Source organism: Vulpes lagopus, chromosome 9 (genome assembly GCF_018345385.1).
Source record: "Vulpes lagopus strain Blue_001 chromosome 9, ASM1834538v1, whole genome shotgun sequence".
NCBI classification, from domain to species: Eukaryota; Metazoa; Chordata; class Mammalia; order Carnivora; family Canidae; genus Vulpes; species Vulpes lagopus.
Window position 1 is genome coordinate 38,122,165 of NC_054832.1, and position 219,145 is coordinate 38,341,309.

The window sequence follows — 219,145 nt, forward strand, 5'->3', positions numbered from 1 at the left end:
GAGACACAGGCAGAGGGAGAAGCAGGCTCCATGCAAGGAGCTTGATATGGGACTTGATCCCGGGTCTCCAGGATCACATCTTAAGCTGCAGGTGGCACTAAACCACTGCACCACCGGGGCTGCCCTGACTTTGTACATTTTTACACTATTGTAATCAGGCTACGTAAAATCATTTTGTATTTGATCTTTAAAGCCTTTCAATTTAGACAACTACTACATGAATACTTCCTTGATATATAGAATAAATACAAATACAAGTACACAGATTAAAGAGTATAAGGGCACCTGGGTGGCTCAGCCGGTTAAGCCTCTTTGCCTTTGGCCCAGGTCATGATCTCACAGTCCTGGGATGGAGCCAAGCAAGGGTCAGGTTCCCTACCCAGTGGGGAGTCTGCTTCTCTCTCTCTGCCTGCTGCTCCCCTTGCTTGTACAGTCATTCTCTCTCTCTTTCTCTTTCTGACAAATAATTTTTTTAAAAAAGTAGAAGTACCGGATCCCTGGGTGGCTCAGCGGTTTAGCACTTGCCTTTGGCCCAGGGTGTGATCCTGGAGTCCCGGGATCGAGTCCCATGTCGGGCTCCCTGCATGGAGTCTGCGTCTCCCTCTACCTGTGTCTCTGCCTCTCTCTCTGTGTGTCTCTCATAAATTAATAAATAAAATCTCTAAAAAAAAAAAAAGTAGAAGTACCCTCCCCTTAGTCTCCATTCCTCTTACGTCGCCAAAGAGAACCACTGCTAAGAATTTGAGTATTACCAGCAGACAGTTTTCTATTCTTTACATAGTTGATCATCCAGCTTGGTTTCAGCTTATTTACATAAATGGAATTTTATATATTATTCTACAGATAGCTATCTTTTGTGGGTTTTTTTTTTTAAGATTTTTATTTATTAATGAGAGACACAGGCAGAGGAGAAGCAGGCTTCATGCAGGGAGCCTGATGTGGGGCTCCATCCCAGGTCTCCAGGATCACACCCTGGGCTGAGGGCAGGCACTAAACTGCTGAGCCACCCAGGCTGCCCTATCTTCTGTCTTAAAGATCTTCCATATACAGACACATAGGCCTACCTCATTTTTAAAACTGTTGCAGAGTATCCTTCTGTGAGAATGTGCAGTTGGGTGACTTAACCACTCCTCCAAACAATTCAGTGATTTTTCAAGAGTATTGTATTACAGCGGTGCTGCTATAACATATACCCACATATCATTCTTGGATATACAAAAGCTTGTTCAAGAGAGCATCAAGCTTGTTCTAACATTACTAGCATCCCACTTTTATTTGTTTATTTTTTTAGCATCCCACTTTTATAAAGACCATTTGGTGACCCACTTCTGAGATACTTTCACAAATGTTTCAGCTTGTTGTAGAAATATCATATTGATTTGGAAAGCTCAGTCAACCAAAATATGATAATAGAGGCTGTTAAGACAACAGATTTTAGAGCACTGACTTTGGAGTAACTCCAGTGAGGTTTGAGGCCCACATCTACCACTTCTTAGCTCTATGACCTTCAGTTAGTTATTTAACTTCCTTAAAGCGTAGTTTCCTTAGAGATAATAATCGTACCTCCTCAAAGGGATGTCCTAAGGATGAAATAAAATAATGTATATGAAAACTACTTTGCAGAGGTTAGCATAGAGCAAGGACTCAAAAAGAACTACCTCTTTTCAGCGGTATTTGGTAATTATTGCTCGTATGGAATAATGTGCTAGGTAAAAAAGTTTCTGCTATTTAGATAACTAAACAAAAGTTTGACAACTCTTCAAGTAGGCAAAGCTAGGGAGTATAGGACTGTGAATTGCTAAAACAAGATCAGGCACTGGAAATTATTTTAGGCATTTTTATATGAAGCAGTATAGTATAGTGGTTAAGGGCATGGACTCTAGAACCAGACTACCTGAGTTCAAATCTTGTTCTACTACTTCTAAGCTTTATAACATTGGGCAAGTTATTTAAGCTCTCTGTTCTGTTCCTCCTGTAAAATGGGGATAGTAGTAGTACCTACCTTATAAAGTTGTAAGGATTAAATTTCTATGTATAAAGCATTTAGAATAATGCTTGGCATGTAGCTGTGATGATGATAGTCACAGAAGCCTTTCCATTATTTGATAATAAGAAGAAATTAGCTGTCAGACCATAAAAAAACATGAACCTTCAATGCATGTTGCTAAGTGAAAGAAGCCAGTCTGAAGAGGCCACACAAAGCATGATCCCAACTCCATGACATTCTGGAAAAGGCAAAACTATAGTGAAAGTAAAAAAAAGAATAGAACAGTGGACCTCTTCTGTGGGATATAGCATGGAGGATGTATGTCATTATACATTTGTCAAAAATCATAGAATATACAACACAAAGAGTAATCCTCAAAGTAAACAAGAGATTTTGGTTAATAGTATGTATCAGTATCAGTTCATCAGTTGTAACAAATGTACCACACTAATGAAAGATCTTAATAATCAGGGAAACTGTGTGCTCTGGGGAGAGGGAGTATGTATGGGTACTCTCTGTACACAAAAATCCTCTAGAAAAAAACTTTCCAATGTTTTAAGGACTGTAGCAATGCAATCTGTGGTAGAGTGTTAAATTGAAAGGCTCCCGTTCGGTTAAAATTATTGCTCATAGGGATCCCTGGGTGGCGCAGCGGTTTGGCGCCTGCCTTTGGCCCAGGGCGCGATCCTGGAGACCCGGGATCAAATCCCACATCAGGCTCCCGGTGCATGGAGCCTGCTTCTCCCTCTGCCTGTGTCTCTGCCTCTCTCTCTTTCTCTCTGTATGACTATCATAAATAAATAAAATAAAAAATTTAAAAAAAAAATTATTGCTCATAGTTAAATGGCATCTCCTAAAAATATGAAGACAGGTAAATCAGCAAGGGACAAACTCCACCACCCATCCTGAAATGTTCTGGGAAAAATGTTGACAAGTGATGAAATTTGTCTAGGATGACACCTGAATTTCAGTTACCCATCAAAACCATATTGTATGTATCAGTGAGATTATATAATTTTTATGCATGGTTTAGATAAATAATAAAATTAATACCAAATCCAGCTGAAGAAAAGAATACTGCCAATATTTTCGGGGTCCTATATAAGCCAATGGAAGTCCTATTATCACTTCCCCCAAAGAGAACTGCAGTCCTAAATTTTATGTTAATCATCCTTTTGCTTTATAGTTTTACCACATAGAAGTTAGGCATAAAAATGATCATTTAATTTTGCCTGATTTTGAATTTTACATTAATAAAACACTGAATGTATTTTCAGTGTTTTTTCACTGAATATTATGGGTAATTTTTTTTTTTAAGATTTTATTTATTTATTCATGAGGGACATGAATAGCTTTTTCACTCAATATTATGGGTAATTTTTTTTTTAAGATTTTATTTATTTATTCATGAGGGACACAGAGAGAGAGGCAGAGACACAGGCAGAGGGAAAAGCAGGCTCCCCAGCAGGGAGCCTGATGCGAGACTCAATCCCAGGATCCCAGGATCACTCCCTGAGCCAAAGGCAGACACTCAACTGCTGAGCCACCTAGGTGTCCCTGGGTAAAAATTTTTTAAACATCTTTTAATACTGACTAGATACAAAGGAATATTGACCACGCATGTTCCTACCACACAGTTTGAAAAAAAGAACACCCCTATTGTGGTAGACCTGATGTGTTGGTCCAATCCTGTCCGCTTCCTATACATCTCAGGAAACCAATATCACTTCCTTTTGTATATGTTTGAGTCATTAAGCAAAATATTATTTTTGTTTCCAAGTTTCTGAGGTAAAACAAAAGTGAAATCATTCCCATTGTTTTGTTTTTTCAAGGAATATCTTTAACATTTCACTGTTGAGTGTGATGCTATAGGGTTTTTAATATATTCCCTTTATGAGATCAAGAAGGTTTCCTTTTAGCCCTACTTTGGTAAAAGTCCTTTCTTCCCTTCCTTTTCTGAATATTTAATAAGCCAGATATTGTCATGATTGCTGTCAATTTTGAAATAAAGAGCCTAAAATTCTTGCCCTCGAGTAGCTTAACTTCTAGTGAACAGACAATAAGAAAACTGGTAAATTATATATTAGGCAAATTCCCAGTGACAGAATGCGTAGAGGTCCAGGGGTTGGGTGGAGGGCAGTGGGGAGCTATTGCTTCATGGGTACAGAGTTCCTGCTGTGAGTGATGAAAGAGTTTTGGAAATATGGTGATAGTTACATAATATTGTGAATGTCTTTAATCCACTAGATTATACACTTAAGAATAGTTAAAATGGGGAATTTTGTTATGCATGTTTTACCACAATTTTTTTAAAGTTAAAAAAAAATTATGTTAGATTGTAAAGAGCTATGGGGGAAAGCAAAGCAAAGGGAGTTGGAGTTTGTATGGAGAATTACAAGTTTAAAAAGGTCCACGGGAAGGGAAGGACTCATTGAGGTGATACGAGTTCAAAATAGTTGTTGAAACGTACTGAATTTTCTCTATCTATGACATCATCCTATGCTTGTTCCTATTCACCTTTCTAATATGGTCAAATACAGCTAGTTAATTTTTTATAATGTAGAACCAGCCTCTCACTCCTAGAATAAATTCAACTTGGTCAATATGTGTTTATATGTACACAAACATACATTTATAATGTATATATTTTATACCCTCAAATTTAGAGTGATGTATTTTGTTTAAGATCTTTACATTTATGTTTATCTGTGAGACTGGCTTTTCCCTCCTGTGAAAGAGTTTATGGTTGTACATATCTATCCTTGAATATTTGTTAGAATTAACCTGTAAAACTGGGCTTGGTGGTTGTCTTTGGGGGAAAATTGTAAACTGATTCCATTTATTTCATGGTAACAGGAATGTTCAGATTTTCTAGTTTTTCCTTCAGTCAGTTTTGGTCATTTACATTGTGTGAATTTTCACTCTCCATCTAAATTTTTACATTCATAGGCATCTTTTCAATCTCTTGTATCTGTGCCCCCTTTTCATCTAATGTGGTTTATTTGGGCTTCTGAGTTTTTTAAATTAGTCTTGCCCAGAAGCTTATCAATTTTACTACTCTTTGTACAGAATTGCTTTGGGGCTCTGTTGATCTTTTCTATCTTTTTTTTTTTTTTAAGATTTTATTTATTTATTCATGAGAGACACACAGAGAGAGAGGCAGAGACACAGGCAGAGGGAGAAACAGGCTCCATGCAGGGAGCCCGACGTGGGACTTGATCCTGAGACCCCAGGATCATGCCCCTGGCCGAAGGCAGACACTAAACCACTGAGCCGCCCAGGGATCCCCGTATCTTTTCATTATAATTACGTACTGCTGTTATATTTAATATTTTCTCGGGGCGCCTGAGTGGCTCAGTGGTTAAGCGTCTGCCTTCGGCTCAGAGCATGATCCCAGGATCCAGGATCAAGTCCCACATCGGGCTCCTTGCAGGGAGCCTGCTTCTCCCTCTGCCTATGTCTCTGCCTCTCTCTCCGTGTGTCTTTCATGAATAAATAAATGAACTCTTTAAAAAGAAAAAAAAAATTTTCTCCAGCTCATTTATAAAACACCGCTTTGTACTTTTTTATAGTTTTTTTTTTTTTTTTTAAGATTTTATTTTTTAGAGAGAGAGAAAAGGAGCAGGGAGAGGGACAGAGAGAGAGGAAGAAGCAGACTCCTTGTTAAGCAGGGAGCCCTATTCAGGACTCTATCCTGAGATAGAGTTTCTCTGTCTCTCTGCCTCTCTCTGTGTGTCTCTCATGAATAAATAAATAAAATCTTTAAAAAACCCTCTTATTTGTAATGACAGAAACCCAACTCAAACTAGTATAAGTGGAAAAAGGAGAAATTCATAGGCTTGTGTAGCAAAGAAGTCCAGAGTGCAGCTGGCTTTATTTACACATTTGCACTCCAGACACTTCCTAGCTTCACTTCTCTCAGGGGAAGTAGCTACAGGCCCAAACAAACAGACACCTCAAGTCCTAACCCCAGCACTAAGACATTTTCTGGCCTCTCTGGCAGAAGCTTCCCAGAGAAGGCTCTGATTGGTGCAGCTCAGTTTAGGGGCACATTCTTTTTTTTTTTTTTTTTAAGATTTTATTTATTTATTCATGAGAGACACAGAGAGAGGCAGAGACACAGGCAGAGGGAGAAGCAGGCTCCCTGCAGGGAACCCAATGCTGGACTTGATCCCTGGACCCCAGTATCCCGCCCTGAGCCGAAGGCAGACACTCAGTGCTGAGCCACCCAGGTGCCCCTATAGGGGCACATTCTTAAACCAGTCACTGTAGCCAGGAAATTAGACAGTGAGGCCAAGCTGGGTCTATGGGACAGTTATAAATAGGTCATGGCTTCAGATTCAAACCCTAGAATAAAAGAGCCAGAAATAAAATGCTGGTACCCAAGTTAATCAACTTGTTAGTGGCTGGGTTGGGATGTTGTCTTTCCACACTGAAGGAGAATCACTGGATTTTGTGAAAAGAACATTTGTTTCATGTTAATCTTTCATACATACAGAAATAGCAATCTCTTTGAAATGTGTTATCACTAAATGATCATAAGATGTCTCAAAGGAGTCACCCATCTTTCCCTGCTATTGTCAGATTCCTTACCTTTCACAGAGGGTGTAATTTAAAGAATACTTTTTTTACTGAAGGACACAGTGAGGCAAAAGTGATTTTGTATGTTTTTGTAATAAAAATTCAGATAGAAAATATGCCACAAAAAACTTTCACTTTATTTCTAATCACATTCAATCAAAATTGTAAATATCAAACAAGCAGTACAAAATAATTCTATGAAAATTTTGACCATATTTTCCTCTACAGCCAATTAGATTCAGTTCTGAGGAAATTATCAAGATTATACAAGAATAAAGAGCTTTGGTCATCAACAAATATTTCCCGATTGCCAGACTTATACTAGGCTCAGTAGGTATCTTCTCTATCCACTAAAGAGCTTACAGTCTTTTCTCTAACATTTGGTTAGCAGTTACTATTAAAAGTAATTCCAGATAAAATATTAAGTTTTAGTGTTTTTCCCTAAGATAATAAAAAAATTATTTGTTATAAATCGTGGTCAGTTAACAGCTAATATACTTGGGCATAGCTTTTCTCCCTATAGCATTAATCAGTAGTTACTAACATAGCAAGTATTACTGGAACACTCTCTAAAAACTATTATTCCCCTGTAGGGTCCAATGAGGAAAATCCAGAAATGTTGCACTCGGCCATTCAATAAAGTTCTATTAATAGTTGAGCTTTGGCTAACTTTGTATTGTAACACTAAAAGGAAAAAGAAGAATCCCTCATATATACATCAGCATGATTTTTTATGGATTCAGTTATGTGTCACGTTTAGATTTCATCTTTTAAAGTTTATATTTTCTGGTTTCTGCCATGAACATGTGTTCATTTCGTAAAGAAAAAAGTGATTATTTTAATAATAAATCCTTCCTTGCAATTATCACCTAATTAGTCATTGTGTCACATTCAAGTACATAGACAATACCAGTATTATTTTTACTAAAAACACTTTTTTTTTTTAAAGATTTTATTTATCCATGAGAGACACAGAGAGAGAGGCAGAGACACAGGGAGATGGAGGAGAAGCAGGCTCCCTGCAGGGAGCCTGATATGGGACTCGATCTTGGGACTCTGGGGTCACTCCCTGACCTGAAGGCAGATGCTCAACCACTGAGCCACCCAGGCGTTCCTAAAAACACTTTTTTTAAACAAAACTCTAATATCCACAAAATATGAAGCAATCTGTACTGATCTACTAAATAACTACTATCTGTGGTTGAAATTAACTGTTAGTCTCTCCCCTCCTGAACTGCTGGGAGTGTGGTGATATTCAGAAAAGTCACCTTGTGACTTGTGACAGTATGGTCCTTCCTGACTTCCTACTGGGTTCTAGGGCTGACGCCCCTCCCAACCCAAAGCTCCTCTCCCAACAGTACAGCTGCTATAGAAAGCCTCTATTCTTGTCCTTGAATATATTTTTTTAAATGTTTGGAATCAGGGTTGCATAAATCAATTCAACATAATATGCATTACTTTTTTCATAAATTTATATCATGATATATAAATAGCATGAATGCTATTTTGCTATAGTTACTTTTATTTATTTATTTTTTAAAGATTTTATTTATTTATTCACGAGAGACACACAGAGAGAGAGAGAGAGGCAGAGACACAGGTAGAGGGAGGGAGAAGCAGGCTCCATGCAGGGAGCCTGATGTGGGACTCTATCCCGGGACTCCAGGATCACACCCTGGGCCAAAGGCAAGTGCTAAACCGCTGAGCCACCTGGGCTGCCCATACTTTTATTAGGAAACATTTGAGAACTGTCTATGTTCTACAAGAAAAAAATGAGGCAGATTTCAAACCAAAGTTAGTATCCATATGTTTGTCAATTATACTTCAATTTTAAAAAATTGGTATCCCTAACTGGTTTCTCAGAACTCCTTTTCTGCAAACTGGTGAGGCTCGCTGTCCCTAGTAGTGGGTAGTAGTATGTTTATTCATGTTATATAGCATGTTATTAAACTGAATGGGCGCCCTTCTTCCACCTTCAAACGTTATTAAAGCCTGACTTTAATGTCTGGAGACTTCTTTCATTAGCCACAGAAATAATGATACGGGGTGAGCTTGCAATATCTCATATACTGCCCAGTAAATCTGCTGAGTGGTATTACTGAAATAAAGCTAATGGCCTCCAATTTGATTCTACACGGATTAGTAATGCCAGGGAGGAGTTCCCTAGTTTTTGTTGATAGTAACAACTGAAAAGAGAAACTCCATCCCTGTGAGTTGCTCTCTAGGATTACACTGATTGTGTTTCTGTAATTAAAACCTTGCAAGTATAACCCAATGCTCATTAACTTTATAAACTCTGAGGAAGAAAGGAGCTGACAAAGTTTTAGTTTTAGATTGTTATCTTGTGAGCAAATGCTTTCAACTTTTCAGATGCAGCCGTGCCCTGCTATTTAGCCCTGCTATTTAGTGTGGGGAGAGAAAAAGAAAAGCATATCATTCCTCCCTTTACCTTACAAATGTGGGTTAGCTAATGAATGGCTTTATGATGTTCACATTTCGGGCATTTGTGAAACAATTCACAAGTGGTTACCAAATCATCATTATAAAAATGAGATGTTTGTAACTTAGGTGCTCTAACAAGATTTTGTAGTTTCCTAAAGAGCACAGATGTAAATCCTATCAAGGTTATTCAGCCATAACTATATAATACTCTTGGATTAGTTAAACATGGAAAAAACATTTTCCTTTTAAAGCCATTTTTATTTTTAATTCAAGGCCAAATGGAGAACAAAGCATTTGTTAAAAGGGACGTGGGTGTTTTGACTGTTCCAAGTAGTTAGGAGCTTTTATTCCAAAGTCGAAATGGAAAAGGCACTAAAGTCACAGGTTGACCACATATTCCTACCCTGTGGGTTCCCCACAGCACTTCTGGCCAAGAATTCTGACATCAGACTGGGAATTTCCTAGCTTTGCAACTGGCACCCTCTGTTGGTAAACACTCCATACCGGGATTGCTAGCAGGCAAACCATTTGTCCTCCATTACCCCTTCCACTTATTTGTGGAAAATGCTGAAATTATCTTAGTAGACCACAAAAGGGGCTACAATCCTATATAGCACCCCAGGATGAGAGAATCCAGTCCTGATGATAGTTTCTCTATGAATTCCTTACGAACAGCTCAATCCTTTTGTCCAACTTCTATGGGGTTTTTTTGTATATTTTTACTATTGGAGTTTGATTTGCCAACATATAGTATAACACCCAGTGCTCATCCCATCAAGTTGCCACCTCAGTGCCCGTCACCCAGTCACTTCTATGTTTTGAATCTGGAGCAAAACTGATAATTTCTTCTCAGAGTCTGAGCACTTTGAAGCAGAATCCACTTGGCTAAGCTGTCCATCAGTCTTAGGCAAAAGAGAAAAATTCTAACATAGGGAAGGATAGATTGTGGTTTTTATATGCACTTTTTACAACACAGGGCTATGTAAATTCTCATTTGTGTTTTAAAATGTGGATATGTAAATATACACTTACGTTGTAGCATATGCATATAGCATAGCATATATACTACCTTCTTGTAGAAACATATGAAGAAACCTAATTATCCTTTCATAGAAAGTCTAAAAGAGGGATCCCTGGGTGGCGCAGCGGTTTGGCGCCTGCCTTTGGCCCAGGGCGCGATCCTGGAGACCCGGGATCGAATCCCACATCGGGCTCCCAGTGCATGGAGCTTGCTTCTCCCTCCGCCTGTGTCTCTGCCTCTCTCTCTCTCTCTGTGACTATCATAAATAAATAAAAAATTAAAAAAAAAAAAAAAGAAAGTCTAAAAGATATGGGAGGGAGAACTTTACTGCCCGTTTTATACCTTTCTGTATTATTTGAGTTTTACTACAGGCGCTTATTACTTTAATTTTATTTTTTTAAAAAAATCCTTATTTAGATGAAATATTTCAATTCTAGGATACTCAAATATTATGGAACTTTTAATTTACAGGTTTTAATTAAAAAATTACTAGTATTATCTAAAAGAATAAGAACAGTTTCTAAAAATGTCTTAGTAACCACATTAAAGGCCAAAGTATAAAAAGTACCAGAAATTTATACAAATTTCCAAAATCCAAGAATAAATAACCTAGTAATTAATGGAAAATAATAAGATTAACAAACAACTTGAAAACTTATATTGCCACTATATAATGCTTTGGGAAAGAGTTGTTTCAAGAATCAGTTCTAAAGAAATTTCTTTAACACATGCTACGGATTAAAAAAAGATAATCTACACAATAGAGAATGGATCTTTATTAAGTAAATGAATCCTACTATTTCAGTACTTGATACAAAGTACAATTCCACCTTTTAAGGTGATTTTCATATTTTACACTCAGCTCTATCATTTTCTAGTTACTAGATATCTGTATAAAAATACCTTTTGTTCAGGAAAAACACCTTTGGGTTACAAAAGGCAGCTTGAAAGATATATCAATTCTGATTTATGTAACTTTCTGACCAAAAAATAGTGCTGTTTTCAGAACTAAACAAGATATATAGCTTGTTACTGAGCTTGAGCAGCACTCGTGAAAATGTGCTACACAAACTGAGATTTTAAATATATTCTTTTTAAATGAATTATAAATAAATGCGAACCCTTGGTATTTACTATTCATTGATTGATTTGACAAATATTTATCAAGCACCTATCATATTCTACTAAAGGAGCTAAATGCCTGAATTAGAGATACATAAAATAGTCCTTGCTCTCAATAAAATCACAGTCCAGCCACTCTGCAGAAAAGAGGATGTCATCTACTCAAGTACCTCCTTTTGTTGTCTACTTCAGCTCTTTAATCAGAATAAAGATGATAATTCTTCCCTGAATCCTATATCCTTGAAATTAATTATAGGTCATCTTATTAGTCATTTTAATATAAAAGCTAAAGTAAAAGATTCTAGTTAATTCAACTGAGCAGTTACCTTAAAAATATATATTTACATTTAAGAAAAAGAAACCAAGTGTTTCCAGACTAGAATTCTGTCCTGATATTCATAAACACCAGGCACTCAATGGTAGACAAGATTGCTATCATTACTATTCATGTATAATCTTTTACCAAAATCTCTTGGCAATTTTGGAAGAATTCTTGAAAAGCAACTTTCAATGTACATCATTTTAACATTAATAAAATATTATAAATGGTTTTTAAATTCTAATTTCTTAACTCCTTTCTACCTCTAAAGCCTAACATTAAACTATAGTAATCTGAAATAACAAAAAACAAACAAACAAAAAGACCCAAAATAAAAACTTCTCATAGGCAACTAATCTAGGTGTTTTGTTTGTTTTTTAGAGAGAGAGAGAAAGTTCACAGAGCACATGCAAGGGCCAGCTAGGTGGGCTACAGGCAGGCAGAGTGAGAGGGAGAAAGAGAATCTTAAGCAGACTCCAAGCTCAGTGAGAAGCTCCATGCAAGACTCGATCTCACGATCCTGAGATCATAACCTGAGCCAAAAATCAAGACTGGGACGCTTAACTGACTGAGCCACCTGGGTGCCCCACTAATCTAGGTTTTAATTCTTATTGTTTGTTGCCTCAAATACATTTAAGAGCCAATTGATTTAAAATATATTAATGTCAGTCAAAAAGACAACACTAATTGAAATCTTTCACCTAAGTGTAAAATAAATAGCTAATTCAAAAAATGGCACATGAAAAATGTGTAGCCTTTCGGTGTAGAAATGCCTGATCTTGCAATAGCACCAGAATGCATTTTTTTGACAAGGATTTTGTTAACACACTTAACACACCATGATAAAGAAGAGTCTATCGTAGTAGATAGACAAGGTGAGAAGGTAACTAGATGACACACTCTCCAATGTTCCTACCAGCTTTCAATTCTGCAACAAGAAACACTAGGTATAGCTTGACTTGACATTGTTGTTCATTCTTACCCATTGTAATCATACATGTATAACCTTATTATCATGGGTTCCCTAAAATGTGTTAACTCCTTTCTCCAGCCACCTATACCTAAGGTTTCTAACTTCTTTTTAGGGTCTCATTTTCTAAACTGAATAGACCTATTGCCACAGTGAAGAAAACACCCTCATACTCCAGTGATTGTACACCCTACTTGTCATTGGCTGTGACTATTGTAGTCCTGAATGTATGGCTATTCTGAGTGCCTAAGAAAAATGTTTATAGCTTAGCAGTTTTATGGAACAATGTAATCAGGAACATGATAACCACACTTTGTATAAAATACATAAGATTGAAAGATAAGATCTGTAACCCTCACACTTCACTACATTTTTCTGTTATAATACACTGTGTCCCTTATCCTTGTACTACCACACCAATTTATGTGGCTGCTGAAAGATCCACAGCTTCACCTGTTTCTTCTTCTTTTGTTCCAGCCCCTTCACCTCCTTTCTCATTCTCTGTCTCTGTTTCAACCTTTTCTCCTGTCTCACCTAGAAAAGTAACCAAAGGAGATATTAAGAGATGCTCACTTAGCAATAAAATAAGTATCCTACAATAAAGCAATAAGTAAAGCAATAAAGTATCCTACAGCCAGTTTCCAATGGGCAGCTCCTGCTCTCTTTTGTCAAATTTGTAACTTTCTCTGGTGGTGTCAAGAAAGGCAATTGCCCTGAATCTCTCAGATCCTCTGAATGGCCGACATCCCTTAACATTTCCTATCTTGACATCCCTTTATATAAAATCAGGCTTCAGAATTACCCAAGAAATGACAGCAGAACATAATATAAATAAAAAGTTCCGTGTAAGGTGATTTGTATTAGAAACCCCAAAAAGTTCTAATCCATGCATTCTACTTCTAAGGATTTATCCTAAGGAAATAATGATGGATTTGCCAAAATAATTATCTATTAAAATATTTATCCAAGCTCAGTTTCAGGAGCAAAAATGTGACAGCAACCTGAGTGTTCAGTTCTTGGTAAATATCCAATAATATGTCTTGACTGAATAAATTGTTTTGTGTCCATATGTGCAGATGAAAATATTGTTGTAAAGGTGGTTTATAGGCATTAAGATGTCCATGGGTTCTTTTTGAATGAACAATGCAAGTTATCTATAGTGTGTTCACATTTTAATTCTGAAGTTTATATATGCATTAAAATTCTAGAAGCATATGTTCAAAAAAAAAAGTTCCATTTATATTTAAATGAAAAGGTGGTCTAGGCATGCCCAGGAACCCATTTTGTTGGGCCATTGAGGTGTTTGAAGAAAACAATCATTAAACATTTAAAGATTGCAAACATTTAAAAGTCTGGACACTGTAGATATAAATCTGTCTCCCTAAGAAGTCAGGGTGGGCAATATTGGCTCACGGATGGAGCTAAGCAGTAGCTACCTCTTTGACAGGATGGTGTGCCTGGTCACTACCGTCCTCAGGGCTCCCCATGCCATAAACATGTGCCTCTCACTTCACTCACTATCCTCGGCCCTAATGACTTGAGTTTGCTAAGGTTAGGGTCTAGCCCAACAAATACATGCTTTTACCTGCCCCTCCCTTATATTCCTGGAACACTTTTGTACACCTTCCTTAAAGCACTTACTTCAATAGACCGTGGTAATGTGTTTAAATTCAGCCTTCTTCCCATTAGACTGTGAGCCCCGGGAGAACAGGGCCTATCTCTTACTCCCACCCTCACCCCCCACATTTGGCATATGATTAGCACTCAAAAACTGCTGTGGTAATAAATGAATTAAGAAACATATGGATGAATGCTTTACTTAATTATACCATAGTGGGAAGCTAAAATTTACCAATATGTAAATCATGCCCCAGAAGAACTGTTATTTTTTTCAATTATAACTCCAATAAAGAGTAGAATAGATGCCATTTTTTTTATGTTGGCAAAGAACATTTTAAAAACACATATGCCAAGACATAATACGTTGTCTCTAGTCTTCTCCTAAAGACAAAAAGATAGTAGGACAGCAGCAGACTGGCAGTGATTTTCTAAGGATAAATGGGCAGAGATGAAAATTGCACTGTTAAGATCCATTAGCTGGATATTCTTTCATTAGAAGGTGAAGTTCCTCTGCTAACCACTTACTCATCTCCACTTTGGATCCTCATACCATACATGGGACCTGATGAAAAGTGAACCTGGAAAAATCCAGAAGTTTTAACACGTTGCCTTCAACATTCAAGTGTATTCAACAAAGATAGATCTAGGTTAAAAATTCTGGACACAGATTATGCTTTAGAAAATTTTTCTGTATCACTTCTTGTCCTTTTGGCTCAGATCAAGTGTAGAGCATTTCTGCTGCAGAGCCAAGAGCCTATTTTCCAGGTATGAAAGCCTTCTAGTTTGGGTCAAATGAAATTCAACCACCTGACATAGAGATCCCTAGGGATGATCACTTATGCAGCACATCTACACAACCAGCATAAATTTTACCTTCGATGTGTTGGTCCTCTTCATTAGTATGAGTTTTCCTGACTGTGTCCATATTTACTCCTGTTTCTAGAATTCCCACTGGATGCTCCATGCTTCCAACTATTATTCCTTCAGGTTGAATCTTCTCCATGTTTCCTGGACCTTCAAGAGTTTTATGGGGCAAATCATTGTTTATAGCTGTTTCCACAAATGGACTTCCTTCCAATATTTCTGGTGTTTCATTCTCTTTGGGAATTGTTTCTAGAAGTTGGGACTGCTCATCTTTTCCCAATGTTTCTTCATGTTGCCGCTCTTCACCTGTTTCTACAAACTGGCTTCCTTCTAATATTTCTGGAGACTCACTCTCTTTGGGACTTGTTTCTAGAGGCTGGGACAGCTCATCTTTTCCCAATGTTTCTTGAAGTTGCCACTCTTCAGCTGCTTCCACAAATTGACTTCCTTCCAATACTTCTGAAGATTCATTCTCCTTGGGAAATGTTTCTGGGCATTGGGTCTGTTTACCCTTTCCCATTGCTTCTTGAAGTTGTGGTTCTTTAGCTGCTACCACAGGAGGGATTTTCTCAGCTGTTCCTGGAGATTTCATCTCTCTGGCAGGTTGTGGATTCTCAGTACCTTCCACTGCTCCAGGAGAATCCTGCTCTCCTGTGATCCTCAAAGGCTGGTACTTGGTGCCTGTTTCTACAGATTCAGTCTCAGCATTTCCTTTTAAAGGCTGAGCCTCTGTCACTGTTCCCATGTCTTTCTTCTTTTTTCCTGTTTCTGGAGTATCATCTGTGCCACGTGGCTGAGGTGGCCCAGACTCCTTGGGTCCTTCTAGAAGTTGAGTATCTTCTGGTAGATCTGCAGCATTGTTTGCCAAGGGCTGTTCACGGAGTGATTTAATACCATTAGCTGTAGACACTGCTGAAATCTTGATCTTCTCAAGTCGGGGAGGACTTTCCTTTTGTACCTTGCCATAAAGAGTAGATTCTTTTCCCATTGTACATGGTTTGAGCTGAGCAAAGCAGGACTCACTTTCTTCTGTAGTTGAGAAAATACATATTTAAAGTTACTTTTTGATCATTCATTTGAAAAAGAAAAAGAAAAAATACAAATTGTTGGTTAGTTTCTATCCTGAGAAAGTATACTGCTATCAAGAAACTGAGGGGGGCACTTGATGCGATGAGCACTGGGTGTTATTCTGTATGTTGGCAAATTGAACACTAATAAAAAATAAATTTATTATTTAAAAAAAGAGAAAGAAATAGATTTAGGGGTGCCTGGGTGGCTCAGTCAGTTAAGTGTCTGACTCTTGGGTTTGGCTCAGGTCATGGTCTCAGGGTTGTAAAAAAATTTTTTTAAAGTAGATTTAACATTCAAGAAAGTCCCGCATACAAATGAGTTAAAAAAAAAAAAAAGCCATACCATGACCCTAACACTCCATAAGTCAAACTTCCTCACTGTCTTCAGCTCAAATACCTTATCTTAAGTGTTAAGGTCCTCCAAAATCACAGTATTTTCTTGTTTACTCCTCAGACACCTTCTCATGGATCCTGCCTCGTTTTCTAAGTAAGCACATTTCACTTATTTTCTCACATTCTTTCCCCTTCTTGCTCTGTTTTTTCCTAAGCCTTGGTAGAAGATTTCATTCAGCATGTGGTTTTGGGCTGCTAGAGGGGGCTTACTTTTTCCTGAAGCAGAATGGCTCTCAGTGAAAGGAAAGGGCCCCCTGACAGAGAAGCTCCACTAGGTAAAGACCAAGACATCTGGGAAGGAAAGTGTCAGGAATTGCTCAGCCTGAGTTTCATCTCATTTGGGGGACAGAAATCAAGAAATAGTCGGGAACCTAATTCTGGCTCTTCCTCCAGCTGTGTGACCTTGAAGACTTAGCTCCTAGTTATCTCATCTGTAAAATGGCAGTGAATCTCTCTCCCCCACCTTTCTCAGAGCTGCACAAGGCATCACATTAAACACTGAATGTAAAAGTGCCCTAGACAGTTTAAGACAAGCAACTTGACAACATGATTCTACTCTTTGACCCAGTAATCTTCCTTGTGGAAATGCATCCTATAAGCACAAATGTCAGGAAAAAGCTTTGGAGAAAAGTATATCATCTTAGTATTCTTTATAATAGCAAAAGCTGGAAAACAACTTAAAATCTAATAATTTGGGGAAAAGATATTCTGCTGGATGGAATATTGTTGTACCATGAAAAAAAGATGATTATGGGGACACCTGTTGGCTCAGCAGTTGAGCACCTGCCTTCGGCCCAGGGCGTGATCCTGGGGTCCAGGAATCGAGTCCCACATCGGACTCCCTGCATGGAGCCTGCTTCTCCCTCTGCCTATGTCTCTGCCTCTCTCTCTCTCTCTCTCTCTGTGTCTTTCATGAATAAATAAATAAAATCTTTTTTTAAAAAGATGATTATGAAGACCATATGCTAATATAAGAATGTAATTATGATATAATAAGTTATAATATCAGCACGCACAATTGGGTTAATCAAATGGAACAATGCATATAAAATGTGCACCTAAGTGCTCAGCAAGTTAGTTATCAATTTTATTACAGTATGATTAAAGCAAAGTTGATTGATCATTGGAAGAAAATGATGAAGGAAGAGAAAGAAAAATCACAGATGGTAAAAATACCGGAGAAAATAAGCTATCATGTTAAAATGGGTCTCCAGGTGATATGCTTCTATCTTTTTTTTTCCTGAATATTTTTTTCCTTTTTTAAAATCTCTTTTCCCTAAGTTACTCCCCACCCCAATTATATATGCATACATACATATCGCTTATTTAAGATGCACAACTAATACTCGGATCTCCTCTCCCATTTACCCCTTCCTGGGGGCAAGTTTCTTAATTCATTTAACTGTTTTGGAGGGATATTTTTCTTCTATATCTCTAAGCAAATTGTTGCTTCATGATCTTTCAGTGTGGGCATTTCAGTTCAATCCCACATGGAAACTAAAGACTTGGGCTCCTTCTTCTCCCACCTCTGTCACCCCTTACCCTCTCCCATCACACAGTCACATGTACTTTCAGTTCAGCAACTGTATATGAGCAATCACTGAAAATAGTAATTGTATTGTAATTTGGGTAAAGTGGTATCCAGGTTCATGTCCATAGAATGAATATGTCTGCTAGGAAGAACCGAGCCAAACAGTAAGCTATTACTTTGTGTAAGTCATTTTTTCGTTTTTCCCTGAGTTAAATTGTCATAGTTCTTCACTTCCTTAGGTTTTGTATTATCGTTGATTCAACTCACTGCCAATTGTCTCTCTTTTTAATATATTTGTTCACATCAAATCATTTACCCCTGCTTCCAGGTTTGGAGCCCTGGATATAGAGTAATTCAAGCCAAGGCTTGGAGAAGCTAAGTTTGGGGAGGATTAGGGGAGATTCAGGGCCCTGGCAGTATATGTTATATGTCAGAACAGGGTGAAGGGCCATCCTTTGCCTCTCCCTCAGACCTCATCATGAATGAAGCTTTCAAATTAATAGCACTTTAGACAATTTAACAAAAGTGATTTCTCAGGCCTATAAAGAAACTCATTATGACAGGACAATTCATTTAGATCACACAAAGGATGTTCTGGCGATGGTTTGCCCTAGGGAATTAAGGAAATATGTTAATATACTAATCATAGATGTCTGCCAAATTATCTTTTCTGGTAAAATAGTTATTACAGTGATTAGTACTGTCAGTTAAATGAGACAAATGACTGTCATCCAGCTGTGCCACCTGTGGGTAAATTCCAAAGGCATCATTCTAGGGCAGAAAGCTGTGGGGGGAAAATGTGACAACACCCAAAACAAAGTCACTCAATTTCATATTTTGAAAAACATATGTTATCAGACTGATTCAAGTTTTTTCTCCAAAACCAAAAGCTTTGTGAAAAGTTATTTACCCATAGATCACTAGTGTCCAAGTGATCTATCAATTTTTGCCACAACTAGAACATTTATGCCCATGATCACAGTTCAATTTTCATTGTTAGGTACTTTTCCTTATCTTAATGACATACTTGAAGTAGGCAAGTGTCCCCAACATATAATATTTTTATAAAACAACCTGAAAATACTCAACCAAACTGGGAAATATAACAGATGAATGTCATGTCTTCTAATATCTAATATTCTAAGGTATCCCAAAGGAGATAAAACATTTTTAAAATGATTGGCAAATCTTAACTATAGAGAATAAACTGATTACTGGAGAGGAGGTGGGCAGGAGGGGGGAGGAGAATGGATCAAACAGGTGATGGGTATTAAGGAGGGCACCTGTGATGAACACTGGGTATTGTACGTAAGTGATGAGTCACTGAATTCTGCACCTTAAACTAATATTTCACTGTATGTTAACTAGCTGGAATTTAAATAAAAACTTAGAGGAAAAAAGTAATAAATAAAATGATCATGAGAGAGAGAGAGAGAGAGAGAGAGAAACTGCTCTAAGTGCAGTGAGAAATTCATTTTGTATTTTTTTTTCAGTCAAAATATTTATTCTTTTCCTTAACTGGGTCAAATGATAATACAAAAAATCATGAGGCTGCCTTAAGTTTCTCATGTGTTATACTTTAAATGTCCCAAACCTTACAGAAAACCACACATGACCTACTTTCCTTCATAATTTGTAATACGGAATCTCAGCTTTCATTGTATATGCTTTGAAGTAACTTCTCTCTGCAACCACTACTAATACAGATTTGCAAAAGACTAGCTCCAGTTGAGAGAGAATTGCAACGGTAATATCAGCCAGGCTCTTGGGTACAAAAACAAACACATGGGAGGATGAGGGAAAAAAGAAAGAATTTATTAAATGCATTCTGCTTGAATTTTGAAATGAGTGTATTTTGGAGGCCATAGTTCTTAATTAACAGCCCAAAAGTTCTTTTTCCTACATGATAGAAGAGGGTAATCTATTCTAAGAGGGAAGACAGATATCATATGGCTTTGAAAACACACCCAAAATGTAGTGGGTCTGAGGCCTGATTCCTGCACTCACTAGCCTGATTACAGCTCTTTGTGCCTCAGTTTCACCACCTGTAAAGCAGTAACTGTATTAGTAGAGTTGTTGTGAGGATTCCATTTGTCCCCTTGCTACTGGAAAGCATAAGCACAGTGACTAGCGCCATTGAGTGACAATCCACATTAGCCATCACTGGTATTATACCTCACTTGATGACGAGAGCAAGGAAGAAAACATTGACAAACAGAAAAGTAAGGTAATTTCATTCATTCTGATACTGGCACCTTTCTCTAAGCTTATTCAGAAACAAAGAGAAGATGGGAATAAATAAATGAAAAGGTTGGAAAACAAATGGTAGTTTCAAACCACCTCTCAGAGAGTACAGCAATGAAGTCTATAGTCACCCCAAACACTTCCTGTCAGGCACCCAATTTCTAGCCTTCAGAGTATTTTTATTCCCAGCTGCCGAGGCATGTACAATTTCTAGATTTGTTTAATCTATCCTCCTCTTCAGCTTGAGCAGTGCATTCCAGACTCTACTGATGTTGGATGTGAATCCTGATTCCACCATTTATTCAACTGTGCCATTTGGATAAGTTCCTAACCCCTCTAGACTTCACCTTTTTTTATCTGTAAAATGGAGATACAGGAATTGCCTTTTAGGCATCTTCAGAGAACTGCTTGAGGTGCTAATGTGTGTGGTTCCCCACCATGGTACGTGACATGAACAGGTACTTGGGAAGCTGGGGGTGGTGCAGGTTTTCTCACTACACGGGATGCCCCACTGAGGAGTGGGGGACAGCTGAACTCCAGCCTTGTGCACCTGCTGTGTGTGTCAGGGGTGGGGAGAGCACCTTTTTACAACCTCACAAAGGTCCTTTGTGGCCTACTGGTGGCCCCATCAATAAATTATAGCTAACTGAGAAAGAATGGACTGCAACACCAACAATCTGGGATAAACAGTTCCCTAAACACTAGAAAGTTGTCAACGTTGACCTACGAAATCATTTTGTTACCATGATAAGTTTTAAAACGTGATAACTGATCAATAATGGGATAATATTCACAATATCGGGCATGACCTGACCAGCATGAAGGAAGTCTACTGACAGCTTTTATATAAATAAATATCTTTCATTCTGTTTGTTGGCTTTGATTTCACTTATTCACTGATTTCAAGTATTCAAGAGCCTACTAGAGGCCACCTCTACACTGAGCAGAGGTCCTAGCAGATGACCAGGAAGATCTGGTCCCAGCTATCCTCAAATTTACTGTCTGCAGGGAGATTCAAATAATAGCTACCCTCCTTAAGTACACCTTGGTGCCTATGCATTACCTCTCACCCAAGAACCTCCACACACTCTTTCGACGTGGTTTTATGACTCCCAGACATGCCTCCTTGAGGCAGAAGGTACTACATCATTTCTCCTAGCACTCTGACTTGAAAATTCAGAGATGAGATCTTTCGTCCACACACAGGAGACATTCTACGCCTAACGTGTATTATTAAGTAATAAAGATTGTGGAGAGATGCATTGTTTCCACATCCAAAGTAGTCTAAAGATGTGTCTGTTTCCTGAACCCTACATTTTATCAAATCATACACTGCTCTGGGCCTAATCCTTTGGTGCTCATTATCTCTCTTGATTCTGTTGAAGGTTGAACCATCACAAATTTGTTGCGACAGCTGAACCAACAGAACCCTTGTTGTAAGCACCGTTGTGATAGGCACACAAAGAAACGAAATACTAGGCAACATTACAGAAGGGATTAGAATTAGAGCTAACATGCCTGAAATTCACATTATGATGGAAGCTTTTCAACTCAGTTCATTACCCTAATCAGAAATGAAAAGTTTCTACCGAGCAAGGAGAAAAACTTGAGGTCAATATTTCCTATCCCAGGGCTGTGACATATCAGACATCCCAAAGACCTCACTGGCCTGTCTACTGGGTTTTCTAGAGAATCAGTGATAAAAGGGCACTCTGGTATTTTTCCCCTGCTGCCACCATTTCTGGGTTCTTTAGCTGTGGAGCTTTGGGAACCGAGATGCAGCAGGAATCAGTCCCAAAGGAAATCTACTCATCTTCTCATTTTCTTACTTTGCTTTCTCCTCAATTTCATCCTATCATTTATCCAAAATTTGTGGAGTTACTAATGGTACTACTCTAGATGTGTTTGCCCTTTTCTCTCACCAAAGTATGTAAAGACACTATCCTCATGTGCCATGGCACAAATGCTAATCCCCAAGGGTGCATTCTGTCATTCGGCAGATGTCAACAGGGCATTCATTTAGAAGAGAGGAGAACTGAGGCAAAATCCCATGTACCTGAAGTATGAAACCACAGGCAAAAATTCCAAAAGAGGGTAAGTAAAAATCAGACAAGCCATCTTTTTATTAGAACTATCTGGGTTGACATATTTAAAATTAGTTTTGACCATCACAAAGTAAATTCGACCAAGTTTGAAGGTAAACCTAACATTGATATTTAACTATAGAGAAACAAGAACATGTAGTTGGAGAGACACTTCCAGAACACTTGATGAGCACACATGGAGATGTAGGACCTGTAGAGGGGAAAGGCTGATTAGAGAAGCTAAGGAGGCAGTGATAACTTACACTGAGAACGTGTACCCTTGATATGATGTAATATAAAGGGCACTTTACCTCTGTGCTCTTCCAATGACCACAGGAGCGTTGTAAGAAAAACATCAGACAAGCCCCAATTATTGAGGGATAGTCTACAAAATACCTGACCAGTACTCAAAACTGTCAACAAGTCTGAGAAACTGTCATAGTCAAGAGGGACCTAAGGAAACACGCTAAATGTATTGACCAAATGTATTGTGCAATCCTGGATGGGACTCTGGAACAGAAATAGGATATTAGAGAAAACCTGAAGAAATCTGAATAAAGCATGGACTTTGGTTAATAATAATGTATCAGGGGGCACCTGGGTGGCTCAAGTCAGTTAAGTGTCTGCCATCTGCTCCGGTCATGATCTCAGGGTTCTGGGATTGAGCCCCGTGTCCTGCTTCCTGCTCCACGGGGAGCCTGCTCTTCCTTCTACCTCTGCCCCTCCTCCCACTCAGCTCTTTCTGGCTCTCAAATAAATAAATAGAATCTTAAAAAAAACAATGCGTGGTATTCGTTCATTAATTGTGACGAGCATGCCTATTTATGTAAGATATTAATAATAAGGAAAAGTGGGTCTATGGGAGCCTCTGTACTATTTTCATACTTTTCTGTAAATCTAAAACTTTTCTAAAATAAAAGTTGTTTTTTTTTTTTTTTTTTTAAAGTATACCAGCAAAAGTACAAGAGCATGTAACTTAGCAAAATAAGATCTGATAACTTTACGGGACGCCTGAGTGGCTTAGTGGTTGAGCACTGCCTTTGGCTCAGGTTGTGATCCCAGGGTCCTGGGATTGAGTCCTGCATTGGGCTCCCCACAGAGAGTCTGCTTTTCCCTCTGCCTATGTCTCTGCCTATCTGTGTCTCTCATGAATAAATAAAATCTTGGGGGAAAAAAACTTTAGAAAAACTGTTTCACAAACTTTGATCATTCACATACCACTTTTATGATTTTTTATTATTTTTGTACCACTTGTGCTATTACTAACTTAATATATATTTTTTAAAGATTCTATTTATTTATTCATGAGAGACACATAGAGAGAGGCAGAGACACAGGCAGAGGGAGAAGCAGGCTCCATGCAGGGAGCCTAACGTGGGACTCGATCCTGGGTCTCCAGGATCATGCCCGGGACTGAAGGCGGCACTAAACTGCTGAGCCACTTGGGCTGCCCATAACTTAATATTTTTAATAGTCCCTTTCCCTTTACAAATTTAGCAAAATAAGAAAAAAAAAAGTCAGAAAAAAAATCACCAAACTAGTTGATCTTGAGGAAGAAAACCAAACAATTTGATCTTGGAAAAGCAATAAAGAAAAATTGAGATTTACTAAAATTGGTATTAATGATAGATAATTTTTATTGAGGACTTACTAGATAATATTCTAGGCAGGGGTCAGCAATTTTTTTGTGTATAGGGACAGAGTGAATGTTCTCAGGTTTGCTGGGCTTAGGGATGCCATTGCAACTACTATATCATCCTGAAGAGAAACCAGTCACGTGATATGTAAATAACTAGGCATACCTGTGTTCCCTTAAAACTTTATTTACACAAACAAATGGTGGGCTGGATCTAGCCAGCAGGCAAGTCAGCTACTTTCTAGGTTCCTTATATGTATTAACTGATTTTATTCCTCAGAACAAGTCTATGAAAAAGGTACTACTGTTAATCCTATTTTACAGATGAGGTCACTGAGGCACAAGGAGACTGAGTGGCTCAAAGTCACACCACTAATAAGTGATCATGAAACAGGATTTGAAGCCAGACCCACATTCTTAATCAGCACTCTGTACTGTCTCCCAGGATGTTGAAATACATACACACATACACACAGTCTCATTCAAAGAATATGGGTAATCAGAGCCTCTCATAACCATCTAGTCTATAGAGGCTACTGCTCCAGGGCAAACAAAGCAAAAGGAAATTAGCTAAAAGAAACTATGTGGTTCCTCTCAGTCTTAGGAAAAATGGAAAAGGTAAGAATACGCCCTCCCAAAGAATCAACTAAAGAAAAAAAGAGTTCCTTATCATTATTAATGACAGCAAGGAGAATAATTTGGGGAGGACATTTCAACAGAGGTCCTTGCTCGGGTGGCTAAAGGCAGATGTCCTCTCCAGTAAGAAAAACCACAGCCAGTAAAAATGACAGAGCAGTTGGAATGCACATCCCAGTACTTCTCGATCTTTTTAATGTGGTGGCTCACATAGAATAGGATGTTTGTGCAGCACACTGCACACTGTTTGGCAGGAGGAAGCTGCCCCTGAGGGCTCACACTGTCCAGATCCTGCCCAGCTGCCCCAAAGGCTGGGAGAAATGCTGGCACGTTGCAATCTCATTCTCACAGGCTGGGATGCTCTCATACATACAACACAGGGACAGATATATTTCTGTCACCATAAATAGACTAGAGGAGCATTAGCTGGGTAAGGCTGAGAGATAAGAACAGATCAATCAGGGCAGTCTGCAAAGTGTGGAATGTTTTCATCCTGCAGGGACCCTTTAGGAGGACCTTTTAAAAGCAAGCCTCTGGGACGCCTGGCTGGCTTAGCGGTTGAATGTCTGCCTTTGGCTCAGGTCCTGATCCTGGGGTCCTGGGATCGAGTCCCGCATCAGGCTCCACAGGGAACCTGCTTCTCCCTCTGCCTGTGTCTCTGCCTCTGTGTGTGTCTCTCATGAATAAAAAAAAAAACAAAAAAAAAAAAAAAAAAAAAAACAAAAGCAATCCTCTGAGGAAAGCAGAAAGTCCTTTTCACTAAATGTAAGGACAAATGTATAACAGGCTTGAGGATGTATTGTCTCCAAGTAGGAAAATGCTGGTAAGAGGGACAATTAATTGATAGACCAATAAAGTAAAACAAAAAACCTTGATTTCATGGTACATCCAAAGAAGATCCTGAGGACCTTTCTTTTAATGGAGAGGAGGTAGGTCAATCACTGAGAGGGAAGGGCCTGGGAAGCGGTGGAGGGGGTAGGTATTGGGGGAGAGGCATCTGGAACAGCTGCAGAGAAGCCAGGCTCAGATCAGAGAGAAGGCCTGTTTAGCAGCCTCTTGAACATGAGTCATTTCAATCTTTGTCTTATGAAGTCAAGTTCATTTTATATGTATTTAAATGATATTTATTAGAGCTATTTTGATGCCCCTTTTCAACTATACATTATTTGTAAATGAAATGTGACTTTGGGTGACCCTAAAGTAGATACATAGGGAAGGATGTCATTTTGCTGTCTATGAATGCTTCTCTTTTTTTTTTTTTTTTTAAAGATTTTATTTACGAGAGACACACAGAGAGAGGCAGAGACACAGGCAGAGGGAGAAGCAGGCTCCCAGCGGGAAGCCTGATGTGGAACTCAATCCCAAGACCCCAGGATCACGACCTGAGTCAAAGGCAGATGCTCAACCACTGAGCCACCCCAGGTACCTCTATGGATGCTTCTTGATCTTTTTGCATCTTGACTTTCCTATTTAATGTACATTTGGACATTTCCTTTATCTAAACTAGCCTAATATGATGTGCTCATCTCAAAGCAAGTGTTCAGAGCCATCAATGCTTGCTTATTTATTTATTTATTTATTTATTTATTAATGCTTGCTTTAGAAGGCTCTCGTGGGGATTAAATGAGATCACAATCTAAAATACTTGGAACCAAGTGCGAGCTCCTACCTTATCTCCCGACTTCTTCTCCAAGCCCTTGTTTTGATGTGGCTGCACTAATCTTGAAAATCCTTCAATTTTATTTAAAAAAAAACTTACTGTATTGCTGATGAGTGAGTAAATTGGCACAAGTCTTATGGAAGGCATGTAGGCAATTATCCATCAAAATCACAAATGCACATGATACTCTTTGACTCAGTCATGCCACTTCTGGGAAATTGTTCTATGGTTACACTTGCACACATTCAAAATGATGTATATGTAAAGGAATTCACTGCAGTTTTGTTTGCAACAGGAAAAGACTGGAAACAAACCAAATGTCCATCAATAGGAAACTGGTTAAACAAATCACATAATGGATTATTAAGCAGAGGTAAAAAACGAGAAGGACATTTTCTTTATATCAATACAGAAAAGATCTCCATCCTGTTAAGTGAAAAATAGTCGGTATAATACGTTTTAAAATGAAGATGGGAGAGGGAAACAATATCTGCAACGTATAAACAAATTTTGGAAGAATATACAAAGAAACCTCCACCTAATAAAAATATTTACTCATGGGTATGATTGGAACTAAGCAGATGATGGGAGTAGGGCAGGAGGTATACTTTTCACGGCATGCGTTTTTCAAATGTTTTCAAATTTTTGAACCACGTATGAGGTTTTATGTTCCATTTTAATTAACTGTATGTAATAACCACACTACAAAGACTTGCCAAGCATTCTCTGTGTGCCAGGCTCTAGAGGGGACACAAGACATACAAGACTTAGTCTAGACTTTCAATATTTTAAAGGAAGAAATCACATTTATATATATAATATCTGCATGCAAGAAAAGCCTATTAAATGAGTTTTAATGCTGATGATGTTTATTCTTCAATTACAAAGGAAAAAATGTCTATTTAGGACTGAAATGCCACTGTGGGGATCCCTGGGTGGCGCAGTGGTTTGGCGCCTGCCTTTGGCCCAGGGCGCGATCCTGGAGACCCGAGATCGAATCCCACATCGGGCTCCCGGTGCATGGAGCCTGCTTCTCCCTCTGCCTGTGTCTCTGCCTCTCTCTCTCTCTCTGTGACTATCAAAAATAAATAAAGAAAAAAATATTTGAAATGCCACTGTGTGAAAATATTGGTTGAAGGCTGGAGGTATTTCCACAGTACAAAGAACAATCCACAAAACAGCATGAAATGCAAACCTATTGCCTAGGTAACATGGAATCCAAGCAGCCAGTGAGAGTTCACGGTAGAATAAATGATTATAGCTACCAGCGGAAATGTACATATTAACTTAGCAATGGATTTTCAATAATTACCGTCTATTTTCTTCGTCCATGTTGGTGCTTAAACTATAAGATCTCAGAAGAAGACTGCCAGAAACAGATGGCATTTATATTAGGCAAGAGTAGGGTAATAGTCATACATGTACATAAAAGGCTGGCAGCACACGGAGGAAGGTTTGAGTACACAGACATAGAGATCTGTGGGTCCATTAAAGTTTGTAAAATCAACAAAACCTTTGTGAGATTCTTTTTTTAACAATAAATTTATTTTTTATTGGTGTTCAATTTGCCAACATACAGAATAACACCCAGTGCTCATCCCGTCAAGTGCCCCCCTCAGTGCCCGTCACCCACTCACCCCCACCCCCTTCCCTCCTCCCCTTCCACCACCCCTAGTTCGTTTCCCAGTTAGGAGTCTTCATGTTCTGTCTCCCTTTCTGATATTTCCTACCCATTTCTTCTCCCTTCCCTTCTATTCCCTTTCACTATTATTTATATTCCCCAAATGAATGAGACCATATAATGTTTCAGTGAGATTCTATTAGATCCTCAGGGTGCTGAAAAGAACAGAAATTTTGAACAGAATATTATCCTAGTATTTAGAACTTGATTCCACAAACAGGAAAGTCACTCAATCTTTCTAATTGTCCTTTTGGAAGGAAAAGCCTCTTTCTTCACACATTTTAGGGCACTTGATAAAACTCTTCTGTGTGACTACCATGTACCAGGCCCCATTCTACACTTTGATAGCACTGGATAGTTATTTGACTATCTACCTGTGTCCTGGTCCTCCCCATACCTCTTTCCCTAGTCAGTCATCTTCAGAGATGAGGGAAAGAAACTCAGCATCTGATGGGTTAGAGCAAACATAGCAGGTGATCAGTAGAATGGATTTTCCTATTCAGCCTATAGCTACCTAACCAAATAGCTGCCATCTGATTTAAATTTAAGCTCCAAAAATAAGTACCTTCATATTTTAATGCTACAGGATTTTAGGGCTGTAAGACATCTCAGAAGTAATCTAGCCCAACCCATTATTTAATGATTATTTTGCTTGTAAGCTAATGTTGTACCATACATAACAGTTTTTAAGCCAATTACAGAAAATTCAAGTAGACAGAACTGTCAACACAAATCCAGTCTACTAGCGAGTCATGTATTTTAACATCAACCCATGGGGTTTTAAGGTTGATATTGTGAGTTTAAAGAATCTCTGGTATGATATGAAGATTATCTGGAACCTCTATGGGAGGGCACCGGAAATTTCTCCTCATCTATGTACTCTGCTTAATATATCTCTAAGGTGGGACTCCTGGGTGGCTCAGCAGTTGAGCGTTTGCTTTAGGCTCAGGGTGTGATCCTGAATCAAGTCCCTCATCAGGCTCCCTGTGTGGACCTTGCTTCTCCCTCTGCCTATGTTTCTGCCTCTCTCTGTGTCTCTCATGAATAAATAAATAAAATCTTTAAAAAATCTCTAAGGTTAAATAAATGTCTTTCAAATATTCTTAGCTTATGTTTGGAAATAAATATAAAGTTCATATTTTCCTGACTCATTTCAGGATAAATATTTATTAAATATGTATATTATATATTAATATACAATGAATTTATATACTGCATATATCACACCAGCATTGTATTTATTACAATATATATCTTATTAAAAAAAAACAATATATATCTTATTTAGGGATTATGATAAAACTATTATAATTATGTTATTAAATTTATTAAATTATAATACTATATTATACTTTATTAGATTTCTTTTGTTGTTTGCATAATAGATGACCACACCTCGAAGGGAGATTCAGAATGCTTTGAGGCAGAAACAGATTTTTTTTTTAAAGATTTTATTTATTCATGAGAGAGAGACAGAGACAGAGAGGCAGAGACACAGGCAGAGAGAGAAGCAGGCTCCACGCAGGGAGCCCAACGTGGGACTCGATCCTGGGACTCCAGGGTCATGCCCTGGGCCAAAGGCAGGAGCTAAACTGTTGAGCCAACCAGGGATCCCCGCAAAAACAGATTTAAATCTAGTTATTACATGGTGGTTTAAAGAGAAATAGGTCAAGCTCTGGAATCAGAGTACCTGAATTCAAAGCCCAGCTCTGACTCTAATGAGTAAATAATTTGCTCAGTGTCACAGGGCTCCTTATCTGTGAAATGGAGATAATCATGATATTTAGTCATGGTATTGTCATAAAGACTAAATGAAGTAATTCATTCAACAACAGTGTGCTGATTATTGCAAAGCACCAGGGGTACAGTGAGTAAACATATGTACAAGACATTTAATAAACTTGGATTTTTAATCTAAAAGCTCATACACACAGACTTGGCATTGTATATAGGATTTAAAGAAGTTGTGAGCTGCAGAAACAGGAATGAATTATGTATTGAGCCTCCAAGATCATGGAGTTGAAATGCTGATGAACATACAGTAGTATCCAGTTACAAGAAAGTATTGTGTGATTGGGGATCAAAAGCAAAATACACCTGTTGACTGATTCAATATGTGCATTGAGCAATTTATGCAGTGTATTAATTTTCTACACAGTCAACCTTTTCAGGCATTTTAATATTTCTTTCAGAACAAAACCTGTGAAAACGTAGAACAGTGATGAAAGCATAAATGAAAAATGAAAGGATGTGACTAATGGTGATGGTTATTAATCTTGGTGATAAGATTTAAAAAAAAATTTTTTTTTTAATGATAGTCACAGAGAGAGAGAGAGAGAGGCAGAGACACAGGCAGAGGGAGAAGCAGGCTCCATGCACCGGGAGCCCGATGTGGGACTCGATCCCGGGTCTCCAGGATCGCGCCCTGGGCCAAAGGCAGGCGCCAAACCCCTGCGCCACCCAGGGATCCCGATAAGATTTTTTTAAACATCGTTATTCATAATTTTTTTATTTGGACTGGCCTCTGCTTAAAAAAATATCCACCTATTGGATACTTTTGTCCTTCCCTAAGACTAACATTCCCCAGAGTCATGTTTTTATTAGTTAAAAACACCTATGAGGGGTGTCTGCCTCTTGATTTTGGCTCAGGTCATGATCTCAGGGTCCTAGGATGGAGCCCTGCATCAGACTCCGCACTCAGCATGGAGTTGGCTTGTCCCTCTCCCTCAGCTCTTTAACTGGGCTCATGTGCTCTCTTTCTCTCAAATAAATAAAATCTTTAAAAAATTTAAAAATCTATAGTGACGATTTAGTGCTCTGCTTTCCAAAAATATTTATTTATTTATTTTGAGAAAGAGAGCATGAGGGAGCAGCGGGAGGGATAAAGAGAGGGAGAGAATCCTGAAGCGGACTCCCCGCAGAGTGCAGGGGGGGGGGCGCCCCAGAAGTGATCCCAGGACCCTGAGATCATGACCTGAGAAGAAACTGAGAGCCTGTGGCTCAACTGAATGAGCTACCCAAGTGCCCCCCATTTATTATTTGAGAGAGAGAGAGAGAGAGAGAGCATACGTTTGAGTGGGGAGAGGGGAAGAGGGTGAGACTCTCCAAGCAGACTCCCTGCTGGGCATGGAGCCTGAAGTGAGGCTCAAGTGTCACAACCCATGAGATCATCACGGGTTCAATATGAAACGGGTTCATATTGAGTTCACAGGTTCATGGGTTCACAGCCTGAGCTTAACCAAGTGAACCAGACAGGTGCCCCTCATGCCCTGCTTTTTTTTTTTTTTTAATGATTTTATTTATTTATTCATGAGAGACACAGAGAGAGAGGCAGAGACAGAGGGAGAAGCAGGCTCCATGCAGGTCTCAATCCCAGGTCTCCAGGATCACACCCGGGGCAGAAGGCAGGCACTAAACCACTGAGCCAGCGAGGCTGCCCCATGCTGTGCTTTTACATCGGTATGCTATTCCTAGGATATCTGGGGCCATGACAGGGGATAAGAGAAAGCAAAATATGGTGTATCTTTCTGAAGCATCAATTTTCCTCAGCTTTTCATATTGAAACCAACAAGGATTTATCATGGAACAAAATGCAAAATCTACCTGATTTCATAAAATAAAATGAAATATCAAAGAAACTGCTCCTTGTACTGGCTTCTTTAAAATTTTTTAAAAATTTATTTTTATTTTTTGCACTGGCCTCTTGAGAGCATGTTTAGGATACAGAGGCTTTCGTTTCTTTAGGAGAAAGGTGAGCAAGTATTGTACATTAGGAATGGATTTTTTTTTTATCATTTTACATTGTCAGAGACAGACGGTTTGGAATCACTTTTATATAATGGCTTTAATTACTTTGCCTATTTTCAAACATTTTTTTAAAGATTTTATTTTTTCATGAGAGACACAGAGAGAGATGCAGAGACATAGGCAGAGGGAGAAGCAGGCTGCCTGGGGGAAGCCTGATGGGGAACTCAATCCCAGGATCCTGGGATCACATCCTGAGCGCAAGGCAGATGCTCAACCACTGAGTCACCCAGGTGCCCCTATTTCCAAACTTTTTATTGCTTTCTGTTATCTACTGAAATTAGAAATAAATTTATCATACACCATGAAAATGACTGCAACAGAACATACTTCTGACTAGGACACAGTGTCTGAACTCTGAAACAACATTCAGAAAACCTTGTGCTCTCTATTACAAAATCAGAAAGGAGGACGTTACTGTGTTATTGGAAGAACACAAGATGCTAAAAGAAGACCTGTGAAAAGGAATTAACTGAAATATAAAATTTCCCCTAGAGTTAGCCTTGACTACGATCGCAAACTAACTTGAAGGCATTTGCTTAACCTTTGAAACTTCATCTAAAATGTTAGCCATTTAAAATTTAAGAGGTACACATAAAACCCGGTCATTCTCTAGTTGATTAATCTGTTCTTACTCTTTTCACAGCACTTATCACTGTCAGAAACTTATCTTAATCATTTAATTTGTTTATTGGCTGTCTCTTGGGCCCCTGGTCCCCAAAAGCAGGGTCACTTGCACCTCCATCATCTAGCCAGGCTCCTGGCTACCATATAATAAACCTTCCAAATATACTTCTTGAATTTCAGTGATGACCACTTTTTATCGAATGGATATTTGCCAAGAAATACTGCAGCCAAGGACAGGGGAAAGTGCGTCTGACCTCTTCCAAAGAGCGGGACCCTCCTTGACGGAGGGAATGTCCACCTGCACTCTCCGGAGCCTTTACCAGTTACCAGTGAATTTGCAGCTTTATGTAATCTGCAAGTTCGTACTTTCGGGAGATGAAAGGATCACCTCTGGTAAGGGCCACCCTCGGCCAACCGCGGGAGGGATTTAACGCCACCTCCCGGGTAGCTCGGCAGGCGGCGCGCTCCGCCCCGGGTTCGCGGCAGAGTCGCGCGGCGCTCAGGGGCGCTCCCGCCTCGGCGAGCAGCCCGGCCCCTCCGAGCGGGGCGCGCCCGGGCCGCGCCCTTCGAGCCCCGGGGAGCCAGCCGCCCCGATCCCAGGCCCCGCTCCCGAGGCCCGGGGGTGGGGCCGGGCACCCCGCTCACCGCTGCGGAGCCTGCTGCTGTCGCCGGCCTCGAGCGCGCTGCTGGAGCAGCCCATCGCGGGCAGAACGGCGGGCAGACCCGCGGCCCCGAGGACGAGCGCAGCCGCCCGTCCCAGCCCCGCGCGGGCGTCGCCGGCTGCTCGGATCCCGCGCAAACCGCCCCGGCGGCGCCGAGGCTCCCGGGCTCGGCCGCGCTCCGGCGGGTGCAGGGCACAGGCGCACAGCGGGGCGAGGGTGGAGGCGCGGCCGGGCGAGGAGCGGTCGCCGCGCAGATGGAGGGGCCCGGGGCTCAGGGAGGCGACCGCGCGGAGCAGGGGACGGCCAGGGAGCCGGGTGGGCGGACGTGGGTGCGGGTGTGCGGTGCAGCGGGAGAGGCGCGGAGGCGCGGGAAGCAGGGGCGGGGGTGCCGTCGCGGAGCGGGAGGAGGGACGGGGGCAGCGGCCGTTGGTCCGGGGACAGCCCGGGGGGCGGGCTGCTGCTTGCACCGCGCCAGTGCTGTCGCCGCGGGGCGCTTCGCTGCCCACGTGCCCTTCAGTCCACCTGGTATTCTGTTTTGCTCAGTTGTCCAGCCCGGGGCCACACCTGACGCTTAGTTGTTGGGCTTCTCTTTGCTTTGCTTTAATCTGACGTCGTTCCCTCAGTCTTTGTCTTTCATGACTTTGACATTTTTTAAGAGAATGGGCCGTTTACTTTGTAGACTGTTTCTCAGTTTGGCTTGCCCAGTGTTTCCTTATGACTGTTTTCAGGCAGTGCAGTTTGGGCTGGAGTACAAGAGGTGTTGTCTGAGAATTCCTGCAGTTCACGATGTCGGTTTGCTCTCTGACTGGTGATGTTAATTTTGATCAGTTAAGGTAGGGTCTGCCAGGTTTGCCACCAAAAAGTTACTCTTTTACTCCTTGTACTTTATGGAGTAAATTTATATGTGATTTATATCTCATCAGACTTTTTCTGCTATTGTTAGCATACATTGATATTCTTGCTGGGATCACTTATTACTATGACAGTTATCAAAGGGTGGTTTTCTAATCAGATTATTCCTTCCACATTTATCAGTTGGCATTCTATAGTAAGGGAGCACTTTCTCTTCTCCATTTATTATTCATTTATTTATAGCAGTAAATACTCATGAATTCTTACATTATTCAATGGGTCATGTCACCATTTGTATTAGTTTTTTAGAGCTGCCATAACAAAGTACCGCAGATTGGTTGACAACAAAAACCACAGATTGGTTAAACAACAAAAACGTATTTCCTCATAGTTCTGAGACTAGAAGTCAGAGAACATGGTGTCAGTAGGGGTGGTTTCCCCTGAAGGCCTTTCCTTGGTTGGGATGGCAGTATTCATGATGTATCTTCACATGGTTTGCCCACCGTGTCTATGTCCTAATGTCCTCTTCTTACAAAGAAACTAGTCATATTGGATTAGGGCCCACCCATATGACCTCATTTTCCCTTAATTACCTCTTTAAAGGCCCTGCCTCCAAAATAGCCATATTGCAAACTGTAACATATGAATGAAGGGGGGCACAATTCAGATCATAACAGCACATTATTGAACTGAATGCTAAAATTGCCTAAAATTTGGCATATTTCCCTATATGGGTCATGGAGATACATAGCTATGTGTTTAGAGGTCTCCCTCCCTCCCTTCCTTCTCTACTTCCCCTCTTGCCTTAGGAAGGGAAGATTGATGGATTGATTGATGCCTTCTCTTCTTTTTCCCTCTTCCTCTCACTCCTGCAGTTTAGCCTTGACAAAGTCTGGACTGCACAGCAGTCAACTCACAAATCCCTTCAAATGAAGAGGACACTGGGTATCTTTGAGGAAGTACACTTTATAGCATTCCTAATACGTACTATGACTCTTCTCCTAACCTCTGTCCAGGGTTACTGTGCCCCAAAGAAAGAGAAGTACTTTGAAAGTGACTAAGTATTTGGCTGGATTCCAAGTCCCTGAGCAAAATTACAGGATTAGTACAAAGAAGTTTAGGGGGAGAAGTATGTGAATGGGTCTTTCAGAATTGGCCAAAATTGGGGGGATATTTATGTCTTGTATAAATGCTATCAAAGGGTTTTCATAGGATGGGCTACCATAACAAAATACCATTAACTTGGTGGCTTAAATAACATTTATTTCTCATTGTTCTGGAGCCTGAAAAGTCTTAAGATCAAGGTACTAGCCAACTTGGTTTCTAGTCAGAACTCTTTTCTGGCTTGCAGATAGATGGCAGCCTTATCACAGTGTCCTCACATGGGGTTGGGGTGGGAACTTCCTCTTCTTTTTTTTTATTTTAGAGGGCAAGGATGAGCAAGTGTGGGGAGGGGTAGAAGGAGAGAATCTTCAAGCACTCTACTCCCGAGTGCAGGGCTAGATGTGGGGCTTGATCCCATGACCCATGAAAGAGATCATCATCTGCGCTGAAACCAAGAGTTGGGCACTCAACTGACTGAACCACTCAGGCACCCCTTGGACTTCCTCTTTTTATGAGGCCACGGTCCTAACAGATTAGATTTATGACTAACAGATTATGACTTCATTTAACCTTAACTACCTCCTAAACCCTACTTCCCCATTGAGCTACTTTGGGGGCAAGAGCTTCACCATATGACATGGCCATCCATGGCAGTCTCCCACTTCAGAAAATGCTTTTTTTAGGTTAAAGTCATGGTTAATTTTATTTAGCTAGTGAAAGTTTTTCAAAATTCCATTCTTCCTCAAAAGAGATGAATTAACTCACAGATTAAATATAAACACTAACTTGAAATTTTCTGAATCCTTATGCTTTCATGCTAAACCAGGGCTTACTGAGCCCAGTTAAGTACCCACTTTTCCCCATCAACTATTTTTTAGTTGACTCAGGTATATTACTTTTTCCTTGGAGATAATTTGTCAGCCAAGCCATGGTCTCTTCCATTTTCTTCAGAGGAAGCATTTTATAATCAGGTGAACAATAATAATCAGGTGCCCTGTGGATGTTAGAAAGTCTTTCTCATGAGCCATCTCAGTGCTTGCTCAATGGGCTCAGGAATAGAATGGCTCTAAGAACAGGGAGAGAAGCCATACATGGGCACTACTGCATGCTCCTCCACTTAATATAGTAGTATAGTTTACAAAGGTGAGTGCCCATTTTGCCAGTAGCACTAAGAGTGACCAACTATAAGCCTCCAAAATGGTACCTATATCTTGAGGGGACCTATCAGCCATTTTGTGAAAGACTGATAGGACTCTTTGGAAACAGTGGAGTGATTGAACCTCTTTGGTATTTTTTATTTTTTTAATTTTTATTTATTTATTATAGTCACAGAGAGAGAGAGAGAGAGAGGCAGAGACATAGGCAGAGGGAGAAGCAGGCTCCACGCACCAGGAGCCCGACGTGGGATTCGATCCCAGGTCTCCAGGATCGCACCCTGGGCCAAAGGCAGGCGCTAAACCACTGCGTCACCCAGGTTTCCCGGTATCTTTTATTTTAATAGACACTGGATTAGATTTGCTTTTCCAGCAAATCTGGAATCTCCTGTGAGCACCATCCATCAGTGGATGGTATCATCAAGACATTACACACCAAGACACTACATTCAGTATCATATCAAATAACTCGCTTTACTATGAGACAAATAAGGTAATAGGTTAATTTCTATGTGATTTACTGGTCTTTTTTCATCTCAACATCCAGGAGCTAAACCTATAGGATGATGGAGGGGCACCTTAAACACTCAGTTATGGTACCAGCCAAAATGAAACATCTTTCAAGGTTGAGGTGCTGCCCTATGGTTTGCAGGGTATGTTTTGAACCAGTGACTAATAAATGGGACTGCTTCTCCCATGACCAGTATACACAGATCTGGGTCTTGCTCCCCAGGCTTCTTGTTCATTTGGTGAACTACAGCATAATTTTCCTTTTTTACGCTTAACTCAGCTAGTTTGTTTTTGTTGCTTACAACTTAAGTATCTAGACTACTAGATAATGCTTACCCTACCTCCCCTCTCCCTGACCATTCTCCTTCTTGGCAATTACCTGACCTGTCTTATTCCTTCAGTCTTATCTTGATAATAACTGAATATAACTGATACTGTGATTTTTAATGCTGATAGTACCTTGATGTATCTTGAAGGCATAGTTCATAATTTTTTACCTCCAATGACTCCTCCAATGCTTTTATCACATTTCTTCAACATACCCATGTTTTGATGTTCCAAATTTGCATTTATTATTTCTCCATGAACTAATCAGTAACATTTTCTGATCAGCATGACGTAGTGTTACAGTATTAAGTTAATTAAGTTCCAGTTAAAGGCAAAAAACACTGGTGTTTTAGCCTGTGTATTACACCTTTATTAAGGATAAAAATACATGTACATGGCAGGCTTTTCAAATTATTGAAAATACGTAAAATGTCATATTATGGACACTTAGAGACATAGGAACCCCATTTATATTAAAATTTCAAAAACTGACTCTAAGAAATATAAACTAACCTAAAGACACACATTTAAAGACTCTAAATCACTCTAGGGCAGCCGGGTGGCTCAGTGGTTTGGTGCTGCCTTCGGCCCAGGGTGTGATCCTGGGGACCCCGGGTCGAGTCCCGCATTGGGCTTCCTGCATGGAGCCTGTTTCTGCCTCTATGTGTCTCTCATGAATAAATAAAAAATCTTTTAAAAAAAATAAATAAAAAATAAAGACATCACTCTACTTTCCAAGTGTCACTCCTTTACAGTAAAGTAGTGAATGAAGTACTCTGGATTCTTTGTATCCAAGAGTATAAAACACATATGCTCCTTGGATGGAAAAATGGCTTTAAAAAAAAGGAGAAAGCATTTCTCTGGCCTGATTTTTAATCCAGCACAGTCTGGAGCATTCCCAATCTGAACAGAGACGGTATAGAAGAAATATTTCAGAATCCCTATTAATTGTCCTCTAACAGTTCAGAATTCTTGTATTGGTGTGTATGTGTTCAGTTAGTTGAAAAGTGACCAACAATCATTAGATTTACAGGATCTTTTCACTTGGATTCACCATCTTTCTTGTCCTCACCAGATTTCTGAGCATGTTTAATGTCCAGGGTGACTTAATAATGTGAAGGTTGGGGGGTGCCTGGGTGGCTCAGTTGGTTAAGCGTCTGCCTTGGGCTTAGGTCATGATCCCAGGGTACTAGGACTGAGCTCCAAGTCAGGCCCCCTGCTCGGTGGGGAGCCTGCTTCTCCCCTCTGCTGCTCTCCCTGCTTATGCCTGCTTTCTGTCTCTGTCAAATAAATAAATAAATAAAATCTTAAAAAAAAAAAAAAACTGTGAAGGTTGAGTCAAACAAATAGAGTTCCAAATTACAGTTGACCCTTGAACAACACTGATTTGAACATGGATTTTTTTTTTCCGGTACACTACAGTACTATAATGCATTTTCTCTTATGATTTTCTTAGTAACATTTTATTTCCTCATTTATTATAAAAACCACAGTATATAATACATAGTATATTATAAATGTATTAATCAACTGTTTAGGTTATCTATAAATGTCTTTCTGGTCAGCACTAAGCTATTAGTAGTTTTTGAGAAGTCAAAGTTATACATGGATTTTTGAAATGCATGGGGGTGGTCAGTGCCTCTAACTTCTGAGTTGTTCAGGGGTCAACTGTACTAACAGGCTGCTTCCTAATTTGGACATTGAATAACTAATAGCTGATGATATTGAATATGATAGTTTTAACTGCTTAACAATAAGGGATGGGCCAGTGTACTGAACCAATGAATATCAGATGAACCTGTTAGTATTTGCTCTAACAGAGAATACAGCCTGTCACTTTTAATTCCCATAGCAAGTATAAACCAAAAACACAATGAATGCAGATGTCTGCAGAGTTCTCAGAAACTTGGAGTAGCGATTCTGGTGAATGAAAACCAAAGCCTCGTTTTAATTCTATTCTATCACATTTACCTGTTGGTATTTTTTCAAAATCACTCTGAAATGCTACTGACTGACATCCAGAAATAAACAAAATAATGACCCCAAAGGCCTGGATGGTAAAGTCTCTTCTTAAAGCATATATATTTCCCAACTTTTTAGTGTTAAGTTTTTCAAACTCAAAAAAGTCCACCTATATACCCTCCACTTCAAATTCAACAGTTGCTAAAAGTTTGCTGAATTTGCTATTTTCATTTATTTTAGATTTTATTTACATTTATTTTAGCAATTCAAGAATAAGTTGCAGATTATCATGATGCTTCATCCATACTCAACATACATTTCTTTAGAAAAAGGACATGACTTACAGCAGTTATTTTTAATAGAGGAATCATTTAATGCAGGGGTCAATGAACTATGGCCTGCAGGCCAAATATGGCCAGCTGCTCGATTCTTTTGGTTTTTTTTTTTTTAAGATTTCATTTATTTATTTTGAGAGACAGACAGAGAGAGAGAGGCAGAGACACAGACAGATGGAGAACCAGGCTCCATGCATGGATCCTAATGTGGGAACAGATCCCAGGACTCCAGGATCACACCCTGGGCCAAAGGGAGGCGCTAAACCTCTGAGCCACCCAGGCGTTCCAAGCTGCTTGATTCTGTAAATGTTTTTTTTTTTTTTTTTTAATTTTTATTTATTTATGATAGTCATACAGAGAGAGAGAGAGAGAGGCAGAGACACAGGCAGAGGGAGAAGCAGGCTCCATGCACCGGGAGCCCAACGTGGGATTCGATCCCAGGTCTCGAGGATCGCGCCCTGGGCCAAAGGCAGGCGCCAAACCGCTGTGCCATCCAGGGATCTCCTGTAAATGTTTTATTGGAACACAATTGTTACATATTGCCTATGGCTGCTTTTGTGCTACAACGGCAGAGCTGAGTAGTTGCCACAGAGAACATATGACCCCAAAGGCCTAAAACATTTATTATTGGGCTCTATAGAAAAAGTCTGCCAATTCCTGCTCTAATAAATACAAGTGTGGAAAATTTTATAAAATCTTCTTGAGTCAAAAGACATATTTTTCCGCAGCAAATGTTTCTTCCTCTAGCGTAGGTTTTGTAATGTTGTGAACGGCTTTAGGTGTGGCGGGTGGCTGTGGTAGGAAGGTTGAGATAAGAGTTGGAATGATGAAGAGAACGAAGTCACTGCACATTTGTCATGTATAGGTCCTATGCTAGGTGCTTTATACACCATTACATTTACTGTGATCCTCATAATAATACTATGAAGTAGACATTATTCTAGTTTTCTGATGAAGAAACTGAAGCATAGGGAGTTTAGACAATTTGCCCCAAGTCATGCATATATTAAATAGAAAAACCAAAAACCTAAGTCTGTCTCCAAAGAGATACAGCAAAATTAGTTAAGATTTTCTAGAAAGAATTCTCAAGCATTTTGTGGCCATATTTCATACATAAAATAAGTGCTTCAGGCTTCTCTGGCTTCCAATACAAAACCATAGTAAGATTCCTGGATCCTTAAAGTATAGTGAGGACCAGAAACTTGTTATCGTATAAGGAAAAGCACCTCAGGAAAGTGATATCAAGTACTTTCACCATTTAATCTCTAAAATGAGGGTAATATCTATCCTGACTACTTTGGGAAAATGCATTAAAAAGCTTTGAAAATATAGGACTCAATATAGAAGGCCTCATTATTTTGTTCTTTACTTAACGCAGGCAAGTCTCAAGCCCAACTTGGCTATGTCCTTCTTCAGTTTTTATGTTTTAAAAAGTAACCTTCACCCTCAACATGGGGCTTGAACTCACAACCCCAAGATTAAGAGTCACATGCTCTACAACTGAACCAGCCAGGTGCCCCTCATTCTTTAGTTCTCCAATTCTAGTATTTCTAAGATTTCCTGAGGCTGCTTATTAAACTGATTCCTAGGCCCCACCAGAGATTTCTTTCACATACCCTTGTGGATCCCAAGAGTCAGAAGTCAAGGTGATTCTGAATCAGGTGATTTGTGAGTCATACTTTGAGAAACACTGCTTTCAGTTATAATTGGTGTTTCACAAGATCTATTTAAAGTTACGACTTTAGGGGCACGTGGGAGGCTAAGTCCGTTTAACCTCTGCCTCTGGCCGAGGTCATGATTGCAGGGTCCTGGCATGACCTGGTATCAGGCTCCCTGCTCAGTGGAGAGCCTGCGTCTTCTCTGCCCTCCTCCTCACTTGTGTTCGCACTGGCTCTTCTCTCTTCAAATAAACAAATGAACTTACATGATGCATGCTGTAAAATAATTCAAGTAGTACTGACATATATAATGTAAAAAAATGTTCTTTCCTCACCCACTCTTCTCACACCTTTTCAAGTGGTAAGTTTTGATGATCAGCTTTCCCGACTTGGACTTTCTATGCATATACAAAAACGTATTAAGAATGATGAGCATATAGGAGGCCTGGGTGGCTCAGGGGTTGAGCGTGTGCCCTCAGCTCAGGGCTTGATCCCGAGATGATCCCGGGGTCCCCGGATCAAGTTCAGTCTTGCATCCAGCTCCCTGCAGGGAGCCTGCTTCTCCCTCCTCCTATGTCTCTGCCTCTCTCTCTCTCTCTGTCTCATGAATAAAATCTTTTTGAAAAATATGCAAAACTCGCCGCTACATATTAAAAAAAAAAAAAAAAAGACTGCGGTCCAGCTGCCGCCGTCCGCCTCACCGTCCCTCCCGCCTCACCCTCAGTCGACTTCTCGGACTGCCGCCAGGTTCACACCCCCCGATTCCTCCGTCCTCGGCAAGGGTAAGCGAACCGCTCTCCAGCCCTCTGACTGTAGCGGTAGCATCGCGAGGCTGCCCCGCCCGCCCCTCTTGCCCCGCCCCTTCCGCTTGCGGCTTGCTTCCGGCGCCGCCCTCCCGGCTCTGCAGGGAAGAGCTTTGCATTGTGGGGACTCTTTCCTTTCTCCCTTCCGGCCATCTTGGCGGTTGCTGTTGGTGAGTGGGCTCCGCGGGGCCGAGGTCTGGGCAGCGCCGGGAGCCCGACGAGTTGCCCTTTGGCGCTCCTCTCCTAAACTTTCCGCCCTGTCCTCTGTACGTTCTAGGTTGGGGCCGTCCCGCATCTAAGGCAGGAAGATGGTGGCCGCAAAGAAGACGGTGAGTGAGACGGGGCCAAGGCCGGAAGCCGATTCACGTGGAGGGATGAGTCTCGGCCCGGGCAGATGGTCTGAGCACACCGGGAAGACAGCATGCACCCAGGCCTGAGGGCCCGGGAGAGCCGAGGGGGCCTTAGTGATACGTCACTAAGCCTAGACTAAGGAGGTTTATTAAAGGGTTCGACGCCCAGAAATCTGGGTGCTGTTTTGAGATGGTAGAAAACAAGACCTTCAGGTCCGTGTTAAATATTTGCTTTGTAGAAAAAGTCGCTGGAGTCGATCAACTCTAGGCTCCAACTGGTTATGAAGAGTGGAAAGTACGTGCTGGGGTACAAGCAGACCCTGAAAATGATCAGACACGGCAAAGCGAAACTGGTCATCCTGGCCAACAACTGCCCGGCTTTGAGGTAATGGAGGGAACCTGGTTGACACGTGTGTCCCCACTGCATGTTCACCCAGGAGTGTGAATTTGAGCCATTTGGGTTGTACCCACTCGGTTTTATGTAAAATCAGTTTTAGAAGCGAACGCTTGCAGAAGAATTTATGGTTTCTTCTTTGGTGTTTGGGGCTGACACCCACCCCCACCCCCGTGTCCCCAATCGTGCTCTCATCCTGTAAGTTTATCTTTGGGAGAAATGTGTGGCAGAGGGGTATGAACCACAGAACGTCAAAGTTTGAAGCAAGCACGGACACTTGTTTTTCCATGTGTTTTGAGTCCTGCATTTTTGGTCTTTAAAAGTGTTTCGTTTTTCAAACTTGTCATAGAAAAGTTCGAGCTTGCTGTGGAGCTGCAGGTTCCAAGTGGGCCAAGGTTTTGCTTGGCTTCACCGTTTTGAAATTGAACTTAGTATGGAAAGTAAGTTAAAGACACTTGGACTATGCAGAATATAAGCCATGTGATCAATTCCCTACAGTACATTAATTTTTCTGTGGTGATGCATAACCTGCTCACAGGATTTTACATAGGGTGTCTGTACATCATTGGCTTCCCCAGAATGCTGCCCTCTATCCCATCCCATGGTTTGGTCTTCAAGCTTACCTTCTATGTCAGTGCTTCTCAAACATAAATGTACTCACAATTACTGGTAATCTTGTTAAAAGCAGGTTTTGATTTCATGGGTTCAGGATGGGACCTGACATTATGCTTTTTTTTTTTTTTAAAGAGTTTATTTATTCTTAAGAGGCAGAGACAGGCAGAGGGAGAATCAGGCTCCCTGCAGAAAAGCCCGATGTGGGACTCGATCCCAGGATCACGACCTGAGCCAAAGGCAGACACTCAACCACTGAGCCACCCAGGTGCCCCGACATACATTTTTAATAAGCATGTACACTACTGCTGGTCTGTGAATCCATACTTTTGAGTAATGGCGCCATTCTGTTAGGAGTCTCTTCAAATTCGTAAAACCCTTAATGTCCACCTGCTCAGTTGACACAGAAACGCTAAGTTTATGTAAGTAATACCACTCCCCATCTAGGATTCAGAGCACCGGAAAGTAATAGAAATAGCTCATCCTTTAAAGATAACATGAGCTGGGATTCTAGAACTTAACCATTCTTTGCCTGAGTGTCTCCATACATGCTATTTAAGAGATTGTCATGATAATGTGAAGTATCTGGTGAGTGGTAAATGCTAAGTAAATACTTGCGTTTCACATCCTACTCTTTTCCATGAGAAGAGTTATTCAGAACATACTTGCTGATTGTCCCATTTTTAAGGGACCAAGAGAAAAGATAGTTTGTATTGCCTAATGGATCTGGTACTTTTTAAAAGAGTAATGACTGATTTAGTTACTGTTTGAAAGTGTCACCATTAAAACCAGTGAGGAAAGTAGTAACATTTTATGTCAGTCACTTGGTATGATCTTTGTTTTTTGGTTTCTGAAGGAAATCTGAAATAGAATACTACGCCATGTTGGCCAAAACTGGTGTCCATCACTACAGTGGCAATAATATTGAATTGGGCACAGCATGTGGGAAATACTACAGAGTATGCACACTGGCTATCATTGATCCAGGTATGTTTTATAAGTCAGAATAATTATTTTTTCATATATAATGTAATTATAGGTATTTGCTATAGCAATGTCTTTGGTTCCTAGGTTTAGATATTTAGAATTTGGATATAGCAAGGGATATCTTGTAGTTTTGTTTCACAGAGAACTGATAATGAATATCAGTACATTATAATAGGTATTGATATAAATTAATTTTTTTATTTTGTAATTAATTTGAAATTAAATAATTATTTTTTTATTTTGAATTTTGTTTAAGCACTTAAATAATGTAGGACCGTGGTAGGGGTGAAATTCTAAAGGCAAGGAGTAATCAGATGAAATAGAAGAAAGGAATCCAAGCCAAGAAGTGGCTGCCTAAGAACAGATAGGTAAAATTAAATTGAGAAAAAGAAATGCCTACAAATAAAGATCATGTCATATTTTGAACTGAAGAGTTTTTATTTTATTTTTAAGACTTTTTAGATTTTTATTTTATTTATTTATTTATTTATTTATTTACTTATTTATTTACTTACTTACTTATTTGTTTAAAGATTTATTTATTTACTCAGAGAGAGAGAAAGGCAGAGACACAGGCAGAGGGAGAAGCAGGCTCCATGCAGGAAGCCCGATGTGGGACTTGATCCCGGGTCTTCAGGATCACACCCCAGGCTGCAGGAGATGGCAAACCGCTGCGCCACCGGGGCTGCCCTAGATTTTTATTTTATTTGAGTGGGCACCAACAGGGTGAGGGGCAGATGGAGTAGCAGACTCCTGGCTGAACAGGGAGCCCAGTGGAGGGTTCAATTCTGGGTCTCCAGGATCATGACCTGAGCCGAAAGCAGATGCTTAACTGACAAAGCCACTCAGGAGCCCTGAACTTATGAGTTTTTAGTTCTTAGGATACTGCGAATATTCTCGCTGTTCTGATTTTGTAATAATCAGGGCAGGCTAAACATTCGCTATATTAAGACCATGCATGTGTCCCCAGACTTAGTTCTTTCCCTGGGTCTGGTTTTATCAATGCAGGTGATAAACCAAGTCTGGTTTATATCATGTATCTTCTGTGGGAAATGCCTGTGACTTTAGGTATCTGATCATCCTTGAGAAATGACAGCAAAGCTAGTATTGCAACTTTTGGAGATAACCACTGCTAGTTTGATGATTAACAGTTGTGACTAAATGAATTGTAAAACTATTGTGTTTTATTTTCTAGGTGATTCTGATATCATTAGAAGCATGCCAGAACAGACTGGTGAAAAGTAAATCATGCAAAATTTTTCTTTAATAAAACTGGCCAGAGCTTGTTTTAAAGACACTGTATTCATTTCTGGTTTTTTCCATATATCTTTCTGTTTCTGTACACTTTCACAAGATAGGATTTGAGAGGATGAGGCAGTTGAGGTAACAAGACTTTTGGATTAAGAGCCTATGTGTCCCAGTTTCCCTTTACTTTCATGTATAGGGAGTGCAGAGTTCGTTTTCTCTGTTAGATTTTTAAAAGATTCCTGTCTTTTAAAATTGTTGATACTGTCGTCATTTCATATTTGAGTATGTTTGAGAGGCAGCAAAGAACAATACCCAGAATTTTTTTTTAATGCCCAGAATTTAACCAGATATGCAATTTGTAATCCAGCTTAAATCTACAAATTGAAGTAGCAGAGAGGATTAAATATGTTCTCCCCTCCCAGAATTGTTTCTGAGAAAAGTTCTATTGAACTTTAATGAAGAGTTTTTCCTAAGGGTGTGTAGTGTTTGAGGGAGAAGAACTGTAGTTTGAGCCCTTCAGAAGAATCCCAGATCTTCAATAAGTGCTCAATCCATAGTTGCCCAAAGTTTGTTTTATTCCATTTTACTCCTAGAAGATAACTGTGAAGTGTGTTTGGTGAGTATACTTAGCAGTCTGTGTTGTGCTCTCAGGCTGCAACTGTGTCAGAAATACCCATGTCTTTTGGACTTGATCTTATCCAACCCTTATAAGCACTTTTGGGTAGTAGATGAATGATCAGAGAGGAGGTTGCCCATCAGTATACTATATGGAATGTCTGTGCGTATTTACTGAACTTCAGACTACTTTTGGAACAAGCATGGGGTGGGTCAAATTCCCAATTCCATAGGTGAGAGAATGGGTTTCTTTCAAGCTAACATTGCATAATTTTAGTTTTTGTCTGAAGTTAATCTGAGGTTATAGATAAAATTTGAAGAGTAGCTGTTGGCGACTAGATTTCTTACTGGTTCAGTTACTAAGCATTTCTAAATTTGGGAGTACTACTGACATGTTTCCATGGGACAGTTTTTTGTCTCGGACTGGATATTACAGGATATTTCTCATGGTTTTCCATGTTGTGATGATACCTCCAAATGTTACCCCACTTTTTAATTTTTTTTAATTTTTATTTTTTTAATAATTTATTTTTTATTGGTGTTCAATTTGCCAACATACAGAATAACACCCAGTGCTCATCCCGTCAAGTGCCCGCCACCCAGGCACCCAGTCACCTCCCGCCCTCCTTCCCTCCCCGCCCCCTAGTTCGTTTCCCAGAGGTAGGAGTCTCTCATGTTCTGTCTCCCTTTCTGATATTTCCTACCCATTTCTTCTCCCTTCCCCTCTATTCCCTTTCACTATTTATATTCCCCAAATGAATGAGACCATATGTTTGTCCTTCTCCGATTGACTTTTCACTCAATACCCTCCAGTTCCATCCACGTTGAAGTAAACGGTGGTCACCCCACTTTTTTAAAGTAGCATTTCCTGGTTAAGAACTACAGAGTTACGAAAATCTGTAAATGTTCTCAAGTGCTCATATTTTCATATCCAGACTGGTGTGCCCAATGTGGCTTGCTTTTTTTTTTTTTTTTTTTTTTTTAAGATTATTGATTCATTCATGAGAGACAGAGGCAGAGACCGGCAGAGGGAGAAGCAGGCTCCATGCAGGGAGCCCAATGTGGGACTCAGTCCCAGAACTCCAGGAACATGCCCTGAGCGGAAGGCAGACCAGACCCACTTAATCACTGAGCCACCCAGGCATTCCACCGATGTGGTTTAAAATGTTTGAAATCTGTCCTTGAATTACTTGGTCACATCACACTACTGATGATATTAGTCTGTTCCATAGTTGCTAGAAATGTTTGTCTTTGGGTTAAGGACATTATGTGCTTATTTTGTACTTGATAAGTTTTGCCTTTCAAATGGAGTTTTCAGTGGTTTGGGTTATTGGGATTGGTTTGACTCCAGGTTGACTAGTTATAATTTAATTTCTTAAAGGGTGGTCCCTGAATAATACAATATTGCAGTTCTCATTTCTTTGTAATGGTTCTGATTCAGGACTTCTGGCTGCAGGCATTTTTGAATGATGGCTTATAGGAAATAATTTGTGATTTCTGGGGGCTTCATTGTAGTTTTAATATGCTATAAGTTCATTCAGTTTTTGCCTTTTTTTTACATGTGCTTTTTTATTTGTTTTTAAAGGTTTTATTATTTATTCAAGAGAGACAAAGATGTAGGCAAAGAGAATCAGGCTCCCTGCAGGGGAGCCTGATGCAGGACTCAATCCTAGGACCCCGGAATCATGACCTGAGCCAAAGGCAGGTGCTTTTTGTGTACTCCCCATTCTTCAAGAAAGGCATTTAGATTTAAAGTTCAGAGAAAAGGAGTTTAAAGCTAGTAGACGGGTTGGGGTGACTGGGTGATGGGCACTGAGGAGGGCACTTGATGGGATGAGCACTGGGTGTTAGGCTGTATGTTGGCAAATCGAACTCCAATAAAAAAATATATACAAAAAAAATAAAGCTAGTAGATGGGAAACCTCTCACTCATTCTGGCTTGGGACAGCTGTGATGAAGTGCCATGAAAATGCTGCCAGAATTAGAGAAAATAACCACTGGCCAGGAAGATGTGGGAAGGTCTGAGTTGGTATTTTTAAATGTTATTTTTCTGATTATAATCAAAGTAATGTGTTTGGCTGGGAAGCTCTAATATGCAGGGGATTGCAGGGAATTCCAGCCAGTTGGATTTATTCCATACTCGAGTACTGAGCTACTGGTTAGGTCTAGAGATAGAAATGTCCCAAAGAAGACGCTGATTATTGTGAAATGTGTTCATTGCAATCGGTATCCTATGGTGGCAGGGGCAAAAGGTACAGAGAAAAGAAACCAAACTCTAGACTGGTCATGAATGCCATTAGTTGGGCCTTCTGAAAGATCTGCTTCGTGGAAAACAATTCTTTGCAAATCTTATTTCCAGCTGCTCCTTAACACTTGTGCTCCCTCTATCTGCAGTGGCATCTGGCTTCTTCCTCTCCTTTTCCAGGCCTACCCCAACATCCTCTTGAGTCTAGATTGAGTGCCTCTGAGTTAACATAAGAACCTTTTTTATGGCATTAATTGCACCTGTTTCTTACTATACTAAGGTCCTAGAGAACAGACACTCAACATTTTCAACTTTATATCACTTAGGAGTTCAAACACCAGGGTGAATTATGACTTTTAGGTTTTAAGCATTTACTTAATTCTCATTAATATGCTTGTGACCTTCTAGACCAGAATTTCATCTTCATCTTGTTGATGGTAGGTCTTAAACATCTTGTACATTTACTATAATTTACTACCTCCTATCTGTTTGCTTCAAAAGAGAATTTAGGCATGGGAATCTGCCAAAGTATCTCCCTTAGATAAGGTAAGCAAAGCATTCATTCAACCAGCATCCTGGTTAAGAGCTACAGAGTTATGAAAATCTGTTAAGTGTTCTCAAGTGCTCATATTTTCATATCCAGACTGGTGTGCCCAATGTGGCTTTTTTTTTTTTTAAAGATTATTGATTCATTCATGAGAGACAGAGGCAGAGACCGGCAGAGGGAGAAAATATTTTTGTGTCAGATATTATGGGTATGGGCTTCTAAAAAATAAAAACATAATAGCTAATAATTGAGTATTAAAAATGATACTTTACTAAGTAATGTACATGTTAACCCATTTAATCCTCTTGACAGTGCAGTGAAAGTACTATTAGTCCCATATGATAGATGAAGAAATCATGGTTTATGAAGGTCACCAAAATAAACCCGGATGTAAAACCTGAGACCTACAGATAGCAAAACAAGGAAAATGGAAAAATGTTTCAGATTATAGACTTCAAAGTATGTTGGATTAATAGCTAAATATGGATTGATTGGAGGCCTTTGTTTCCTATGAAGGCATTTTCCTCTCCAAGGTGAAAGGGAAGGTGCAGTCTAGAGCCACTAGAGGGAGCTGAGATTCAACAGAAAGCAAAGGATGCTTGAGCCAAGGAGGCAATGCCTGAGCTGAGAGTCTGTCTCTGAAGGGGTGCCAACCCAAATCAGTACTTCCTAGTCAAAACCTGTTCATGATCAGCTAGAGGACTCCAATACAAATACAAACTGAAGGTTTAGTACTTTGAATCACAACTTTTATATTTGGAGAGAATCAGATGATTTTCAGGTAAAGATTGACACTTAGGAAATGCTCTTCCCTCTCATCACTGACTTTCGGGAGGACATTCTGATAAACACTCACCTTGAAATATTTAAACATAAGCATACTGAAGGTGTTCTGTTTAAAAAGCACCATTTGGCCTCAAATACAGTAACTTCCATGGGAAGGATGTCATTTTGGGAGTCTTCATTTTTTTTCGTTTAAGATTTATTAGAGACCATTCATGGCAGTCAGGGAGAATGAATCCCCAAGCAGACTTCCCCTGAGCTCGGAGCCACACAAGTTCTCATCCCAGGACCCCAAGATCCATGACCCAAGCCGAAATCAAGACCCAGACACCCAAACAATTAAGCCACCCAGGAGCCCCTACCTTTGGCTTTTTAAAATTCTCATTTGTTTTTGAGTTTTATTATGTGTACATGTAGATCTAGTGCATTCCTTTTAAATATATGGTATGCCTGAGGTAGGAACCAAACAACAATTTTATCAGTTTCCTTTCTGACGATTAGGATATTTTCATTTTGTGACATAAACTTGAGTAACGTTCTTGTACAGGTCTCCTATGTGTTAAAGTCCTCTAGTTAGATGCCTGTGAGTGCAGTTGCTGGAGTGCAAGTTTTGTGCATTTTCAGTTTTATTAGGTATTGACACATAATCCAAAGAGCATGCCCATTTGCATTCTCACTAGTGTACAAGAACCTCATTTTCTTCATCCTTGCCAACACTAGTCAGACATACTAGTTTTTGCCAAGCTGATTGTTTTAACCTGCATTTTCCTGATTGCCAGCAAGGTTCAACATTTTTTTTTCAAATGCATACTTACCGTTGCCCATATACACACACCTTGTATTTAAAGTTAAACTAGAAATTTTGGGGATCCTAGAAATTTTACACAGAATACCATTCTCTGAAGTGAATTTTAATATTGTATAAAAAAATCAATTTGTTATACGAGTACATATGTATTACGATTTTATGCATACGTCCATATACATACATCAAGGTAAAAATCCAATACAAAAAAGATAGCTTTTCTTATGGCCAGTGTTCTACAGAAGACTGCAAACAAAAATATTTTGAGTCAAATGCGATCACAACACTCGAAGATGGGACAAGGCAAAAGCAAATCATGTCCACAATATGTTAGAGTATTTTGCATAGCTTATTTGTTCTCACTTTATAATCTCATTGTTAGGATTCTGAAGGACGTGCTCTTTGTTCTATAGCAAACTAGCTATCAGTACTAGTTACGTTTTACTTTACAACTTTATAGACTTAATCACAGCTTGAGCACTGAGGCTCCAAACTGCTTTCACTGTAACCCTTGATACAATGATGTACAAGTATGTAGAACATTTCAAATCTTCATCTGTATCTCAGGCGATTTTCCAGGGCTTCCATTCTTTGTGTCATTTCTTCTAGTAAATCTCTAATTAAGGAAGAGGAATCTGAATTGCCTATTTTTATTTGCATTCAAATAAAACTTTTTGACTTAGTTATATTAAAAATTTGTACTGAAAAATACAAGCCTTTGGCTTTTTCCCTTTTTGAAAAAATTTTAAACTGACTTGAAGGTTTACAGTAAGCCATTTAACATATGTTATCAAGACTATAAATCTCATGTTAAATACTTTATAATGTCAAAGCCAAATAATTCAGTTAAAAATTTGGGGTTTTTTTTTTTTTTTTTTTTTTTTTTGAGAGAGACCATGTGTGGGTAGGGGAGGAGCAGGGGTGGGGAGGTGGAGAATCCCATGCAAAATCTACCCTCAGCGCAGAGCCTGACATGGGACTCGTTCTCACAACCCTCAGATCTTGATTTGAGCCAAAATCACGTACTGGAGGTTCAACCGACTGAGCCACTCAGGCACCCCAAAAGTCTAAGTCTTTCAGATTCTACTCAGACTTGTGTTGACTGTAAATTAGTTTGCCATAATGCACCTTTGGGACCCAGAAGTGATAATGTTGGGAATGTAGTGAAGAGAAGGATTCAGGCTGAGTAAGAGATGATGTCACAAGAGAAGAGAGATTAGGGACTTTAAACCCTGATACCAGATATGGCCAAAGGGTAGCAGCCTTGAAGACTTCTGACCTATGTTCTTTTATATATAACTTCCTTAGTTTTGAGAAGTAGACCCTGCTGAATAGCAGGGTGGGGAAAGGGAGAGGAGGGGGCATTAGAACAAGCATGTGTTTTCATTAAGTTCCTTAATACCCTCCACCTGTCCCCTTGTTGGCAGAATGAGCCTGGATTCATCACCTACATTAACCACTGTCAGATTCTCTTAGGGGAGCATATTTCCAGCTTTCAGAAAGGGAATTGCTACATTTGTTCCTTATTATATAACCCCATTGGCACAGAGAGGGTTCAGAATTCAACCTTTTGCCTATAGGCTAGTTGATGCATGCTGAGATAGAGATGAGCCAGCTTTAGTAAGCTTACTGTAATTTTAAGTTCAGAACAGCTGGCAATATAAAAACACTGAATCCTCATTTCTCCATTATCTCAAAGCATTCCTTTTATGTGTAATATTGATTTAATGAATCATTGGGTTCTGCTGCCCCCTTGATAGAATGTTTCATCTTAGAGTGCTGTTATGAAAGATCTCTGCCGCCAAACAAAAAAAACTCCAGTTTTCTAGAAACTACACACGGGCAGCCTGGTGGCTCAGCAGTTTAGCGCTGCCTTCAGCCCAGGGCATGATCCTGGAGACCCGGGATCGAGTCCCACGTCAGGCTCCCTGCATGGAGCTTGCTTCTCCCTCTGCCTGTGTCTCTGCCTCTCTCTCTCCTCTCTGTATTCTCATGAATAAATAAATAAAAATCTTAAAAAAGAAAAAAAGAAACTACACACTTACCACAGTGGCTGTAATGTGGCTTGGGGCCAAAGGAAAGGTTTGGAATTTTGACGGAGTTTGAAGCTTCTTCATTCTACATTCTTTGCCTAGACTTACTGAACCTCTGATGCACATCAGACCTGGTACATGTCCTGCTTTTCCTCTCAGCAGAAAGGGAGTTAAATTTTTTTGTTTGTTTGTTTTGGTTTTTGAGGGGAGTTAAATTTTAAGTCTATTTTCTCTTTACTTTGCATGCTGGCTGGCTGGCTGGCTGGCTAGCTGGCCTCACTGCTAGATAGCAACTGAGTGCTTGACTCTTGCCACGAAGCTTGGCTTGCTCTTGGCCCTCAAACACCTAGCAGGCTGCTTAAGAAGAAACTCCTTTCTGGGAGTTCACTCTTCTTGACATTATGGAAATGACTTCATTTAATATATACCCACAAACAATATTTGTGAAGTTTGGTGAAATTCTTTACGTCACACACAAGCATCATGTTAGAAAAGGATATAGCGTTGTGTTAACTTTCTCACTTCTTCATTCGCAAGGTTCTGGAACATTATAAGATTTTCACATTTGCATTGATCGTGTTTTTCTTCCAAAGGACTTCCTGAGAAAGCACACGGAAAGTATTCACTCACCTCTATAACCCACCAGACTTCCCAGATGCATAATAATAGGACTGAATCAGCAGAAACCAAAATGAAAGAAATGTTCAACTTTTCCATGCAGCCAGACCCAGTAAATACCAGGAAAGGGCTGCATGGGCTTCCAACACTGACAGCTGCCACGAGTGTGGACTACATGGGAGGCTACCCCAGTGTCTTTCAGTTAATTCTTCTCGTTCTCATTTCACTTAGGCCCTACTCTTCTCCCCTGTCCTATTTCCTACTGCCTCCTTTCCTTTGCTCCTTGTGGGTAAGTCTGTTGACCAGCTAAGAGGCTGACTGATATCGAATCACCTGACAGCAATACTGTTTTGGGAATTACCTGAAGATTTTGTTGAATGGAAAAGTTTTTGTGTGGACCGTGAAACACTGTCTTCTTCAAACAGATACCGGTGTTGCACTGCAAAATTAGAACAGGAAAGTAGGTCTCGGATATTTATGGTGACTGGCTCAGATTCTGTAAAGAGAAAGAAAACTGAAGTCAAACCTGCCTAACACGGTTGTGGTTATAACACAGCCATCAGCGGTCAGAGTAAGGTACTTGGTATTCCTAGCATGTGGTACACAGCTTTGCTTTGGGACATACTGAGGCAAAAGACTGTCAGTTGAGAGGGGCTATTACCAAATATGGCTTAAAGTGTATAGTACGGGTTTCCTGTGTGACCGAGGAAAAAAAGCCGTAGTTGACATAATCCAAATCTTACTGAGTTTCACTTCTGAAGGATTTTTGTCTGGGGGAAACCATGGTGGAAGCATCCTCCAAAGTTTCTAGAAACACTGCTTTTAAAAAATTTACCTGTTGGCTTTTTAGAATTTTACCTGTTGGCTGGTGGACCCTCTTTGGCAGTTCCCCTGCTGGGGAGTCCTGACTTCCATCAGAGTCTTCCAGAGCTGAGAGGAAAAAGATGACCAAAGAGAGTGACAATTGTGTGCATGCTTGTGTTCTTTCAGAAGCTCATCCCAGCTCCCCACCTACCTGCTGTCTGTCACCCAGGGTGTTTCGGTTTTATTTGGTTAACACTGCTTCAAAAAGCAATTGGTTCCTAGGGTAATCCAAGACCACACTAGGGACGTTCTCTTGTACACGAAATCTAGACTGCTTCAATGCATCTTACTTAACAATGCCCCCAAAAATGTCATGTCCAGGAGGGAGGGTGGGAAAAAAGTTCCAGTGGACCAAGGACTAAGCTGCTGCTTCGTAGCAGTAGCTCTACCAGGCATTTCAGCTTGAAGGAAACAGCCTAGAGGTGAAATCCTACCCCCTCCCTTTTGGAAACTTGAAAGGCCTTCCCTCTGCATCCCCTTCTCCTCCCGCCTCAGGCTCCTTGTTCTTTCCTTTAGAGAAGTAAAATACCGCACTTGGCTTGGGATTTGATTGGTGACTGAACAGGGAGGAGAGGAGGGAGGTCAGGTGTTGGGGGAGAACTGCTCTAAGTGAGCCTCCTGGCACAGTGAGTGTAGTGCAGATTAGCACAGAGAGCTCTCGGGCAGAACAATCTAGATTCTAGAGGGCAGTCTTGTGTTCTGTAAATAGAAGTACTTGCAAGAAGGCATTCTTCACATTTGAAAGGACTACCCTCCCCACTCCCTTTCCACTCCAATTACAGGCATCTCCTGAAACTGTGCCTCAGCTCTGTGATGTGTGTAAACCTAATTAAATGATCGCTTCTATAGGGGTTTTGTGAGGATTAAGTGTGCTGGTCTATCAAAACATTGATCACATTGCTCAGTACAGAGCTAGTGCTCACGCAGTGCTAGCTGCTAATTTGGTCTCCTCTCTTCCTGGTTCCATTTTTGTGCTTAGTGTTTCCAGGCATTACTGGCCCTGAACACCAGGGAGGTACTTTGTTGAGCACTTGGGAGGAATAGGTTGGGAATTTCTCAGCCAAGGGCTCGTGCTGCCCTGTGTGAGGAGCTCGGCCAGAGGTCAGGCCACAGTACCTTCACATATACCCTTCTTTAGTTTTTCACTTATCTCTCCCATTGTGCTGAAGTCTTCGGCATAGAAGAGATGCTTGTCTGTGGGCTCAGAGGCAATCTCTTGTAGCTCTTCCTCAATAGCTTTTCCTACCCCGACAGCATACATAGTTATGCCTAAATTGCAGAGCAAATGAAGAACAAGGTAGTTAGAGCTGCATTCCCAGGGTCTGGAGGTTGTGTGCCCCGCACCCAAAGCCAGGTTGATATTCCATGCTGTGACTTGAGGGATCCATGTCAACCTCCCTTTATCTCTCTACCATTTTTACTTTGGCCCTATGAACCAAAGAGGGGGTTCCAAGAAAGAGGAAGGTGAGGCTTCTAGGGAAGGCTTCTAGACCACCAACCTGTTACTCAGCCAAATCTTCAACTTTTCCCTGAATTAGCCTTGGGGATAAAGGAGAAAGGAGTACTATCTTATGACTTACTAAATAGGAATCTCTTCTGGGAAAATTCTAAGAAGCAGGTCAAATTATGACCTTTTAATCTAGTTTCTACTTCTTAAGGGTATATAGGATAGGACCTTTTATTTTATTTTATTTTATTTTTATTTTTATTTTTTTTAGGATAGGACCTTTTAATGATGGGGGGTGGGAGAGAAGGAACTCTTGGAAGGACTATGAGGAGGTGCTAAGCTGAAAAGGAAAATCGGCAGACCACTGACAATCCCCCAAGTCAGAAAGAAAGAATACCCAAGTACCAACCTTAGATTTCAACCGGGATATAAAATTACTCCAAAAGCTTTTCTTTTTCTTTTTCTTAATAATAAATTTATTTTTTATTGGTGTTCAATTTGCCAACATACAGAATAACACCCAGTGCTCATCCCGTCAAGTGTCCCCCTCAGTGCCCGTCACCCATTAACCCCCACCCCCCGCCCTCCTCCCCTTCCACCACCCCTAGTTCATTTCCCAGAGTTAGGAGTCTCTCATGTTCTGTCTCCCTTTGTGATATTTCCTACCCATTTCTTCTCCCTTCCCTTCTATTCCCTTTCACTATTATTTATATTCCCCAAATGAATGAGACCATATAATGTTTGTCCTTCTCTGATTGACTCATTTCACTCAGCATAATACCCTCCAGTTCCATCCACGTTGAAGCAAATGGTGGGTATTTGTCGTTTCTAATGGCTGAGTAACATCCCATTGTATACATAGACCACATCTTCTTTATCCATTCATCTTTCGATGGACACCGAGGCTCCTTCCACAGTTTGCCTATTGTGGACATTGCTGCTAGAAACATCGGGGTGCAGGTGTCCCGGTGTTTCACTGCATCTGTATCTTTGGGGTCAATCCCCAACAGTGCAATTGCTGGGTCGTAGGGCAGGTCTATTTTTAACTCTTTGAGGAACCTCCACATCAGTTTTCCAGAGTGGCTGCACCAGTTCACATTCCCACCAACAGTGCAAGAGGGTTCCCTTTTCTCCGCATCCTCTCCAACATTTGTGGTTTCCTGCCTTGTTAATTTTCCCCATTCTCACTGGTGTGAGGTGGTATCTCATTGTGGTTTTGATTTGTATTTCCCTGATGGCAAGTGATACAGAGCATTTTCTCATGTGCATGTTGGCCATGTCCATGTCTTCCTCTGTGAGATTTCTCTTCATGTCTTTTTCCCATTTCATGACTGGATTGTTTCTTTGCTGTTGAGCTTAATAGGTTTTTAAAAAATTTTTATTAAAAGATTTTATTTATTTATTCATAGAGATGCAGGGAGAGAAAGAGAGGCAGAGACACAGGCAGAGGGAGAAGCAGACTCCATGCAGAGAGCCCGATGTGGGACTCGATCCAGGGTCTCCAGGATCACACCCTGGGCTGCAGACTGCGGCAAACCGCTGCGCCACCGGGGCTGCCCTAATAAGTTCTTTATAGATCTTGGAAACTAGCCCTTTATCTGATAGGTCATTTGCAAATATCTTCTCCCATTCTGTAGGTTGTCTTTTAGTTTTGTTGACTGTATCCTTTGCTGTGCAAAAGCTTCTTATCTTGATGAAGTCCCAATAGTTCATTTTTGCTTTTGTTTCTTTTGCCTTCGTGGATGTATCTTGCAAGAAGTTACTGTGGCCAAGTTCAAAAAGGGTGTTGCCTGTGTTCTCCTCTAGGATTTTGATGGAATCTTGTCTCACATTTAGATCTTTCACCCATTTTGAGTTTATCTTTGTGTATGGTGAAAGGGAGTGGTCTAGTTTCATTCTTCTGCATGTGGATGTCCAATTATCCCAGCACCATTTATTGAAGAGACTGTCTTTCTTCCAGTGGATAGTCTTTCCTCCTTTATCGAATATTAGTTGACCATAAAGTTCAGGGTCCACTTCTGGGTTCTCTATTCTCTGGGTTCCATTGATCTATGTGCCTGTTTTTGTGCCAGTACCACACTGTCTTGATGACCACAGCTTTTTAGTACAACCTCAAATCTGGCATTGTGATGCCCCCAGCTATGGTTTTCTTTTTTAAAATTCCCCTGGGTATTCGGGGTCTTTTCTGATTCCACACAAATCTTAAAATAATTTGTTCCAACTATCTGAAGAAAGTCCATGGTATTTTGATAGGGATTGCATTAAACGTGTAAATTGCCCTGGGTAACATTGACATTTGACAATATTAATTCTGCCAATCCATGAGCATGGAATAATTTTTCCATCTCTTTGTGTCTTCCTCAATTTCTTTTTTTTTTAATAAAGTAATTTTTATTGGTGTTCAATTTACCAAAATACAGAATAACACCCAGTGCTCATCCTGTCAAGTGTCCCCCTCAGTGCCCGTCACCCATTCACCCCCACCCCCCGCCCTCCTCCCCTTCCACCACCCCTAGTTCATTTCCCAGAGTTAGGAGTCTTTATGTTCTGTCTCCCTTCCTGATATTTCCAACACATTTCTTCTCCCTTCCCTTCTATTCCCTTTCACTATTATCTATATTCCCCAAATGAATGAGAACATACACTGTTTGTCCTTCTCTGATTGACTTATTTCACTCAGCATAATACCCTCCAGTTCCATCCACGTTGAAGCAAATGGTGGGTATTTGTCGTTTCTAATGGCTGAGTAACACTCCATTGTATACATAGACCACATCTTCTTTATCCATTCATCTTTCGATGGACACCGAGGCTCCTTCCACAGTTTGGCTATTGTGGACATTGCTGCTAGAAACATCGGGGTGCAGGTGTCCCGGCGTTTCATTGCATCTGAGTCTTTGGGGTAAATCCCCAACAATGCAATTGCTGGGTCGTAGGGCAGGTCTATTTTTAACTCTTTGAGGAACCTCCACACAGTTTTCCAGAGTGGCTGCACCAGTTCACATTCCCACCAACAGTGCAAGAGGGTTCCCTTTTCTCCGCATCCTCTCCAACATTTGTGGTTTCCTGCCTTGTTAATTTTCCCCATTCTCACTGGTGTGAGGTGGTATCTCATTGTGATTTTGATTTGTATTTCCCTGATGGCAAGTGATGCAGAGCATTTTCTCATGTGCGTGTCCGCCATGTCCATGTCTTCCTCTGTGAGATTTCTCTTCATGTCTTTTTCCCATTTCATGATTGGATTGTTTGTTTCTTTGGTGTTGAGTTTAATAAGTTCTTTATAGATTTTGGAAACTAGCCCTTTATCTGATAGGTCATTTGCAAATATCTTCTCCCATTCTGTAGGTTGTCTTTTAGTTTTGTTGACTGTATCCTTTGCTGTGCAAGAGCTTCTTATCTTGATGAAGTCCCAATAGTTCATTTTTGCTTTTGTTTCTTTTGCCTTCGTGGATGTATCTTGCAAGAAGTTACTGTGGCCAAGTTCAAAAAGGGTGTTGCCTGTGTTCTCCTCTAGGATTTTGATGGATCTTGTCTCACATCTAGATCTTTCATCCATTTTGAGTTTATCTTTGTGTATGGTGAAAGGGAGTGGTCTAGTTTCATTCTTCTGCATGTGGATGTCCAATTATCCCAGCACCATTTATTGAAGAGACTGTCTTTCTTCCAATGGATAGTCTTTCCTCCTTTATCGAATATTAGTTGACCATAAAGTTCAGGGTCCACTTCTGGGTTCTCTATTCTCTGGGTTCCATTGATCTATGTGCCTGTTTTTGTGCCAGTACCACACTGTCTTGATGACCACGGCTTTGTAGTACAACCTCAACTCTTGGCATTGTGATGCCCCCAGCTATGGTTTTCTTTTTTAAAATTCCCCTGGGTATTCGGGGTCTTTTCTGATTCCACACAAATCTTAAAATAATTTGTTCCAACTATCTGAAGAAAGTCCATGGTATTTTGATAGGGATTGCATTAAACGTGTAAATTGCCCTGGGTAACATTGACATTTTCACAATATTAATTCTGCCAATCCATGAGCATGGAATATTTTTCCATCTCTTTGTGTCTTCCTCAATTTCTTTCAGAAGCGTTCTATAGTTTTTAGGGTATAGATCCTTTACCTCTTTGGTTAGGTTTATTTCTAGGTATCTTATGCTTTTGGGTGCAATTGTAAATGGGATTGACTCCTTAATTTCTCTTTCTTCAGTCTCATTGTTAGTGTATAGAAATGCCACTGACTTCTGGGCATTGGTTTTGTATCCTGCCACACTGCCTAATTGCTGTATGAGTTCTAGCAGTCTTGGGGTGGAGGCTTTTGGGTTTTCTAGGTAGAGTATCATATCATCGGCGAAAAGGGAGAGTTTGACCACTTCTTTGCCAATTTAAATGCCTTTAATGTCTTTTTGTTGTCTGATTGCGGAGGCTAGGACTTCCAGTACTATGCTGAATAGCAGTGGTGAGAGTGGACATCTCTGTCTTGTTCCTGATCTTAGGGGAAAGGCTCCCAGTGCTTCCCCATTGAGAATGATATTTGCTGAGGGCTTTTCGTAGATGGCTTTTAAGATGCTGAGGAAAGTTCCCTCTATCCCTACACTCTGAAGAGTTTTGATCAGGAATGGATGCTGTATTTTGTCAAATGCTTTCTCTGCATCTATTGAGAGGATCATATGGTTCTTGGTTTTTCTCTTGCTGATATGATGAATCACACTGATTGTTTTACGAGTGTTGAACCAGCCTTGTGTCCCGGGGATAAATCCTACTTGGTCATGGTGAATAATTTTCTTAATGTACTGTTGGATCCTATTGGCTAGTATCTTGTTGAGAATTTTTGCATCCATGTTCATCAGGGATATTGGATAAAGGATATTCTCCTTTTTGGTGGGGTCTTTGTCTGGTTTTGGAATTAAGGTGATGCTGGCCTCATAGAACGAATTTGGAAGTACTCCATCTCTTTCTATCTTTCCAAACAGCTTTAGTAGAATAGGTATGGTTTCTTCTTTAGATGTTTGATAGAATTCCCCAGGGAAGCCATCTGGCCCTGGACTTTTTTGTCTTGGGAGGTTTTTGATGACTGCTTCAATTTCCTCCCTCGTTATTGGCCTGTTCAGGTTTTCTGTTTCTTCCTGTTCCAGTTTTGGTAATTTGTGGCTTTCCAGAATTGAGTCCATTTCTTCTAGATTGCCTAATGTATTGGCATATAGCTGTTCATAATATGTTTTTAAAATCGTTTGTATTCCAAAAGCTTTTCTAAACAACATAAGTCATTAGATCACTTCCTCCCTATATGCCTTGCTTGAAACTAAAACACAGTAAGAACTTAAATTCACTCCCATTTTCAACATTTCGTAGGACTGATGTCTTGTTCTGGCTAATTCATTAGGCTGAATTAAAACACACATACACACACACACACACACACACACACACACACACACACACACAAATGGCTCCTTAAGCCAAGGGGCAAGAGTTATGCCTTGCTGTAAGTCTGTGTTGGATCAATAGGCAAGTTCAACATATTTGGGAGCCCAGTGACTTCATACAAACTTCCTAAAAAGGATAACTACTATTTTATCTTTTGAAAAAAATATTAGCTAGGCATAGGAGTAATTAAATTCATCCAGAGGATGTCACTTTAGTAAATTTTGTTGATTTTAGAACCAAATAAATAACAGTTTCTCGTACGATCTGCCCTTGGGTGATTGGTGGGGATCTGAGTAGGCAAAAGAGTAAGGTAGGCTGATCTCAATGAGACACACAAAAGGGATAACCATGGTCTTTGGAGACAAGATATTTCCCTCAGTACACTTTAAAAATGCAGGCTGGAGGCGTTCATGGGTTTGACCTGAGTTCTCAAGTTAGGAAAGCAGAGGAACAGGGTCTGAGCAGCCAGCTTTACAGTCCATTCAGAGGGTTCACAAGAGGACACTTTTCATGGCTACTATTGTATTGGGCTAGAGAAAAAGAAGTCGGTGTGAGGTACACAATACCAATAAAATAGCTGCCTTCACAAAGAGTCTCAGTGTGTGCCAGCCTTCCTGTGAGGAGGAATGGACTTCAGTGTCCTTGTTCATCTACTCAGCAAGTATTAGTCACAGTTACTATGTGCCAGGCCTGGCTATCTAGGTACTGGGTGCATCACTCCTGAGAGGAAGCCCTGTCAGTACACCGTTCCCCTCCTTATAGGACTCGCTAGAGCAATGTGCCCTCCACAATTCTTGAAAAGCAGCTTTCAAGCAAACTGCTTTAAAACCTCAAATTTTCTCATTTCCCCAAGAAAGCCAGTCACTTTGCCTTACTCTAGGTCTACCAGCTATCCTAACTTTTGGGTTTCTTCCCCCCTCCCCCTTTTTAAAGATTTTATTTATTTATTCATGAGACACACACAGAGAGAGGCAGAGACAGAGGCAGAGGGAGAAGCAGGCTCCCTGCGGGGAGCCGGATGCGGGACTCGATCCCGGGTCTCCGGGATCAGGCCCTGGGCCGAAGGCGGACGCCCCAGCGCTGAGCCCCCCGGGCGTCCCTGGGTTTCCTTTTCTGAGGTCCACTTTCCTCTGTCACACTTTACATCTACGCACAACTAAAGTAACTCCCAGGTCCCCCCTCCAGCACGACACAGTCAGGAAAACTCGAAGAGGCTTTGCTTTCTGGAGGAAGAACCTAGCCGTAATCTCTTCCAACGTTTTCATTCTCTCAAAAGCTAGGCTTGGCCTTGGCCTCCTACAAGCACCAGGGTATTCGCTATCGTAAGGCTGTTGTGCTCTCCGAGTGTTCACCTGAGGCACTAGTTTAAGAAAGAAAAAGCTATCGGTAAAGGCCCCTCCGAGCAGGAACCTCCTGTACCGACCTCTTCGGGGCATCGGAAAGCGAGCAGCCGCGCTTGGGCCCTGCGGCCGGGGGCGGGGCGGGGGCGGAGCCGGGGCCGGGGCCGGGGCCGGGGCCGGGGCCGGGGCCGGGGCGGGGGCGGGGCCAGCAGCGCGGCGGGACGACTCGGGGTCGGGTGGGGGTGCTCCGCAGGCAGCCGCTCCCCAGCTCAGACCCGCGCGGCGCCCGCCGCCTGGGCCCGTCGGAGCATCCCGGGAACCGGGCCGCCCGCCCGCCCCTCTTACCGCCGGCCCGGGCTCTGCGGGCCCACGCCGAGACGTCGTCCTGAGCCCGGCCGTCCGTGAACACGATGGCCACTCTGGACACCGCGGGGGACACAGGTCTGGCCCCTTCCACTGGGCTAAAACTTCTCTCGAACATGTGTTTCAGGGCCAGCCCCGTCATAGAGCCCTTGCCCATGTATTTCATGTGGGCCACGGCTTTTTTCATGTCTCTGGCCGAGCTGAAGTCTCCCAGGGCGAACTCCGTGCGGACCTGCGTAGAATACTGCAGCAGCCCCACGCGGGCGGCCTTGGGGGAGACCGCCAAGGAGTCTATAATGCCCGCGACGAACTGCTTCACAATCTCGAAATTCTCTTCCCCGAGGCTCTTGGACCCATCGATCACAAAGACCAGGTCAAGCGGGCCTTCAGTGCATCCTCAGGAAGGAAAAGAAAGTTGAGATGGTTACAAGATCAAGAGGCAGGCAGGGTACAAGAGGAGCAGGCTCCAGCTGCAGGCAGAGCCACTCCGGAGAAGCATCTTTCTTTAGGTGATACACAGGACTCCGTAAGGGGTGGGGAGAGTCACAAGCCACAGTAATTTTCACATTTGCCTTTCTCAGTGGCTTGTTCAATTGACAAAAATAGCATTTTTCACAAACAAAATCACCCACCAGAGGTACAAACTGTCAGGGAAACTAGGTCCATACTGTACTCTGTGTCACTGATAGCCACGTCTGGGAGGGACTGTGTGTAGAGTACACTGTAGGGTCTGACAGCACCCACAAGATTCCTGCAGCTCTACTCCAGGAGGGTGACATTACCCCAATGCTGGCATTCTGACACAGAGCAGAGATGGAAATTCTTTTTTTTTTTTTAATAAATTAATTTTTATTGGTGTTCAATTTACCAACATACAGAAAAACACCCAGTGCTCATCCCGTCAAGTGTCCGCCTCAGTGCCCGTCACCCATTCCCCCCCACCCCCCCGCCCTCCTCCCCTTCCACCACCCCTAGTTCGTTTCCCAGAGTTAGGAGTCTTTACGTTCTATCTCCCAGAGAAGGAAATTCTTAAATCAGCTCAGCTGTCATCTCTCCCAGAGAGCCTTCCTAGTAACGCCGCTTGGATTAGTTATGCTCTGTACTCCTAGCAACTACTGATTTATTCAACAAAAATTTGCTTCTTGAGTACCTACTTCACACAAGGCAGCAGGCACAGTGGGATTGCAATAGTGACCAAGGCAAAATCCCTGACATGAAGTTGCTTCCAGTCCAGTGTAGTCAGTACGGTACTCCACATGGCACACTGGCTACCTGATTACGTGTCAGCCTCTCTGGTCTGCCAGTTCCTCCTCAGCAAGTTCCATGTCTTATTCACTTCTGTACCCCCATTCCTGACACACAAGAGTTGTTCAATAAATGCTTGTTGACGGAATAAATGAAGGAGGTGGTGGTGTTTGGGTAGCATACCTGTAACTACCCTATCAACTCATTGAAGCTTAGAAATGAATCATCACTGTGAATTCTTTATCTGTATGGAAGCTCTTCAGGCAACTCAAATGGTCGAAAGGAAAGCTCTATGCGAATATTTAAGCAATCTGGGAATCTGGGTATGGACAGACTTTTTGTTATTTAGAGCTGCATAAAAAAAATGTACAGATCCCAAATGAATGATCTCACTTCAAACGATCTACAGTATGTACTATATATAACATTGTCTTTCACATATCAAGCAGTTGTCTAATATTTGGAAGTCGAGCACAACAATATAAGCAAGTAAGGACACACAAAAGCAAAATTATTTCTGTGTGTGGCCTCCAAATAATATGCTAGTGTGTGTGTGTGTGTGTGTGTGTGTGTGGTAAGGGGGCTGAATTCTTCTCTTTTCCCGTTAAGTGCTTATCCCTATTATTCAACTTATTGACCATTTATTAGTGAAAGAAGAAAAGGTCAGTTCAGGGCTTCATTTACATTCACAGCCTATTCTTGAATCAGCAACAACAACAAAAAACTCTCAGGCGGCCTGCACATGGCTCTCCAGCAGATTGTAGAAACACTAGAATAATTTTCCAGCAGCAGGTCTCTTTTGTCGTCTTCCCCACACACTCTTTTCTTACAGAACAAAATCAGTACTTGCAGCCTGTATGCATCAAAAGGCACAAAAGGCTTTTCCAGGAAGTAAGAATGCTGGATAAAGGGGAAGAACATAAGGGCAAGAAGTCCCAGATTTGTGCTCTCTGATCCAGGAAGAATGATGGCTCCTTGGTTGGCTACTTGTTTGCAGGAGGGTCGCTACAACCATATCTGAGCATTTTCCTTTCATAGTTAAGGAGATTGCAATGGAGCAGTGTTTTGCCTTCAGAATTTAATTTTCACAGAGTTTCAGAATTCCAGGGTTGGACAAGACCTTAAAGATGTTTAAAGACAAGACCAGTACAGCCCTCTTGTTGCTTACATCTTTATGATAGCCCTACCCAGTAACCATTCAGCCTGGATCTGAACACCTCTCATGATGGAGAGATCACCTCGCCATTAACGCCCCACCTCTGGACATCTCTGCTGTGGATGATTACAATAGCTAATATTTTTCGGGCAGTTAGTATGTGCCAGCATTGGGCTAAGCACCTTTAAATACATGATCTTTATTACTCATGCCGATTCTGTGAAGCATTATTCTTCATATTATATATATTTTTTATTGGAGTTTATTCCTCATATTATAGATGAAGAAACTGAGACTCAGAAAAGTTAAATAATTTGTCTAAGGTCACACAGGTAGTAGGAATAGGGGTTGAAGTCCAGGTCTGTCTGACCCAAAGTTCATGATCTTAACTAACTAATCACGCAGCTTCCCTGACAGTGTCTTTGTCCTCATGCTGAGCTATAGCTTCTGACCACTGTTCTTTCTTTCCCTGTGGGTGTCATATAAATCACAAAAGAAGTAACTGTCACTTTGGTATTGGAATGGTTCCTCAAGTCTTTTTTCTACAAAGATCCCCAGTTTCTTCCTTTATTTTTCACTTGACATAGTACTGAGCTTCCTAAGTACAAGTACTAAGTATAAGCTGCTTCCTAACTCTTGCTTGTCCTTACCTTTTTTTAAAAATATTTTTTCTAAAAAATAATGCATTCACATGGAACAGAATTTAAACATTACAAAAGGACATATGTATATGTATGTATGTGTGTGCATGTCTATTTATCTAATACAAATAGAAGTGGAACTGCCTTTAAAATATTACCAAACTGCTCTCTAATGGTTGTACTGATTCAGACACACAGTGATAAGTTTATAACTGCCATTACGATATACCTTTGTCAACATGAGGAGTCATCAACCTTTTTGATCGGATAATAGGTTTTAAAAAAAGATATCAGTTTTAATCTCTCACTATGCATTTTCTTTAAAAAAATGGTTTGTATGTTTCATGTCATGTTTAGAAAGGTCTTCTCTACTCTGAGCTCACAAAATAATTTTCCTTTTTTTTTTCCTGCTACTTTAGAGGGCTTTTTTTTTTTTAATGTTTAAACTTAGATCTATCTTTCTCTTTCTTTTTATCTTCCTCTTCATTTTAGCCCAGAATGTAATTCCCCAGCACAGGGCAGAGGAAAAATCTTACATCTCTCATCTAGATATGCTCATTCAGCCTCAGATCACTCCAGCCTTTTGGCTGATAGCAAATTTACTGTCAGTTAAAACCAAAAGTTTTTCCATAGGTGCCTCAGTTAAGCTCCATTATGGGAGAAGCAGAGGTGAAGGATTTGTTTCCTGAAAATATTCCAAAGAGCAATTGCTCCCAAACCAAATTAAAGCAGAAAGTCAAGTTCAGATCACTTACTCTTGCACCGTCTTCCATCCTCAGCTAGAACAAATCCCTCTGAGCATTTGCAGATGTAGGAGTTGCCATGATTAACACAAATGTGTTCACAGCCGTGGTAGGTCGATTTGCAGACATCCTTCCCTGAGGGAAATGTAGGGAGTTGAGCAACCTCATCCATGCAGGAATGAGCTAGACTGAATGGTCATATCAGGTCACGATCACAGAAGTAATCCATTTTTATAAAAACCATTTCCGTTTAAACTTCCTCCATAATATGTCCTTTTTTCATTCTAATACTCAGGATAGGGCATGGGAAGGGAGAAGCTCTTCTCAGAAAGCCCCAGCCCCCACAGGTCTGAATGGTTAGATGGGTGATTGGGTATCCTGTATTTCTTATTAATTTTTAGAATTATTTAATGTTGCTTTGGGTTTTGACTTTCCCAAACTACTGATTTTTTTCCCGTAGACATCCCAAACACTATAGTTTTAATTAATGAACGTTTCTCATGTGTGAGGTACTTTAAATGCTTCAGAGTAGTTACAGCCCTCTAATCTTTACAACATTCTGTAAGAAGACAAAAGCAGGAATAATTATACCCAGTGTATACATGAAGAAACTCAAAACATGTCACAGAGTCACCTGAGGTCTTGCAGCAAGTTGATGGCACAGCTGAGACATGTGTTTCCCATGTGCTCCTCCTCCATCACATGAAAGCCTATAGCTCTTCTCTGTCATTAGCCCCCAAGAAGGAGGAGTTTCCTATAAAGTTGGCATTGGTAACTACAGATCACCCTAGAAGTGGGAATGGTGATATTTGATATAGTGATCAAATTCCAGAAGTGGACGTTGGGCGTGGTATACAACAGCCCAATTTATTAAGCAAAGAATATGTTGCATGAATAAATGGTGCACGTGTGTACACTTGCATTCATAGAAATAAAATCATCAACAGCTTGGGCAGAGACAATGGGCAGAACTGCAGACATGGTCTCCACAGAGAGAACACTGCAGTGTGAAGGCAAAACAGGATGGTGTGGGGAGATCTGCAAAGTCAGGCCAGGGTCCTGTTGGCATCCCAGGAGTCCACTGTTCAAAAAGAAAATCTCGTTCAAGGTAGGAGCCCCTCTTCCCAGTGGAGGAATGAGGACAGTGAGCTCCTCTTAACCTGGCTTTGTTGACATGCAGGAGGTCCCAAGTTACCTCAAAGGAGTCTGCAAGGAAATTCCCCCAAATCAACTTCAGAAGCTAGTGAATTGATTTTGCCTAAACTAAAAAAGACCCGTCCTGCCCACTGGAGCAGAGTGCCACTAAAGCAAGGAGACAGTTTCAAACCCCCACCTCATAGGGACTTAGCAGCTCCGAATCTCACAGTGGAGAAAAATCCTTGCCCTGTGCTCTTCTAGTGACTACTTCACCAAGCTCATGTGCGCTCTCTCTCTCTCTCTCTCTCTCTCTGTCTCGCTCTCTTTTTCTGTCCTGTGATAGTTCATTTTATATGTCACCTTGCCCAGGCTATTGTGCCCATCAAACACCAGTCTAGATACTGCTGTGAAAGTATTTTTTTAGATGAGATTAACATTTCAATCATTAGACTTTGAGCAGAGTACACTCCATAGAATCGGCTTCCTCCAATCAGTTGAAGACCTTCTGAGAAAGAAGACTGAAGCCCCCACCACCACCTGAGGAAGAAGGAATTCTGCTTACAGACTACTTTTGGAAAGGAGCTGCACCAGCTTTTCCTGGGTCTCCAGCCTGCCGGCCTGCCCTGCAGATAGTGGATTTTCTCTCTCTCTCTCTCTCTCTCTCTCTCTCTCTCTCTCTCTCTCTCTCCATCCCTGTCTATAGGCACACACACCTACATCCTCTCGGTTCTATTTCTCTAGGTAAACTGATTAATATACCTTCTAAGTACTCTCAGAATCTGTTCTGAGTGACCTATAGAAGCAAATGATAGAGAAAATGGATAAATAAAACCCACAGAAAAAGCCCTTAGTCCCCTTCCCTTATTTCTAAGGTCTTGTGAGAAGCAAAAGTGCTGTAATTATCCTGTGATCCTCATGATAATTGCTGGCAGAGATTCTGAGTCTGTCCAATGATTAGCCAGGCTCTGTGGGAGGCTGTGGGCATCCACACAGTAGTCATGGAAGGGCCAGCAACTGGAAGAAATGGAGACACAAAGAGCCTGACAACTCAGGACCCTGACTGAGAAAGTCCTGAAAAACTAAAGGTCTCCTATAAGGATCGATAGCAAACACTCTCAGAGCACCTATGGCAGGAACTTGTAACTGTAACATTGCTCATAAGGGAAGATTTTAAATATTAAATGAAGTTATATAACTTTCCAGTCCAGCAGACAGAAGAGTTCATCTCTACCTGGAGACCACTTACTTCTGCAGCGCTTCCCATCTTCAGCAAGCCGGAATCCTTCCCGGCACTTGCAGATGTACGACTCATCACTGTTCACACAAATATGCTCACAGCCATGGTTTACTGATTGGCAGACACCTTTCCCTGAGGGCAGGGGAGCAAGTTAACACAATTTTACCAACATAAAATTTCCCCGGGCTTCACCTTGGAAGATCCATCCATCTCAGCCACCAGGTGCTCCAGGCCCCCTTTTGCTCAGTGATCCATGGGAGCAAAGTAAAAATTGAGGATGAAGTTCAACGGCTCTAATTTAGGTTAACTCTTCAAACTTCCTCATTATCATCTGCAGCACCACTAACCAGCACCTACTTCAATATCTCATTAAATGCAATCAGTCATTGGCTTTCTGTAGATTCAGTTTCTAAGAGCAAAAGGAACATTACTGGTATGATATGGTTACTTAGAAGATTAAAACTCAGTTTAGATTAGTGGTACTGAAATTTAATTTTGGCTTTGTCCCTGACACATGGCTTTGGAGAATCACTTAACCTCTTGGAACCTTACCTTTCCTATCTGTCTGGAAAATGAGAGCAATAATTCCAATTACCTATCTCTTCTTCAAACATGTCAAATATGAGTTGTTCTTTGCAAAGTGCTTTGAGAAACTTGAGGGAAAGATGACCGATAGGGATGAAAACCATTTGCTCAGGGTTACATACTTCCCTTTGATTAAACAGATGCATCTTGGCCCTATCTAAGAGGCTTTGCTTTCTGAAACAGAAGAATGGACTCATCATGCGGTGGTCTCTTTGAGAGATTTGTGCTACCAGCAACAACAGAGGCTCAGAGAAGTGAAACAACTTGCCCAGCTAATAAATGGCAGGGCTAGAAGCTGCTAGATCTTGTTTCTTGCCACAGGGCATAAAGGAGCAACTTCTCTTGTAGTTCTAAGCACTACGTTTTATTTCATTGTCCATTTCTTTGCTTGTTTGTGTTTTCTTTCAACAGAGTTTATTTTTTAGAACAGTTTTAGATTTACAGAAAGAAGGAGATAGCGCAGAGTTCCTAAAACACCAAACCCAGCTTCCACTAGTATTAGCAACTTATATTAGTGTGATACATTTGTTACAATCAACGGACCAATATTGATACATTAACACCAACTAACATCCAAGGTTTATTTACATTTCCTTAGTTTTTAACCTGATGTCATTTTTCTGATGTCATCCAGGATCCCACATTATACTGAATCATCATGGGGCATTGGCTTTTGAGAGTAGCTGATTTAAACAGAGATCAGGATAGTAGAATTTATGCAAAAATCAGACACAGTAATGTGAGACAACTCCAATAAAAACTTACTTCTGCAGGTTTTCCCATCTTCACGGAGTATATACCCTTCAAAGCACTGGCACACAAAAGAGTCTCCACTGCTTACACATGAATGTTCACAGCCATGGTCCCCCACAGCACAGGAGTCCAATTCTGGGAATCCAATTGGAATTAATAAAACAGAAGGAAATGGTTCATACATCAGTGACTTAATTTGATCTGTTTCTTTTAGTGACTTACTCAATCTTAAAAGACATTTTAGAGGGATCCCTGGGTGGCGCAGCGGTTTGGCGCCTGCCTTTGGCCCAGGGCGCGATCCTGGAGACCCAGGATCGAATCCCACGTCAGGCTCCCGGTGCATGGAGCCTGCTTCTCCCTCTGCCTGTGTCTCTGGCTCTGTCTCTGCCTGTGTCTCTGGCTCTGTCTCTCCTTCTATCTCTCAAGAATAAATAAATAAAATCTTTAAAAAAAAAAAAAAGACATTTTAGATATCTTAAAGCAGTGTCTTATCCCACAATGCACATTTCAAAACAGAAAATATGTCTATGTGCAAAAATTCTTCATAAAGAGTACATAAAATAAAATCATTTCCATAGGGAAAATGAACAAAAGACATTCAAGATAATTTATAAGAGAGACATATGGCCTATAAATATTAAAAAATAAGTTACTCTTTATTGGCTATAATCTAGCTGTAATATCAACTTCTCCACCTATCTACTTATGTATGTATGTATGTATGTATGTATGTATGTGTCACACTTAGATAATCTGTTCTCCATTTATTTATCCAGTCGTCAACTATTTCATGTGTTCCTACTCTGAGTCAGGTACTCTTCTAGGCTCTGGGGATTTAACAATGAGTAAGACAGTTTTGCTTTTGTGAAGCTTACATTGGGCAGCAGGTGAGGGAGAGAGGAAGGGGGAAGACAAACAATGGATATATATATATATATATATATATATATATATATATATATATATATATATATATCTCAGATGCAAAAGGTGCTGTGAAGCAAAGCAGGATAGGGGAGAGATGATGTTCCCTGGGCTGGGGAGGGCATGTTATGTTACATGCTGCAGGAAGTTATGGTGCCACTGAGCAGAGCCCTGAAAAGATGAGTGAACGTGTGGTATTTGGTTAGAACAGCACTCTCAGCAAAGAACAGCATTTGCAAATCACAGAGGTAGGAGTGTGTGTGGCACGTTTCAGGAAAGGCCAAGAGCCAGGCATGACCCAGGTCATCTGAGCCCGACAGGGGATGATGTCAGTGAGGCCCACAGGGGAGACCATCTGGGATTCACAGGCAGCAGTGGAATCTGAATGAGAAAGGGTCACTGGAGGGTCTTGAGAAGTGGGTGGCATGAACCGTCTTTGTTGTAAAAGGCATACACGAAGTGGGTGAGGAGGGAGAATGGAGGCCACCCCGGCCAGCATGGTGACACATGGTCACACTGTTGGCTGTATGCTGAAGGTAGAGCCCACAAGCTTTGCTGATGGCTTGATACGAAGAGGCCATCCTCATATGGATATGAGAGAAGAGTCACGGATGATGGAGGCTGCAGAGTAAAAAGAATGGCTTTGCCATCCACAGGGCCGGGGCAGCTTCTCTTTGTGAATCTGAGGAAACCAAGCTGATATTTTAAAAGCCTGATACTGAGCACAATGTGGGAAATGACTTCCTATAAGAATGATACTCAATTCTGGGAGTCAACTCAATCATTTCAGATCGAGAAGAATCTTACAATGGATAGTCATTGAAGTCATAAGATAAAGGCTCTCAAGTACATAATCACTGGTATAATCAAGCACGGACCATACACTTATTTTTAAGGCATTTTTGCAGTACTTCTCGTTGGAGGGGAGTCCTGAGAACCACCCTGTGGGGTAGTGGAGGCAGCTGTTCTTAGTCTCACTTACCAACCAGAAGACTAAGGTTTGGGAAGATTAATGGCTCGCCAAGATCAATTACTAATATGTGATAGCACTAGACTCACAATGTAATCTTCTGATAATAAATCCCATGTTTTCCCCAACTACATAGCATTGCTATATCATAAAGTAAGCTTTCAAACATGAAGGGAATTTTGCCTGTCTTCTTTTGGGCAGAAGTGCTGCCAAAATCTTTGAACAATGGGAAAATATTATGTTAACCAAAATTATAACTGCAGAAGAGAGTCAAAGTAGAGTTGGACCGTGTTATTTGAACATGACTTACTTCTCTGGGCACAAACTAGACTCATTATTAATGCACAACATTCCCCAGTGGCTTGGGGGTAGTTCTTCACGTAGTGTTGAGTGGAAATACAATTGAGTGATCCACAATACACACAGCTGGCTGGCTGTGGAGGTGAGCATTTTTTTCCTGTAAATTTATAATAAGAATACTCCATTTTCCAACATAATAAAACAGCAATAACTCTTTCAGGCCAGCCTTGTGAAGCCATAATCCAGACAGATACCTGTCCCCGCTAACACCCCAGCACACCCCTTCTTTCTGGAGTTTCTCCCCATGCCCTGTCCTGTCTTCTTGGCTCCATGTCAGGCTTTCATCATGAAGAGTAGCTGAGTCTTTCCATACGGCCCCTGAGCCATGGTGGTCTGCATCTGCACGGAGCAGATGGGGGCGGCCTTCCTTTATCTGAGCCCAAAGCCACTATCCACGTCACCCTTGGCCACAGACCATCACAGGAGCTCCCAGCTCAGTTTCTGAGCTCTCCTCAGTGTTCACATTAGCAGCTGTTTGAAATCTTATTGGGTGCATGCTTTTAAAGCACATGGCAAGTTTGGATTTTTAACCTTTTTCCTCCCTGTCTCCTCAGAGCAGCTAATTGGTGGAGACTAGAGCAGTGGGAATTCTCCACCTCACATGAGCATTAGACTTTTTTAAAAGGCAGAACAGGCACATGATTCAAAAATATTAAAGGGCATACTCCCCCTAAGGCGGGGTATCTGCCAAAGTTAGAAAATATACCTTTGACCTAGAAACTTCACTTCTGGAATTCTATTCTACAGATACCCTGGTACCATATGAGGGGATGTACTTTCAAGCTATTTATGGCAGCATTGTTTGTAATAATGAAAAGTGGGAAACAATCCAAATGTCCAGCAATAAGGGAGTTAAGCAGCTGTAAAAAGAATGAGAATGTGTTCTATGTAATGATATAAAATCTCCAAAAATATCATTGAGTGAAGGGGAAAAAGTGGCACAGAAGGGGGTATATATAGTACACCATTTTTCTGTGTGTGGGTAAGAAAATGGAGGAAATAAACATGTATATTTATATTTGCTTTTCTTCACATAAAGAAACATGAAGGATAAAGAATAAACTAGTGAATATAGTGTATTATTTGTCTGTTGCTGTGTAACAAGTTACCCCCAAACCTAGCCACTTAAAACAACATTCACTGTCTCACGTAGTTTCTGGGGGTCTGGAATCCAGAAGTGGCTTAGCTGGGTAGTTCTAACTCAGGAACTCTCAAGACCTGCACTGAAGATGTGGGCTGGAGCGACAGGAGGGGCTTCCGAGCTCACTCACATCTTTATTGGCAAGCCTCACTCTGTTCCTCACTGGCGATTAGTGGGAGGAGGCTTAGGTTCCTCAGCATGTGGGTATCTCCACAGGGCAGTTTATAACATGGCTTCTCTGAGAGCAAATGATCCAAGAAATGAGAAAGAGCACTCGAGATGGCAGCCACAATCTCCTTTGTAATTTAATTTGAAAAGTGACAGACCATGGTTCACACAGACCAACAGCGAAGGAGAGGACCACACAAGGGTTTGAATACCAGCAGATGGGATCACTCGTGGCCACCTTGGAGGCTAGCTCCACGCCCTGCTGATAGGAAGGGAGGTGGGGAATGGGACGGGAGGGCAAAAGGGGGAGTAAAGCTTCTCAATGTGTCTTTTCAAACTGCTTTGATTCTTAGACCATTTAACCCTTTAATTATTCTTTTTTCTTTTCTTTTTTTTTTTTTGAGAGAGAGAGAGAGATTGAGGGAGAGCATGTGCACACAGTATGAGGAGGGGCAGAGGGAGGGGGAAAGAGAGAATCTGAAGCAGGCTCCACACCCAGTGCAGGGCCCAACTAGGCTCAGTTTCACGATGCTGAGATCATGACCTGAGCTGAAATTAAGAGTCAGACAATTAACTGACAGAGCCATCTTGGTGCCCCAGCCCACTACCTATTCTAAAAATACGTTAAAATTTAAATAAAAATTCTTATGGAGAACAAAAGATTTAGAATGAAACATTTATTTGCCTCTCTCTCACCTTTGACTCTCTACATCCTTACTTTTAAACCTGCACCATCATTTTAGTCAGTGTTTTACTGGATGGGCATTTAGGTGGTGCCTAGTGTTCTAATATTATAAATGTTATTGTAATGGACACAATATAAAGGCATATCTGAAGATAAATATCCAGGAGCAGAAATGCCTAGTTAAAAGGTATGAACATTTAACAGCTGATAAATATTTCCAAGTTGTCCTCTAATGAAGTCATATCAGTGTAAGACAGTCTCGGCTTCAGGGGGTATAGAATGCTGCCTGGGTGTCTGGATGTTTTAAAAGCCCCACAGGTGGGGCACCTGGGTGGCTCTGTCAGTTAAGCATCAGTCTTCCACTCAGGTCATGATCCTGGAGTCCTGGGATCAAGCCTATAGTTGGGCTACCTGCTCAGAGGAAAGTCTGCTTCTCCCTGTCCCTCTGCCGCTGCTCTTTCTCTCTCTAATGAATAAATAAAATCTTTTTTTTTTTTTTTTAAAAGCCCACAGTTGATTCCAATATAAACTACCAGGGGTGAGACGCTGGTGGTGGACACAGACCTTACGTTCAGAGACCTTCTCATGTGTCTAGATTACTCTGCACCTTTACCATCAAGAACCAAACACCACTGTCTTTCTTTTGAGCTGTTGCATCATCTACTGATTTCCACACTCTCTTTTACCCCCTCCAGTCCATTCCCTTCCCTCGTCCTAAGTCCTCTTTCCAAAATGCAAGTATTTTCACATCACTCCCTTGCTTTGCTTTAGGTCCTGAAAAGGACCCAGAATCCCCCCAGCCTCTCCTGGCCCACTCTCACATCCTCCCACTGCTAGGTACTGTCTTGCAGTGAGCCCCTCAGCACCAAGCCAGGGGCCCTCCCACCATCATGGTCTGCACAGCCATTCCCCTGCCTCTCCTTCCTCCCTATCCACCTCCCATTTCCTGAGGTCTTCCCAGGCCTCCCCACATGGGGCCTCAAAGCAGTAGGCACCGGCCCCTCTGGTAATAGTACCCTGTCACTGAGCAGGAAGTCACGTGCTAGTCTGGGTCTTCACCTGTGTCCTCCCTGGACTGCGCTCACGTGCGCTCTGATCAGGAGACCACACATTCACTGTGCCTGCCCTTCCCTCCTGCAGCTCCCAGTGCCCCCTGTAATGCCTGGTGAGTAAAAGGAAACATTTCCTCAGTTTCTTACTCTGAAAATTAAGGGTAACCAGACCCTCCTCCCAGGGGTTGTGTGCAGAGGTTTTATTTTTTTATTTTATTAAAGATTTTATTGAGGGAGCACCTGAGTGGCTTGGTCAGTTAAGCATCTGACTCTATCTCACCTCAGGTCTTGATCTCAGGGTCATAAGTTCAAGGCCCTCATTGGGCTCTATACTGGGTATGGAGCCTAATCAAAAAATTTTTTTTTTATTTTTAAGTAATCTCTAATACCCAGTGTGGGACTTCAGCTCATGACCCCAAGATCAAGAGTCATATGCTCTACCAACTGAGCCAGTCTGGTGCCCCTACATATTTTTATTTTATTATTTTATTAAAGATTTTATATTTAAGTTACCTTTATATCTAACATGGGGCTTGAACTCATGACCCCAAGATCAACAGCTGCATGTGATATGCAGGGATACCAGGTGGCTCAGTTGGTTGATCATCTGACCTCAGCTCAGGTCATGATCATGAGGTCCTGGGATTGAGTCCTTCATCAGGCTCCATGCTCAGCAAGGAGTCTGCTTGTCCATCTGCCCCTACTGCAGCTCATGCTCTCTCTCTCAAATAAATAAATAAATAAAATCTTAAAAAAAAAAAGTTGCATGTGCAGATGTGGAGGGTGGATGCTGGGTGGTCCTCACTCTCCCCCACACCAGCCTTGCAGAGTGCACACTTCACATTTGCTCAGCAAAATGTCCAGTTTCTGCATGTCATAGACATTCTGGGTCACTCATAGTTTAAGGAGCCACATGTGGTAAATTAGAAAATGCCTAAAATATATTGTAGTCAACTTCCTGACTACAGGTTCTAGCTGCTTCCCATTCAACCAAGTCAGCTTCTGCTAACTTGGAGTCAGCTTCTGCCCAGAGTCAGATACTCCCCTACAGGACGGTACCTCAGTGTTTTCACTAACAGTTAAAGGGAGCCACCACCCCCGACTCACAGTCATGGGGTGCCTTCAGCCCAGGGAGAATGGTGGGAACCCTAGGAAGGAGTTCATTCATTCAAGTGTTTCTGAAGCACTTGCTCTTTGCTAGGCACTATTCTCGCCTTCAGGCTGGAAGGGACCTGGGAGATTTATTGGTCCAACCCTTTATTTTAGACCTGAGGAAAGGATGGACAGAGAGGGGAAGTGACTTTCCCAATGTCTCTTAATCTGCAGAGGTGAATTGTGTCAGCTCTGCTGGGGGCCAAGTTCTGATTAGACCACAAATCCACCAGGTTTGTGATTCCTGGTCCAGTGGCACATGTGGTGGTCGTCCCAGCTCAGCAGTCTACTCAGGCTGGAAGATTCTCAGAAGACAAAATAAAATAGTTTTCTCAAGGGAGGCCAGGCCTGCAAACAGTTTCATGTAACTCTAACGGCTGGTGGTGATCTGTCCTGCCTGCCCCTCCAGGTCCAGGGCTCACCTGTTGTCCTCTGGCATTCGGTACTCAACACCCAGCACACTTCAGTTCCTTCAGTTCACTCACTGCAACTGGGCTTCCTTCTGCACACTGCTTCCTGTGCTTAGGAAGCTCCTCCTCCTTTGTCTTAGGCTGTTCTGGCTGCTCTAACAAAACACCACAAACTGGGTGGCTTGTCAACAGCAGAGATGCATAGCTCTCAGTTCTGGAGGCTGGAAGTCTGAGATCAGGGTGCCAGCATGGTTGGGTGAGGACCCTCATCAAGGCTGTCGATTTTTCCGTGATTCTTCATGTGGTAGAAGGGACTGGGGCCTCCGTGGGATCTCTTATTAAGGCACTAATCCCATTCATGAGAACCCCATACTCATGACCTAATCACCCCAGAGCCCCACCTTCTAATATCATCTTTGGAAGTCAGGATTTCAACCTATAAATTTGGGAGGAGACAAACATTCAGACCATAATTCCCTCCATCTCTGGCTAGCTCATGCCTTAATCTCCAGATGTCAGATCAACTATCTCGTTCCCCGGAAACTCTCTAGACTGGCTGAGGGTCCCCCTCACGTCTTTATTCACGTCTCCTGTGGCACCTCTTCTCCCCAGATCACATGAAAGGTTTTTTAATAGCTTTCTTCCCTGAGAAACTTTGAAATCTTTCAGGGCAGAAACTGAACTGGCATCAACCTCAGGGAGACCCAGTGCCCAGTGCACTACAGGTGCAGGCTAAATACCTGCGAAGAATAAAAACAAATGGACCAAGAGCTCAAGGTAGTCCCCAGACTCAAATCCAGAGACGAGATTGAGGACAAACTACTGGTAACCACCACTTAAGTGAAATGGATGAGAGGATGTATGAAAATCTCAGGACATGGCAAGAAAATATGTTCCCTCTAAGAGAAGAATCCTCTTCCTTCCATCCTTAGGGAGGCAGGTCCACGCACCTCAGTAAAGCCCCGTCATGAACAGGACCTACAATATGTGATCAGGGTGATTACAGGTTTCAGGACACAGCACAGGTTTTTAGGCCCCTCAGTGGGCAGCCTCACATGCTGGTGGGGACAGTGCCCTCACATCTGGATTCTACATCCAGTGAGTCACATCCACCCGTGGCACAGCTGTTGCAGGATCGTGTGTTCCATGGACTTGCACCTCTGTGGTGATGGCAGATGGCCATCCTGTGTTTGTGGCTCCACATAGGAGGATGTTAAAACCAAATCGACCCCAGAGGGAAAAGCTGCGGTAGCTTGCCAAGAGGGGAATGAGGGCCAATGGAGAGGATTAACCATTTTTGGGTGTTTCTTATAATAAAACTAGGAACAGCCAATCAGTTGCTAACTCTCTAATGGTTTTTGCTCAGACAAACCAAAACCTAGCTAAGCTGAGACATGCTTTTAGAGGGTATCTCACTCTGGGCAAGAGGTCCTGAATCAGGGGACTGGGTTCTGGTCCTGCCTCTGCCCCTGACCATCAGGGCCAGCCTGGAGACACCAGTTTCCTTCTTGTGCTTGTTTTCCACAAAAGAGATGCAAGATCTCGAGGCTTCCTTCTGTTCCTATAATGTGAATATACAGAGGGTGAAGGTGGTCTTCTCCCCTCACTCCCTGCTATGGACTGAATTATGGCCTCCTCCCCCTACAAGATTCATACTTGGGAGCCCTACCCCTCAGTGTGGTGGTATTTGGAGGTGGGGTCCTTGGGAGGTCATTAAGTTTAGATGAGGTAGGGACCCCATGATGGGATTTGTGTCCTTGGAGCTTATTCTTTACCATAGCCTCACCCCCCACTCACCCCCCACCTGCCATGTGAAGGCACAGCAAGAAGGCAGCCATCTGCAAGCCAAGAAGAGGGTTCTCCTCAGGACATGACCATGCTGGCACCTTGATCTTGGACTTCCAGCTTCTCCAACTATAAGAAAATAAACTGCTGTTGTTTAAGCCACCCAACCCATGGTATTTCGTTATGGCAGCCTGAGTAGATTACAATACTCCATTTGCCTTACTCAGGGCTGCTTTCTGCCTTTCAAAGTCAAGCTAGGGGAGAGGGAGTGCCAACAGGCCTCCACAGACTCGCCTGTGGTGGCTGGACTAGGATTTCCAGGGCTCTGTGGCTTGTGGCCCAGATCCCTGTCAGCACCTCCCCCTTGCCAGAGTCTGACAGCAGCCTTTGGGGCTCATGAGTCTGACCTCTCCCAGGGTGGCCCATCTCTAGGGCTCCTCCAACAGAAGCAGGCCCAGCCCTCGGAGGTAGGTCTTCAGGTGGCAAGACAAGCTGCTACCCCAGCCTTCTCCTCATCCAGGGCAGTCTCATGGGGGGAGGTAAGACCCCAGCAAGAGTACCTTTGGGGTCAATGGCAATTTACAAGTTCCAAAAGCACTTCAACTTTTGTCTTTCCCTGTGCCACTTGGCAACCCTGAGAGAGAGGCAGAAATAATCATTCCAAGTTGGCAGTTGAGCAATGAGATCCAGAAAGAGTCAATTCTCTTACCCAAGGTGGAAACAAGATTTAACCCAGTGTTTGGGTTCTTAGTTCAGTGTTATTCCCACTCTGCCACATTATTTCTCAGATATGTGCAAAGAGTACCAACTACAGGGTGAGAGGGCAGGGGAGGGGCTCCCAGTGGGCTGGCAGCAGGAACTTCTCTGTGGGGAATGTTGTCTACAGGCTGGGTTTGCAGGAGCAAGGCTGAGAAGGGAAGGCTGTGCTAAGTGGAGAAAGGACAGGCTGCAGGTACAGTGGCTGCTCAAAGAACCACAGGTCTCACCCTCTTGACGATCTGGAACACGTGGGGTGGGGCTCAAAAGGTGGAGGAAGGGGTTCTCTGACATTGCCAAATTGAGAAATGCAACAGGACATTTATTTTGGGAGACAGGGGAGAGCCACCAAAGAATGATGAGCAGGCAATGCAGCCCGTTCCAGGTGCTGTAGGATAAAAAGACATGTGGTCTCTGACCATTCACTGTCTCACTCAATGAACTTTGGTGAGCATCTCCTATGGGCCAGGCCTGGGGGAACTCAGGCTCCAAACAAGACGCAGGCTCCATAGGAGCTGGCAGACCAGTGGGCGGTGCACTCCATGCACATCTAGCCTGTGGGGTCTTTCCACAATGATGTTGGGACACCATTGCAAAAGGTCTACCTCAGGGAAATCACCAGGAGCTAGAGAGGGGAGGAGGCCTCTCAGCTTCAGCTCATGGAAGAGACTACCCCCTGCCACTCCCTACCTCAGCCCCTAGTCCGTGCATCAACCGCCCAATACATGGAAGGCTTCAAGGAGGAATCTACGATCACAGCTTCCCGGCCAATGACAAGAAGGGAGGATGGGCTTCACCCCAGAGGCTAGAGAGCCCAGGGTGCCTGCAGGTGTGTGGAGGTAACAATGCTCACTTAGTTCCAGGGCACTAGGAACCTGGTCTGCTCTCTATGCTTCAGAGAACCTTCTGGAAAGTGACTCAAGTATTATCCACAGTATCTACTACCAAGGCTCTAAAGGGAGGCTGCCTTTCTGAAGGATGAAAGATACTCTTACAAACTGAGCTGGCTTGGCTGGCCCCTAGCAGGGGCTCTCACCCCACTACTGCCCAGCTGGCTTTTCCAAAAGGTTGGAGTCATGTTTTCCAGCTCTTTGTCATCTGGCATAGAGCTGGGAAACATAGCCCCCAGTTAGCCATGGCCACACAGAAAACAAAGCCCATTATTACTGGACAGAGCAGCCAGACTGAATCACCCCAGGGCAGACAGACAGCCTTTAATTTGGGGAACAATTCAACGCCTATGTATTATTAGCCAGCGGGTAAAATCAGTCTCTTAGGTGATACAATTCCCAGAGGATAGGTTATACTTATCCTATGTGATCATCTCAGAAGTTTTCATCTCAGAAGTTTTCACTATATGAAACACATCAAAATTCACTTCTGATGGCATTGCACTTTAACCGGGGAGATGTGCAACATTAAAAAGCATCAGTGGCATGACCCATATGGACCTGAGGGCCGTGTGATGGTAAGGAAAAGGAAGAGCGTTTGTTGGGAAAGGCTGTGAGAATTTCTTGGAAGTCCCGCAGCCAGCTTATAGTCTGCTCTTGAGGATTGCAGTAAGGGGGGAGGACAAAAGAAGGTCATGAATATCTAAGATGACGGAAAATTAAAGCAAACTAATAAAAAGCTACACGTCTGACTCTGGCATCAGTCACATGTAGATGCAACTCCAGGCACCCGGCCTCATCCTAGACCCAGTGCACTCGTCCTCCCGGGGGTGTGCCCAGCAGAGGCAGGCGCAGGGACAAGGGCAGGAGCAGGGGCAAGGGCAAGGGCAGGGGCAGGGGCGGTGGGTGGCCAGGAGCGGCCAGAGGTGGAGAAGCCGTTTGCCAGGCCTCTGGAATCCATCTGGGACAAGGAAGACATTCTTGTCCATTTGTAGACATTATGGTCTGCAAAGAGGGGCCCACCCAGCTGTGCATCAGCTCACCCCGTGACCATGGATAGCATTCAAAGGTGGATAATTTAGGTTGTGGCCACGATTGTATCAGTAGTCAGGGTGGTTAGCCTCAGAACCAGAAAGACCAGGAGGATGAGGAAGGAAAATTATAGTCTTTTCCCTCCATTTCTGACTCCTTCTGTCAAAACGACTATTTTTAAAGTATTTACTTTAGTCCACTGAGATTGCAGAGCAGAAACACAACATTCTTGAGGAGAAAGGGAGCTAGAGGGGCCTTTTTTTTTTTTTTTTTGGTTTTGTTTTGTTTTTAATGAATGGACCCAGGAGTTGGGGCCAGCTGCAAGGATATATGTACCCAGGGAGCATCACTGTCAACCTCTCCATCTGCGGCCAGATCATGAGGCAAAGAGGGGCAGGGGATGGAAGGCTTCTCAGAAGCCTCCTCCTTTCCCAAGACTGACTTTGGACTCCCATAGACCAGAGCTTGAACCCATCCCTCTAACAAGGGTGACTCAGGCTCCTTACTTAATCTGAACTGCAGTTTCACCACAAATTGGGGAGCCCAGAGTACTGCTAGAACTCGAGGTTGCATGCACTTGGCACAGTACTGGCAAGAAGTCAGCACCCACAGACTGGTCTGCATTGTGTTATTGGGCATCGCCGGCTGGCTACCCCATTCCGCCAGAGTAGGGGTAGGGAAGAGAAAGGCAAGAAATAAGGCTCTGTCCAGCTTCCACATGAGCCCAAGGCACACTACAGAAATAGGAAAACGCTGTCTGGGGGAGTAGAGGAAGGAAGCTGCGGGGCAGGGGAAGGGCACCGGGGCTCAAGAGTGGGTATCAAGGAGGCCTCCTTGATGGCCCAGCGAACCCTGCCTGCGGCATCCTCCACCCGCACACGGCCCCTGTCAGTCCTGCTTGTCGCTGCACCCGGAACACTCACTGGCACAGGTCTTCCCGTCACTGCGGAGCACGTATCCCTCAGGACACCCACAAACAAAGGATCGGTCAGTGTTGACGCAGGAGTATTCGCAACCATGGTTGCTCAGCAAGCAATAATCCGCCCCTGGGAAACCAGGCAGCGGGAGACTTGGTCAGTAAGCCTCCCGGGTGCTGCCGCTGGGAACCCAGTAGGTAGACACCGTCTTGTCTATCTACACCCCTTGCCCCCACAAAGTCACGCAGCCTGCTCCCCCACCCCTCCAGAACATGCAGTCCCCAGAGGACACTCCCACCCCCCCCACAACTGGGAGGCACAGAAAAGTCAGAGGGGCGAGAGGACCATGAGCCACCCCTGCTTCCCCCAAGGCAGTGCTCATGTTTCCCCCTGTGGCAGACCTCCCCGACAGGAAAGGCAGGGAAGGGGGCTTACTGGAGCAGGTCTTGAGGTCGTCGTTGATGAGGAAGCCTTCCGAGCACTGGCAGACGTAAGAATCCTCAGTGTTCAGGCACAGCTGCTCACAGCCATGGTCCTGCTCCGCGCAGTGATCCACCCCTACGTTTGCCACACAGGAAAGCACAGAGAAACCTGTCAAGCCTCACAGACAGTGGGGCACTAGAAAGAAATACCCTCCCTGCCCCAGGGCCCGAGGTGGATCCCATAGGAGCCCTTTATTCATGAGCATCAGGAAGAGCAGGGCTGGAAGGTTTGGTCCTACCCCTGGAGGCTGGCCTCTGGGAAATCAGCCTTGTTTGTTTGTTCTTCACAGTTATTTTCTTATTTAAAAAAATTTTTTTTAAAAGATTTTATTTGTTTGAGAGAGAAAGCATGAGTAGACCGGAAGGAGCAGAGGGAGGAGCAGGCCGCCCACTGAGCGGAGAGCCCAGTGCAGGATTGGACTTGATCCCAGGATCCTGGGATCATGATCTGAGCCAAAAGCAGATGCTCAACTGCTGAGCCACCCAGGCTCCCCTTCTTCCCATTTCTGTGTCTGAAGAGTAAGGCGCCTACAAATCCTTTGTTGGTGTTAGTGACAGCAGCACTTTATGCCAGGGCCGTGGCACCCTAATCTACAATCCTCAAGGCAGGTGTGAGCCCATCTCAGGGAGGAAAATGGGGCTCAGGAAGGTCCAGTGGCTTGCCCAAAGCCACACAGCTGTGGAGTGGTACTCAAGAATGATGAGGGTTGTGGCATCAACCCAGTTAGGCTCAAATTCCGCCTGTACTGCTTCCTAGCTAGGAAATACCAGGCATTCCCTTGGCCTCTGGGCCATCCTTTCCTGACTTGAGAAATGGGGACTGATGGTTGCTTTCTTAGAGGAATGTGGTGAGGAGGAGAGAAGTTGATACCGGAAGGCCCTCAAACCTGTAGCTGGCGCAGTGATCGCTGAGTGGATGCTTATTAAGTATCCCTGGGAAAGAATTCATTGTCTAGTTTCATTTTTCTCTGAAAATGACACAGAAAAAGTGTTTTCACCCCCCCATACTCAGGACACCCAGATTCAGAAAACAAACCAAAGCCACAGCCTGCATGTGTGGTCCATCCTGGCACCCAAGCGTGGCACAGCTGGCTCCCCTGGGCAGTGAGCACTGGCGGACAGTGAATACACAGCTGTGGTGAATGGCTCCCACAGAGAGCCCTCCATGCTGCCTCCCAGAATTCCTTGATGGATAAAATGCACACCCAGGGACTGGAGAGACATTGAAGGCCTTGTGCTGGGCCATTAAGCAGGCTTCTCTCCCAAAGGGCCTTCTGGAACATTCCACTGGTGGATGTGCCTACTCTTGCAGGATCTCAGGAGTCAGAAGCTCATATTCACATCTTGGTTCCATCATTAACCAGTCATGTGATGCCAGGAAAGTTACTTAATCTTTTTGTGCCACAGTTTCCCTCTCTTTAAATGGGGATAAGACTGTAGATGCCTCATAAGGCTACTGTGAGGATACAGTGAGTGAGTGCCTGGCAAGTGCTTACCACAGCCTCACAGAATGTGCACCTCATAAAGGTCTGCTGTCATTATGGCCTGGGTCTCCCTGAGTACTTGAGGAGAACAGGACACCACGGCCTTCTCTGGGAGCTCCTAGGAAGAAATGGCTTGGTTTATACTTTCTGGAAGCTAAGTGGTCTTTTTCTTTCTTTTCTTTTCTTTTTTTTCATTTCTTTCTTTCTTCTTAAGATTTTTACTTATTTATGCACGAGACACACGATGAGGGAGAAGCAGGCTTCCTGCAGGGAGCCGGATGTGGGACTCAACCCCTGGACCCCGGGATCATGACCTGAGCTGAGGGCAGATGCCCAATCACTGAGCCACCCAGGGGTTTCGCTTTCTTATTTGATCCCAGAGAGACACTATGGCCCAATCTCTTCTTGCCCCTTTCTGAGTCCTTCTAGGCTCCCCCAAGGCATGCAGGTAGAGAGGAGCAGGCCAGGGCCCCTAGGGCTCTAGGTGGCTCTATCAGGTTATGCCCAGCCTGTCCTGGGACACTTGCCAAGGCTGCCAGCTGGCAGACCCCACACTCTCGGAAGACGGCAGAGTGTGTGTACCCAGATCCATCTTTATGTCTCCTTGTTGAATGGAACACCTTCTGCTCCCCATTGGTTTCTCTTAGGCCTCAGAGACTTCCACACACAAGTACATAGCCACACTGTCTGGTTCAAAAGTTCTTTGAACACCGAGATCAGTCCTTAGAAAGCCTAATTGACACACTTTGCTCCCTCTAAAGACCGAAGGGGCATAAGTCTTCCTGAGGATTGCTCTGTACCTAATACTACATCTGTGAAACTTCCCCTTCTGGCAGTTTGAGGTCCAAATGCTCAACAGCTGCACTGTTCTCATTCACAATCTATCTCTGTCCCCAAAGCTGGAGCAGATGTGTGGCCTGCCGGGTGGGAAGCCACACAAAGGGCCCCTTTTCTGCTGGTCATGTCACAGAGCCCCTCTCATAGCAGACTGGGGTCACCGCAGTGCTCATGTGCCCCCACACCCGCTGGCCTGGACCAGTGGAGACTGTGCCTCATAAAACATGACAGAGCCGTCCAGCTGGCAAAGCCTGCGGGTTTCCGTACATTTACATCACCAAATGGAGATTTGTTGTGCCTCTTACACAAGAAAATTAAGAAAGGCTTCACAAAAAGTCCCATATTTCCCAGCTCTGCCCCCAGACAGAGCTCTATGGCAGCGCACATACTTTCTGAGGTCTGTCTCCTTTGGCCTCTTGTTCCAGCCTGCAGCCGCTGGTCACTCTCCCAGGCTCCATGGTCATAATGAATGATTATCTTTCATTGTGTTTTCCTTGTGCCAGGCCCAGGCTAAGAGACTGTAATCGTCCTGCTCATTCCCCTTAAAAACTCTAGCACATCAATACTGCTATTATTGCCACTTTTTTAAACAGCTGGGAAAAATCTAAGCTTGGCAGAGTTAAGTACCTCGACCAGGGCCACATGTCTAGTAGGTGGTGATGCTTGGATTTTAGATTCCAGCAGGTCTGCCTTAATCAGTGCTCTTGACAGCAAAGAACAACATTAGCTAATATTTACTGAGTGCTTATTAATATTTACCTGTATTTTTAAAGTGCCTTATTGATTCTTTTTAATCCTCCCAACCCAATCTCTGAGTTAGGTAGCTTGGATAGTCCCACTTTATGGATGATGAAACTGAAATAAGGAAGAGTAAGCCTGTCAGGCCATCAGGCCCACAGGAAACCCAGCAGTTTCAGAAGTGAGCCCTGGGACCTTTGTGTGAAGCACACCCTCCCATCCAAACCATCCCCCTGGGCCCAGCACACTCACTGCTGCAAGTCTTGCCATTGGGGTCCAGGGTGTAGCCCTGGCGGCAGCGGCAGTAGTAGCCATCCTCTATGTTGATGCATTCATGCTCACAGCCTGGTTTGTTCAATGCACAGTAGTTGATCCCTAAGGGGAGAAAGAGCAGACCATCCTGCAGTCTCTGGGTTTCTTCCAGGGCTGTGAGGTCAGCCCCTCATGACAAATATTCAGTAAATAAGTTGCTCTATAGGACAGGGAAGACAGCTCCTGCTCTCTGGGAGCTGGTTTGAAGGAGAATCTGAGACTGGAAGTCTGGGTTCTTCCAGTTTGAGTCTTTTCCCCCTTTGATGGCCAAAAGCTGGAGAAATGGGTTGAGGACCACAGTTTCCAGCCCATCCTTTCCCAAGGAAAATAGAAACACTGAGAAAATCCAATGAGTCTTTTCTTCTGGTTAACCTAATCACTAGGACTCAAAAAATGGAAGGAACCATGTCTGCAGTGATATCTGACAATGACATCAGACAGCTGTCTGATGCTAGCAGAGCCAGCAAAAGCTGATCTTGCAAAATATCCAGCTATCTAGGAGAAGCAGGACATGGCAGTTACATTAAGAAGGGTCCAAATGGTTAATCCTCCTCTGAGTCAGATCAAGACATCCTCCATAATATCAAGAAATTGGAGAAGACACATCTGAGGCTGTCCCTGGTTGTGGCAGTTGTGTGCTATGTAGACATTCACCCCCATCCAAGCTGGGTTCCTGCCAGTAGGTGGGAGCAGCATCACAACAAGGAGCGCACAAGTGCAGGGAGGGGCAGAGGGAGAGGAAGAGAATCTCAAGCAGACTCCTTTTGGAGCTGAGAGATCATGACCTGATCTGAGCTGAAATCAGGAGTGGACACCCAACTGTCTAAGCCACCCAGGTGCCCCCATCAGTGTTATCTTTAAAAAAGATTTACATACAAAATAATTAGACTGAAAAACATTTAGATCCTTTTTTTTTTTTTAGATTTTATTTACTTACTCATGAGACACAGAGACACAGGCAGAGGGAGAAGCAGGCTCCATGCAGGGAGCCTGATGTGGGACTCGATCCTGGGGCTCCAGGATCACGCCCTGGGCTGAAGGCAGGCGTTAAACCGCTGAGCCACCCAGGGATCCAACATTTAGATTCTTAAAGCTGTCATCACTCAGCTACCTGGCAAACAGCAATTCAATACTGACTCTCCTCCAAATGGTTTCTTATCACAAAGGTTTAACCGTAGATCTAGGCCTTCTTTACATGCTTGTGTTACATTTCTTCCCCTGTGTATTACTTAATTGGTATTCATTAAGTATGTACTAGGTGCCCCATACCTGGTTCAGTCTCCTCACTAACTGAAGTGCCACATGTGGGCCAGGCTGGCTGGTGGCTTTATCTGGTGAAGCCCAGAGTATCCAGTGAGCCCCATGTGAGGTCAGATGGAAGAACTGTCAGACAACAACTTCTATTTAACTTTATTTTTAAAAAGTATTTTATTTATTTATTCATGAAAGAGGCAGAGACATAGGCAGTGGGAGAAGCAGGCTCCCAGTGGGGAGCCCAATGCAGGACTCAATCCCAGGACCATGCCCTGAGCCAAAGGCAGATGCTCAAGCGCTGAGCCACCCAGGAGTACCCAGAGAACAAATTTTAATTTTTTTATTTATTTATGAGAGTCATACAGAGAGAGAGAGAGAGAGAGGCAGAGACATAGGTAGAGGGAGAAGCAGGCTCCATGCACCGGGAGCCTGACGTGGGATTCGATCCCGGGTCTCCAGGATCGCGCCCTGGGCCAAAGGCAGGTGCCAAACCGCTGCGCCACCCAGGGATCCCCAGAGAACAAATTTTAAACAGAGCTTCTGACTGCCAACTCATAAGAAACCTGGAGACTTCACTGAGATGGTACAACATAAAAACATCAAAGATTAGTGACCCCAGACAGTGAATTATAATGCCAATGGAGTGGCACAGATAGCACATTTCAGAAAAATTGGACAGGTTACCAAATGTTAAAGCAGGATGTCATGTTCCTTGGCTCAGTAAATCCACGTTCAAGGAAGGAAAGCAGCCCATTCAAGGTCATAGGGTCGATATGAGTGACACTGCTAAGACCAGCCCTCACATCTGCAGCTCAGGCCAAGCTATGGACACCACCCCAGCTCTTTAGAGGAGGATGTCTCCCACTCCGGGAAGCACCAGCTACAGTGCCAGCATGAGCAATCCTGGAATCCAGCACACAGGTCACACCCATATACGATTCCACCCTCAGGCCCCACTTCAATCGCCAGGCCGGTCTTGGTTTCTATGCTTTGCACCATCGCCTTAATAATTTATGCTTTAAAATGATGACAGTACTTTCCAGAAAAAGAAATTATGTCCAGATGAGGAGGAAGAACAAATCCTGGCCAAGAGACTTTTCTTCAGTAGAATTCTGCCTTGAACTTTGTTGCCTACCTACCTTAATTGGATAACATGAAATTCCTTTGAAAAATAGATTTCTTATTACATTTGAAAATCACCCACATCCATCCACCATCTATTAAATCTAAATGGCTGTACCCTGAACTTGAGGCCCGTAATGCTCTCAAGATCTTGAAACTCCTAATAACAGACTCCAGGTTTAAATCTAATTTCTTGCTTCCCTCTTCCACGTAATGCTCCAGAAAGACAGGGAACACTCACTGGCATTAACAGCTGTCTGCCGTAACAGACAGAGCACAGACATTAAGTCAGGGGCAGCTCTAAGAGGCTGACTTCAGGAGTCTGGGGCTGGGTTTGCACAGACAATGGAAAATGTAACGATGAGGCAGGAGGTTGGGAGAAGGGCTGATGAAGACACTGGGTTTTAGAAACAAATTCCATTTTTCTTGGGTGGAAAAGTAGGACACTTGGCTAACGAGGAAATGAAGCTATAATCACTAAATATATGTGGATGAATATTAGGGACTCTAGACTGAGGCACAGCCTACAAACAGGCTCATCTGTGGGCTCATTTGCGGTGGTCAAGCAACTCCCCATGGTCACCTCCTCTCCACTCACTCTTCTGTTCTTGACCTCCCTTCTCCCTTGATAACAATGCATGTATCCACCACCCTGGACTCTTCTCTTACTCCAAGTCCCTGTCCAGGCAGGGTGTGAGGGAGTGGGAGAGGTTGAAGGAATCCTAGATGACTGGAAAGAGATGAAGAGCTTCAGGGGCACCTGAGTGGTGTAGTCAGCTAAGCAGCCAACTCTTGGTTTCAGCTCAGGTCACAGTCTCAGGGTTGTGAGATGCAGCCTCGGGTTGGATTTCCAGCTCAGTGCAGAGTCTGCTTGAGATTCTCTCTCCTTCTCCCTCTGCCCCTCCCACTCGTACTCTCTCTCTAATACATACATACATACATATATATGTACATACATAAATGAAAAAGAGATGAAGAGCTTTAAGCAAATTCTCCTGCACTGATGGCCATATGCCCAACCTGTTCCCTTTTCCCTCCATCAGTAACATACATGGAGCTTGCAACCACAATGTGTGTCTGATTTGAACCAGATCTAATTATCCCCTACTAAGAGCTTTTTGGTCTACAAGTAAGTCCACCTGTGAATGATTTTCCTTGGGTATAGTCAGCCACTAACACACTTAAGCCTAGAAAAAGGTGCATATAGCAGAAAGGAGTGGTCAAGCCAGGAAAGTTGGCCCTTTACCATAGTATATACATGTGTGGTCTAATGGAAAATATTCCACCTAATTGTTTTCACATTCTGAATCCTCTCAGTTAAAATTTCTATTTAATGCTCAAATGTTTCCAGGGTTCATATCTAGGTGAGGCCAGAGGCATTATCTTTTATAAGAGAGGCCCAGTTTCAAAACATGGTCTCTGCAACCATCTACCACTGTACGAGGTCTAACACTTATTAGAGTGAGTGGGTGAGTCCATATGTGCTGGGAGCAGAATATGACTTTTCTGGATTCAGTGATATAGCCCATAGTGCTTTTTCAAAAGAAATACACAAACTTTTGAAAATTCAGTCCTGCCTGTGATGCAGAGCCCTGCTGTACATATCACCAGGAAGAGGCACATGAAGAAGTACATGAGAACATACACCCCTAAATGGGGCTCCAGAAAGTTCTGTAAATGAGACTGCCAGGAGAACACAAACAATTCTGTGTGTGTGTCAACTAACTACAGAAATACTTTTATAAAAAGTCCATAATCTGCATGCCTTAAAAGGGCCATCTTTCTAACGAGATTGAGTAACTCAAATAATAGGTGCAGTTTCTCTAGGATGATAAATCTCAGAGAGATCTGTTTGCTCATTCACTCAATCATTCATTCAATAAGTCTTGGGTTGCACCTCTATTTGCCAAGCCCATGGGGTGCTGAGGATTCAAGAGTGAGAAAAAGAGAAGAATCTCTGTTCTTGCAGACCTTCCACTCTAGTGATTTCTCAGGGACAGTCTGGTTTAAAGAGATCCCATTGGGGGTCCATGCTCTACATCTCCCTTGATGTGCCAGCCAACAGGCATTTGAGTCACATCATTCATTTCATCCTGTTGACACCATGTACCTCTTGAATGCTGTAGGGATACTCCAGAGTTGTAATTTTTTCTTCCTTATGTCAAACAGGATGGAGCAGCAATTTCCCCTGCCTGGCACCCATCAAGTATCTCATTTGCTATAATTGGAAGAAACCAACTCCTTTTACCTCCTGTCACCGGGTCTGGACTGTTCTTTCTCAAAAGTGAAAATACGTGTTGTGGGGCTGAAGAGGAGGGAGGGTGTGCCCTCATTTCACACAGGTTGGAGCTTAAGCTTGGGTTTTGACTTTGCTCAGTTAATCCTGTTGGCGGACCCAGTCTATTCAATCTTTAAAAATCATCCTCATCACAGAATCAGGAGTGACAAAAGATAAAATAAAGGGCAGAATAGTGTTAGTAAACAAATGCTGAGTAAAAGTATACCTGCCTAAGATTGGCAAGGACAAGGAAAATTAGCAGGGCATTATGGGAACAAGCCCCCTGTCCTACACCCAGTGTGACTTACTTCTGCAGGTTTTCTTATCTGGATTCAGGGTAAAACCTTTTAGGCAGCGACAGGAATAGGAGTCATCTGTGTTAACACACTCCTGCTGACATCCTTGATTAGGCGAGGCACAGTAGTCTATCTCTGGAAAGAAAGTAAAAATCATAATAATGATAAACAAAACAAGTCTAACATAGGAAGACCAAGGGATTTTCAGTTTTAATTTTTCTTAAACCATTCCTGTAATTTCAAACACTCCTGCTATGAAAGGATCTCTCAATGCTGTGATTTCCATGTTTAGGGATATGGTCCCCTGGTGAGAACTTTTCTCAACATATTACAAAATGTTTATGCAGCAAATGAAGTTGTGAAGATGATTTTCGTGGCCGGGTTCATGTAAGAGCCACTAAAATAAGAGTGTGATTGAGCATTTGTTTGTTGTATCACAGGCTGGGGAGAGCTTACTTCAATGTTTTATGGAATTTATGCAATTAAATCAATAAAATTTTCCCAAAGTCTAACTTCAAACACTTAAATCCCTCAGACACTGAACCAAACAATAGGACCAAAGTCAGATCCTGGGAAAAAGGAGTGAATGGAGTAAATATTCTGAGTGCATGTACTGCTCTCATTACTTCACTGGACTCATCTTCACTTAGATTTTCTTGGGGCTTCACAGTCAGAGAATGTGATCTCTAGGAACACATTAATTTAAACCAAAATATCATGGAAAAAAAGGTTAGAGTGAATTTTTTATAATGGGGTTTTAGTATAAGCATTTTTAGATATGGAAAGAGACTTCTTTTGAAGGGTCTGGTCTGATCAAAATTTTTTGCTATCATGGGATTTGATACACTGTTTAAAATTGTTTGAAATAGATGGCCACTGATGGGGTCATAAAAGAAAAATTTTTGTTGTGATGAGGATTTTTATTCTATTAAGGAACATGCGACCTACAGATATCATTTTCATTAATGAAGAATTTGGTATAAATGAGCTTTCCTAGTCTGTACCATAGGAAACAAAATGAATAAGAGAAAGGCACACAATATCCTTAGAAAGAAAAATATTGAGTAGATGCCAATTCTTCCCAATTTAAAGTCGTAGAAATGTTAAATGCACACAAAAATTGACAGAAGAGTATAAAAACTCATATATGTATCATTCAGATTTAAGAGAATCAATCTGTTTCTTCTTCCATAATAAGATTCCATGTTACACTGAAACAAACCCCAGATGTTATATCATTTTGTCCATAGATATTTCATAATGTATCCTTAAAAGATTGGAACTCCAGGACGGATGTCTGGGGGTTCAGCAGTTGAGCATCTGCCTTTGGCTCAGGGTGTGATCCTGGGATCTGGGATTGGGTCCCTCATCAGGCTCCCTGCATGGAACCTGCTTCTCTCTCTGCCTGTGTCTCTGCCTCTCTCCACATGCCTTTCATGAATGAATAAATAAAATCTTAAAAAAAAAAAGACTGGAACTCTTTTTTTTTTTTAACATTTTATTTTTAAGTAATCTCTACAGCCAGTGTGGGGCTCAAACTCAGATCCTGAGATCAAAAGTCATATGCTCCACCAACTAAGCCAGCCAGGCACTCCAAAAGACTGGAAGTCTTTAAAAAATATAACTGCAATACCATAATCACATATAAGGTATTTTTAAAGCTTTTTATTTGGAAGCAATTTCAGATTTACAAAAAATTGCAAAAATAAAAGTACGGGGGATCCCTGGGTGGCTCAGCGGTTTGGTGCCTGCCTTCAGCCCAGGGCTTGATCCTGCAGTTCCAGGATAGAGTCCCACATCAGGCTCACTGCATGGATCCTGCTTCTCCCTCTGTCTGTGTCTCTGCCTCTCTCTCTCTGTGTGTCTCTCATGAATAAATAAATACAATCTTTAAAAAAAAATACAAATACAAATATATAGGTTTAAGAAACACCTGTATACTCTCTACCCAGATTCACCTTTTTTTGTTTGTTTGTTGTTTTTTTTTTCTTTTTTAAGATTTTATTTATTTATTCACAAGAGACAGAGAGAGAGAGGCAGAGACATAGGCAGAGGGAGAAGCAGGCTCCTTGCAGGGAGCCTGATGTGGGATTTGATCCCAGGACCCCGGGATCACCACCTGAGCTGAAGGCAGATGCTCAACCACTGAGCCACCCAGGTGCTCCAGATGCACCTATTGTTACCATTTTACTCCATTTGCTTTATCATTTGCTCATCTCTCTGAAATATTTGAGGTAAGTTACATACATCACGGTCCTTTTTCCTTAGTGTGTGCTTTTAAGAGGAGGTATATTCTCATATATTCTCTTATAAAACCACAGTGTAGTTATAAAATTCATAAATTTACACTGATATGATACTTTAATCTTCCATCCATATTCTAGTCTTATCAGTTAATCTAATAATGTTCTTCATAGTGTTTTTACTCCTCCACTATAGGATCCAGTATAGGATCAGAGATTATATTGTTTTCATTTATGCTTAGCCTTTTTAAATCTAGAACCATGTTGTCTAATGTGGCCATTTAAGTCAAAATGGGTTAAAATAAAATTAGGGGGACCTAATTTATTAGGTGGCTTAGTCAGTTGCGTGTCTGATTCATGATTTTGGGGTCATGAGATTGAGTCCCTGTAAAGGCTCCATGTCTGCTTGTCCCTGTGCTTCCCCCACACCACAAGCAGGTGCGTGCTCTCTCTCAAATAAATAAATAAATCTTTAAAAAAATTAAAAATCTAGTTCCTCGGTTGCACTAGCCACATCTCAAGTATTCAATAGCCATAGTAGCTTCTGACTACTGTGCTACACAGTACAGATACAGAACATGTGCTTGCTTCAAGAGTGTTCTATTCAATAGTGATAGTCCAGAGCATTTTTACAGCCTCTTTGTGTTTTATGATATTCACGTTTTTGAGTAATACAGTCTCCCCAGTATTTGAGTTTTATTGAGGTACAACCTAAAGCACATATTAAGGATGAACAACTGTTTTTTTTAAAACAGATTCTTTTTTTATTTTTTATTTTATTTATTTATGATAGTCACACACACACACACACAGAGAGAGAGAGAGAGAGAGAGAGAGAGAGAGAGAGAGAGAGAGGCAGAGACACAGGCAGAGGGAGAAGCAGGCTCCATGCACCGGGAGCCGGGAGCCCGATGTGGGATTCGATCCCGGGTCTCCAGGATCGCGCCCTGGGCCAAAGGCAGGCTCCAAACCGCTGTGCCACCCAGGGATCCCTGAACAACTGTTTTTTAAATAATAAATTTATTTTTTATTGGTGTTCAATTTGCCAACATACAGAATAACACCCAGTGCTCAAGGATGAACAACTTAATGAATTGTCACATACATGTCCTTCCATGAAACCATCACCATAATCAAGATAATGAACTTATGCATTGCTCTCAAAAGTTTTCTTGGGTGTCTTTTTTTTTTTTTTAAGATTTTATTATTTATTCATGAGAGGCGGAGAGAGAGAGAGAGAGAGAGGCAGAGATACAGGCAGAGGGAGAAGCAGGTTCCATGCAGGAAGCCCGATGCGGAACTGGATCCCGGGACTCCAGGATCACGCCCTGGGCTGAGGGCAGGTGCTAAACCACTGAGCCACCCAGGGATCCCCCTCTTATGTCTCTAAGTCATTCTCCAAATTTTCTGGCCCCATATATTCATTAATCTTTCAAAATTTTCAGTTTGTGTCTTCCAGAATTTCATTAAAATGGAGTCCTATCAGATATATTCTTTTGGGTCTGGATTCTTTCCCTCATCATAATTATTTTGAAATTCGTTCATGTTCATGTGTATGTCAGTAGCTTGTTCCTTTTATAATATTTCATTATATGGATATACCACAATTTATGTATCCATTTGCCTGGTGTTGGGATTTGAGTTGTTTCTAGTTTTGGGCTATCATAAACAAAGTAGCCAAGAACATTCATGTACAGGTCTTTATGTAGACATATGCTTTTTTTCTCTTGAGTCACCATCTAGGTGTAGAATGGCTGGGTCATATGGTAGACATATACTTAGTTTTTTAAACATTCTCACCAGCAGTTTATGTGAATTCCAACTGCTCCACATCCTCACCAACATGGCCATTTTAGCCATTCTGTTAAGGTATAGTTTATCTCATTGTGGTTTTAGTTTGCATTCCCGTAATTACTAACACTGTTGAATATATTTGTGTATACTTATTTGCCATCTCTATATCATCTTTAGTGAAGTATCTGTTCAAATCTTTTGCCCATTTTTTTGCGTTGTCTGGTTATTAAGCTTCAAGAGTTCTTTATATATTTATTCTAAATACAAATCTTCTGTTGGATATAATTTCTGCACGTGTTTCTCTTTCAGCCTATGGCTTGCCTTTTCATTTTAATACTGGTATCTTTTGAAGAACAAGAGCTTTAATTTTGAGGAAGTTAAACATAATAATAATTTTGAGGAAGTTCATGTTATTCATTTTTAATTTTTTTATAGTTTGTGCTTTTTGTGTCCTATTTAAGGTATCTTTGCCAAACCTAGGGTCACTATGATCTCTCCTATATTTTATTCTAGAATTTTTATAATTTTTATTATTATATTTAGTTTAAAATCCATTTCAAGTTAATTATTTTTGTGTGGTATGAGCTGAATATGAAGGGTTTTGTTTTTGTTTTTTGGTGGGTTTTTTTTGCAAATTGATTCCTCATTTGTGGAAGACGTTATCCTTTCCATTAATTGCCTCGGCATCTTTATTCAAAATCATTTCACCATAAATGTGTGGGTCTATTTCTGGACTCTATTCTGTCCCATTGACCTGTATGTATATCCATCTTTGCACCAATACCACAGTCTTGATTACTGTTGCTTTATAATTAGTATTAAAAATCAGGTGGTTTAAGTCTTCTAATTTTGTGCATTGTTTTCAAAATTCATTTGACTGTTTTAATCCTTTGAATTTTCACATATATTTTGTTTTATTTTTTAAAGATTTTATTTATTTATTCATGAGAGACACACACAGAGAGAGAGAGAGAGAGGCAGAGACACAGGCAGAGGGAGAAGCAGGCTCCATGCAGGGAGCCTGGCGTGGGACTTGATCCCAGGTCTTCAGGATCAGGCCCTGGGCTGAAGGTGGTGCTAAACCGCTGAGCCACTGGGGCTGCCCTTCACATATATTTTAGAATCAGCTAGTCAATTTCTACAAAAAAAGCATGCTAGGATCATGATAAATATTGCTTTGATGTATAGATTACTTTGGAAAGAATAGATAGCTTAATAATATTAAGTCTGATTCATGAACATGATATACGTATTTCGTTAAGTGTTCTTTAATTTCCCTTAGTGCTGTTTTGTAGCTTTCAGTGTTTATGTCTTTCACATTTTTTTGTCAAATTTATCCATAGATACTACATATTTTTGATGCTATGGTAAATAGTTTTTTTAATCTTAATTTGGATTTTCCATTGAAAACCTATAAAAAATGGGGATCCCTGGGTGGCTCAGTGGTTTAGCGCCTGTCTTCGGCCCAGGGCGTGATCCTGGAGTCTTGGGATCGAATCCCGCATCAGACTCCCTGCATGGAGCCTGCTTCTCGCTCTGCCTGTGACTTCTGCCTCTCTCTCTCTCTCTGTCTCTCATGAATAAATAAATAAAATCTTAAAAAAAGAAAACCTATAAAAAATAGTTGTGTTTGTATATAGACCTTGTTTTTTTTTGATCAATTCAAATTTATTTATTTATTTATTTAATAAATTAATTTTTTATTGGTGTTCAATTTACCAACATACAGAATAACACCCAGTGCTCATCCCGTCAAGTGTCCCCCTCAGTGACCGCCACCTATTCACCCCCACCCCCCGCCCTCCTCCCCTTCCACCACCCCTAGTTCATTTCCCAGGTATATAGAACTTGTATCCTGCAATCTTACTGAACCATTTAAAAGTTCTAGTAGCTATTTTGTAGACTCCACTGAATTTTCTACATAGATGATCATGTTGTCTGTTAATAAAGATGCTTTAATTCTTCCGTTCCAATCTAGATTTCATTTTTCTTTTTTCTTCCTTATTACAATGGCCAGAACCTATAGTACAATGCTAAAAGGAGGTGGTGAAAATGGGTACCCTGTTTTGTTTCTAATCCTATCAGGAAAGCATTCAAAGCATTCTTTCATTAAGTATGATGTTACCTGATGGTTTCTCCATTGATGTACTTGATCAGATTGAGGCAGTTCTCAACATTCCTGGTTTGCTGACAGGTTTTTTCTTTAAAAATCATAATTGAATGTCAGGTTTTGTCCACTGCTCTTTCTGTATCTATTAAGTTGGGTTATATGGTTTCTGCTGTTTTGTATGTTAATATTGTGAATTACATTGATCAAATTTCAATGATCAATGAACCTTGAATTCCTGGGATAAATCTCACTTGGTTGAGATGCATTATTCTTTTTATATATCGTGGATTTTATTGCTAAAAATATTTAAAGAATTTTTACATGTATTTTATGAAGGATATTTTTGTGTAGTTTTCTTGGAATTTATTTTTCTGGGTCCTATATCAGGGTAATTCTGGCTCCATCGAATAAGTAAAAAAAAATATTCCCTTTTCATTAATTTTCTTGAGAGATTTGTTTCAAATTAGTATTAGTTCTTCCTCAAACATTTGGTAGAACTCACCAGTTAAGCCAACGAGTCCTGGTGTTTTCTTTGTGGGATGGTTTATAAGTACAAGTTCAATTTCTTTTAATATTAGAGGCCTTATTCACATGATCTATTTCTTCTTGAGTTAATTATAATTTGAATAGACAATTCATTAATCAAAAACCAACACCAAAAAACATATATTTGTCAATTAACCCTATATATTGTTATATAGTTTTATGAAGAAGGGTAATTAGACATGATAATAAATAAAGCAATGAGAAAAAAATTTTCTCTTAGCAGGTTAGCAAAAATTTTTTAGATCGCTTCCTCAAAACACAGTAGAGTATAAATTGTTACAAATTTTTTGAAAAATAATTTTGCAGTGTGCATCAAAAGCCTTAAAATTGTTAATAGCCTTTGATTCAATAAATTTTCTTTATGTTTTATTCCTGATCAGGAATGCAAAGACATTTATCACACTACAATTTGAACAGCCAAAAAAACTGTTGAACAATTTATGATAAATACATATGATAAATTATCATGCATTCAAATATTTTTAAATGTTTTTGACAAAATTTAAACGACATGTGAAAATACTCATGATTTAATGTTATACTATATGATCTCAACTCTATAAAAATATATTCATATGCATAAAAAAGGACTAGAAAGAAACATAGCAAATTTGTATTAACAATGGTTATCTCTGGGTGATGAGAGTATAGATCATTTCATTTTATATAATTTCATTTCTATACAATCCAGTGTTCTACAATGAGCATATATTACTTTTGTAATAAAAAATTTCATAAATATGAAATTAATTGCCATGGAAAATAGCATTTAAAAAAATAGAAAAAAGAACAGTGTGGGAAGTCCCAGTAACAGAGAAGAAAATAATCAGAGAAAATTGCTGGGGACAATATGTATAGCTTCTGATGTCTATATCCAAAACACAAAATATAGGCAACAAACACAGCCAGTTTAGGTTTTTAGAATATGGAAGTGACTATGAGCTCACGAGTATCACTGGAATTTGGGAATTCAAACGTATGACTGAGAAGAGGACAGGCTATATGCTCCATGGACCACAACACTACATTACTATGTCTCACTCTGTCACATGGGCTTCCTTGCTATCCTTCAACATTGCAAGACCTCACAATTCCTGCCTCAGGGCCTTTGCACTGGTGCTGTTTCCCCTGCTTCAAAATTCTCTTCCTTCCCCCACCTCTTTCAAGTCTTTGATCAAATGCTACTTTCTTGTGAACTCTGTATTCTCATCTTACTTTGCTCCAATAGAATATAACCTATTGTCCATAAGGACAGAAGTGTTTGGTGTGTTTTACTTACCACTGCATGCTCAGTGTCTCCAACAGTATCTGGCACATAGTAGGTACTCAACAAATATTTGTTAAATGAATAAATGGTGATCAGTATTACTCTTCATGGAATGTTTTAGAGGGTTTAGAGGTGTAAACATTGTCCATTAAGAACCAACAAGGGGTCACTAAAGATATAAGACAAACTCACATTTTTTCAGGCTTTTTTTTTTTTGGCCAGGCTGCTTAAAAAAACTCCCTCTGTGAGGCTCTCAGCTCAGCAATTAACATCTTCTGGGTAGAGACATTCAGCCAGTTACAGACCCAACCAATTATTCTTTCGCCCAGCACACATTTCTCCATCTGGTCTGTGGGGTACAGGGCTTTCCTCAGCAAATTGGCTGAATGTCTGTGAAAGTATAGAAAATTCCTACCACACTTTCCAGGCCTGGCTAGTCTACTAAATGAAATAAAGTTATTCTGATATGACTCAGTGACCAAGAAAATATGAGAAGCTTAATTTGTTCTGGTAGTTTCAAAGTGCAAGGAAGTAGTTATCAGCTCAGTTGAAGGAATCAGTTTCTAAGAGTCAGAGCTCACAAAGTGGAATACACCTCATGGAGTGTAGTGAGTGTCTTGTCAGTAGGAGTATTCTAGTGCAGGCTGGATGATAGAGTGGTGGGAATATTGTAGGATGGGTAGTTGGGATAGTACTGGGTTGAACTTCAAGGCCCCCTCCAAGAAAAGTCTTTGATTTATGCACACAGGTCTCACAAAATTAAGTGGCATATTATAGTAGGTTAACCACCAGCTTGCCTGATACATTTTACACATTTTATATTTTATGCTGCTGATTTAGTATAAAATTATTCTCTCCCTCTGTTTCACTTTTTTAAAAGATTATTTATTTGAGGGATCCCTGGGTGGCTCAATGGTTTAGTGCCTGCCTTGGGCCCAGGGTATCTTCCTGGAGTCCTGGGATTGAGTCCCACATCGGGCTCCCTGCACGGAGCCTGCTTCTCCCTCTGCCTATGTCTCTGCCTCTCTCTCTCTCTCTCTCTCTCATGTCTCTCATGAATAAATAAATTAAAATCTTTTTAAAAAAGGATTATTTATTTGAGAAGGTGAGAGTAAGAGATAGTGAGACAGAACATGAGCAGGGAGGAGAGGGAGAATCAGGCTCCCTGCTCAGCAGAACTCGATCCCAGGACCCTGAGATCATGACCTGAGCCAAAGGCAGACGCTTAACTGACTGAGCCACCCAGGTGTTCCTGTGTTTCACTTTTAATGAAAGTATAAATATTCATGCAGTACTTTGTGCAAAACATTCCTCTTTGAAAAAAGATAGAAATGTTGACCAAGTAATCAATGGAGTCTAAAAAATAATAAGTATAATGATCTCAAAGTTGGTAAATAATAGCAACATTATATTATATGAATTACAAATGTCTATAATTGCCTTAACTCATAACAGGTATGAGATAATTAAGCATTAGACATGAAACCCAGAGTCTCCTTGATATCAAAGACCTGAATTCCTGTCCAGTGTCCTCTATCTTTTCCATGAAAAGACCCTGAACATCTGAGAATGTTCTCATGCCTGGCTCAGTAGTAATGATTTCAAATTAGACCTCATAAAGTCTTGCTATGATCCAGCAGTTTGAAAGCAGGGCCTTGTACAGATGCTTGCACATTCATGTTCATAGCAGCCTTATTCACTATAGCCAAAAGGTGGAAGCAACCCAGGCATCTAGTGACATATGAATAGATAAACAAAATGTGATGTATACATACAATGGACCCACAATGGAATATTATCCAGCCTTAAAAAGGAAGGAAATTCTGACACACACTACAAGATGGATGGGTGAATCTTGGAAACATTATGCTAAGTGAAATAAGCCACTCACAAAAGGACAGATGGTATATGATTCCACTCAACAGGAGATACCTAGAGTAGTCAAATTCATACAGGCAGAAGGTAGGATGGTGTTTGCCAGGGGCTGGAGGATGGGGAGGGAATGAGGAATTATTTCACAAGTATGGAGTTTCAGTTTGGGGAGATGAAAAGTTCTGGAGCTGGATGGTGGTGACGGTTGCACAACAACATGAATGTACTTAATGCCACTGAACTGTAAATGGTTATTATTGTAAATTTTTTACGTATATTTTACCATAATGAAAAAAAGTCTTCCAATATTTTGCAAATTAATAGTACCTGCATATTTCTACTCTTCTCTACAAAATATTCAGATGGTTTTGGATGGGTTGCTTTAGGGTAAAGCATTGATATAAAAAGTGGTGCCTTTTTGAGTACTTACATATTTTAAATGCTATTATTTTTTCAGGAACATAAAGTTCTATTATGTACATTTTGGCTTAATTATAAATTAATCATGCTCGGTATATCACATTGACAGACTACTTTTTCAGACAATACTTATATACTTACAAATTGGATTAAGCCCTCAAACATACTTTTGGTTAAGAATAGAGACAACATTTAAGGAACTGAGTATCTTTTGTCTTATTTCATTTTTTGCAAGTTTATGAGAAGTAGAAAAAAATTTTTAAAAGATCTCTCAACATCACAGCAGCAGCCAGGCTGACTTGGCTGGAAGCTGATGTGATGCCACATTAATTACTAACAGGATGACTGCTTGATTTTGATTTTCTACCTCCATCCTGTTTCTGTCTTTATAATTGGCCTCCAATGCACAGTTCTTGTTCTTGTCCCTCACACATGTAAGGCACTCCCAAGGGTCTCAGTTCTTACTGCTGGACTTTGCTTTATTTTTCACTCTTGCAGTTTTCCAGGTAAGTGGGGGGTCCCCTGCCTCTTGCCAGTCACCTCCCCAGGTCTGGCTTTCATCCTGCCCCTAAGCATGGTAGAAAGGGGGTCCTTTTTCTAGGAAACATATCTCCCCAATGCTGTCTGCCCAGACCCCTGTAAGTGCCCAGCACTCCTCTCCGCCCAATTTGGGGTATTGACTCTACCAGGGCCCAGAGACAGCTGGACTGCTGGGCTGCATGCCTAACTGGTGAGGCCTCCCAGCCAGAACTCTCCTCTCAGTGCTCCTGTGCTTCGGTGTCCACAGCCAGGGTCCCCTCGCCTGCACCATCGTGGGGCTTGTAATTCTCCACGTCGCAGGAGATTCTGGGATAAGAAACATGCTGAACAGGCAGGGGTGATGATGAGGTGCTGGGGATGGGGACTCTGGGCAGGGAAGGGGCTCTGCAGAGGCAGGAGGGAGACTGGGTAGGATGTGTGTTTCCCTCCAAGTCTCAGCACAGTGGAAACCTGGGGCCAAGTCTTGAATTCTTTTATGCACTATTAAACTTAGCTCACACATGTGTTACATGCTCAATAAATACCAATTGAAAGTCTTTGAAGGCAGTATCATCTGTTAAAAGAACTTGCTCAGCACTGGACAAGTTGCCTAATGGTTTATAGGGATTATCTCATTTAGTTTTCAAAACAACAGTAGGAAGCAGGCAGTATTATTATCCCCTATTACAGTTAAGGAAAACTGAGGTACAAATAACTTGCCCAAGATCACCCAGCAAAAAATCAGAAGAGCTGGAATTTGATCTGAGGCCGAGGCTGCCCCTTGGAAACATATGGCCTCCTCTCTGATCTGAGAACTGACCTGACAGCCCAGCAACCGTGTTCCCAGCCATGATCACAGCCCAGGCTGCTGATTTATGGCTCATAATATTCTAAAGGGAAGGGAGACTAGGAACGGAGGAGTACAGTCATTCATTCACTTCTTCTTTCAATAAACCGCATGTAGGTCATGTGCCAGGCATGGGCCTGAGCCTGTTTGGCTCATATCCTTGCACATCTTTCCTCCTCCTGGCCACCCCTGTTCAGCCTTCTTTCCTTGGTAAATAAATGATGGCTCTGCCTTCAAGACTCAGCCAAGGTATCTCATCCTCCAGGAGGGAGCTCGCCTTGTTCATTGCTACTGACATATGGTTAGGACTCCAGAAATATATGTTTTTGACTGAGTGTGTCTCTTACAGTTGCCCTGTCTCTGGCTCCAGTATTTGTAAGCTGCTGATGTTTAGGGATGGAAGGGTAAGTTTATATCTCAGGAGTTTTATAGGGGATGCTTTTTAAAAACACTGTGCGAGTATATCCCACTTTACATAACCGATGTATTTTAGAAAGTTGTGGGTACATGAACTTTTTATGAATTACAATCCTATTTTCTCATTGATGTATGTTTCAGAGATAACTTATGCTAACCTATTACATTTCACTTCTTAGGGATGCCTGGGTGGTTCTGTCGGTTAAGCATCTGCCTTTGGCTCAGGTCATGATCCCAGGGTCCCATGTCCAGCTCCCTGCTCACCCAGGAGCCTGCTTCTCCCTCTCCCTCTGCTGCTCCCCCTGCTTGTGCTCTCTCTTGGACGTGCTCTGTCTCTCAAATAAAATATTTTTTTAAAAAACTTCACTTTTTAAAAATGTTGGGCCCTAATATTTTAAAACAAAGCTTCTCTCAAGTGAACCCCTCCATAGGATGATAATCCACACACACTCTCTAAATTGCAGTGCTCTGACATACGTTTTACAGGTAACAGAATGCTTTTGGAATCCTTTTGCAAAATATCTCTAGTTTATAAATTTTTATGGTCAGATTTTGGTAGCTCAAATTAATTCTGATTTGTATGTAAATAGTTAAAAATCAAATAGAACTAAATATATCAAACAAAAGAATGAACAGTTTTCTGCAAACCGCCCTTTTGAAAGAAACCACATTCAACTCCTTTAGGCTCAGCGATTTTCTGCACTTGTGTGGAGTCAGAGCTGAAGCCCACAAGCCACAAGGCTTCAGGGAAAGTATTTCTTAAACTCTGTTAATACTAATGGGCACAGGCACGCTGAGCCAGCATGAAGTAAGATGGTCCCATTGTCAGCATGGTTGGCAGATGCTGGAAGAACACTCCCACATGTGGTCTCCAATAAAAGATACCTCTGTCAAACACTGTGAAGAGTGATGTTGAGACAGGGTGGGCTACAGTCCTGGGACAAGTGAAGAAAGGCCTGACAAAGGAAGAATAGGGGTGGAAGGTATTAGACTAAATAATCCTGTGCTAAACCCTAACCCTAACCCTAACCCTAACCCTAACCCTAACCCTAACCCTAACCCTAACCCTATAGCATGCTTGGGAGAGGTCCCATGGCCACAGTGCCCACAGCAAGAGCATCAAAAAAAATTCTGTTGTTGTCATTGAATCACTGTATTGTACATCTGAAACTAATGCAACACTATATGTTAACTACACTGGAATTAAAATAAAAGTAAGTAAATAAATAAAATGTTAGGTCCCAAAACTGTAAAACACACACACACAATACAACTTTTTTTTAAAATGTAACTTACTTGCACATGTTTTTTTATCTGGGTTAAGAGTAAATCCTTTACGGCACCGGCAAAAGTAGGAGCTGTCAGCATTCACACACTCATGTTCACATCCGTGGTTCTCTGAGGCACAGTAGTCCACAGCTATAAATATTCAAACACAGAGTTTAAGTAGAAACACAAACAGGAAAGGAAATAATAGGATGGAATGGAAATAATAGCATACTTATAACAAATATAAATGAAGATTAATATTGTTGTCCCCAAAGAAGTATGAATAAATAAATAGGAATCCAAGGCTTCTTCTCCCACCACCCAAAAAATAATCAGGGGTCTTAGATCAGGCAATTTATGGCAGAAGATAAACTAAAGAACATACGACCAATTGTATTTAAAAGTTAAATAAATGTAAATCAAAACCACCTCAAGGCTTACAACACTTATAAGTGTTGTAAAGGCACAAATAAAGACAGGACAAAACCCAATGGTGGTGAGGCAGTCTGGAAACAGAGTCAGAGCTATTCATGGTGGTGGCATCATAAACGGACAAGAATCCCTTTTGGAAGGACATTTGACAGTGTTTACCATGGAAATGTGACCCAAAGAAATAATGGATAAAAGGGAGAGATTAACTATATGAAATAAGCTATTTATAGCAGCATTGTTTATTGTGACCAAAAAAAATCTGGAAAATTAAATGAACATTTAATAATGGTAAATGGTTTAGTCATTAAGGAGAGCATATCTTATCCTATTCCCCACTATTTTGTCAAATGTTTACTGAACACCTACCCCAGAGCCTAGCCCTGTTTTATGGGCTAAGGACAGAGCAAAAAACAAAGATTCCAGTCCTCATGGAGCTTACAGTTGGATGATGGTGGTGGTGATCAAAAATAAAATAAGTAAATAAGATCGACTCATAGAGGGTGAAGACCATTCTGGGGAAAAAGAATAGAGACTTTGGGGAAGCGGGGCCTGGGTGGTTCAGTGATTGAGGGTCTGCCTTTGGCTCAGGGTGTGATCCCGGGGTCCTGAAATCGAGTCCCACATCAGGTTCCCCGCAGGGAGCCTGCTTCTCCCTCTGCCTATGTCTCTCCCTCTCTCTGTGTCTCTCATGAATAAATAAAATCTTAAAAAAAAATGAAAACCAAAATCACACCCTAAGAGGATAACAGCATACTTAACATAGTGATCAAAAGATGCAAAGGAAAAAGCCACAGAGTTTTATTTTTATTTTTTTTGTGTGACACAGAATTTTAAAAGCTAATAAATTGTGCTTATTGTGCTTATCCTTTTGCTTCCAGGCTTCATTAAGTTTTTGCCTAAAACTTTTTTTTCATTTTTGTGACTTCACCTCCCTAAAAAGTTCCACTAGCACCTAACATTTGAGGATTTCATACACAAGTCATTGTGGGAACAGGACATTCACATAGTTGAAGGATCTGCATGTCATGGGACATTGGGCAGTTGCTGGAGTTGAGTCATAACATAAATAGTGCTCTAGCACCAAATTCTTCCAAAAGTTAATGTCTAATTGTTCAAGAACCATTGTAACATTATTCGAAAGTCATGGAGATGGAGAACCCTAAGACCAAGCTCTGGCTTGCACCCTGTCTGCATGTCACAGAAGTGGGCCATGTAGGGACCCACACAGACTTGTGTTAGTGGGTACCTCCCACCTCCAACCTCCCCAGGCTGGGCCTTATCTGCCATCCTAAAAATCTCCCAACCCCTGATATGGGTCTCTGCCATCTGTCAGCTCATCCTACCCCAGGCTACCTACTTTTAAGTGTCCCCACCAAAGAGAGGAGCTGCTACTCTGACTTCTAAGCTCTAGGACATGGACAATACTGCAATGATGAGTAGGCTGCTATTGATACCTAAAGTCAGAAACTCAGATTCTCCTTCTCTCTTGAAGCTTCTTCTTACACACCATGCGGTGGTCAGGGACTGAGCCCACCCATCTCTGTACCTCAGAGAGACACCAAAGCATGTTGGTTCCTTAATAGAGTGAGGACAGGTTAGAGGTTTTGCTGGGGCCTAAAATCTAAGCCATATAGTCCCAATTTGCATTTTTCCAGAATGCTCTAGAACATCCAGAGTTGGATTAGGCAGTTAATAGAGTTGTACAGAAGAAGCTATTTTAACTGACCTCCACTTAACCAACCCCTGATCAATCAATGCTTTTCATTTCCTCTGAAAATATGGGACCTGAGGCCCAGAGCATACTAAATGCTCAAGGCTGTTGGAACACCTGTGCTCCACAACACCTGTGTTCTTTCCCTGTGGACCGACTGTATGTCCATAGAGCACTGGTTCTCAAAATGTGGTGGTGAACCAGTACAATAATCATCCCTTGAACTCTTGTTCATGCAAATTTTCAGGCCCTACTACAGACTTACTGATTAGAAACTGGAATGGGGCCCAAGAATGTGTGTTTTAATAAGACCTCTAGATGCATGTTAAAATTTGAAAACCACTGCTAAAAAGAGACAAAATTGTTTTTGTTCCCAAACCTATACATGCCATTTATACATGTTATTATAATTAATGATACAGTAAAAGCCAATTAAATATAAGCATTAAAACAAACTGAGTTTTTAAACAAATAAAAACTAAATTGAAAGCACTGTTGGTGGGAATGTGAACTGGCACAGCCACTCTGGAAAACTGTGTGGAGGTTCCTCAAAGAGTTAAAAATAGACCTGCCCTACGACCCAGCAATTGCACTGCTGGGGATTTACCCCAAAGATACAGATGCAGTGAAATGCCGGGACACCTGCACCCCGATGTTTCTAGCAGCAATGTCCACAATAGGCAAACTGTGGAAGGAGCCTCGGTGTCCATCGAATAATGAATGGATAAAGAAGATGTGGTCTATGTATACAATGGAATATTACTCAGCCCTCAGAAATGACAAATACCCACCATTTGCTTGGACATGGATGGAACTGGAGGGTATTCTGCTGAGTGAAGTAAGTCAATCGGAAAAGGACAAACATTATATGGTCTCATTCTTTCGGGGACTATAAAAAATAGTGAAATGGAATAAAGGGGAAAGGAGAGAAAATGAGTGGGAAATATCAGAGAGGGAGACAGAATATGAGAGACTCCTAACTCTGGGAAATGAACAAGGGGTGGTGGAAAGGGAGGGGTGGGTGGGGGTGACTGGGTGATGGGCACTGAGGGGGGCACTTGATGCGATGAGCACTGGGTGTTATGCTATATGTTGGCAAATTGAACTCCAATAAAAAAAAAAAAAGAAAGCTTTGGAAAGACTTAATTAAAAGCAATTTGCTAACCGAAATTGCCATAGAACCAGGCATGGATAAAACCTGAAAAAGACTAGGAAAATTTTCATTAAAATTTACAAGGATCCTGCCCTTAGATTGCTTTACAGAAGTCTTCAAATTCTTGCTCCAATTTAAAGAAACCAAAATTGAAAATCATGGACGATCCATTATTGGTATGCTTTATGCAAGAAAAAAATTTTTAGCCATAGATTTTAAAAATGAACTTAAAATTGGTACTTTTTAAAAGTGTAATTAAAGGTAATTCTAGGGCAGCCCAGGTGGCTCAGCGGTTTAGCGCCACATTCAGCCCAGGGCGTGACCCTGGAGACCCGAGACTGGGTCCCACGTTGGGCTCCCTGCGAGGAGCCTGCTTCTCCCTCTGCTTGTGTCTCTGCCTCTCTTTCTCTCTGTGTCTCTCATGAATAAATAAATAAAATCTTTAAAAAAATAAATAAAGGTAATTCTATTAAAAGTACATGTATTAAAAGTACATGTGTAATGTTTTCAATAAAAATAAAAAGGTTAAGATAGTTTTGGATATGTAGTTTTTTATGATTCCACTCTTTCAAAGACATTTTCCATCAATCCGCCAACCATAGGCTCAATCTCATGGGGTAAGAAGGCTTCTCCTGGACTTTGATTCTCCTGCTAGTCTTGCTTTTGTGTGTGTGCTGAGCAGTCTGTGGAACTGAAGTGGGGAGGAGGCATTGGCAAGGCGGGATTCAAGCATTCCTGGGCCTCAAGACCCTGGCCTATAAAACCAAAACGTGTCAAATGTCTCCTTGATTTGAGGGCCACTCACTGGCTGGCTGGCTGGCTGGCTACTGGGGGCAGCAGAGGAGGCCATCAGCACAAGGTTAGATGTGGAGGAGCCCACTTCATGCATGTGAACCTAAAAGCTTTTTAAGACCAAGAGAGTTCCAGTCTGTTCAACTCTGACACCCTTTGCCACATGCTTTGGGTTCTCTGTATAACTTCCTTGGTGACAAAACTGTACTTGTAAGAAGAGAGGTGAAGTTTAGGGAGCAGATGTAGGGAGGTGCTCTATGTGGCTAACTCAGAGATGCTTCCGCTGTTCCAAGTCTTCATCTCCTTCAATTGTTTTGCCTGATGTATCTATTCTTTCCTTTACAAGGAGAAAGGGTAATTCCCTGGCTTTGGGGAACTTGGCCCTCCAGATCACAAAGTGTTAACATCTCAGGGCTGGAAGCTTGTCTCTCTGTGTTCAGTCTCTGCCTAATATGTGAAAAATCACTCTGTGTCCAAGGATAAACGATACCTGGGTGCAAGGTAATAAAGCCTAAGATTGATGGTCTCTGATTTACAATCTGGTCACATTCCCGAGTTTTCTCAGCCTGCATCAGTCTGCAAGCGGATGGCATTAGTAGAAACATGATATTTCAAAGAGGAGCATTTGGGTTTTAAAGTTTGCTGATGACAGAGTAAGTAAAACCAAATCCATCATTAGAGAAATGGTAGAAGCAGTTGACTTACTGAGTATATGGCAGATACACACATAGAGTCAGATTCACAAAACCTCTCCTTCTCAGGGCACTACCAGATTTCTACATGCAGGATTTTGAAACTCAGAAAGTTTATCATTGATATTGATAACAAGGAAGTGTTCTGGGCTGAATTGTCTTCCCCACCCTAAATTCGTGTTTAAATCCTAATCCCAATCATAATGTGACTGTATTTGGAGATAATCACTTTAAAGAAGTGATTCAGGGGATCCCTGGGTGGCGCAGCGGTTTAGCGCCTGCCTTTGGCCCAGGGCGCAATCCTGGAGACCCGGATCGAATCCCACGTCGGGCTCCCGGTGCATGGAGCCTGCTTCTCCCTCTGCCTGTGTCTCTGCCTCTCTCTCTCTGTGTGTGTGACTATCATAAAAAAAAAAAAAAAAGTGATTCAATTAGGATAAGGCCCTTCAGGTGGGCCCTAATCCAATTTGACTGGTGTCCTTATAAGAAGAGGAAATCTGGGGTGCCTGGGTGGCTCAGTCAGTTGAAGTCTGTCTTCAGCTCAGATGATGATCCAGGGGTCCCAGGATGGAGCCCCACGTCAGATTCCCTCTGCTTCTCCCTTTGCCCTTCACCTTACTCATGCTCACTCTCTCTTGCTTGTTCTCTTGCTCTCTCTCAAATAAATAAATAAATAAAAATCTTAAAAAAAAAAAGAAGAAGAGGAAATCTGGACACATAAAGGCACCAAGTATGTGTGTACACAGAAGAAGACCACATGCAGAGGCAGTGGCTTTCTGCAAATCAAGGAGAGAGACCTCAGAAGAAACCAACCCTGCTGACACCTTGACCTTGGAATCTTAGCTTCCAGAACTGTGAGAAGATAAAGCTCTAATGTTAAAGCCATTCACTCTGTGGTTTTGTTATGGCAGCCCTAGCACACCAGTAGGGAGAAATCCAATACTTAACATCTTGGAAATGGAGGAGGTCATGCTTCAGACATGGATGGTTAGCTGATGAACTAAATGCTGACCTTTGGGGGCGGGGAGCTGAGAAGATGGCAGAGGATAGGGGCCTCAACTCACCTGGCCCCACCAATTTACCCAGGTAACTTTCAAACCATCCTGAAAACCTACGAATTTGACCTGAGAGAACAGCTGGAACGCTACAGAGAGAAGGTTTTTCTTTTTTTTTTTTTTAATTTGGTGTTCAATTTGCCAACATATAGCATAACACCCAGTGCCCATCCATCAAGTGCCCCCCTCAGGGCCCGTCACCCAGTCACCCCCACCCTCCTCCCATCCCCCACCCCTGGTTCGTTTCCCAGAGTTAGGAGTCTCTCATGTCCTATCTCCCTCTCTGATATTTCCCACTCGTTTTCTCTCCTTTCCCTTTATTCCCTTTCACTATTTTTCATATTCCCCAAATGAATGAGACCATGTAATGTTTGTCCTAAAAGAAGGGTTTTAGCTTCGAACTAGGGGTGGTGGAAAGGGAGCAGGGCGGGGGTGGGGGTGACTGGGTGATGGGCCCTGAGGGGGGCACTTGACGGGATGAGCACTGGGTGTTATTCTGTATGTTGGCAAGTTGAACATCAATAAAAAATAATTTATTAAAAAAAGAAGGGTTTTAGCTTCTAACAAGGTATGAAGGCAGGAAAAAAATTAAAAAAGAATCAAGTAGGGGAGGAGCCCCACGAGGAGCCGGGCTAGAGCCAGTCTGGAGAGCCTCGGGGACGGGAAAGCCCAGCCCCGGAGAAGCAGGAAGTTTAAAACATCCGCACCAGATTCTCCCCGGACGGACGGGAGGGTGCTCAGCCGGGCACTCGAGCCGAATCGCCGCAGGGGCAGTGAAGCGCCCAGTTTCCCCGGAGTCACCAACAGAGGAAGTGCAGCTTGGGGTCAGGCGCGCTGCACACCGCCGGCTAATCTCCGTGAAGAGCTGGATCGCGCACCCGGAGGGCCTCGGGGAGCAGCCGTCAGTGGGGTGGGGGCTCCGGCAGAGGGGTCGCTGCCTTGCTGCCTTCGGGAGCTGCGACCTGGGAGCGCGATTCCAGCCACACAGCCCACGATCCTGCGCTCCCCCGGACAGGCGGAGGCGGGGAGGGCACAGGACAGGGAGGACGCTCCTGCTGCGGGGCCCCCCCGAGCTGTGCACATCAGCGCCCCCCGCCCCCAGAGCATCCAGGCCAGTGTGGACTGGGAGCTGCAGTAGTTACTGGGGGAGCTGACTCCAGGGCTGGGGAGCTGGCCGCTGCCAGTGGTGCTATTCCTCCTGGTGTCACCCTGTGCCTGGGATGGAGCAGGGCGTCCAGGGGACAGGGGCCTCACGGGGTACACAGCTCCGACTGAGCCCGGCACCTGGCGGGGGGCGGGACATCTCTGCCAGGTTCACACACCTGAGAATCAGAAGACCATCTGGAAGGACCAGGAAGAGCAAGTTCTTGACCGAGCAGCACTGGAAAGCTCCAGGGGAAGTCGAGGGATTTATAGTATGCAGAACCAAAGGGTACCCCTCCTTTTTTTTTTTTTTTAAGATTTTATTTATTTATTCTTCCTTTTTCCAGTACAACTGGTTTTTATCAGACTGTAAATTTCCAATTTTTTTCTCTTTTCCTACCTTAACTACAATATTTTAACACCTCTTCTTTTTAAAAAATTTTATTTATTTATTCATGAGAGACACAGAGAGAGACAGAGGCAGAGGGAGAAGCAGGCTCCATGCAGGGAGCCCGACGGGGGACTCAATCCCGGGTCTCCAGGACCAGGCCCCAAGCTGAAGGTGGCCCTAAACCATGGAGCCACTCAGGCTGCCCATACCTCTTCTTTTTAAGATTCTTCCTTTTTGACTCTCATATTTCTACAATTACAGGTCCTAGATATATTTTCCACTTCTAGATTCCCTTCAACATACTCAACTTAATTTTGGGAGATATACAAGATATGTTTTTTGTTTTGTGTTTGTTTTCTCTGCCTCATTTTGTTCTACAAAGGCAGATGTTAATACCTTCTAAAACATGACCAGCATGTACCCAGAGCCAAGTGGTATACCGTGCTGGTTCGTAAGACTCCTCATTCCCATTCTGCCCCCCTCTTTTATCTTATTTATATTTTGGTGGTCAATTTTGGGGTCTTCCACAAGTATTTCTGCTTTATATAAATTTGGGACTGAGCATCTTCTAACATACAGAACTTAATATGCTCAGAAACAAGAGGATCGCCCTCTAGAACCCCTCAGGTAGACTACATTCTCTTTCCACTACAACTTCTTCACCACCACCATCTCCCAATCCCCCCATTTTATCTTCTCCTTTTTTTTCTTTATTCTCATTTTTTCTCTTCTTTGGGATTGTTGGCCTTTTATTTTTTACTACTTTGTTTTAAGATTTGTTTTTCACTTTAGTGGTCCTTTTGTTTTATATCGTTCTGATCTTTGTTTTCAATTTCTGGTCTCTGACCTTGGCAGAATCATCTAGGGTGAAATTTACTTAGGTCGTGGTAGATATTCATGACTCAGCTCACTCATACAGCCACTCTGCACTGAGAAAAATGACTAGAAAGAAGAACTCACCACAAAAGAAAGACTCAGAAACAGTACTCTGCCACAGAGTTACAGAATTTGGATTACAATTTGATGTCAGAAAGCCAACTCAGAAACACAATTAAAAAGCTACTGGTGGCTCTGGAAGAAAGCATAAAGGAATCAAGAGACTTCATGCCTGCAGAATTTAGATCTAATCAGGCAAAAATTAAAAATCAATTAAATGAGATGCAATCCAAACTCGAGGTCCTAATGACGAGGGTTAATGAGGTGGAAGAAAGAGTGAGTGACACAGAAGACAAGTTGATGGCAAGGAAGGAAGCTAAAGAAAAAGAGAAAAACAACTAAAAGACCACGAGGAAAGATTAAGGGAAATAAATGATAACCTCAGAAGGAAAAATCTACGTATAATTGGAGTTCCAGAGAGCGCTGAGAGGGGCAGAGGGCCAGAATGCATATTTGAACAAATCATAGTTGAGAACTTCCCTAATTTGGGGAGGGAAACGGGCACTCAGATCCAGGAGATAGAGAGGTTCCCCCCCCCCCAAGTCAATAAAAAACCATTCAACACCTTGACATTTAATAGTGAAACTTGCAAATTCCTAAGATAAAGAGAAAATCCTTAAAGCAGCAAGAGAAAAGAGATCCCTAACTTCTATGGGGAGAAATTTCAGATTAACAGCAGATCTCTCCACAGAGACCTGGCAGGCCAGAAAGGGCTGGCAGGATATATTCAGGGCACTAAATGAGAAAAACATGCATCCAAGATACTTTATCCAGCAAGGCTCACATTCAGAATAGAAGGAGAGATAAAGAGCTTCCAAGATAGGCAGAGACTGAAAGAATATGTGACCACCAAACCAGCTATGCAAGAAATATTAAGGGGGACCCTGTAAAAGAAAGAGGAAGCCCAAAGAAATAATCCACAACAACAAGGACTGAATAGGTATTATGATGACCCTAAATTCATATCTTTCAATAGTAACTTTGAATGTGAATGGGCTAAATGATCCCATCAAAAGACACAGGGTTTCAGACTGGATAAAAAAGCAAGACCCATCTATATGCTATCTACAAGAGACTCATTTTAGACCTAAGGACACCTCCAGCCTGAAAATGAAAGTTGGAGAACCATTTACCATTCAAATGGTCTTCAAAAGAAAGCTGGGGTAGCCATCCTTATGTCAGATAAATTAAAGTTTATCCCAAAGACTGTAGTGAGAGATGAAGAGGGACACTATATCATACTTAAAGGATCTATCCAACAGGAGGACCTAACAATCATGAATATTTATGCCCTGAATGCAGGAGCTGCCAAGTATATAAATCAATTAATAACCAAAGTTAAGACGTATTTAGATAATAACACACTGCTAAAGTCTCCTATGAGACTTCAGCACAGCACTTTCTGCAAATGACAGATCTTCTAAGCACAGCATCTCCAAAGAAACAATAGCTCTAAATGATACACTGGACCAGATGTATTTCACAGATATCTACAGAACTTTCCATCCAAGTGCAACTGAATACACATTCTTCTCAAGTGCACATGGAACTTTCTCCAGAATAGACCACATACTGGATCACAAATCAGGTCTCAACCAATACCAAAAGATTGGGATTGTCCCCTGCATATTTTCATAATGCTTTGAAACTTGAACACAATCACAAGAAGAAATTTGGAAGAAACTCAAACACGTGGAGGTTAAATACCATCCTGCTAAACTATGAAAGGGTCAACCAGGAAATTAGAAAAGAATTAAAAAGATTCATAGAAACTAATGAAAATGAATATATAACCATTCAAAATGTTTGGGATACAGCAAAAGCAGTCCTAAGAGAGAAATAAATCACATACAAGCATCCCTCAAAAAATTGTAAAATACTCAAATACACAAGCCAACCTTGCACCTAAAGGAACTGGAGAAAGAACAGCAAATAAAACCTACACCAAGCAGAAGAAGAAAGTTAATAAAGATTTGAGCAGAACTCAATGAAATAGAGACCAGAAGAACTATAGAACAGATCAACAAAACCAGGAGTTTGTTCTTTGAAAGAATTAATAAGATAGGTAAACCATTAGCCAGTCTTATTAAAAAGAAAGGAGAAAAGACTCAAATTAATAAAATCATGAATGAAAAAGGAGAGATCACAGCCAATACCAAGGAAATACAAACGATTTTAAAAACGTATTATGAGCAGCTATATGCCAATAAATTAGGCAATCTAGAAGAAATGGACACATTTCTGGAAGACCACAAATTACCAAAACTGGAACAGGAAGAAATAGAAAACCTGAACAGGCCAATAACCAGCGAGAAAGTTGAAGCAGTCATCCAAAACCTCCCAAGACACAAAAGTCCAGGGCCAGATAGCTTCCTAGAGGAATTCTATCAAACGTTTAAAGAAGAAACAGTACCTATTCTACTAAAGCTATTCTGAAAGATAGAAAGGGATGGAATATTTCCAAACTCGTTTTGAGGCCAGAATCACCTTAATTCCAAAACCAGACAAAGACCCCACCAAAAAGAATTATAGACCAATATCTCTGATGAACATGGATGCAAAAATTCTCAACAAGATACTAGCCAATAGGATCCAACAGTACATTAAGAGGATTATTCACCATGACCAAGTGGGATGTATCCCTGGGATGCAAGGCTGGTTCAACACTTGTAAAGCAATCAACATGATAGATCATATCAACAAGAGAAAAACGAGAACCATATGATCCTCTCAATAGAGTGCAGAGAAAGCATTTGAGAGAGAACCATATGATCCTCTCAATAGAATGCAGAGAAAGCATTTGACAAAATAAAGCATCCATTCCTGATCAAAACTCTTCAGAGTGTAGGGATAGAGGGAACATTCCTCAATATTTTAAAAGCCATCTATGAAAAGCCCACAGCAAATATTCAGAATGGGGAAACACTTAGAGCCTTTTCTCTAGATCAGGAACACGACAGGGATGTCCACTCTCACCCCTGCAATTCAACATAGTACTAGAAGTCCTAGCCTCAGCAATCAGGCAACAAAAAGAAATAAAAGGCATTCAAATTGGCAAAGAAGAAGTCAAACTCTCCCTCCTCATAGGTGACATGCTACTGTACACAGAAAACCCAAAGACTCTACCTCAAGAATGCTAGAACTCATACAGCAATTAGGCAGTGTGGCAGGATACAAAATCACTGCCCAGAAATCAGTGACATTTCTATACACTAACAATGAGTCTGAAGAAAGAGAAATTAAGGAGTCAATCCCATTTGCAATTGCACCCAAAAGCATAAGATACCTAGGAATAAACCGAACCAAAGAGGTAGAGGATCTATACCCTAAAAACTATAGAACACTTCTGAAAGAAATTGAGGAAGACACACAGAGATGGAAAAATATTCCATGCTCATGGATTGGCAGAATTAATATTGTGAAAATGTCAATGTTACCCAGGGCCATTTACATATTCAATGCAATCCCATCAAAATACCATGGACTTTCTTCAGAGAGTTGGAACAAATCATCTTAAGATTTGTGTGGAATCAGAAAAGACCCTGAATAGCCAGGGGAATATTAAAAAAGAAAACCAATGCCAGGGGCATCACAAGGTCGGATTTCAAGCTGTATTACAAAGCTGTGGTCATCAAGACAGTGTGGCACTGGCACAAGAACAGACACATAGGTAAATGGAACAGAATACAGAACCCAGAAATGGGCCCTCAACTCTATGGTCAACTAATATTTGACAAAGCAAGAAAGACTATTCACTTTCGGCAAAAGGACAGTCTCGTCAATAAATGGTGCTGGGAAAAGTGGACAGCCACGTGCAGAAAAATGAAACTAGACCATTCTCTTATACCATACACAAAGATAAATTCAAAATGGATGAAATATCTAAGTGTGAGACAAGATTCCATCAAAATCCTAGAGTAGAACACAGGCAACACTCTTTTTGAACTTGGCCACAGCAACTTCTTGCAAGATATATCTATGAAGACAACGGAAACAAAAGCAAAAATGGACTATTGGGACTTGATCTAGATAAAAAGCTTCTGCACAGCAAAAGAAACAGTCAACAAAACTAAAGGAAAAAACAACCTACAGAATGGGAGAAGGTATTTGCAAATGACGTATCAGATAAAGGGCTAGTATCCAAAATCTATAATGAACTTATTAAACTCAACAGCAAAGAAACAAACAATCCAATCATGAAACGGGAACAAGACGTGAACAGAAATTTCACCAAAGAAGACATACACATGGCCAACAAGCACATGAGAAAATGCTCTGCATCACTTGCCATCAGGGAACTACAAATCAAAACCACCATAAGATACCACCTCACTGTCAGAATGGCGAAAATTAACAAGACAGGAAACCACAAATGTTGGAGAAGATGTGGAGAAAGGGGAACCCTCTTGCACTGTTGGTGGGAATGTGAACTGGTGCAGCCACTCTGGAAAACTGTGTGGAGGTTCCTCAAAGAGTTAAAAATAGACCTGCCCTACGACCCAGCAATTGCACTGCTGGGGATTTACCCCAAAGATACAGATGCAGTGAAACGCCAGGACACCTGCCCCCCGATGTTTCTAGCAGCAATGTCCACAATAGGCAAACTGTGGAAGGAGCCTCGGTGTCCATCGAAAGATGATGGATAAAGAAGATGCGGTCTATGTATACAATGGGATGTTACTCAGCCATTAGAAACGACAAATACCCACCATTTGCTTCAACGTGGATGGAACTGGAGGGTATTATGCTGAGTGAAGTAAGTCAATCGGAAAAGGACAAATATTATATGGTTTCATTCCTTTGGGGAATATAAAAAATAGTGAAATGGAATAAAGGGAAAGGAGAGAAAATGAGTGGGAAATATCAGAGAGGATGACAGAACATGAGAGTCCTATCTCTGGGAATCGAACAAGGGGTAGTGAAAGGGGAGGTAGGAGGCAGGGGGGAAGGGGTGCCTGGGTGATGGGCACTGGGGGGCACTTGACGGGATGAGCACTGGGTGTTATACTATATGTTGGCAACTCAAACTGCAATAAAAATATACAAAAGAATGCTGACCTCGATAAAACTTTTTAAATGTAGCATACCTCTGACATACTATTCAAGGCATGCATTCATAAGAAGACAAGAATTCATAAAGGTTATAGAAATTCAGGGGCACCTGGGTGGCCCAGTCAGTTAAGTATCTGGTTCTTGGTTTCAGCTCAGGGTTGTGAGATTGAGCCCCACATTGGGCTCACACTCAGCACTGAGTCTGCTTGAATTTCTCTCTCCCTCCTCCTCTGCACCTTCCTCCTCCCCTCCCTTGCACTCACATGCCCTCTCTTTCTCTCTCTCTCTCTCAAATAAATTAATTTAAAAAATCTTTAAATAAAAAGGATATGTAAATTCAGATTCAGCTAATTTTTATCAGTTGCCCATGTATCAGACAATATAATGATAGTAGTAATATTAACAAACACACAGCACTGTTTCAATGCCTTACATGTATTAACTCATTGAACCCTCACAGCAATCATTTGAGGTAGGTATTATTGTTATCCTCGATTTCCAGATAAAGTCATTGAAACAGAGACAAGTTAAGAGACTTCTAAAATGTGATAACAATAGTACTTATCTAATATGCTTGTTGAAATTATACATAAAGTATTTCAAACAGGTGTTAGGACTTAGTAACATTCAATAAATATAGATTATATCACCCTGTGTCTTTATTCAGATAAAATTGAATTTGGGGGTTAAGAAATACCTTAATGCTATTCATTTGTCCCACAACCATTTATTGAGCAGTTACTCTACATCAGGCTTTGTGTTAAACCCTGCATGGTAATGACAAGCAGATACTATACATAAGATATCTTAGAAGGCAGAAAGGAGAAGCCAAGCTTTTAGCAGTGATTACTTCTAGGAAGTGAAACTGAAGAGGAATGACTTTCAGGTTTTGACTTTATACACATCTATACCCTGACAATTTTTTTAATATGCAAAAATTGATTTTGTAATTGAAAAAGCAATCAAGGGAACAGGAATTTTTCTGAAAAAAATACATGACTGTCTGAGATTTTGATCAATCACTCAGCCTCAGTCAATGTATTGAAACATACTGCAAGTCTACTCTGTGAAAGATGAAAAGTACAATCATTGAATTCTGTCCCCAAAGGTTTAGAATCTGCTTAGGCAGATAAGATGCAAACAGGACCAAAGTTACCCCCAAAGACAGGACATTTGGTAAACACCAGATTGAACAAGTATAGCAGAAAATTGACACTTAAAGGTAGAGATAAATGGCCTTTGTTTTTTTTTAATTTTTTTAAAAATTTGTATTTACTGATAAATGGCCTTTGAAAAATGCAGTGCTGGGTGGAAATTAATGCCGTTTTAGAGGTAGATGACGAAGTACAAATAGAGGGAACTCAATAAAAGCAAAAAGCGGATCTAGGTTGGGAATCCACCCTCCATCACCTGAATGTGGAAATAAATTCAATACCATCCTGAATGAAATGAGCAGTTAGGGAAATGGTACTCTAACACTAGAATTTAATGTCCCTCTAACTCAAAAATGGAAATGCTGTCTTGAAAAGTCCTGAGTTTGGCTAAGAATTGAATTTCCATGCAGGTCACAGTCATAATTCTGGGATGAGTCAAAGTATGAGAATCACAGCTGTGAAGGTGCTGAGACCAAAGCCCCACTGCATCCATTCACCAGTACGTGGATGTAATGAATTTCTATCACACAACTTTAAATAAATAACTTAGATTTGCTGCCCCCCACTCCCATCATCCAGCACTCCTCCTCCTGAATCTGATCATTATCAGTGGGCTTCTGGTCATCCTTGTGTCCCTCGTGGCCAGCAGGATGCCTGGCAGAGAGTTTGGAAATGTTTGCTGAGATGAATCAGTGACTCAAATCAATGGCTTATTTTCTAAGTTCTGTTCCCTTTGGCCTCACTGGAGCATGACATCAATACATTGACCTGACCTAGAAATTTTCTTTCCCATCATAGTTCTATGACTCCCAATTCTTTCGCCACCCTGGCCCCCACCTGAGGCTGTTCCTTAATGGATATGTTTCCTGCCTCATCTGTCTCTCTTGCTCCCCACATGTGGCTCAGGCCTTCACTCTCTCCTTAATCCATACTTCAGGGTAGACAGGAAATGATAATGATGATATACACTATGATAAGGGTAATAATGGCCTCATGTGTATTAGAAACTTGGCTCCTTACCTTATTTAATCCCACGACACTCTGTGATGTAGGTATTATTACTCTATAACATGGATGAGGAAATGGAGGCTCAAAAATGAAATGACCCATGACTGGCGAGCTGCAGAACTGGGATTGGAGCCCAGGTCTCACTGTACTTAAGTTAAAAAAAAAACCAAACAAACACACAAATACATATTTAAAATGAAAACTAGGGACACCTGGGTGACTTAGCGGTTTAATGTCTGTCTTTAGCTCAGGGCGTGATCCTGGGGTCCTGGGATCAAGTTCTGCATCGGCCTCCCCACAGGGAGCCTGCTTCTCCCTCTGCCTGAGTCTCTGCCTCTCTCTGTGTCTCTCATGAATAAATGAATAAAATCTTAAAAAAAAAAAAAGAAAGAAAATCTGGTATTAAAAAAAAAAGTGAAAACTAAGTGGAAATGAAAATGTAGAAAGAAAAGCACTGTGCTGCTTCCAGGCTGCATGGTTGGTTCTAACCTCCTTTCATTGTAAGCTGCTCTGTTCTCCTTTCTGACACATTCTTGTCAGGGTCTCACCTCAACTTCAAACTCGCCTTGTCAGGGTCTCATCTCAACTTCAAACTCACCTGTCTACTCATTGTCCATCAGAGTCATGGAAGCTCAGACTCAGGAGCAACTTCTGACTTTTCCTCTACCCCTTTATTTATAGCACTTTGTCATCACTTGCTCCTTCCCTCCAGGCCCTTGTCACCTCTCCTCTGAGGACCACCAGTCTCCTAACTGGTCTTTCCATCCCTCACCATCTTCCTTCTGGAATCCGTCCTGAAGTTCACCATGAGATTAAGTTTCCTAAAATGAGGCTTTGCATGGGTCACTCCCAGTTAGAAACCATTCGTGTCTCTCTTCCAGAGATAAGGTCTAGACTTTCTAGCCTGATTTTCAAAGCCCTGAACCCTATGGTTCCACCTGGTATTTCAGCTTCATCTTCTACTTCACACCTGCAGGAACTCTCTGCCCAACAGAGTTGGTCTCTTCCACTGTTTAAGCCAGGCTGGCCTTAACTAGAATGAACCTATAATTTATACCTCAGAAGAGAACCCATTTGAAAGTGAAAGGAAGGGCTATTGAGAATTGAGCCAACAGGCAAAAACTGGGATCATGCTGGATTAACTGGGATTTATGGTCACCATATTCTTAATGTTCCCATCCACATAGAGGCCACCCAGACCAGCTGCTGATGGAATGCTTCCAGAGTCCCTATCAGCCTTTGCTTCTCTAAATTTCCCAAGTCTGACACCTGGGGTCTCCATCTCAGACAAGCCCCTTCAGACTGCTGTCCTCAGGGTAGATTGCCTGCTTAGCTTTCAGGTCAGCATTCCTGTGACGGTCTCTCCCTCATCTACCATCTCCCAGGAACAAGGCCTGCCCCTCCTAACCCAGCCTCAGCCCTCAAGCTTTGAGAGCACTGCCACATCCATCCCATTACTGCCCTCATGCCTCCTCTTGTCTCAGACACTTGCCCAAAAGCTACCCTTCCTTCCTTGCCCAGATTTTTCCCATCCTGGCCATCAGAATGACATTCTTCTGTGACCTTCTGTAGCCTCTCTTACTCCCACCATTTGCTTTGCACTGAGCCTAGCCCCATAAAGCAGCATTTGATCTTCTGGAGATTTGCTCGGTCTCTCTGACCAAAGCAACTGGCAACAAAGGACCACCACGGCTTAATCGTCTCACTCCCATCCTCCAACAGGTCAGGTGCTTGGCTGAAGATGATAATGATAGGAACTATCTGATCGATGAGGCCTGGGTCACACACAGTCTCTCCCATTTTCCCATTCTTCTGCCTCAACACCCCCTCTGAGGAAAGGCAGATATTCTTACATGCTAATAACAGCAGCAAGAGAAATGCCCATCTTTATTTTTTTAAAGATTTTATTTATTTATTCATGAGAGACACAGAGAGAGAGGCAGAGACACAGGTATAGGTAGAAGCAGGTTCCCTGTGGGGAGCCCAATGTGGGACTCTATCCCAGGACCCCAGGATCATAACCTGAGCCAAAGGCAGATGCTCAACCACTGGGCAATCCTGGTGCCCCAAGAAATGCCCATTTGTCATAAACACAACCCATGACAGCTCCTTGGCAGCTGTGTTTACAGCTTCTACTCTCATGCTTGCTGCTCTTCCACAAGTATCAAACCCCAAAAGTGCCAGCAAAACCCTTAGAGACACAAAAGTTATCTAGTACACAGAGTGATTATGCAATTAATTGGCAACACAGAAAACTCACTTCCTCACCACTGTCTAGTTTCCCGTGGGCCAAGGCAGGCCTCCTGCCCCAGCCACAGCCCCTGCTGCCCCTGCTACATCTACTCCCTGTCACCCACACAAGCCCTGGGCCTTCCCTGCTCCTTCCCTCACCCAGTTAACCAGACACCCTAACTCTTTTCCTGAAGCTTATCCACTGGCCTTATTCCCAATGGTCTAATTTCCTTCTGACCCAACAGCCCCCAAAGTTTCTACCCATTTAACAACTGGTAAGGGGGATAAAAACAAAATAAACAGTATGACCTCATTTTTTAAACATTAACAAAATGTTTTAAATTAGATATTTTTATGTTTTTTTCAAGATTTTTATTTATTTAGAGAGTGTGTTGTGTGTACATGTGCATACACAAGCAAGAGGAAAGGCAGAGGGAGAGGGGAAGAGAGAATCTCAAGCAGACTGTGCCGAGGGGCTCAATCTCATGACTCTGAAGTCAGGACTGGAGCCAAAATCAAGAGTCAGCCACTTAACCCACTGAGTCACCCAGGTGCCCCTTGAATTAGATATTTGTATGGGGGAAAGTCTGGCAGAAAAATACAACAAACTATTTAAAGTGATTTTTCTCATCTGTTTAATCCTTATCCTCAATGAAAGTATATTACTTGCATAATATATACCGATTTCATTTGTGGACTTCAATGAGGGCAGTTTTCATTCCCATGAGTGTGTAAAAACAAGCAAACTAGCCCATTCTATTCTCACCTGTGAAGAAGGTGCCACCTGTACTTTTCATTTTGTGGCTTCTTTCCTTTCACATCCTTAGCTAAGAATCAAAGTGTGCTGGAAAATGTGAATTCTATGTGCAATATAGTCATCACTCACTGTGAAAAGAGACATAACAAGACACTCTGAAAACAATGGGATAAGGAAGAGAGAATGGAGGGTTTGGAGCCAGAATATATAGGTTCCAGTCTTTTCCCTTGTGTTGCTTCCAGATTTGTGACCTTATAAGTACTGAATTCAGTTCATTGAATGTCTACTGCTTGCCAGGCACCGTTTGGTAGATGAAGAATGAATAAGATCGTGCAAGTTTAAAGGGCCTTGTAGACAACCGGGAGGTGGCCTTAGGGACGTGCTGTCCTGCTCTCCAGGTGCCAAGGAGAATCACTGTCCTTCACTGAAGAAATCAGATGCCACTCCCACCCCTCCCACCTCCCATTGGGTCACACAACGTGGAGTTGCCCAAGTGGGAAGCCACTCAACTGATTGCAAGCTGCTACCTGAAATTCCAAGCACTGCCCTGGCCACTTCTTCCCTGGGCTTGCATTCTAGGCAACTGTTTCTTTCCTCTGGCAATGGTGTCTTCTTGCATACAGCTGGGCTCTTACTCCTGGTGGTCACTTGGACCACTCAACTGCAGATCCATACTGAGGAGGATGGCCACCTACATTTTTGAGGGGCCACTCACCGATCTTGCATGGCAACAAGTGAATCTCCTGTGCCACACGTGAGTGATGCAGAAGCCAGGCCATCCCAAACAGCCTCTGCATTTGATGAAACCCTGCCCAGTCCTTTTCAGGGGACGCAGTATATAAAGGGATAATTATATTGACAGAGACTATCAGAAATATGCCTTGGGCTGAGGACCTAGAATGAGAAGATGCTAGCCTCAGCCATAAGTGATGTCTTCAGAGTTCAAATTCTAACAACTGGACCCGAGCACCGAGCACTTGGCTGAAAGTCATAGGAGAACCTGAGATCCGTGGGAGGCCCTTGTACCCCCTCGCCATGTTCAACCAGCCCCTCCTCACTGACAAGGCTGAGGAGTACTCACCCGCACACGTCTTCCCGTCCTCAGCCAGTGTGAAGCCGCTGTAACACTGGCAGACAAAGGAGCCGAGCACATTGACACAGAGCTGCTCACACCCATGGGCCTTGGCCGCACACAGATCCTGGACTGGGGCAGAGGGGCGCCATTAGAACACGACTCGGAAGGAGATGACCCTTGGCATGTGGCCAGGCCACAAGCACTTGTTATACTCACTTTCAAAATCCCTTTCCACTGGAATTCTACCATCCAGAGGCAATTGCTGTTAACATTTTGATGCCTTTCTATGCATAAATAAAAAGCATATCTTTCAAAGTTGGAATCATTCAACTCTATTAAATGCACTGAAGAAGGATCCCTGGGTGGCGCAGCGGTTTGGCGCCTGCCTTTGGCCCAGGGCGCGATCCTGGAGACCCGGGATCGAATCTCACGTCAGGCTCCCGGTGCATGGAGCCTGCTTCTCCCTCTGCCTGTGTCTCTGCCTCTCTCTCTCTCTCTCTGTGTGACTATCATAAATAAATAAAAATTTTAAAAAAATTATTAAATGCACTGAAGAATTTCAAGTTAACACTGGGTTTTGTCTTTTCCTCATATTCATGGAAATGCTCTGAAACACTTCGATGGCTCCTGAGAACTGTAAGGTATCACAAGCAAGCCTTTGTACTCGTCTGCATCAGGTACCATTCCTATTCTTTGAGAATGAAAAGGCTTTGCAACCCCAGTCTCACCAGTGTACCTGGGATAGTCTGGCACAGCTTTTGACATTTTGCAGAGGGGGAAGCTGAGAGAGAGAACAGTGAAACGAGACAGTGAAAAGACCTGCTACTCACCCCTACCCTCAAAATGGCAGGTCCCAATTCTGCATCTGTCCTTTGGGACATCCTTCTCATTCCATTTGTCTACCACAACCATCTTTAGAAATCCTCTTTGAGCTCCATTTCTTCATGCCAGTAGCAAATGAGGAAAATGTGAAGCCAAAGAGGTATTAAAGATTACTAGGGAGATATGGAGTTATTACCAGGCCCATTTGAGTCAAATATTTATGATGTTCTGAGCCCTGGCTCTTCACGCAAATGTAATGTAAGAATGTGCTCACAGGAATGCACTTACTGCAAGGAAACTAAAAATATATCAGAGAGCGAAAAGGTTAAACACATTTTCAATCCATCACTGACTCTGTCTCTCCTTTGCAAGAAAACAGGCTAACATGATGTTATTTCTCAGAAAGGAAAATGGCTTGGTTTTGTAACTAGCTCTTCCAGTGATTTTACCATTAAAGTTGAAGAAAACCAAGGGCATTCATTAAAGGGATCAAATATGTTAAAAGAGTTTTCTCTGGTTAAAAGTTATTCACTATGATGAAAACTCAATTAACTAGAAAGCTTGATTGACCCCCGAGTCTAATGCCTACACTTTAATGTAATCTCCAGTATCATTGTTTTATGCTTTATTATGCTTTTAGATAAATGTAAAATATTAAATTGATAAGAAGATAAAAGCTGATTCATTCATCACTTCTGTCAAATGCACTATATCATTTTTAAAAATAAAATCTGCATCATTACATTAAAAAATGTTAATGTCTAAGATTGTACAAACAGGGACTCTGGCTTTCATGTACTAAAAGAAGTATTTTCATTCCCAAATTGATAAAGTAGATGAAGAAAATTATAGATGCAAGTTCTTCTATCTCTTACCAGTATATTTATAGCTTAGATTTCCAATTGGGAACTCCAATAGAGATTTCCAGTGGATTCAGATAGAAAAAAACCACCAAGAACCTCACATAAAAATCATAGTGAATAATTAATGACGAAACCTACTGTTCATTACAAGCCTATGTCAGAGATCTAAGAAAAATCTGAATCATAGGATACTCTTCATCTGTTCAGTAAATGAAGTACCTCCTTTGTTTCAGGCATTGGGGGATACAGCCGTGAATCAAACAGACGAAGTGCCTCCTGCTGTCACCCAGCTGTATTCTAAGAGTTAGTAAAGAGAAGCTCTAGAAAGATCATTTCTGATTGAAAGAATAGCAAATGCAAAGGTCCTGAGGTAGAACAAACTAGCCCCATGGTCAAGAGTAGATTGGAAAAAGCTGGCAGGTAAGAGAATGGAAAAAGAGAAAAGCACCCTGGGCTGAGGGAGCAGTGTGAGTAAATGTGCAGAAATGAGGAAAACGGGACAGGCATGATAGCTGAATTCCGCACTGGGAATTCCAAGGGAAGTAGCAGGAGGGAAGGACAGCTGACACCAGATGATAGAGCGCCGGAAGGCAGGCTGAGAAATCAATCCGGTTCAGCAGGCGAACTGGACCAGTCAGGGTAAAATCCATCAAGAGGGAGAGAGAGGATTCCACCTGAGCTGACCTTTAGAAGGTGGGATCTGGCTGTTCCTTTAGCTCTGTGGAAACCTAAAGGGCTTCTAGCTGTTAAATAAAAATTACTGCTTTGTTTGGGAATAGTGGTAAGTTTTTTTGAATTCCATGCTGAAGGAGCTTTGATTTGCTTGCACATTGATGGAAAAATCAACCTCCTGGTACAAGGATCTTCAATTGTTATTCAGAGCCAGAGCCTGCCGCCTCCCCTACAAGCTATCTCACACCCCTGCACTTCTCCCCTTGGCATCTCTCACCATGTTATGTGCATAGGCGTTTATGCAGTCATGTATTTACTGTGTCTCCCTTGCTCCACTCCCTGCTCCCTGATGGGGAGGAGGAAGAGCCTGCACAAAGCCTGGTGGCTGGAGGTCACCACAGGACACTGAACAATCTACAGCCCTGAACCCTAAGGCCATCTCTGGAGGTGGGGGGGCAAGGGCTTCCTCACCTGGGTCTGCCTCCCTTCTCTGCTCTGGCTGCTGCTTCACCTCCATTGGGGGCCAGCAGGAAGCCTATCTAATGCTGGTTAGAAAGGCGTGGTGGGAGTACAGGGGATTTTTATTCTTACTTAGAATGATCTGCCTTCAAATTTTCTTTTCTTTTCTTTTTTTTTTTTTTTTTAAAGATTTTATTTATTTATGAGAGACACAGAGAAAGAGAGAAAGAGAGACACAGGCAGAGGGAGAAACAGTCTTCAAGCAGGGAGCCTGATGTGGGACTCCATCCCGGAGTCCTGGAATCACGCCCTAAGCCAAAGGCAGACGCTCAGCCACTGAGTCACCCAGGGGTCCATGCTTTCAAATTTTCTGACACGAGTTTAGAACATGAGCTTTTATAATAATGGAAAAGCCTCCAACAGGTTACAAAGGAATCCCTTTGAAAGCAGCATTTTGAAAGCAATGAACCAAGACCTTGAGGCAATCATCTTTTTCTCCACAATACTTCTCCCAAAGGGGTAGGTAGAGAGGCAATGCTTCTCTCAAGCAAAGGCTGGGAGACCCTCAGGACAGCCTGTGAACAACTGCAAGTGCTGGCTGACAAGCAGCAGTACCCAACCCTGGCTACCGGTTAGCACCACCAGATGCTCAGGGCGCCCCTTCCATGAGGGAGACTGACTGGGGCTGGGTGCAGGCAGCGAGGTCTGCTGAGGCTCTGGAGACAATTTCAGCGTGCAGCCAGGCTGGGGGTCGTTGGGTTGGGTAGAGGCCTCACAGTGAGCTGAGGGGAAGGTGCCTAGACCCAGGAGTCAGCCTCCCCCTCTATGTCCACGGACTGCCAGGCTCAGTTTCCTCTTTTAAATCTCATCATTAGCACTGTCCTCGATTCCCTCTCCACATGGCAGACAGAACTGCAGACACGGGCGTGAGGGTGCAGAGTGTGGTTGGAACAGGAGGCTTATCGTCGCATCCCAGAAGACAGGCCCCACAAGCAGCAAGTTTGCCAGTTGGCTTTGGGTGGGCAGTACTTTCATACTGTTTTTATAATATTGGAGATTTATGGCCACTAGGATCTGCATGGTCCTAAGGGAAACCGTTGAGGGATTAGCTTAATCAAGCAAAGACAAAGGAATAAATACAGACTGGGTTCTGACAAAACAATTGTGTTTTTCTGTCAGTAGTCACTTCCATTTGAAACAAATACAAATCTTTGGATGACTCCTTCTGCTTTTGAAAAACAATGCTTCTTTTTCTCACAGCCTGGGAGGGAGGGTAATAAAACTATGGGGGAGGGGAGAAGCAGGGAGTTCCCAGTCCCCATTGTCCTTCCAAGCCTTCTGTGCTTGGTGGCTGCCCTCCTCTGCCACTCCCCTCATCCCGCCCACTCCCATTCGTGGCTCATGATTTCAGTCAAATGTCACCTCTTCCAGGAAGACCTCTCCTCTGGGCTCCACTCCAGCACTTATACATTTATCCAGTGGTATTGGAAAGACCTGATCATGTCTGTCTGCCCCACTGGAATGTGACCTAATCTTACTCGCAGATTTCCCAGAGCCTGGCATCCTGTCCTAGTGCATTAGCTGGTGCTCCATTAAGTGTTCCTCTGCCCATACTCCGTGTCTCCCAATATGGATGTCCCTGTGGTCCTAAAAATCCTCTCCTCCATGAAAATGGGACCCTGGCAAGAAGAGTGTGATGAGAACAAAATTCTTCCTGCACCTCTGTACCTGTCCTTGTCCCCAGCCAGAAGTGTTCCAGTACAAGAAGAGGGCTCAGAGTCCAGTAACATCTGAGAGCCAGCCCCCCGCTGCAGACCCCGGTATTGTGGTGGCAGCTAAGGTACTGGCTGTTTTGCTCTCTGCTACATCCTTGGTACCTAGTGCAGTGCCTGGCACATTGTAGGTGCTCAATAAGTACTTAGTAAGACCTGGGGGGCTCAGCGGTCCAGTGTCTGCCTTCGGGCCAGGGCGTGATCCCGGGGTCCTGGGATGGAGTCTTGCATCTGGCTTCCTGCAGGGAGCCTGCTTCTCCCTCTGCCTGTATCTCTGCTTCTCTCTCTGTGTGTCTCTCATGAATAAATAAATAAAATCTTAAAAAGAAAAAAGTACTTAGCAATGAGAGAATGAACCCATGTCCATGCTATATAAACATGGAGTTATCAGGCATTTCTCTCTCATCAATCTTATCTAGGCTGAAAATTCTGAGAGGGACGAGATGAGTCTTGATGTTCCTCAGGATGCTGGTATAATACCACGTGTTTCATGTGGTAGGTGCGGAGTGGACATGACTACCACCAACCCTGAGTACTCAGGTGGCTCTTACCTGACCACTCCCTGGTCAAGTTTTCCCTCACTGTCTTCCTTACCACAACCAGAGTTTAACACTTCATTTACCCAGTCACCCCATCTGAGGAGGTCACTTAATGGGATGAGCACTGGGTGTTATACTATATGTTGGCAAATCGAACTCCAATTTAAAAATATACAAAATAAATAAATAAATGTATAAAAAATAATCCAAGAAAATTAAAAAAAAAGAAGCAAAAAAAAAAAAAAACCACAAAAACCCCTTCATTCACAACAATTATTGAAGGTTTCTTTTCCCTACCATAGGAGGGCAGAGCTTGTTTTGCTCAGCACTCCAGCTCAAATACCCATCATGATGTCTGGCGTATGGTCAATTTTTAAAAATATATTGAAATGACCAAATTCATTCATTCATCCACTTGTCAAAGTACTGGGAAAATAACAGTGAATAAAACAGATTTTTTAAAAGCTATCAATCGATCTTTATCCCCCTGGAGCTGATATTCAAGTGGGGAGCCAATATTGTGTGGGGCCACACGACAGACCCTGCACACCTCTCCCCTACTCTGCATTCAGCAAGGCCAGGTGGCAGCCTGAAATTGGCCATGTTGGCAGTATTTACAGCACAGGAGTCAACAATCCTCACAAGTTGGGGCTTCTCCCCCCTGGAGATGGGTTGTGAACCATTTACAAGCACACCACTGATGGGGGCCAGACAAAACAAACATGTAAAGCTATATGCTATATCAGACCTTTTAAGTGCTGCAAGACAAAATTATCAGGAAGAGTGAGTTGGGTGTGTGGAAGGAAGGAACTTCTGTTTTCTATAATGTGGTCAGAAGGTAGGCTCACAAAATAGATTCTTTTATACAAAGACTCAAGGGAGGTAATAGGAAAAGTAAGGAGAAGGGAATTGACCTTAGAGAAGAAGACAAAGAGCAGTTATGTTTCTTTAGATGGAGGGCAGCTCCGGTGGCTTAGTGGTTTAGCGCCACCTTCAGCCCAGGGTGTGATCATGGAGACAGGGGATCAAGTCCCACCTCAGGCTCCCAGCACGGAGCCTGCTTCTCTCTGTGTCTCTCTCTGTATCTCTAATAAATAAAAAATATTAAAAAAAAAAAGATGGATGTGAGACAATCAGGGTGAAAAGAAGACTGTCTTTGGAGCCAGACCTGACTTCAGCTAAATGATTTGCATAACTTCACATGATTTCCTGCCTTCTTTTTTTTTCCTTTTTAAAGATTTTGTTTATTTTTTCCTGAGAGACACAGGTAGACTCCCGTGGGGAGCCCGATGTGGGATTCGATCTCAGGACCCCAAGATCAGGCTACGAGCTTAAGGCAGATGCTCAACCGCTGAGCCACCCAGGCGTCCTGATTCATGTAAGTGATTTCTGTGAGATCCAAATTTCCTAAAAGTTAAATAATTAAGTGGAGGGAACACTGTGGAGCTAGTTGAGATAATGAGATGAGTAAAGCCCCTGACAGACAGTAGGCACCCAGCAAATGCTGGCCTCCTCCTTCCTTAGACTGGGGTCAAGAAAGGTCTCGGAGGTAGCAGCCCAGTGAAGCATGGCAGAGAGGCGGACCTCAACCAGATCCTTGCCTACATCACAATTACAATATAGTGTCACATTATGGATGCCTGCAAAACCCCTATGTAGACACAGATTCAGATTTCTTTAAAGAGCATCAACATATTCTTGACAAAGTTTTGCGTTGTAAATTCTCTGCTGAATTGATCTGATAGAGCCAGGTAGACTATTTGGAATTTTACAACAAAAGATTTCACCAAACTCAAGCAATGTCTTGCTAGAAGGCAATCATTAGCACAGAGCTGACAACAGAATTTACCTGCTTTTAGTTCCTCATGAATTATAGGGACAGACATTAGCTGCAGCTGCTGAGTCTTCCCAGATGAAATAAATCAGTGAAGGTTTGCTAATTCAAAGCCCCAAAGTTGTGCTCAAAGCCCCTAGGCTCGCATGCATCCTAGATTTAAGTGCTTGCCTTCATCTGTGATCTCGAAACCCTGGCACTGTACCTCAGCTGGAGAACTTGGAAAACCTCCATCCGGTTATGCTGGACGAGGAGCATGGGATAAAGGCTGCGGCTGACACCATGCCAGGCCAAATCAAATTTTACTGGCTTTTCAAAATTTTAGACAAGCCACGCTGCATGCTGTTCACACAAATGACAGTTTAATCCCTGCTTTGGAGTTAAGGCAAAAACATATTTAAAGACACGCTCCACTTTTTAAATGACCACTTCTTAAATGTCTCCTTTTTATTTAGCCTGAGATGTAGAAATCACAAATTATCTATCCCAGCGAGAGCAAAGAGAGATGTTTTATTAGGGCTGTTATTTCACTCAAGTGGGAAACAATGGGGTTTCCGCTTACACCAGTCTGAAAGCCCTTCTAGAGTGAACCTAAACCTGCGTTTTGGGGACCATCCCCCTTCTTTCATGGTGCCTGAAAGCACTAATCTTATTATGACAGCTCCAGTTTGGATTTAAAGACTTTTAACAGTAAATGTGAGTCATTAGCCTTGCGCTTCTAATGCTAGAGGAAACAAAACAAACCCAATGTCACCGAGAAAAACAAACCTGTCCTTTCAGGCAAACCCCAGCTGTGCCTAGAATCCTTCTCTCCCCAGCTATTGAATTCTTTTTTCAATCAGTTCTCCTAATCACTCACAAGATTTTTGTTCTCTTTTGAGAAGGGAAAAGAAAAGGGGAAGATTTCCAATCCCCCATCCTGGAAAGCCTTAAAAACATAAGTAAATCTGACCAAATGAGGTTGATCAAAATAAACATGCACAAATTGTGCCCTATTCTTGTAGAGCACTTTGCAATTTCCAAACGCCATTACATCATCACATTCTTAATATAAACTCGTTACTGAGTGGAGTCTCTTAGGGAGAGATCTAGTTTAAAATGCCTAGGTCAGTGGTTTTCAAACTCCAGCTTACATAGAATCCCCTGGAGAGCTTGTTAAAACATACATTCCTAGGTCCCACCGCAAAGTGTCTGGGAGCATGAGGGTCCAGCCTGGAGTTTGCATCTCTAACCAGTTTCCCTGCAAGCTGAGGCAGCTGTCTGGGGGCATTACTTGGAGAACCACTTGTCTAGGTGCTTGTGAAAATAGGAAAGCAGAAAAGAAGCTATAGAAGCCTCAAACTCACTTTCCCCTGATGTGTGGTGATTCTCTCACAGCACCGTGTCTCCACTAATATGCAGTCAGGTCAGTTCTCCCATGAGAATGCCACTCAGCCAGATTTTTCTTTCCTTTTTTCTTCTCCTCCTCCTTCTCCTTCCCCGCCTCCACCCCCTCCTCCTCCTCCTGCTCCTCCTCCTTCTTTTTTAAACCCTGTAGCCTGGCCCAGCCAAAGGGTGAGCAGGCTGCAAGTAACCATCTCCAAGTTCCTGGGCCCGGCAGCCAGGGTGGAGAGGGAGCTCGTACCCACATTTCCTCTGCTCAGCAGCCTCTGCTTCTGCTCACATCAGCGGTCCCAGCAGCACCGGGTGCTGTGCTGCTTATCCAGAAGCTGAAGGCTGGCTGTTCATGGAGGCAGCCTGCTTGCTCTTCCATTCTTATTCCTGCTCCCACTCTGGGCAGCCCAAAGTTCTGACCCAGACCTTTCCTTTCCATGCTCTCTTTCTCCCTCCAAGATTTTATCCATTTTCAGGGTCAATTACTAGCACCAGTACATCCAGCCAGGGATTTGCCTTAAACTTAATGCCTTCATCTTCAGCTGCATCCAACCACTTGTGTGGGCTCCTTCTCAGACTCACTAGTTTTTCCTCAAAACCAGGTTTCCTCTCTGAAGTTATCCATCATTTTAAATTCTGCTACCATTCTCCACCTCCCATCCCCCCACCTCATGTCATAAACTTCTCCCTGGCATTGGAATTATTGCTGTGGTCTCCTAATTAATTCTGTGGGCATAAGAAAGCATGCACTGAGCTCACTGGGCTGATTAGAATTTTAAAATGATTGCATCTTTCATCTTCTGTTCCATATGTGTGGAACAGAAGGGAAACCAAGATCTGAGGGTTTCCTGGGTCTCAGACATGTAAGAGAAACACTCATGTTTCTCCTACCAGCCCGTAAAAGTACCTAGAGGGAACCAGTAAGTGTTGGATGAATGAATGAATGAGTGAGTGAATGGATGGATGGCTGGTACTTCTCCACCCACTCTCTACCAATTTGAATCCCATGTATATATCACTGCTTAAGTCAATTTACTAAAATGCAGTTTTATCATTGACACCTGTGTTCAGCCCCTCTACCCACCAAAGACTGCTGCTGGGACTCACCTTGAGAATAAAATCACTCCATAATTTATTTGCATTCCTCTTCCCAGCCCCTACTAATGCCCCAAACAAACTGTTCCAGATAGGCAGTCTGGTCTAGTTAGCACCCTCAAAGACAAGCTCTGCATGTCTCTTCACCTTGTTAGGAAACTCCCTCCTCCACAACACCTTCCCTGATTGATCCATGACTCTTTCTCCAATCTCTTGCAACCTTTTGTCTCAGCACCACTTACTTTCCAAAACCAGTTTGTTCTGACTTTCTAAATAGATTACCTTTATTAAGTTGTAAATGGCATATAATACAATGCCCACATTTAAAGTATGCAATTTGATAAATTTGACATATCAACATATCATCACCATGATCGAGATAAAGAACATATCCATAACCCCCAAATCCTCAAAGTTTCCTCATCCCCCTTGGGAAGCCCTCAGCCTGCTCCCTTGCCACTGCCCACCCCCAACCCCCAGGCAACCACTAATCTGCTCTCTGTCACATAGATTAGTTGTCATCTTTTAAAATTTTCTATAAATGGAATCATACAGTATGCACTCTTTTTTGTTTGGCTTCTTTCATCCAACATGGTTGGATGAATTTTGAAATTCATCTAGCTTGCTGCTTATATCGAGTTTATTCTCAAAAAAAAAAAAAAGCCCATTCTTGTCATTGCCTAATACTATTACACTGTATGCATATATCACAATTTGTTATCCATTTACCTATTGATGGACGTTTCAGTTGTTTCCAGTTCAGGACTCTTACAAATAAAGCTGCTGTAAACATTTGTGTTCAAATCTTTGTTTGGACATAGGGGGCACGTGGGTGGCTCAGTCTGTTAAGCATCAGACTCTTGGTTTCAGCTCAGGTCATGATCTCAGGGTCCTGAGATAGGACCCCACCTTGGGATCCATGCTCGGAATGGACTCTGCCTGAGATTCTCCCTCTCTCTGCTCCTCCCCCTGCTTGTATGCTCTCTCTCTCTCTCTCTCTCAAATAAGTAAATAAATATGATCTTAAAAAAAATCTTTGTTTAGACATAAATTTTACTTTCTTTGGGATAAATACCTAAAAATTGAATGGCTGGGTCATAAGGTAGGTACATATTTAGCTTTGTAGAAACTGCTAAACTGTTTTCCAAAGGAGGTGAACCATTTTATGTTCTTGCCAGGAATGATGACAGTTCCCATTGCCAACTTTGACAACATGATTATGGTCAATATTTAAAAATTCATCCAATCTAGTAGAAGAATGGTGGTATCTCTTTGTGGTTTTAATTTGTATTTCTCTAGTGACTAATAATATTGAACATATCTTCACAGCCTTCTTTGCCATCCATATATCTTCTCTAGCTTAGTGTCTGTTCAAATCTTTTGCCCATTTTGACTGGATTATTTATTTTCCTATTATTGAGTTCTAAGAATTCTTTCTATATTCTAAGATCCTTTGCTGGATATATGTTTTTTAAGTATTTTATCCCAATCTACGGTTCACCTTTTTATTTTGGTAGTTTATTTTGAAGAACAAATGTTTTTATTTTTATTTTTTGAAGATTTTATTTATTTTAGAGAGAGAGAGCATGAGCAGAAAGAGAGGGATAGGGATAAGCAGACTCTGCGCTGAGCATGGAGCCCATGCAAGGGCTCGATCCCATGAATCTGAGCAGAAATCAAGACTCCAGTTGCTCAACTGATTAAGCCACTCAGGCACCCACAGATGTTTTAATTTTGATGAAGTTCAATTTATTGAGTTTTTTCTTTTGTGTTTTATATCATATTTTAAAAACCCTTGCCAAACCCAGGGTCATCAAAAAATTTTTCCTACGTTTTCACAGACATTTAATTGTCTCCTCTCTTATATTTAGATTTAATATTAGCTTTGAATTAATTTTTGTATATAGTATGAAGTGAGGGTCAAGATCCGTTTTTTTTGCACATGGCAATCCAATTGTTGTAGCACCATTTGGTGACATTATTCTTTCCTCATGAATTGCTTTGGCATTTCTCTCAATCAGTTCACTATATGTGTATGGGTCTATTCCTGGACTATATTCGGGTCCATTGATGTTCACCAATACACACTGTTTTGATTGCTATTACTTTGTAATTAGTCTTAAAATCAGATAATCTAACCCCTCCAGCTTTATTTTTTCAGAGTTTTCGTTGATCTAGTTATTTGCAGATTCCATATTTGCAAACTCACCTACTTTCTAAAATTTACTTGTAACTCAAATCAATATTTGCAGTATTTCCATGGCCATTCATGGATGTGCACGGAATTGTGAAAAATTTGAGCTACCCGATGCACACATTTCCCAGTTAAAGTTAAAAAAGGCAATGCTTTGCCTTCTTGTTTTAGCTCTCATATTACAAACAGGCAGCCTTTTTGTGTTCTGTTTAGTGCCATGTTTTTTGCCTTTTGTGCTTTTTGTTGGGTGATTTCACTGTTTAAAATGGCCCTCAAGAGTAGTGCTGGAGTGCTGTCCAGTGTTTCTAAATGCAACAAGGCTGTGATGTGCCTTGTGAAGAAAAGATGTAATTAGATGATCTTCATTCGGGCATGAGTAATAGTGCTGTTAGCTGTGAGTTTAATTTTTTTTTTAAGATTTTATTTATTTATTATGAGAAAAAGAGGCAGAGGCACAGGCAGAGGGAGAAGCAGGCTCCATACAGGGAGCCCGACATGGGACTCGTTCCCGGGACTCCAGGATCCCACCCTGGGCCAAAGGTGGCACTAAACCGCTGAGCCACTGGGGCTGCCCTGTGAGTTCAATTTTAACCAATCAACAATATATACTCAATAAGGTTTCCTTAAATAGAAACGCACATAAGACAAGGTTATATACTCAGCGACAATGTTGTGGCCAGAGGCTCACAAGAATCTAACTCTGTATTTCTTCTAGGAAAAATGATCTAGTAATTAATTGCTAGTTTAATGTTCACGGAGGCTTATAGCCATCATGGCTAATGAGAATTGACTGCATTTGACTATTGTAGGTTTTTTTTGCATTTATATATATATATATATTTTGGAATTAGATTATCAGTTTCTACCTAAAAATGTCTGCTACGATTTTTATAAGGATTGCTTTGAATCTATAGATCAATTTGGAAAGAATTGACATCTTAGCCAGGTTAGGCCTTCCATTCCATCATATAGTATACCTCTCCATTTATTTGGGTCTTCTTTAACTTATTGCAGTAATTTTTTGTCTTTTTCACAATTTGGTCACTTTATCCCTACTTACATATTTCCAATGCCATTCTAAATGGTATTTCAATTTCATTTCTTTTTCTTTCTTTCTTTCTTTCTTTCTTTCTTTCTTTCTTTCTTTCTTTCTTTCTTTCTTTTTTTTTTTTGTAGGTTCTTCACCCAGCATGGAGCCCAATGCAGAGCTTTGATTCACATCCCTGAGATCAAGACCTGAGCAGCTGAGATCAAGAGAGTCAGAAGCTTAAACAACAACAAAAAAGAGTCAGATGCTTAACCAACTGAGCCACCCAGGCAGTCCTGGTTTTTTAATTTCTGATTTTTGTTGCCAGTATATAAAAATCCAATCAAATAATTTTGTATATTGATTTTGTATCTTACAACTAAGGCTAATGAGTAGTAAGATTAATTAGTCACTTATTAATTTTAGTAGCTTTTTAAAGATTCCACCAGCTCCACATGAGCAATCACATAGTCTGTGAATAAGGACAATTTTACTTTTTCTTTCCAATCTGTATTACTGTCTAATTTCTTTTTATTTTATTATTTTATCAGTTAGAACCTCCAGTACAATGCTGAGCAGAAGTGGTAAGAATGAACATACTGTCTTGTTCCTTCTCTTAGGAGGAAAACATTTACTTTTCACTCTTGAGTATGATGTTAATGGTAGGTTTTTTTTTGTAGATACCCTTTATCATGTTGAGAAATTTCCCTTTTATTGCTAGTTTGCTGAGAGTTTTTATCATGAATGAATGGTGGGTATTGTTAAGTACCTTTTCTGCATCTATTAAAATTATATATTTTTTCATTTGTTTATATGGTGAATTATGTTAAAACAAACTTACATTCTTGGGATAAACCTCATTTGGTTTTGATTATAGACTATAAATATGGATTCTATTTGCTAAGTTTTCAAGAATCTTTGCATCTAAATTCATGAGGGATGTTGGTTATAATTTTCTTTTCTCTCTTTAACAATATGACTTTTTTCTGGAGCATGCCCCTTCATTAAACTCTGAAATATAAGCTACTAAATCATTTGTGTAGCTTGGAAAAAATAATGTCAGGAACATATCTGAAGAATGAAAGCAATAAAATGCATTTGGTATGGTTCTTGAGAGAGAGAAAAAATGAGAAAGGTGGATAAGAAAGTTTACATTTTTTGCCATGTGAAATTTTTTAAATGTTGTGTTTTCAATATTTTTCCAGATAGATTAAATATTCAAAAAGGAAAAATTCCTTATGTAAAAACATAAAGAAGGAAAAGGAAAGAAGATAAACTTCTTTCTTATTAGTGGGAAAGGAATTCAAGGAGAAGGGAATGGTCGGGGAAAACAAATATGTGAAGACAGGCTTACTTCATGAGGGTGTTTCCCATTTCCATTGTTGTTTTTACATGGGGAGAGAGAAGGATATAAACTTCTATTGATTGAGCCCAATGGGCTAGGCACTATGATAACACTTTTGCATATATGTCATATAGTGGTATTGGGTGGGGAAGAATTTTTAGAGGACAGAAGAATCCACAATGTTGACTTCCAGTACATTCCAAAATGCTCATATGGGCAGGACTTTGAGGGTAATATTTATTTAATATGGTTGATCTAGTCTTTGAATGGAAGAGCACATTTTAAGACACTGACCAACTAGTGCCCAGAAGGGCATTATTTGGACAGTGAAGAGACCCCAAACCCACTTACTTAAAGATGTGTCTATGCTTCCCTGGAAAAAGAAAAAATTAATGAGGGATGGGGAGATAATGCTCTTCAATAATCAAAGGGTTTTCTCTATTTGGAAAAGAAAATATACCTTCTGGTATATAGCTTTAGCTGGCAGAAATAGTACCAAAGGTGAGGATCATAGAAAGCAGGATTTCAGCTTGGTCCATGCTATCTGGAGGTTGAATGGAGGTGTTTTGCAACAACGTCGTGTACCAGGTGGAGAATGGACAAGCAACATCATTCATCTTGGACACCAGGAGGGAATAGGATTCTTGGGTTTTATGGGGAAGGGAGTAAAAGTCTGACAGCCAAGGTCCATTTCCACTTGAAGAATCTCTGAATTAGCTGTGTCTGCCTCTTCCCTCCAAACAGATAGGAACCAATACAAAATGGTGGATATGGGTGTGGGTGTGTATGTGTGTATGCCTACATGCCTGCATATGCACACACACACATATCTGAAGGTCATCACCCAGGAGGTCCTCTCAAATCATTCTGTACAGTGTCAGTGTCATAGCAGTTGGTACTGGACTTGGAGGAACGACAATTATTTGCATGCTAGTACTGGTGAATTAGTTCTGAGTCTCCCTGGGGATCAGTGAGCCTTGGAACCTGCCTGCCTGTCCTCCTGGGCTTAGAGGAATTTCTGTGGTTGCAGGGTTGGCCTGCTGCCATCTGGGGCCCTCCAGGATCATGGCACAATACCAAACAGTGGTTCAGAGCTAGGAATTAAAAAAATAAAAAGAGCTAGGAATTTGGAGTCATACATATTAACAAGATTTGGATTCTGGTTTGATCATAGTACTAGCCATATGACCTTGAGTACATGGTCTGACCTTTTTTGGAGGATACCTTATTTTCCTTATCTGTAAAACGAGAATGATAAAACCCACTTTAAGAGCTCATTTTCAGGGATCCCTGGGTGGTGCAGCGGTTTGGCGCCTGCCTTTGGCCCAGGGCGCGATCCTGGAGACCTGGGATCGAATCCCACGTCGGGCTCCCGGTGCATGGAGCCTGCTTCTCCCTCTGCCTATGTCTCTGCCTCTCTCTCTCTCTGTGTGACTATCATAAATAAATAAAAATTAAAAAAAAAAGAGCTCATTTTCAGAATTAAATGAAATAACACATATAAAGCACTAGGAGAGCTCCTAATACATAGTGAACACTTCATCAGTGAATTGACTCTAGCTAGGCTTGACCTTGTGTACAGCACACTGAGCTGTTGTTCATGGGCTGCAATCACTCTGGTGCAATCACCGATTGCATGGTTGCAGTTATATTGGTTGTTTATTTTATTTATTTTTTATTTTATTTTTTTAAAAATTTTAAAGATTTTATTTATTTATTCCTGAGAGACAGAGACAGAGAGGTAGAGACACAGGCAGAGGGAGAAGCAGGCTTCATGCAGGGAGCCTGATGTGGGACTCAATCCCAGATCTCCAGGATCAGGCCCTGGGCTAAAGGCGGCGCTAAACTGCTGAGCCACCCAGGCTGCCTTGTTTGTTTATTTTAATTACTCCCATGCAAGCATGTGAGCTCCAAGAAGCATGAACACTGCTGTTTTATTCACTCTTTTATTTCCAGTAGTGTGCATGGTGCAGGCACATCTTATATGCTCAAAGATGGAAAGAGCGGTGTCTCACTCCTCTCCAGGGCCACTGAGTCTCTCTTGATGTTGGCAGACATAGGTCTCTGCAAGCAGCTCATAAACAGAGGTCAAGGAATGGCCCAGCCTTCCCTTGGCACAACCTTTTAACCATCTACTAGACTGAAACCACAGGCTAACCAGGACGTATTGATAGGATAGATGATGTTAATTTGTCACCAGCTTTCCTACCCTGTGGGTGAGGAAGTTGAGTCAAGGAGTTTAAATCAGCAGATGGGGAAGAGACAGGCACAGCAGTAATGTAGGGATTGAAATAGAAGTCTGGCCCATACAGAAGTGTAGACATGCAAACCAAAGAGTTAATCACCTTTGTCTGAGAGAGAGAGAGAGAGAGAGAGAGAGAGAGAGAGAGAGAGAAATGCTCCCCATGACTACCAATTCAGCTAACTCCGGTGCTAACAGCACAGGTGATCTGTTTCCGGGTGACTGGAGGTTTGGGTGAGACAGGACGGCAGAGCCCTGGCTCTAGCCCCCTCCTTCCTCCCTTAACTGGAAGCTCTTCCCTCTCCCCCTAAAAAAGAAGAAGTTCATGGGAAATGCAGACTCCTGGGCCCCACCCCCAGACCTGTCAACTCTGAATCTCTAGGGGGTGAGACCTTAGGGGCAATCAGCTTCCTGAGGGGTTCTTATTTAATGGAGATTGAGAACCTCTGCCCTGGACCACCTCACCTTTCCACCTGGTCAGTCCGTCTGAAGCCCGGGCAGTTTCTGCTTCACGTTCTTTGCACCCCTGGCCCTGCCCAGAAGGGAGCCCAGGCCAGACCAATACTGGGGGAGAGCCTGGGGCGGGGGGTGTGCTTGGGGCTCAGAAGTGGGGCCAGGCAGGAAGTGATAAAACCTGGTGGGGGTAGGTCTTGCTCATGACACTGAGCAGAGAACTTTTGATTTTTTATTTGCTAGTCTCAAAATTCCTCTGAGTTGACTAAGCCAGGCTATGGAAAGTGGATATTAGCAGATGCCCTCACTGTAGCAGACTATTGGGCAGAAGACAAGGGGAGGAATTTATTGTGCTCTTAGAAGGGAAGGGCAAGAAGGCCATTAGCAGGGTGCCTAAAGGCTGAATATGCTTCAGAGAAACCCCGTGGGGCAAGGGGGCTCCCAAAGAGGCTCCCCAGGGAGGGGACAGGCACAGCTCCCAAAGAAGGTAGGGAGAGGTCTAAAAAAGATGCCTAGGTTGTTTGCGGAGCAGTGTGTGAAGTGACCTCGCTAGGGCTCCCCCAGTTCTCCAGTGAATTCTGTTAAGCCCATGAGTATTCTGTGAATGAATTTTGTTGTGGAAACTGAAGAAAGGTCAGAGGTTCAAGCAGAAGATGAGGATGATTCAGGCTGCCCTCAAAAATCTGGAATCCTGAGAGGAGCCAAAGAACACAGAGCATGGGAGATTCACAGAGTCCAAGGGCTTTGTGCTTCCACAGGCCAGAGAACTGGAGGAGTCAAGCAGATGTCATCTAATTTGGGGGGATAGGAGGCCTCTATCCAACTACTCTCAACCCTGAAAACGAAGTGAGAAGAAAACAGGAAAATGTGGTTTGGCTCTATAAATGTGATACTAATTACAGCCATCTGTGCAAGTGCTTTCCATTAATGCTTAATTGCTTACCATGTGGTATAATGACAATTATGCATTGCACAAACTGTGCGTCAGATTAGCTGACTTTTATTTGCTTCTATATGGGGTGATGTTCCTCACACTCCGGAGTAAGCCTGGTTTGGTAGCCTGGTTGTCTATGGGCTAACATAGTGTGGGTTTACTTACAACTTAAAAATATATATACATAGGACAACACTCAGCGTAGAGGTAATTCTCTCCTCTGAGAGGCAGATTACCTCTTGCTGGCTCAAATGTCAGTATGTTGTCTGTTTTGGGGGCTTGGTAAAAAAAAAAATGAGAATGTGACTTCTATCTGCATTTTATCTTTTGACCTTTTTTATTTAGGAGATCTATAAAGTGTCCTTGCCAAAGGGACTAGATCCCTACACACTTCTAAAACAGAACTTGAATAACCATTCCCAACCAGTGTTGATAACTCACCCTAAGTAAATTCTTCAGAGAAGAAAATAAAATTCAGAAACCATTCCTCAGGGTACAGTTAATAGAGACAGTGAATGAAAAGGCTCTCCAGTGGTTCCCCGTAAAGAACAGCTTGGAAATAAAAGACACCAGCTCATGAATCCCAAAGGTAACTTCTAAGTAGGTGCCTCAAACGGTCTTCCAAACTCTTCCTTCTGGCCTACTATGTGTCAGACTCTGGTCCAGGCACTGTGAAGGCAGGGTGTTGGGGCCTGGAGGCCAACATAAAATACATGAGTATCTTATAAAGCCTCCTTTCTTTTCTTAGGGAGATGCTAACTTGGTTCGGTGAGGGGCCAAAGATGAATTCAAGAGGCCCTTGAGATCAACTGAATACACATTCTTCTCAAGTGCACATGGAACATTCTCCAGAGGACCACATACTGGGTCACAAATCAGGTCTTTACCGATACCAAAAGATTGGAATCATCCCCTGCATATTCTCAGACCAATTTACCTTGAAATTAGAACTAAATCACAACAAGAAGTTTGGAAGGACTTCAAACACATGGAGGTTAAGGACCATCTTGCTAAAAGATTAAAGGGTCAACCAGGAAATTAAGGAAGAATTAAAAAGATTCATGTAAACTAATGAGAATGAAGATACAACCATTCAAAATCTTTGGGATACAGCAAAAGCAGTCCTAAGGGGGAAATACATCGCAATATAAGCATCCATTCAAAAACTGGAAAGAACTCAAATACAAAAGCTAACCTTACACATAAAGGAGCTAGAGAAAAAACAACAAATAGATCCTACACACAGCAGAAGAAGAGAGTTAATAAAGATTCGAGCAGAACTCAACGAAATTGAGACCAGAAGAACTGTGGAACAGATCAACAAAACCAGGAGTTGGTTCTTTGAAAGAATTAATAAGATAGATAAACCATTAGCCAGCCTTATTAAAAAGAAGAGAGAGAAGACTCAAATAAATAAAATCATGAATGAGAAAGGAGAGATCACTACCAACACCAAGAAATACAAACGATTTTAAAAACATATTATGAACATATATATATATGTGTGTGTATTTTTTTTTTTGAGAACAAATAATTTTTATTTTTTTTTAAAACAAATACACCAAAGAATTATGCAATGCTGCCAGCATTGGAAGCAATCCTGGGCCACAAGTCTGCACACTCCTTTGCGACTGGTCCTGTAATAGCAGAACCTTTCATTTCACCTTTATTATTTACTATGACCCCCGCGTTATCCTCAAAATAGAGAAACACACCATCTTTTCTCTGGTATGATTTTCGTTGTCGAATCACCACTGCTGGATGTACCTTCTTCCTGAGCTCTGGTTTGCCTTTCTTCACTGTGGCCATCACCATGTCCCCCACACCAGCAGCAGGAAGTCTGTTCAAGCGTCCCTTAATCCCCTTCACGGAGATAATATACAGATTTTTGGCTCCTGTGTTGTCAGCACAATTGATGACGGCTCCTACCGGAAGACCCAGGGAAATCCGGAATTTTGCACCGGAGGACCCACCACGTCCTAATTTTGCACCGGAGGACCCACCACGTCCTCGCTTCGACATCTTGAACACCGGAAAAGGACATATATATATATATAATGCCAATACATTAGGCAATCTAGAAGAAATGGACGCATTCCTGGAAAGCCACAAATTACCAAAACTGGAACAGGAAGAAATAGAAAACCTGAACAGGCCAATAACAAGGGAGGAAATTGAAGCAGTCATCAAAAACCTCCCAAGACACAAAAGTCCAGGGCCAGATGGCTTCCCTGGGGAATTCTATCAAACGTTTAAAGAAGAAACCATACCTATTCTACTAAAGCTGTTTGGAAAGATAGAAAGAGATGGAGTACTTCCAAATTCGTTCTATGAGGCCAGCATCACCTTAATTCCAAAACCAAAGACCCCATGAAAAAGGAGAATTACAGACCAATATCCCTGATGAACATGGATGCAAAAATTCTCAACAAGATACTAGCCAATAGGATCCAACAACACATTAAGAAAATTATTCACCATGACCAAATAGGATTTATCCCCGGGACACAAGGCTGGTTCAACACTCGTAAAACAATCAGTGTGATTCATCATATCATCAAGAGAAAAACCAAGAACCATATGATCCTCTCAATAGATGCAGAGAAAGCATTTGACAAAATACAGCATCCATTCCCCATCAAAACTCTTCAGAGCATAGGGATAGAGGGAACATTCCTCAACATCTTAAAAGCCACCTACGAAAAGCCCTCAGCAAATATCATTCTCAATGGGGGAAGCACTGGGAGCCTTTCCCCTAAGATCAGGAACAAGACAGAGATGTCCACTCTCACCACTGCTGTTCAACATAGTTCTGGAAGTCCTCGCCTCAGCAATCAGACAACAAAAAGACATTAAAGGCATTCAAATCGGCAAAGAAGAAGTCAAAGTCTCCCTTTTCGCCGATGATATGATACTCTACCTAGAAAACCCAAAAGCCTCCACCCCAAGATTGCTAGAACTCATACAGCAATTTGGTAGCGTGGCAGGATACAAAATCAATGCCCAGAAATCACTGGCATTTCTATACACTAACAATGAGACCGAAGAAAGAGAAATTAAGGAGTCAATCCCATTTACAATTGCACCCAAAAGCATAAGATACCTAGGAACAAACCTAACCAAAGAAGTAAAGGATCTATACCCTAAAAACTATAGAACACTTCTGAAAGAAACTGAGGAAGACACAAAGACATGAAAAAATATTCCATGCTCATGGATTGGAACAATTAATATCGTGAAAACGTCAATGTTACCCAGGGCAATTTACACGTTTAATGCAATCACATCAAAATACCATGGAGTTTCTTCAGAGAGTTGGAACAAATTATTTTAAGATTTGTGTGGAATCAGAAAAGACCCCGAATAGCCAGGGGAATTTTAAAAAAGAAAACCATAGCTGGGGGCATCACAATGCCAGAGTTGAGGTTGTACTACAAAGCTGTGGTCATCAAAACAGGACAAAAACAGACACATAGATCAATGGAACAGAATAGAGAACCCAGAAGTGGACCCTGAACTTTATAGTCAACTAATATTCGATAAAGGAGGAAAGACTATCCACTGGAAGAAAGACAGTCTCTTCAATAAATGGTGCTAGGAAAATTGGACATCCACATGCAGAAGAATGAAACTAGACCACTCTCTTTCACCGTATACAAAGATAAACTCCAAATGGAGGAAAGATCTAAATGTGAGACAAGATTCCATCAAAATCCTAGAGGAGAACACAGGCAACACTCTTTTTGAACTCGGCCATAGTAACTTCTTGCAAGATACATCCACGAAGGCAAAAGAAACAAAAGCAAAAATGAACTATTGGGACTTCATCAAGATAAGAAGCTTTTGCACAGCAAAGGATACAGTCAACAAAACTAAAAGACAACCTACAGAATGGGAGAAGATATTTGCAAATGACCTATCAGATAAAGGGCTAGTTTCCCAGATCTGTAAAGAACTTATTAAACTCAACAGCAAAGAAACAAACAATCCCATCATGAAATGGGCAAAGGACATGAAGAGAAATCTCACAGAGGAAGACATGGACATGGCGGACACGCACATGAGAAAATGCTCTGCATCACTTGCCATCAGGGAAATACAAATCAAAACCACAATGAGATACCACCTCATACCAGTGAGAATGGGGAAAATTAACAAGGCAGGAAACCACAAATGTTGGAGAGGATGCGGAGAAAAGGGGAACCCTCTTACACTGTTGGTGGGAATGTGAACTGGTGCAGCCACTCTGGAAAGCTGTGTGGAGGTTCCTCAAAGAGTTAAAAATAGACCTGCCCTACGACCCAGCAATTGCATTGTTGGGGATTTACCCCAAAGACTCAGATGCAATGAAACACCAGGACACCTGCACCCCGATGTTTCTAGCAGCAATGTCCACAATAGCCAAACTGTGGAAGGAGCCTCAGTATCCATCGGAAGATGAATGGATAAAGAAGATGTGGTCTATGTATACAATGGAATATTACTCAGCCATTAGAAAGGACAAATACCCACCATTTGCTTCGACATGGATGGAATTGGAGGGTATTATGCTGAGTGAAATGTAGTCAATCGGAGAAGGACAAACATTATATGGTCTCATTCATTTGGGGAATATAAATAATAGTGAAAGGGAATAGAAGGGAAGGGAGAAGAAATGTGTGGGAAATACCAGAAAGGGAGACAGAACATGGAAGACTCCTAACTCTGGGAAACGAACTAGGGGTGATGGAGGGGAGGAGGGCGGGGGCTGGGGGTGACTGGGTGGCGGGCACTGAGGGGGGCACTTGACGGGATGAGCCCTGGGTGTTATTCTGTATGTTGGCAAATTGAACACCAATAAAAAATAAATTTATTATTAAAAAAACAAAATGGAAAAAAGAAAAAAAAAAGAGGCCCTTGAGAGAGCAGAGTGAGGGCAGAAGAGGACAGTACAGATACATCAGCAAAGCAATCTTACTTCTGCAAGTCGTCTGATCTGAGTTGAGGATGTACCCTTGTTTGCACCTGCAGACGTATGAGCCGGGGGTATTGATGCAGAAGTGGGCACAGTTATGCTCCAGGACGCTGCACATGTGGACCACTGAAAGGGAAGATACAGCAAGTTAAGGCAATGATGATGCCTTCTCTGACTTCATCCACCCACATTTATTCAGAACCTACTGTCAAGGGGAAAGCAGGACCGAAAGGAAAACAAACTGCAGTCCATACCCTCAAGGGGACTTAGAGCCTCTGGTTGGACAGTCAGTTCTAGATAAATGCCATCAGCAATATATAGATCAAGGGCCACAGAGAGTTAAAGGGAAATGATACTAGGTTGATATGTGATATAGCTGATAAAAATGGGTCAAACATGACCTACCAAAAAACAGAAATTTCATGGTTCAATTAATAATACTCGACTGGGGACCCAGTCGGGTTTGCTGATACCCGAGGGGGCATTGGCTAATGCGTAGATTTTCAGTAGCAGCAATGGCGGTGGAGGACAAGCTATTAGTTAAATGAGGATATGGTAACAAGTCAACAGTTTTTTTAGGACCATAAATCCCCAGAGCAATCTTTTAATACACGAAGTGTCACACAGAATATTTTGGAGTAAAAAATGCATGTCTAAGTTCCATGTTTCCATAATCTTTCTGTTTTTTCAATTTAAAATCTTTCTGCATTTAGTTTCTGAAGTACTTTGACTTTCAGATACATCAGTTCTTGCATAAGTCTATCTGGAGCTCATAAAAATTCTCATTTTTTTACATCTTAGTTTATTACTTTATTCAAATAATTCAAGTTGAACATATTTAAAATTAACAATCATCATTATAAACAGAGTACAAGTTATGTAAGTGTTCTCATAAACAAAAAAGATGTCCATATGCAGGAATATATTTTTATGAAGCCAAAATAAAAGAGGCTTTCAAAAGCTAAGAACAATCTCATTAATCCAGCACTTAGGAAAATTGAGCTACTGATGAAATTGATGACATACCTTACATTCATGTCTCATTACTTCTAAGTAAGAAATACTGTGGGAAATAAAAGGAGTAAAAGTTTTAAAATTCTTAACAATACAATTTAGAATGATTGTTGTGAGTTTATAATTGTTTGTGTTTTAATTCCTGTTAAGATACAATGTTTGGAAAGTTCATAGATTAAAATCTAATCAATCAGTTTTACTTTGGTGTGAAAAAAAAATCTATTTCTGTGATCTAGGCAATTTTCTTAACCTCCATTTGCATAAAATGGGGATTAAAAAATAGCACCTACCTCATAAGGGCTTTGTAAAGGTTAAAATAATTAAGATAGTAAAGTGCTTAGAACAGTGCCCTGGGGGACTGCTCCGTATGTTAGCCATATGTAGCAAAGGGAAGCATGGAGGTTTATTGTCTTATTTTACATATGTGGGCTCATTCTATATGTGCTGATTGTCAGCTTGGATTTCCACTCAATGCTGACCACAGATGCTATCTGTATTGATGTATATACTGTCTTTCAGGGACTCTAAGATGCACCCCAATTTGAAAGATGTTAAAATGTGAAACCATGTACAATTGATCTTAATTATTCACAGACTCCGTATTTGTGAACTCGCCTACTCACTAAGATTTATTGGTAATCCTGAAATCAATACTCAGAGTGCTTTCGCACTCATTCAGCCGCATGCTCAGTGATGAAAAATGTGAATCTGTTGACGTGCACATTGCAAGCGGAGGTGGGATAAAGCGAAGCCCTGCCTCTTTGTTGCAGCTCTCAGATGGTAAACAGGTATCTTTTTCAAACACTATTTAGAGCCACATTTAAAACATTTTTGTGCTCTTTTTTTTTTTTTTTTTTTTGGTGATTTTGCTGTTTAGCATGGCCCCAAGCAGAGCGCGGAAGTGCTGGTGTTTGCTGACATGAGGCGCTTGTGAAGTGTGTCTAGTGCTCCTAAGTGCAAGTAGGCTGTGAGGCGCCTCACAGGGAAAATGTATGTTAAATCAATTGCATGCCTGCAGAAATAATAGTACTATTGGCTGTGAGTTCAGTGTTAATGAAGCAACATATATGTTGAATAAAGTGCCTTTAAACACATAGAACAAGGTTATATGTTATCAGTTGACAAAAATGTGGACACTAGAGGCTTATAGGAACCTAATTCTGTATTTCCCTTAGGAGCCATGGTTCGGTATTTGCAAATTCAGCATTCACCATAACTTTACAGAACATAATTCTGAGAATGATGAGAATCAACTGTATATCTTATATTTGATCAAATACATTAGGTCTAGTTTATTCCTTTCAATCACTTTATTGATTGGTCCTACGAGTCTTCCTCGTGTTTAGCCATTTCTCCATAAGCCGTCACTTGAGCAGTCACCAAATTTTCACTTTCATGAGGCTGAGATGTACATTCTCAAACACATCTCGAGCACATGTGCAGTGATTTCACTAGAGCTCGGTCCTGGTTTGAATAGATGTGGCGTAATTGCCTTGCAAGGTGGTTCACGCCAGCAGAGCACAAGAGAAACAATTCCCACACAAAAAACCTCAGCACTCAGGATTATCACAATGTTAAGTTTCCGACAGTCAGTCGTGAGTGTGGAAAATCATTATCCTGTTTTTAATTTGCATTTGCTATGCACCCTGGAAGGCTCTCTTCCTTTCCTGGATGGCTGGAGCCCAGTGGCCCACAGGCATGGGGTTGTCTCTGAGGAGCTCTCAGCATGTCCCTCTCCTGGGTAATGAAGGAAGTCTCAAGTCAAGGCAACCAGCAGCACAGCAGTTAGCCACTGGTGTAAGGCCCAGGTGACGAGCCTGGTGCCTGCCTGTCTTCTCACCAGGACCCTGGCAGACGAATTAAGGGAACAGGAGATGCGAGGTAGAGAAAGCACAAGTGGGCAGCAGGCAGCACAGTGGTGACGAGGGCGACTCCTGGAAGCAGACTGCCTGAAGGCTCTGCTTCACCACTTACTGTGACATTGTATGAATTACTTATTTTCCCTAAACTTCCCTTTCTTCACCTGTCAAATGGGGAAATTACAAGAACTCTTGAAGAGGGTTTTGGAGTGACAGCTCATTACTACAGCTTGTTTTGGCCATGAGTTGTAAAAGAATCGGAAGCAGGAGACTGTAAGTTGGTCTCACGGAAAGTGTGTTGGAGGAGAAGGGAAGATTTGGATGAGAAGGGAAGAAGGTGCTCCAGTTCACCTCTACCTGAACAAGGGAGAGGAGTTCAGGTAAGTTGGGTAGCCCTTCTAGACCTGTTTCTTTACCTGTAGAATAAAGGCATGAATGGTGTCTAGGGCCCCTCAGCACAGACACTTAATATTTTGTCTGTGCAGCACCATCCACCTCCTTTTCTAGAAATCGCCCTTCCTTCTCACCTCAAATGCATGGGAACTGTCGGAGCTGCCCACGTGTTGGGAGGAGGCAGCCCCCTCCTGGATGCCACTGGCCTGCAGAGAGTTCCTTCCTTGGCATCCAGGAATGAGAACTGAGGAGAAAGGGCCTTAAACCAAGGGCAAGGACATATGGGGGGCTGGCAGGTTGCATGCCTTCTGCTCCTGAGGCAGAGGGAGGAGGTGGAGAGAAAGTGGGGCTGCCATTCACTCCTCTCCTCTTTATTTCCATGAGGGCATATAATACCATCTCCCCTGCCCCCAAAAGCTAGTTCAAATCAAATTTCTGTTATTTTCAAGCAAAAGAATCCCAAACATTTTGACTGAGATAAAATAAAAATTCTCCATCTGTCAAACTTTATGGATGAGTGATTGGGGTTTCCAAGAACTTCAAGGCCCTCATACCCAGCTGTCCCATGCAACCAACTGGGCTCTGTGCCATGATGCAGGGGAGGTCGTCCTGCCTCCACCACTCACCTCCACAAGGCCTGACAGGTTGCAAATGGGTCAAGGCTTTGTGTTCTGGGGAAGGAATCACTAGTCAGCAGACCACATCATTGGCAGAATTGGATTTTGCTTTAACTAAAAGATAGAAATGTGTATAAATGCTTATTAACAAATGCATAAATGATCAAAGAAGTGGCAGGGCTGACTAGAGGTCTAGAAAGGAACAATTATTGGGTACAAAGAGCCAACCTTTGTTGAAGTCAGTCTTGTCTCTCACTTAACACCAGAGCCTCAAAGAGCTGTAGTAAGTGTAGACTTTGCCCAGGCTGGTTCACAAAAGGTCTTAGGAATACTATGAGAGCCTTAATGCATGCCTGGCCTGGGTGGGGTGGGGCTACTAGCATAGGAACAGGAGCCTTCAGGCTCCAACTACCAGGCCTGGCTGATACAGCAGGTAGCAAGAGGTTAATTAAAAGCAGCCCTGCCCAGGTAACAATGAGTCATCAGAAAGCTCCGGGTAGACCTGAGTTTTTCAGCCCCTAGATTCAGTGTCCTCTCGCACTGGGTGGCAAAAATGGCAGACCCTGGGATGTGTAGGTTTTTGGTCATCTTGTAGACAGGTTCTCAATTCACAGGATCCCTCCTCTCCAAGTCTCTCTGGGGCTCTCAGGGGTGGCCTGAGAATGCAACCTCAGCATTCTCCCTCCTGCTGTGGCTGGTGTAGGAATTTACTGCCTGTGGATATAAAGCCACCGCTGTGCCCAAGTTCATGCCCACACAGCCAGTGAGAGCCAGAACTAGGTCTGCCACTCAGGGGCACCCTGGCTTCAGAGCCTAATCTCTTCCTAGTTTTACAATAAAGGTTCCTGCTTTGATCACTCAGGACGACTGCCTATCTCTTCCGATCCACAGATCCAGCAGCATTTTTCAGCTCAGCTAGAAGTGTAGGAGCCTTAGCCCTCCATCCCTCCGAAATCCTGTTCTTAGCTGCATGGTGGCCTCCACTTCTATGCCTACCCCTTTGTTTGCAGTTTTCAAATGGTGGGTCAAGTCTCCTTAACAGGTTACAACATTATGAGAGAATCTGGACTAGTTCTTTGCTGCTGTTGTTATTGTTTAATGAAATAAAAAAGTCAATTAAAAAATCATTCTTTTCCTGGCTTATTGCCATGGCCCAACCCCTTCCCCTACCCCAGTAGCCAGGAAACTCCAACTCATCAGTCAAGTCTGTGAAGCACAGAGTGGTTAAGATATAGGCTCTGAGGCAGAAGGCCTGGGCCGACATCTCAACTCTACCATAGTGTTGTGTGACCTTGGACAAGTCATTGAACCTCTCTGGGTCTCAATTTTCTCTTCTGTAAAATGACAGTTGTAAGAACACCTACTTCGAAGATTTGTTGTGTGAGAAAAATGAGTTAACATATGCTAATAGGTCAAACCAGTGCATTAATATTATATTAATATCAATAAATGATAATGATTATTATCATCTCCTTTCTAAAGCCCTCCTAGAACCCCTAGAGAGCCCCAGGTGTTCTTTGGCCCTCAGTGCCAGGTGACTCTCAGAAGTGCACATTTTGGATAGGTGGCATCCTATTTCTCTGTTAGGAGAGCATCTTCCCAGCAGCCTAAAACCCTCAGGCCTGGCACAGGGAGCATAAGAGCTTGGGCCAGAGAGCCTGCAATCTGAATCTCCAGCCCTGCTATTTGAAATTGCTTATCTTTTCTAAGGCTCAGTTTACACTTTTGTAAAATGGGAATGATAAGAGCACCCGCCTCATAAGACTGTTGTAAGTATTAAATGCATACAGAAAGTACCTAGCCCAGGACAAAATTAGCTATTAATAACAGAATGTAGCTCAACAAATATTTAAGGAACAAATGAGACTTCCAAAACCTCACAGATGCCTGGAACTTCAAAGATATTCCTTGCTGTTGTCTGATAATTGGAGTGCGGGTCAAAACTGAGGCCATCTGCCTAGCCTGCTGGTCCTCTGTGTATCTGACTGTAATCACACACAGCATGGCACACACTGTATAGGGCTCTACAGTTGATAACGCCCCTTCACACATCTACTCTGTAGGTAAAATCCCCATTTTGCACATTGCAAAATATTGTACAGATGGCGTGGGGATGAGATTCAAGTCTGCCCCTCCTCCTATCCTACAAAGGCTTCCTCAAATTCTGAGGCAAATGCCAACCTCAAAGCTGGTTGACCTTGCAAGGCTAGACTGTGGAGGTGGCCACCTTAATGGTTGCCGCCTTAAAAGAAAATGGTTTACCTTAAAAGAGCAATTTACAACCCCTGACACGTGGAGGAGCGCAATGAGCAAGAAGTTTGCAAATAGAACCCAGGGACCAGGAATTCACTTAAGCTGTTTACTAAGGTGTAAAGAAGGAGGGATGCTACTGCGTTGCTTCCCCCAGATTTTCACGAGGATCAAATACAAGAACAGAAGGTAAAGTGCTTTACAAATATTAGTTATTGCAGTCTTTATTGCAGGGTTGAGAAAGGGGCCCCAGGGCCTCCTCAACCTTTTTAGACATTGACAGATCTGCTCAGCAGAAGCCATGGGAGGTGGGAGAGGAGCTAGTCCCCTGCTGGTGGCCAGGGGGATTCAGTTCCCAGGCCACACAAACAAACCAATAGCATAATACCCCTATGTTCTTAGGGCTTCTGGATTACAACCAAGGGTGGGGTGGAGGGCCCAAACTGCCTTTTAATTTTGCTGCCTGACCATAAACACACAGAGAAGGTTTTTCTTCAGACAAGGCTACATCCTCAGCCTCATAATGCCTTTTCATTTGCTGATAAATCCAGATCGCTCAGAAAATAACTCCTCCATTGACATTTTCCAAAAAAATGCATAAACTCATCAAAACGGTTACGGAACCAATTTCTTTTTTAATATTTCCAGGAAAGGGGGAATATAAATTCTGCAGAAGTCATTTAAAGTCATAAACCTTAAAATATTTGTAGCTTATTCTACTGGTGGAAGTTGACCAGGTGACCGGGGCTCTTCTGTGGTGCCAGGACAAATGGCACTTTTGAAAATTCTCCAAATGACAGGGCAGAGAAAAAAGTTCTTTTTCCTTCATGGCATTGATTTTTTTTTTTTTTAATGAATCTTTTGATTTGGGAGTCAAGAAACAACGGAATCTCTGCTTTTTGAGGTTAGTTCTCAGCAGGGTATTATATATATATATATAATATATATATATTTTATATTATATATATATGTTTTATATAAAAACTTTTATATTTTATATATATATATGTATGTATGTGTATATATATATATATATATATATATATATATATATATATATATATAAAGACACATCAAAACACACTGTTTTTCCTCCTTGAGGCTTTGGTGGGGGGAAACAGAGGTCTCTAAGCTGTGTCAGAGTCTGAGAACAGAGTCAGAGTCCTCAGAGCCCCCAGGGGGACAGAGTCCTGCTTGCTCCTGGGGAGCTGGAAATGAGTCTAGTCCTTAAGCTCATTCTCCACAGATACTCCTGGGGAACACTAATGATTTCAAAATAGATCTTTCCTTTTGCTTTCCCATCAAAGAAGCATGGCAGTTGGAGGGGACAGGAATAAAGGGAGGTGGGCAAGGTAGGACTGGACACGGTTTACCAGTTCAGAGGCACGTTTCCAGTTTCCAGGGACTGGCAAGGAGACTAGGTAGGCCTCCTGGGCCACTGCCCTCCTGGAGGAGGAAAGCACAGGAAGCCAGAGGCAGAAACAGGAAACTGGGAAGAGAGGGAGCAGACCTGCGGGGGGGAAGTTGAGGCATGAGTTCTGGGCACAGGTCCCTGAGAGGCAGATAACAAGGAAGGGACAGAGAAATCTCATGGAGAGGAGGGTTAGAAAGCAAGAGGGGCGGGTATTAGGCTGACTGAAATAAGTCAATTGGAGAAAGGAAATTATCAAATGATTTCACTCCTATGTAGAATATAAGAAACCATATGGTCAAGGGACCATAAGGGAAGGAGGGAAACTGAGTGGGGTAAAAATCAGAGAGGAAGACAAACCATGAAAGACTCCTAGCTCTGGGGAACAAACTGAAGGTTGCTGGAGGGGAGGTGGGTGGAGGGATGGGGTAACTGGGTGATGGGCACTGAGGAGGGCACATGATGGGATGAGCACTGGATGTTATACTATACGTTGGCAAATTGAATTTAAATAAAAATCAAAAAAATTAAATAAAACCATAAAAAAGGATTGAATAAAAAGGTAATAAAAAGTAAAAAAAATAAAAAATAAAAAGAAAGAAAGAAAAGCAAGCAAGCGAGGGCAGATGAGCCTTACAGCAGAAGGCAGCTCAAGGACGTGAGGAGGCATTCCCCCTGCAGAAGGAGGTGACCTCAGCTCAGGCCTTCTTATGCACTGGGCCTCTCTGAAGAGGAAACATCCACCACTTGCACCACCATGGGGCAATGGTGCTTGGTATTGGACCCCATCCAAGGAGACATTATGGTATTTTTTTGCCCTCCTATTCTCATCTATACTCCGACTCACAAATTCTAACTTAGGAAATGCCAGTGCAGTCCAATGTGCTGGAGAAATACTGCCTATCTACTCATAGTCATTCAACAGTGTGGGTTTGAACATCCCTTCCTCAGAGAAATCTCCCTGAACACCCTGGCCTTGGTTGAGTCCTGCCCTGCATTCTTCCTCTGTCATGACTGCAGTTACTTACTCATCTGTGTCACTGTCTCCTTATTATCTGCCTCCTTGGCTAGAGTGTAACCCCAAGAGAACACCGTGTCTATCCTGGCCTTTGTGGAGCACTGCTTCCCTGCACAGTACCTGGGATAAGGTAGCACAGAATCTATGCTGAAAGATAAAAGAAGGAATCCTCCACAGGGGAGCAGGACTTACTGCACAACTTCTTCTGGAACACCGAGGTCAGGGACTCCATCTGGCTGAAGTTGGCCACCAGGAAGACATGGTCCTCATAGGGCTCACTCCCGATGGCCTTCAGTGTGTTGAGGTCCACCTGGCCCACACCGATGGCAAAGATCAGGATGCCTGTGTTGCGTGCCTTGGCAGCCACCTCAGCCACGGAGTCCTGTGGCCTCCCGTCAGTCACAATCATTATGACCCGCAGCACATTCTCCGTCAGGGGCCGTGCCCCCTCTGCTTCTGAGAATGCAATGTTCAAGGCGTACTGGATGGCCAGCCCCGTCATGGTGCCTGTGGACAGGTGCCTCATCCTCTTGACAGCACGCTCCACTTCAGACTTCCTCTTGAAGGTCTTGAGGGAGAACTCGTTCTTGATGGTGCTGCCATACTGCAGCAGGCCCACTCGGGTGAGGTCAGGACTGATGTCCAAGAACTGCAAGATGTCCAGGATGAACTCCTTAACCTTTGCATAGTCATGGGTGTTGACGCTGCGGGAGCTGTCGATGATGAAGACCAGGTCTGCCTGTTTATTCTCACAGGAGCTCTCTGGGGAAAGAGGAGAGGTCAAACTCATTGGAGGAGTGCTAAGGGCCAGTGCAGGCTGGCTGTTACTGGAATTCCTAGGGCTGGGGGAACTCCAGTCTTCATTGGTCTTTCTTCCCCACTCAGAGAAGCTGTAAGTATATAATGTGCATGACGGGGTGATCATGAGTATTGGCTACAAACAGATACTAATAATTTTTTGCAAGATAAATGAACACTTCGGTTCCTAAGAAGTCATCAATACAGTTTTAAGATGAGCAAACCCCTGATCAGGGTCAAACACGATTTTATTATTTAGTGCAGGCCACAAAAGCTTGGCTGGATATTGCATGGCATATAACACAAGCCTACAACGGGGAGCACCATCAAGGAGCTTACAGTCTACCTTGGGAACTTAACAAATGTAATGAATAATTAGCAGTAAGCAGAGTGGTGTGGACAGTAGATGTTCAGAGAACAGGGATGTTAGGAGGCTGGGGCCAAGAAGATAGGACATGAATGAGTTTTATGCAGTGTTGGGATTGAAAGTAGGAACACACGAAGAGAGACCCATGAACGGAAGCCTAAGATGGCAGGAATAATGGCGGAAATGGAAGAAGCGATGAAGAAATTGCTGGAGGTACAGACAGGAATGGAGCTGGTGGTGGGTAACTTGAAGCCAGCCATGAAAGGCCCAAGAAGTGCATGTGTGATACCACAGGTGATGGGCATAATACCTTAGCATCATATTACATAACTTTGCTGGCCTGTGCAGAGGTCACATAATAACAGGTCAATTGAGGGTGGCAGTGGTTTGCAAGGTGGGTGAGGCAGTACCACTGCTGCACTCATCTGGTTGAGAGGGGGACTCAACCTCAACTGGTGGGGGGTGGGGGGAGAGGCAGGGCATCGTGGAACCAGAGAAGGAACCGACCAAGAAATATTTCTTTTTTTTTTTTTTTTGACCACGAAACATTTCAACAAAGGATACCATTAGACGGGAAAAAGGCAAATGTGGAATCTCATTCTTACCCCCACATGCTATTCCTTCAGGCTCCAAGCAAGAAGGCTAAAAGGGGTATGAATCTGGGGACAAAACTCATCACCTCCTGGGAAAAAGCTGATATGGGATAAACCAAAAGGCCTTCTGCCTCAGAGGTTGGAGGTTGGAATTTCTCAGATGTTCTGAGCTATTGCCTCCAGCCAAGGGAGTCTCCCCTCCCCTTCCCAGACTCTGTAGCTAAATCCAGATTTGATGGGGATTAGAAAAGGGATCCCAAATGCTTGACCTAAATCCCAATCACCACAGCTGCAAGAAAGAGAGACAAAGCCAAATATGAGACAGTGAACCCAGTCATCAAAATGACAAGTTGGAAAGGCCCATGAAGTCATCCTGTCCAGGCCAGCTTGCCAGGCTGTGACTCGTCCCGAGAGCCTGTGCACAAACCTCGTCCACTGTAGCCTTATAAGTCTTCCGATTTGGGAGTGAGGAAGCACCCCCAAACAACAGCATCCCAACAGAAGACCAACCTTGTGCTGCACCCACATATAACACCGGGGCTGTGTGAATTCAAAGTGAGTTTCTCAAACCAGAGGCCCCAGAAAACCACCTTTGAGACTCTGGGAGAAAGATCAATATAAAATCTGACTTTGTGGGATGTTTTCAAATCTTTTTTCCAGAGCACATTCATCACTATGGTCTCATTTGATTTTCAGAATAAGCTCTTAAGAGGGAAGCAGAGTATCATACCCACTAGAAGCATGAGAAAATGGAAGCCCCAAGAGTTGGAGAATCTCTTCTTTTGCAGAGAAATACCTATATGAAGACAGGGCAACACCCAATGCATTAAGTGGTAGTGAGAATTTTGGGAACTGGTGTGGGGGAAGAGGGTGGCCTTGCGTTCTTGTCTTCCCACACTGCCCCCCACTTCTCTCCTGTGAGACCCAGCCTCTGGAGGAGAAGGCTGCTGCTCCTGGCTGTGTATGTAGTCCGTGTTGCCCACAGACTCCTGCCCCACGAGGCAAGCGGCTGAAATCCAGCCCAGCCCTGAGCCCCCAGTACTGTGTCCACCCTGAGAAGTGCCTAGAAGGAGTGCCTCTTCTAATTTTCACAAAGGTGCCTCTGGTCTAGCATACAGCCCTTGGTCAGAGCCATGAATGATGGACTTACAGGTCCCAGGCCGGCCCCTGCCCAGAAGCCATCTGCACCCACCAGTGATGTGTGAACCTATCACAGGGAGAATGGCCCAGTGATCTCTGCCTGCTGAGGGCATCTGCAACAACCCTGCTGCAGAGGAAGATATTAAGGAAAGGCTGCTTGGAAGGGGGAGAGGAGACAGTAGACTGGCCCCCTGAGCAGTCTTCCTCCAGAGATGTTTGGAAGCAGGAAGTCCTCTGGGGCTGGGTTCTTTGCTGTGGGTCTTAATCACAGTGTAAACATCCCACCAAGCATCACACTCAATTTAAAGGGAAGCCTGGAAGTTCCATGGGGAATTATGTGATAAATTGGATTAGTTCCCATCAAAACAAGTGTGTTGTTTCCACAATGCCTGGGCATTTACAAAAACACCACAAAGTTTCAAAATGTTGGAGGTTCCCAAGGAGCTGTGACTGAGTTGAAAGCGAATCTTGACAGCCCAAGTGACTGAGTTTTCTTCAGGACAACTTCTCAGGTCCCTTAAGGGCTCAGAACCACAGTCTTGCGGCTTGTCCCTGAGAGGACAGTTCAGTGGTTCTTAAACTTGAGGTGCCTCCCAACTCCCTGGAGAAGTGTTAAAAACTAAGATTGGTGGGCCACACCTCCAGAGTTTCTGATCCTTTAGATCTAGGGTGGCACCAAAAAAATCTGCATTTCTAGCAAGTTCTCAGGTGAACTACTCGTACTACAATGCTACTGGTATGGTGACCACACTTTGAGAACCACTAATTTAAGTACTAGAGAGATTTCTGGAGGAAAGAAATTCTGGCAAGTCTCAACCTCAGCATAAGACTGTAAATTCTCCAAAGTGGGAAACTTGTCTCACTCATCTTCCTGACTATGCAATTGGGAACAAAGTAAGTCTTCAGTCAACATTTGTGGAATTAAATGAAATTCTTGGTGGTGAAGCAAGGTTTCAAGTGGAAGGGATTGAGCCAGAGCAGTCAATTCAAGGAGATGGATGAGGACTACAAAGTGAAAAAGTTCTAAAGCAGAAACAGGTGTGGGTCCTGCTAATAGAGTCATAGATCCTAGACCAAAATCTCTGCCATTTTATGAGGAAGCATAGCCACTTATGAACTTCGGTTCATAGACTCATAGACTAATAAACTCAGCTTGAGTGGTCTATATAAAGTCCAAGTCACTCATTTTACAGAAGGGGAAACTGAGGCTCACTCCACCTCTGTGAGGCCTTGTGGCTCATTAGGGCCAGACTTGGGATTATACTGATGGCTCTTCCACCATGGAAGGCATCATGGTGGGCATTTTGGAAAATTCTCAATACAGCCAGCATTACAACATGAGCTTTATAGGGATGCCTGAGTGGCTCAGCTGTTGAATGTCTGCCTTCGGCTCAGGGCGTGGTCCCGGAGACCCACAATCGAGTCCCACATTGGGCTCCCTGCAGGGAGCCTGCTTCTCCCTCTGCCTGTGTCTCTGCCTCTCTCTGTGTCTCTCATGAATAAATAAAATCTTGAAAAAAAAAACTATAAACAACATGAACTTTGTAAATGCTTTGGAATATTTGCTGTGAAGAACCCCAACAGATTTTCCACACAGGGACTGCTAAGAGATGTTTCTAGAAAGTGGACTTTCCTCTGTGTGTGTTCCTTTCACAAATTGGTTCTGATAAACGGCATCCCTATCTTCCGAGCATGGGAGAAGAGCATACAATCTTCCTTCCTTCATGACAGACATTCAAAGCACTGGATAAGGGTTTGTTTTGTGGGCACATGATAAAATGTCATCCCTTGAACCACAAAGTGACAGTCTGGACCTTGTTAACGGCACTTCAATACTTTCAGCTTGCCTTCAAAACCCACAAGTTGGGCAAACAAGTGTCTCTTACCATTGAACCTGAGCCAGGACAATTTTAAGCAACATTCCCACTCCAGCAGGATTACACTGTGCAACCTCGGAGTGATTTCCTCCTCTCAGGGTTGTAGACTTGTCACTAATGAGCCCCCTTTGCTCTGGTTCCATCACAGCCATGTAATTGTACAGTAAATATTTGGTGCGATCTGCCTGGGAAGATAAAAGCATGCTTGGAGAAGGAAAGTATGTGAGTATCTATAACAAAGGTAAAATAATTTCATCCAGAAACTGAAAAGGGGCTCTGAAATGCTTAGTGAAGCAACATATAGTCCTATGTCCTCAGTGTAAGTCCAGTCTCTGCCACCTTTTGTCCATGTGGTCTTGAGCCTCTGCTGACCTCTCTGACCCTCTCTTCTTCTGTGAAATAGTGATAATAATACTTCCCAGGGATGTTATGAAACTCAAAAGAATATAATAATAATTTATAGCTATGGTTTATTGAGTACTTAATACATACTTGGCCTTGTTCTGAATACTTTCCATGGTGTTGGCTTATTTATTCTTTACACCAACTTTAGGGAGTAGGTACTGTACTATTCCCATTTTACAGATGAGGACAGTGAGTCTAGAAAGGCCAAATAACTAGCTCAGGTTCTCATACTTAGGAAGAGGGGGAGCCAGGACTTGAACCCATCTTGCCTGGCTCTGTAGCCCACACTCTTAACCACCAAGCAGTACTCAGGAAGGATTTTGTCCGTTTACACCCACTGTTCTCAGAATACTCAAGATGCGCAGGGACTGCACCAGCTTACTGGGGTCAGTTCTTTCCTTCCCTGGATCCACAGCCTGAAAGTTATGGCTCAAACTTGCCTGCTTCCTGCCAAGTGTTGCTCCCTGCTAAATGACTATTTTCATTTTTAAAAAATTAATAGAATGATAAAACAGACGCTTGCCTCCCCAAATAGCAGCAGCCCAGTCCATCAGGCTGCTAGTCATTCTCATTCTCCCTCACCTGGCAATTGCTAGCTGAGAGATCAGTAGGAGCAAGGGCCCAGGGGAACCTGAGGGATGGAGCAGGTGTGATGCAGAGCCCAGGGAAATTACATCCCATAAGCATTTGGTTTATGTGAATGGAAATATAGAGGCTGGTCAAAGAAAGACAGCCAGAGAGACAGACAGGCTGAGAGAGAAGCCTACCATGTTGAACGACACTGCAACCTGACTCAGTGTGTGCTCCATGAGCACAGGCACACAGATGCCTAAGGTGTGGCCCTAATGGCCACCTCCTTTGGCCCTGATGCCATGTGCCTCCAAGACTGTGACTAGTTGCTGGGACTTACAGGTGATTTCATGGACATTTAAGAAGCAGTTTAGACTATTTTTTATTTTTGCCCCCAATGTGACTCACCCTGAAACTCCCCTGTATCTAGGCACTTGATTGGGGCATGTATTCCCTGGCTGGGGCTGGAAAGACCACAGTCAATCCTGTTCTCCCCCATTCCCTTACGCTGCTGCGTGAGCTCCTGACAGACATTTGACAATTCCGTTAATGAGCTATGGCCTTCTCTGAATCCATTATGGTCTACTCACATCTTCCTAAAGAACCTCTGGGTAATACCTTGAAAACCTGATTACGTTCTACTAGGGAAACACCCTAGACTTCTTAGTGGTATCTAAAACATACCTTGGACTCATTAGCAAATCATTCTCCCCTTGGTAAGATTTTCCAAACATTTTTCCAAATTCTGGGGTACTTCTGCTTCTCTAAACACCATTACATATGATGCTGGAAGCAATTGCTAATAAGCCAAACAACAGAGTCAGGATCAGAAAGGGTTTCTGAGTGCTGGAATAATGAGTCAAATCTAACAAGATGAAATCTAATTGGGATAAATGTCAAGCCCAGTGCATAAGGCTCAAAAACCCAAGTGTAGAAACCACAGGAAAAGAACATCTGGATTGACAGCCAGTCACATGATAAAAATCTCAGGCCAGGATGGCAGATCTCAAGCTTTGCGTGCTGGCATCTGTAAGACCACCTAATCAATCCCAGGCTCAGAATCAAAGTCCAGCCACAGCACAGCTCCCAATATAGCACCTCGAGTTCCCTCTACCTGGTACCTGGAGGGAGCCAACCAGACACCTTGCAATCAGGCCCATTAAATCCCTCCTGACCTTAATGCTGCAAACATCTCATCAATGGCTTTCCTCTTCTGAGAGAATAGAGAGACTCTCCCAACCAATGGAATTCCCTCTTCCTCTCTCTACAGCAGAAATTTCCTATAAATGAATATTTTGGTGAGTTGCATTGATCAGCCTCACCATAGCTGAATCTGGCAGCTATAAGCTCTCAGGATGCTATTTCATTGAAGCAATTTCTTCAAAAGCAACCACCCTAAGTTTCACTGACAGTGAGGTCAATAATGTTCATGGGAGAAAGAACTAATGAACTCTTTGGCCCAGTACTCCCTGCCTTTATATCTTATACCCCAGTGATAGCAAATGGTCTGTGGTTCCCTACATCCTCTCTGGGATGCTTCAGATTCAATGCTGTGTTCACCTATTTTTGAAGACCTTTCTTTGATGCACTCCTCCCCCAATACTGGCCTAAATGAGGCCTTCCTCTGAGCCCCCTGGTACCTGCCCCATTTACCCCTGTCTGGGAATGTCCTCCTAGCATCCCATGCATGGAGCTACCCAGTCACAGGCAGTATTTTCTATGAATCCCTAGTACCCACATAGTGCCAGACATGATGCTCCATCATCCCTTTGATGTGCATATATGACTTGCAGGTGCAGGAAGGTGGGGAAGACAGAAGGTGCAGATCCCCCTCCATGACCTGGGAGAGCTGTTCAGTGGAGGTACAATAAAGAACACCCACAGTGGTGGGTGTTCCTGTCATGTTCCTGGTCTTAGGGGAAAGGCTCTCAGTTTTTCACCATGGAGAATGATATTTGCTGTGAGCTTTTAATAAATGGCTTTTTCAGATATTGAGGAATGTTCCCTCTATCCCTATACTCTGAAGAGTTTTGATCAGGAATGGATGCTGTATTTTGTCAAATGCTTTCTCTGCATCTATTGAGAGGACCATATGGTTCTTGTTTTTTTCTCTTGTTGATGTGATCTATCACGTTGATTGTTTGCTTATGAATTAGAAGAATTAATATTGTGAAAATGTCTATGCTACCCAGGGCCATTTACACATTCAGTGCAATCCCTATCAAAATACCATGGACTTTCTTCACAGAGTTGGAACAAGTCATCTTAGATTTGTGTGGAATCACAATAGCCAAACTGTGGAAGGAGCCTCGGTGTCCATCGAAAGATGAATGGATAAAGAAGATGTGGTTTATGTATAAAATGGAATTTACTCAGCCATTAGAAATGACAAATATCCACCATTTGCTTCTACGTGGATGGAACTGGAGGGTGTTATGCTGAGTGAAGTAAGTCAATTGGAGAAGGACAAACACTATATGTTCTCATTCATTTGGGGAATATAAATAATAGTGAAAGGGAATAGAGGGGAAGGGAGAAGAAATGGGTAGGAAGTATCAGAAAGGGAGACAGAACGTGGAAGACTCCTAACTCTGGGAAACGAACTAGGGGTGATGGAGGGGAGAGGGCGGGGGGTGGGAGTGACTGGGTGGCGGGCACTGAGGGGGGCACTTGATGGGATGAGCACTGGGTGTTATTCTGTATGTTGGCATATTGAACATCAATAAAAAATAAATTTATTATTACAAAAAAAAGATTTGTGTGGAATCAAAAAAGACCCCGAATAGCCAGGGGAATATTGAAAAAGAAAACCAATGCCAGGGGCATCACAAGGTCGGATTTCAAGCTGTATTACAAAGCTGTGATCATCAAGACAGTGTGGCACTGGCACAAGAACAGACACATAGATCAATGGAACAGCATAGAGAACCCAGAAATGGGCCTTCAACTCTATGGCCAACTAATATTTGACAAAGCAGGAAAGACTATCCACTTTCCGCAAAAGGACAGTCTCTTCAATAAATGGTGCTAGGAAAATTGGACAGCCACGTGCAGAAAAATGAAACTAGAACATTCACACCATACACAAAGATAAACTCAAAATGGATGAAAGATCTAAGTGTGAGACAAGATCCATCAAAATCCTAGAGGCAGGCAACACTCTTTTTGAACTTGGCCACAGCAACTTCTTGCAAGATACATCTATGAAGGCAAGGGAAACAAAAGCAAAAATGAACCTTTGGGACTTACTCAAGCTAAAAAGCTTCTGCACAGCAAAAGAAACAGTCAACAAAACTAAAAGACAACCCACAGAATGGGAAAAGATATTTGCAAATGACCTATCAGATAAAGGGCTAGTATCCAAGATCTATAATGAACTTATTAAACTCAACAGCAAAGAAACAAACAATCCAATCATGAAATGGGCAGAAGACGTGAACAGAAATTTCACCAAAGAAGACATACACATGGCCAACAAGCACATGAGAAAATGCTCTGCATCACTTTCTGTCAGGGAAATACAAATCAAAACCACCATGAGATACCACCTCACACCAGTGAGAATGGCGAAAATTAACAAGACAGGAAACAAAAAATGTTGGAGAGGATGTGGAGAAGGGGGAAGGAACCCTCTTGCACTGTTAGTGGGAATGTGAACTGGCACAGCCACTCTGGATAAAGGTGTGGAGGTTCCTCAAAGAGTTAAAAATAGAGCTACCCTATGACCCAGCAATTGCACTACTAGGGATTTACCCCAAAGATACAGATGTTGTGAAACGCCAGGACACCTGCACCCTGATGCTTATAGCACCAATGTTCACAATAATCAAACAGTGGAAGGAGCCTCAATGTCATTCTACAGATGAATGGATAAAGAAGATGTGGTCTAGGGATGCCTGGGTGGCTCAATGGTTGAGCATCTGCCTTTGGTTCGGAGTATGATCCCAGGATCCAGGATCAGGTTCCATATCGGGCTCCCTGCGAGGAGTCTGCTTCTCCCTATGCCTATGTCTCTGCCTCACTCTCTCTCTCTGTGTCTCTCATGAATAAATGAATAAAATCTTAAAAAAAAAGAAGAAGATGTTGTCTATATATACAATGGAATATTTCTCAGCCCTCAGAAACAACGAATACAGGCAGCCTGGGTGGCTCAGCAGTTTGAGCGCTGCCTTCGGCCCAGGGCCTGATCCTGAAGACCCGGGATCGAGTCCCACCTCGGGCTCCCTGCATGGAGCCTGTTTCTTCCTCTGCCTGTGTCTCTGCCCCTCTCTCTCTCTCTCTCTCTCCTTCACTGTGTCTCTCATGAATAAATAAATAAAATCTTTAAAAAAAAAGAAAAAGAAACAACGAATACCCACCATTTGCTTCGACCTGGTTGGAACTGGAGGGTATTATGCTGAGTGAAGTAAGTCAGTCGGAGAAGGACACTTATCATATGGTTTCATTCATATGGGGAATATGAGAAATAGTGAAAGGGATTTTAAGGGAAAGGAGGGAAACTGAGTGGGAAAAATTAGAGAGGAAGACAAAACATGAGAGACTTCTAACTCTGGGAAGCAAAGGGTTGAGGAAGAGGAGGCAGGCAGGGGATGGGGTGACTGGGTCATGGTCATTAAGGAGGGCGTGTGATGGGATGAGCACTGGGTGTTATACTATATGTTGACAAATCGAACTTCAAATATATATATATACACACACACACACACACACACACATATATATATAGACAGAGAGAGAGACAAAGAACAACAACAACAACAACAACAAAACAGTCTCCAAGGTCACACAGAGATTTTTGTTGCGCTTTTTTAAAGAAAGTTCTGGTGAATGAGCTTGCATCTTTTGGGCAGGAAGGAAGGATTCTGGATTGACACCAGCTCAAATTTCATTCACCCCTGCTGACTGTTATAAATCCCTTCAGGAACACAGCTCTCCAAGGCCCTCAGGGAGTTTGCACCAATAAGCCAGCAAAATGGAAAAGAAAAAAAAAAAAAAAAGAAAAGAAAAAAAAAAAACATGCCACATCACACCAGTCTCCTCTAGTAACTGTTAAATGAGCTGAAAGAAAAGACATCATGTGAGGCTCAACAACTGTGGTTTCCAAAACCTTGGACAATTTTCTTTGCGAAGGAGCCAAAGAGAACGCTACCCCAGTTTCGCCCTGGAGAAAACAGTTTCCAACAAACTGGATTCCCCTGCAAGGTAAAGCAATATGCTAAAATTTCACTAAAAAAAAAAAAAAAAAGGCCCCCCTATCTTCTTTCAGAGTTTGTCTTATAAACAGGCTTTCTCCCAATTGATAAAGAGAAGTATAAAGAAGCCCTGAAATAATCAGTGGTTTGAAAACTCATTGAGCTGAGTGAATAGGTACAGAGTAAGTTTGGCATTCTCTACCAAAACTCCTCTCACAGTCTTTCTTCCTTTCTCAAATTCACAGATGACTCCTATCTTAAAATTGTAACCTACACACACACAAAAACTCAAACAAAAACCTCCACCTGCCACCCCTTCCCCAGTATAAGACAGTACAGAAAGTACTGGGAAACAGGTGATTTCCTCTCTAAGAAGGGAAACACAGCGTAGGCAGCTTGAAAAAAGCAAAGGGGAATTAACCCACTGGAGCCTTTTAACTTAATAAATTGAGCAATTGCCTCATCTGCTCTCTGGGAGTTCGGTGAATGGGAGTGGGGAGCAGAGCAGAGAGACCACTGAGGAGCAATCTAGAATCAGGCTGAGAGACACAAGAGCCAGTAGCAAGAGGCCCTGAGGCAGAGTCTGGCACTCCTTTCCCAGGAAGGGGAGGGTCAGGCGCAAAGGGAGGCCAGGAGCAGGAGGCTCCCCAGCCCCGAACCAGCACAGGCAGAGCTGGTCTTTGGAGTCACTTCTCCCATCATTTTGGCTTGGCTGAGTTATGCAGAAAGCCTCCCTTCTTTGTGCTAGGTGCTGGGGATAGAGCAGGAGAACCAGTCACAATGGGAGCTTACAATGTTTGAAAGAAGACAGATTCATAAGAGTCACGAAGAACATATGTAACTAGAGCCTGGAGGAGAACACTGATCCCAAGATGGTGGATGGGAGAAATTGCTGGAGAAGCTGATGGGTACTGTATTATTTATAATAGTATTCTGTTATTATAGGATGAGTAGGTGTTGGCCAGGCAGAGTTGTGGACAACGTTAGGCGGAGGGTCAGTGTGAGCAAAGACCTGGAGGCCAGAACAGAATAGGGCTCATGTGTGTGCGGGGAAACTGCAGGGAGTGTGGTATGGCTGGGTCTTAAAGGACACAATGGGGATGGCCATGGGGGCCATGGAAGGAGGGTGGTATGCACCTCCTCTTACAAAGTTTGGACTTCATGGGGCACCTGGCTGGCTCATTTGGTAGAGCCAAATGACTCTTGAGTCATTATGACTCGAGCTCAGAGCCGTGAGTTCAAGTCCCACATTGTATAGAACTTACTTTAAAAAAAAAAAAAAGAAAAAGAGTTTGGACTCCATTAAGGAGCCAGTGGAGAGCCACTGAAGGCCTTTTCATGTGCCATCCTCCTTTAGGGTACCTCCCAAGGGCTCCTGACTCATCCCAGACTTCAGTCTTCTTCATTCCTGACCTGATTGAGAACCAGTCTCTCCGGGGCCATGCTCCTTGCTTTCCCTTCCATTCAAGAACCCAGCCTAGTCTCAGATGTGAATTAATGTCTTCCATGTATAAAGTAATAGAGAAGGCACCAGAGAGAATTTTAAGACAATTCCTTCATCTTTAAGAGTGAGTTTCTACCCCTTTGTTATCTAACCCTGGAGCAAGTCTACCTGAAGGACTTTCAGTGGTATGTCAGCAACTGGGCCCTCCCAACTCACTCTTAGGTGCCCCACTCCTCTACCTCTATTGCTTGTCCTCATTAATTCAGATTTCAGATGAAATAACTATTGATTGAACTGACAGTTGGCACTCAGCATCAACTCCCACCTCTTTTATGAGTCTTCCAGTATTGTAGAAACAAAAAAGACAAGAACCATACTTCTCAGACCCCCTTGCAGCTAGGTTCTGGGTAACAATTACATACCACCAGTTAAGGATACTCACAAAGGAGGAAGCAAAGTGAAGGCTGTTTCTGCTGGCAAGTAAGGCTGTGGAAAGGCTTGGTGTTCTAGTATCTGCTCACCAGCTTCATATGCTGTTATGGTGGCAGCAGCCTCCTGATCCCAGCAATGAATTCTTGTGTGATGGCTCCACCTCCCACTTCTCCAACCTTTCCAAAAATTATTTAAGTACCTCATTCCCAGTACAAAATCCCTTTCTGCTTAAAATACCCAGAGCTTTGTTTCCTGCACTGGTCTTGGTGGTCCCCTCAACTCCTCAACATCTCTGCCTTCTTGCCACCTCACTCATCTGCAGTGGGTTCCTCCTGAGAGTTTGAAACACACCGGAACAAAAAAACACAACTAGGCATGCTGAGTCCTCTTCACAGAGCTAACTGGAGGCCCAGTCCGGTCCAAGCTTTGTGGAGGTGAGGCCAAGTCTCTTCCCCTTCCCTGAAACCTCTGCCTGACTCTCCATCCTTCTGTCCACAAGTACTCTCCCAGGCACCTCAATTGTTCCCATTCTCCAACTCCAATTCTTTTGGAAATCCTCCTCTCTCCACTTTGATGCAATGCTTCATTTCCTTCATCTTTTACTTAAATTGGCTTAGGTCTCCACTCCCTAAAATACACGGAGACAATGTATTACACAAAAGGGAAACTATTGAGCCAGCTATTTGTTTCCTCATCACTCTCAGTGCTTGGGTAAACACTCAATTCCAGCTGGTGTGTTTGACTCCATTAAGCTTAACGCCCTATGTTAGGGTTGCCATGGAAGCCAGAAATAACATTTCAAGCATCTCTCACAGCCTTGGTGTCTTTGGTTTCTAGGCTGTTCTACAAATAGTCTTTCTTGTGGCTGATCATTAAAAATGAAGATCAGTTAATAAGACAGCATGTTTAATGAACTAAAATGGTATTTGTTGCAGACCTGATAATCACAAAGTACTTAGGATATGCATACTTAAAAACCGAAAAGGGGAGCACCTGGATGGTTCAGTTGGTTAAGCATTGGACTCTTGGTTTCAGCTCAGGTCATGATCTCACGAGTTGTAGAGCCTCCACATCTGGCTCTGTGCTTAGCAAATAATCTTCTTGAAGATGCTAACCCTCTGCCCTCCCCCCACTCGCGTGCATGCTCTTTCTCTCTGTAAAACTAATCAATCAATCAACTGAAAAGGGAGCTTAAAGATTGGATTCAATTTCCCTATTCCACAAATGGGGAAGATAGATCATGCGGTGAAATGCTAAGGCAGCCTCCTGACTCTCAGGCCACTCCTGTTCCCCCAGCCAACACACATTCCCCATCCTGGGCAAGTTACCTGCTCTCTCCAACTTCAGTTTCCTCCTCTACCAGATGGGGGCAATGACTGTATCTGCCTCATGGGTTTGTCATGGGGATTAAGGAAGCGGATGTGTGTAAAGTACTTAGAATGCTTCCTGGCACAAAGTAAGAGTCAACAAATCAATTATTGTTGGTATTATGATTATTATTCCCACCTGGTATTATGTTGAAGGCTATACAGAAGCAACATGGCACAGCACAGAAATCCCCAGACTGAGAATCCAGAGGTTCATGTTCTGGTCCCTGCTCTGCCATCAGCTAGGTGACATTAGCCACATAACCTTCTTCTTCTTTTTTGGCCATGTCACTTTGATCTCTAGAGTTGGACTAAATGACATCTCAGTTCCTGTGCAGTTCTAGTTGGGTCTAGTTTACACTATGGTGTTAAATAAATTAAGTCAAACAGAACTGTTCCTCGGCCTTTATAAATGGTTATGTCCATATCTGTAATGATTTCTGAGCAATAGTTATATATCAATATAATGTTAAACATTCCATGTGTATTAACTCCTTATTTTTCACAACAACCTGTTGTCCCCATTTAACAGGTGGGGAAACTGAGGCACAGAGAGTTTTTGAGTAATTTGCCCAAGGTCACACTATCAGAAAATGGTAGAACCAGGATTCAAATCCAGTAATCTGAGTCTAGTACTTATACTCTTCATGATTAATTAACTGGAAACAATAAACACACCGCAACAGACAAGGGTGCAATCTGAATGACTTTATCTTACATTAATGTTCCCTAGTTGTAACTATTGTTGCTGTAAATCCCAGGAACTGGTACTGTTCAAGAAGGTTTTGGGAAACTTGCCACAGAATAAAATAATTCTTAGTTCTTACACTCCAGAAATGATCACCTCTGCCAACATCCCTCACCTCGATGATGGCATTAACTTCCCAACTGGCATTTGCCTTTGCCCCTTTACAGACTATTCTCAATCCAGCAGCCACAGCAATTCTTTAAATACAAGTGAAATCACCTCACTCCTTTGTTTAAAACCCTCCCAAGGTTCCCTTCTTTCTTAGAGAAAAGCCAAAGTCCTAAAAATGGACCGCAATGGCCCATATGTTACTTCTTAAAGCCACAAGACACTGGCATTGCAATTCTAAACACTTCAGGCATGCTTTTACCTCCTTTTCCCTCAGCCTGGAACATTCTGGATTCAGTGACTTATCCCCTCACCGCCTTTGAGTGCCTATAAAAAGTGCCCCCCCTCTCAGTGAGGCCTCCCCCCACCATGATCTAAGCACTCTTATCTCAGCACTCCTATCCCACTTTCTGGCTTTGTTTTTCTTTTCTTTTCTTTAAGATTATTTATTTATTTATTTATTTATTTATTTTTATGATAATCACACACAGAGAGGGGGGGGGGCAAAGACCCAGGCAGAGGGAGAAGCAGGCTCCATGCACCAGGAGCCCAACGTGGGATTCGATCCTGGGTCTCCAGGATCGTGCCCTGAGCCAAAGGCAGGTGCCAAACCGCTGCGCCACCCAGGGATCCCAAGATTTTATTTATTTATTCATGAAATACACAGAGAGAGAGACAGGGACACAGGCAGAGGGAGAAGCAGGCTTCATGCAGGGAGCCCGATGTGGGACTTGACCCCAGGACCCCAGGATCATGACCTGAGCCAAAGGCAGACACTCAACTGCTGAGCCACCCCGGCATCCCTGACATTCTTTTTTATTTTTTAGTTTCTTTTTTTTTTTTAACTTGCACCAACCATTTGGATAATTCTTTTTCTTGTCCTTTCATCTCTCACCTTAATTGTTACTGCCTTCTTTCCATTTTGGTTATTTTCAAGAAAATGACAACACTAGAGGTTGACTACTTAAAATTCATTTCTCTCCCCCACCCCTTCCGGCTCCTTTGCCTAAGATCTCAACCAGCAAAGAGCTCCATGAGGGCAGGTCCCATCCTACCTGTGAACAAAGCCAATGGTGATTATCCCACTCTCCAGACTAGGTAGTTGGAGTGAGCCTGTGATCCAGTTTTGGCCAGTGGGGAGTAAGGGAAACTCTCCTGAAATTTCCACAAAAGATTTTGGATCTGATCAAAGGAACAAACCAAGGAATGAAAAAGTCCTCTTTATTCTCTTTGTTCTCTTCCTGACTTGACCATGGCCAAGGAACAAAGTGATGTTTGGAGCAACAGCAGCCATCTTGTGACTATAAGGCAAAAAGCCTTTGAAAGCCAGTCTCCTGGGATGACACAGCTAAAAGCTAGAAGGAGCTCTGGGTTCAATGACAAAGTTGAGCCCTTGCCACAGACTAGGAATCGCTGACCTCCAGACTTTTTGGGAGATATTTAAATATCTTTTTATAAAACCATTATTAACTTAAGCCAATTGCAATCTACCTAATATCCAAAGATTTCACTACTGATACCAAGCTTGTTCCAGAGTAGCTGCCCAATAAAAATGTATTCTATGTATGAAGGAATGAATCTGATGGTACAAATTACAACATTTTAAAAAGTAAACTGTATTGCCCTCTTTGCTAAGCATGCATATTTTCTAAAATGCTCATGTAATCAATTTGATAGAGGTTCTTTTCTAAGACCAATATCTGATTTAAGGTTTAAAGAAAAAAATGCTATTTTTATATCTAAATCAATAGATGCTCAAATACATAAATATAAATTAATAATACTAATGATATTAATAAATGGCATCTCTCATTCATTTATTCAGGATACATTTATTGAGAGGCTACTATGCCAGATGCCTTAGAGCCAAAGATGAAAAGGCCTAATTCCTAGATTTAAAGATGTCACTGTAGAGTGGGGTCTGTTAATTCCACTTTGCAATGTACAAAGGGGTTTTTAATAATAAATTTTAAAATTGACAATAACAACAACAGGCTTTAATTGAATGTTTATTATGTGCCAGGGTCCGTGCCAGCCCTTTATCATTCATTGCACCCTCTTTCCTACTCATTACCATCCCCTTTTACAAGTGAGACAACTGGTGCTAAGGGTGGTTGTGTTACTTCTTTATGGTCACAGAGTGGAAAGCCAGAATTCACACTTATTAAAAGTCAGCGGGTATTATTTTTAAAACCAAGCTGACAAGTGTGATGGCAGGTGTGGGAAGATTCAAGTGTGATGGCAGGTGCGGGAAGATTCAAGATTCAGTTGATTGGAAGCTTGCAAGAAAATGGGGTGAGGAGATTATTAGAAAAAAAAAAGAAGCCATCTTAGGCTGTCTCTGCAGAGCCAGAGGTTCTAGATCAAGGAATGACAGTTCAGAACACCATTCTGTACTAATTTTTACTATTTGCTGTGTTTTGTTTTGTTTTGTTTTGTTTTTTAAGATTTTATTTATTTATTCACGGGAGACACACAGAGAGAGGCAGAGGGAGAAGCAGGGAGCCTGATGCAGAACTCGATCCCAGGACCCTGGGATCACGACTTGAGCCAAGGGCAGATGCTCAACTGCTGAGCCACCCAGGCAACCCCACCAGTTTGAATTTTTTTTTTAAAGATGTATTTATTTATTTATTCATGATAGACATAGAGAGAGAGAGAGAGAGAGGCAGAGTCACAGGCAGAGGGAGAAGCAGGCTCCATGCTGGGAGCCCAATGCGGGACTCGACCCTGGGACCCCAGGACCACGCCCCAGGCCAAAGGCAGGCGCCAAACCGCTGAGCCACCCAGGGATCCCCCACCAGTTTGAATTTAAAGGAAACATGGACAGGATTATTTTTCCCTCCTGAACTTTAACCCGTAAACCAAACTATCAGTTGAGCATCACCAAGGGATGACCCTTTGGATGCCCCTTAGACAGTCCAGCTGAACATGGAGTTTGATCACACAAGGCGCTCAAGGTTTGTTAAGTGAATAAAGATTTAGTAGCTGTGGTGGTGTGTGGTAGTTTCACATTACAGTGGTTTGCGGGCAGGGATTATGTCTGCCTCATATGTGTCTGGGGCTCGCCTCAGCTTCAGTGGCTGGTTGGCTGATGGCTTTGTTCCAGCCCTGACTCAGTCTGACCACTGGCTGGGGCAAATGTCTACATGAGAAGAGACTACCTGGTAGGAGGAGAGAGGAGCCCCTCTGAGCCCCAAGAGACTTGGTCCTAAGCCATAGGCATTGCTGGTGAATCACTTTACCTTGAACAAGTAACAATATCTCTGGCCTTTGGTTCTTTCTTCCTAGTTTCTTAACCTTTATTTGTACCAAGGACTTCCAGGGCAGTGTGGTGAAACCCATGCCTAACGTAAAACCAATACCCACTAGGATGGCTACTATTTAAAAAATGGAGAATAACAAGTTTTGGTAAAAATATGGAAAACTTGGAACCTTTGTGTATTGCTGGTGGGACTATAAAATGGTGCAGCCACTGTGGAATACAGTTTGGCAGTCTGTCATAAATTTAAATGTAGATGGGGCACCTGGATGGCTCAGTTGGTTAAGCATCTGAGTCTTGATTTTGGCTCAGGTCATGATCTTGGAGTTGTGAGATCAAGCCCTGGTTTGGGCTACACACCCAGCATGGAGCCTGCTTAAGATTCTCTCTCTTCCTCTCCCTTTGTCCCTCTGCCCTTCTTCCCAACACCACCTCCACCCCCACTCATACACTTGTGTTCTCTGTCTCTCACTCACTCAAAAAAAAAAAGTTATATGTTGAATTACATTTCTTGGCAATTTTATCTTTGATATATATCCAAGAAAAATTGAAAGCAGGGAGGGACTCAAACATATACTTGCATGCCAATGTTCATAGCAGCATTATTCACAAGAGCCAAAAGGCAGAAAAAAACCTGTGTCCATCAACAGATGAATGGATAAACAAAATATCGTATACTCATATAATGGAATATTATTCAGCCATAAAAAAGTTCTGACACATGCTACAACATGGATGAATCTTGAAAACATTATGCTAAGTGAAAAAGGTCAAACATAAAAGCAAAATATTATATCACTCCACTTCTTATGTGAGGTTTCTAGAATGGGCAAATCCAAAGAGACAAGAGGTAGAAAAGAAGTTCCTGGGGAAAGGGAACTGAACAGGTAGCTTCTGTTTGGGATGATGAAAAGTTCTGGAAATAGACAGTGATGGCGGTTGTACCACAATGTGAATATACTCAATGCCACTGAATTGTACACTGCAAAACGTTTAAGGTGATTAATCTTATGATATGTGTATCTATTACCACAATAAATAAACAAGTAAATGCAAAGGGTAAGAAAGGAAGCCAGTTATTTGAACTACAGTTATCAAGGTATTTAAAAGTTGGAAATACAACGACATATGGACTTTTAAAAATAACTTTAAATAACAAGGTTGAAAGGTGTAATTTCAAAGTAGTGATGCATGTCAACCGTATTTGGAATTACCTCTGACAGCTATAATGTGCCATGAAAATATCTGTGGTCTCTGTTAGTGACAGAGTACTGCTACTACTCCTGTGGTTTGTGGTTTACAATCATAATAGAAGGAAATGCTCAACTGCAGTTAGAGGTTGGTGAAAGAGTATGTAATTTTTTTTCCCATCCAGATTATGGGCCCAATGAAGTCTAGCCAAACAGAAGTCTATTCTGTTGATCCAATGGTCCCCAGGCTAAAAGCCTCTAAACTAGATGATCTCTAAACTCCCTTCTAGGTAAAGTGGTGTGGTTCTAAGAGTGGCTTCAGACTTCACGTATCCATCATACATAAATTAACTGATCAGATTTTTTTTCTTATCTGTAGCTGGGAGTTGTCATCAAATCTACCTCTTGAGGGCTTTGTGAAGAGAAGGGAGGTAAAGGCAAGCAAAAGGTGCTTTCAAAAACTGTAAAGCCCTCTTACAAATGCTAAGTATTATCAGAGAAACCTAGCAGTCAATAGAGACCTCTTTCCCTATCCCCAGCACATCATCCCCCAGGTCTCAATGCTCCTTCAGAATTTTGGTAGGAGCTTTGGGAACTACGAGAACAAAACACTGAGCATTTTTTTGTGAAAGAATACCATGCCCCATGTTAAAAATTGTGTTATGACCTGTATTTTTTTATGTATGCCAATGGATCTGAAAATACAGACAAATTAAGGAAAATGCCAATTATCAAAATAGACTCAAGAAGAAATAGGAAACCCAAATAGGCTAATGACTGTTAAAAAAAAATCAAATTAGTTGTCTGATATATCCTCTCTACAGAGGCATCAAGCCCAGATGGCTTGATGAATACGTTCCACTGGCTCTGGAGGACTTCTCTTGTGGATCCCATAAAAAATTTTCCCCCAAAAGACCCATGCTGCCCACAACTAGGGAATCTGCATCAAACCCTAAAACGTGACAGGTAGTGGGCCAGATGTAACTCTGCAATATCATCAGCACCCAAAACAATGCTGTCCTCGCCTGCTACAGATATTCAATGCCTATCTGTTTAATGACTGAATAAATGATAAAACTGAGGCAAATCATGAAACAAAAGATAATGTATTGGAACTATAAGATTTTGGTACAAAAAAAAAAGATTTTGGTACAGAAAAATAGCTAGGTAAAATTAATGGCTTGCCTATTTCTCATTTTGGAAACAAATTAAGTTTGACTGGACCAGGGGAGTGGAGGGGCCTGCTTCCTTCAATAGATGAGACAATCAGACAGGACGCCCCAGGGAGCCTGGTGTCTGGGCATATATGGGTGAGTGGTCCCTCTAGGAGAAGGGCACGCTCCCCTGGAGACCCCAGTGATGAGTCCCAAACATTTAAGGATTCTGCATCTTTCACTTGGCCCAGCACAGCGCTTGTAACCTGGGGATTCTCGGTACATACTCATTCAGTGAATGGATCCCGTACACTGAAACAAGCCCTGGTGTCATCGCTAGGGAATCAAGAACTAGAGATGGAAAGCAGCCTCTCACATCCTTGGCCAGATCTGAGCCCTCTGGACTGGATTCCTCCAAAGTTTACATTTTGGTCCAACCTGACTTTAAAGGCCCCTGAGGCAAATTTTCCCAGGTTTCTCATTGCCAAATGCCCCACACTGCACATCATGTATCCTGTCTTTCCGAAGGCCCCTCCTGGCTCTGAGCCTATGTGGTCAGATGCCCACATTCCTCTTGTTTCTCCTCTAGACCCTTCCCCTGCATCAGCTCTTTGTACATCTGGCCATCAGCTTCTTCTTTGATGTTTGTACTCCTTGGCTGGCTGCAGCCTTATGATACCTTCCTCCCTACTTCCTCCTTGCCCAGCCCCCTGTCCTCTGTGCAGCCAAAGAACACATGGTCCTCCTTTCATCTTTCCCTATAAATCAGCCTCCTCTGGATATACTGAAAGAAGGCTTTTCTGAGCTGGTCGTTCTATATCTTGGCTTTTGAAAAAAGTCTTACTCGGACTTGGCTTCACATCCTGGCTACAATGTACTGGTTTCCCATCTCCAGCCCTAGGATGTTGGCTGTCCGACCCACCACGTTTGTCTGACCTGCTTAATGGACTCAGAAACATCCACATCTCTGAGATCTTTGAGCGTGCTTCCCTGGTATATGTAACAGTTATATCACCCTGAAATGGGAATACAAAGTGAATCAGAGAGGAAAAAGAAGCTATTTAGCAAAGTGTCAGGGAAGACACACTGTCCTCTACAAATGAAAGCAAAAGGCAGAGCAACTTGTTAGGAGCTGAATCGTGTCCCCCACAATCCATAAATTGAAATCTTAAACCCTTGTACCTCAGAATTGTGACTGTATTTGGAGATGGGGTTCTTAAAGAGGTCATTAAAGTCAAAGGAGATCATTAAGGTGGGTTCCGATCTACTATGACTGGCATCCTTATAAGAGGAAACTTAGATGTAGAGACAGTTACAGAGGGAAGACCACGTGAGGACACAGGGAAATGGCAGCCTTCAGCAAGTCTAGGAAAGAGGCCTCAGAAAAAAACCAAAATTTTGCCAACACCTTGATGGATTTCTAACCTCCAGAAAGGTGAGAAAATAAAAATATGGTGTTTAAGGTACCCAGTGTATGGTACTTTGTTATGGTGGCCCCAGCAAACTAAGTCTGTAATATTTCCTCTCAAAAATGCATGAAATATGTATAAGTTGATCACTCAGGCAACTTTTGAAATTAGCTCCTCTTGTATTTTCAGTATCTAGTGGTCATTAAATATTTAAACATGAATTTTTAAAGGTAAAGATTATTCTTTATAACCATTTCAAAAGAATATAAAATATTCTTTTAATATTCTCAGTGGGATCACGAAGAAAGATAGAGAAAGCATTTTATCAAATTTGTGAATGATACTAAATTGCTACGTTAAGCAGGAGAAAGATATTAATCAAGAACGAATAACTTAAATGAAGAAGATAAAATTTAATATAAAAAATTTAAAGTATCCTACTTAGGTTAAAAACTCCTGTTCTATGATGGCTATTAAGCCATGGATAGTAAAGGTCTAGTCATATTCACTGACTACAAGCTGTACAGAATTAACCAAAATCGTGAATACAATTAACCTGAATCATTCTTTTCATTCATTCATTCAATTAACATTGCCAGAAGTGAAACCCAGGGATTCAACAAACTATTATGTTGCCAATCACTAACAATTTCTCAGTTTCTCCCTTGCTTAATATATGTTATTGGAAAGGCTTATTAAATAAGTAAGTAAGTAAATAAATAAATAAATAGCTCCTAAGGCAGATTGTTCTTGGAAAGCAAATATTCAGCTTTTTTTTTTTTTAATTAATAGGAAAGTTCTTATCTCTTAGTTCAATTACTAATTCTGCAGGCAACTCCATGGAACATGAGGGCTCACAGATCAGAGATTTATTTAAGCCCCTACACAAGGCTTCTCACATCCCCCAAGCCCAAGGAAGCAAGCTGTTTCCTTCCTGGGCTAATTTGGTGGCTGAAGAGTTTCCCATGGAAGGAAAACTTGTTTCCTTGAAAGCATAGGTGTTTGGTTCTCTGTCTCCTCTGTAAGGTCTTGATAACAAGCCTGGACTCCTCTGTAACACAGCCTTCAGAGAGCCCTTCTACTTTCCCAAGCTAAACATCCTTAGGTCTTTCGAATCTTTTCCATATGTTCTAGCTTCAGAAACCTTCAACAGCCTGGCAGCTCCTCTCTAGATACTCCTCTTTGTTCACGTGTTAGTTCACTTACTCCTCTAGGTATTCATCGAGCGCTTCTTGTATTCCTGCCCGTTACTAATCACTGTTGCTACAACAGAGACGATGAAGCAGGCAATCCCTGTACAGGCTGTAAGTGCAATGCGGGGACATATGGCAGGCCGGGGGAGTGTACTGCTGAGGGACTAAGTCCCAACCTAAAAGACTAGAAATGCTTACACTGATCCCTGAAAGATGAGTCCAATTGGGTTGGATAGAACAGAAGAGGTAGGGTTCCGGAAAAGGGTTTGAACAGAGGAAAAGGCACATTGTATTCTCACATCCCACCTCTGCAGCTCAATGGTTATATGACTTTGAGCAAGACATTTAACCTCTCTAAGCCTCAGTTTCTTCATCTGTAAAATGGGGATAATATGTGCAGAGTGAGGGGATTCTTGGGTGGTGCAGTGGTTAGTGCCTGCCTTTGGCCCAGGGCGCGATCCTGGAGACCTGGGATTGAGTCCCACATTGGGCTCCTGGTGCATGGAGCCTGCTTCTCCCTCTGCCTGTGTCTCTGCCTCTCTCTCTCTCTCTCTCTGTGACTATCATACGTAAATAAATTTTTAAAAAAAATATGTGCAGAGTGAAGTGTGAGCTGCCTAGTACAGTGCCTGACACATAGTAGACGTTCTCCTCACACCTCCAAAAAAAGACACCCCTCATTATCATTACTTTACTTATTAACATCAGGTAGGGAGACCTGGGGCATGACTGGCTAGAGGGGTAAGATTGTATGCCTTGCCCTCTGACAGGACAAGCCATCAAAGAAGAGAAAATTGGTTATGCCACCCACAGAGAGGATGTCCCTCACTGCCATCCCTACTCACATACACACTGCAGGTGGCAGACATATGGGCAAGCTAAGGATAAAACATTCTGGAACTCAAGAAGGAAATGAGGGAAGGAGGGAGAGATTCAAGAGGGAGAGATAAAGGAGAGTTATGGAAAAGGAAGGGGTTAGAGAGTTTAATAGAGAAAAGAAAAGAAAGAAGGGGAGAGAGAGAATCTGTAGGAGAAAAGAAATCAAGTTATTTATTCACTGGCTAGGAAAGCTTTTAACTTTGCAGCTTATTGCAAATCAGATACTATGCTTTTTTAAAAAAAAAAAATTCTTCCAGTATTAATTACAAGATAGGAATGAGGAATTCAGTTTATACAGTTTATTAAACATGAATGGTAAGAGGGACATTGGTTTACACAAGTAGAGAGCACAGGCATGACCAGATGCATTTCACCCATCTGGGCTGAGCAGCAGCCAGGCAGCCCCCACCAAGTCCTAGCTGCAGCTGCAGGGGGGCTGAGGAGGGGCTGTGCTTTCATGTCAAAGGACTTTATTTTTGGAAAGTCTCTGCTATAGTGAAAACAATTTGATAGGCTCTACCCATCAACCTTCATTTTTATAATCAGGCCTGATGACAAAGACACACCCCAGCCACCTGATTATTTAGATGTGTGTTAACCACTCTGCTGTAAGAGGCTGGCTCCCCATGGGGGGAGGGGGGCGCCCACCTTTGCCAACTTCCCTGGGTAGAAAAATGCTAGCAGGAGGGGTGGGCCCGGCTTCCAGTTAGTTACACTCTCCAACTGCAGTCTTTCTAGCAGCTGTTACTCATCCCTGCACTGTGTTTCTGGCTCATCTCCTCCCAAGATCTTTTCCTGCTGCATGGGCACCACCTTCTAGAGTTCTCTTCTACACTGGTTCTCAAACTGAAATCGCCAGAAATGCAACCTCTCAGGTCCCAACCCAGACCTCCTGAACCAAACACTCTGAGGTCAGGGACCAGTAGTGTGTGTTCTAATAAGCTTCTCAGGAGCTTCTTTTTTTTTTTTTTTTTTTTTCTTTTTTCTCAGGAGCTTCTGATGCACAATAAAGCTTGAGCAACACTGCTTTACTGCCTCATCCCTCTGGCCCTGTCCCCCTGCCTTATCCCCCTGCCCGATCCTACCACTGCCCAGTCCGCCTGCTTGATCTCACTGCTCCACCCCACCCCTGCCTGATACTATTGCCCCAACAAACCCTACCTGATCCTACTGCCACACCTCTGCTCCCTGCTTTTTTTTTTTTTTTTTTACAAAGAGTTATCTGTTTTTTTATTTTTTATTTTTTAATTTATGATAGTCATCACACACAGAGAGAGAGAGAGGCAGAGACATAGGCAGAGGGAGAAGCAGCTCCATGCACCGGGAGCCCGATGTGGAATTCGATCCCGGGTCTCCAGGATTGCGCCCTGGGCCAAAGGCAGGCGCTAAACCGCTGCGCCACCCAGGGATCCCTCTGCTCCCTGCTTGATCCTGCTCTGCCCTCTACCACCCTATCTGATCCTACTGCTCCACTGCACCCCCTGCCTGATACTGCTGTCCCACCCCTCTCCCCTACTTGATCCTACTGCCCACCCTCCTACCTGATTCTATTGCCCCACCTTTTCTGTGTCAAAACTTCTCCTTCCTCAGCCTCCGGAATATGATTCCACCTTGCTCTCCCAGATGGAGAAAGTGAAAGAAAACCAAAGATTATACTGGAGGTTTCACCATAGGAGCCAGAGAAGGGACATCAGGAGGCATGGAATCAATGATGTCATCACATCCTAGATGAGACCTGAAGGTCACTGACTTCAACCACCTCCCTTTCTAAATGAACACCCTGGAGGACAGAGCAACTTGCCCAGTGTCACCTGCTAAGTAGAAGTGGAATCAAGACTGGAAACATCCAAACGGAAATGAAATCAACCATCTGTACATCTCATCTACTCAGTCGTTCAACAAGCACTGAGCTCTGCTGTGGGCTGGACCTGGACCAGCACCAGGGCTTGAGGTCCTCAGACCCCAGGGTAACCAGCAGCAGTGGCAGCAGCACCTCCAAATATAGATGGGCATTTCATGGTCTGCTCAAAAACTGCTAAGGGAGCAATTTTGAGTGTGAGGTGCCTTTTTCTTTGTTCAAAAACACCTCTTCCCCTAAGCCACGCATCTTCTCCCTAAGAGGGGTGAGGGTGGGAGTGGGCACCTATTGCTTAACTTCTCTGGGCCTGGGCATTCTCTTCTGAAAGTGAGATAAACCAATAACCCGTCTTCCAGTGTTTTGTCTTTTTTCTCTCAGATTAAATGAGCTAGTATGTCCCTACTCACAGCAGGGGCTCCATAAATGAGAGCAACCTTCAGAGGTGCTGTGACACATGAGAAACTTTTTTTTTTTTAATATTCTATTTATTTATTCATGAGGGACACACAGAGAGAGGCAGAGACACAGGCAGAGGGAGAAGCAGGCTCCAATGCAGGGAGCCTGATGTGGGACTCGATCCCAGAATCCCGAGATCATGCCCTGAGCCAAAGGCAGACACTCAACCATTGAGGCACCCAGGAGTCTCAAGAAACAGTCTTTACCTTCAAAAGTGTATAGTCTAAAGGTAAAAACGAGACAAGTACAAAAATAACTAAAATAGGAATCCATCTGGGGTAAGTGCCACTGGTACTCCTTGGAATATAAGGCACCTTTACAGAGGACCTGCGATGTACGAGGCCCATCCCAAGAGGGTCCTGCCCGCCTGGGAGAGGGAGGAGCTGGCCCTTGAGCTGGCCCTGGCTGATAACAGGCCTTGGCCAAGGGAAGATATGCCAGGTAGAAGAAAGAGGGTGAACAAAGCCCCTGCAAGCTCAGGAAAGGAGACAAAGTTCAAATCTTGATTAAGTGGCTTCAGGGTGTGTAAGACTTGTGGCCTCAATGGGTCTGTCACTCCAGGAGCCAAAAACTATGGCATCTGCTGTCCTCCCTCACTGAGGGTGCCAGCACATGTCAATTAGGAGGATTGTTTTAGGATTTGGAAATTCATTTACTGGCAGCCAACGCTGAAAATGTTAATAATTATCAACAGAGACAAAAACTTCCATTGGCAACAGAGAGTAGGACATTCTGACACTTAATTCTCTTGGCTGGTCCGTTCCTTCAGTCACATTGCTAATTTAAGAGGTTTCAGGTTCTTACATGAAACACACTGCAATTTTACTAATATTCTCATGTCAGGTTTACTTAGAAATGTATGCAGAAATAAAAATAAGTCCCTCATAAGTCCTGTGATTTCCAAGGAACAGAACTTGGGGCTGTATACAGTGAGTTCTTACATTGTCTTCATTAGCTTTATTTTTAAGTAGTAAATGAACCATGGTGAAGAAATTTCACTAAATTTTGTAGCCTCTACCCCTGAACACCTCTTGAATTTTTCCTAGCAGAGTATGTGTTGGCAGGGGTGGGGTGTGTGTGTAGGTTCTGCTCCCACTACCCCTTGACCATACTATTGGGCCAGTCTCCTTGAAAATCTCTATCTCCCACTTAAAACATTCTCTTTTAAAACACACACATGAATTCTGTGTGGATCAGAAGAGAAAGGAAAAGGTTTTGAGGTTCATTAGGAGAAATGAAATGAGCTAGATTGGTAAATTTAGAAAAGAAGGCAGATGTCAACAAGACCTCCTAAAAGACAACAGGTAGAGTCAGCCCTGGGAAGCATAGACAGTTTGTTCATTCTCCATCTAGGAGTGAGGGGAGTCAGGAGTACGGGAGAAGTTGGGGCAAAGGGGTTAAGGTTTCCAAAAGGCTAATAGGAATCCACTGGTTGCCCTGGCAATAGGTCCACCCCCAAACAGCAATATAGGAAAGAGAAAAAATGCAAAATTGAGCGCAAGTAAAACAGATAGTAATTAAGTGTGGAGGCCACATGACTCCTGGTTATGGGCCTTGAAGGGAACCTAAGGAGGAGTTTGGGTGTTGGGGAGGGGATGTGTGCCACTGATAAAGAATGACTACAAAGCATATGAATCTGGAGGCTTTCACGGGCTTCTCCTCTGGGCACAGTGCACCTGCAGCCCCAACTTCATTGGCTAGCATGGTTGCCCGGGAGGGACTTGGGGCTGGAGAAGGGGCTGGTAACCTACACATGTAGTCTCTCCCTACCCTTTGCCACAGCCCAGAGAGGCTGAGGCAGTCCAGATGTCAGAGTGAGTGGACTGAGGGTCAGCACTGATTACTACTGTTGCCTGCTAAAAGTCTTCCAGGGTTCCCATCTCTGACAAATGAAGCCCAAACTCTTTGTCAGGGCCCCACAGGCCCTGGCCCTCAGTGATTTGGTTCCCTCCTTCAGGCCTGTTTCCAGCTTAGACCACCAGCCTCACAGATGTGGCAGTCCCCAGTGCCTGGCCAGATCCCACCTGCATGCTCTAGCCTCACTCCTTCTGCCCCTCAGGGAGGATCTCTGTCTTCACTAGGAATGCTGCCCTAAACCAGCTGTTTTCAAAGTGTGGTCTGGGGATCCCTAAGGGTCCCTGAGATCCCTTCAAAGGCCCATAGGTCAGAACTATATCCATAATAGCATGAATGTTTGCTTTTTATATTCTTATTTTCTCATGAGTACATAAAGCGTGAAAAATTTATTAATGTGGCTTTAGTCTCCACATTGCAACTAACCTTTAAGAAACTATAATTTGTCAAGTTTTGGTGTCATGTCAAAAAAGGATGTTCACAATTATATAAAAAGGCTATTAAAATGCTTCTCCTTTCTCAGACTATGTATCTGTGAGGCCATATTCTCTTCACGCAGTCCAACCAAAACATTATGAATGGATAAGGTAAGAATCCAGCTGTCTTCAAATAAGCCAGACAGTAAATCAATCTGTAAAGATGTAGAACTGTGCCATTCTTCTATTTTTTTAACTAAGAAAATGGCATTTTTATACATGTATTTTTATTTATGTTATGGGTTATGTTGTGAGTTTATTATTATTATTTTTAAATTAACTAATTAATTCATATATATTTAAGTTTTCCATTTCAATTTATAATCCAGGAAATATCAATAGATGTAGCCCTCATAAACAGAAGCCCTTTGGGATCGTCAATAATTTTTTGCTGTAAAAGGATCCTGAGACCAGAATGTTTGAGACCCACTGCCTTGTGCTGAGTGTACAGAGTAGGGCTACCACCCAGCTAATGTTGCTTCTGTTGCTCATTGATTCCACCAAATTAATGATCTATTTACACATTTGTCTCCCCTACCACACACATGCTTCCTGAGGGTGGTGGTTGTTCTTAAACCCCCTACATCTGCCACATAGCAGATACTCCAGATGGATGAATGAGGTAGGAGATAAGCCCATGTGGACACACGTCACTGACTACCACCTGGGCAGCCTGCAATCATTCATAGCAGGGGCAGATAAATACCTGCCTTATTTTTTTATTTTAATTTTTTATAAAGATTTTATTTATTTATTCATGAGAGACACAGAGAGAGAGAGGCAGAGACACAGGCAGAGGGTGAAGCAGGCTCCCTGCAGGAAGCCCAACATGGGACCTAATCCTGGGACTTCAGGATCATGCCCTGAGCCAAAGACAGATGCTCAACCACTAAGCCACCCAGGTGTCCCTCATTATTTTTTTTAATTGGCTTAAATTGTTACTGGAACTCTGACTTGAATTTACACATAAAATATAAACTTTAGGGTGGGGGGATGGGGTGACTGGGTGACAGACACTGAGGGGGGCACTTGACGGGATGAGCACTGGATGTTATGCTATATGTTGGCAAATCGACTCCAATAAAAAAAATACCAAAAAAATATAAACTTAAAATCAGAACATTCAAATGAAGAATTAACCTAAGCAACAATTGTTTCTCTGTTAAACTTTCAGAGACACCCCTGCAAGTAAGTAACTAGTGAAATCCTTCATTCAGGGCATACCTTAAATACAGCCACCATGATCTGCCACAAAAGTGAAACGTGCCTGGGCAATCGTTAGAACATCAAAACCAAGAAGCCGGGGATCCCTGGGTGGCGCAGCGGTTTGGCGCCTGCCTTTGGTCCAGGGCGCAATCCTGGAGACCAGGGATCGAGTCCCACGTCAGGCTCCCGGTGCATGGAGCCTGCTTCTCCCTCTGCCTGTGTCTCTGCCTCTCTCTCTCTCTCTCTGTGTGTGTGACTATCATAAATAAATATTAAAAAAAAAACAAACCAAGAAGCCAAGAAAAGGGAACACTCAACACGGAAGACATATTCTAAGAATAAAGAGAAAGTCACAGAACAGGGCAAGGACTACAGTGAATGTGGCTTCTGCGGCTTTGTCCCCTGTCAGAGGAAGACCAAAAGCAGGTGACACTTGAGAATCCAGGCCAAAGTTGTGGTGCTTGCCTTCTGGCTTCATGATTCTCATTCAAGCACGTTCACGAGTCCAGCAGCCTCCAGCATGTCCGGGAGCGGCCCCTGGCACTCTCTGGGGCAGGGAGATGTGCAATGTCCCATTCTCCCCCTAGGCCCTGGTACATTCTCTGGCAAAATGAGGAACGGGATGGGAGAGGTGTGGGGAGGGGAAGGTGGTGTAATATGGGAGGTGGGTTGATGCCTTTGGCTTCTCTGATTTCAGAAGACAAAGAGTTTCTACTTCAGAGACTGAGCTTGGGGCCAAGGAGAGGGCAGTGAATGCTGCCAGCTAGGGAAGACCCAGTGTGTGAGGGGAGGTATTTAGGGCCAAGAGGACTATGCTTCTCCAGCTAAGTGTGTGGTGGTTCATTCTGAAAGCCCCATCAGAAACCCAGCTGTGCAACTGCTGCTGGTGCAGTAGGGTCAGGCATGCTCAGTCTGTCTCTCTCTCCGTGAGCATCTGCGCGTGCATACATACATACATACATGTATATACATGTTTATCACCTTGAAATTTGTGGGGTTTTTTAAGATTTTAAGAGGCAGAAGGTGAGGAGGAAGCAGACTCCACTGCTGAGCAGGGGGCCCAATGTGGGGCTTGAGCCCAGGAACCCGGGATCATGACCCAAGCCAAAGGCAGACACTTAACCAGGGGATCCACCCAGGAATCTCTTGAAATTTGTTTTTGAAAAGCTCTTCCATCAGTGTAATAAACATCCCCCAATCCTTGCCACACTTGCAAAAGTCCTATGTTTATGTCACTATGGAAACAGAGAGTCTCCGAAGACTGAAGACATGGCAGGTCCAGGATCATGGGGCCATCATTTAGTTAACATCAGTAAAGATGCTAACCTCTCAATAGAGTGTGTTGGGTTCCCCTGGTCTCTGATTATGATTTTGAATGCTGAGGCTGCCGGGCAATTGGGCATTTCGCTCAATGACCTTTGTAGGCAGCCAGATTCTGTCAGCCGGCTGACAGGCTATAAAACATAGTTTCAGAGAACTTCAAAGAGTGACCATGATAGTAATGCTATCATTCACTGCATACCTTCAATTTACACTTATTATTTATTTATTTTCTCCTTACAAAAATATTCCCAGGTCAGCATTAGCATTCCCATTTTATGGGTGGGGACCTGAACTTCAGAGGGACAACACTGCCTAAGTATACACATCTGGTAAGCTGTCAGAGCCAGGACTTGAACCCAGGTCTTGCCAAAACTCATTCTCTTTCCACTGGCCAATGTTCTTATTCCCTCCACATCCTGGGCTTACCAGAGCCTGCATTTACAACCAGCTTCATTTATCCATAATCTGTGTGTTCTCATGATCTTTCCTTTTTCTTGGAGAAAGAGAAAAATTCACCTGAAGAAAACATGTTCATAACAGAACCTCAATATTATCTCTTCCTGATATCTTGACAGTGTCCCCACCTCTTTTCTGCAGCTGCTCCCACCTCCTACAAACCTCCTGCTTTTTTCCCCCTGCTGTCAAACAGGGAAGCATTATTAACACAGATTAGTTGGACAAATCCAAAAAAAAAAAAAAAACTCTCATAACACCCTTGTCCAGACAAGTACAACCAGGCCCTTTTTAGATCTTTTCCTTGCCTATTGGAGAAAAGCCATGAGCCTCAGATTAAACGGAAGGCTTTGAAACAGAAAGGTTTCAGTTTCATTTTGAAAACTGCATGCAAAAAAGAAAGAAAGAAAGAAAGAAAGAAAGAAAGAAAGAAAGAAAGAAAGAAAGAAAAAAAGAAAACTGCATGCACTCCTGGCTGACAAGACCCATTTCCTCCCAGCACCCCCCACCCCCCCACCCACACCCACCCACCCGGAGACCCGGGTATAGGAGGGCTTTCCGACTGACATGTATCCATCCCCGGGTCTGGAGGTCCACACTTAACCACCTCCTCCCGCTTGCTGCATAGATAGAGCCCCTGTCACTCACCCAGGAGGGCCATCTGGGGGTGGGTCCAAGCATGTCTCCCTCTGGAGATGGACCTCCAGGGAGTCCGCTCTTTGGCCTCAGCAGGGAGGACAAGGAGGATCTGTCCAAGGACCAACAGAAAGCAGCCCACCAGCATCTTTTCCATCTTCAGGAAGAGGAAGAAGGTAAAGCTGTGACAAATAGGAGAAAGAAGCAGGGTGAGATTTCCAGGTCTATTTGAACTCTAGGGGCTACAGACCCGCTGTGCCGGGTATCTTTTTCAGTATCGAAATGCCACTTGACCATAAAAATGCCATTTATGTGTTTCATCCTTAAGAAGTCAAGCAACTTCCAATGGTAGGTTCTTGGATACTCTACGCAGGGTATGCATATTAAAATTTTTTCATCACTTTCATTTCTGTAAGATTGAATGGAAAACTTGACAGGGGGAAAAAATCTGTCCTAAAATTTTTCCTCAATTATTTATTATCAATTATTATAATCATATCTTGGATTTGGAAAAGGAAAAACTATATCTGAAGATTCCAAGTAACATATTCTTTCAGCCTAATAATAGTGTATGGTACAAATTACTATATATAAAATCCCAAGGGATCAATGTATGACTGATATAAGGTAGCATCACATAGCAAACCTCCCAGCCTCCCTGCCTCCCACACACATCTATTAAGAGGCAGCATAGGGCAGTAGTTAAGTGCTTAGACTCTGGCACCAATCTTCCTGGCTTTGAATCCTGACTGACATTCACTGTGTATGACCTTGGCCAAGCTACTTAACCTCCTGAGCCATGTGGGACTATGGGATAATATTAGTTAATTGAGTGAATTTATACACACTCAGAATAGTGCCTGGCACACGTAGGGAAGTGGGCACAAGCAAATGAGCAAAGGAGCTAGGGGACCAGAGAAGAATAGGATCAAACCTGGTGTTGAGCAGGAAGCTCTTAGGTGCATAAGGATTCTAACTCTGAATTGAGTTCCAGGGATCTGCAGGAGCAAGGGGATTTTCAACCAGAGAAGCACTCAGTCTACCAGAACAGCATCGCCTTTACCCCTTTTCTGTATTGGTGCTGGAGGCTGGCTGGCATAAAGGCTCACTAGGACTCTAAGCAGGGAAGCGACATGGTCAGAACCAGGTTTCCCCAGGATGGCCAATCTCCATGCTCCACATGGGATGACAAAGGTACTTGGCCACATGGTGAGTGATAGCAAGATTATTTTGCTTGGGGGCACCTGGGGGGCTCAGGTGGTTAAATATCTGACACTTGATTTCAGCTCAGGTCATGATCTCAGGATCATGAAATCAAGCCCTGTGTCAGGCTCCTTGCCCGGCATGGAACTGGCTTGAGATTCTCTCTCTCTCTCTCTCTGTGTCCCTTCCTATTACCCCCCTCACTATTTCTCTTTCTCTTTCTCTCACTCAAATAAATAAATAAATCCTAAAAAAAAAAAAAAAAAAAAAGACTGTCTTGCCTGGCTAAACTTCATGGAGAAGGTAATGTCCTGAGACTAGGTTTAAATTTATTCTCTCATTTTCTATGAATATAATGAGTGTCATTGCAATTTATTAATTTATATAAATTAGGTAGGGAGGGGGAAATATTTAAAGAGGAACAACATTTAAGTAACATCATTTGCATGTCAAATCTTTACTAAGTCCTTGTTTCATGCTTGGCAATTTCACCCAACTGACTTCATTTAATCTTCATATCTATCTCGTAGAAATCAGAATTATTCCTTCTGCTTTTTAGAGATGAGGACACAGAGGCTCAGAGAAGCTCAGTAACTTGATCAAGGTCACACAGCTACAGTAAGTAGTAAAGCAGGGATTCAAACCCAGGGAAAGCAGGTCAATTTACCAATTCATTGACTAACAGAAAGCCCAGTCAGCAGTCAGCTGCAAGCCAAATTCCTAGAAAACAATTCGTGAAAGAGTATAGCTGTTCTGCTGTCAGAGGCAGGAACAGCACGGGGCCAGGGCAAGGATTATCTCCTAAAACTTAAAAAAAAAAAAGAAAAGAAAAGAAAAGACAAACTCAATAATTAGTGAATTGTTCTTTCAGCAAATTGCTCTCAGGAATTGACCTGGAGATAAACCCAGGCTGTCAACCTTCAAAGTCCACAGTTTCTCACACTTGCTATATAGAACTAACTCACTTTTCCCTGTGCATTAAAATTATATTAAAACTAGCAAATATTTATTCAGCACGTACTGTGTGCCAGCACTGGGCCAAATGCTTTAAATGTATTAAGTCATTTAATTTGAACAGTAACTCAGAGAAGATAGATAATTTACCTCAGGTCGTGCAGCTGAGAAAGAGGTGAAGCTCCAAAGCATGCTGGCTCATTACTGATAACTACTGCCCCCAACTTTTTAAATGAATTAAACTCTTCACTAATTAGATTGGCCCCTTTTTATAGCTGTAACCGAGATTCCTTCTGAGAAAAGGAAGAACACTTAGAAGATTTTGCCTCTCTCTCTGGTTTTAAACCTACTATTTGCTTTCAAGCTTCCTGGGTATGTATCACATTTTATACGACATTGTAAGTGTGTTATGTCATTTATATGTGATTTATTATTTTACTGCCTTCCCCTTCTTCGTCCAAACTGAGAAAATACCAAGTCCCCCTTTATTTCAGAACTATACAACATGTGCTCTAGGCCTACTGCCAACCTGACATATTTGCATTTATATCCAAACATTTGAGACATGACGTGATGGGTGATTACCATTTTCAAAATAAACAATACCATTTCATGTGGTTGAGTTTACTGCTGATTTCAAGAACTGCTTGTGTTTTCAGGTCACCATCACTAACCAAAAGGCACTAAGGATAGGTGAAGGGTAGGGCGTGAAAAATAAACAGAACATGGGGCACATGGCTGGTTTGGTCAGTAAAGCATGAGACTCCTGATCTCAAGGTGGTGAGTTCAAGTCCCATGTTGCACATAGAGCTTACTTAAAGAAAAAGAAAACACAGAACCAAGCATTTCTAGGTGTCTTAACACTGAGCAGGTTACTCCTATCCTCTCAGTGCCTCAGTCTCCTCATATTTAAAGTGGGAATAAGAAATAGGCCTGGTTTTGTACGGATTAAATGAGTCCATATATATAAAGCACAGAGAACACTACTGAATGGCACATAGTAAGGGCTCAGTAAGCTACTTGCTGTATTCTTATCAATATGCAATCAAACCAAGTAATGTAAAGTACACATTGTTCATTTTGTCATATTAAGCCATTTAACGCACATCAAATTGACCAGTATAATAGAATAATGACATGCAAATATATAACTTAAAAATACATGTTAGTATCTGAAAATATTGAAAACTCTTTCTTCAAAATGCAATAGCATGGCAAGTCACAAGCTGGTAGAAAAGATTTGTACAACCTATCTAATCTATTATTTATATCTGACTATATAAACTCTTAAAAACTCAATAAGAAGAAGGCAAATAGCCCATCTGAAAATATGTGAAATATCTGAACAGTCACATCAGCAAAGAAGATATCTGGATGACAAATAGTCATATGAAGACATGTTCAACATTCTTAGTCATTAGAAAAATGCAAATTAAAACCACAGTGAGATTCCATGACAAATCCACTAGAAAAACTAAAATTAAAAAGACAGATATAACCAAATATTGGGAAGATGTGGAGAAATGAAAACCCTAATACATTGCTGGTAAGAATACAAAATGGTGCAGCCACTCTGGAAAGCAAATCTCCAGTTTCTCATGAAGTTCAATATACGTTTGCTAAATGATGCAGCACAGGTGACCAGCTGTCCTGGTTTCCCAGAACTGTCCATGTTTGAGCACTGAAAGTTCTGCATCAGTCCTAGAGAGATTGAGAGATTTCGTCTTGCCACCAGCAACCCCAATCCTCAGAATTTACCCCAAAGATAGGAAAACACATTCACACAAAGACTCATACTCAGATGCTCATAGAAGCTTTATTTATAAAAGCTAAAAACAGGATACAACTCAAATGTCCACACACTGATGAATGGAAAATAAACTGTAGTGCATCCACACAATGGAATACTACTCAGCAATTAAAGGTTGAATCTTAAAATAATTATGTTGAGTGAAAGCAGCCAGATACAAAAAGACCATATACTATATGATTCTATTTATGTGACATTCAGTAAAGAGAAACAGTATATGACAAAAAGCAGATCAGTGGTTCCAGGGCCTGGGGGTGGGTAAAGATCAGCTATAAAGGGACACAAGGGAAATCTGGGTGGGTGGGTGGATGATGAAAATGTTTATATCACAAGTATGGTGGAGGTCACATGACTCTATGCATTTGTCAGAACTCATCAAATTGTCCCCTAAAAATAATGAATTTTATTGTATGTAAGCTATACTTCAAAAAAGCTATTTGAAAGAAACCAAAGGAATGGGGGAAAGAATATTGTATACAGGCCAACATAAAACCAGTATGACAATATTAATACAGGCAAGATAGATTTTTTTTAAAAAATGCAGTGACAGTGAAACAAGAAAAAAAGGTCAGTGCCCATATTAATAATGTTTCTTGCTGGGCACTTAGAGCTGCTTGCATTTGAAGAGCAGGAGCCAGTTCTAGCTGGGAAGTGGACTGATGCTTGAGAAACAGTTCCTTTCATGTATGTGCATAGGGGGATTGTTGTGCTGGGAAACAGAAGTTAATTCAATCTGAACAGATTCCATGAAGCATTTAGGGGCAGAGAAAGAATATTTTTTAAAAAATACAACAACTTGGACTTTTGTTTTCACAATTTTTCTCCTCTCCATGGGACAATGAGTCTTTTCATTTAGCCTTAGCAAGAGGGTGGGGAAGGAGAGGGAGGAGGTCGCTCTGACCCTCTCAGCCTTGGGTTCTTCTAAGCATCACCATTCCAAGTAGATTGTCAAGCGAGTGCAATCCCACCAAAGCCAGCAGGATGTGCTGTGGGCCTTGAAAGGAGAGGCCTGCCCCTTTTAGAATACCCCATGTGACCCCAGTTAGGTAACTTATCCCTCTGGGTTTTAATGAGTCAGCTGTCAAAGGAGAGGTGTGGCTTGCGAATGCTTCTTGGCCTACACCAGGCCACAGGCCAGCACAATCCTGCCATCCTAAAGTAGCCTGGACATAGCTTTCTACAAGGTGGTAAACTCTGCCTCTGGACAAGAAGAAAAAGAGGGTAGGCCATTCATACTTAAGGCCTGCTATGTGCCAGGGCATTTTGTATATTATCATCTCATTTGATCCCTACAATCCATCTGTCAGGTGAACAAGTTTCCAATTCCATGAATGAGACACTAAGATTCACAGATGGGCAGATACTCTCCAAGGCCTGAGAGCTAGCTAAGTGGCAAAGCCAAGCTTCTCTCCCCACCATCTCTCAGGCCAGAGGAACTCAGATTCTTGTCATAGCTGGGTGCCTGCCTCCCTCCACACTGGTCCCTTGGCCTAGAAGTTCTACATTAATTAAAATTGCATTCATTCCTCAAGGCTCAGCTCATTGTGTTACCCCATTCTCTAAAATGTTCTCCAATTTTCCCAATTAGGATTGACTTTTCTATACACCGCTAACAATGGGTTCATTGTCTGCTCTAGCACTTGGTTTCTTTTTCTTGCTACCAGATCTGTCTCCCTGACTGGTCTGTGAGCTGTTCCTTGGGACCTTGTCATTACTGTATCACCCATGTGCTGGGGGCTGAATTTTATAAATATGTTTTTAGAAAACAGACAAATGTTGAATAAACACATTTACTGACCAATAAAAGACCAATAAATGTTGAATCAAACTGGCCCCAGTTCTGCAGCTAACAACTGCCAAGTCCTAGCTCATGTCTTTCTCTGTAGTTTATTTGCCTGAATATAGGTGGCCCTGATGGCTATCTCCTATGATGGGAGGATTCCCTCCCTCAAATTTCTTGGCCGAGTTAAATATGTAATTTTAAAAGGATATAGGTGAAATATCAAATATTTAGTCATAATAACTAATGTATCAACTTAGTCACAAATGCACATTCAAAACTGTTTAAGTTATAAAACAATATATCACTGTGGAAATATGGCTTTTTTCATTAAAAATGTTTCATAAAACAATGTTTTCAAATGCTTGCCCTTTAAGCATCACTATTCTGTCAACTCTAAAGATACTTTTTGAGTCTTCTAACCTCTTCACTTGGTCTAAGTTGTCTGAGATACAGCACTTTCCAGACCCATAGCTGATGCTGTCACTGGAGGTTTTATCTCCTGTCAGCAGGTGCCACTTATGTAACATGAGGACAGTATATGTCCTGGAGGCACAAAATCACCATCTCAGCAACTTAGTCATTCATTGTGTTGTTCTTTAAAGGATTGTATCCAGCATCATCCAATCCTTGCAGAATTGTGAAATTCTGCCCTCAAAAATAATTAGAAAATTTGAGTTAATTTTTATTCTTTTGATGTGTATCTATACGTATCTAAAACTAGCACATTGATTGAGAATGCTTTGACTAATGTACATTCCCCAAACAGCAGTTTGTTCAAAATATTTGCTAGAGTCCCTGTTCTTTGAGAGCCTTTGCAAGGCCTCAAATATAGGGCAATTTCTTCTTTTTCTAAGGAATAATTTTTTGGGGGAAAAAAAACCTTCCCTTCTTATTTTGGTATATATGATCATTCCTTCCATATCTTTTTTTTCCCTTCCATGCACTCAAGCACCAAGTCCTGCCATTTTTTTCTCCATGATGTCACTCATGTCTTCTTCCCTTTTCCATACATACCAAGGTCACAGCCCTAGAACTTTATTCCCATCAGAGAGACCACTGGCAGTTATCCTCCAATTTCTTCCTTCCTCTCTTTTCTTAGTACTACCCCCACTTTTTAACCAGACTTGTGACAGGCTGGAATAAAGACCATGGCTCCCAGTTCTCCCTTCTTGCCTTTGTGACTACATGCTGGCCAGGGGATGGCAGTGGACATGGTATGTACAACTTCTGAAAAGCATCCTAAAGGAGGGATGGGAACGACCTCCTTGCTTTTCCCCTTCCTCCTGGCTGGAATGAGGACATAGTGGCTGGATACCCAACAGTCATTTTTAACCATGATCCACGATGGAAACAGAAGCTGTGCTACATGGTAAAGCAAGGCAGAGGACTGTGGGTGCCTGACCCCACCCTCACCCTGGACTCACTGCCTCTAGGCTTCTAGAATGCAAGACAAAAATCAACTTCCTTCTTTAAGCCACTGTTATTTCAGTTTTCTTTTGTAAGGTGGAATTGAACATTCGTCCTAACGAATAGACTATTTCTAAGTCTCTCCTACTGAATCCATCTAGCACCAGGGCTGAATTCAATCTTCTCAACACACTATTGTGCTAATCAGACTCCTGCTCAAAAGCTGCCAGTGACTTCCAACTTTCACGTGCCTATCGGATAAAATCTAGATTCCTTAGTTTAGCATTCAAGCCCTGTCACCTGGCCCTGTGTTGTAATGCTACACTGCCCCACCTACCGCACCAACACACACACACACACACACACACACATACACACAGACACACACACATTAACCCTTCATCCAGCCCCACCCCAAACTTTATACAATGTCTCTTACTCTCTACTGGTTGGATTGAGTTGATAAGAACTGACATGTGGGTAGGTAGTCACTCCCTCTCAAAATGAACTGATGGAAAGAACCCAAATGATACACTGTGCTGGAGTCATACATGAGATATTATGCAGCAAGAGAAAAGAATGAATTACCACTTCATGCATTAACATCATACATGTACAAACATATTATTGAACAAAATAAAATTCAAAATAGATAAAACTAATCTACTATCATAGGAATCAGGATAGTGGTTACACTTAGGTGTCAGTGCATAGAAAGAGGCATGAAGGGAGTTTGGGGTCCTGAAAATGTTCTATTGATTCATCAGAATGCTGATTACACGTTCATGAGAAATAATCCTGCTGTATCCGTGCTTTGTGGCATTCGAAGTCCCATAACCTGGCCTTATGCTACAATGCTAACCTCAACAATTCCTCCCAGCCATCCCCTCCCCGACACACATACAAACACACACATATACCAGCAGACACATGGGGCCAAGACTGGAAGCCAGGTCCCTCAGGTGCCCAGTTCAGTGTGTTCTGGGTTTTACCTCCACTGCCTCTCATCACTGACATCGTCATTACCACCAATTCGTGACAACAGCTCCAGCCTCTGGAATCAAGCCCAGCCCTGCCTTCCTCTCTGAGTCCCCTCCAGGATCCTGTCAGGTAAGGCAGCAATGGCTGTCTGCCAAGCCACATGGCAGGGTTCAAAGATGACCTCACAGTCTGGAGCTCCAAGTGGCAACTGGTCCCTTGGAAGTGCCTCTGGCGCTGTTTACTAGCAACAGTGACGACATGCTCCACTTTCCATGGCAATTCAGCCTCCATCTCCCCATGACCCTCCTGAGCTATTCTCATATGCACATTAAAGAGGGCAGCCCTCCTGAGCATCCCTAAAGACGGGGAGTCCCAGGGACATGGGTGCTGCAGACCAGAGAGCAGTGAGTCCTGAGGAAAGCACTTAGAGACTCTCTTACCCACTTGACTGGCCTTAAACTCAACCACTCACCCCTCAGTCTTAGCACGTCCGCTGTCACTGCCTTCCCAGTTTCACACCCAACACCGTGTGCTTGCCAGCGTTTACACCCATCACACCCTTTGGCCTGCTTTTCCTGAGACCTGAGCCTGTCTCTACCACTTTCTCCAGCCACACCCCTGCCTTACTCCTTGCCTTCTTTTAGGCACCAGTCACACCTGTTTCAAGGAAAATTGTGGGATTTCTTTCTAGAGCCTCCAAAGACCCTCTTATTGCTTTTCTATCTTTCAAGAAGCAATCATCTATTTCCTTTTCTTTAAATTTTTTTAAAGATTTTATTTATTTATTCATGAGAGACACACACACACACACACAGAGAGAGAGAGAGAGGGAGGCACAGACACAGGCAGAGGGAGAAGCAGGCTCCATGCAGGGAGCCAGCCCAACGTGGGACTTGATCCCAGGTCTCCAGGATCACACCCTGGGCGGAAGGTGGCGCTAAACCACTGAGCCACTGGGGCTGCCCACTTTTCTTTAAATTTTGAGCCACATTACTCAAGCCACATTACAACCACCTCTTGCTGAACAGAGATACATAGTGTTCGCTGATAAGAGCTTAGGGCCTGACAACCATATGAAGGTATCTCAGAGGGGGACTCTGCTATGGCATCTCCAGTGAGTGAGCTCAGGCCACAGTGGCTCCAGTTTGCTTGTGTCTGGATGCTAGGAGCAAGGTACCCTGGAGCCCTGGTTTACAAAAGAGTCCTGGCAGCTGGGAGGCCTGAGGCTGAATTCTACTGACAGGAATAAAAGTATGAACAGGTAGTAAAGAGCCACAGATCTCTGCATTCCCAAGGGGATTCTAAGGCATCAAACTTCACAGTCTAAGAGGAAACTTTCCAGGCCATAAATCCATTTTGGTATCTTGATATGATCTTATGACACTGTCCCTGAGAAAGCAGGCAAGGAGAGCTATGCAGGAGTGGAGTCCAGAATGGAAAACCCCAGTTAAACACATACGATTATCTGTCATTTTCATGTATCTGTGATGAGGCTATCTTCCTGAGTTGGGGAGGTGGTGACTGCTCACAGGAACTCCTTGCTTTCCCTGGAAAGAGGGGTCATGAAACTCACTACCCAGCAATAGGATGTGCCTGGAAGGGCTTTAATTCTCACAGCCCTGCAGGTATTACCATCCCCATTAGACAACTGAGGCATAGAGCAGTTAAGTAACTCCAAGGTTACCGACCTGTGAGCTTCGCAGCTAGCGTTTGAACCTAGGCAGGCTAATTCCAGACTCTATGCCCTTGACCACCAACCCCCACGACCTCCCTTCTCCTGGAAGGCCCATTCAATGCACTTGGTGCAGATGCATCCTGGCTCCCTGATTTAGGACGATTTGAAACTCAGTCAGTCGGGTTAGTTCAGAGTGGCTGTCTGTCCTGAGGATCTAGCTTCCCGCGGTCCCATCCTGGAGACCTGAACCACACGGAGTCCGCATGCCTCTGTCCCCTCCCCAAACCGTCCTGCGGTTTCCAGCAACTAGCACACGATGCCCTCCCCTTTCTGTCCTTTCTCCACGATGAGAGACACCGCAGGAGCCCGAGAACCCCGCACAGATGACACGGCATTAAAGTGCCAGCCACCGCGGGACAGAAGCCGACCGCCTGGGGCCTGCCGCTGGGCAGGACTCACGCCTCACGGCCGCTGCACGGGTCTGTCTCCCCAGGGCCGCGGGAGCCCGGGCCGAGTCCCCGCGGCGGGCACAGCGCCCCCACCCGGCCCTGCGGGATGCGGCCGCGCCGTGGGCCGGGAGCCGGGAGCGCGCCCCGCCGGGCCGCGGGGTGGCCCCGCTTCTCCCGGGGCCCGGCCAGCGCCGCCGGCGGCCCGCGCGCGCCCAGCCGGGTCCGGGGCACTGGCCCCCGCGTCGGGGCCGGGGCCCTGACTGCGGGGGCACAGTCCGCGCGCGCCCGTCCGCCCCAGCTCCGCGGGGCCCTCGGCCGGTCCGTCGGCGCCTCGGGGCAGCGCCCGCTCACCTGCAGCCGCTACCGCGGGCGCCGGGGCGGCGAGACGGGCGCGGCCCCCCGGGTCTCGGTCGTCGGCCTCCTGGGAGACGCGGGCCTGCCCCGGCGCTGCTCGCGCGAGCGGTGGAAGGAGCCCGGGCCGCGGCCGCCGTCTCCTCCCTCGCCGCTTCCTCCAAGTCCCATCCCAGAGCGCTCCCGTCGCTCGCGGCTGCCTGCGCGGCCCGCGGCCAGGGCGGGAGGGCGGCGGGGGCGGCGCCGCGGCGGGGGTGGGAGCGGGCCGGGTGGGGGAGGTGGGGGAGGCCGTCGCCGTCGGGGACGCGCGGCGCGGAGAGCGAGCGGCCGCCAGTGCGCCCCACCCTGCGGGCAGCCCCGGACCGGACACCCTGGCCGGGCGCCCTGTCTGCTGCCACCCGCTCCTCTCGGCCCCTCCGCAAGCCCCTGCGGGATTCGGGCTCCAGGGGTCGGGACGGAGACTCGAACAACAGAGGCTTTGGGGGACGTGGCCTCAAAGCCAAGTGTGGGGGGCGGGGGGAGAGCACCTCCGGAGGGCAGGGAGGCCTGGCAGGGGTACTCTGTCCTGAACTTGAGGTCATGATCCGCAGGAGGCATCCATCCATGATGGTGATGAAGAAGAAATGGCGAGAATGGGATAACTGGCGACAAGTGCCAGGCCCTGTCTTGGCAGCGCCCAGAACACCCCACCAGTGCCGGTTCGTATTAACAGAGCATCCACCGGCCAGGGACCAGGCCAGGCCTCTGGGGGTGAGGAGGGGAGTACGGATGCCAGGAGAGAGGAAACAAAGTTCCTACCCTGAAGAAGCAGACAAAGTCGAGCTCTGACAGGACTTTTGAAGATACTTGCAACTTTATAAGGTGGGAGAACATGACCTTAGGGGTCCCCGCAGAACATAGGAGGGATGCAGATGACAGGATTGGTTAGCGGCAGGGAAAGAAGTGGCTGGCAAGCCACTCCACACACTGCATGCCGCTCCTGACCAGCATGGGTGAGTGGGCAATGTACACCAGGCCAGCACATCTCCTAATAATGTCTCCAAAATTCTGTCTCCAAACCACTAACTCAACCCACCCAGCTCAGGTTTTAACAAGCTACAGGAGAAAGGCAGCAAAACTAATGAGTTTCAAAACCTTTGGAGGTGCCAGAGTCTGATAATTTAAGTGCTCTTGGCTGCCTTAACTCCTTTTACTGCCTTGCCTAACCATCACTCCTATTTTATGATCGAGTTGCTTTCTGGAATATAAATGAACACCACGTACAAAATCAATTCCTCAGAAAAGCTCCAGGAGTGGGATTTAAAAATTCCAGCCATAAAGCAAGGGGTTAACACACTCAAGCCATCAGGCAACTCCATGGTACCATATGAAGAGAAAAAAATCTTGGATTCATGTTCCCTTGTCTCCCTAACCTGCACCTTAGGCCTACCAGGCACTCTTGGCTACCTGAGCAGATCAGAAATAGTTTCTTTGTGTGTCTTTGGGAGGAGGTAGGTAGAGGTCAGAAAGCAAAGAAAGTCTTCAGGAAATGTTTGGTCTCTGAAGTCTTGGATCCCACAGAAGAAAATTCTTCCTGAGTCTGGGCCAGTGAAAATCCCCTAGGAGCTGGGGAGGTTGAGCTGCAGTTTATGGAAACTTGCATTTAAAATGTGTTGCCTTATTCCAAGACACCAGTATGATACAGTAATTTACTGAGAAAACAATAGCAATTCCAAAATCCTTCCAAATTTGAAGGAATTGTAAGTGAGTAACTGGTTCCAGGGACTCCAGTATATGCCTGCTAAAATGGGTGTTTTTCTCCAGGGAATTCTATCAGAATTCTTCAGAATATGAATCTCTGTACATAGCACTCCTGGGGCCAAGTCAAATAGGTTAATGAGTTGTTCTACCTTGTGGAATGATCTTCAGTTCAGATCTGCCAGAAAAAAAGGAAGCAAAAGCGAGCTCAATGTCTTGAAATATCAAGTCAGAAAAAATAATTCCTTAACTTCCCTGTTACCTTCTAGGTGAACGCAATTTGATAACAGAGGCTCTTGGGGAAAGCCCAGATTTGCCCTTTCTGCCAGAGGCCTTGCTACCAGCATAGTGTACAGAGAATCTTATTCAGAAGTATGGGTTTAAGATTTTCAGTTCTCATGCAGGCAATTGTATAAGTAGACAAGAATGAGGGCATATAGTATCTGAAAGTTCAAGAGTTAGTTGAAATGGATAAATTAAAAATTTGTTAAATTTAAAAATTTAATTAAAAATTTAAAATTAAAAAATGTTTAGATTCATTACACCTGATAGCTATACAGGGTTCAAATCTCAGTTCTGTATCTCCACATGTGGTCTATTGTGGAGTTAGGACTGGGGTGGGGGATATCATTTGACCCAGGACTCACATTTGTGATTAACCTCATAGAGACTTTTAACATATGAATTCATCTGTTCCTTATAAACATTAAAACTTTCTGTTTTGTTATGGTTTGCTTTCTAGAGGGCAGATTGAAACAGACTGAGACTATTAAATTAAAGGGGACCAGAAACCAAAGTGCAGACAGGTTGGTTCACAGACCTATAACCCAAAATAAACCTTGTACTGAATGGGTGAGGAGAAATGTAAAATTGCAGGTTTACCTCCCTTGCACTGTTTCTCAAGGTGATTGATGATGCTTGAGTCCCATGTAAACTGTTGGCGCTCCCCATTCTCTCATCAAGGAGAAGGGCAGGATGTCTTACATAGGAAAGGAGACATTTCTCCTTTGGGCCAGCTGCCAACTGGTTGGGACTGGAGGTTCAGATGGGAGCACTGCAAGGCTGTGGTTGGGTTTGTACTCCAGCCCAGGACAATGCTTCCTCCTGGATGCCCCATCAACATAGACAACTGGTTCCATGTCCAGGAGATCCTCCTTGAGGACAAGCTGGCTGATGGTACTGTTGTCCAGTACCAGTGAAATGATTTCTAAAACAAAAACAAAAACAAAAACAAAAACCATTCCACCTTGGAAAGACAAGATGAAAGCGATCAGGAAAAAACTATAGCAAGTCAAAATTTTATTTAGGAAAACAATATACACTTCAAAGAGGACTCAAATGTTTTTATGTGATCTTGAACTCGGATCTTTTGCTCCTGAGGCCAGGGACCAGGAGCAAATATCTTCTTGTTTTCAGATATTTCCCTATGCCATCCCATAGAAGGGAACTGAACCTGGAATTTAGAGCCTTATAATGTTTGCAAAATCAAGTTGATGAGGCTACCTATTAAAAATGAGATGAGATAATAGCACGGGCTGGGGAGTTCTAACATATAGGCAAGAGCAAGTGGAAATCTGACTTGTTCTCTTGGATATCATCAAGGCTAAAACATGGCCTATCTTCCTGGAGACTAATTTCCCCTTTTGAGTGGAAGATGGACCTGCTATGCATGGAAGCATCAGTCACTCCACTGCTTCTTTCATTCTTAAATCTAGGAATTGGCACAAAGAGGTCTGCTGTTAGAAGCCAATAGCCTCATCCCTGTGACACTCAATTGACTACCTTCACTCAATGCTGTTAATAAATTGATGTCTACATTGGTTGCCTGGTGTGAAATCAGACTGCATATTGCAATACTTGGGCAATGACCATGTGTATCTGTCCTAAAAATTCTCCAGGATGCTGGCAGAGCTCAAAAATGGCAACTCAAGAATAACAAAATATCTGAAGTCAGGACTTTTACATGTTCTCTCTTGCTGAAGAAAATAGCTGGGATGTGGTTATTACTGGGGTTCAACAAAAGGGGAAACGCTACAGATGGTCCAGTGGAAAGAATAAGGCAATGCACTGCAGAGAGTCACAATAAATCATAAGATGGAGAAAAATAAGACATAGTGAATAAAGTGAACAATTTCGTTGGGAGAGCAGTCTTTGAAAAGGAGCAATGGAAATGTCTTGACTCATTTAAAATGAGAATTGACAAAGCAATTACCAAGTACAGAAAGTGCCAAAACATTACTGGCTACCTGTATACTATATGTGAACAAAAAGAGATTGAGAAGAGGATGCAATAACCAAAGTTTTAAACAGGTGAAAATGTATTCTAGTTAGAGTAAAATGTCTAAGACAGTCTGGCATCCCTGGTCAGGCCTAATGAGAGAGCTCTGACTAGCACTGCTTCACCTTTAGCTCCAGCCTATGCGTGAGGCCAGAATAATGTTGTCAGAACCATTGCTGAAAATCAATTACAGGCATACCTCAGAGATACTGTGAGTTTGGTTCCAGATCACTGCAATAAAGCAAGTATCACAATAAAGGGAGTCAAGTGATTTTTTTGGTTTCCCAGTGTATACAAAAATTACATTTTAAAAATATTTTTATTTAAATTCAATTTAGTTAACATACAGTGTATTAGTAGTTTCAGGGGTAAAATTTAGTGATTCATCAGCTGCATAGAACACTTAGTACTCATCATATCAAATGCCCTCCTTAATGCCCATCACCCACCTACCCCACCCCCTCACCCACCTCCCTTCCAGCAACTCTCAGTTTGTTCCCTATAGTTGAAAGAGTGTCTTACAGTTTGCTTCCCTCTCTGTTTTTATCTTATTTTATTTTTCCTTCTTCTGTGTTTATCTGTTTTGTTTCTTAAATTCTACATATGAGTGAAATAATATGGTATTTTTCTTTCTCGGATTTATTTTTCTTAGCATGATACCTTCTAGTTCTATCCACGTCATTCCAAAGGGCAAGATTTCATTCTTTTTGATGGCTGAGTAATATTCCATTGTATATATACATCACATCTTCTTTATTCATTCATCTGTTGATGGATCTGGGCTCTTTCCATAGTTTGGCTATTGTGGACATTGCTGCTATTAACTTTGGGGTGCATGTGCCACTTCAAATCACTGTGTTTGTATCCCTTGGATAAATACCTAGGAGTGCAATTGCAGAGTCGTAGGGTAGCCCTATTTTTTAACTTTTTGAGGAACCTCCACACTGTTTTCCAGAGTGGGCATACCAGCTTGCATTCCCACCAACAGTGCAAGAGGGTTCCCCTTTCTTTGGATCCTTGCCAACATCTGTTGTTTCCTGACTTGTTTAATTTTTTTTTAAAGATCTGATTTACTTATTTGGGAGAGAGAAAGAGTACAGGAGAAGAGTGAGAGTGAGAGGGAGAAGCAGATTCCCTGCTGGACACAGAGCTTGACATGGGACTCTATTCCCAGGACCCAGATTATGACCTAAGCGGAAGGCAGATGCTTAAGCTACCCAGGCACGTCCTGACTTATCAATTCACACTATAGTCTATTAAGTGTGCAAAGCATTATGTCTGTACAATGTACATAATTTATTTATTATTAGTATTTTTTTACATAATTTAAAAAGATTTTATTACTAAAAAATGCTAAGCATCATCTGAGCTTTCAGTGAGTTGTAACCACTGATCATAGGACTCCAAAAGCACAAATGACTGAAGAAAAAAATAGATAAATTAGAATTCATCAAAATTAAAAGCTTTTGTGCTTCAGTGGACACCATCAATAAAAGGCCACCCACAGAATAGGGAAAATCTTTTGCAAATCATAGATGGATAAGAGACTTGTATCTGGACTATATAAAGGATTTTCATGCTTTAATAATAAAAATGCAGCCCAATTTATAAATGGTCAAAGTTTCTGAATAGATATTTCAGCAAAAAAAGATATTCAAAGACATCCAAGATCTATAAAGAACTTATTAAACTCAACACCCAGAAACAAACAATCCAATCATGAAATGGGCAAAAGGCATGAACAGAAATTTCACCAAAGAAGACATACACATGGCCAACAAGCACATGAAAAAATGCTTCACATCACTTGCCATCAGGGAACTACAAATCAAAACCACAATAAGATACCACCTCACACCAGTGAGAGTGGGGAAAATTAACAAGACAGGAAACAACAAATGTTGCTGAGGATGTGGAGAAAGGGGAACCCTCTTGCACTGTTGGTGGGAATATAAACCGATGCAACCACTCTGGAAAACTGTGTGGAGGTTCCTCAAAGAGTTAAAAATAGAGCTACCCTACAACCTAGCAACTGCACTACTGGGTATTCACCCCAAAGATACAGATGCAGTGAAAAGCCAAGATACCTGCACCTCAATGTTCACAGCAGCAATGTCCACAATAGCCAAACTGTGGAAGGAGCCTCGGTGTCCATTGAAAGATAAATGGTTAAAGAAGATGTGGTCTATATACACAATGGAATATTACTCAGCCATCAGAAATACCTACCATTTGCTTCTATGTGGATGAAACTGGAGGGTATTATGCTGAGTGAAGTAAGTCAATCGGAGAAGGACAAACATTACATGGTTTTACTTATATGGGAAATATAGAAAATAGTGAAAGGGATTATAGTGGAAAGGAGAGAAAATGAGTGGGAAAAATCAGAGAGGGTGACGGAACTCCTAACTCTGGGAAATGAAAAAAGGGTTATAGAAGGGGAGGTGGGCGGGGAGATGGGGTAACTAGGTGAGGGGCACTGAGGAGGGCATCTGACAGGATGAGCACTGGATGTCATACTATATGTTGGCAAATCGAACTCCAATAAAAAATATACATACAAAACAAAACAAAATAAAAACAAACAAAAAAAGATTTTCAAATGGTCAACATGCAAGTGAAAAGATGTTCAACATAATTTGCCATTGGAGAAATGCTAATCAAAACCACAAGACATCACACCAACTAGAATGACTATAAAAAAAAAAAAAAAGACTGGCAAGTGGTTCTACCAAAGCCTGCAGGCCAGTGCCTGTCCTTGCCCTGGCCCTATTCCCATGGCCCTACCATAAAACAATGGGAAAGACAATTCTTGGCAGGAAGCTGCCCCCAGGGTACTGCACAGAAAGCAGACTGAAACACATCTCGTTAAAAAGGAGTACTCACTTGTCCTGGAGCTTCAGCTCATGGGACAGGCTTCTGGTTTAGCACATACCTAGAGGCTATGGAAATGCTCTCAGGGAGTGTAGGCTGGGGGAATGTGCCTCACTATAGCTTGTCAGTACCACCCAGCAAGTGGCTCATACACTTGTCTCCAGACAAGAACCCCCAGTTTCTGCAAAAGTCACCAAGGGGACACCTCCAGATCACCTGGTCTGGAGGCCAGCAGGGTTTACAATAATGGTCTCATAGGTCTGTATATATTCGCATACCTTAAAAGCTGCTGCCTGAGGGCCCAGCTTCCAATCACCCTGAAACTAGGTGCTGAGGGAGATCCCTCTCTCTGGAACATTCACAGGTCTTGGCACTTTCTTAACGACTGGGACCTATCAAGAATAAAGCAGGCAGCAAGGTTCAACAGTTAAGTTTCATCTCCTACACAAGACCACTCCTTCACGATCGACCGGTGGCTGTTTCATCTGATACACAAAAAGGAGCACAGAGAGTCAAGCACAATGAGGAAACAGAGGAATGTGTTCTAAATGAAAGAACAAGATACAACTTCAGGAAAAAACCTTAATGAAACAGAAATAAGTAATTTACCTGAGAAAGAGTTCAAAATAATGGTCATAAAGGTGCTCACCAGGCATGGGAGAAGAATGCATGAACACAATGAGAACTTCAACAAAGAGAAACTATAAGAACATACCAAACATGGTGCCTGGATGGCTTAGGTTTGTTACGCGTTTGCCTTTGGCTCAGGTTATGGTCCCAGAGTCCTGGGACCAAGCCCCACATAGGGCTCCCTGCTTAGCAGGGAGTCTGCTTCTTCCTCTCCTCTCCCCTTGTTCCTCCCTCTACTTATGCTCTCTCTCTCTCTCTCAAATACATAAATAAAATGTTTTTTAAAAATTAAATTAAAGGGACATCTGGATGGCTCAGTGGTTGAGCGTTTGTCTGCCTTCGGCTCAGGGTGTGATCCTGGGATCTGGGATCAAGTCCCACAATGGGATCCCCACAGAGAGCTTGCTCCTCCCTCTGCCCGTGTCTCTGCCTCTCTCCGTGTGTCTCTCATGAATAAATAAATAAATCTTTAAAAAATTAAATTTTAAAAAATACCAAACAGAAGTCACAGAGCAAAATACAATAACTGAACTGAAAATACAGTAGAGGCATCCAACAGCAGACTGCACGCATGAAGCACAAGAAAGGATCAGTAATCTAGAAGTCAGGGCCATGCAATTTACCCTAATAGAGCAGCAAAAAGAAAAGAGAGTTTGAAAAATTAAAGATCATCTAAGGAAACTATGACATAACATTGAGTAGAATAACATTCCCTTTATAGAGGTACGAGAAGGGGAAGAGAGAGAGAAAAGAGCAGAAAAATAATGTGAAGAAATAATGGCTGACCTCACATTTTTCTCAAATCCACATGAAAAAAGATGGAAAATAATAGATGTTGGTGAAGATGTGGATAAATTGGAACCCTCATTCATACATTGCTGGTGGGAATATAAAATGAGGCAGTCACCATGGAAAACATCCAGGCAGCTTCTCAGAAAGTTAAATGTGGACAGTTATCACATAACTCAGCAATTTTACTCCTAGGTATATACCCAAGGGAAATGAAAACATATGCCCACACAAACTATTGCACACAAACGTTCATAGCAGAATAACCCATAAGAAGCAAAAAGTAGAGATAACCCACATGTTCATCAAGTGATGAATGGGTAAGTAAAATGAAATGTTATTCAGCAATATAAAGGAATAAGAAACTGATATACACTGTAAAATGAATAAACCTTGAAAGTATGTCAAGTATAAGGGCCAATTACCAAAGACCATTTGTTGTCTATATCCAGAATGGGCAAACCCATCAGGAGAGAAGTAAATTGGTGGTTGTCCTGAGCTGAGAAGATTGGGGGTGGGGATGGGGAGTTACCATTTACAAGTGTGGAGTTTCTTTTGGGGGTAATGAAAATGGCCTAAAATTGATTGTGGGGATGGTTGTACAACTCCGAATAATATTAACCATCATTAAATTTCTTTTCCTGGACCAAGTCTCTCGGACATAGGCAGAAATAGCTTCTTGCTCCACTCAGCTTCCTAACATGTGCTTTCCCAAACATTTTCTGATTATTCTATGGTTATTGCTTTACACTGCTGCACTCACCTGCTGGTGGAGTCTGTGGAGCCCACTATGGGGAAATTCACCCCCCAGCTTTTCTAGAAGAATCTTGTGATATTCTTGTAAAGGATGAAAGGCAAATGTGTTTTATCAGACATAGTCTTTCAGGGGTTTTGTTTAAATCTGAAGAGTCCAGGAAGTAGGTGAACACAACTGTATTTTGGTGGCACAGCAGCTGCTCAGAATTTTGTCCAAGGCCTCAGAATTCTGCAGAATCTTAGATTTGGTCATTGAGTGCTTGAACAATACACTGATCTACTAGGAAGGGAAAAGATAGTTTGAGGGAGAGACACATCTAGCAGTTTAACTTTTCATTCAGAGCCCTACTGAATTAAGCTCACATAAAAGGAACTTGATCAGGGGTTCCCAGGTGGCTCAGTGGTTTATCATCTGCCTTTGGCCTAGGGCGTGTTCCTGGAGTCCTGGGATTGAGTCCCACATCAGGCTCCCTGCATGGAGCCTGCTTCTTCCTCTGTCTCTCAAGAATAAATAAATAAGATCTTTTTTTTTTTTTATTAAAAGGAACTTGATCACAAGAATAGTGCAAGCTAAGAATGCTATTTTCTTTTGATTTCAAAATAAAATAGAGCATTAGCTAGCCTCTCATCTTAGCTGCTCTTTAATCTCTCTTCAGAGATCAATTCTTTTATTACTGTTTTTTACCTACCACCTTTACAACTTTTTCCTGGAAGTCAGGATGCCTGCTCCCCAAATTGCATACCACAGCAGCTGCTGCATTGGCAGGGTTTTCTGGAGGAGTGACCCTCTCTTTGTTTCATTGCATGGTCAATAGGAATGACATTTTTTTTCATCACGGGCTCTTCTGTGACATGATCTCCCTGGAGCTTGAGCCCCACTGAGCTGTTCTTAGGAATTTGTTACAATTGGGGAACTGGCGTGGCTCAGTCAGTTAAGCATCAGACTTTGGCTCAGGTCCTGGTACTGAGCTCCACATCAGGCTCAGCAAGGAGTCTGCTTGTCCCTCTCTGTTCTTTCTCAATCTCCCTCAAATAAATACAATCTTTTAAAAAAAGAAGAAGAATTTGCCACAACCACCACACGGTTTTAATTTTTCTTGTATGCTTATTCTTATTCTAGTAACTATTTGTGGGTTCCTTCTATTTGGCAGACAAGTGTCAGGGAGTGGAGACAGAACCCTAGGGAAGACAGACACAGACTCTGAGTTTTCTTACATACTGGAGAATTACAGACAAGGAAAGCAAGAGAAGGGGTGCCTGGGTGGCTCAGTGCATTAAGGGGCCAACTCTGAGCAGTCATGAGATGGAGCTCCTTGCCAGGCTCCGTGCTCAATGTGGATTCTCTTGAGATTTTTCTCCCGTTCCCACTTCCCCTCCCCCAGCTCATGCACACTTGCTTGCTCTCTCAAATACATCAATCAATCAATCAATCAATCAATCAATCAATCTTTTTGGAAAAGAGGTTGATTAATTCAGAATTTAAAAAGGAAAGAGAAGCAACAGAAACCATAGAGTGTAAAATGTGCCTTGACTGGGTCACTGTATATGCTATGGAAGTGTAAAATGAATACTTCCAAGACTAGTGGGTCATAAAAGCTTCCAGAGGGAAGTTTTTCAAGTTGAGATCCAAAGGAGAAATTGTTGGCTTTATTTTCTGTTTTTTTTCTTACGATACATTAGTTATTTTTTTAAAACCCACAAGTTTGCAATGTTTCCTGCCTAAAGATGCCCAAACCACCTCTGGATTCACTGTGAAGGCATGTAAGGACGCTGGCTCTCAAGAATGCAGGTGATAGCACATTAAGTTCACAGGATAGAAGAAAGCCGCATTCCTAAAGGAAAGGACTGCTCTATTCTGCCTCCTGTGATAGGCATGAAAATAAACACACTGATATAAGCTTCCTGGGGCAGAGCCAGGGAATGAAGGTGAGTCTCAAGGCCTCCAACCATTCCTCCAAGACAGTATTAACCAATTACAACTTCGTTCTACTTGCTCACACACGAGACTGAATTATGATGCCTGAAATCTTTTTTTTTTTTTAAGATTTATTTATTTAGTATAGTGGGAGGAGGCAGAGGGTGAGGGAAAGAGAATCTCAAGCCTATTCCACAGACCTCATCTGGGGCTCGATCTCACAACCTGGGCCGAAATCAACAGTCACTTAACCGATTTGTGCCAACCCAGGTGCCCCTGCCCGAAATCTTAATATGCATAGTTTCCTCAACAAAGGTAAATCAGTGCAGTTTAAAAATAGTGCCTAACTTCCTCATAAGCAATTGTTCACTTAAAACAATTAACCACTCTGAAAGGCCCACTGCCTCTGATCTTTCTTCTTGCCTGAATAAATTCTTTATAAAAATTAAAAACTGATATTTGCAGAACACTTTCCAGTCCAATTAAACAGGGAACTGACAGCTTCATTTGTGTAATGTGAACTTCAGATTAAAGATCACTCCAAACTTGCAAAGTTCACACGGCTTTGCATGATGTGCTTGCCTTCTTGGGATGTATACATGCCAATTAGTTGAAATCAACCATTGTTAATTAGAAGGGAGAGGTATGTGCAGAATTCTGGGATTCTGGATGTCTGAAAGATACACAACACCCACGTACATAGACTCACTTGGCATTTAAACCCTGGCTCTCTGTTGGGGATTTACCCCAAAGATACAGATGCAATGAAATGCTGGGACACCTGCACCCCGATGTTTATAACAGCAATGTCCACAGTAGCCAAACTGTGGAAGGAGCCTCGGTGTCCATCGAAAGATGAATGGATAAAGAAGATGTGGTCTATGTATACAATGGGATGTTACTCGGCCATTAGAAATGACAGGTACCCACCATTTGCTTCAACGTGGGTGGAACTGGAGGGTATTATGCTGAGTGAAGTAAGTCAATCGGAGAAGGACAAACACTGTATGTTCTCACTCATTTGGGGAATATAAATAATAGTGAAAGGGACTATAAGGGAAGGGAGAAGAAATGTGTGGGAAATATCACAAAGGGAGACAGAACATAAAGACTCTTAACTCTGGGAAACGAACTAGGGGTGATGGTAGGGGAGGAGGGCGGGGGGTGGGGGTGAATGGGTGATGGGCACTGAGGGGGGCACTTGACGGGATGAGCACTGGGTGTTATTCTGTATGTTGGCAAATTGAACACCAATAAAAAATAAATTTATTATAAAAAATAAATAAACCCTGGCTCTGCCAATAATGGGTGTGACTTGGGAACAGTTCTCTTCCTTTAAACGCTTCATTTCTTCGTTTGTACAACACACATGAAGTCAATAGGTGTGAAGTCCTTGGCAGAATGGCTGGCACATAAGGAGGACTCAATAAATGATGAATATCATTCCACTTGATCAAACGTGGGAGCCACAGGACTGGAGACTAATCAGATATGGGGAAAGAGAGAAAGAGGAACAAGGCAGGGGACCTCTGATTTATCACAAAGGGGCATGACTAGAAGGACGACTGGCAATGAAGGGGAGGCCAGCAGTTGAAACACGAATCAACAGAAGATTTGAAGAAAGGGAGGACAATTTTCCATTTGGGGCACAATGAATATGAAATGTCACTAAGTGACCGAGATCGAAAAGACTGAGGGCAGTGATAAAAGCAGGGTGAGAGCTGCTTTTATTTATTTTTGTTTTTTTTTAATAGCAAAATTATTTTCGCATATATCTGCATATTTTCGCATATATCTGCATATTTGCATATATCTGTCATTTCTGATGGCTGAGTAATATTCCATTGTATACATAGACCACATCTTCTTTATCCATCATCTTTCGATGGACACCGAGGCTCCTTCCACAGTTTGCCTATTGTGGACATTGCTGCTATAAACATCAGGGTGCAGGTGTCCCGGTGTTTCACTGCATCTGTATGTTTGGGGTAAATCCCCAACAGTGCAATTGCTGGGTCGTAGGGCAGGTCTATTTTTAACTCTTTGAGGAACCTCCACACAGTTTTCCAGAGTGGCTGCACCAGTTCACATTCCCACTAACAGTGTAAGAGGGTTCCCTTTTCTCCGCGTCCTCTCCAACATTTGTGGTTTCCTGCCTTGTTAATTTGCCCCATTCTCACTGGTATGAGGTGGTATCTCATTGTGGTTTTGATTTGTATTTCCCTGATGGCAAGTGATGCAGAACATTTTCTCATGTGCGTGTTTGCCATGTCTATGTCTTCCTCTGTGAGATTTCTCTTCATGTCTTTGGCCCATTTCATGATTGGATTGTTTGTTTCTTTGGTGTTGAGTTTAATAAGTTCTTTACAGATCTGGGGACTAGCCCTTTATCTGATAGGTCATTTGCAAATATCTTCTCCCATTCTGTAGGTTGTCTTTTAGTTTTGACTAAAAGACAAATTGTTGACTGTATCCTTTGCTGTGCAAAAGCTTCTTATCTTGATGAAGTCCCAATAGTTCATTTTTGCTTCTGTTTCTTTTGCCTTCGTGGATGTATCTTGCAAAGAAGTTACTGTGGCTGAGTTCAAAAAAGGGTGTTGCCTGTGTTCTCCTCTAGGATTTTGATGGAATCTTGTCTCACATTTAGATCTTTCATCCATTTTGAGTTTATCTTTGTGTACGGTGAAAGGGAGTGGTCTAGTTTCATTCTTCTGCATGTGGATGTCCAATTTTCCCAGCACCATTTATTGAAAAGACTGTCTTTCTTCCAGTGGATAGTCTTTCCTCCTTTATCGAATATTAGTTGACCATAAAGTTCAGGGTCCACTTCTGGATTCTCTATTCTGTTCCATTGATCTATGTGCCTGCTTTTGTCCTGTTTTGATGAACACAGCTTTGTAGTACAACCTCAACTCTGGCATTGTGATGCCCCCAGCTATGGTTTTCTTTTTTAAAATTCCCCTGGCTATTCGGGGTGTTTTCTGATTCCACACAAATCTTAAAATAATTTGTTCTAACTCTCTGAAGAAAGTCCATGGTATTTTGATAGGGATTGCATTAAACGTGTAAATTGCCCTGGGTAACATTGACATTTTCACAATATTAATTCTGCCAGTCCATGAGCATGGAATATTTTTCCATCTCTTTGTGTCTTCCTCAATTTCTTTCAGAAGTGTTCTGTAGTTTTTAGGGTATAGATCCTTTACCTTTTTGGTTGGGTTTATTCCTAGGTATCTTATGCTTTTGGGTGCAAGTGTAAATGGGATTGACTCCTTAATTTCTCTTTCTTCAGTCTCATTGTTAGTGTATAGAAATGCCATTGATTTCTGGGCATTGATTTTGTATCCTGCCACACTGCCTAATTGCTGTATGAGTTCTAGCAATCTTGGGGTGGAGGCTTTTGGGTTTTCTAGGTAGAGTATCATGTCATCGGCGAAGAGGGAGAGTTTGACTTCTTTGCCAATTTGAATGCCTTTAATGTCTTTTTGTTGTCTGATTGCTGAGGCTAGGACTTCCAGTACTATGTTGAATAGCAGTGGTGAGAGTGGACATCCTTGTCTTGTTCCTGATCTTAGGGGAAAGGCTCCCAGTGCTTCCCCCATTGAGAATGATATTTGCTGAGGGCTTTTGGTAGATGGCTTTTAAGATGTTGAGGAATGTTCCCTCTATCCCTACACTCGAAGAGTTTTGATCAGGAATGGATGCTGTATTTTGTCAAATGCTTTCTCTGCATCTATTGAGAGGATCATATGGTTCTTGGTTTTTCTCTTACTGATATGATGAATCACATTGATTGTTTTATGAGTGTTGAACCAGCCTTGTGTACCGGGGATAAATCCTACTTGGTCATGGTGAATAATTTTCTTAATGTACTGTTGGATCCTATTGGCTAGTATCTTGTTGAGAATTTTTGCATCCATGTTCATCAGGGATATTGGTCTGTAATTCTCCTTTTTGGTGGGGTCTTTGGTTTTGGAATTAAGGTGATGCTGGCCTCATAGAACGAATTTGGAAGTACTCCATCTCTTTCTATCTTTCCAAACAGCTTTAGTAGAATAGGTATGGTTTCTTCCTTAAACGTTTGATAGAATTCCCCAGGGAAGCCATCTGGCCCTGGACCTTTGTGTTTGGGAGGTTTTTGATGACTGCTTCAATTTCCTACCTGGTTATTGGCCTGTTCGGGTTTTCTATTTCTTCCTGTTCCAGTTTTGGTAGTTTGTGGCTTTCCAGGAATGCGTCCATTTCTTCTAGATTGCCTAATGTATTGGCGTATAGCTGTTCATAATATGTTTTTAAAATCGTTTGTATTTCCTTGGTGTTGGTAGTGATATCTCCTTTCTCACTCATGATTTTATTAACTTGAGTCTTCTCTCTCTTCTTTTTAATAAGGCTGGCTAATGGTTTATCTATCTTTTTAATTCTTTCAAAGTACCAACTCCTGGTTTTGTTGATCTGTTCCACAGTTCTTCTGGTATTGATTTCATTGAGTTCTGCTCGAATCTTTATTAACTCTCTTCTTCTGCTGGGTGTAGGATCTATTTGCTGTTTTTTTCTCTAGCTCCTTTATGTGTAAGGTTAGGTTTTGTATTTGAGTTCTTTCCAGTTTTTGAATGGATGCTTATATTGCGATGTATTTCCCCCTTAGGATTGCTTTTGCTGCATCCCAAGGATTTTGAACGGTTGTATCTTCATTCTCATTAGTTTCCATGAATCTTTTTAATTCTTCCTTAATTTCCTGGTTGACCCTTTCATCTTTTAGCAGGATGGTCCTTATCCTCCACGTGGTTGAGGTCCTTCCAAACTTCTTGTTGTGATTTAGTTCTAATTTCAAGGCATTATGGTCTGAGAATATGCAGGGGATGATCCCAATCTTTTGGTATCGGTTCAGACCCGATTTGTGACCCAGTATGTGGTCTATTCTGGAGAATGTTCCAAGTGCACTTGAGAAGAATGTGTATTCAGTTGAGTTTGGATGTAAAGTTCTGTAGATATCTGTGAAATCCATCTGGTCCAGTGTATCATTTAAAGCTCTTGTTTCTTTGGAGATGTTGTGCTTAGAAGACCTATCTAGTATAGAAACAGCTAGATTGAAGTCACCAAGTATAAGTGTATCATTATCTAAGTATTTCTTCACTTTGGTTATTAACTGATTTAAATATTTGGCAGCTCCCACATTCGGGGCATATAAATTGAGGATTGTTAAGTCCTCTTGTTGGATAGTTCCCTGAGTATGATATAGTGTCCCTCTTCATCTCTCACTACAGTCTTCGGGGTAAATTTTAGTTTATCTGACATAAGGATGGCTACCCCTGCTTTCTTTTGAGGACCATTTGAATGGTAAATGGTTCTCCAACCTTTTATTTTCAGGCTGTATGTGTCCTTCTGTCTAAAATGAGTCTTTTGTAGACAGCAAATAGATGGGTCTTGAGGTTTCCCTTCTAGTCATTTTGCTCAGAGCAGAGTGGCCAAAAACAAGTTGTATTGGGAAAAGGAGAAAAAGAGAGGAGAGAAAGAAGGAAAGAAAAGAGGAAAAGAAAAAAGATAAAAGGAAGAAAAAAAAGAAAAAAGAAGAAAAAGAGGAAGAAAAAGAAAGAAAGGAAGAAAAAGGGGTGGGGGAAGCAAACAGAAATCAAAAAGCAAAACAAAACAAAACAAAACAAAAAAAAACAAACAAAAAAACAAAACAAAACCAAAAACACGGCGGAGTATCTTCTGATTCTGTATACTTTGAGTCCCTTGACTTCCCCTGGAACTGGTCCGTCTAGCTGGTCTTCTGGGGGAGGGGCCTGCTGTGCTGATTTTCAGGTGTTAGCACTTGGGGGAGCTGCTCTGCCCCTGCCTGGTGCAGGGCTCAGTGGGGGTTGTTTACCCCGTGAGGCCCCCGGAGGAACAACCGCAGTGGCGGGGCAGCTCTGCAGCCCTGGAGTCAGCTCCCGCAGTAGCTCCAGGGCTCTCCATCTGCAGGGCCTGGGGGCTCCGGGGCGGGGCCGCTGATCTGCTCAGCTCGGGGCAGGAGCGTCCTCACTGTCCTGGGCCCTCCCGGCCTCTGCCTGTCCCGGGGGAGGCTGGATCCTGGGATGTGTCCCGGCGCTCTGTGCTCCGGGGGCCTGCGCTGTTGGATTCGCGCTCCCGCCCCACAGCGCCCTCCACGGAGCCGCTGCCCGAGCCCCTCCGAGCTGCTCCGGGTCCCGCCGTGCGCGCTGCAGGGCTTTGGGAGCTCGGCGCACTCTCCCGGGGCGCAGGTGCCTGTTAATGTCCCCGGGAGCCCGAGGGCATCCCCGCCCTCCTGGGTCCTGCTCCACCTCCCTGCGGGCCCCTTTCCGCCCGGGAAGGTTGGTGCAGCTCCTGCTTCTCCGGGACGGGGCTCTCCTGTCCTGGGGACACTCGCCCCGGCCTCAGCCCGGCTCCTCGTGGGGCCCCTCCCCTTGGAGGCCTTTTGTTTCTTTATTTCGTTTTCCCCGTCTTCCTACCTTGATAGAAGCGCGAACTCTTCTCACTGTAGCGTTCCAGCTGTTCTCTCCTTAAATCTCAGGCCGAATTCATAGATTTTCAGGATGATTTGAAGGTTATCTAGGTAATTTGGTGGGGACAGGTGATTGGGGACCCTACTCTTCCGCCATCTTGCCCCCCCTCTGATAAATGTAATTTAAAAAGACCTAAATTTAAAAAAAAATTTTTTTTTAAATTTTTATTTATTTATGATAGTCATACAGAGAGAGAGAGAGAGAGAGAGGCAGAGACACAGGCAGAGGGAGAAGCAGGCTCCATGCACCGGGAGCCTGATGTGGGATTCGATGCCGGGTCTCCAGGATCGCGCCCTGGGCCAAAGGCAAGCGCCAAACCACTGCGCCACCCAGGGATCCCAAAAAGGCCTAAATAGTGACAGAATAATTACATATCATTCCTTTAGCTAAACTGTCACTATTTTACAGTCACTGGATATTTCTTTAGTTCTTTCAAATTTAGGCCTTTTTGGGATCCCTGGGTGGCGCAGTGGTTTGGCGCTTGCCTTTGGCCCAGGGCGCGATCCTGGAGACCCGGCATCGAATCCCACATCAGGCTCCCGGTGCATGGAGCCTGCTTCTCCCTCTGCCTGTGTCTCTGCCTCTCTCTCTCTCTCTGTATGACTATCATAAATAAAATAAAAAAAAACTTTAAAATGAATACTGAGTGAAAAGTTACATCTCTCAAAAGCCAGCACTCCGGGTTGGAGGGGCATCCCCACCACACAGGACACAGCGTCCTTTGTGCTTTTGCTGGATAGCAGATCCATTGTTCCCCAGTCTTCCCAGAGCTGGGGATTTCTTCAGGTGGAGATCATAGGTGGAAGCATTATTGTCTCTTTAGGTTGGACTTTTCAAATTCTGCTTAGTGATACTGGGAGTTGAGGCGCTACTGCACTGGATGTGGGACTGGCGGGTAGCAGTCAAGATGAAGACACATTCAATCTGGGCCTTTCCTGACAGAGATGTGGCTCAAACACTCAATTTCTGGCTAGTCATGCCCAATCCACTTGGGCTTACACAGTTCTCTTCCAAACTTTTTGCTCTGTTGTAGCAATATACCCCGGACATCTTGGCATACGCCAAGGAATATATGTTATAATTTTATTTTCTGAGTTAAAAAGGTTCCCATATTAATAAGCTTACTTAATAAATAAAAACTGTATTTGTACCATAAATGGCTTTTTAAAAAAGCATGTGTAAGTTTTAGATGGGATAAAACAAACAAACTTGAGTCCATTATGCTGTTTTAAGCCAAACTCCTCATTCTGAAGCAGCAGCTGTTCTTACTAATTAGGATCACATTGATGGGTGGATAGTACTAAGACTCTTGCCTTGATGTCATTTTTTCTGGGTTGGCCAATGACAGCTTCTCTCTTCTGATGTCTGGGTGCTATAGTCAGCAAAAGACATGCGTGGGCTTCTGGGCAGGTCACAAAACTGGTTCACTTCCATACTCCAGAGAGTCATTTGGCAGAAAACTTGGCCAGTGTGCATGTGTGCATAGACACTTTTAAGTGAATTCCATGGGTGTGGAGACATCCTTGCAAAGCCTCCTTTTTCCTTCTCTTTCAGAACAAATGTCTGAGCTGTCAAAAATCCATTTTACACAGTTCTAAGTACTATGTTTGGTGCACGTTAGGTCTGAAGATGGGGAGCCCTGTGATGGTTGAGCCTGCACTTGATGCCGGCAGTCTCTTTGTGTGACTCTTTCAATACCTTGGCAAAGACACCTGTCCTCTACTCTCCAGAACATTAGAGACTGCCTACATGACAGCAGAAATATTATTTAATGATATTAAATCAGTTTCTACACAGGCTGCAAAAACTGCACACCTTTTTCAAAAAAGGGAAATATTTTCACAATCTCATCAGTTTTCCTTGATCACAAAAGCTCAGTTTGCACAGCAGGATTTTATTCTTAAAGGATGAATATTTCAAATACAATACATCCCTCTATGGAGAAAACAACTCTAATGGTCTATACAGATGGTCTAGTGAGATCATTACTAAGAAGTATTGTTGATTAACAAACAGAGTGAAGAGAAAAGACACATGAAATGAGGTGTGGTTTGGGTAAGCAGTCAAACTTAACAAATATTTAGGGCCAGAACAGACTTAGTAATTAAAAAAAAAAAGAAGGATGGGAATGGGGAAGCTTCTTGCATTCCCTGGAGACAGTAAGACAGAGTGGGGGCAGGGCCAAGGACACTGGACTTGGAGGAGATACTGCACATGAGGTTTGTGTTGGAAAAAGGTACAGGAAGGAAGGGGTGGGAGATTCTGTTGGCCTTAAAGTTCTTCCATATGACTGGGCATTCTAGAAACCTGACCAGCTTATTCAATGGAATGGTTCTTAGGGTGGACAGACCATATCTAAGCCAAAGGACATCAGCTTCCTGTTCCCTCTGGCCCAGAGAGCAGACTCAAAACTCTCCTACATGTGCTGCCTCTTGGTGGGTCCATTTGCACACCTTCTGGTGCTGGGCTGAATATCCAAGACCCTGTCATCAGGAGCTGAGGAGGGTAGTTAAGATGAAAACGACTGAGGCACTCTCATCAGTAAAGTGACCAACAGGCACACAGGCATAGGGACAGTTGAGGGAATGACTGCAGATGGCAAAGTAGGGAAGGGGGTCAGATATTAAAGTTAGATTTAAAATACATTTAAGAGAGGTATTTAACTAGATTATCAATGAGATAGTGAATTGCTGAGTCATGGAATGGGCTCTGCAGGGTCATTTTAGTCCTACATCATAACCTCCCCACAGTGGTGTGGAGAGGCCAGTTCGTTACTCTGCAGAGGTAAGTATGGAGGTGGCTTTGTACACAGCGTGGGTTACATTGTAAATCAGGAAAGGCCTCTTTGTCAGCTCCAGGTGGGACCCCTGAGAATGAAGGGATGTCCTGGTGTCTGTGTTGTGGTCCGAGCATCACATGAGCAATATTTCCTCTAAGGAGGCCACACAGACTCAAAATCAGCATTTCTCTCTACTTAACTATGTGCCGTTTTTCATACCACAAAAATTATCAGGCAAAGGGGCTCGAAAATCACAGGGAGGTCCATGCAAGCAACGTTGATGTTCTATGTGCCTTCCAGCGATCAGTGAAACTGTCAGAGAAGACTTTCCTATTCCTAATACCTCTTAATATGATTAACTTAGTGTGAATCTTGTGAGCTTCCAGGAAGAGAACTGCTTAGGTCGAGTTTATAAAGAATACTAATGAGATACACCAAAGGAAATGACCAAGGCTGATTCTCAGGGATAAAACTCCCCCTCAAAAGGAGTAAAATCTGAACTGCTTATTAAAAGTACATCATGGACATAAAGCAACCATATGCAAAATAGCTGAGCACACAGAGCTTCATAGAGGTGGGGCTTAGGAACGTTAGAAGGTCAGGTCTGTTCATCTCCATTTCTATTGGTCTACGATGTTTTACGATGTTTTGATTTTATCAGCATTGAAATAGTAAAAAAGAACCAGAAAACACATATGTGTGAAACAAGCTGTAAATCTGCCTCCTTTGGCCAAACTATGTGTGTCTACATGACCACATGTGGGTGGAAAAGGTCCCTAGGCATAATCACCACAAAATCAAAAGGTTATTTTCTCCGATGTGGGCAAATTTCACTTTAGTTGCAAACCCTTCATTGACAGCATACTCAACAATGAGCAACTGGGAGAGCTCTGACTTTTGAATATATGAATATGTCAAAGTCCTTTGAAACTCAGGTAGTTGAAGTGAAAGCATTCCAC

General features: G+C 42.5%; 4 protein-coding genes and 1 non-coding gene across 8 annotated transcripts; 2 read left to right on the forward strand and 3 right to left on the reverse strand.

Moving 5' to 3' along the window:
- Positions 1-12,780: 12,780 nt before the first annotated feature.
- On the reverse strand, positions 12,781-33,697 carry ERICH5 (glutamate rich 5). The gene is made up of 3 exons (XM_041769212.1): positions 32,938-33,697; positions 14,936-15,955; positions 12,781-12,976 (listed from the first exon to the last, which is right to left on the reverse strand). Exons 1-3 carry the CDS (start codon positions 32,990-32,992, stop codon positions 12,864-12,866), a joined length of 1,188 nt encoding a protein of 395 aa, XP_041625146.1. The 5' UTR covers positions 32,993-33,697; the 3' UTR covers positions 12,781-12,863.
- An 8,025-nt stretch (positions 33,698-41,722) lies between these two features.
- RPL30 (ribosomal protein L30) lies at positions 41,723-45,295 on the forward strand. The gene is made up of 5 exons (XM_041769213.1): positions 41,723-41,829; positions 41,937-41,988; positions 42,249-42,394; positions 43,872-44,002; positions 45,198-45,295. The coding sequence occupies exons 2-5, from the start codon at positions 41,968-41,970 to the stop codon at positions 45,245-45,247; spliced, it is 348 nt and encodes a 115-aa protein (XP_041625147.1). The 5' UTR covers positions 41,723-41,829; positions 41,937-41,967; the 3' UTR covers positions 45,248-45,295.
- Positions 44,888-45,019, forward strand: LOC121499198. The gene has a single exon (XR_005990042.1). It is a non-coding gene; the product is annotated as a small nucleolar RNA SNORA72 (small nucleolar RNA).
- A 5,043-nt stretch (positions 45,296-50,338) lies between the features above and the next one.
- MATN2 (matrilin 2) lies at positions 50,339-198,120 on the reverse strand. Of its 4 annotated transcripts, none has more exons than XM_041769457.1 (19): positions 197,905-198,120; positions 187,304-187,473; positions 155,094-155,663; positions 146,343-146,465; positions 123,767-123,889; positions 104,205-104,327; positions 90,886-91,008; positions 85,864-85,986; positions 82,506-82,628; positions 82,077-82,199; positions 69,841-69,963; positions 68,500-68,622; positions 66,129-66,251; positions 62,314-62,727; positions 54,877-55,029; positions 53,755-53,826; positions 53,258-53,335; positions 52,779-52,877; positions 50,339-50,853 (listed from the first exon to the last, which is right to left on the reverse strand). In XM_041769457.1, exons 2-19 carry the CDS (start codon positions 187,446-187,448, stop codon positions 50,798-50,800), a joined length of 2,817 nt encoding a protein of 938 aa, XP_041625391.1. In that variant the 5' UTR covers positions 187,449-187,473; positions 197,905-198,120; the 3' UTR covers positions 50,339-50,797. The 4 variants fall into 4 exon arrangements, with proteins under 4 accessions (XP_041625391.1, XP_041625390.1, XP_041625392.1 ...); XM_041769456.1 differs by having other exon boundaries at positions 53,258-53,392; XM_041769458.1 differs by lacking the exon at positions 123,767-123,889 and having other exon boundaries at positions 53,258-53,392.
- LOC121499014 (60S ribosomal protein L23-like) lies at positions 142,897-143,425 on the reverse strand. The gene is made up of 2 exons (XM_041769460.1): positions 143,389-143,425; positions 142,897-143,358 (listed from the first exon to the last, which is right to left on the reverse strand). Exons 1-2 carry the CDS (start codon positions 143,405-143,407, stop codon positions 142,955-142,957), a joined length of 423 nt encoding a protein of 140 aa, XP_041625394.1. The 5' UTR covers positions 143,408-143,425; the 3' UTR covers positions 142,897-142,954.
- Positions 198,121-219,145: the final 21,025 nt, after the last annotated feature.

What these genes read in the sequence shown, in the direction of transcription:
- RPL30 (XM_041769213.1), top strand. Translation starts at nt 41,968, where the DNA reads ATGGTGGCCGCAAAGAAGACG. An exon ending in TGGTGGCCGCAAAGAAGACG is followed by an intron (nt 41,989 to 42,248) that starts GTGAGTGAGACG and finishes TTTGCTTTGTAG; the next exon opens with AAAAAGTCGCTGGAGTCGAT. An exon ending in ACTGGCTATCATTGATCCAG is followed by an intron (nt 44,003 to 45,197) that starts GTATGTTTTATA and finishes TTTATTTTCTAG; the next exon opens with GTGATTCTGATATCATTAGA.
- ERICH5 (XM_041769212.1), bottom strand. Translation starts at nt 32,992, where the DNA reads ATGGGCTGCTCCAGCAGCGCGCTCGAGGCCGGCGACAGCAGCAGGCTC. An exon ending in CAGCAGCAGGCTCCGCAGCG is followed by an intron (nt 15,956 to 32,937) that starts GTGAGCGGGGTG and finishes TCTCAACTACAG; the next exon opens with AAGAAAGTGAGTCCTGCTTT. An exon ending in AGAGGACCAACACATCGAAG is followed by an intron (nt 12,977 to 14,935) that starts GTAAAATTTATG and finishes TTACTTTTCTAG; the next exon opens with GTGAGACAGGAGAAAAGGTT.
- MATN2 (XM_041769456.1), bottom strand. Translation starts at nt 187,448, where the DNA reads ATGGAAAAGATGCTGGTGGGCTGCTTTCTGTTGGTCCTTGGACAGATC. An exon ending in GTTCCAGAAGAAGTTGTGCA is followed by an intron (nt 146,466 to 155,093) that starts GTAAGTCCTGCT and finishes CTTCCCTTTCAG; the next exon opens with TGGTCCACATGTGCAGCGTC. An exon ending in CGACCTCAAGACCTGCTCCA is followed by an intron (nt 82,200 to 82,505) that starts GTAAGCCCCCTT and finishes CTGGTTTCCCAG; the next exon opens with GGGCGGATTATTGCTTGCTG.